Source organism: Temnothorax longispinosus, chromosome 12 (genome assembly GCF_030848805.1).
Source record: "Temnothorax longispinosus isolate EJ_2023e chromosome 12, Tlon_JGU_v1, whole genome shotgun sequence".
Lineage (NCBI taxonomy): Eukaryota > Metazoa > Arthropoda > Insecta > Hymenoptera > Formicidae > Temnothorax > Temnothorax longispinosus.
This window is the reverse complement of record NC_092369.1, coordinates 5033417-5321774: the sequence shown is the minus strand read 5'-3', so window position 1 is coordinate 5321774 and position 288358 is coordinate 5033417. Positions and strand designations below refer to the sequence as shown.

The following is a 288358-nucleotide window of genomic DNA, read 5'->3' as shown; positions in this document are numbered from 1 at the left end:
TAATAAGAACAGGAAATAACAAAAAAATCGTTACAACCTAAAAAATTCGAATGCTATGATTGGTTGGCAACAGGCAATAGGCACAGAATTTTCAACGTGACGGAAACTCTGTGTCTATTGCCTGTGTCACTGTTTATTCTGCATTTATACATGATTTCTGATTTCTATTCCCTGTTCCTATTGCCTGTTGCCTGGCATTGTGCAAGGGGCTTTAGTCGCATAACGCTGCTCGATTTTCTTGTGTTACCAGTTGTTGAGAAAAAAAATTCAGTCTTATTATTTTTTAAACAAACCACATATATCCTTTATATATATTTGTTGTTATATGTATCTATAAAAATATAAAAACTCCTTTATTCCCTTAGAAATTTTTTAACGACTAACGTAACAATAACATCTAATGTAAGCTTCAATTTGTGCCATTAAATGACAAACAAAAACAAAACAAGAAGAATATTAAACAAAAACCAACCTATTCTAGATAGCGTAAATTTCATACTATCCAACATCTATGTTATAGCAAACCAGGAAGAAACTGAAAGATAAAAGAAAAATCTAAATAATACAGATGTCATAAAATTGGATATTATTGATCAATGTGACAAAATATTTTTCAAATTTCTGAAAAGCGATAAAAATATAACAAAATAAACATAATTAATAATAACTTATTAAACTATATTATATGTATAATATTTGCTACCGTGCACGATAAATTATCTTGAAGAGTCGGCCAATCTTCTACATACAAAGTACCCTATTTTAAAAAAATATGTTTAAAAATATAAAAAAACCGCGTTTTGGAAAAAAATGTTTTGAACAAAAGTTATGTTAAGTATATTTGATTTTGCATGAGACACAAAGTGATAGTCAGTTTGACTTTGCGCAAAAATTCCAAGGTCACGTGGAGATCACAAAAAAAAGAATAATTTTAAAATAAAAACTAATTTTTTTATTGTAGATAATGTAGATTCTTGCAGCTGACGTCAAGACTTTTTCAAATCACTATGGCTCTGCGTTCGTCTTGACGTGCTGGCTCTATCCTCGTTTGATATTCGATGTGCAACGAAGATAGAATGATGCTTACAGCGCTGAAAGCATCAAGATGAACTCAGCCTATGATTGAATTGAATTTTGTTCAAAATTTCCTGAGCTATGAGAAATTAAAGTTTGAGAATCATTGACATTTAGTCCAGGCCTATTTCCACTGGTATTAGCGTTACCTGATATCCCACTGTTTAGCATTTGCCCATCGCGGGGAGGTTGCTCGTGAGTACTCAGGACGACTATACATGATGCAAAAAGAGAAATATTTATTTTCCTATTTTCTGGTACCGATTTATGAAAACATCTCAAATTAACAGCAAATTTTGAACTTAAACGATTTGCACGTATTTTAAACATGATGTATACAAGTTAATCCTCGCCACCTAACTGCTCTAGAATTTCATATAACCCACCTGGGATCGTTTTTAACCCCACTTTATAATTTCTCATTTTACATTTAAGAAAAAAAGTTTTTAACACATAAAAATCAAGAATTTTCAATATATAAACATTTTTATTGAAATCAAAAGTAACAAAAAGTATAAATATTGCTATAAAAATAACTACTCGGAATCATCATCGATAAAACAAAAAATATCATCATTTTTAAGTGCATGGGGTCAAAAAATACTCCAGGTGGGTGGCGAGAGTTAATGACGCAAATTTCGAGCACTTATTAATTAAATCAAACACACCTACGTGTAAATACTTATACTACATCAACTTTTTTTAAGGGCTACATAATGTACAAAATCCCACGGAGCAATATCTCAGCGATGTACATCAGATAGTGCCGGGTCTTAAAATTTAATGTCTCATAACTCAGAAAATTCTGAACAAAATTCAATTTTATCATAGTGATTTAAAAAGGTCTCAACGTCTGACTACAAGACTACAAAAGTCTGCAATAAAAAATTTATTTTAGTTAAAAATTTCAATGTGACCTTGAAATTGTCATGCAAGGTTATAGTCCAAGAGCTCGGAACCAAAAAAGTCTCTGAAATGACAAAAGCTAGTTTTTTGATAGTCGATTACAGTACTGATGTACATGAATATGCTCTGGTCGGTCAAGCAATCATTGGGACAAGTGTCATAGGTGAGCTGTCAAACATGTCGCGATTAACGAGTGCATAAAATGAATTGACAAAGACTGAAAGTTTTTCTGCAGGTTACACATTGCATATAAAGAAGAATTATCTTAGTCAGTCAGCTGTGTGTTAGAACGGGCGTGGTCGGTCCGGCCCGGAGCATGTATGAAAAAATAATAATGTGCAACTCATTTACAAAGTCTAAAAAAATTCTTATAGGTACTTTATACGATATCAAACGTAAAAAAAGTAGTCAGTCAACCATTCGATAGGACAACGCCCGTCGGTCAGCGTAAAAAAGTGTAAACATTGTGCGCGCGCGATCGGTACGGCGGGCGGCGGCTCGCTCTTGTCTTCGTTATATATACTGATGTTGTGTTAATCGATGGTTTTTTTTACTGCATCTTATGAAGAATGTTCCCTTAACCTTCAGAAATATTGCAAAACAGCTGTTACAAACTGTTGTGAAATTTAACGCACAACACATTGAAATAATTTTTGATCAATATTTTACGCCGTCGATCAAAGATTGTGAGCATGTATTACGGGGTACATCGGAAAAACGTGACTACAATATCTCCGGACCTGAACAAAAACGTGTAAATGATTTCACGAAAGAGCTGCACAACATAAAATTTAAGGAAGCATTTGTAAAGTTTTTGATTGAGTATTGGGCTAATGATGAATTAGCGCCATACTTGGGTGTTAAAACCGTCCAATTAAATTACGACAAATGTTATTAATTTAAAGTTTCGGATGGAAAAGTTAAAAAAACTATTGAAGAAAGCTTTACTTGCACATCACACAAGGAGGCTGACACAAAAATAATTTTCCATGCCTGTAATATCGTTAATGATTCCAACATTTTGATTAGATGTCTGGATACTGATATTCTACTTATCATGTTAGGAAATATGGTAAATCTATCTAGTAATTCTAATATTTGGATTGAAGTTGGAACTGAAAACCATCAAAGGATGATTGATGTGACAAAATTATATGAAGAATTGGGAAGCTCCATTTGCAATGCTCTGCCAGGACTGCACGCTTTTACTGGTTGCGATTTTAATCCTGCTTTTTTTAAAAAAGGAAAAAAAGGCCTCTGCAGTTACTCCATCAGCACGCTGATTTTCAAAAAGCATTCACCGCGTGGAATTATGCGTGGAAAAATATCAATAATTCATATGAATTTAATTGGTTCAAAGGAGATCAATTGCCTCAATTCATTAATGACGTCGTAATTCAACCACCGTTGGAAGATACAGGTATACAATTTATATATTTATAAAAGTCTATTATCTTTGATAATATATTGAATTTAAATTTATTTTTTAGATTCTCAATCCGAAACATTGGAACATTGTATTTATAATGAAGAAGAATACAGCAATGATATAGATTATTCCTGGGCGGCAGTGTGGTCTAGTGGTGGAGCGCCAAACTCGTAATCTGAGGAACCAGGTTCGAGTCCACTAGAGCCATGTAAACATGGAATGTTTTTCCGAAGCTGCGCCCCTCCGTGCAAGATAGGCTCTTGTGCGGAGCAAACTGGGCTCCGTCTTTCGGAAAGAGACGTTAAGCCGCTGGTCCAAAGGGTTAAAGTGAGAGGAGAAGGGTAGTATTGGATGAGAATTGAGTAAAAGGGTTGGGAACGTCCCTACAAAACGCCTTGCAACCCTGAGGGGAGTCAATAAACGAAATTTACGATATAGATTATTCCGATAATGAATTTGATTCTTTGAAATAAAATTTTGTAAATTATAAAGTAACTTGGATGTATAATAAAAACTTTTTTACTTACTTAAATTGCTTAATATTTATTTTATGATGATTATATTAAAAAATTAATAAGAATAATGTTAAATAATAAACAAGACAAGATCGAGCCGCCGCCCGTACCTATAAGAATTTTTTTAGACTTTGTAAATGAGTTGCACATTATTTTTTCATACATGCCCGGGCCTGACCGACCACCCCCGTCCTAACACACAGCAGACTAAGATAATTCTTCTTCATATGCAATGTGTAACCTGCAGAAAAACTTTCAGTCTTTGTCAATTCATTTTATGCACTCGTTAATCGCGACATGTTTGACAGCTCACCTATGACACCTGTCCAAATAATTGCTTGACCGACCAGAGCATATTCATGTACACCAGTACTGTAATCGACTATCAAAAAACTAGCTTTTGTCATTTCAGACTTTTTTTGGTTCCGAGCTCTCCGTCTATTAAACTGATTTTATCACTTTGTATCCTCTTCAAAACCAAACAACTTTTGTTTAAAACATTTTTTAAAAGCAATGTTTTTTTTATACAGGGTGAGTTAATTTTAATCCACGCAGGCAAATATCTAAAAAAATATAGAAGATACGGAAAAATGTTTCAGACAAAAGTTGTATGTCTAAAAGTTGTATGGTCTAAAGGGGGACACATGATTCTGATATGAGTCATGTCGTAGATGTTATTTTCAAAAAATTTTAAAGGCTAATTTTTTAAATGGAACTTGATTTTTTCTTGAGATTAAAGTTGTAAATCTCGTCGAGACGTTTTCAAAGCACTATAATAAAAATTTCCTGAGATATTTAAAATTGTTAAATTTTTATGTCATATGTTATGTCATTAATATGTCATAACTGAACACAGATTAGAATGGAATCATGATTTCGATTGGAATAGCGTTGAAATCTTAGATAATGAATCCTATTGTTATAAACGTTTGATTTCGGAGATGATATGCATAAAAAGGCAGGCGAATGGTTTGAATTTACAGACCGATGCGGAGGGTTTACCGGACGCGTATTTAAATGTGATCGAGAGACTGTCTAAAATTTAGAACATCTTTATGCGAGAGTTTATCCCCTCCTCTGGTTTATACACCAGTCTCTATTATGTTAACCTTCCCACCTATGCCTCACTCATTCGCGACGTTTCGAACCGTGAAGTTTGTTGTTACAATGCGATATTCCGGTCTGCAATTGCTCTGTAAGTAAATCCATTAGTCATCTGATTTTAACATAGATAATTTACGCCTTTACCACATTGCGACTCCGTTTGATGGTACAGGTAGGGCTTTCGAATCTTTCTTACCCACCTGGTCTTTCAACCTGGCGAGATTATTTCTAAGATGCGAGGGATGTGGAGCGAGTGCTTACCGGCGTATCTGGAATTTCGGCAACGGTACATCCATAGGATTTCAATCCTTGTTTTTTTTTAATTTTGACTGCGTCTTTTATACTTTGTTCGTCTATTGACTACGCCTTATACTCGACTTCTTTTGCTTCCTCATAGAGGAATTTTCGTGAATTTCGTACATGAACCTTTGATTGCGTATAAAGTTGGGTCTATTTAAGTGATTTATATATGAAATAGGGGTAGAAGAAACCAACGAAGAGATTGGTTTTTGAGTTTTTGATGCCAATGTTATCTTTGTTAATCTTCGTATTTGACTTTATGTAACTTTTAACGCTGAAGAGGACACGAATAATGTGTCGAAACGTACGTTAATATATATATACATATATTTATTTTTATAAATTGTTTGCGCTTTGATTACCGCGCTTGGCTCTAATTGCCTCTCCTATTCACATTGTGTTAATATAGAGAGCCTATATCTTTCTTTATTGTTATATTTTTAATACAAAATATGAAATCTCGTGAAATACCTAATTCTATGTATAAAAGTATGAAGATAAAGTCATCGAAAAGTGAATACTTCACGAGATATTTCATATTTTGTATTACAAATATAACAAAATTTTAAATATTTCAGGAAATTCTTAACGAAAAAGAGCTTTATCAAGACTATTCTACAATTGCGTAAATGTGGTCGTAAGTAGTTGTAAGAGTGTTGTGCGGCGTGGTTGTAAAGCGGTACTGCGGTTGTAAAGCGTGTTGTGGAAGATGATTGAACTTCATCTTTCACGACTACGCCAGATGTAAACGTAAGAGCCAACCAATCAGAGTGCAATCGAAATACACACTGCACTCTGATTGGTTGCTTTAATCAAGTTTACAACATATCGTTACTCTATTGTAGATTGATCCGTTGCACAAGATTTACGGCTACTACTACTCCTATTCCTACAACCCTACGTTTACGCAATTGTAGAATAGCCTTAAAGGCTATTCTACAATTGTTTGAAAACGTCTCAACAAAATTTATAACTTCAATCTTAAGGAAAAAATCAAGTTCCATTTAAGAAATTAGTCGCCTTTAAAATTTCTTGAAAATGATGATATAAATCATGTGTCTCCCTTTAGACCATACAACTTTTGTCTGAAACATTTTTCCGGATCTTCCATATTTTTCGAGATTTGCCTGCGTAAATTAAAATAACTCACCCTGTATATTTAAACATATTTTTTAAAATGGAACACCTTGTATATATATGTGTACATACGCATGTACATATTTTATATATATCGCTCATTTGCTACAACAATATAACTCAAAAAACAAAATTTTTCAAAAAATAGGTTTGAATGTTTTAAATCATAAAATTTTCAATATTATACTTTTAAATACGATTTTGGTGCAATAATTGATTGTAGAAAAACAAAAATATATATTAGCTCTTCTTTTTAGTTATGTCATATGTCATTGTTGTAGCAAATAAGCGATATATATACATATATATATACATATATATATATATATAGTATATAGGTATATACACATATAACTGTGTCTCTAATACTTAATATCTAAATATAGTTAAAGGAAATCTATTCTATACATGCTACCGCTACATAACGTCGTGTGTATGCGTGAAATATACCAGACAGTTATAACAATGCAAAGAAAGGCAGTGCTCCTTGACTGGTATACTTCCATGGAACTATCACAAGATACGATATCAACATCTAGCATCCAGACTGGGTGAAAGAGACTGAAAACTATGAATATTTGGGTTAAACCTAAGTTTCATTTTTGGGGAGTTAGGGGCTGGCCGAACTCCGCGAGGCGGACTCAATGTTAATGCTGCATGTATAGAATGAGCCGGTAGACGCCATCTCGGGATTGCATAATTTGAATGCACTCCCACAGGTGTACACGGTCCTGGGGCACAAAGAGGATTCTTTTCCACTTGGAGAGCACTCATGACCAAAGCTGCTCTGTTATGGTATCTGAAAGATATCGGCTGTCGACTTAGCACCAAATCTGATATAGTGCTAATTTAAGAAAATAGACAGGAAGCTCGGATAAATTAAATTAAAGAAACTTGAAAAATCAACTATTCCTTGTACATGTGTAGTAGTTTTATTTTCTGTGTTAATAGTACTAATATTAATATAAATGTTTATAGAAAAATGTTAAAAAGCGTGAGTACTAAGCTTTAGATGGAAATCTTGCTAAAGTAGATCATTTGCATGAGATAAGAAACTTACTTTTTCAGTAAAAGACGAATATGCGTGTCCGAAACTGTCGGGAATACAGCGTTGATCTTCGCCACTTGTGACTCAGAGTCGGAATTTTGAGTAAAAGTTGTTTCTGTGTTTCTTACTGGAGTCGGAGATCCTAAAGTCAAGTCACCAAATCGAGTCGTCACCGCACTGGTCGATTTCAACGACAGTGGCGTTTTCAGTTCCTGCACATACATATAATTTGAATTGTATAACAATTAAAAAATATCTTGTGTGTATGTGTGTGTGTATGCGTGTATGTATATACGTGTACGTCTACAACTATATCGATACCTAACTTATTAACAAAAAGCATGCATGATTCAATGAGGGGATGACTTTCAATATAAATATTTACTTACCTGCGCACTGGGAGGTAAGAATGCTAGTTGTGGATTATGATAAGGGGACGGTGTTGGATAAATTTGTGGAACTCTGTGAGCAACTGTATGATTTAAGTGCCCACCACTTCCGCTTCCTCCAGTCTATTTATTTGTGGTATATCGTGTGCGTTATCCAAATGCAGCGTGTGCATATCATAAGAATATATACATTTTTACAATTTAACATCACACACGCGCGCGCGCGTACACGAACATACACACGAGCGCGCGCACGCGACACACGCTAAATGATGTATCAAGTGCAGGATAGAATATCTTTGTACATGTAAAAAAAATTAATACGTGAATAAAATTTTACATACAACATTTCACGTAAAATATTTTACTTCTTGAATAATGCTACATTTTCGGATTGTTAATTATGACTTTACATTTCATTTTTAGTCCTTTTACGTTTCAATAGAATACTTTAAAGAATTTAGAAACTCTTTTGTCTTACCAAAATTATTTAAATTTAATCTTTGAACGATTTAATTGAAGAACATCCACTTTTTTTTCAATAAATAAAAATACTTTTTACATAATTTCTTTTTATTTATTACTATTAAAAGTAAACGTTACATGTAATTATGATATACATATAGACATATGTACTTTCAGTAATCTATTTAATTAAAAGTAAAAAATTTTCTTGATGTACGTGGTTTGTTAATAGTTATTTGTGTAACAAGTGTGGGAAGTTGAGAATTGGACACGAGTGCGGGTGATCGCACTCGCCTTCAACTTCCCGCACTTGTTACACAAATAACTATTCCAAACTTATATTAGTGCGCCAACACGATATCACACAGATATGCGATAAGCAGTGTGGCCTAGCAGCGACCTTAGTGAGTAACCTTCCGTTTGCCACGTTTAACGTGTCTTTCTATTGCGATTAATTATCATGCTGCATCGCTTTGCTTACAAGTTTATATGTATTCTGCGATTTTCAAGATGACTGAGTTTCACGAGCAGCACGATAATCCTTTTATAAATTGATTAAAAATTTTTCTTTGTAGATTCGAAAATCTGAACGTTCTTTTACGTAGAATAGCCCTGCTGAAAAAGCTTGATTAAAACCATTAGAAAATCCTATTCAGTCTAATAAGATCGAATTGTGTTTTTGAACCTGCATTTTCCATTAAAACATAATTACTCTCAAATCGGTTGTATTTTGTTAAACTGGAACTTATGCCAATAGTATGTATAAATAAGTTTTTATGGTTTTAAATAAGATTTTATAGAAATATTCACATTCCGTCCTATATGTTTTAATATGTCTATTTTGGTTCCGATCGCTCAATCAGGAACAATAAAAACTATTTAAATATTTGATTGCTATTTTACGATTGAGCGTAATCGGAACCAATATAGACATATTAAAACATATAGGACGGAATGTGAATATTTCTATCAAATCTTATTCAAAACCATAAAAACTTATTTATACATACTATTGGCATAAGTTCCAGTTCAACAAAGTACAACCGATTTGAGAGTAATTATGTTTTAATGGAAAATGCAGGTTCAAAAACACAATTCGATCTTATTAGACCGAATAGGATTTTCTAATGGTTTTAATCGAGCTTTTTCAGCAGGGAAGACATATCATTTTTTTTCTTGTTGATACTAAACACAATAGAAGAACGCGGTAAATGCGAGGTTACTTGCTAAGGTTACTGCTAGGCAGAACTGCTTACCGCATATCGGTGTAATATCGTGTTGGCGTTATTATAAAAGTTCGGAAAATTTTTTAACAGACCACGTAATGTGAGAAAATAAACATCCTTTCTTTCATTTTATATATTTATAAATAATGTGTATTTTACTTTGTTTTCAGTGTCACCAAAATTAAACTAAAAATCTAATTAGTATATGTAACTGTTTGTGAGACATATATCTAATTATCTTTAATAACAAATAAAAAGAAAATACATTTATATACATTCCATCTATCTGTAATTTTTTTTTAAGGGGGGGGGGAAATTATTTATACAGAGTGTTTCTTATAGAACATCCATTAATTATATAGCGCTATTTCTTATAAAAAAATTGAGTAAAAAATTCCTGAACCATTTTTTTTTATAATGCTTAATAAAGCAATAACTATAGAGTAAAGAAAATCCAATCAGTGTCCTCCTTTAGACGTCAGTGAGTGGTAGCGTGCTTGGTAGTGTGAATGTGTGTGCTCTGTAATTCTCCTGCATAAAAACCGTCTTCTACGACAACTTCGTTGTCATGGTAAACTGTACTACCAGCGGAAATTATAGCATCATCTTTTCCTCTCTGGATTAATTATTGTAGTACTATGATTCCTTAAAATCAGAAATCCAATGGGCATTTAACCCTTTAGGGGCCTGTGTACATAATTATGTAAAAAAAAAAAAAAAAAATTAACGCGTGGTCGCCACGCGCGTTAGAAGTGAAACTTCTGAAGGCAAGACTTTGCCATAACTTTTCTGAAATTAATACAAAAACAATGCAACGGAATTAGTCACTCCAAGCCGCCCGCAACTCGAAAATATAGTGTTACACGCAGTTCTCACTATATCCGTCTCGCCAGTGCCGTACGCCTGATCAAATTTTCGTGACGCGTTTTCGAGTCGCAAAATCGAATTTACTTACCGATCCAAAAGGAGTTTCACTTTGTACGCCTGTTGGTCGAATTTTCGTGACACTATTTCGTGACGTTTTTTCGTGTCGCACAATCGAACTTACTACCGTACCAAAGAAGTTTCATTTCGTACGCCTATTGTCGAATTTTCGTTACACTTTTCGTGTCGCATAATCGAACTTACTACCGTGCCAGAAAAAGAATCGTCTCGCCAACGCCGTATGCCTATTGGTCAAATTTTCGTTACACTTTTCGTGTCGCACAATCGAACTTACTACCGTACCAAAGAAGTTTCACTTCCGTTACACTTTTTCGTGTCGCGAATCGAACTCACTACCGTGCCTAAAGAAGTTTCACTAAAAAAAAAAAAAAAAGCTTTCATCAGGGACATCTTTTAAGACTATCTTATAAATTATAACATTTTACTCAACAGGATCGATATGTGGCCCCTAAAGGGTTAAAGAAGAAAGAAAGCATCACCTTCGGTCGAAAAATAGACCAATTTCATGATGTAACTTTACCAAAAATTATCAGAATATGACAATTCAAGAAACATTTTACAGCTTCAGGTCTTTACTTTTCAGATTAGTCTTTAGATAATGGTGAGGAGCACTCACGCATACTATCAGGCGCACAGCTCATTGACGTATGTCTGTTTCAAGGACGTTAATTGGATTATCTTTATTCAATAAGTACTGCTTTATTAAGCATTATAGAAAAAATGGTTCAAAAATTTTTGACTCAATTTTTGATAAGAAATAGCGCTATATAATTAGTAGATGTTCTTGAAGAAACATTTAGTGTCTTTCCTTTATATAAATGGAATATACTTTTAATAAATATACCAATTGCCACACACACACACACACACGCACGCGCACGCGCACGCGCGCGCACGCACGCACGCACGCACGCACGCACGCACGCACGCACACATACAGACAGACTAAGTTTGTTTTACTCGCTTTCATAATGTCAGTACTGACACTCAGAGGCAGCATCCCAGGTAGCAGAGTGACGTCAAATGACGTCCTAATAACGTCTTAATGACGTCTTAGACGTCATTAAGACGTCTTTAAACGTTATTTTGCTACCTGGGATGTTTATACGTTCATTTAGGATATAGCGTACAAACGCTATTTACAAGCTAAACGACAGTATGTGTTTAGTGTGACAAAAATATTTTTTAAACAAGTGCATTTCAAAATAGATTAACGATAATTATTAACATTAGCAATAAGAGATTTTTATATTACATTTTTATCTTCATTGAAAGAAAGTGATGATGATATTGAATTATATCATAGAAAATTATATTATAGAAAAAAACTTTCTAAATTAAAAATACAGAATTATATGCTATGTTAAAAATAAACTATAACTATCATTCACGGGCTTCTTACTTAAATGTTCATAGAAAATATTAAAGTAACCATTATAGTCAGAAAAAAATTAAGAAATAAAGTTATACAATAGATAAATTAATGTATTATACATATATTGAAAAACTATTTACTTCAATTAGTGTAAATATCTTGTAAAATCTTGAAAATATCTATAATAAAAACCTCAAATACGATATAACTGCTTGGAAAGAGTTAGTTGATTAAAATTTATAATATTTTACTTTTTAAAAATAAACTACTTCTTTACAACATTTCACAACATGTCATCTGACAACAGTTTGATTTAACAGTTTGTAATTTTTCTTATTCATTGGATCAATTATTTACGTTCATATTTACATTCATTCATATTAAATAAAATATTACTTGTCCTTGGATTTGTTTTTTTCGTTCTTTATTCGTTACTGTCTGAATTAGTAATATTTAAATATTGCGTTCGTCTTACAAGTAATTTCTTTCAAGTGCCACACACCGACTTTTTCATTTTTTGTATTTTAATTCAAGATGTTTAGATGTCGAAAGACGATTTTTTATGTAAAAAATAACTGCTTAGTATTAACCATAACACTTATATTCAATGTCTCATTTTTAATAATGGAATAAAATACTTCGGAAATAACATTTTCTCCAAAAAATGTTTTAAACAAAAGTTGTTTGATTTGGAAAAAAAATGTAAAATAGTGACCTTTATGCATAGTGTATAGGGTATACGCTCGTCGACAGAAAAGTTGTACGTGACGTAAACCATAGATTTTTAGTACTGGCAGTAAATATCGAAACTCAGCCTATGTGTCAATCATTTTATGATACAAAAAATATTTGTTGTGCCTTCCTCTATCACTCCTAAAAATTTTGGCACAAATTTTTGAATCACCCTGTATATGTTACGGGCAAAGTTCGCATAGTGTGCAGTGTCGGCATTGCCCGGGCAATGTCAGCATTTCACAACGCGACTGGGCAAAGTAGTTTATTAGCGGATATTGCCCGGTTTGATGTGGACAAAGTTAACACTGCCCATCCAGCGATGGCAATGTCAACGACTATTATCACATTGCGGACTTTGCTCGGTTCCAAGTGGGCAATATCGAAAATTAACAGTTAGCCTTATGTAGGCAAAGGAGGGGCTCCGTTTCCACCGAGACGAGTTGCCACATGGGTTTACAACTTTCCACGCATGTACTTTGCAAGGCACACTATGGGTCTAGTTTAACGGTAGAGGAGCCCCCCGCAGAGGGACGGAACCTACTGCCTTCACGCATACACTTTCCACATGACTACGTGAGACGAGTTGCCACATGGGTTTACAACTTTTCGCGTCATGACTGCATCAATAAGTGTCCACAACGCGTTGTGGCATTTTCACATTGCCAAAACGCGTTGTGAGCGTTATTGAAAGTGCCACGATACGAATTTCCCGTTGTGGCCTTTTTGAATATGCCACGCGTTGTGGTCGGCTTTTTCGTTTAGTGAGCGTCCGTCTTTGAGGCATGTCCTGACATGTCCATTTAGCGCAGCTTGTTAGTCCACGGAGATTTAGCATTGTCGACATTGCTCACATGGAATTGAGCAAAGTCCGCAATGTGATAATAGTTGCTGGCATTGCCATCGCTGGATGGGCAGAGTGTCAATTTTGCCTACATCAAACCGGGCAATGTCCGCTAATAAACTACTTTGCCCAGTCGCGTTGTGCAATGCTGACATTGCCCGGGCAATGCCGACACCATGCAGACTTTGCCCGTAACATATACATATATACAACAACTACATTGTATAAAATTATAATTTCAGTTAATTTTATTTATCTGTAATTAAAAAGAGTTAGCCTAATAAAAATTTTAGAAAAACGGGAGTTAAAAAATATAACAAAATAAAAAACATCTTATATAACACGAAATATCTTTTAAAATATTTATTTTTCGTACATTTTACCTTAATATTTTTATACGCAGAATAATGAGAGGAATCGATTTACGTAGAAAAAATTATAGAAATTTCTTGGAAACATTTAAGTGACTTTTATATGACCTTGGCAGAAACTCCCAAGGTCAAACAAAGGTTATTTTATTCCATTATTAAAAATAAGACATGTATAAACGGTTAATATTGAGCAGTTATTTTTTGCATGAAAAATTATCTTTCGACATCTTGAATCAAAATCCAAAAAATTGGCATGTGACATTTGAAAGAGGTTACTTGTTAGCTGAAAGCGCGTGTTTTTGTTACACTATTTCTTTAGAAATAAAAACAAAGCAAGAGTAAGCGAGAAAGAATAACGTATTTGCTAAAAAAAATAGTCGTTATTACAAAAGTTTAAGGCTTTACAAAAGTGCTTTGAAATGTAAGATCCATTGGTAATACATACGAACGTTTTTAGTGTAAAAGCGAGCAAGAAAAACTTGGCCACAATATGCCAGGAAACACTTGGACACTTTCAAATAAAATATTCAATGGTTGAAAAATATTTTACATTGCGACTTATAAAATATCAATATAACAGGGTTATATATGTTAGGACAAAGTTAAAATAAATCTAATGATACATATTATATATACAATGTTTTAATAAAACAATCAAACACCACAACATAAACACTATAAAAGTATTAAATGATATAAAATGTTAACATAAACATTCTTTTGGCATAGCAAAGTATCAACTTTGACATTCTTATAATGTGGTAAAATATAAATCTTGACATGAACCTTGATCTTTAATGTTACACTCTTTCCTTTATTAATATTATCCAGATAGAGAAAGAACATCGCCAATTTTATTATGGGTTCTGGGCTATGAACGCATAGTTCTATATCCATTTCTAAAAAAGGTTGGTAGAAATAATAATAATATAACCATATCTAATATTAAATAATTAGCACTAAAAACTTCACACGAATTAACATAAATATATTATAAATAATATCATTAATTTTATATAAAATAATATATTTTGTAATATCGTCCAGGGTACCTTCCCGTGGTGACAATAATATGACAAACAAACTTATTTGTTTGTTCAGCTAAGTCTCTGGTATACAATCAAGATACGTAAATAAAATAATATATTGTGTTTTAGCAGAATGAAATGGCAAAGGATTGAATTCTATAAAAGCGTATTATTGCATTTGCAAAAATAAGGCTTGTACTATATTGGATGTTGTACTTATATCATGACATTGGTGTGGTATTTAAGTCAAGGCAAATACTCAAACGCAAAAATTAAGCTGTTATCAGAACATATTGTAGATATTTTTATATCATTTTCTGACAGTTCTGACGATGAAGGTATTATAATAATGAATAGGTATTAAGATTGGAATTGAACTGGTCATAACTTCTTTTGCTCTCCGTCCCAAAATCTAAAATTATTTTTCTAGTATTTCTAGTAATATACACAACAATATCTACAAAATGATATATGTTTCAATACTGTGCGCGTTCATTTTGGGTAAAGTTCTTTCTATCAATAATATATCCATCAAGGAAAGTAGAAACGAGTCCAAGAAAACTATTAATTATATGGTGTATAATTTGTAATCACAATAATTGTTGATAATTTTAAAAAGTAAATTTATCCTAAATTATGGCGGAATAATATTCTTTTCTCTGAAAATACATTTTTATGGTCAAGATTCCTCGTATGTTAGTAAAGTAAATCATTAATAGCGATTAAATTCTGCTAAAATATATGTTAACACAAATAATAAATTTATAAAATGTGATTTTTTTTTGCGATAAAAGTAAATCTGACATATTTATATCAGATGAATAATAACAATTTGGAGAAAATAAATATAAAAATTTTGCAAATTGAGAAAGTATGGTAATAATGGTATAAATATACCAAAGCTAGTGACACCGGAAATCTTATGATTACTGATAACTAAATTTTAAATAAATATAAATATTTAGATATTTTAAAGGAAAACTTGAAATAACTTGAGAAAAATTTAGACTCACTAGATTTTTGTTTTCGACAAGTACACTTGTATAACGTATGTACCTCATGTAGAAATATGCCACTACAAAATTTTCAAATCTCAAACTGTCCATCAGACATCGATGGAAAATTAAAAAAATCGTCACTTTCAAGAAAAAAGTGCTTTGTAAATATTTATATTGAGTGTTATTTAAAAATCTGATATATATCTCATTCTGATATTATAAACATTAAACGCAAAGTGACAAAAAAATGAAATAAATTTATTATTTAATAAATTGCAGTAAAAATATTTTAAAAGTGATTATTTCAAAATCTGTTAATTTTAAAGAGTATAAATTTCATAGTGTAACATAGTCATCTTTTTAAGCATTTAACATTTGACTCAGAAATACGTCAACTTTTATGACTTCCTGCTTATATATATATATATATATATATATATATATATATATAAATTCAACTAATTGTTATAACTGACCTGCATAGGAATATCTTGAGAAGTAGTGGTAGTGGCTGAGCTCAGTGCCATCGAGTTTTGAGACTGTATATACTGAGAATACTGCCAATATCTCACTCTTGGATCTTCCCATGTTGTAGTTCGATTGAAATGATTTATGAAATATCTGAAAGACATTTCATTAACAGTCATATTTAATTTCTCATGCTAAAGAAATATGTGATTTTCTATAAGCATTTTTAACTTGAGGCATCTATCGGAGCCAAACTTCTTTGAGCACAAAGCATTTCGATTAATGCACGTAGAATATTATCTACATCCTTATCTTCTTCTTCAACAGATATATTCATAATTTGGCCATTTATTTATTTCGATAACTGTAATTATTACTATGTGCGTTAAACTTTGCACAACATGGATTTACTGATATGGGACAATTTTGATTTCGAGAACTTTATCAGTACGCTATCCTTAATAATAAAAGGAATATGACGATAAAAAGTTCTAGAGTGCAATTTACATACGGACGACCGCTGCGAATGTCATATCTGCATTCCCAGCCCGGTGGTAATTGACTCCTGTCATTCTGCTCCGCCATCTTTCCGCGTTGTGTTGTTTTGATAATCACAACGAAAATATCACGTAGATTACTCTTCTTCTTCAAGTCCGCTATCAATACGCTACTATTTATCCAATCTCTATAGCGTTGTAGCGTTTGAGAGGCTTCTTCTTCTTTTTTGTTTAATGGCACCCGCCTCTTGTCAGTGGACGATACGGCCAATTTCTTGTTGAAAATGAGTGTCAATGAAGCTTGTGTCACTATCGCAATATTCAAGATCTATTTCCATTCGAGTGGTGAGACAGCATAAACTGTGTATGTACGTGATGTAGAAAGGAAAGCTTAAGGGGCGGTGGAGGGGAGTGCAGCGCGCGGTTCTTTGAATTTCAATAGCCTTATGCCCGTGTCACACTACGTATCGCGGACGCGGATCGGATTGGGATTACGGATCGCGGATCGGATATCAACCAATCACAGATGAGCTGCTCGTCCATGATTGGCTAGATTACGATCCGCGATCCGCAATCTCAATCCGATCCGCGTCCGCGATACGTAGTGTGAAGAGCACTTTACAAAAGGCCATGATTGCCATGATATAAAGCGTCGTCTACACAATGGCAACAGCAGTATGCAGAAGACGTAAACGGTAAGCTATTGACCAACCACAGTCGATTATTCTTAAATTGTAAATAAATGAATCAAAACATAAAAATTATTTAATCAATTAATGTTTCAGCGGCAGTTGTCGACGACGTGCGTCAATTATGGATAATTTAACACAGACATATTACGACTGGTACTGCAATTATATAAATTCTGTAAATAATCATAGAAGAAAATTACAGAAAGCAATAACGCTTGTAATTCCTGTAATAATTGAACATTTACAAGAAAAAAAACGAAAACCATATAAAAAGAAACGATATTGGGAGTTTTCAATAGTAAAGAGTCGTCGTGTATGTACATACATACATACATACATGGTAATTATGCTTCGTTGTTTTCTTTGCTGCTCACGAATAGACAATTGTTTACCAATTACTTCAGAATGTCAGTAACACATTTTGAAGTATTTTGGTTTAGTTTAGTTGGGCCTAGCATTGAAAGAACACGTGAAACCGTACGTAGCACGTCGACTTATATCTGTTGGCGAGCGATTGGCTTTGACACTAAGGTCAATAATTGTAAGATTTTAATTATAATTTAATTTACATGTCAGTTTGCGATGTATTTCTTTTCTTTTCAGATATTTTGTTTCTGGAGAAAGTATGGATTCATTGTCTTACCAATTTCAAATGGGAAAATCTACTGTTTCCAATATAATTTTCGAAACATGTACAGCATTATGGAATAAATTACGAGCATCTGTTTTAGAATTGCCAACAACTGAAGATTGGAAAAAAATTGGAAGAGGATTTGAATCTCAGTGGAATTTTCCTAATTGTATTGGTGCAATCGATGGAAAACACATTCCCATACAGGTAAAAGTTTCGTGACTTAAAAAAATATATATATCTTGTTCTATTTTCTTTTGTAGGCTCCCGCGGATGCTGGTTCTGAATATTATAATCACAAAGGATTTCATAGTATAATAGTGTTATTGATGGCTACATGTAATTATCGTTACGCATTTACGATGTTGGATATTGGAGCTACTGGGCGCCAGAGCGACGGTGGTATTTTCTCACGATCGAAAATGAGAAAATATTTTGAAGAAGACAGAATGGGGGAGTGCCAAATCCGATATCTGTATTGGACAGCGATACTGTTCTTCACTTTGTTGCAGTTGGAGATCAAGCATTTCCCTTGACAACATATTTAATGACACCTTATCCTGACAATAACAAATTGTCACTTGATCAAAGAATTTTCAACTACCGTTTATCGAGAGCTCGAAGAATTATTGAAAATACATTTGGAATTCTTACTGCAAAATAGAGAATACTTCGAAGAACAATAGACGCAAATGTAGAAACAATTGAAGCTATTGTAAAAGCAACGATATGTCTCCATAATTATTTAAGGTGGTCCTTTCGCGGACCCAGCTAGTCAAGTAACAGTCCGTCATGAGGTAATTGAAAATAAACATATTGACAAACATTACACAACATCCCAATAATTATAATAATATAACATAATTTTACACGCACGATTTAATCGTATTTAATTATTTACTAATTAAAAAAATATTACAATAGTAGTGCGGTTGAACTCGATTTAGGTTAGGTTGTAACCGAACGGTACTACGGGGGACACGAATCAACGCTGTGTGTCATTGGAATCAACGGTCGCCACTCGGTTTGACCTTGAACCACCGAGAAGGTAAGTATCTTCGATATCTCGAATTATTAATCAGACTACGTAATCTTTCTTTTCAGGTTCCCGCTGGATCATCGCCGTCGCCGATCAGGATCGCCGCTGCCACCGTCTACCAGGATCAACGAGGGACTTCGAGTGATCGACGCCAATGGATCAGGTAAGTAGAAGGTAAGTCCGATTGAATAATTTTTGAAATCTTTTACGAAAAGGATGTATAATTTATTCAATATTATTGATTTCTAGTGATAGTTGTTCACAAAAGTTCAAGTCACACAAGATGTCGGACGCTCGTATACGTGGGCACACACGCCCGTTTTCGCTACGACGCACGAAGTATTTCGGCACGAATTAGCCGTTCGCCAATGTAAAAGCGATAATTAACGCGTTCCGCGGGCGTTCCCGGTTGTTATGGATGTTTCCGATAGATTATCTGCGCACTGGTATAACGTTCGCGGGACTTAGCGCGACAACGAAACAGCGAGGCTTATTACGTGTTGTATCGTCAACGATCCCCGAGAGACTGCCTCGAGTGGCCCGTCCCGTCTCGCTTGGGTTTTCCACCATCGATATCGGCCCCCACTCCGACGTCTATACAACTTTCTCTTTTCGAGAAGATTCCTAACTGCGCATATTATCGCGGTACTTTTCCATTCGGGCGTTCTCGATTGTTCCCCTGGAAATTTCCATGGGCGTTGCGCTCGTGCGGTCGCTCCGTCCCGATGCCGAGGTAGCGGTTTTCCACCGCTGGCGGAATTGCTAGGCCGTTGACGCCGACCTGTGCGCCTATGCTAATTTCGCGCGTACATTATGATTCCGGGCGACTTCCTCGAGGAAGACGTCCGGGTGCAGAGCACCGTGACCGCCGACGACGTCGACCTTCCTTGACTACTACGTAGGACCTGGTACTTCGATTTCCGAGGTCCTTCCCCGTGGAGGACGTCTACGTCACGATATAGCGGACGGTTCCTTAACTTGTCTCCCGGTCGTCGGATTTCGACGGCGACCGGATACGAATCTATTTTGGGAGGTCCCCGTTCGTCAGGGGTACCTTGTCCCTGAGGATGACGCACCTGGTGCGAGCTCGCGAACGGTTCGCCATTTTGCTTCCCGGTCGACGGATTTCGCCGGGAACCGGTTGTGGACCCTCTTCGGAGTACCCCTCGTTGTCAGAGATACTTTGTCCCCGTGGATGACGCACCTGGTGCGAAGCCGCGGACGGTTCGCCATTTTGCGCCTACGCTTGCGGCTCGCGACGTCAACTCCGGATGGGTCATTTCTGGCCCTCGCGCTTCCGTCAGGGCCGTCTTATTCCCGCGCAAGTCTCGCGGTTACGACGTTTGCGGACGGTCCGCCATTTTCTGTCCGCGTTGCCGGACTTGGCTTTCGGCCGGCTATGTGTGTTTCTCGGGTCACCCATTTCGATCAGGGGCCGGTCGTTCTCGCGTCTATCGCGCCGTTGCGTGGATCGCGGACGGTCCGCCATCTTCCTGCTACGCGGCATTATCGCAACGCCGCTATGTCCTGACTACCTTTTGGGACCCGCTGGGGCGTCAGGGGTGGTCATCTACCTGTTCGCGTGCGTGGTCCGCGACTTTGCGGACCGTGTATCCGCCCGCCCTGCGGACGCTCTTGGCTCGTCCGCTATGTTGTGGAGAGGCCTCCTGGATGCTTCCCTGAGCGCCTCTCCTTTCCTGGAGAGTGTGGTTGGCTCAAGCTGTGTCGCGTGATTGCGCGATTACCCGTCCCCGCGCCAACGGGCGAAAATAAACCAATCAAACAAAATTAAAGCTTACTGTGCTTGAGCCGGAAACTTAAACTTAACTCGGGCGCGGTTTGCTAAACTTATTACTAGGCTGGCGCCGGATGGGATCGTTCAAAACAGAAAATAAAATTACGCATCGTTTGCTCTAAACTGAAAGAAATAAAGACTGCGGGCGGTAGCCCGTGTGTGTCCCGCATCCTCGGAACGCTGAAGCGCTGACTTATAACTAATTATTCGGGGCGCTGCTCCCCCTCGTCGTCTTCGGTCCCGTCGCTTTCCTCCGGGCTCCCGAAGCTCTCTGACGAGCCGCAGGTCTCCTCCATGGGCTCGTCCTGCGTCGCCGCCTCGGCGTTTGACGCCTCAGGGGCGCTCGCCTCCACGTCGGACATGTCGGGGAGCTCGGCCTCGAGCATCTCGACAATGCCCCGCAATATCTCGAGGTCGGTCGGCAACCCCACCTCGTCGACCTGGCTCGTCTCCTTGGCACCTGGGTCCGGCATCGCCGGGCCTGTTGCCCCGCTAGACGGTCCCGGCTTTATGGTCGCTTCCGCGACCGGTTCCGGCACGCTCTCCGGCTCCGATGGCCGGGTGAGCAGCCGCACTGCGTCCTCCGACAACCGACGCAGCACGACCTTGGGCGCTTGAACGCACGCTACGCTCGCCGCGATTGCGCGTGGTCGCAAGGTCAGGCATGACAGTACGAGTAAAGCAATATGCGATTGGATCCACTACTTATTTAACCTCATATATCAGAGTAAAACATTCGGCAAGCCCTTATTTTCAAGGTATGTACATACGAAATCCGGAAACTTTAGGGAATATTTTAAGACATGAATAATGTATTCATCTGATCGCTAAGTACATGTATTATTCGTTGAAAACCTTGGACGTGGCGATTTGCATCATTCTATCTTTCTCGTTCATTAGATGTAAACAAGGATAGAATGACAATGGCACGCTCCGCGAACGCACATTTAAGAATGACTTATTTCTTGTAAAGTGTCGGTAACCTCACTTGATTTTTCGTACACATGCCCCTTATTACTGTATATTTAACATATATCAAATTTAGGTACCTATATATCTAATACTTATTGTTCTCACGAAAGGACCACCTTAATAAAAAAGGAAGAGTCGACATATTTTTGCAAGTCAATGGTAGATAGAGAAACAAGAAATGGAGATGTAATTCCAGGTATTTGGCGAAATGATACATCTGAAAATAATTTATTTCAAAATTTAAATCAACCAAATCAAGCTGTATTAAGTCGAGAAGCTTTACAAGTACAAAGAACGTTCACAGAGTTTTTCGCCAATGAAGGAGCAGTACCTTGGCAATTTCACCAAAATTGATAATAATGCAATTGACTAGAAAAAAAAACACTTAAAAAACCTAAATTAAAGAAAATAGATTTTTTCACACACATTTTTTTATTTTCAAAGAAACAATTTTTATTTGTTATAAATTTGTAATAACATGTTGAAAATAAAATAGAATAAATAAACATGTATTGTACGAGAACTAAGATCCAGACACTTTTATTTTGAGGGAGATGAAAGAACAGTACACGTAGAAATTGCAGAAATTTTGTTCTATAATTCTGAATAAATGTAAGTTTCAAGTTAGGTAACACATTGCGCAATTGCAGCAGAAATAGATATTTAGACAGTATGAAATACATTAAATGTTCTCAATATAAACCACATGAAACATAATAAGTCGGTTTATTTCGACCCAACTGGCCAATTGACACAGGAATTGCACGACGTTTCGACCGAATTCCGGTCCTTATCGAGTGCCTTTGTTCGAGTTACATCGATCCGCATAACAAAATTAATTGCATCGTTGATGTGGTGTCCTGACTACATCAAGATAAACGCAAAGCTAAACACAAGAGAAAGAATTTATACATTTAACAATAGAAAAACTCTACAAAATTATTACAATATCACGATAGTCAAAAACAATAAAGTCAATTAACATTATAAAAATTAATTAAAGCTTACAATTCTTATGCGTTCCAAGACAAACGGTGATACATGAGATTAAAAAACGTCACCAGCCATATCGAGGCAACAACGTCCGAACAGTAAGACAGTCAAAGTCGAACTAAAGTTGTCAACGTAATCCGCGAATAACAAACAGCGCTCTGGTGGAAAAACGAGCAGAACCGAAAACCTCTATGAAGTTGGCCGGACAACTTCAACGTATCGAACTTTCATTAATTAGAATCGATTGGTGGTCGTTTGGTGGTCTTTGGTAGTCTAGTCCGATCGTTTGGTGGTTAGTCGTTTTCCTGTAAAATAAAAATGAAATTTCCGGTGTAAAGTTAGCCGGACAATTTTTATTTTTCAACCAATTTAACTTTTTTATAGCTCATTCGACGCGAAATCGTTTGGTGGTCACGAAATATCACTGGTTAAAACGTTTGGTGGTCAACCGTTTTCCCAGGAAAATAGAAAAAACTGTATGCGCTTAATGCAGGAAATATCACCCTGTGTCATTAGTCGGAACAATTGTATTTATCATCCAAATTGACTTTGATAGGGCTCAATCGACGCGGAATCGTTTGGTGGTAACGAATATAATCAGTAAAACGTTTGGTGGTCAATCGTTTTCCTAAGAAATAGATAAAACCGTACTCTCACGCCATTGGTCGTATGACTTCGTGACGTTAGCTCGGTAATTTGATGGATAAACATTATTTATCAATCAAATTGACTTCCATACGGCTCAATCGACGCGGAATCGTTTGGTGGTCACGAATATAATCAGTAAAACGTTTGGTGGTCAACCGTTTTCCCAGAAAAAAGGAAAAAAACCGTATGCTCACGCCATTGGTCGTATGACTTTGTGCTATAGTCAGAAAAATTGTATTTGGCACCCAAATTGACTTTGATAGGGCTCAATCGACGCGGAATCGTTTGGTGGTCACGAATATTGTCATTAAAACGTTTGGTGGTCAACCGTTTTTCTAAGAAATAGAAAAAACCGTACTCTCACGCCATGGTCGCATGACTCCGTGACGTTAGCTCGGTAATTTGATGAATAAACATATTTATCAATCAAATTGACTTGCCATACGGCTCAATCGACGCGGAATCGTTTGGTGGTCACGAATATAATCAGTAAAACGTTTGGTGGTCAACCGACCAATGGCGTGAGCATACGGTTTTTCCTTTTTTCTGGGAAAACGGTTGACCACCAAACGTTTTACTGATTATATTCGCGACCACCAAACGATTCCGCGTCGATTGAGCCGTATGAAAGTCAATTTGATTGATAAATAATGTTTATCCCTCAAATTACCGAGCTAACGTCACGAAGTCATACGACCAATGGCGTGAGAGTACGGTTTTATCTATTTCTTAGGAAAACGATTGACCACCAAACGTTTTAATGACGATATCGTGACCACCAAACGATTCCGCGTCGATTGAGCCCGTATGAAAGTCAATTTGATTGATAAATAATGTTTAATTCCATCAAATTACCGAGCTAACGTCACGGAGTCATACGACCAATGGCGTGAGAGTACGGTTTTTTCTATTTGTTAGGAAAACCATTGACCACCAAACGTTTTAATGACGATATTCGTGACCACCAAACGATTCCGCGTCGATTGAGCCCTATCAAAGTCAATTTGGGTGATAAATACAATTGTTCCGACTACGGCATTATGCGCATACGGTTTTTTCTATTTTCTGGGAAAACGGTTGACCACCAAACGTTTTACCGGTGATATTCGTGACCACCAAACGATTCCGCGTCGAATGAGCTATAAAAAAGTTAAATTGGTTGAAAAATAAAAATTGTCCGGCTAACTTCACACCGGAAATTTCATTTTTATTTTACAGGAAACGACTAACCACCAAACGATCGGACTAGACTACCAAAGACCACCAAACGACCACCAATCGATTCCAATTAATGAAAGTTCGATACGTTGAAGTTGTCCGGCCAACTTCATAGAGGTGAACCGAAATATGAAGAGCAAACTAAGTAATACCAATGACACGGTTATAAATAGATGGCAGGCTCTCAATATCATTTTGTAAATTGATTGTGCAATCATGTTTTTTAAGGACGTTCACCGGCAAAATCGTTTTCTTAGAAATTTTCTTAAACTTTCAGTATATGTTTAATTAAACGCGTTTTATACGTAGGCGTTTTATTCAATGCCCCTTGCGGTACTAAAATTTGAGATATTCAGCTTCAAAGTTCCGATTTTTAACACGGGATCCCTATGTTAAGCTCTCTCGACACGGACATTTTAATGAATAATAAGTACAGTTTTCTTAGAATTTTTTTGAAAAAATAGTATAAGATGCCTCATATTATTAGTAACGTGTGACAATAAAGTTCGATATAGCAAGCGGTATTTATTTTTGAGAAATAGTCGTCTAAAGAACACTATCGGACATAATTTTCGTCTGCTCGGAGGCAGGGAGAGGGAGAGATCACTGCGAGACTTGGCAACGTTGCTACCGCTGCGACATATAGGTTAAGTAGAGAACGTCAAGATCTTATGGGCAACGTTATTTAAATCAAGTTATTTAATCTTTTTTCTTTATGATTCATTATTATTTACTTTTAGAATGCTCAATAAACAAGTAGGACGTACTCATTTATGATTGGTATTGGAGAAATGGAAACGGAACAAAAATTTGCCAGATCGAGTAAAGCTGCGCGGCTAGACGAGTTTCAGACTTTTGCGCACGGAAATAGTTGTCAACCATATCATTACTCCGTGCGTCTGAGTTGAGCACAACTGCCACCGGAGAACGTCCTTAATGAAAAACATTTCGGATATTTCTCTTTTTTTTTTAATGCTTTTCTCTATATAAAATTTCAGGATGCTGCCACTTGAAATCATGATTGTGTGCAAGCCGGTGCTTACTCACAACAGAATGATTATCTACATTTTTCCTGATATCACATCGATGTTCTTTGATGCGTGTTTCTAAGTGCCTTTTTGTCTGGCCAATATATACAGCATCACAATTTGCACAATCAATCGGTAATTATGCAGTATAGGGAACCACCCTCCGATGACCTTGACCTTGACATATGTTGTCAAGGTCACCCTTCTGAATGACCTTCAGAAGGTTTTAGCCCTCGGTCATTGTTCGTTAAAAAGTTATAAACAAAAAAAGTTTGAAAAATACAGCAGCTATTTTGAGTATTGGAAGGCATAAATGACTAAAATATATGGCGAAATAGTTCACGCATACACTTTTCACGCGAACCGAGGTTTACGCACACCTCCCCCTGCTTTCGGGGGAGGTGCGGTAGTCCCGAAATAGTTCACGCATACACTTTCTACGCGAACCGAGATTCACGCACACCCCCGCCCTCGTGCTTTCGGGGGAGGTGCGGTAGTCCCGAAATAGTTCACGCATACACTTTCCACGCAAACCGAGGTTCACGCACACCCCCCCATGCTTTCGGGGGAGGTGCGGTAGTCCCGAAATAGTTCACGCCATAGACCTAGGATAAGATAGACGGAGCGTAAACTGCTACTATGGACAAGGGGGGTAAGGATAGCGCGGGAGGGGAAATAGACCCAAGTCTCGGCAAAGTTCGGTTAGACTCGGGGACGTTCGGACCACGTTACGCGCGCGTGAATTGAAGTTGTCGCATATGACGATCGCAAACGTCAAATTCTGCAAATAAAAAATAAATATGCAAATTCTGCATAAGTATTTACCGTAATTACAAAAATGCGATGCGCGTCACATCTTCGACGCCTCAGGCGCGCTTTCCTCCGTGGAAATAAAGTCGCGATTTCGAGCCCGCATTCAAATTAAGTACTCGCAGGATATTCCCGTGGGCGTTCGCGAGGCATCTCAGGATTTTCTAGTCGCTCGAGGAGCTCCCGGGGGTACCCGAGATTCTTCCGGAGGGCACGCTCGCGCGATGTCTCGACACCAACGGTGCCAGCAACAGCAACAGCAGCAGCAGCAAACTTTCTTTCCTTCGGTACCTTTCCAGATGGTCCAGAGCACCTCCCTCGTCGTTCAGCGCAACGTTAAGCCACTCGAATCCCTCGAACCTATTGCTCGAGGGGAAAAAAGGCACGCGGAAGATGGGCAAGGTGATTCCCTATATGGCGGTCAATCCCGCCGTAGGAGCAACGCTTGCGGAAGAATGTAAACAATCTCGGAGATCCCCGTCCGGCGATATTCCCTCGCGGATTCTCACCGCGCGCCGCGCATCCTCCGCAACTCGACGACGCCGCGACCGACGAGCGACGAAATCTGTACACTAAATACCAATTAAGCACTTCATTTCCATGATACTGTATTCTAGGGCTGCGTTCGGGGAGCGCGCTATTAACGCTATTGCATCGTTCTATCTTTATCGCTCATCAGATGTACAACAAGGATAGAATAACCAAATAGCGCTGATAGCGCGCTCCCCGAACAAAGCCTAGGTTATAGTATCCAATAGTATCCACCGTCCGGAGAAATGTGTCAATTTGACACTGTCAAATGTGTAATCGAACAAACAGCGCATGCCAGCGCATCCCCTCCACATGCTGCCAACGCACACCAAAGCGCGAAGGCACATCCGTGTGCTGTCGAGTCGGTCGAGCGTTCGAATGTTTCCGAGTCTAACCGAACTTTGCCGAAATTTGGGTCTATTTCCCCTCCCGCGCTATCACCTACCCCGCAGGCTTACGCTCCGTCTATCTTATCCTAGGTCTATGGTTCACGCATACACTTTTCACGCGAACCGAGGTTCACCCACACCCCCCCTGCTTTCGGGGGAAGTGCGGTAGTCCCGAAATAGTTCACGCATACACTTTCCACGCGAACCGAGATTCACGCACACCCCCCCCCCCGTGCTTTCGGGGGAGGTGCGGTAGTCCCGAAATAGTTCACGCATACACTTTCCACGCGAACCGAGGTTCACGCACACCCCCCCCCGTGCTTTCGGGGGAGGTGCGGTAGTCCCGAAATAGTTCACGCATACACTTTTCACGCGAACCGAGGTTCACCCACACCCCCCTGCTTTCGGGGGAAGTGCGGTAGTCCCGAAATAGTTCACGCATACACTTTTCACGCGAACCGAGATTCACGCACACCCCCCTCCCGTGCTTTCGGGGGAGGTGCGGTAGCCCCGAAATAGTTCACGCATACATTTTTCACGCAAACCGAGGTTTACGCACACCCCCCCCCCTGCTTTCGGGGGAGGTGCGGTAGTCCCGAAATAGTTCACGCATACACTTGGCCCGGCCCGGCCCGAAAGCAGGGGGGGGTGTGGGTGAACCTCGGTTCGCGTGGAAAGTGTATGCGTGAACTATTTCGGGACTACCGCACCTCCCCCGAAAGCACGAGGGGGGGTGTGCGTGAACCTCGGTTCGCGTGGAAAGTGTATGCGTGAACTTTTCATGCGTCGAAAGTTAATATGCGAGATGCCACATGGGTTAATAGTCCGGGAGCCCACCGCAAAAATTTGGGTCAATCGCTTTTATGACAAATTTTTACTCGAAACAGTGGGTAATGTACCACACAATACTAATTGCTTGTCAGCCAAAGTCGTACCCCCTGCTTTATATCTTATAACAAATTGTTAACAAATAAAATTGTGCGAGGTACTTCACTCATTGCTTTTATGAAAATTTTCTGTTTCAATAGATAGGGGGCAATAAAATGGACCTTCCAATACTCGGCTGCCACCCCTCATCCCCTTCTTTAAGGGTGGCTGCCGATGTCCAATATGACAATATTGATTACTAACCTACACCTATCACTTTTATGGACGAATGACATATCGTTGGAAAGCTCGTCAAATTTCCTTCAAAATAATACCCGGCTGCCGCACCTTCGCCCCTGTGGAGGTGAGGCTGCCGAGGTTTTAACTCGCTGCGCGAGTCTATTCGAAAACGCAGTTTGAAATGCGCGCTCTAGACAAGGACAGAGCGATGTGTTCCCATTTGTTCTTCAAATGTTATTATTCTCCTGAATGTCACATTGTTACAATGGCAGAGTAGGTAAGAATTTGTGTTGTTTATATATTTTTCGACATTCATTGAGTGTAGTAGTCAAAATGTATGATCTTAAATGTATTATCGCGAGTCGAGTTTCAAGTCTGTTTTTAATCTTTTATGGAGTGTAAGGAAAGCGTAATTAGAATTTTCGAAAAGTTGTACTATCGAGTCGCATCTGGTGTAATCATTTACGTAAATATGAATAACACAGTTATTGATCTGTAATTATCATAAGTAAAAGATCCTAAAAAATTTAGTTGTAGGCAAAGGATAGATGTCATGTTTAACTGATTAGACATATTTATACCCACTTTGCCGTATGATTCTTAAGTGAGGGGTTACTTCAGCAAAGCTTTCGTGGAGGTGAAGAAATAAAGGTTTTTCGTAGTTTACTAATGTATTTATTTATATGTTACGAAATCATTGAGAAGAAGTATTAATTAACAATATGCTGTGTTGCAATAGCCATGTGAAACTTGAATGAAACAAAATGTAATTATGAGATTGAAATTAAAAGAGATTCTAAAGAATGTATTTATATTATTATTAGAAAGAAAACTATGTATTCTAATGATAGGATCTACTTCAGATAAATTTTTTTATATTGATATAAAAAAGTGAAAAATTACGATATGAACTTGACACTTTTAAGATCAATTATTTAAAAATCTATTATATTCTTCAGTCTTTTCTACCCCTATTTCATATATAATTGGTTAAGATTTGGTTGATCAGTTCTGGAGTTATAGAAATTTCGGTAAATTTGGCACATACATACATACACACATACATACACACATACCGACATTTTTTAAAATAGGGATTTTTCGACGTTTTAGAACATTCTGAACTCATTGGCAAAAGCAACTAAAAAAAAAATTTTTTTACGAAAACAAAGCTTCCTCTATGAGGAAGCAAAAACAGCAATAACAGATATTTGCAAGAAGATGGAAAATTATTCATCATAAAATTCGTCAGAGGACTCATCTCCCGAAAAATCTACATTAAAATCAAGGTCGTTGGTTGTTTCCTTTTCTACAATTTCGTTAGTATCGTTCATTCCGCCTTGTTGGAAGTCTCTTAAACAAAAAATGTTGCGAACCATCTACATCAATTCAATGTGGCGCAATGCCACTGAATCTCGTTGCGTCAAATTACGTGCTGAAGATTGTGGATGGTTTGTAGAGCATTCTGGCAACAACACTAGTTTGAAACCGACGTGGTTCATTGGGGACGCTTTACCTTCGACAATAACTGAAATTTTGCAGGAAGATACCAGAAATGATTCAAGTTCAGGGGAAATGATGAACGATACATAACAAAATTGTAGAAAAGAAAACAACCGACGACCTTGATTTTGATGTAGATTTTTCGGGAGATGAGTCCTCTGACGAATTTTACGATGAATAATTTTCCATCTTCTTGCAAATGTCTGTTATTGCTGTTTTTTTCATTCAAGTTTCACATGGCTATTGCAACACAGCATATTGTTAATTAATACTTCTTCTAAATGATTTTGTAACATATAAATAAATACATTAGTAAACTACAAAAAACCTTTATTTCTTCACCTCCACGAAAGCTTTGCTGAAGTAACCCCTCACTTAAGAATCATACGGCAAAGTGAGTATAAATATGTCTAATCAGTTAAACATGACATCTATCCTTTGCCTACAACTAAATTTTTTAGGATCTTTTACTTATGATAATTACAGATCAATAACTGTGTTATTCATATTTACGTAAATGATTACACCAGATGCGACTCGATAGTACAACTTTTCGAAAATTCTAATTACGCTTTCCTTACACTCCATAAAAGATTAAAAACAGACTTGAAACTCGACTCGCGATAATACATTTAAGATCATACATTTTGACTACTACACTCAATGAATGTCGAAAAATATATAAACAACACAAATTCTTACCTACTCTGCCATTGTAACAATGTGACATTCAGGAGAATAATAACATTTGAAGAACAAATGGGAACACATCGCTCTGTCCTTGTCTAGAGCGCGCATTTCAAACTGCGTTTTCGAATAGACTCGCGCAGCGAGTTAAAACCTCGGCAGCCTCACCTCCACAGGGGCGAAGGTGCGGCAGCCGGGTATTATTTTGAAGGAAATTTGACGAGCTTTCCAACGATATGTCATTCGTCCATAAAAGTGATAGGTGTAGGTTAGTTAATCAATATTGTCATATTGGACATTGGCAGCCACCCTTAAAGCAGGGGATGAGGGGTGGCAGCCGGGTATTGGAAGGTCCATTTTATTGCCCCCTATCTATTGAAACAGAAAATTTTCATAAAAGCAATGAGTGAAGTACCTCGCACAATTTCATTTGTTAACAATTTGTTATAAGATATAAAGCAGGGGGTACGACTTTGGCTGACAAGCAATTAGTATTGTGCGGTACATTACCCACTGTTTCGAGTAAAAATTTGTCATAAAAGCGATTGACCCAAATTTTTGCGGTGGGCTCCCGGACTATAAATGACGCGCTTTAAAAGAGTATTCAACTGTTTAAAGCGCGTCATCTAACCCATGTAAGTATTCTCTGCTTTAACAAAAAGACTTCAATTTATCAACAATTTACTGGTTTAAATGTTGTGTTTTGGTAAAGCATATAAAGTTATAGAAATTGTGATTTTCTTTAAAGCAGGGCACACACACATGTGTGTATGTCCTGCTTTATAGAAGTTGTGATTTTCTTTAAAGCAGGGCACACACACGTATATATTAGTTATTTATGCCTTCCAATACTCAAAATAGCTGCTATATTTTCCAAACTTTTTTTGTTAATAACTTTTTAACGAACAATGACCGAGGGCTAAAACCTTCTGAAGGTCACTCAGAAGGGTGACCTTGACAACATATGTCAAGGTCAAGGTCATCGGAGGGTGGTCCCCTATACTGCATAATTACCCTAATCTCTTCGGGATGGTGTGAAGAACCCTAAAATTCATGTCTCGCATTGTACGGCTAACATTTTCGCTAAGGCCTTTTACGTAAGGTACAGTAATGCACCTTCGAGGATCTTGGGCCACTTCGCAACTGACAGGATCGTTGTTGTTACGATTTCGCAATTCACCAAGTCGGACATTAACATATTTATCAACAACTTTCTTCGGGTAACAATTATTTACAAGGATCTTTTTGATTTCACTAATGTTGGAATTGTGAAACCGCGAGTCGGACAAACGAATCGCCCGATCAGATGTTACTAAGGCAGACAAGGGCTAAGTTACCGTGATAATGGAAAAAAGTACGTATGTTAATAGGATGACTGATTTACTAATGATAGTTCCACGTACAAAAAATTGAAAAGTAATCCTATAAGAAAAATAACATCTAAAATCAACGAAATGGCAAAGTCTTGGTTTAGCATGGGCATCATCAACGAACAAGTTTATAAACAATTGAATTGCACTAATGGGAATCCCCCGCGTAGTTACGGGCTCCCGAAGATTCATAAAGTTGGCTCACCATTACGTATAATTGTTTCCACTTTAGGCAGTCCACTTTATAATATCGCCAATCTTTTGCATAAAATTTTAGAAAAATCTGTTCCTAAACCCGAATCATATATTAAGAATGGTTGGTCCTTTGTGGAACTGATTAGAGGAGTAAGAGTGGGAGGCGGTGACGTTTTAATTTCGTTAGATGTCACCTCTCTTTTTACTAACGTACCTAAAGATCTTGTTTTGAAAGCGATTGAAAAGAGATGGAATTACATCATTACTAAGACTGATCTTAGCCTCCCACAATTCTCGAGAGCTGTGGATTTAATCCTCATGTAAACATCAATAGAAAGTAGGAATAATAGTTCGCACTAACATGAAATAGAAAACAGCAGATTCAATCATCATTAATTCGAAGCGAGATAAACAACACATAAGTGAATAATACATCGCAATATCAAATAATATCAAACGAGATAAATAAAGCATGCACATATATGAATAATATATCGCATAAATAATAGGAGATTTCGAATAATCTCTTTCGTTTTTTCTCGTATAATGGCTCGAATACGGATTAGATTGAGCGCAGGATATTATGCAAACTAATAATATTTAATAAGGAAACGGAAACGCACGCAAAAAGTAAAACGCTATTAATGTCCGAAATGAACGCAAAACGCAAGTAAGAATAAAATTGAACGCATGAAATATCGTAAGAGTTGTACGCCACACAAGTAATTTAGAAAAGGAATTGTAAATGTAAATAATATGCTCTTGGCAAAACGAAATTAATACAAATTATCCATAATTCTGTAAAAGATATTCTCGAGTCAGTTAAACATCATTATAAGCAAGTACTTTCATGAAACAATGATAAATAGTAAGAATTTACTTGATAATCCGTCGACGATAATCTTATTCCATTAATAGGTTCATCGAGTGTTATCTTAAATAGAGAATAATTAATCCTTTAGAATCATCTTTTATTTCAACGAAAGGATAAGAATATCCTTTGAAATCATGCGCATGATAACGAATCTTAACTCGTGCACCGAAGTGCCTCGGCGAGACGTCTCTGATTTTATTTATAATCTAGAATTGATTACAGACTTCTCGTAATTCCCGATAAAAATGCCATTAAAGACTAAGATTTCTTACCTCAGAGTGTCCAAAGGACCAACGTTTCGATAGAAACGTTTCGATAGGAACGCAAAAAGAATCCAAATAGGATAACAATGGCCGTTCTCCTTTACACGAACCGCGTGTATCTTGTACAACCGGTGGCCATGTTAGGTGGCGCGGTGGCCATATTCTTTATCTTTTCGCGATTTTCTGCCGATGTTAAGGCCCGTATTCATATGGCAGTTTTATAGATGTTAGCCTTAAATTGATAGAAATAAAGCTTAAGTCGTGGGCAAATAAACCAATCTTCGATTACTTTAATATGTGAGATAATTTTTCGTTTTTAAGACTAATAATAAACCAACAAACGCTAAAATTAGACCAACAATCATCAGCAAACGATTACGCATCGATTAGGCTTTTTTGAAATTAAAAATAAAATTTTTCCGGCTAACTTAATGCTAATTTTTCTTTTTAAATTTAAAAAAAAATTAAGAACCAACAAACGTTGTAATTAGGCCAACAATCACCAACAAACGACCAACAAACGATAAAAAAATATGAAAATTAATAAAGTCGAAGTTGACCGGCTAAGTTACCAGAGCTCTCGGGATTACGGGTTAGACGACATTTTCCATAAAAGTAGAGGGGATAATGTTGGTACTAAAGAATTAATTTTAAATTAATTTTTGTAGATTATTAGCACTGCGTAAGTCGTAATTTTTCAAAAAAAAAGGTAAAAAAATGCGCCAAGTACACGCATAGTAGTATATATGTATTATGTTGTTACCTCGAAAAAAACAAAGTGGTAGTATTATACCTCGAAATAACACCCTGTACATATTGTTTATACAATGCGTAATACTACAAAAAGGCGTGATATCTGTACAAAATTACCTTTTTTAAAAAAAAGATAAAGAAAGGCGCCAAGTACACGCATAGTAGTGTATATGTTGTTACCTCGAAAAAAAAAACAGTGGTAGTATTATACCTTAAAAAAATCTAAGTAACATGTGGTAGACGAAATCTTTGTATCTTGAAAAATCTCGAAAAAACCACCTCAAAAAAAAAAAACAAAGTAGTAGTATTATACCTCGAAAAAACCTAAGTAACAAGTGGTGGACGTAATCTTTGTATCTCCAAAAATCTCGAAAAAACCTAAGCAGTATTATTTTTATTTCCAAAAAATTATTACTCAAGTGATACACATCACAAAATTACGTTATCTTATCAAAAAATGAGTCGCGCTTCAAGTGATCTATTATTACAATTACAAAAAAGAAATGATATCTCTTTTTAAATTACAGCGCCAATTACAGAGAACATATATTTTTCGAGATACAAAGATTACGTCTACCACTTGTTACTTAGGTTTTTTCGAGGTATAATATTACTACTGCTTTTCTTCGATTAGAATAAAAAATTGAATCATGAAGAATTACACAGAGGTAACAGTACAAAATACAAATATTTTATTAAAATATTTAAACCCAACAAGGGAATACAAGGTATTTAAATACAAAGTTTATATATGTATTTTAAAAGATTTAATCGCATCGCAAAGAATTACAGAGGTAACAGTACAAAAAATAAAAATATTCTATTAAAATACATAAATTTTTCTTGTCAAAGAACTTGGCGCTGCTAGACCTCAAAATTAGGTCAGCCTGGTGTGTATGTGCGAGCGAGTGGGTGTGGGCGATGTGTGTGTGTGTGTGTGTGTGTGTGTGTGTGTGTGTGTGACGGTGAATAATGCTTATTACTAAGTATAGGATAAGTTAGGATAAGTTTATATTTTTAAAGCGATTAGAATTAAGTATAGAATAAGTAATATCTACATTTGTAAAAGGTCTCTCTCTCTCTCTCTCTCTCTAGCAGCGCCAAGTTTTTTGACAAAAAAAATTTATGTATTTTAATAAAATATTTTTATTTTTTGTACTGTTACCTCTGTAATTCTTTGCGATGCGATTAAATCTTTTAAAATACATATATAAACTTTGTATTTAAATACCTTGTATTCCCTTGTTGGGTTTAAATATTTTAATAAAATATTTGTATTTTGTACTGTTACCTCTGTGTAATTCTTCATGATTCAATTTTTTATTCTAATCGAAGAAAAGCAGTAGGTAGTAATATTATACCTCGAAAAAACCTAAGTAACAAGTGGTAGACGTAATCTTTGTATCTCGAAAAATATATGTTCTCTGTAATTGGCGCTGTAATTTAAAAAGAGATATTATTTCTTTTTTGTAATTGTAATAATAGATCACTTGAAGCGCGACTCATTTTTTGATAAGGTAACGTAATTTTGTGATGTGTATCACTTGAGTAATAATTTTTTGGAAATAAAAATAATACTGCTTAGGTTTTTTCGAGATTTTTGGAGATACAAAGATTACGTCCACCACTTGTTACTTAGGTTTTTTCGAGGTATAATACTACTACTTTGTTTTTTTTTCGAGGTGAAGTTTTTTCGAGATTTTTCAAGATACAAAGATTTCGTCTACCACATGTTACTTAGATTTTTTTAAGGTATAATACTACCACTGTTTTTTTTTTTTCGAGGTAACAACATATACACTACCAGAGAGAAACCTGAGAGAGGCCATCCCGGCATTTTTCGTCAATTTTTCTGTGTCGCATTTTCCGACGCGCCGCCTGAGAAAGTGCAACTCAACTACGTCGTTTCGCTCGGTAACCGCACATGGTTTGCGTCCGTGCTAATGGTTCGTGTCCGAACTAGCCAGTTAAGAGGGGATATGCTGCGGCCGCGGCGCACAGTGGAGCCGTTTGCGCGAATCGCGGAAAAAATTATGTTACTTGTGAAATATGCAATGAATGATCATAGAACCTTTCAATGTTGACTTATAAAAATTGCAAAAGTGTATATTTATTAAAAATTAATGATAGGAACAAGTATTTGATTGAAATTAAATAAAAATTCAATTTACATTTAATTTACGTATAAGAGCAAAGTAATTCTTGCGTCTCATCGCTTAAGTCTAAATTTTTTTGATGTGGTTTACTTCTTAAACTATAGTTATTAACGGATCGGATGACACGAGCATCATATGCATAACATCTTCATTTGTAAACAGACGGCTACATTTTCTACTATGATTAAGTCGATATATCGTTTATAGTCTTTATTTCTTGCCTCTTGAGCTTCTTCCGATAATGTCCCAACAGGTAACGCTGCATTTTCCGAGGCATTTTCTATAATTTCCTTACCGTGAAGAAGAATTTTATGAACGGTAATTGGCATAAAGTACCAAGAATATTTTTCAATAAATATATATTCCGCTGCCTTGTACGCATAAGAACCGAATTTTTCTGAATTTATTTCTTCACCACAATTAATCGTTTGTAATATTGTGGAAAATCTTCTGATCAATTCCTCGTCAACTCCAGTTATTTCTGCTGTGATTTTTGGATCAGCAAAAAATCGTCGAGAAGTATTTCCGTCATTAGATGATCCGGAACCTTGTTTAACGATGTCTACCCTCAGTCCAAGTTTATTATAACAAGCGTTTTGTATTCTTTTTTTTTGTTTCTTCTTTTTGAACGCGTGTTTCTGGCGTTGTTGACCACTTATTCTTGAAAGACAAATTGTAGGCAATATGTAATATACATTCCATGAATTTGATTCGTGCGTGCAAGGGTGACATTCCTAATTTGAGTGCTTCTTTTCTTTGTTAGACCTTTTATTAATTTCTGTTAAGTTGTTCATTTGAGATGGTTTGGAACCGCAAATGAAGCACGAAGATGATGAAGGCGTGTGGGTTATGAAGACGTAAGGGCATCATCTGTGACTAATTCTTGATAGGAGATGGAAAAGCTTTTCATGTCTTGAAAGGAGAAAGGAACGCAACGGATAATTGTTGTTTCGAGTGCATGTTGTTGCTGCAAAAGTCTTTTATAACAATTGGCACTAACTAGTCACAGATGGTGCCCTTACGTCTTACTTCATTTTACGATAAAAATATTATTATTTGGTATAATGATCGACCTTCTTCAACGAGATATTGCAGAGCAATACAATTTGAATACACAAAAGAAACTGCTGAAAAAATAAAAAGTGAAAAGCAACGTATGGATGACGAAATTGCTCAATTACGAGAAACAGAAATAGAAAAGTTTGGACCACATTCAAAATAAATCATCAAATGATATTTACGATGATAGACGGTAAGGTAGCTTAAGCTGTAACCCACACGCCTTCATCATCTTCGTGCTTCATTTGCGGTTCCAAACCATCTCAAATGAACAACTTAACAGAAATTAATAAAAGGTCTAACAAAGAAAAGAAGCACTCAAATTAGGAATGTCACCCTTGCACGCACGAATCAAATTCATGGAATGTATATTACATATTGCCTACAATTTGTCTTTCAAGAATAAGTGGTCAACAACGCCAGAAACACGCGTTCAAAAAGAAGAAACAAAAAAAAAAGAATACAAAACGCTTTTTATAATAAACTTGGACTGAGGGTAGACATCGTTAAACAAGGTTCCGGATCATCTAATGACGGAAATACTTCTCGACGATTTTTTTGCTGATCCAAAAATCACAGCAGAAATAACTGGAGTTGACGAGGAATTGATCAGAAGATTTTCCACAATATTACAAACGATTAATTGTGGTGAAGAAATAAATTCAGAAAAATTCGGTTCTTATGCGTACAAGGCAGCGGAAATATATATTTATTGAAAAATATTCTTGGTACTTTATGCCAATTACCGTTCATAAAATTCTTCTTCACGGTAAGGAAATTATAGAAAATGCCTCGGAAAATGCAGCGTTACCTGTTGGGACATTATCGGAAGAAGCTCAAGAGGCAAGAAATAAAGACTATAAACGATATATCGACTTAATCATAGTAGAAAATGTAGCCGTCTGTTTACAAATGAAGATGTTATGCATATGATGCTCGTGTCATCCGATCCGTTAATAACTATAGTTTAAGAAGTAAACCACATCAAAAAAATTTAGACTTAAGCGATGAAACGCAAGAATTACTTTGCTCTTATACGTAAATTAAATGTAAATTGAATTTTTATTTAATTTCAATCAAATACTTGTTCCTATCATTAATTTTTAATAAATATACACTTTTGCAATTTTTATAAGTCAACATTGAAAGGTTCTATGATCATTCATTGCATATTTCACAAGTAACATAATTTTTTCCGCGATTCGCGCAAACGGTTCCACTGTGCGCCGCGGCCGCAGCATATCCCCTCTTAACTGGCTAGTTCGGACACGAACCATTAGCACGGACGCAAACCATGTGCGGTTACCGAGCGAAACGACGTAGTTGAGTTGCACTTTCTCAGGCGGCGCGTCGGAAAATGTGACACAGAAAAATTGACGAAAAATGCCGGGATGGCCTCTCTCAGGTTTCTCTCTTGACACTACTATGCGTGTACTTGGCGCCTTTTCTTTACCTTTTTTTTTAAAAAAGGTAATTTTGTACAGATATCACGCCTTTTTGTAGTATTACGCATTGTATAAAACAATATGTACAGGGTGTTATTTCGAGGTATAATACTACCACTTTGTTTTTTTCGAGGTAACAACATAATACATATATACTACTATGCGTGTACTTGGCGCATTTTTTTACCTTTTTTTTGAAAAAGGTAATTTTGTACGGATATCACGCCTTTTTGTAGTGTCATATAAGACGTCGGCGTTAGAAAAAGATAGAAGAAGAAGTATCTTAATAAAAAATTTTCACATTTAGACTTTGCGTCGCAATATCTCCGCTCGTAGGGCACGGAGCGGGATATTATAAGAGAAACCCCTCCCCCCCTAATTGGACCCCAAGCTATCGATCAAGCCTACTTAGAACTTGATCCGTTCACTCGTTATTGAGATCTCAACATCTCGGGTACTCGCAACCCGTCGCGTCGCGTAAAAGAGTCACGGTCGGTCTCGCTCCGCGTGTACTTGGCGCGAGACACTACTGTGTCTCTTGATTCTGCCGCTAGGGAATTTTTAAGTCGATTCTTATGAATCAAGCTTGAATTCGATGTCTAGGTGTCCCAGGTTGCCGATGACGAGGTTCACATAGTGCGCTTCATAGTTTTCGGTATCCAGGTGTATTAATACCTTGAATTCGATGTCCACGTGTTCCAGGTTGCTGATGTCGGGTTCCAGATAGTGCGCTCTATAGTTTTCGGTGTCCAGGTATAATAATACGTTGAATTCGATGTCTAGGTGTCCCACGTTTCCGATGACAAGGTCCACATAGTGCGCTCCGTAGTTTTCGGTGTCTACGTGTATTAATACCTCGAATTCGATATCTACGTGTCCTACATTCAGATTTAAAGTTATTAATACACCTAGACACCAAAAACTACAAAGCGCACTATGTGGACCTCGTCATCGGCAACCTGGGACACGTAGACATCGAATTCGAGGTATTATTACATCTAGACACCGAAAACTACGGAGCGCGCTATCTGGACCTCGTCATCAGCAATCTGAGACACCTAGACATCAATTTCAAGATATTAATACACGTAGACACCGACAACTACGGAGCGCACTATGTGGACCTCGTCATCGGCAACCTGGGACACCTAGACATCGAATTCAAGGTATTAATACACGTAGACACCGAAAACTACGGAGCGCACTATGTGGACCTTGTCATCGGCAACCTGGGACACCTAGACATCAAATTCAACGTACGATTACATCTGGACACCGAAAACTATGAAGCGCACTATCTGGATCCCGTCATCGGCAACCTGGGACACGTGGACATCGAATTCAACGTACGATTACACATGGACACCGAAAACTATGAAGCGCACTATCTGGATCCCGTCATCGGCAACCTGGGACACGTGGACATCGAATTCAAGGTATTAATACACGTAGACACCGAAAACTACGGAGCGCACTATGTGGACCTCGTCATCGGCAACCTGGGACACGTAGACATCGAATTCAACGTATTATTACACCTGGACACCGAAAACTATGAAGCGCACTATCTGGACCTCGTCATCGGCAACCTGGGATACCTAGACATCGAATTCAAGCTTGATTCATAAGAATCGACTTAAAAATTCCCTAGCGGCACTTTCTGCCAAGCGTAGAGAACCTTCTGTTCCGTTAACTTAATATATATTATATCAAGCTTGATTCATAAGAATCGACTTAAAAATTCCCTAGCGGCACTTTCTGCCAAGCGTAGAGAACCTTCTTTTCCGTTGACTCAATATATATTAAGTATATATTACCTAATTTACCTAAATAGAAATCTTCCTCCTGACCGATAAGTCTATCGACCTAATTTCGAAATACGCGCGCGATATCGAAACTGGCGATACCTGCGCCGCCAGCGTCGAAAAAGTGAAAGGGACGTTTCTCTGATAATCATAATAATATTGAGACGTCGGCGTTAGGAGTAGGAGGAGGAGGAGGAGTATCTTAAAAATAAATTTTCCCATTTGGACTTTGCGTCGCAATATCTCCGCTCGTAGGGCACGTAGCGGAATATTATGAGAGAACCCCCCCCCCCCCTAATTGGACCCCAAGCTATCGATCAAGCCTACTTAGAACTTGATCCGTTCACTCGTTATCGAGATCTCAACATCTCGGGTACTCGCAACCCGTCGCGTCGCGTAAAAGAGTCACGGTCGGTCTCGCTCCGCGTGTACTTGGCGCGAGACACTACCGTGTCTCTTGATCTGTTAGTTAGAGGAAGCCTTTTTCAAAATATACGCGCACGAATACAAAATAATCAAACCTTTTTGACACATGCGTGATAATGAAAGGACAGTATTTGTTATTTGTTTTAAGACTTCTATGTAATCTTCGGTATTTCTATTTTCCATTACACAATCGGAAATGTCTGAAATTGTAGAACAATTAAATTTACTCATACATTTACATATAATATAGAGTATCTTTTGCAATTTAATGAACTAATTGATGACTGAACTAAGAAATTGTTTTACTTACTCTATTATTATATCTAATTAGGATTGTCCATAATTGACAATTATTGTTTTTTAGTTAAGGTACCGTTGCAAATGTTCCATCCACAAAGATTGTAAGTGGTTTATGAATTTTATTCATGATTGACTCAAAAATTTATCAATAAAACTAACTGCTTCTGTGTCATTATTTTTAATAACAAATTCAACATTAAAACTTTCTTCATCTAACGCAAGTAATTGCCCTTACGAAAAAAACACTTTAAATAACACCCCAAAAAATACCAAAAAAACACCAAAAAATATTGGCGAAATTTTCGGTGTCATTTTTGGTGTTTTTCTTGGCGTTAACGCTCAAATGGTGTAAACGCCATTTGGGGATCCGAAATTACGCCATTATTTTTTGGTGTTTTTTTAGGTATTTTTCTTGGCGTTAACGCTCAAATGGTGTAAACGCCATTTGAGTATCCAAAATTACGCTATTATTTTTTGGTGTTTCTTTGGGTGTTTTTTTAGGTGTTATTTAGGGTGTTTTTTTCGTAAGGGTATATATTTCATAAAAAACGATATATATATATATATATATATATATATATATATATGTATATATAAATTATAAAATGCAAGGTTAAAATTTTGACTTTTTATTATGAAGTCACATTATACATATAACTTCGAATTATACATAGATATAGATAAACCATACATACTCGTCACTGAGTAAAAATGGCGATCATGCGACTCTGACGCCGCGTCCATTTACCGACTTTGACGATAAATATACCAGATACATACATATGTGTGACACCGGAACCTCTATGAAGTTGGCCGGACAACTTTCACGTATCGAACTTTCATTAATTGGAATCGATTGGTGGTCGTTTGGTGGTCTTTGGTAGTCTAGTCCGATCGTTTGGTGGGTTAGTCGTTTTCCTGTAAAATAAAAATAAAATTTCCGGTGTGAAGTTAGCCGGACAATTTTTATTTTTCAACCAATTTAACTTTTTTATAGCTCATTCTACGCGCGATCGTTTGGTGGTCACGAATATCACCGTTAAAACGTTTGGTGGTGCAACCGTTTTCCCAGAAAATAGAAAAAACCGTATGCGCATAATGCCGTATTCGGAACAATTGTATTTATCACCCAAATTGACTTTGATAGGGCTCAATCGACGCAGAATCGTTTGGTGGTCACGAATATCGTCATTAAAACGTTTGGTGGTCAATGGTTTTCCTAAGAAATAGAAAAAACCGTACTCTCACGCCATTGGTCGCATGACTCCGTGACGTTAGCTCGGTAATTTGATGGATAAACATTATTTATCAATCAAATTGACTTTCATACGGCTCAATCGACGCGGAATCGTTTGGTGGTCACGAATATAATCAGTAAAACGTTTGGTGGTCAACCGTTTTCCCAGAAAAAAGGAAAAACCGTATGCTCACGCCATTGGTCGTATGACTCTGTGCTATTAGTCAGAAAAATTGTATTTGTCACCCAAATTGACTTTGATAGGGCTCAATCGACGCGGAATCGTTTGGTGGTCACGAATATTGTCATTAAAACGTTTGGTGGTCAACCGTTTTCCTAAGAAATAGAAAAAACCGTACTCTCACGCCATTGGTCGCATGACTCCGTGACGTTAGCTCGGTAATTTGATGGATAAACATTATTTATCAATCAAATTGACTTTCATACGGCTCAATCGACGCGGAATCGTTTGGTGGTCACGAATATAATCAGTAAAACGTTTGGTAGTCAACCGTTTTCCCAGAAAAAAAGGAAAAAAACCGTATGCTCACGCCATTGGTCGTATGACTCTGTGCTATTAGTCAGAAAAATTGTATTTGGCACCCAAATTGACTTTGATAGGGCTCAATCGACGCGGAATCGTTTGGTGGTCACGAATATTGTCATTAAAACGTTTGGTGGTCAACCGTTTTCCTAAGAAATAGAAAAAACCGTACTTTCACGCCATTGGTCGCATGACTCCGTGACGTTAGCTCGGTAATTTGATGAATAAACATTATTTATCAATCAAATTGACTTCCATACGGCTCAATCGACGCGGAATCGTTTGGTGGTCACGAATATAATCAGTAAAACGTTTGGTGGTCAACCGTTTTTCCAGAAAAAAGGAAAAACCGTATGCTCACGCCATTGGTCGTATGACTCTGTGCTATTAGTCAGAAAAATTGTATTTGGCACCCAAATTGACTTTGATAGGGCTCAATCGACGCGGAATCGTTTGGTGGTCACGAATATCGTCATTAAAACGTTTGGTGGTCAATGGTTTTCCTAAGAAATAGAAAAAACCGTACTCTCACGCCATTGGTCGCATGACTCCGTGACGTTAGCTCGGTAATTTGATGAATAAACATTATTTATCAATCAAATTGACTTCCATACGGCTCAATCGACGCGGAATCGTTTGGTGGTCACGAATATAATCAGTAAAACGTTTGGTGGTCAACCGTTTTCCCAGAAAAAAGGAAAAACCGTATGCTCACGCCATTGGTCGTATGACCCTGTGCTATTAGTCAGAAAAATTGTATTTGTCACCCAAATGACTTGATAGGGCTCAATCGACGCGGAATCGTTTGGTGGTCACGAATATTGTCATTAAAAACGTTGGTGGTCAATCGTTTTCCTAAGAAATAAAAAAAAAACCGTACTCTCACGCCATTGGTCGCATGACTCCGTGACGTTAGCTCGGTAATTTGATGAATAAACATTATTTATCAATCAAATTAACTTTCATACGGCTCAATCGACGCGGAATCGTTTGGTGGTCACGAATATCGTCATTAAAACGTTTGGTGGTCAATCGTTTTCCTAAGAAATAGATAAAACCGTACTCTCACGCCATTGGTCATATGACTTCGTGACGTTAGCTCGGTAATTGATGGATAAACATTATTTATCAATCAAATTGACTTTCATACGGCTTAATCGACGCGGAATCGTTTGGTGGTCGCGAATATAATCAGTAAAACGTTTGGTGGTCAACCGTTTTCCCAGAAAAAAAGGAAAAACCGTATGCTCACGCATTGGTCGTATGACTCACGATTCCGCGTCGATTGAGCCGTATGAAAATCAATTTGATTGATAAATAATGTTTATCCATCAAATTACCGAGCTAACGTCACGAAGTCATACGACCAATGGCGTGAGAGTACGGTTTTATCTATTTCTTAGGAAAACGATTAACCACCAAATGTTTTAATGACAATATTCGTAATCACCAAACGATTCCGCGTCGATTGAGCCCTATCAAAGTCAATTTGGGTGACAAATACAATTTTTCTGACTAATAGCACAGAGTCATACGACCAATGGCGTGAGCATACGGTTTTTTCTTTTTCCGGGAAAACGGTTGACCACCAAACGTTTTACTGATTATATTCGTGACCACCAAACGATTCCGCGTCGATTGAGCCGTATGAAAGTCAATTTGATTGATAAATAATGTTTATCCATCAAATTATCGAGCTAACGTCACGGAGTCATGCGACCAATGGCGTGAGAGTACGGTTTTCTCTATTTCTTAGGAAAACCATTGACCACCAAACGTTTTAATGACGATATTCGTGACCACCAAACGATTCTGCGTCGATTGAGCCCTATCAAAGTCAATTTGGGTGATAAATACAATTGTTCCGAATACGGCATTATGTGCATACGGTTTTTTCTATTTTCTGGGAAAACGGTTGACCACCAAACGTTTTACCGGTGATATTCGTGACCACCAAACGATTCCGCGTCGAATGAGCTATAAAAAAGTTAAATTGGTTAAAAAATAAAAATTGTCCGGCTAACTTCACACCGGAAATTTATTTTTATTTTACAGGAAAACGACTAACCACCAAACGATCGGACTAGAGAGCTACCAAAGACCACCAAACGACCACCAATCGATTCCAATTAATGAAAGTTCGATACGTTGAAGTTGTCCGGCCAACTTCATAGAGGTGACACCGGATATGTCTTCGCTTTGTGGTGTGTGTTGGCAGCATGTGGAGGAGATCGGGAGATGCGCGGGGCCTGTATTCCGTTCCTACCTACCGATAACTGTCGGTTCGATTAAGCGTCGTTGCGCAGGTTTCTCGTATCGTATAGAACCTGCGCCAACATGTCCGACCACGCCGACGCCGTACGGCACTGAAAACGAACAGAATATGGCCCCTGCGCATGCGCTAGCAGCGCATCCCCTCCACATGCTGCCAACGCACACCAAAGCAAAGGCACATCCGTGTGCTGTCGAGCGTCTAAATCATTAGTTCAAACAAATAATTAATGTAAAATAAATATTCAATAAATGTAAAAAAAAATTTTTTACAATGAATTGTACAATGTATAAAATTAATAAAAAATAAATATTAAAAAAAACATTAAAAAAATATCATCTACTGCTACATGCTACTTGGGTATATATATACAGGGTGTTTCTTAAAGACCGCGCACTAACTACATAGCGTTATTCCTGATCAAAAATTGAGTTGAAAAGTCCCGAACCATTTTCTTCTATAATGCTTTACCAAGCTGTAATTATTGAGTAAAGTCAATCCAATCAGCGCCGACCTTTAAGCCCCTTGCACAATGCCAGGCAACAGGCAATAGGAACAGGAAATAACCAAAAAATCGTTAATTACAACCTAAAAAATTCAAATGCTATGATTGGTTGGCAATAGGCAATAGGCACAGAATTTCCAACGTGACGGAAACTCTGTGTCTATTGCCTGTGTCACTGTTTATTCTGCATTTATACATGATTTCTGATTTCTATTCCCTGTTCCTATTGCCTGTTGCCTGGCATTGTGCAAGGGGCTTTAGTCGGGCGCACGTCAGTGAGCCACGCGCCTGGTAGTGTGCGTGCGCGCTCCGCCGCTACGTTCAACGCTACGCGGCGGCGCCGCGGCGGCGCGCGGCCCGGCCGCGGCGGTGCTGCGTCTTCGCGCGCGCGTCGCGTGGAATATTCTTACGCATCGTAATAATAGAAATAATTTTTTCTTGCACTAAGAATTACATGTTACTTCTGTCAGAAGTATCTTCTTACAGAAAATTTCGGTGAACTCTCGCCAAGACATAAACCATCTTCAACACATGAAGATTTAAACAAATACAAAAAAATAAACTGTGTATTTTACAATAATTATTTTCTAAACAATCCGTTTCTTCAGATATCTCTGCGTTAATTGAAATTAAATTTTGAAACATAGCACTTATTCAATTTTTCTACGAGATTCACCTCTAGTTACTCAGAAGTAATAAATTTTTTAGAGAAATAACAATTAGATATTTAAATAATCTTATGCTTAAAAGAAAATACGTAAAACGTATTAAAAAATAAAGAAAGATTTCTTTCTTTATGAGAAAACGATTTATCTTAAGGGGGCATATACACCTAGAATGGTGTATGGAATTTTTGCAGTTTTCGTTTGCGTTTTCGCAATTTTCTTGAAGCTTAGGATCTGAAGAATATGTGGTGACAATTTCAAGTAAATATTTCAAGAAATAACGAAGTTATGGCAGAAAGAGTGCATGCCTTTGTTGGACGCGCGCCGCGCACGTTTCTCAAACTGGTACCCAAAACATCTCGAAAACCACTGAACCGATTACCTTGAATTTTTGTGTGCTTATTGTACACATAATTATCTAGTCTTTGTCGTAGGATTTTTTTTTTCATTGTTTACTTTTTGTTTTATGGGCAAATTAAGAAAGAATTTTTCCTTCAAAAATTGCAACGTTAAATTCATATGTCCGCCATTTTGTCAAAAATTGATATTTTCAAAATCGGCTACGACAAAGACTAGATTATAGTATCTATTTTAAGAATTATTTTGGTTTTTTTGTTTTAGATGATTTTTCAAGAAATGGCAATGGGTACCATTTGCGGTAATTTTTTTGCGACGCTCCGAAAAAGATGTTACAACTTTTTTAATTTTAAAAATTTTTTAATAAAAACATTCAAACATACTCTCGAAAGTACGTACTCTTTACTAGAAAAAAAATCCGATTCTAAAATTCAAACAATTCCTCTAAAAAAAATCCCCAAAATGACCTTTTTTTCCCGCTCCTAGGTGTATATGCCCCCTTAAGTCAAGAATAACGCTTTTCAGATATACAATTTAAAACTTAAGGTAAATGAGAGCAAAACACCGATTTTATAGCGAATAATAAGTCGCTCATTTGCTGCAACAATGACAAAACTCAAAAATCGCTCTTTTTGAGTTATTCGTAAAGGGAAAAAGGTTGTTACATGTACTATTCACAGTTAAATCGGTTTCACGAACTCACCCGAGAGAACAGTTGTGTCTCTATTTCTATTGTGCCATATCATTTAGTGAATTATGTAGGTTGCAATACCGTCTTATCTCATTGTCAGTCAATCTCAGTTGTCATTTTGTCGTATAGTGAGAACATCGTAAAAGTTGCAAAAAGAGTAACTTGCCAATACGGCATTTTAAAATTCTCATAGAAAGTTATAACAGCTCAAAACTTTAAAACGTGTCTCCTGAAAAATCACAATTTTTTAGTTATTATGTCACTGTTGCAGCAAATGGGCGAATAAATAATAACACATTTAATAATTTAAAACAAAATACAATTCAAATGTATCGTATTTCGGTTTTGGTTTAGACTTTCTTCAGTATAATATTTCGCAATTATCTTAAGTCTAATCGTCAACAAGGCATAAATAAAAATAAAATGTAGTCATATTCGTAAAACATAGGTCGGTGGTGTAGTTGTTAGAAAAGGTTGAACATAAGATAAATCACGTGACTAACTACTGCCTTTTAAATAAAATGAGATTACAAAATTAGTTGCAATTCGTATAAGTTTTTTCATGAAGACGTAAAATTCACTTACCAGACAGTCGATCTCGTGATAATCTACCATATCTGGTTTTAGTAACGAAACAATGCTTATAAGTTAAGATCAGCGCATGGCCTGTGAAGCCCTAGACTCAAGCGCAAGGTGAAATGAGTACAGACAAATATAAAACATTATAATATAATACATATTATGTACAATAAAATAACACTATTAAATAAATAAAAATAAATTAACAAATAAAACAGACTACAGATGTCAATTGTGTGGAAGTCTCTCGACACAATAAAAGAATAATCATTAGAAAGATTTTTTATTTATTAGCTTATTTCATCTTGTGCTTGAGTCTAGCCCTTCAGTCCGTGCGTTATTGATGTTAACTCATAAGCATTGTTTCGTTACTGAAACCAGACACAGTAGATTATCATGAGATTGACCGTCTGGTAAGTGAATTTTACATCTTTATGAAAAAAAAATTATACGAATTGCAGCTAACTTTGTAATCTCATTTTATTTAAAAGGCAGTAGTTAGTCACGTGATTTATCTTATGTTCAACCTTTTCTAACAACTAAACCACCGACCTATGTTTTACGAATATGACTACATTTTATTTTTATTTAAGCCCGTGGCACATAGAAAAACTTAAACAGTAAAACTCAAGCAGTAAGCAAATCAGCCAATCACAGTCAAGAACTTAAGGCACGGCCCTAAGCGGTAGCGAATCCATACCGTTGATTTCTTACTGCTTAAGTTTTACTGCTTAAGTTTTTCTATGTGCCAAGGCCCTTATGCGTTGTTGAAGATTAGACTTAATTAGATAATTGCGAAATATTATACTGAAGAAAGTCTAAACCAAGACCGAAATACGATACATTTGAATTGTATTTTGTTTTAAATTATTAAATGTGTTATTATTTATTCGCCCATTTGCTGCAACAGTGACATAACTAAAAAATTGTGATTTTTCAGGAGACACGTTTTAAAGTTTTGAGCTGTTATAACTTTCTATGAGAATTTTAAAATGCCGTATTGGCAAGTTACTCTTTTTGCAACTTTTACGATGTTCTCACTACACGACAAAATGACAACTGAGATTGACTGATATAAGACAGTATTACAACCTACATAATTCACTAAATGATATGGCACAATAGCGACACAACTGTTCTCTCGGGTGAGTTCGTGAAACCGATTTAACTGTGAATAGTACATGTAACAACCTTTTTCCTTGTACGAATAACTCAAAAAGAGCGATTTTTGAGTTTTGTCATTGTTGCAGCAAATGAGCGACTTATTATTCGCTATAAAATCGGTGTTTTGCTCTCATTTACCTTAAGTTTAAAATTGTACATCTGAAAAGCGTTATTCTTGATTTAAGATAAATCGTTTTCTCATAAAGGAAGAAATCTTTCTTTATTTTTTAATACGCTTTACGTATTTTCTTTTAAGCATAAGATTATTTAAATATCTAATTGTTATTTCTCTTAAAAAATTTATTACTTCTGACTAACTAGGTGAATCTCGTAGAAAAATTGAATAAGTGCTTTGTTTCAAAATTTAATTTCAATTAACGCAGAGATATCTGATGAAACGGATTGTTTAGAAAATAATTATTGTAAAATACACAGTTTATTTTTTTGTATTTGTTTAAATCTTCATGTGTTGAAGATGGTTTATGTCTTGGAGAGAGTTCACCGAAATTTTCTGTAAGAAGGTACTTCTGACAGAAGTAACATGTAGAGGGAGTCCGGGAGACTTGACCATAGAGGAGAGTTGAACCACTTTAAATATCTCGTTCAAATTTTGAACAAAGTGCTCAATCCGAGCACGTGACAATATGACGCTTGGTAGTGCGTTTCGACTGTGAGTGAGACAAACGTGTTTTAACGTGCTCGGATTGAGCTCTTTGTTCAAAATTTGAACGAGATATTTGAAGTGGTTCAACTCTCCTCTATGGTCAAGTCTCCCGGACTCCCCCTAATTCTTAGTGCAAGAAAAAATTATTTCTATTATTACGATGCGTAAGAATATTTCACGCGACGCGCGCGCGAAGACGCAGCACCACCGCGGCCGGGCCGCGCGCCACCGCCGGCGCCGCCGCGTAGCGTTGAACGTAGCGGCGGAGCGCTCACGCACACTACCAGGCGCGTGGCTCACTGATGTGCGCCCGGCTAAAGGTCGGCGCTGATTGGATTGACTTTACTCAATAATTACAGCTTGGTAAAGCATTATAGAAGAAAATGGTTCGGGACTTTTTGACTCAATTTTTGATCAGGAATAACACTATGTAGTTAGTGCGCGGTCTTTAAGGAACACCCTGTATATATATATATATATATATAATTCAAAGTTAGATGTATGTATAATGTGGCCTCATAATAAGTTAAAGTTTTAACCTTGCATTTTATAATTTTTATCTTTTGTTTTATAATTGAGTGTCAACACTGAAACCCGATTGTCGACACCAAAAGTTAGGTGTCAACACCAAAAGTTGAGTGTCGACACCAAAATTTGAGTGTTGACACCAAAAGTTGAGTGTCGACACCGAAACTTTGGGTGTCGACACCAAAAGTTGAGTGTCGACATTGAAACTTTGGGTGTCGACATTCAAATGTCGGTGTTAACACTGAAAATTTAGGCGTTAACACCGAAAATGGAGTGTAAACACCCAAAGTTGGGTGTAAACACCAAAATCTTGGGTGTTTTTTTCGTAAGTTCCATTTTTGTGTTTTTAAACAATTTTGTAAGTTGTACAGATTAAATTTTTTGGTATGTGTCCAATATTTTTTTTCTTATGTCGCTCGATGGATTTCTCAATATTTTCAATATTTGTTAAGTCCAACATATGGTCATGTTCATGTGTAAATGCACAAATAACGAATTATAAATAGTAATTAGTTATCTTTATAATAGCATTTTTTATCTTCTACTTCATCGCCTTTTACTTACTTAGAAATAATTTTTTTTTTAATTATTCTTGTTGTATATCAAAAGCTTCTGATGCTTTAATTTCTTTTTTAAATTCAACGAGCTTATATATAGGTTTTTCGTGCCCTTCGTGACTTCCATTTGCTATATATTTATTATTTTTTATTTGTAAACATGCTCTGCATTACACGTCTTTCTTTTTACGAAAACACGCCATAAAACTAAAGTCGAGAAAGTCTTTTTTCTTGGTCACCATGTATATCCCTTACGAAAAAAACACCCCAAATAACACCCAAAAAAACACCAAAAAATAATAGTGTAATTTCGGATCCCCAAATGGCGTTTACACCATTTGAGCGTTAACGCCAAGAAAAACACAAAAAATAACACCGAAATTTTTGGTGTTTTTCTTGGCGTTAACGCTAAAATGGTGTAAACGCCATTTGGGGATCCGAAATTACGCTATTATTTTTTGGTGTTTTTTTGGATGTTTTTCTTGGCGTTGACGCTCAAATGGTGTAAACGCCATTTGGGTATCCAAAATTACGCTATTATTTTTTGGTGTTTTTTTTAGGTGTTTTTTAAGGTGTTATTTAGGGTGTTTTTTTTTGTAAGGGTATATATTTCATAAAAAACGATATATATTATATGTATATATATATTATAAAATGCAAGGTTAAAACTTTGACTTATTATGAGGTCACATTATACATATAACTTTGAATTATACATATATATAGATAAACCATACATACTCGTCACTGAGTAAAAATGGCGATCATGCGACTCTGACGCCGCGTCCATTTACCGACTTTGACTATAAACATACCAGATACATACATATTTGTGGTGTGTGTTGGCAGCATGTGGAGGAGATCGGGAGATGCGCTGGAGCCGTATTCTGTTCCGCTAAAATCCGCTTACCGACAATTGTCGGTGTCGTTGCGCAGGTTTTACACGATATGAAAAACCTGCGCAACGACACTTATCGAACCGACAGTTGTCGGTAGGCAGGAACGGAATACAGGCCCAGCCAAATTTTGGTGTCGACACCCAAAGTTTTGGTGTCGACACTCAACTTTTGGTGTCGACACCTAAATTTTGGTGTCGACACTCAAAGTTTCGGTGTCGACATTCAAATGTCGGTAACACTGAAAATTTAGGCGTTGACGCCGAAAATTGAGTGTAAACACCCAAAGTTGGGTGTAAACACCAAAATCTTGGGTGTTTTTTTCGTAAGGGATGTGTATCTCTGTTACGCTTTTGTTTTTCTCGACTACCATTCTTTCCCAATTGTTAATAATAACCTATAACCACTGCACTTTTCGACATGGCAGAAAAAAGAGAATATAATTCCATAAGAATTCAACAGCCAAAATTAGAGTATGAAGGATACTATTTCCATCATAACAGCCCCTACGAAGATACAATGTAAGTGCCTCAAAGATTCATTTTTGAGAATTCATCTAAACTATTGATGTGACCATTTAACTATAAAGAATTTTCTTACAGGTATTACGAATGTAGTTTTCGTAAAAAGAAAGACGTGCAATGCAGAGCACGTTTACAAATAAAAAATAATAAATATATAGCAAGTGGAAGTCACGAAGGGCACGAAAAACCTACATATAAGCTCGTTGAAATTAACAAAGAAATTAAAGCATCAGAAGCTTTCGACACAACAAGAATAATTAAAAAGAAAATTATTTCTAAGTAAGTAAAAGGCGATCTCAACATCTCGGGTACTCGCAACCCGTCGCGTCGCGTAAAAGAGTCACGGTCGGTCTCGCTCCGCGTGTAATTGGCACGAGACACTACCGTGTCTCTTGATGAAGTAGAAGATAATAAATGCTATTCTAAAGATATATATAACTAATTACTATTTATAATTTGTTATTTGTGCATTTACACATAGACATGACCATATGTTGAACTTAACAAAGATTAAAAATATTGAGAAATCCATCGAGCGACATAAGAAAAAAAAAATTGAACACATACCAAAAAATCTGCACAGCTTACAAGATTGTTTAAAAACACAAAAATGGAAGCAATTACTTGCGTTAGATGAAGAAAGTTCTTTCAATGTTGAATTTGTCATGAAATAATAACACAAAAGCAGTAATTTTTATTGATAAATTTTTGACGGAGTCAATCATGAATAAAATTCATGAACCACTTACAATCTTTATGGATGGAACATTTGCAACAGTACCCCAACTGAAAAACAATAATTGTCAATTATGGACAATCCTAATTAGATATAACAATAGAGTAAGTAAAACAATTCATTAATTCAGTCTTCAATTAGTTTATTGAATTGCAAAAGGCACTCTATATTACATGTAAGTGTATGAGTAAATTTAATTGTTCTATAATTTCAGACATTTCCAATTGTGTATGCAATAATGAAAAATATAGAAATACCGAAGATTACATAGAAGTCTTAAAACAAATAACACATACTGTTAATATAAAACCTGTAACAATAATATCCGATTTTGAGAGAGCAGAACGCAAAGCGTTACAGGTAGTTTTTCCCTGCGCTAAAATCATTGGCTGCTTCTTTCATTATAGCCAGGTACGTATTAAAAAATAATATACATAATAATAAACATGTAATGCACATCAATTTCATCAATCCTTATTGGTGGGTTTCTCATTACAGGGATTAGTACGTAAAGCTGACAAATGCGGCATTATGAAAGGAAAGGAAAAAGAATTAGGCTGGGGTCTAATAAAACTATTAAAATGTCTAGCGTTCTTACCAGAGACATATATAGAAGAAGGCTTTCAATTGATATACGGCATCATTTTTCATGATTGCAAGAATTTGAAACCATTTATCCAGTATTATAAGGAGACATGGATAAATAGTTTCAAGCCCAATTCCTTCTGTGTCTATGAAAAAAAATATAGAACAAATAATGTGTCAGAAAGACATAATCGCGAACTGAAGGAAAATCTAAAGAAACTGGATTGTTTTCAGCATCAACACTATTCGTATTCACACTGTGGTTTCGTATGTCTGTTTATTTTTGTTCATATTATTTTACAATGTCCGTTTTTGGCAAGGTGCACAGTAATGCGCTCGCGTTTCGCGTATTATTATTCGTATATAATATTCGTGTATCATATCTAATTATTCGTATATAATATATTCGGTCACGACAACGTCTTGAGGATGTGCCTCAGGTCGAGCCGATGTTTGCATGTAATAACGCGTAAGACACACGCACACGTCGCGACAACGCCTTGATGTCGACTCAGGATCACGATGACGTCTCGAGCTTATGCTCGGATCGCGATGACGCCTTTGAGACGACTCGGGTCGCGACCACGTTTTGTATAATGTGTAATAAATTGTGCGATCGTGCTTCCGCTATAACCGTGCTCTTTGATTGACTACTGCCAACTGACTCGAGTCGCGCTGGTCGCGCGCCACGATTCCCGCTATTTGTTAATAACTGTAAGATTCGCTCTATTGGTGGATCCTAAATCCGCCCTCTGATTCGCTTACATCCACCAATCGGCTTATATGTCAGTCACGACGACCTATTTTGTTGGAAACGAGACGGAGATAGCGGAAGCCACAGATCCCATATCACAGGCACCGAAGACGCTTGAAGTTACGCCGCCTTGTTGTTAATTATGTATATGTATGTGTGTGTCTGCGTCGCTGCCCTTATATATTTATTTATCTTATTTATCTTATGGGCTACGTCGTGCACGACTTTCGTTTACCGGCGACACAACAGAAACATTCGACGATTGTGGAATTTTTAGGTACAACTTAGAAATATTATGTCATCTTGTATTGTTTATATCACCATAACGTACTTTCAAAAATGCATACTACAAATGCGTGCACATAACTCACATAACTCACATAACTCACATAACAATGCTGCGTAACTCTTTTTAAAATTCAGTATTACTTACAGCTTACCTTACTGAACATCAGAAAACTATAAGAAGTATGTTCAACCATGCTAAATTCTGGGCGAGATCAGAATGTAATGTTCTAAAAGACCAAAAAGCAAAAGAAAATGAATTAAAAAAAATTTGGAAAGAGATAGAGTTAAATAAAGAAGATCTAGACTTATTGCTCATTTTGTACAAATTATCAAAAGTAATAGGAAAAAAGAAAATACAATTATAAATATTTTATTTCCTTTTCTGTTCTTAATTTTCCTTTTCAGTAAATAATTTATATTGTTAAAATTGAAAAAATCGGTCCAACAACTTCTCCAATTACGTTACATATATAGATAAATTATTTTCCGTTTTATGCTAATATTAGGTACTTATCTGATAATCTATTCGGTAAATGTCAAGATTAAGGGCGATCAAGGTCATTGAAATCGGTGAGGTCGCCCTTTTTCTAGACATTTACCACCACACACACACACACACACACACACACACAGGGGGTGCGAGGGGGGGGTCTTCGGCCCCTCTCCCCCGCACCCACCCCGCCGGTAGGCAGCGTGGACCTCGCTTTACAACTTAAAGTACATGCTAAGTTGTAAAGCAAAATTATAAAGTACATGCATGGGGGGGGGGGGTGCAGAGGAGCAAAGCCCTCCCGTCCACGTATGTACTTTGATATATTATATAAGATATCTTCATCATATGAAAGCTAACAATAAGTGATATGCATTATATAAGTATAGCGGTATACAATAATGGAAAATAGAAATACCGAAGATTACATAGAAGTCTTAAAACAAATAACAAATACTGTCCTTTCATTATCACGCATGTGTCAAAAAGGTTTGATCATTTTGTATTCGTGCGCATATATTTTGAAAAAGGCTTCTTCTATCTAACAACAGATTACTACTTACGCAGTGCTAATAATCTACAAAAATTAAATTGTATTGCCTAGGGAATTTCTTTAGTACCAACATTATCCCCTCTACTTTTATGGAAAATGTCGCCTATCCGGATTACGAGCTTCGAATATATCGGGCGATTCCCTTCCTTCTAGAATCTTCGTTCTTTGCGTGACTACGCTCGGATACGTGCTCACTAATCGAGCGACGGGACAATAGTGACGACACACTAGTCGCCGGTCGAGAATATACTACGAAAGACCTCTATGAAGTTGGCCGGACAACTTCAACGTATCGAACTTTCATTAATTGGAATCGATTGGTGGTCGTTTGGTGGTCTTTGGTAGTCTAGTCCGATCGTTTGGTGGTTAGTCGTTTTCCTGTAAAATAAAAATGAAATTACCGGTGTGAAGTTAGCCGGACAATTTTTATTTTTCAACCAATTTACCTTTTTTATAGCTCATTCGACGCGGAATCGTTTGGTGGTCACGAATATCATCGGTAAAACGTTTGGTGGTCAACCGTTTTCCCAGAAAATAAAAGAAATCGTATGCGCATAATGCTGGACATATCACCACTGTGCCATTAGCCGGAAAAATTGTATTTATCACCCAAATTGACTTTGATAGGGCTCAATCAACGCGGAATCGTTTGGTGGTCACGAATATCGTCATTAAAACGTTTGGTGGTCAATGGTTTTCCTAAGAAATAGAAAAAACCGTACTCTCACGCCATTGGTCGTATGACTCCGTGACGTTAGCTCGGTAATTTGATGAATAAACATTATTTATCAATCAAATTGACTTTCATACGGCTCAATCGACGCGGAATCGTTTGGTGGTCACGAATATCGTCATTAAAACGTTTGGTGGTCAATCGTTTTCCTAAGAAATAGATAAAACCGTACTCTCACGCCATTGGTCGTATGACTTCGTGACGTTAGCTCGGTAATTTGATGGATAAACATTATTTATCAATCAAATTGACTTTCATACGGCTCAATCGACGCGGAATCGTTTGGTGGTCACGAATATAATCAGTAAAACGTTTGGTGGTCAACCGTTTTCCCAGAAAAAAGGAAAAACCGTATGCTCACGTCATTGGTCGTATGACTCTGTGCTATTAGTCAGAAAAATTGTATTTGTCACCCAAATTGACTTTGATAGGGCTTAATCGACGCGGAATCGTTTGGTGGTCACGAATGAGCCGTATGAAAGTTAATTTGATTGATAAATAATGTTTGTTCATCAAATTACCGAGCTAACGTCACGGAGTCATACGACCAATGGCGTGAGAGTACGGTTTTATCTATTTCTTAGGAAAACGATTGACCACCAAACGTTTTAATGACGATATTCGTGACCACCAAACGATTCCGCGTCGATTGAGCCGTATGAAAGTCAATTTGATTGATAAATAATGTTTATTCATCAAATTACCGAGCTAACGTCACGGAGTCATACGACCAATGGCGTGAGAGTACGGTTTTTTCTATTTCTTAGGAAAACCATTGACCACCAAACGTTTTAATGACGATATTCGTGACCACCAAACGATTCCGCGTCGATTGAGCCCTATCAAAGTCAATTTGGGTGACAAATACAATTTTTCCGGCTAATGGCACAGTGGTGATATGTCTAGCATTATGCGCATACGATTTTTTTTATTTTCTGGGAAAACGGTTGACCACCAAACGTTTTACCGATGATATTCGTGACCACCAAACGATTCCGCGTCGAATGAGCTATAAAAAAGTTAAATTGGTTGAAAAATAAAAATTGTCCGGCTAACTTCACACCGGAAATTTCATTTTTATTTTACAAGAAAACGACTAACCACCAAACGATCGGAGACTACCAAAGACCACCAAACGACCACCAATCGATTCCAATTAATGAAAGTTCGATACGTTGAAGTTGTCCGGCCAACTTCATAGAGGTGGCTAACCAACGGCAGCGGTGTGCTCCGCCGGCTTCGTCTTGCCACCTGCCGTGGTCGCGGCGTCGCCCGTCGCTCCGCACGCCTCAGTTCCTCGGGAGACAGTCGCGTCATCACGACCCGGGGCTGACTCAGGAGCTGCGCGCGCACGGTTTTCGCGCACGGCTTCAAGGTTATGTTGTAACGCCAGACAAGCGTCGTAATTGTAAAGAGTTCAAGCTGAATCAACTCATACGATGAGCTTACGATAGCGATTACGACGAGCGTTACGACCGTTACGACGAGCTTACGGTGAACATTATGCCCGATCTACAATAGCTGTAGTAAGCCTCAAGCCGTAAGAAATTGACCAATTACAGGCGGATGTGAGGAATATAATCGACTGTGATTGGTCAATTTCTTACATCTTGAGGCTTACTACAGCAGCTATTGTAGATCGGGCATTACGATAGATGTAGCCGAGCCCTTACGACGAGCTTACAGTGAACATTACGATAGATGTAGCCTAGGCTTAAAGCCCCTTGCACAATGCCAGACAACAGGCAATAGGAACAGGAAATAACCAAAAAATCATTAATTACAACCTAAAAAGTTTGAATGCTATGATTGGTTGGCAACAGGCAATAGGCACAAAATTTCCAACGTGACGGAAACTCTGTGTCTATTGCCTGTGTCACTGTTTATTCTGCATTTATACATGATTTCTGATTTCTATTCCCTGTTCCTATTGCCTGTTGCCTGGCATTGTGCAAGGGGCTTAAAAGCCGTTTGTATTACCGACCAAATTCTATATCTGTCCTTGTAGAGACAATGATGATAGACAAGGATAGACATGGTTATAGGTTATAATTTCTTCGAACGTCTCATTTTTATTTCAGGCTTTCAATCTCAATTTCAAAGGTACGTTATTGTTTGTGCACGTCTTCTGAAGGGTGGGAACATTTCATTTCGTACATATTACTTATACAACTGTTTATATTAGAAAATGAGGTAACAGCATTTTTAATTTTTTTCAATTATTATTAATTATTTTACATTCTCACCCTTCATTAGTACCTATACTTTACTCCTGTAAAAGGATTTTGCGATCTATACAGTCGTTTCAAAATTAGACCTTTGACTGTAATTGTTGGTAATTGAGTCACTTTAGCATCCCCTTAAGCGGGGAGCACACACTTCTGCACAACGCATAATGCGTAAGCATAGCTAAGACTCCATAGACGCGGAAACGCCATGCGGCAGAGTGCGTTGACCAATCACAAATTTTGATTTTGCCGCAGGCGACTTGCGGCAGCCTTCTGATTGGTCAATGCACTCTACCGCACGGCGTTTCCGCGTCTATGGAGTCTTAGCATAAAGGTGCCAATTCATGGGACGCTGAAAAACAGCGTTGAGCGACGTCACGTGACATCACTATGATGCCAGCGTCAAGAAAGAGAAGTTGGATTTTTCCAACTTCAAGCGTCAAAGCCAAAGCAGCGCGAAGACGCCGAAATTTTGACGCTGTTTTCCTTTTCATGAATTTCAATTGACGCCGGCGTCAATTGTGGTCATGCGACCTTCTTGCCGCTGAAAATGAGCGTCGAGCGTCAGCATGAAAAGGCACCTTTAAGGTGCTTTTTCATGGGCGTCAGTTGACGCTCGAAATCAAGTTCGGGTAAGTTAGATTAGTATAATGACGCCGATATTCTGACGCGCAATGAAAAAGGTTTTCATGCGTCAATTTTTGGAACTCGCGTCGAGATGCCAGTTGACGCTAGAGGTTGGGAAATCTGAACTTCTCAGCGTCGACGCAGAAACAACATGACGTCACAAAATCGTCTTGACGCGCGACAACTGACGCCCATGAAATCGCACCTTAAGAGAACCTGATTGGTCTATTTCCTTATGCATATGTGTATGGACCAATCAATTTTCTTATGCTTACGCATTATGCGTTGTGCAGAAGTGTGTGCTCCCCGCTAGCGCGCTTGTGGCGGGATGGCTGACCGCCACAATTACTATATTGATTTCATAATACTAAATATTCTAACTTTCTAGGTACAAGGATGACAGGATAATAATAAGTATTTTTGTAACTATAGTTTCGGGACTGAAATCGTTTAATCATGTCTTTGTACATAAAACAATTAAAATTTAACATAAATTTATTGGAAATTACCGCAATATATTAGCATTTGATGTATAGGCTAGCGCTACAGTACACATGCTTGATACTTTCTAAATTTCTTTCCGATACAGATTTATATGAGTATGATTGATGTTGCAAAAATTGTGCTTTTGTTTCTGTGAGCCCGTTGCACAGAAATTTATATAGAAAAATAAGCATTAAGAATGAATGTCTCGAACAACAGAACAAATAGTATAAATTCTGTGAAATTGTATTGATGAGTTATGTCGAGAGTTTTATTAATTAAAGCACTTCATGCTTATACTTTTATGCAAATTTCTGTGCCTTAAAGATGAATAATTGAAGATTTCCTTCCTTATTATTTCTCAACGTTACTTGCTTTTTATTACTTTATAGACATATTTGTACAGTCCCATTACTTAAAAGGGCTCTGTTTAGATAATTAATATCCTATTTTATTAAAATGATTAAGTATAATTATCTTTTTATCCTTTCTCTCTCTCTCTCTCTCTCTCTCTCTCTCTCTCTCTCTCTCTGTGTGTGTGTGTGTGTGTGTGTGTGTACGCGCGCGCACGAGTGTATATGTACGTGCGCGCACGAGTGTATATGTACGTATCTTTATAATATACCACAATTGTATTATTTATATAATACAGTTTCTATATTATGTTTACATTACAACTTATAAATCTATAGAATATAGTTATATATTTACAAGGATATCAAACAATATAAAGTATAATATTTAAAACATTTAATAATTCATATAAAAAAAAGAAAAAACGAAATTTGAACAAAACCCCTGTTATAGAGGGATGCATTACCTAACAGGCAATTTGTATATTTGCATAAAAGATTGCAAAATTGCTGGTGAATTTAATATGGATGTATTTCTTTGCTTTTATACATAAAAATGCTTTATATCATATTAATTTAATTAATTTATTTCAAGGCCTACGTTACAAGTGTATTTCAATCAGAGGACATAAATATGTAATTATTCGATCTTTGTAATTCAAGAACAATATGTATATATATATTTTTGTAATTTGTTTGATCGCGATGACAGATTTGATCAAATTCAAGAATTTTGGAGAGACACAACATATTCTTTTTTTCATCTATTTAAAAATTTTGAAATCATTTCTCCATGATCTATTAATATGATTGGGCTACTTGTATTAAATTATATTAGCCATATCCATATTAGCCGTATCCATATAGGCAATACATTCTTCGAAAGTAATAACAGAAGAGATATAATTAATAAAAAACAAATGGAAACAATTTTATGTAATGTAATATTAATATGTGTTTAAAAAAATATCAGATTTGCATTTGCTGTCAATGTCATTCTGATGTCACGTTCTTTTGTGTACTATATGAAATTTTATATATGAAAACTGTACTGTATTATTTATTGGTTGTTGTAATATCAATATAAAAATAAATTATGTAATTAAATCGCGTTTTACTTATATGGGCCTAATCTAAATGCATAGTAATTAACTTCTATAACTGCGATGGACTAATAGTATTATAGTATATTTATTTGTGAAAACAGTATTATACGATTATGGATGCTTCACGTATGTTTATCAGTCGATTGTATTCCATGTTGTATGAACAGAAACGGAATAATAAATTTTCTTGCGAAAGGAGAACACAAGAGATCAGAATACATTACAAAATAAATTAAATTTCTTCTACTCACAGAAATAAAATGATACTTACGATGCAACATCCAAGAGATGAGAATGACTAAAAACTTTTATTCGGGAAATTACATGTAATGAATTATAATCATATTGCAAAAATAATTTATATATATATATATATGTGTGTGTGTGTGTGTGTGTGTGTGTGTGTGTGTGTGTGTGTGTGTGTGTGTGTGTGTGTGTGTGTGTGTGTGTGTGTGTGTGTGTGTGTGTGTGTGTGTGTGTGTGTGTAATATACATGATATGTATCATATATATTTATATGTATTATATTATATATATATATATATATAATTTAAAAAAAATAAAAATATGGAATTATATATAATTGAATCAAAATTATATCTAATTCCATATTTTTATTTTTTCATTCTTGCAATATAAGTATAATACATATGTAGTTCAAATACGATATCTATAATTACAAGCAATTAAAAATATATGCCTAATCAAGAAATATAATAGATATAATTTTTATTCTTAAATCTTACATCTTAAAATAAAACATGATAATTAACGACCATGGCATGTAATAATTTGCTATATAAGTCCTCTTTTTATCTAGTCATTGTTTTCACAGTATGAACGAAACACACATTGAACGTAGTACACTTATTTATACATTTTACACTGCTTTCATCTGCTTGTACTGTGTTATTTATTACTAGATATATCAAAATAACAAGTATAAAGTTGAGGAAACATAGTTGAGATAATTCAATTAAGAAAACTAGTCTTTGTTCGGGGTGAACTTTAAAAACTGCAAATACTATCTATATTTAAAAAGAAAGAAAAAAAAAGAAACAAATATGCCTGTACAATTGGCACACTTTGCCTAACAGTAAGGAATATCAGAGAATATAAAAAAGTTGGCTGTTATTTAACTTCTCATATAAGTGTAAATAAATACACTTATTTAAATTACTCAAGTCGTAATACACTCCTTACAAACAAAGACCTTTGGCCAGAGTAATAAGTTTTTGGATAAGGCTTTTCAATATATATTCTAAGTTCTTTTTCTAAAAAGAAACAATTTTATCTTTATTTCATCATTATCTTTCTTTCTCCTTTCTCTTGTCTTCTTGTTCTCTCGTTGACACGCATATACATACAGAACATATCTGTATGCTATTACCATTAATATAACTATCCGTCAAACTTTTCTAATGCTGTGTATCTCTGTTGCTGCATGAATAGTCTTGAAAAAGTTGTCATCCACCAGCTTATGTATATATACATCCATTTAAATATTTTACTTTACAGATTAACAACGGGCCATTAAGCTGTGAGGCCATTGAGTAGTTGCTGTAGTTCATTTCTTATAGAACACTTATTTAACTGTAGAATAGTTTTGTTGAGGATTTTGATTTGAAGACACCCACGTGTTGAATACATCTCTGAAATACATAATAAAGCAGGTATAAATACAAGATAAATAGAAGTCATAAAACATATAAGAATAATCTCTGTGAATTAGAAATATATCACAATTGTGATATAAATGAGTATACAATCAAACGTACAGCAAAGACATGTAATAAGATGCAACAAACTTTAATTGTCCACTTCATATACTTCTTTATATAAAATGTATGAATTAATTTAAGATAGAGAAAAATTAAATATAATGTTCTTGGCCAACCTGCAATGGCTGACCACACACTCGTTGCTGCAATATTCATCTTCCCATTCGTTATTGGATATAGCAGGATTGGGACATCCCTGATGTATACAAGGTGGTGGCCCTTGTCCTGTCATAGTCACTTGTGAAGGATTTACTGGCGACGAAGAACTAGATAAAGTTTCAGACTTTATCGATAAATCTTCAGATTTTAAAAATTCTGCTCTAGGTGGACTTGTATGTATTATTTGTTGCTGTTGTTGTTGCTGCACTTGTACCTGCTGTACTTGCTGTTGTTGAGGTACCTATAAACAATGTTATAAAATATTGTACACTGTAGAGTATAAAAACGTACTACACACAAAAACATATTTGTCACAGCTTACGTTAAGATTACATTATTGTAATATTTAGAGAGTACTGACGCCAAAGCTTGTGCGTTACTTACGTCCACGACTACGACTGTCATATATGCTTTGGCCCTTACTCTAACATTAACTATAAGTAAAAGTATTGTGATCGACCCAACTGGCAAATTTTATTGTTCACAAAACGCTACGTTTCGACCGCAGATTCTTTGATTGTGGTCTTGAATCTGCGGTTGATTGTCGAAACGTAGCGTTTTATGAACAATAAAATTTGCCAGTTGGGTCGATCACAATACTTTTGCTTATTGTTAATTATTCACTGGCGACTCAAGTTCTTCGTTTTTGATAATAACAATAAATTATGTACCAAAACTTTTTACCCAACAGCCAGAGTATGTTGAAAACAAACTCTGCAAAGTATCTGTTATAAATTTTGTCAGCAGAAAGACTAGATTTGATACAAAATTTAGTATATACAATATTGTTAGTAGAATGTTGACAGATATATAACAAAGTTTATCAATAAAAGATGACAGATCGATGACAGAAATCAAATGGACTTTGATATTTTTGCTACGCGGTTTGACGCAAATTGGTAGCGGAAATAGAATAGAATCTGTGTTCGACATTCTGCTCGATTTCTGCCGCTAATCTGTTATCAAGTTATCGACAAAACACAAGCTTAATGTGAATACAATACAAATTTTTTAGCAATTCCTGATCAAATTTGTCAATCTATCTGCATATTACAGAGAGTTATTACATATTCATTTATTAATAAATATGTAAGAAGGAGATGCGCAAATTTGATTGTTAGTAATACGCATCATGGTTAATATATAAAATGTTTTTCCATGTATACTTATGTATTATAACAATGAAGTTCTTCAGTGAAAGCTAGCATAGAGTGCAGCACCATATCAAAATTGGTAGTATTCCGCGCGAGTTTCAAACACCAATTGTTAACATATGGGAAAAATCAGTATTGTAATAAAAATATTATGATTGTATGTCAATCGATAATGTTTGTTCGCATTCATTAACTGAAATAACTCTGTTACAATTTAGTTCGCCGGGTAAAGAGCACATTAGACATAATAATAACCTATATTGACGATCTATTTTACCGATCTTGTAAATCCTTCTTTTTCCCCGTTACTTTTGCTCCCCGAGAACGGAGCTCTTTCTTTAATTTTTCCACAGACCACTTTGCATATTTTTCGCCACTCATTATTATCACAATTCTTTTTGATTTTTTCGCTGCTTTGAAATTTGCGCCGTTGGCTACCAGGCACAGTAGCTCTCCTTTGCGGGAGCAAAAGTTAGTGAGGAACCTCATTAGAAATTGACAGAAAATATTCTGATAACTTAAAAAGGCGTAATAATCAATAAAAATAATTTTATTACATTTTTCTTCTTTCTTCTATCCTCTATTTTTATGTATGCACGCTAATTTATTATTTATATTATTAAATATACTAAATATATTATATAATATAAATTTAAAAAATGCATTATTGATATTAATATATTTTTATTTTAAATCATTAAATTAAAAAAATTAATAAAATACAATCAAAATATTTTTTTAAATTTATATAATAAATAAATAAAACAAAGTCACAATTAAACATATAATTCTATAAAATTAGCCTTAATTATAAATATATTTTTTATTTTCTAAAATTCAAATATAGATATTTATTAAATAAATTTTTTGGTGCATACATAGGATATGCCTTTTATATATTTGGTATATCTTTGAAATTTTTTCATGATACGTATCCTTTGTTTTTTAAGTTCTCAATTAATTCTTCTGTCAGTCAAAGAAATCAATATCTTTCAAAATATAGTAATTTATATTATAGTTTTTACGTAACTTCCTGCAGTGTAAATTAAAGAAAAAGCGTGATATTATATTAACAATACAGAAAAGATTATGCATATTAGAATTACTTTGATCAAATGTATAAAGAATATGTGATTAAGGACGTTCACCGGCAAAATCGTTTTCTTAGAAATTTTCTTAAACTTTCAGTATATGTTTAATTAAACGCGTTTTATACGTAGGCGTTTTATTCAATGCCCCTTGCGGTACTAAAATTTGAGATATTCAGCTTCAAAGTTCCGATTTTTAACACGGGATCCCTATTTTGAGCTCTCTCGACACGGACATTTTAATAAATAATAAGTACAGTTTTCTTAGAATTTTTTTGAAAAAATAGTATAAGATGCCTCATATTATTAGTAACGTATGACAATAAAGTTCGATATAGCAAGCGGTATTTATTTTTGAGAAATAGTCGTCTAAAGAACACTATCGGACATAATTTTCGTCTGCTCGGAGGCAGGGAGAGGGAGAGATCACTGCGAGACTTGGCAACGTTGCTACCGCTGCGACATATAGGTTAAGTAGAGAACGTCAAGATCTTATGGGCAACGTTATTTAAATCAAGTTATTTAATCCTTTTTCTTTATGATTCATTATTATTTACTTTTAGAATGCTCAATAGACAAGAGAAATGGAAACGGAACAAAAATTTGCCAGATCGAGTAAAACTGCGCGGCTAGACGAGTTTCAGACTTTTGCGCACGGAAGTAGTTGTCAACCATATCATTACTCCGTGCGTCTGAGTTGAGCACAACTGCCACCGGAGAACGTCCTTAAGTTCACACAGAAATAAGCATATTTATATCGTCTGCTGTACGATGTTATGTAAAGGCTTAAAAAGATAGAAAAAACGGAAAATAAAAAATTACTAACAGAATAAAAAATAAAGATAAATAAAATTTCTTTATCTACAATTAAAGATAATTAAAAATAAAAGATTAATTAAAAAATGAAAAAGTAGGTACGGCAAAACAACCGAAGTATTTCGAACTTGAATATATTGAATAATACGAATAATAAACCAGAATGGAGATAATATATTAACCTGCATATATTGCTGTTGTGAAATCTGCTGTTGCATATGCTGCTGTTGCTGTTGTGTTATGTGCGGTGGTGCCATTACATTGCCCATTAAACCCTATAAAAAATAAGCATATATGTATCAATCGTTGAAATTGTTCATATTTTTCATGACTTTCATTAATCGAATATGAATTGCTAGAATTATAAAAACAAAATCTCTCAATGTCTTCATATATTAGTTCTTATTATACATAGGCAGAAAAACAAAGACAAAAACATGAAAAAATTTAAAGAATTTTATACAAACAACGTTTTTACAAGTTTTACTTATTGTATGTTATATGATAAACGTAACAACAGTCTTATTTTATTTATAGAAAGACGAGTGATTAACGAGTGATTCAGTGATTAATGAGTAATACGTTAATCACTGAATTTATGTATTAATTCTTGTCTAGGTACCAACAATTATGTCATAAGGACACAAGTATAGAATTAAATTACAATTTCGAAAAAAATTATCTTTATCATGTTTGACTTTTTTTCAAAAATTTTATTGTATATTTGCTAAATCATACTTGTTGTTGAGGATTTCCTTGCATAGCTAAATGATGGGGTGACTTTTTATTAACAGCCATTTGTTGCTGCTGCTGTTGCTGTTGTTGCTGATGTTGCTGTTGAGGCGACGAAGGTTGATGCTGAGGGCTATAGACTTGATATGTAACATTTCCTGGCGCAGTATTGTTGGCATAGCCTGCGTATCCGCTGTATTGCATTTGTTGTTGTGGCTGTTGTGTTTGTTGTTTTTGTTCATTTTCACTCGCACCTTTGCTTACTAAAGATGCTCTATATGCCGCGAGAGCCTTCAAATATTCCTTCTTAGCTGCCTCGGTTTTCTTTTTGTAATACTATGTGAAAATTTATACTTTAACTCAACAACGATGGTATTAAAATTAAAAGAAATAATTAGCTAAAGACGCTTGATATTAAAATTTAGAGTAAAAAGGAAAAGTGGGCTATGAGAGTCAAATACAGTTATTTGTGTGTAAGTTGACGCTATGTAATATTCAATTAACCCTCCGTAGTCACACCGAGTCAATTTGACCCGAGCCTCAACTTTGCTCGTAAATATCTTGCGCGTAACTTAAAAATTGGCGGGCATGACGCCCTCTAGCTGTAGTTAAAAAAAAAAAAAAAATCGCGAATTTTTTTTATATGTTAAAAATTCCTGAAAAATCCCTTCTTTTTTTATAGCAATCAATTTAGCAATATCGCAAGTGCATTCGAGAATTTTTTCAACACGATCGGTGGATAAATGGTCAAATGGCGAACGGTCAAAGTTCGTCTCGGGTCAAAATGACCCAGAGTGACTTCCTTGTTTAAAAAAATAGGTGTGACTACGGAGGGTTAATAATTTAATATAAACTATAAATCGTACGTTTCGGTTTTACTTTGAGTCATCTTCAGCGACGCAGTGATAGATAAATTCACTCGTTATCGAGATCTCAACATCTCGAGTACTCGCAACCCGTCGCGTCGCGTTTAAAAGAGTCACGGTCGGTCTCGCTCCGCGTATACTTGGCACGAGACACTACCGTGTCTCTTGATAATCTCAAGTTTTCCGAAAAGTATAGGGGAGACCGGGGCGAATTCGGCCCTGGGGCGGAGTCGTTTTTGAAATTATCTCGAAATTTGTATGTTCTGTGAACTCGCCATTAATACTGTAAGCGTGTAAGCGCGACTTATGGTGCCCACGTGACCAACCGAGTTTAGTGAGGTTACGCGTCATGTTGTGATTCTTATCGAAGCAAACGTGTTTTCGCAGGTCGAAAGTTTGTAATATCTTAAGTATTATTGTCTCTCCGAATCTCAAAGTAAGTGATTCTAAAGAGTAATGCATGCTGAACACGAATCCAGTGCAGTTTTTTTATTTTCATTGATTTCTATTATTTTATAAGCGACCAAACCTAAAACTTGTGTTCGGGGCGAAGTCGTTTCCAAGCCAAAACGAAGTCAAGAAAGCTAAATAATATATGCTGTGTATGCTCGGAGATAATAGAAAACAGAGCCAATGAAAAACAGTGCATTTCGTGCAGGCGTAAGGCACACAACGAGTGCGGGCGCTCGTCAGACTCTGTTTTTACATGCTTTAACTGTTAGCGAAAAAGAAAATTGATTTTCTTGAAATTATTTTCCGCTTTCCATTTTCTACTAAAAAACAATGAATAAAGTGTATTCTATTATTTGTTATGATCAAAATTATGTATCTTTATTTAAAATCCAGTCCGAGAATGAAGACACGACTGCGCCTCGGGAATTTTGACTTTTCAATTTTTGCACCTTTATCGTTTTTACTCTATACCGGTTGAACAAAGCGACGTAGACCAAAAATGCCTATATAAATTTTGTAGCCAAGGGTTCACTCTTTACAATGGTATACTATATTTCACTAAAATGATTTATTTTGTTGTTAAAAATCAGCACCGAAGAAAAGGGCCGACTTCGCCCCGGTCTCCCCTAGTTTGGGGAGTATTTAAAAGTTAAAGGTACAAAAAAAAATGTAAACTTAAAGAGGAAAAGCTAGAAAAATTTAATAAAAATTGAGACTAACCGGCAAAAAAATATGAAATTTATTCACCAAATCAAGTTCAGAGAACATGAGATTGACAAACTGTTTCCGTTGTCTTTTTCACAGCTTCAGTTACTCACTTTATATTTTTCGGAGAGCTTGAGATTATTTAATTTATCTATCACCGCGTCGCTAAAGATGGCTCAAAGTATATCCAAAACGATTTATAGTTTGTATTAAATTATTAATTGAATATTACATAGCATCAACTTACATACAAATAACCGCGTTTGGCCTTTATTAGACAACTTTCTTTTTCTCTTTTTAATATTAGTATTATATAATAATTATATAAAATTATATAATAAAATCTATAATTATATTAAGCAGCATTTGTGTCACAATTATACTTGAAACGATACTCGTTATAGATAATCATCGAACAAATAATAGAAATACATAAGATTATTAAGATTTTAAATACTTACATTTTTATGTTCAATGTCTAATGCATCCCACATTGACGCAACGATTTTAGATACTTCGCCGAAGCTGGCATTTGGATGTTTTCCCTTAATTACTGCCTGAGTGTCTCTGAAGAAAAGGGCGTATGCTGACACAGGTCTGAAAATCAGTAACCAGCATTACATCATAAATTTTAGATAAACGATAACGTTTAAAGAGATTAAAATTTTTAGTAATATATTATTAGTGTTTACATTAGTATTGCAATTATTATAATTCAAGAAAATATCCTAAATATAAAAAAAAATGACAACTAGTTTGTATCGTAATCACCTAAATTCGACAGCACCTCAAAAAAAAATATGACAGATTTTTAAGTTATCGTTTCTGTAATGCACTTAATTACTTTCCCTTTTTTAAAAATAAACCTTAGTAACTTCATTATTTTGATGGAAATATCGATATGTTTCATTTCTCTAATTAAATAGATATTAGCATAGTGCTTTCCCTCTCTCCATTCCGTTTTTATCTGTTTTCCTTTTTCTATTCTGTTGTATTTTGCTACGACGAGTCACTTCTATAGAGGTAGATAATAGATCATAATCTATTATTACAGTAGGGCGATAGGTAGGCGACAAAGAGGCAAGTTAGGAAAATAGTCACAAATACACTCAGTCCCAAAAAAGTGGTACACTAAAAATGTTTGTGAGAAAAATTTACCATAAATAATTATAACTTGGTAAATAGTGAAGATAAAAATATTTTTTAAAATGTAAAATAAAGCGCCAAATGTCCGCTTTAAGAATATTTAAATGGCAATAATGCTCGGCCATTTTAATCAAAATAGCGGATGAAAAAGTGAGAGAATGCAAAATTGATAATCAAAGGTCCTAGTTTGCGACGGTGCGTGCACGACGTGAATCGGGTATCGCAGCCCAGTGGGACAAGATGCATATGAAAATATAGAGTGTTATCTTCAAAATGCTTCTTTACCGAGCTTGATGCGATAATTATTCGCTGAGTTATGGAAATAAAAAAAAAAAACAGTTTTTTAATTAAATTTGGAATAACTCAGCAATGGGACAATTATCGCATCGAGCTTAGTAAAGAAACATTTTCAAGATAACACTCTATACTTTCATGTGCATTTTGTCCCATTGGGCTGCGATACCTGATTCACGCCGTGCATCGTCGCAAACTCGGATCTTTATTTATCAACTTTGCATGCTCTCCCTGCTTTGTCATTCGCCATTTTGAAAATATTGTCGCGCACAATTTCAATTTAAATTTCGACAAATAGGGTTTCAAAGGTTTCACATTATTTTTGAAAATTTATGCTAGGATATTTTAGGTGCCGAGATATTCAATTTTGAATTTGCAACAAGGTCGATTCAGCAAGGCCTAAAAAACTAGGAGGACCTGCAATTCGTTTGGTTCTTTCATAATTTCAATAGCTGCATTCATTATTCTCTATACAATAATTTGCATAACCTGCACCATATTCTCTATTCGATGATTTACATCATTTTTAAGGCCAGGAAAGTAAAGACAAAATTCGATTCAAGCTCTTCATTTTTCGCAATCAATATTACGAAATAAAGATGATTGCGTTTTAAGATGTCACTGTCATTAGCTCAAATTATGATTGTCAATGGAAGTTTTTAATTGATCCTCTATGAGATTACAATTCTCATTCACCTCCACACTTAACCCTATTAAACTTTTTGGACCAACGGCTTAACGTCTCTTCTGAAAGACGGAGCTCAGTTTTCTCCGCATGAAAGTCAATTTCTCGCGCGAGGGGCGCAGTTTTTGGAATATTAAAATTCCATGTTTATGTGCTCAAGTGGACTCGAATGTGGTTCCTCAGATTACGAATCTGGCGCTCTATCACTAGACCACACTGCCGCCCCAAATTATGGTTGTAATTCTTCCCAAAATAAACCGCATGAAGTTTTACTAGTCAGAATTACATCTCATTGTGTGCGCGCGCACGTGTATGTGTGTGTGTGTGTGTATATGTGTGTGTACCACAAGAATAAGGATCCTGTGGTTCGTCAGCTCCATAGTGTTTCAAGAATCCAAACTCTCCTTGTAGTGTGTGTGTATACCATAAGGACCCCGTGGTTCATCAGCTCCACAGAATTTCAAAACTCTAAACTCTTCTTGTGGTGTGTGTATGTGTATGTGTTTGTATATCACAAGGATAAGGACTCCGTAATTCGTCGGCTCTCGACAGTATTTCAAGACTTCAAACGTCCAAACCCTCCTTGTTGTGTGTGTGCGCGCGTACGCGCACATACACGCGCGCGCGCGCACACACACACACACACACACACACACACACACACACACACACACACACACACAACACACCACAAGGAGTGTTTGAAGTCTTGAAATACTGTGGAGCTGACAAACCACGGGGTCCTTATCCTTGTAGTACACTCACATACGCACGCACGCACACACACACACAAGGTGTAAAACTGACCGTATGACCTCCACGTAGTACACCGTGTGGTACCTTGGGTAATGCTAGCTAACATCGGCATCTTAACTTTCAAACTTCATATTTCGGGAATTTTTCATCAAAAAAGGGCAAATAGGTAGTGTTTTAAAATTGTCTCGACAAGGGCTACAAGAATATGGAGCATTCCATGTCAAATCGACCAAGGTTTGACTCTCGACCTCTCGGATTTGGTCGGCGATTTTTTATGTTATTGTTCCACCTTGTAAGATGCACTCTGAATTTTTTTTAGATTTTTTTTTAAACAATTGATTTAGTTATAATTTTTTAAACCAACATATCGATGGCCATAATTTAAAAACATGAAAAAATTCTCAAAAATCCTGTGTCAGATATTAAAATTTTTAAGCCTAGGCCCGAAGTAGGCCGGCGTTTGCTTCTAATTTTTTCGAGTTATTTCGAAAAAAATATTTAAAAAAATTAGAAGCAGACGTCAGTCCACTGTAGGCTGTTGCTTGAATATTTTTGTATATAACACAGGATTTTTGAGAATTTGTTCAGATTTTTCCGACGCGATTTTTTTTATTTTGGAAAATTGCTTCAAACAAATTGGAAAAAATTCTCAAAAATCTTGTAACGCCAGACAAGCGTCGTAATCGTAAGAGTTCAAGCTGAATCAATTCATACGATGAGCTTACGATAGCTATTACGACGAGCGTTACGATCGCTTACGGTGAACATTACGATAGATATTGTTGTAGCTTTACAGGAACTCTAGCTCAGCGATATCAGAATCAAGTACATTCGTGAGGCGTGTGATGGAGGCTGAATTCGGTGCTGATTGTGCAGAGACAGAAAAAATTTGGAGCAATCCGAAGCGAGGTACTGTTTTGGCTGAGAGACGTTGCGCGAATTTTTGCGATAGCAAATCCAAAAAGCGTGCATTTAAGGTGATCCTAAAGCCGTGATCCTAGCCGGTTTTTTTCTTAGCACTAATCTTTTAATTGGCTTTATAGAAATGCAAAATTCTTGTCTAGAATTAAAGTACGCATCAAAATCTAGGTCATGGTGGTCGAATTTATATGTGGTGGTCGTCACGTATAACAAAAAATATTAATTTTTTTTCGTTTTCGATATAAATTCGACCACCATGACCTAGATTTTGATGCGTACTTTAATTCTAGACAAGAATTTTGCATTTCTATAAAGCCAATTAAAAGATTAGTGCTAAGAAAAAAACCGGCTAGAATCACGGCTTTAGGATCACCTTAACCAGAGAGAAACCTGAGAGAGGCCATCCCGGCGTTTTCCGTCAATTTTTGTGTGCCCGATTTTCCGACGCGCCGCCTGAGAAAGTGCGCCTCAACTACGTCGTTTCGCTCGGTAACCGCACATGGTTTGCGTCCGTGCTAATGGTTCGTGTCCGAACTAGCAAGTTAGTGGGGATATGCTGCGGCCGCGACGTCTATTAAGCTGACACAGCCAATTCAGCACAATCGAATAAAATTTATACAGAAATTTAGTGCTCTTTTGTTGCTAATTTGTTGCTCAATTCCCAATTTTGTTGCTCCAGCCGTTTCGGAGAAAATAGTGGCTGTGCTAACTTATGTTTAAAGTTAGCACAGCCATTCAAAAAATTGTGTTAAATAAAAAAATAGGACATATTCTTTTAGTGCTTTTTTGTTGCTAATTTGTTGCTCTATTCCCGATTTTGTAATTTCATTTTTAAATCCTGGAAACTACCCCCAAAGCTATTTCTCCTTAAAAACATACTCTAAAATTGCAAATTAGTCAGATATTAATTAATTATGTTCAAGATTAGTTAATTACGTTTTACTGATTTTATTGCCAATCATTTGCATTAATTCCGATTTTGTTGCTCCAACCTTAATGCTTAAAAACCACCCTTAGCTTATCCTACACCAGCACAACGCCTTAAAATTGTAAATTAAACAGATTTCCGAATTGATTATGCATCCCTGATTTTGTTGCTCGCTATTTTTAACAAATCCGATTTTGTTGCTCCACCCTTAATGCTTAAAAACCATCCTTAGCTTATCCTACACCAGCACAACGCCTTAAAATTGTAAATTAAACAGATTTCCGAATTGATGATGCATCCCTGATTTTGTTGCTCGCTATTTTTAACAAATCCGATTTTGTTGCTCCACCCTTAATGCTTAAAAACCACCCTTAGCTTATCCTACACCAGCACAACGCCTTAAAGTCATAAATTGAGCAGATTTCCGAATTGATTATGTATCCCTGATTTTGTTGCTTGCTATTTTTAACAAATTCGATTTTGTTGCTCCACCCTTAATGCTTAAAAACCACCTTTAGCTTATCCTACACCAGCACAACGCCTTAAAGTCATAAATTGAGCAGATTTCCGAATTGATTATGTATCCCTGATTTTGTTGCTTGCTATTTTTAACAAATTCGATTTTGTTGCTCCACCCTTAATGCTTAAAAACCACCCTTAGCTTATCCTACACCAGCACAATACCTTAAAATTGTAAATCTGTTCAATTTATGACTTTAAGGCGTTGTGCTGGTGTAGGATAAGCTAAGGGTGGTTTTTAAGCATTAAGGGTGGAGCAACAAAATCGGATTTGTTAAAAATAGCGAGCAACAAAATCAGGGATGCATAATCAATTCGGAAATCTGTTTAATTTACAATTTTAAGGCGTTGTGCTGGTGTAGGATAAGCTAAGGGTGGTTTTTAAGCATTAAGGGTGGAGCAACAAAATCGGATTTGTTAAAAATAGCGAGCAACAAAATCAGGGATGCATAATCAATTCGGAAATCTGTTTAATTTACAATTTTAAGGCGTTGTGCTGGTGTAGGATAAGCTAAGGGTGGTTTTTAAGCATTAAGGTTGGAGCAACAAAATCGGAATTAATGCAAATGATTGGCAATAAAATCAGTAAAACGTAATTAACTAATCTTGAACATAATTAATTAATATCTGACTAATTTGCAATTTTAGAGTATGTTTTTAAGGAGAAATAGCTTTGGGGGTAGTTTCCAGGATTTAAAAATGAAATTACAAAATCGGGAATAGAGCAACAAATTAGCAACAAAAAAGCACTAAAAGAATATGTCCTATTTTTTTATTTAACACAATTTTTTGAATGGCTGTGCTAACTTTAAACATAAGTTAGCACAGCCACTATTTTCTCCGAAACGGCTGGAGCAACAAAATTGGGAATTGAGCAACAAATTAGCAACAAAAGAGCACTAAATTTCTGTATAAATTTTAATCGATTGTGCTGAATTGGCTGTGTCAGCTTAATAGACGTCGCGGCCGCAGCATATCCCCACTAACTTGCTAGTTCGGACACGAACCATTAGCACGGACGCAAACCATGTGCGGTTACCGAGCGAAACGACGTAGTTGAGGCGCACTTTCTCAGGCGGCGCGTCGGAAAATCGGGCACACAAAAATTGACGGAAAACGCCGGGATGGCCTCTCTCAGGTTTCTCTCTGCCTTAACGATTATAATTAGGAATGTTCAGTGAAAACTCGGGGCAGATGGCGCCATGGCGTCCTGTCCTGTCATGGCGGCGTCACCAACACTAACTCAATATACTGTATGTGTTGGTGTATGCGTGAGCCTATCTGTGATACTTCGCGGCTAGTGCGATTCATCAAAAAGAGGTGCATTATTATGTAGAAAGAAAAAAGAGTTAGTGGACAGGTTAGTAATTGTATATGGGCAGATTACAAAATGTGGTCAAAATGTGTGCTTTATCACTTTAACAGTAAATTGTATTTAGATTAATTTTTAGATTAATATATTTTTATAACTTTTTAGATTAATATATTATGATAAAAATAATAATTTTGGTTATGAGCCAATCCTGGAAACATTTTTACATTCAAGCACACTACACTTCATTTTCCACTCAAAATATGCAAAGACAGAGGAAATATCGTGTAAACATTACAGGCTTTATTTACAGTTATGTATATCTCACGAATGTGCTCACAGATACACCAACACATACATGTATATTGAGTTAGTGTTGGTGACGCCGCCACCATGACAGGACAGGACGCCATGGCGCCATCTACCCCGAGTTTTCACCGAACATTTCTAATTACACTTTGTGATTGTAATTGGAAACCGGGCAATAAAACATTGTTAGACCACACGGTGGTTCACGTTTGACCATAGCAATCTGGATAGGAAAAGATATTTAAAAAATATTCAGACTCTCTTTTAATAAACTATCCAAAAAACTTTTAATAGAAGAAAAAGGGTATGTAAAATTATTTTCCCTTGGTGCCTACATCTGTTTTGCTTATTCCAACATTCTATATTTTTACATAGTTCTACATTTACAGCAATAATGATGACAGATAATTTAGAGCGATAATAATTCATACCATTATTACAAATGTGAACATAGAATATTGACACAATATAGCTTTAGTTTTGTATGCTTTTGTTGCATACAACATACAAGTAATACTAACTCAACTAAAAAATATTTTTTTCTTCATTGTAATATAAAAAAATAAAAATTTTTAAGTGATATATTATAGACAAGAAAGAAAGTGGAAGAAACGTTGAAACGGTATCATTTTGCGAATGTCAACTTCTTCAAAAAGATTTTACCTCGGATTTTACGATGGATATTTCAGACTTTTTTCATTACTTTATACAGACCAAAATATAGTTACTTACTTCTGTGGCTCGTTAGGATCTCTCTTCTTCTTTTTCTTCTGTGGTTTCGTTTTTCTTTGATTCTTCGCTCCAACGTCAGCTTCTGGCGACGGTGGCTCACGTTTGACCATAGCAATCTGGATAGGAAAAGATATTTAAAAAATATTCGCACTTTCTTTTAATAAACTATTCGAAAATAAACTGTCTATTTTCATAAATTATCCAAAAATATTTTAAAACAATATTATTAATTTGTGCAAACCCTTCCCTTCCTGGGAAGCTGATATTAATGTGGAAGATAATGATTATACAAAAAACGCTTAATGAACTAAAGAAAATATTTTTATAAATTAAAGAAGTATTGCTTACACAGAAAGTATTGTACATATATATATATATATATATATATATATATATATAAAATATTTATATATAACATGTTATTTAAACAGTATGTAAATAATGTAAAGTAAAGTAAAGTAAAGTAAAGTATGTAATAATGTAAAGTATGTACCTATAATTGATGAGTATATATGTGTATAAATAGATAAAAATATATGTATGTACAATATGGAAGAAATAAATCTGACATTTTCGTCGAGTTGGATTTTACGCTTAATTTTAATTTGTGAATTACAGTTTTGAATTACATTTGCTTTATGCTATAAAACACGTATTGTGTATTATTAGCTTATAAACATCTTAAGAGATCTATTTATAAGACAAATTACTCAAACAAAAACATTGCGTAAATACCATGCGTGATTCGACTTACCATCCCAGAATGCGGAGTGCTATCATCGCTATCTTCGCTGGTCGTAGTATTGTTATTCGTCTCTGGAATATTGTTAGCTTGCATAGTAGTCGGACTGCCTCCGGTAGGACTTCTGTATTGTATTTGCTGTTGTTGTTGCTGCTGCTGCAGTTGTTGTTGTTGTTGTTGTTGTTGTTGTTGTTGCTGGGAATGTATATACTGCATATGTTGCATTTGTGCCTGTTGCTGCTGCTGTTGTTGTTGCAACATCAACAATTGCTGACCGCTGTGTTGTTGCTGGCGCGGAGAACTCATCGTCGCGTACGAACCTTGAGAGTTGCCATATGCCGAACTGTAAGCAAACAAAAAAAGAAGTTTTGTTTGTAAAAAAATAATTTTTTTTCGAACTGAGTAGATAATCGCGGCATTAAGGGATAGAATCTGTTGCTCAATCTTTTGAGATTTCCATCGTGTAGTAATAATAAATTATAAGTGCTATTGTGTTGACTATATTGATTTTCGGATATTAAGACGAAAAGGAAATTGTGAACGTTCCTTCATATGGAGCGTTAAAAAGGGCCTAGCGGAGTAAGCATGTGAAATCGACCCTTGATCATACAGAGCTGACATTAATGTCACAAGTTAGTACCAATATGATAAAATTTTCCACCAAATATTATTTAAAAAAATTCATTTTTTTAGAAGTTATGCAGGGAGAAAGTAAAATAAAGAAATGTATTTTTCTCGAAAACCACTTGACCGATCTTGATGAAAAAAATATATGTTTTGTAGACTAATAAAACTAATTAACAAAAAAAATGTCCAAAATGTTTGCCAAAAAAAAGACCAAAAAAAAATATTTGAATTTTTTAATATTTTTTTTAGGGTGATATTTTCGAGGTACCCCTTTGAAATTTTTACGAAAATTTTTCTTAAAGTGTCCACTATAACATATATTTTTTTCAATTTTTTTTAAATGGTGGAACATAGTTAAAAATACGAAAATCGTAAGCGTCGCGTCACTCCGGCGCACAGTGCAGTGCCATTCCGCGTTGCGAGTGTTCGATGTAACTTTACTAGCACATATGTACGTCTGCAATTAGCCTATAATATGTATACTTTTTAATTTTTATAGTTTCCAGAGTTTACCACGTGGAGGTTGCAGTACGGTTTTAAACTCCTTATTGAGGTGCTTTTTTAACGTGAGTCCCCTCGCCTCTCACTATATTTCCGTAAAATCGGGGTGCTTTTTTAACGTGAGTCCCCTCGCCTTTCACTACGTTTCCGTAAAATAAGGGTGCTTTTTTAACGTGAGTCCCTTTGCCTCTCACTACGTTTCCGTAAAATCGGGGTGCTTTTTTAACGTGAGCTCCCTCGCCTTTCATTACGTTTCCGTAAAATCAGGGTGCTTTTTTAACGTGAGTCGCTTTGCCTCTCACTACGTTTCCGTAAAATCGGGGTGCTTTTTTAACGTGAGTCCCCTCGCCTCTCACTACGTTTCCGTAGAATCAGGGTACTTTTTGAATGTAAGACCCCTCGCTTCTCATTACACCCTACACCTACGATTTATTTAATCTTCTTCACTATCACTGTCTATTACTGGAATGTTATTTGTTTTCTTAAACAGATCGCTAATGGGCTACGAACAATTGGATGCTGCTGTCATATTGCTGCAATTATATATTATCTATCTCATGCAAGATATTTAGCGAAAATTTTGAAACCAGCAGAAATACTGAGCGATCTGTTTAAGAAAACAAATAACATTCCAGTAATAGACAGTGATAGTGAAGAAGATTAAATAAATCGTAGGTGTAGGATGTAATGAGAAGCGAGGGGTCTTACATTCAAAAAGCACCCTGATTTTACGGAAACGTAGTGAGAGGCGAGGGGACTCACGTTAAAAAAGCACCCCGATTTTACGGAAACGTAGTGAGAGGCAAAGGGACTCACGTTAAAAAAGTACCCTGATTTTACGGAAACGTAGTGAAAGGCGAGGGGACTCACGTTAAAAAAGCACCCCGATTTTACGGAAATATAGTGAGAGGCGAGGGGACTCACGTTAAAAAAGCACCCCAATAAGGAGTTTAAAACCGTACTGCAACCTCCACGTGGTAAACTCTGGAAACTATAAAAATTAAAAAGTATACATATTATAGGCTAATTGCAGACGTACATATGTGCTAGTAAAGTTACATCGAACACCCGCAACGCGGAATGGCACTGCACTGTGCGCCGGAGTGACGCGACGCTTACGATTTTCGTATTTTTAACTATGTTCCACCATTTAAAAAAAATTGAAAAAAATATATGTTATAGTGGACACTTTAAGAGAAATTTTCGTAAAAATTTCAAAGAAGTACCTCGAAAATATCACCCTAAAAAAAATATTAAAAAATTCAAATATTTTTTTTTGGTCTTTTTTTTGGCAAACATTTTGGACATTTTTTTTGTTAATTAGTTTTATTAGTCTACAAAACATATATTTTTTTTCATCAAGATCGGTCAAGTGGTTTTCGAGAAAAATACATTTCTTTATTTTACTTTCTCCCTGCATAACTTCTAAAAAAATGAATTTTTTAAAATAATATTTGGTGGAAAGTTTTATCATATTGGTACTAACTTGTGACATTAATGTCAGCTCTGTATGATCAAGGGCCGATTTCACATGCTTACTCCGCTAGGCCCTTTGCGTGAGTTAAGCACGCGTGAAGTTGCGCAATGATAAACTACAATGGAAATCGTTCTTCGGCAAAAATACGCATTGAGAATGAGGTTCGAACTCACGAAAGAAAGTGAATACATGTGCAATAGCGTGATATATATACATATGCGCGCGCGCGCGCACACACACGAACACGCACACGCACACACGCGCGCGCGCGCGCGCGCGCACGCACACACACACACACACACACGCACACGCACACGCACACACACACACACTTTCGGACATTTTCTACTAATGTGATTTCTCGACATTTTGGAACATTCTAAACCTATTTCCATCAAAATCTCGAAAAATTTTTTTTCCACCATCACAAAACTTTCTCTATGAGGAAACACAAATGATAAAATGTCAATAAAAACGATATTAATAAAAATGATATAATGTCAATAAAAATAAAATCTATACAAACGATAAAAATATCAAGGAATATTAATTTAGAACAGGCTCCATGAAACACGAGCAAGAACAATATTTTAAATTTAATAAGTGTGATATAAAGACCCTCGAAATAAAAATATAAGTAGAAAGGGCTGCAAGGATCACGGTGCGTTCAGATATAAATGTGATTTATTCCTCGAATTACAAAATTCCAAACGTTTCGGCTCCTGTCCGAGCCATCCTCAGTGGTATAAATCACATTTATATCTGAACGCACCGTGATCCGCGTTGTGACCCTTACAGCCCTTTCTACTTATATTTTAAGTTTATTTTTATAACCTTCCATACCGATATATTTCGATATATTTAATATCAAATCTTTTACTTATAGCCTTGATTTTAAATAGACAAAGATAAAGAAGATAAATCATTGCAAGAGATGTAAAAGTTGTGACGCCAAATAGCATCAAAACTTTCGAAGCGCTCTCCTATAAAATTATTTTATATTTGAGCTAGAATCCTGTGGGCCAATCACCTGTACATCAGAGCTCAAAAGTGCAGATTATAAAAGCAAAAGCATAAAATGCTCTATGTACCACCTCAACACCTTTGGGTAAAAAAGAGGGCGGAGTAAGTAGTTGATTTCATTTCACATAGTATAGACATTTTTAATTCAAACTTTTGACCGGCAGTGTGAAATCATAAGGCCGTTTTGCCTTGTGATGTTACAACTCTATTCTCTCTGTAAGATTTGCGACATCGGAAAGAAGAAAACTTATTAAAAAAGATATTTTCAGTGTTCTCTTTATTAATTTGGCATTGTTTTCGTATGAGTTTAGCCGTATATAGAATTTACTAATTAAACATTAATCGGCAATTGCTTATCGTCGCATAAACAGTATTTTTACTGTGTCTCAACAGCCATTTGTGCGATACTTGTTGCTAATACTATCTATCGATTGATCTGTCTATAAGGTTGCGTTAGCTACACGGTACAGCATTCTGCATAAGAGCGCAGTTATTGGTGATCTATGCGTCACGTTATGCACAAGATAATTGCGCGTAGATAACTATTGGCGATATATCCGCTTTGATTCACGGTGTACTGGACTGCGCTGATAGCGCGCGTTTAGATCGGATATTTTTACCCGATGTATTTTCCTCTCTAATTAGATTGATTACAGTATATAATTTGAATAGCAAAATATGCTCGCTCGGTACTTCGCGATACCTCTGGGCAAAGGGTAAAGGGCCGAGGAGACTCCCTCCCAGTCTCCTCCCCATCATCTCCCATAGCGAAGATGTTCATCCGCTAAAAAAAATTTCGACGTTCTAAATTGCGGTTTGTAAGACTACGTAATGGCAGGTTCTCACAAACGTTATTCGGTAGGCATTAATACACGTAAATCATAGCATATCAGTTACTTCTTACATAGATGTGCGGGCACGCATGCACGCATACACGCCAGGCATGCAGGCACGCAGCACGTACACACGTATACATATACATATCCATTCATCGTATTCGTATGCAGCAGACGATTTTTCTTCATTTCGCCCAGAACAAAGAAAGAAGCACTTCGTCCCGCGAGAAGACATACTTAATCCTATAACGGCAGTGAGAAGTAATATGAAACACTCTTGTGTAAAAAAATATTGTTGGAGAAACAAAGGCAGGAATCGCGCACCGACTCCTCCGATCTCTCGCTGATTAAGTTCCAGTCTATTGCGGAATGATACGGTTTGCTTAAGGGGGTATTCTACTCTAGAACACGCTTTTTTCGGGATTTTTTTACAAGAAACCAGTGAAAATGGTTAATATCAGCTTTTTATGTATATATTTTATTATCTTTAGAGAACATAAAAAATATTTTTTGAAGCTGAATTAATGAATATAAATATTAATTAAACCCTATCGAATACATGGCAAAATAAAAACGGTGCCCATGATTGCGCCCATTCTGGTTGTCTGAAACAAAAAATTCAAAAAGATTATTAATTAGTATGAGTTTGGCTATAGCAGGAACTAGAATGGAATTTTTAAATTGAAAATTTAAAAAATGGTGGCAATTGAAAATTTAAATTTTCTTAATCTTTAGAAGGTTGCCAAAATCGTAAAAAAATTTTTTTTGACTTAATTCTAGTTCCGGCTATAGCCAAACTCATACTAATTAAGAATCTTTTTGAATTTTTTGTTTCAGACAACCAGAATGGGCGCAATCATGGGCACCGTTTTTTTTGCCATGTATTTGATAGGGTTTAATTAATATTTATATTCATTAATTCAGCTTCAAAAAATATTTTTTATGTTCTCTAAAGATAATAAAATATATACATAAAAAGCTGATATTAACAATTTTCACTGGTTTCTTGTAAAAAAATTCCGAAAAAAGCGCGTTCTAGAGTAGAGTACCCCCTTAATTCTTAACGCAACGGATTTCCATTGGAATCGCACCTAACGTATATCACGATGTCAATCTTGTCGAGCCTCTTCCTCATTCGTAGTCACGACAAGACAAAACGGTGAATTTATACTTTATTGTTCGATCATCTTGAGCATTACAAGATTAAGCGGGAATAATTTTCGCGAGAACAATGTACAAACGAATGAGATCTTGATCTCTGATCGTGCTACATACTATGCTAATGATCAAAATTGGCTTTACTCAAATTGCTGCAGGACAGTGCGCAGTAACGAGGTAAGTCGAATTTCCATAATTTGGAGTTATGCAACGGTACGCCGCGACGTAACGGTTTGCGCGATGTTTGCTATATATACCACGTATAAGAGAGTATATCGCTAATTCAATAATTTTCCATTCGTAGAATTTCGTCGAGTTTTCCAAGTTAATGTGTAAATTGTTATTAACGTTGCAAAACAGTCTCGGTACTGGGAGAAGAAACGTAATTTCAGACTCGTGCTTATTCCCGCATATCAATCTTAATCGATATGACCTTCTTTTTCATAGAAAACAAAACCTTACGTGTCTTAATGGAGTAATGATGCTCAATCAAAGCGGAATGATTTCTAGTCGCGCAGTAAACGAGTCGAGTGCTTTCATAGTGTCATTGGCATCGGTGAACGATCATATAAGATAGCTAAGAATGTTCGATGTTCATTAATCTTGCTTTATTACGCTTTAGTATCTTCCGATCATCGCCATCTGTTTGAATTCCGTTCGAGCTCCATTCGAAAAATAAGGGAAGGCCGACGACATGATATTTTGAAACTCTTTCTCTCTCTTCCCCTCTCTCCCTCCCTTCCCCCGTCTTCTCCCTTTCTCTCTCGAATTTCTTTCAATTACTATCGCCCTGATATCCCTTATCTCGCTTAATTTAAAAAATTGCGAGCTAGAATTTTATTGCAATTTTTTTTCTCCCTTTTATTTTCTCTATTAATGGATTCATCATGGATTCAGCATATTACGTTCGTACAGATACGCGGCTAAAAAGTGCATGAATTTTGTGCGCAAAATCAAGGTCTAATTTATATCGTTATCATTAACGGTAACTTAAAGAATTGAGTCGTACTCACCTGACATTGATCGGTTGCATCGAATGCTCTTGCTGTAGATAGAGCTGTTGCTGAAATCCACCAGCGTCCAGACTCAGACCATCCGGCGATTGTTGCATACCGCTACCTTGCATTATCTATAAAAATTTAATATACACATATATGTATACATATATATATATATATATATATATACACACATTAATCCATATGTAACAAAATTGCATAATTTATAGAAAAAATTTTTAATTGTAACTGGTGTTATGTTTAAAGCCCGAAACGCGGTCAATCCTAGGATTGACTAATCAATTCTGCCGAACGGCCAAGCGTCTTGGTCAAAGTTTTGTAGTAATTTGTTAATATGTGTGTATAAACAGTACACAAATAGGCGGGGGAGGGGCCCCAGGCGGAGCCCCTTCCCCCGCATAATAAAGCTAATCAAACTCCCAGCCTGATACCTAACTGCTTTAATCAAGACGCTTGGTTATTCCTCAGGATTGATCAGTCATTCCGCAGAATTGACCAGTCAATGCTAGAAATGGCCGCGTTTCGGGCTTTGACCATAACAACCGGATCAATTTCTTAATCCTTTAATCTTAAATATGCAGATTATGAAAATAGTAAGAAGTCACGTAGCTTCGCAATTATTCAGAGTATTCATGTTTTTCCATAATTAATATAAATACTATGGATATAAAAAAAATCTTTGAAAATAATGTCTTGCTGTGAAAGAATATTACGCGCGGAATTAGTTATTTTCCTCGAGGCTTTTCTCGTTGATGAAGATCATGGAATTTCTACTGCGCGTTTCAACATCTCTTTATCTCTCTTTATCTCGAGGTCAAAATAAGAAGGAGAAAACGATGAGCGTGCGTCTAAAAATAATATCTTGAACGTTACATGAATAATGCCTGAATGCGGAAGTTGTTAAATGGCTGATACATCATTCTGACGTTGTTTTTTCTTTTTCATGTTTTTTCAATGGTCGCATGTATATATATGCGTATATGTATATTGTTACGCATTGTTATGCGATTTATAATTTTTTTAATGTTTTGCGGAGGTCAAAATTCAATGAATTGATCAAACAAATGAAAAAAAATATGTAGAAATTAACGATGGGATTAAATATCTTACAAGCAGATTCAAATCAGTTGGCGTAATTTCGAACTCTCTATGACTACTTCAAAAAATAAAAGCAATACTTTCAAGTAAATTTGAACCTGGACGAAATGGTTGAATCTGCTATGAGTATCTTGAAAAACAAGAATAGGGTAACTCCAGTATTTACGCCGCGTGGGGTTTTACGCCGCACATGTGAGAAAAAATAGAAAGAATGAAGGTACTTGCTCGCAATTATTCTGTTATGTGCCTTTATGCCATATTAGTATTGTGTTGTAATTTCAGTTCTTTACTGTTAATATTAACGAAACTGTCGTAAGTTGAATCGATTTCTCACCGTATAGTAAGAAGCGCGATCTTGTGTTACGACCTACGTAAAATGATTACTGTAAAGAATGTAAAAGGTTTAATGGTTATTTCATGATACATAAGTGTAGAGGGATAGTAAATGATGGAATACAGCAAAATACAAATGCATAGTTCTTGTATTTTTTGTTTAACTTAATATCTTGTATATCCCTCCTATTTAGGATATACGGCAAGTTAGCATGCGGGATTTATGCCATAGTACAGACACTTTGTAAAACTCGAAATCTCCTTATATGTGTTCTTTTTTCTTCTTTTTTTGGATCGTATAACAATAATCTTTAATGCATCTATCGCTCTTCTTTTTTTTTTAATTTTTTAGTTTTATAATTTGTTTATCATTCTTACATCTTAATAAACTTCTTACACACATTTTATAACTTATTATTATGACATTTTATTGCCTTATTTATGAACATTATTTGTAATTTTTTATAAGCAGGCGTATATTTCATCCATGAATGTTATATAACCCACCGCTCTGGGATATATATATGGCAAAAATGCAAGGGTTTCTAAAAGTTTTTTTATTAAATACAAAGAATGAATATTTTATATTTCTATTTTTTTATAGTAGTAGACAGTATAAAGTTTTTATTGGTATAATTCATTTGCCTTAAACATAGTAAATAGTATTCGATAAATTAAGTTTCCCTTAGCTGCAGCGTATATACCGGAGTTACCCTATTACTTCCAAGTGGATCAAATCTTGTTCGAATCTTGTAGGTATGTGTATTTCACTAAAAATTTCCTTCGAATCAAAACGTTTGTAAAGCAACAATTATTAATATAGAAGAAAGTCCCCTATTATGAGATAGGCTCCTAATATGCGACAGCGAGGTTTCTGCTAAACTAATAGGCCCTATCTGTTGGTTCCACCATGAACTTATTGCCCTTGGGGTAAAACCTATTTAGTGGAAAATTCATTGTTTGATTGTGCGTGTAGTCGTTGCAGAGAAAGAAATTCTGAAATTGGATGTTGTCAAGTGCCATGGATATGAGTCTTTAAACCTTGTTTATTATATAATTAATAAATATTTGGCAATAAGTTCTGCATGCAGTGATAGAGTAAGGTCGTATTAATAGGAAAATACGGGATATGTTGAGTTGCTCAATTGTAGAGATTAGATTTGGTGATCGTGAAACTGCAACGCGTGGTGCTCGTAACATGAGATACTCAGGGTACTCCTGGGTTGCTGGAGTATGAAAGTTATTGTATAGTAATAAAAGAAGAGAAAATACTATATTAACGTTAAGGGAAGGTTTATACAAATTTATAAGACTGTGCTGACCTTGATTTGAGAGGGAAGGATGGAGAGGGAAGATTAGGTACAATATTGAGTATAAGTGGGTTTACGATTGTCGCAAATATGCTTCTGCATCACATGTGTATTTGAGAAACATTAAATAAAGGTTTTTAATAGTAATACTGATGTATTTTGCACTTTATTAGCGATTTCCCGGGGTCTCTCATATTAGGAGCACACTTTTTCGATTTTGCCGAAAGCTCATTTTTCACATTTTTCTAATTTCCAGCAAAATTAATATTTAAATTAAATTTTACATTTCAGCATCTTAAAGCTTATTAAATTCCCTTCAAAATGACCTACTATATTTTTCAATTCTACCCATAGACTTCCGGCAATCACACAAAATAGATATGGTATCTCATAATCGGGTACTTTCCTCAATTATTTTTTAATAATTATATATATTGTATTATTAATTGTTGAAATTAAACATAATAAAAATATTATTAAAAATATAGACTAAGAACATTATTTAAAAACTAGCTGGTTACCCGGGCTTCGCCCCGGAGGACATATGTAATAAGTAACATATGTAAGACACGCAAATAATCTCTCTCTCTCTCTTCCCTTCTCTCTCCCTCTCTCCCACTCTCTCCCTCTCTCTCTCCCTCTCCCTCTCTTCCTCTCTCTCTCTCTCTCTCTCTCTCTCTCTCTCTCTCTCTCCCTCCCTCTTCCTCTCTCCCTCTCTCTCTCCCTCTTCCTCTCCCTCTCCCTCTCTCTCTCCCCCTCTCTTCCTCTCTCTCTGGAAAATTTCGTAACCGATTTCCAAAAAGATACCGGTTCTCAAAAAGATCGGTAACGAAAAACTATACAGTTTATAGCACTCCCCGGGAAATTCTACCCCTGTTTTATATACAATTCTTTAAAATTTGATCAATTATTTCCCGAAAAATTTGTCAAACTTCTGATACCAGTTTCCAAAAAAATCGGTAACAAAAAATTATATACTTTATAGCACTCCCCGGGAAATTCAATCCCTATTTTATGTACAATTTTTTGACATTCAGTCATTTGGAACCGGTTTCCAAAAAGATCGGTAACAAAAAATAGTACACTTTATAGCACTCCTCAAGAAATTTTACCCTTACTTCATGTATAATTCTTTGAAATTTAATCAATTATTTCCTGAAAAATTGGAAAAATTAAAAAAACCGGTTTCCAAAAAGATCGGTAACAAAAACTGTACACATCATGGCGCTCCTCATAAATATTCTACCCTTACTTCATATACAATTCTTTGCGATTCGGTCAATTAATTTCCAAAAAATTGGAAAAATTTCTAATACCGGCTTCCAAAAAAATCGGTAACAAAAAATTATACACTTTATAGCATTCCCCGGAAAATTCTACCCCTGTTTCATATGTAATTCTTTGAGATTCGGTCAGTTATTTTCCGAAAAATTTGAAAAAATTAGAAAAACCGGTTTCCAGAAAATCGGTAACAAAAAACTATACACATCATGGCACTTCCCGGGAAATTCTACCCCTGTTTCATATATTTTTGGTAAAAATTCGGTCCAATTAATTTCCGAAAAATTGGAAAAATTTCTAATACCGGCTTCCAAAAAGATCGGTAACAAAAAATTATACACTTTATAGCACTCTCCGGAAAATTCCACCCCTGTTTCATACGTAATTCTTCGAAATTCGGTCGATTATTTCCCAAAAAATTAAAAAAATTAAAAAAATTGGTTTCCAGAAAATCGGTAGCAAAAAACTATACACTTTATGGCACTCCCCGGGAAATTCTACACCTATTTCATGTACCCTTGATAAAAATTCGGTCCACTAACGAATGAGTAGTTCGCGGACAGACGGACGGACAGACAAACAGTCGGGTTTTATATAATAGTATAGTATGATTTATATTTTTACAGTAGTAAAAGATTCGATTCTTTACGATAGAAACTACTTATAAATACATTGTGTGTAAATTAATCCAGCATGTACTCATTCTAAAATTCGAAACTAACTAATCAGGATCGATTACTTCGCAAGTATAATGTATTTCATGTACCCTTGATAAAAATTCGGTCCACTAACGAATGAGTAGTTCGCGGTCAGACAGTCAGACAGACAGACAGACTTAAAAATTAGAAAAATTAGAAAAACCGGTTTCCAGAAAATCGATAATGAAAAATTATATACTTTATGGCACTCTCCGGAAAATTCTACCCCTATTTTCACGTACTCGTGGTAAAAATTCGATCCACTAACGAATGAGTGTTCGCGATCAGACAGAAAATTTAAAAAATAAAAAAAAATCGATTCCAGAAAATCGGTAACGAAAAACTGTATACTTTATGGCACTCCCCGGGAAATTCTACCCCTATTTCATGGTACTCGGGGTAAAATTCGGTCCACTACCTAATGAGTAGTTCGCGATCAGACAGAAAAATTAAAAAAATTAAAAAAATTGTTTTCCAGAACAATCGGTAACGAAAAACTATATAATTTATGGCACTCCCCGGGAAAATTCTACCCCTATTTCATGTACTCGTGGTAAAAATTCGGTCCACTAAACGAAATGAGGAGTTCGCGGACGACGGACGCCGGACGGACGGACGGAGGGAACGGAAAGACAACACAATAATTAATAGGAATGAGTATGAATATTATAAGAAATTATAAGATCACACGCACGCACGACACGCACGCACGTCACGCACGTCACTGCACGCACGCACGCACGCACGCACGCACGCACGCAAGCACGTACGATCTGCACAATATACTAAATACGCACGCACGCACGCAGCACGCACGAACGCCACGCACGCACGCACGCACGCACGCAAGCACGCACGCACGCCACGCACGCACGACGCACGCACGCACGCACGCACGCACGCACGCCGCAAGCACGCAGCACGCACGCACGCACGCACGAACGCAAGCCGCACGCAACGCACGCACGCACGCAGCGCACGCACGCAGACGCACGCAGCGCACGCACGACGCAAGCACCGCACGCACGCACGCACGCACGACCAGCGCACGCTACGCACGACAACGCACGCACGCATCGCCACGCGGACAAAAACACACCCCACACACACAACAAAACACTACACACAACACAGCACACACGCACTGATGGAAAATTTGTGTTAATTTAACCTAATATGTATGTGTTAAATGGTAACACCGAACTATGTTAAAATATTTCAACAGAAAGAAAATGTAATTCTGATCGTAATTTGAGGTTAATATGTGTACAATTAACATAACTTTTATGTTAAAGTTCAGATTGTAAGATAAAATCAACACTCTTTTTCTGTAAATTTTTATTCCCGCTTCTGTTATAGATAAGAGTAAAATCAACATTCTTTTTCTGTAAATTTTAACACATTTAATAAATACATTCAAATTGTGTTACTTTAATATATTTTTTAAATTATTTTAATAATTTTACATTTTAAATTTGTGTGTTAATTTAACCTAATATGTATGTGTAAAATGGTAACATCGAACTATGTTAAAATATTTCAACAGAAAGAAAATGTAATTCTGATCGTAATTTGAGGTTAATTATGTGTACAATTAACATAACTTTTATGTTAAAGTTCAGATTGTAAGATAAAATCAACACTCTTTTTCTGTAAATTTTTATTCCCGCTTCTGTTATAGATAAGAGTAAAATCAACATTCTTTTTCTGTAAATTTTAACACATTTAATAAATACATTCAAATTGTGTTACTTTAATATATTTTTTAAATTATTTTAATAATTTTACATTTTAAATTTGTTAAGTCCAATTAACATAGCAGGCATATGTTAAATCTATACATGTATGTGTTGATTATTTTACACAAAAATTTTAACAAGGACTTTTTTTAACAAAACGTCAAATATTTTTCAACAGTGTATATATAATCTTAGAACAACTTGAATGTTGTTCTATTCGGTCAACGTATGACAGAATATGTTCATTTTAACATTGTCGAGTGGAAGCATACCTGTGATTGGTACGCTTGCATGGAGTCATGTTGTTGATGATGTTGCTGCTGTTGCTGATGCGAATGAGGATGAATGGTTGGTATGTCAAAGTCCTCGTCACCGAAACTCGGTGTGTGAAATGTCTGAAACAAACATGAATCACGTACATGAACTGGATTCAATTTTGTTATACAAGATTCATAGAAAGCAAAACTTTATATCAATTCTTATTGAAATGTTATGTTTGCAGATTTACTTTTCTTCATTAGCGTATTACTGTTAGTGAACGAAAAGGTTTTACTTTTAGTTGTTGCATATCTCTGTATGTGAAACGATTGAAGGAACGATGGAGATGAAAAGTTTCGGGGAAAGGACTTTTTCGAAGAAAAGGAGAGGTCGATGTGGGAGTGGAATCAAAGAATCAACCTTCCAACGTCTCTTGGTGGATGATAAATAGCGTTATATTGTTCGGAATCCTTTTAGCAATTTATTCCTGTTCACAAAGGGGAAGGAAAATAAATTTGCCGTGGCGCACGTGGTGGTAGGAAGAATAAAAGTTTTGAAATTGGATTTAATAGCGTCAGGAATTTTCCTTTGAAGAAACACGCTTGGCTATCGATCGTCATTGTAGCTATAGTATATTCCATCTGTCTTTATTTTACTATGTTATTAAAGTATCATGGCCGAAAGAATTAGACAGTGTCAAATAGAAATTTAAATAACCGCTTGTCGCAATTCGATTTGGCAGAACGGGACAGGTACTGTTGCATATAAACCAAACTTATACGTCATTAATCATTTTATTACGCCTAATTCGGCGCATCGTTTATCGTAAAATTTATTTTATGTTTACACGCTCGTCGCATGAGCATGGTCACTCGCGGTCCACTATAGCAAATTACTGCAAACATGCCGAAAACCAATTACTTCCGTTCAACAGAATAATCGTTAATTAAATATTTAATGGCATCTCAACGTATGCAATACCGTTACTTTATTCAACGAGTCATTTTTCATCACTTGTTTCTCCTTTATCTCCATTTCTTAGACGATATTAAATCCGTATTCGCGATTCACATTGGATTGCAGGTAAATGGAGAGTTAGAAGAAGAAAAGAGATAAGGAAAATAGTACGATCGGCCCAAGACTGTGGGTGAAACGTGAGAGTGAAGAGAAAGGCGAACGAACGACGAAGAAATATCGTTCTTGCTGCCGTCATCGTCGTCCTCGTCGTTTTTCTTTTCCTCGCTGTGAACTAAACTCGTTCCGCCATCTCGTTAAAACTTGCGCGCGACTCTCGCAACTTGGTTCTTCTTCTTGAAGAAATATTATTTAGATGGTTTCCTGGGTTATGCAACCAACCCACCCGTTCTCTTATCATTTTTTACTCGTCCTATTTCGAGTCTGTGCTCACGTATACAAATTACATATTATTTCAATGTGAATTGTACAAATTTTATCATATAATATATGCAATTTTCAAGAAAATATAATATTAAAAACGAGGATTTAGCAAGGAACACTCTTACGAAATCAAAAGACATGAGTTTAGAAATCGAGAAACACAGATACTCCCAATTAATATGCGGTAAATATTAATAACATAAATAAATTGCTATATCATACCCTATTAGGGTAAACTCGGGTAAGATGGCCTACACTAAAAAAAAAATACTTAGATCCAAGAAAATATTTTTTCACATAATACCAATGGCTTATTTACTTAATATAATCACATATTTATTTAGAATTAGATATTTTTACTTATAATTCAAGTACGTTTTACTTAATTTAATAATTTCTTGGATCTAAGTATTTTTTTTCAGTGTATACAGGAAAGATGGCCAACTTATGATCTTTCAGTCTAGCTCGCCATGAAACATCAAATGAACATGGGTTGACCATCTTTCTTGTATAGCCATCTTACCCGAGTTTACCCTATACCCTATATATAATATTGTCTTAAATTCTCAATAAAGTCTGAATCGATCGAATTTCTATTAAATTTACTCGGTAGCTAGGGTTCCTATTATGTAACGAGAATGTCTTCATCACTTTTTACGCTGTATAAATGAAGATATTATGATAAACATATATACAAAGTCCGAATTGACAAACAATACTAGGACCTATATAAAATAATAATAAGCTTCAAATTAAAACATTTTTTTATTTAAAATTGTTTGTGCTTTAATATCTGACAATCTATTCTTGACAGTAAAATTTTAACTATCTAATAATTTCAATATCAAAATTAAACTGAAGAGTAGTTTAGTCCGCCAGTGATTATAAATCAAAATACTTTATTTAATTCGACTAATAAAATATGTAAAAAATTAATACTTTCTTGTTTTTTAACAAATTTATATGCTGTTTGACAAACGATATTTTTTCTTTGTTTTCTTTTTGAAATAGTTATTTTTAATATTAAAGAATTAACAAATTATTCATGTGATTGGCAATCTTCGTTGGAAACACATGGTGTAAGCGTTTCAGATTAGAAAGTATTATACATAGACAGACAAAGAAACCAGCTATGAAGAAAACGAATATCTTGATATCGACCTGAGAGAGTATATGTATATGTAATGAATGCAATGGAAAAAGTACAACTAAGCTAGCGCGATTTAAAATTAGCTACTAGAAAAATAAACAATGAAAATAAAATCTAAATATATCATAAAATATCTAACAATATGCGAAATTGATTTTATTTATACGAATAAAAACTTCCATAATAGGGGAGATCAAAACTAAATGCCCCATATTTTAGGATTTTGAAGTTACAAATTCTCAGATAACTAATTGTTATAACTGACTGTACAAACATGACAGACACTTCTTCTACACAGAAAAAAAGAAGTATCAAATCAACATTAATATACTTGTATATACGCAAGAATATATAATCTTTTTATAAGAATTTTAACTTTTATTTCAACTTTTTTTTCTTAATTAAACCATATAAAACTTAGTTTAACTATATAAATGACTTTTATATTACACGTGCGTGGAAAGTGGCCCATTCCGCGCGCGCCATCTGTGCGACAAATAGCCAATTCCATACACGAGAAATTTCTCACTGAGTGCGGGAATATAGTGAGAAATTTCATTCCTGCACGATTCATTGCCAACACTCTCCTTATTTTCCCCAATCATTCTGTATGTCTTTTCCACTAGAGTCCTCTTATTTCTCACATGTTCTTAACGACATCTCGCGGCGCGCGGAAACACTCGCGAATTACCACAACGATACTCACAATCAGACATAACCTTCCCAAATAACTGAAACGTACATAGCAAAGTCATTGTAAACATACAAGTAAAGTAACAAAAAATAAAAAAGAATTCGCAACAAGTTACTAAAAACAAATAAAAAATGAGTGACAAAAACATCATACCAGAAACGCCAGAAACCGAGACCGACAGCCAACTAACACCTCAAGAGATAGCACAAATAGCAAAAAACACGATAGAAAATCTCTTACCTTCAAAATCCAAAGAAAAATATACAAATACATATAACAAGTTTATACAGTAGACAATTACTAAAAAAACGAAATCATTCTCGGAAAACACAATATTAGCATATCTCACAAAATTATCAAAAACACATAAGCCATCCACCTTATGGGCAACTTACTCAATGCTCAAAACGACTCTAAATATTAACAACAATATTAATATTAATAAATTCGATAGACTCATTCCATTCCTGAAGAGACAATCACAAGGATTTACACCAAAAAAATCAAAAGTATTAACATCAGAACAAATTAAAAAATTTCTCAACTAAGCTGATGACCAAAAATATTTACTTATAAAGGTAATGTATTATCAAATACAAACATAAACTTTTACATTAATAAAAAATTTTATAGGATGTGTACATATATACTAAATTATTTACAGGTAGCTATGATATTTGGAATTTGTGGTGCATGCAGAAGAGAGGAACTCGTCAATATAAAAGTTAATGACATCGAAGACAAAGAAACTATCTTGCTCGTTAAAATTCCAATTACAAAAACTTACAAACCAAGATCTTTCATAATCACCGATGAATTCTACACTATATCTAAAAAATATATGAGACCAAAAAACGTCCAAAACTCAAGATTTTTTCTAAATTATCAAGATGGAAAGGGCACCATTCAACCAGTTGGAATCAACAAATTCGGAAAAATTCCATCAATTATCGCATCATATCTATTACAATTAGCAAATCCTCATTCTTATACTGGCCACATCTTTCGTCGCACTTCTGCCACGCTGCTAGCAGACTCTGGAGCGGACATAACAACATTAAAACGACACGGTGGCTGGAAATCCAATACAGTTGCTGAAGGATACATTGAGGACTCCATCAATAACAAAAAAAAAATATACAACCAAATTACACAATCAATTAATCCCAGCTCTTCAACTTCACATCCATCAACATTCAACAATCCCATGCAAAATAAAGAAAACTCAAAACCTATAAATATTAACACTACAAATACAAAAACCGCAACTATACATACAAATGAACAATACATAGACAGTCTCAATAAAATATTAACTACATCCAACACAAAAAATAATCCAATCATACTGATAAACTGTTCAATACAAACACTATATATATATATATATATATATAACCACTGAAAAAAATAATTAATTTATTTTACTTTCTTGTAATATATAAATATAAAATGTTAAAATGTAAAAAAATATATAAATCTAATTTCTTTTTATGCCTTACAAAAAACGTACAAAGCTTTCTTTCTTTTGTAGGATATATTAATCATGACCGATACTAAATATATTTTTCATTTGCTCCTGTAATAAACGTTGCTTTTATCATAGGCGGGGGAGAGGCGGAGCCCCTCCCCCCTGCACCCCCCTTCTCGCCTGCGCCTCGACTTTCGACTCGGGGGGCTTAGCCCCCCCGAACCCCCCCGTATGTGCCCATTTCTCTCAACTCGGGGGGGCTTCGCCCCCCTTCGCCCCATGTAAGTCCTTCTTTAAACTTTAAACGCACTTGTAATATAAAATAGTGTGTGTAACACGTGCGGGTTGAAAATTGGACACTCGTGCGGGTGATCGCACTCGCCTTCGGCTCGAGCGTCCACTCCGCACTCGTGTCCAATTTTCAACTTTCCGCACTTGTTACACAAATAACTATATTCAAGCAAGTTTTCTTTGTTTAACGCAATATAATCTCATTTTAAGATTATATATTTTTGCATATATACAAGTATATCAGTGTTGAGGAGTACGCCTCTCAATTCCGACATGTGAATACGCGTTGGTCGTCGCTCCGCGATAATGTCTTGCTCCGAAATTCTTCTGTGGGCATTAACAACAGCATTTCATCACGGTGGTCACACTCTCCTTATAAAACACATTCTCTGCTATCACCGACTTATACATCGATTAATTTTATGATCATTTCGGCAAAAATTTTCGTAAACGCAGATGTGTAATCGTGACAAAGATTAGTTTTATACCAGATTGCTTGAGAAGGACCCAATCCTAATGGTCGAAACGTCGTAACGTTTCAATATACGTATTGCCAATTGTAGTCAAAAATAAAATAAACTTTTCTGGTTTAATCATTATTGGCGGAACAAATAATTTTATTTCTATTATATCAGTGTTGATTTGACACTTCTTTTTTTCGTGTATGTGTTAATGCCAATCACGATTTTATTAGTGGAAACCAGGGCTCGTTGGCACAGTTTTTACAATTTCGGCATTTGAGTTTTTAAATAACTATAATTATCATGATTAAACAGTACTAATATGATAGAGAACCTTTCTCTACGTTTTCATGCAAGGAACGCTCCTGTATACTGTATAGTTTCTTTGTAATAAGTGAAATACGAACGTGCTGCATTGCCAACTTGCCCCGATAGTAGGGTAAGTTGGCTATGCAAAAAAAGTCCATGTTAAATTAATGAAAACGTAATACGAATACAAAACGGGTAGAAGATATGTACTTCTTGATAAAAATTGTATCTTTTAAAATTATTTTGTAATGATAGCAAAATGCTGTTGCAGGAAAACAATTGTAAATTATTTAAGATGTAGCTTTCTTCAATATAAAAATATTAATATAAATATATATATCTAGCTTCTATCACAGCATTGTAGGCAGCAAATCACATACACAGGTCTCACGCGCTAGGCAATAACAGGTCAAGCTAAGCGTGTCTTAATATAAGCCAACATATCCTATCCCTAGATACGTTTGATTTCAGTCATTTTATTACAATAAATTACTGTTGTTCCACAAAATAACATGTCGTATAGTAACAGAAACTTTTCTTTTAACTAATAATACGTCACTTTGATTTACTTCTCAAGCTGAAGAACATTAGTACGATACAGAAGTCGTTTTTGTTCGATTCAACTGGCCAAATAATAATTAATATATTTAAACTCACACTGTTTTGAATTTATTTACTTGCCCTATCTCTCGAATCAGAGTTTTCTCTTTCTTTTATTGTAAATAATACTTGTTTGATTTAAATAAAACTTTGGGAAAAGTACCTATGTCATAAAAGAGATATTTTGTGATAACTTTTCCATTGTTTCTTTCGCCATAAATACATAAACCGGACGCATTAACAACTCTTGCTCCTTGTGCCAACGAGCCCCGGTCTCCCTTAACCATATATTTTGTTTTGTAATAATCAAAATATGAACACACACATATGTACATGCAGCGACGTGGCCTTAGTATCGGAGTTCAGTTGCCTAATAGCGCAATGTGAGAAGGCCAGATATAAAATAAACATAATCTGCACCTTGAATAAAATTTTTGTTGGATGGAGCGCTTCGAAACCATTAGATGGCGTTATCTGCACTACGACTTGAGACCGACCGTGGCGTTACCAACATATCGCTATCGTCGACGTCGTCGTGTCTTGTAATCCGATACAACCAGCAACGTTTCTTTTATACGAGATTCTCTCAATATATATACTTGAGTTATATAGAGCAATTTTCATACGCAATAAACTATTTGTATTACTCAGAAGCTGTGTGAGTAAAAGATCCCTGCGCTTCAATTTTATCAAGCAAAGCTATTTTGTAATAAATAAGCTTTCCTGTAGTTATTTTACTTTAGAAGAAAATGCAAAGACATATTTTCAATAGTTAGAATGTTCAATGTAATAATTTTTGTTTTTTCGTTACGTTAACATAAATTGGATTTCATGATTAGGACAAAGTTAGGATGTCATTATTCATGTACTAAATTATATCTACTAGGCGCTGTGCTTAGGCGCCACGTCGCTAATTATAAGCCAACCTTATCCTGGTCGTTCTATTTCAATCATGAATAAATATTGGATTTATTATCCGAAACAGTATAGATATACTTATAAGAAACTTTATTCCATATATATAACAGGTTGCTTAACTTTAATCACTCACAATGGAGTATTAATATAAAAATAATTAATATATATATTTCGAGAGGCTTGAAAATTTACTTTGCTATTACTAAATCAGTTTCTTCTATTTCTTAATTGTAATATTATTCTGATTTTAATGAAATTGGGGAAAGAGTATCTGTATTCTAAAAAAATTATTTAGCGATTTTGTATTCATTGTTCGGATTGTTCCTCTCAAGATAAATAAGAAAAGTACATAAATAACATACCCCTGTTTAGCCCCGGTCTTTTTTACACATTTCTGACGTTAATGTACAGGGTGTCCCACATAAAGTATTACATAGCTTTTATTAAGCCTGATAACATTTATTTGAAATATTTTTGCCCATTATGCATAGTTAACAAGTTACAACAAAAAACTTCTCACCTATTAAATTTTTATTAAATGCTCAAAGAGGTATTTATTTACTTTCTGCAGATATTTAATAATTCTTTTATAGATATTTTTCCGGAAATCTGATAGCAATTAGTTAGGTCAATTATATAATTTCATTTTTCAAAAAAACTAAAATATAAAATAATGTTTTTAATGTCTCAATAAATAATTATTATGGCGGGAACAAACGCAGAAAGATAAAATAATTAAAGCGTAAAAACATTGACTTTAATCAACTTTTTACAATTAAAGAGCATTTTAAATATAAGGATGCCGTAACATTGAATCGCAATAACACCGTTTCGCGTACATTTATAGGTAATATGACACGATGAAACACACCATAGGAACATCCCAAGGAGCGCCAATGCGCGTATAACGTGCTTTTAATGCGCGTACAATTGCATTGGCCTCAAAACCACATTAATTGTGTTCAAAATGCGCGCATTCAAATGCGTAATTAATGTAAATTGAGCATTCAATTTATAAATGACAGGTTTTATAAAATATTTAAATGAGTAGCTTCTGACTCATTATGGGGCATTTTATTTAAGTTTTATATTTTAAATAAATTGAATTTTAAATAAATGGAATTTTAAATAAATGACATTTATCATGTCAAAAATAAAGATATTTTCTAAATAAGAATGTTCTTTTCTTCTGTGATAGCTGTACTGGAATGTGCTAGTACAGAGTTCACTAGCTGTTCGATTGGGCTCCTTGATCAATGAGCGTAGGTGCACTTTCTGGTATGCGCTTCCATAATATGCATTAAATGCGCATATAATGCGGGACAAATATCCGCATTTAATGCAAAGTTTAATGTACATTCAAAGCGCATTATACGCGCATTGGCGCTCCTTGGGATGAGGAACATTTTCTTCGACCAACGTTCTTTCAATATAGATACAATAACAATAAAATATAATTTATATGCAAATATGACATGCAAGTGTTTTTCTAATTATGTGCTTGAATATTCGTAGATAAAAATAAATTAAATTTGTGACGTAAACAATGTCTTTAGCAAACAATTTTTGTTATTAACTGTTCCTACGAATTAAGATATTTGTTTTCGATAAATTTGCTACAGCTGAAAAATCAAAATACACAATATTCCCGGGTTAAACAAATTATAACCGATGGTTATTTATCGCAGATTGGCAATTAGTGAGCGCTTAAATTGAATCGAGCGACTGGCGGCCGATTGAACGCGTCCTATATTTAATTGGGACATGACTGTATTCATTGGCTATTTGTGCTATTCTATAGATTTCATTTTTCAAATATTCTTTCTATACAACACGATTATTGATATACAGAACTAGTTTGTTTTAATACATTGTAAAATAATATGTTCTAAAAGTAGACTATTTTAAATACTAGGTGTGATCAAAAAGTTCGTGGAAAAAATTTTTTTCTGCCGACGTGGCAACACTGCACTGTAGGCTTCTATGGTGGTTTGGCGTCTAAGGGGAAGTCTTACGAGTCATCAGTGCAAATTTGGTCACAATCGAGTGCATACGTATTTTTCTGTGCCAGTATTTGTAAAACCCAATTTTTTTGCGCGGTCGAAATGAAGCAAGGAACATATCGCAATCAAAATGACGTCATTTTAACGTCACGTTGACCAAATTTACATCATTTTTTGGTCAATATGATGTCAAAATGACGTCATTTTTTAATTGCAATGTGGTTTTTTGGGGAGATGTTTTATCCGAGCAAAGAACCAACATCAAATTTCTTGTGAAATTCGCCTGATTTAGCCCTATGCGACTTTTTTTGTTCCATAAAGTTAAAACGATTATGCGGGATGAACATTTTGAGGATGTAAAGAGCATTAAAACATCTCGCTCCATTTCGACCGCGCAAAAAAACTGCGTTCACAAATACTGGCACAGAAAAATACGTAGCACTCGATTGTGACCAAATTTGCACTGATGACTCGTAAGGCTTCCCCTTAGACGCCGAACCACCATAGAAGCCTACAGTGTTGCCACGTCGGTAGAAAAAAATTTTTTCCACCGACGTATTTTTTCTACACCTCGTATATCGTCGCATCAGCACACTATTGGCAAATTTTTGTATTTTTGTGAAAAATCTGCGCTGGTTAAAGTTTTTGTGTAAAGTAATCAACACATACTTATATGTGTAGATTTAACATATGTCTGCTATGTTAATTGAACTTAACAAATATAAAATGTAAAATTATTAAAATAATTTTAAAAATATGTTAAAGTAATACAATTTGAACGTATAATTTATTAAATGTGTTAAAATTTACAGAAAAAGAATGTTGATTTTACTCTATGTATATGGACTAGTCAAAATAGGTCCGATTAAAGCAAATGACAGAAATAATTCTAAAAGTTTTGAAACTTGATAGAGATAAGGGAGACCGGGGATCGTTAGCACAGTTTTCACAATTTCGGTAATGGAGTTTTTAAGCAACTAATTTTCATGATTAAACAGTACTAATATGATAGAGAGAACCTTTCTCTACATTTTCGTGCCAGGAACGCTCCTGTATACTGTGTAGTTTCTTTGTAATAAGTAAAATACGAACGTGCTGCATCGTAGCCAACTTGCCCCAATAGTGGGGTAAGTTGGCTATGTGACAAAAGTTCATGTTAAAATAAAAACGTAATAGAAACATAAAACGGGTAACAGATATGTACTTGATAAAGGTTGTATCTTTTAAAGTTATTTTGTAATAATCGAATAGCAAAATGCTGTTGCAGAAAAACAATTATAAACTATTTTAGAAGTAGCTTTCTTCAATATAAAAATATTAATATAAATATATATCTAGCTTCTATCAGCATTGTAGGTAGCAAATCACATACTCACACAGGTCTCACGCGTACGGCAACAACAAGTCAAGCTAAGGGATCTTTAAGATGAGCCAACATATTATCCCCCATCCCTACACACATACGTTTGTTTTCAGTCATTTTATAACAATAAATTACTGTTGTTTCTCAAAATAACATGTCGTATAGTAGCAGAAACTTTTCTTTTCGCTATACAATAATACGAAACTTTGATTTACTTCTCAAGCTGAAGAACATTAATACAATATTTTGAAACGCTCAAAAATTTACTTGCTACCTCTTGAATCAGTTTCCTCTTTTTTTATTGTAATACTTGTTGATTTAAATAAAACTTTGAGAAAAGTATCTATGTCATAAAGAGATATTTTGTGATTACTTTTCCATTGTTTCTTTCACTATGAATACATAAACGGAACGCATTGCCCTTGCCTCTTGTGCCAACAAGCCCCGGTCTCCCATATTCGTTTAGGCTTACTAGTAAACATTTAAAAAGTCCTAAAAAATTGAAAGTAAGCGTTCGTTGCCATCTTGAAAAATAGGTGCACTTTTTCGATTTTTTGCATATATCTCAGTAAAATATTTACTTTCTTGAAAAAATACCTATTATCGAAATTAAAGCTTATTAAATTGTCTATAAAAGAGGTATTATCCAATGTTTTACTAACTATAATAGTTTTCAAGAACATGGGCTGCAAATGTCGCGTGAGTAGTTAGTGAGCTTCAAACACTTTCTATATTATACATGAAAACCTTTATTTTTATTGTGCCATCTTTTTCTACTAATTAATTTGAACAGTTTTTGTGGGAAATATTTTCTTATTTGCCTAATATTTTTTTAGATATTCAAGGAAAACTTGGTAACTTTTGCAATACGATATTTCGATAACTGTTTGTTGAAGGGAAATATGTACAGGACTTTTTGACTTAATTTGGTCTCAAAAATATACTGTTTCATTAAAAAAATTAAAAGTGACCTTTACATGATCTTAACGCCTATACCTAAGGTTAAACGAATATTACTATATTATGTTTCCCTTGCAACCTTTCAATTTTTGGTAAATGTTTAGTATAACGCTCTCCTCTCCGATTTTCTTAAAACTTTGTAAAATTGTTTATTTCTGTGTGTAAAAAACATTCTAAGAAGGAAAATCGTCGCTCAGGTCTCGTTTTTTTTAAATTTAATTTTAAAGTTTTGATGTCGGTAAGGTAGGAAAATGATAATTTACGTTTTTAAAGTACTGCGCAACTTTATTTGAAGGTCACGTGACAACTGTCTGCTAATTAAATACAAAATATCTGCTTAAAACATGTGTGTGCCCTGCTTTAACGAAAATCCGAGCGAAAATCATAACTTTTATAAAGCAGTGGATACACACGTGTGTGCCCTGTTTTAACAAAAATCACAACTTCTATAAAGCAAGGCATACATACGTGTGTGTGTGTGTGTGTGCCCTGCTTTAACGAAAATCACAACTTCTATAAAGTAGGGCATACACACGTGTGTGTGCGTGCCCTGCTTTAACGAAAATCACAACTTCTATAAAGCAGGGCATACACACGTGTGTTTGTGCCCTGCTTTAACGAAAATCACAACTTCTATAAAGCAGGACATACACACGTGTGTGTGTGCCCTGCTTTAACGAAAATCACAACTTCTATAAAGCAGGGGATACACACGTGTGTTTGTGCCCTGTTTTAACGAAAATCACAACTTCTATAAAGCAGGGCATACTCACGTGTGTTTGTGCCCTGTTTTAACGAAAATCACAACTTCTATAAACCAGGGCATACACGTGTGTTTGTGCCCTGCTTTAACGAAAATCACAACTTCTATAAAGCAGGACATACACACGTGTCTGTGTGTGCCCTGCTTTAACAAAAATCACAACTTCTATAAAGCAGGGCATACACACGTGTGTGTGTGTGCAGTGCTTTAACGAAAATCACAATTTATCAATTTATCAATTTTGGCCACGTACAGTATTTCACAACCATAAAATTTTAACCTAAATGGCACCGTTAATGAGTATGCGGACAACTTAATTTGTGAATATAGTAACAAATAAAGTTGCGCAGTATTTAAAAAACGTAAATTATCATTTTCCTACCTTACCGACATCAAAACTTTGAAATTAAATTTAAAAAAAAAAAAACGAGACCTGAGCGACGATTTTCCTTCTCAAAATGTTTTTTACACACAGAAATAAACAATTTTACAAAGTTGTAAGAAAATCGGAGGTGAGAGCGTTATACTAAACATTTACCATTTTACGAAAAATATGCAAAAAAGTAATAATAATAATAATAATTTTACAAGATTTATGCAAAAAACTGAAAAAGTGTACCTATTTTTTAAAATAGCGGCGACAGCTCACTTTCAATTTTTAAAGACTTTTTAGACGTTCATTAGTATAAGCCTAAACGAACATCTCTACCAAATTTCAGACCTTTTGGAATTATTTCTGTCATTTTTCCTACTTTGACTGGACTAATAACAGAAGTGGGAATAAAAATTTATAGAAAGAGGGTTGATTTTACTCTATAACAGAAGTGGGAATAATTCAACATAAGATTTAACATAAAAGTTATATTAATTGTACACACAATTACCTTCAAATTATGATCAAAATTACATTTCTTTTCTGTTGAAATATTAAGATAGGATAAACTCGGGTAAGATGGCCAACATATTTTCTTTCAATCTAGCTCGTCTATAAAACATGAAATGAACATGGGTTGGCCATCTTTCCTCTATGGCTATCTTATCCAAGTTTACCCTATAGTATAGGTGCTACCATTTAACACATCCATATTATGTTAAATTAACACAAAAATTTGAATAGACAGTTTGGGACATGTGATTTATGTTATATTTAACATAAATTTTCCAACCGTGTATATTCGATCATTATTAAATCGATTATGTTGCTATTCAATCAGGATAATTCAAAATAAAAATAAAAAATAAGAACATGTAAACCAATATTAAAAATAAGAAATTTTTCCGAGCTTTTTTAAATTAGGTCGCACCATAAATATAATAGTTAAAATTGAAGCGCGATTGAAAAATATTAATAGAAATACGGGACAAATCCATGCGTAATTTCAATGAAATAGATTATTAAATTCGATATATTTGACATATATATTGGCTGCAAATTTATGTCCCTATCTTTTTTCTATTCCTTAAGCCCTTTGCACAATAGGCGATAGCGATAGCGACAAGGTTGCCGACAAAGCTATACCTTTGTCGCTGTCGCTATCACTATCGCTATCGCCTATTGTGCAAGGGGCTTTATCTTTTTTCCTATCTTTCGTGTTTCAAGATTCTCTGACACTTATGTAAGACACAATTATAAAAATTTGTATCCTACTTCTTTTTAAAATGGTTCCATTTATTTACACTTAAATAGACCAAGTATAAGCATGAAAAACATTACTTAACTTCAGTTCAAGAAACATAGATTATACATAATAATAAAAAAATGCATATTTAAGATACTGAAGATAATATAAACTCAATTATTTTCTAAAGAGTTCTTTTGTATTTGTTTTCTCCACACAATTTATTGACTAAAAAATAATTTATTATTGAACGAATCTTGCTAGTCTAAGTTATTCAAAACTTAATTTAAGTTCTTTTGCTTGATTTGTCACTTGTAAGCTACTTCTGAAGTATTTCTGGCTACAGCCGAACAGTAGTTTGCTAACATGGCAGGACTCTTATACTTTCTCTGTTATCTCTTTTCCATTGGCGAAATATCTTGGTGAAAACGCTCACCATGTTCATCATTTACATCTTATTTCTTATATTGCACCCGTATTATTGTTATCATAAAAACTAGAACTAAAATTTAATTTTTATTAACCGACTTCAAAAAGGAGGTTCTGTATTCGGCGAGTATGTATAGTATGTATGTATGTATGTATGTATGTATGTATGTCCGCGATTTTCTCTGAAACTACTGGACGGATTTGAATGCGGTTTTCACTGTCCCATAGAGCAATTAATCCCCTAGAAAGGTTTTAGTTCATAAAATATCGTGTTAGAACATTTATACGTACGGAACAATAAAGAAATATGCGATGATAATTATAAGCAACTAATAAATTATTATTTTTTATTCATATTAATTTAATGAAGCACTAAAAAAGTATAAAATAAAAAATTTTTTAAAAAATAGAACCGACTTCAAAAAAAGCTCTAAAAAGTATTTAAAAATTTTTAAAAAATTGAAAAAAGCTTTAAAAAAAGTATAAAATATAATACTTTTAAGAATCCCTTTCAATTTTTTTAAATCGGCGCAAAATTAATAATACTTTTAAGAATTTCTTTCAATTTTTGAAGTCGGCGCCAAATTAATTTAGTAATTATTAATTTGGCGCCGACTTCGAACAATTGAAAGGGATTCTTAAAAATATTATTAATTTTGTGCCGACTTCAAAAAATTGAAAGGGATTCTTAAAAGTATTATACTTCATGCTTTTTAAAGTTTTTTCAATTTTTTTCAATTTTTTAAATACTTTTTAAAGCTTTTTTTGAAGTCGGTTCTATTTTTAAAAAAATTTTTTATTGTTGACATATATGTTATTAGTATCATAATATATATTAATAAGAACTGACGGTTTTGATGCAAGATACATTTTCATTGTTAACTAGTGTAATCTGTGAACGGCTGAACCACTTTGCTATAAGTAAAATCGCCATATGAATATGGCAGCTGCCGATAAATCGATGACGATTCACTCACCTGGTCCGACATATTGTAGCTGTCGTGATGGTATGATGTTTGGTGATGCTGCGGAACGTTCAAAGACAAGTCGAGGTTATCGTTTCTCTGTAACAAACAGAAAAAAAATTTCTTGAGCAACTAAAAAAAGGTAGATAGAGTTGACAGCTACTAACATATATATTATCTATACTATTATTATAAAGCAACAGGGTTTGCATTTTTTTTGTTCGCTATGATCTCGGAAACCAATGGACCGAATTTTTACCAAACGTATATGAAATAGGGGTAGAATTTCCCGGGGAGTGCTATAGGGTGTATAGTTTTTTGTTACCGATTTTCTGAAAACCGATTTTTTTAATTTTTTTAATTTTTTGGGAAATAATCGACCGAATCTCGAAGAATTACGTATGAAACAGGGGTGGAATTTTCCGGAGAGTGCTATAAAGTGTATAATTTTTTGTTACCGATCTTTTTGGAAACCGGTATTAGAAATTTTTACAATTTTTCGGAAATTAATTGGACCGAATTTTTACCAAAAATATATGAAACAGGGGTAGAATTTCTCGGGAAGTGCCATGATGTGTATAGTTTTTCGTTACCGATTTTCTGGAAACCGGTTTTTCTAATTTTTTCAAATTTTTCGGAAAATAACTGACCGAATCTCAAAGAATTACATATGAAACAGAGGTAGAATTTTCTGGGGAGTGCTATAAAGTGTATAATTTTTACCGATTTTTTTGGAAGCCGGTATTCGAAATTTTTTGAAAATTAATTGACCGAATCGCAAAGAATTGTATATGAAGTAAGGGTAGAATATTTATGAGGAGCGCCATGATGTGTACAGTTTTTGTTACCGATCTTTTTGGAAACCGGTTTTTTTAATTTTTCCAATTTTTCAGGAAATAATTGATGAAATTTTAAAGATATTATACATGAAGTAAGGGTAAAATATCCCGAGGAGTGCTATAAAGTGTACTATTTTTTGTTACCGATCTTTTTGGAAACCGGTTCCAAATGACTGAATGTCAAAGAATTGTACATAAAATAGGGGTTGAATTTCTCGGGGAGTGCTATAAAGTATATAATTTTTTGTTACCGATCTTTTTGGGAACCGGTATCTTTTTGGAAATCGGTTACGAAATTTTCCAGAGAGAGAGGAAGAGAGGGGGGGAGAGAGAGAAAGAGAGAAAGAGGGAGAGGGAGAGAGAGAGAGAGGAAAAGAGAGAGAGAGAGAGAGGGAGAGATTGATTGATTGATTGTTTTTTATTATGCCATGGTCGAACGACTTTTAGGCAAGAAATGAACAACGCAGAAGAAATAAAACACAAAAAGGCAAAACAAAAGTTATAGACTAAAGCAAAAGTACGTGCATGCTCACTCTCTAAAGGACCAGAGATTGAAGCGCGCTGAAGCATGCTGCTCGCCCCACGCAGGGTGCAGAAGAAGTGAACCAATACTATAGTTTCACAAACTGAAGACGCAAATCGCAGTGATAATGATACGAACTTAAGACTAGATAAAATTTTGAACAATATATATACAGTGAATATACAGTGAACAATAACACTTAAACTAAAACTAGATCAGATTCAGGAACTGCATATATATACAGACTATGTTACGCTTAGACTAGATTATGCTTGTACAATAGATAGCCCCGAGACAGAACCATGATCAGAACCCAGCTCAAGCGAAAATAAGTGATCATGGAGCTTGGCTTTAAATTCATTGAGAGACGATGAAGACACCACGCCGATAGGAAGAGAATTCCACAAATAAATTCCCGCGAGGTGGAAAGACCTATGGTAAGTCTCAGTTCTGTGGTTAGGTATATGAAACGTATGCGGCAATGCCAACCGTGACGAACGCTTAATCGAGGGATCAGCTTTTGCAAAAATATCCAAGATATAGCTTGGAGACAAATCCCTCGATATTCTATACATTTCAGCACCAAGGAAGTACAAGCGTCTGTTTCTTACAGACAGCCACCCCCAATTGATGTCGATAGGGCGTGATATGTTCATCGCGTCTCAAATTAAAAATGAACCGTATTGCACAATTTATAAGTCTTTGCAGTTTAGTATTAAGCTCATCGGTGACATCGTTGTAGACAAGAGAGCAATAGTCCAATAGAGGCCATACCAATGCAGACACGAGTTTTACGCGCAGTTGAAATGACAAAGAGTTCTTATGAAATTTCAGCTTGTGCAATGTGAAGTGTACCCTCTTAGAAATATGGGAGACATGGCTTTTCCAAGAAAGATCTGAGCTTATGATGACTCCCAAGTTTCTTGCCTCGTCAACGTACGGAATGGAGGTGCCATTGACTGAAATAAGGGGCAGGTCTTTGAGATTCAATTGCTCCACGTAGCCCCTGCTGCCTAGTATTAAGACCTTGGATTTCTTGAGATTGAGAGACAATCCGTTCACAGTGGCATACTCAGAGATAACACCTACGTCATGTGCCACGAGCTGCAAGGCAGTACTCAGCTGGCTAAAGAGGCACTTGCGATAAATTTGGGTGTTATCAGCAAAAATCAAATGCTCAGTAAACCTTAGAAAGGCACCTATATCATTGATAAACAGAGAAAAGAGGAGCGGTCCAAGTACGGATCCTTGCGGAACACCTGCAGTGACGGATAGCCAGTCGGAGAAAACACCCTCAAGGTCAACAACCGCTTGAGAGCGACCTGAGAGGTACGAGAAAATTAGCTTGAGAGCTAAGTCAGAGAACCCCAATTTCCTGAGTTTGGTTAGAAGCAGAAAGTGGGATACAGTGTCAAAAGCTTTGCTGAAGTCGAAAAGGACCAGAATCAAAACCTCACCCGCATCAACGCCACTTCTAATGTCATGAGATAGTCTTAGAAGGGCAGACTGGGTAGAGTAACCCTTGCGATAACCAGATTGACGATCATCTAGAATATTATGTGAATTGATATGGTCCAAGATTTGTCGGTGCATGATCCTTTCAAACAACTTAGAAAGTTCACACAAGTTGGCTATAGGTCGCGTATCCGAAGGAGAGGTAGGCGACTTGACTTTAGACAGCGGGCGCACTATGGCTCGCTTCCAAGGAGACGGAAAATAACCTAGATCGAGACAGCAATTGAAAAATGAGGTCAAGAGATTACCAATGTGGGGCAAAGCCAAAGCAATAGCGAACAGTGGTAGTTGATCATGGCCAGAGGCAAAAGAGGCAGACGATGTTGAAACCATTAGAGAGCATAGATTGTCGTGCGATATATGAGAGAAACAGAAATGTGGTTCTTCAGGTACAGTGGAAAGAATGATATCGGAAAACTGAGATTGTGATACATAGAGGTGAATAAAAGAGGTTCGCGTGTGCCGCCGCGAATGTCCAGAATAATATACTCCGGTTCATTGGAAAAAACAGAAGGCGATGACGCCAGGACACGCGCCTTTAGCGTCTCATGTATGTAGCAAGCCACACCACCCCCCTCCCTACCCCCTCTGTCAACACGCAACAAATAGTATCCGGCAATTCGTACTGTATCATCAGAAATATGCGAGTGAAGCCAAGTCTCGGATACGGAAACAATATGGAAAAAATTAGACGCTAAGAGAGCTTGAACTGATTCAAGATGGGCAGGAAGTGAGTTGGCGTTAAAATGAGCTACGCGGAGCAGAGAAGAATCACAAGTTGAATCATGCCGAGCGATCAGAGGTAATGGACCATCAGGTCGGACCCGTCAAACGATCTTGGCAAGATCAGTATCTGAATCGACATAAATAACAGGCTCGCCGTCAGCATGTCTCACACATATCCTGCCATTCCTTATCCAGACATACTTATATGACTTCTCTTTGGCGATACTCTTAGCACGCTGAAGCATGTCATAAGCACTCTTTGTCAAGAATTCATTGACATGAATAATGCGATCCGAGTTACCACCGCACACCTCACTCGCCCTAAGTATGCCCCTTGCTCGCTTCTTGATAATAACCGCGTCGCGAACGGCATTCGAGGCCAGGGTGACAATCACCGAGCCTGAAGATGTCGAGGATGCGGAAGACTCAGACCGCGACCTCTTGACAATTCTAGCACCAAGAACGTGACATGCCAGGTCAGGAACACCCAACGCCGTCAACACGTTTCCCGCGAGCCGGGATGGAGAAATTGGTAGTGCTGACGGGAGACCCGATACCATCAATTCATTCCCATTATGGGATTCGTGAAAAGATTGAGCAGACTTAAGGTCATGAATTACACGAGTGAGCTCGGCGCTGTCTTGCTCGAGTTTAGCAATGCGCTGACTATTCTGAGCCACGGAGTCAGTGAGACGATTCAAGTGATTTAGTTTATCGCTTAGTTCTTTATTTGTGCGTTGCTGACTGTCGATGAAAGCAGACAGCTTGGCATCTGACATTTTCATCTGCTCAATCAATCCACGCAAAAGATCGTTGGTAGAGTCGTGAACAATGTCATGCACAGTGTCGTGCCCGGCTAGCTGCGCTCCTTGAGACTGCGACTGAGGCAGCGACCGAGTGCCAGTGCTAGCGGGCGTAGCCATAGTATCAAAACTGGATGATTTTACGATATTTTCTACCTCAGGTGTAAGAGGTAAACTCAGAGAAATAGACAACGCTTTGCAGCAAGTGTCAGCGTATCTGGTTACAGAATATGGTTTGACACAACCCGGATGAAACACCCGCCTGCACTCACACTCAACGAAGGTAGTCGCGATTGACTTCTTACACCTAGTGCACTCACGCTGCATTTCCGTCAGACAAGCAAGCGCAGAGTTCAACGTAAAAGTTGCAGTGTATAAATCGCGAGCAGAGCACCACGCAAAGGCAGTCACCGAAATAGCACGCGCAACAGATCGACACGCTCGGGCGTATAACAGCCAATCGGAAGACACTAGTAAGCACGCGCCCGAGACAGCTTATAGCCAAAGACGATTGGTAGTGATGGACACGTGCGCAGCAGTGAGTCACAATTCACAATCCCGCAAGCACCTCGCCCCGTAAAGCCGCCAATCAGCAATCACTCGAATAACATGCCAGGAAACAGCAACAAGATGGAGAAGGTTGGCAATGATGGGCGCATGCGCAGCTGTACTCGATATCACGCCTCAATCGATCGACAATTGTCAATATCGACGCTCGGCTCGATGGCTCGCAAGAACAGCAGGTGCAGGAGAGAACAGATCAGGCGGCAGGCGCATGCGCAGAAGAGGACGACGTCCTCCATGAAATGATTCTCAAAAACTGTATTGAAATAATGAGAAACATTCGTCACGCAAATGCCAAGAATCCGGCGACAGCCCGACGCGAAACGATAACGGCTCGTAACGAGCAGCAAAAAGACTTGCTTACACCTGCAACAAAAGAGCCCGAAAGCAGCTTACGGCAGAGATATGTTCGATTGTGACAGGAGCAACACAACGGACGTGCACACCGTACTCACCAGAGAGAGAGAGAGAGAGAGAGAGAGAGAGAGAGAGAGAGAGAGAGAGAGAGAGAGAGAGAGAGAGAGAGAGAGAGAGAGAGAGAGAGAGAGAGAGAGAGAGATTGATTGATTGGTTTATTTTAAGCCATAGTCTGGACTTTAGGCTAATAGTGAATTACAACAGAAAAAGTGTATCATAATATAAAGAATAAAAAAAATAAAATAGTGAGAACGAAATAAAAATAAAAATAAAAATAAAGTAATGCGAACGAAAATAAAATAAAAATAAAAATACTTAAAAACTAAAGAATACATTAACGCATAACATAACGAACTAAAATAACAAAAGAATATCATAAAACTATAATAACAAAACAGAAATATAAAAACTAATATAACGTAAAATCAGTCGACACTCCTAATCTGATCATGCATGGCAGGAGGGGCAATGAGACTCAAACAGTATTACACTCAAGAGAGAAAAGATGGTTGTAAAGCTTGCTCTTAAAGACGGCGACAGACGTTGCTGTTACTACTTCATCGGGAAGCGAGTTCCAGAAGTAGACGCCAGCAAGATGAAAGGACTTATGGTACGCTTCCGTTCTGTAGATGGGGACATGGAAAGAATGTGGTTGCGCCAGACGTGAAGAACGCCTAACTAAGGGGTCAGGATCGGTGAAAATCTCAGAGATATAAGCAGGGGACAAGTCATGATGCACCCTGAACATTTCCACGCCAAGAAAGTAGAGGCGTCGAGATTTAACAGAGAGCAACCCCAGCTGATGACGATAGGGCGTGATGTGCTCGTCGCGCTTTAGGTTAAAGATAAAACGGATCGCACAGTTTAAAAGCCGCTGAAGTTTAGTATTAAGCTCTTCAGACAGATCATTGTAGACCAGAGAGCAGTAATCCAGAGAGAGAGAGAGAGAGAGCGAGAGCGAGAGCGAGAGCGAGAGCGAGAGCGAGAGCGAGAGCGAGAGCGAGAGCGAGAGCGAGAGCGAGAGCGAGAGCGAGAGCGAGAGCGAGAGCGAGAGCGAGAGCGAGAGCGAGAGCGAGAGCGAGAGCGAGAGAGAGAGAGAGAGAGAGAGAGAGAGAGAGAGAGAGAGAGAGAGAGAGAGAGAGAGAGAGAGAGAGAGAGAGAGAGAGAGAGACTATTTACGTGTCTTACATATGTTACTTATTACATATGTTACTTATTACATATGTCTTCCGGGGCGAAGCCCGGGTAACCAGCTAGTAAATATTATATTTAACATTAGGCGGAAATGATAGATATAATATATTAGCTGGTTACCCGGGTTTCGCCCCGGAGGACATGTGTAATAAGACACGCAAATAGTCTCTCTCTCTTCCCCCTCCCTTCCCCTCCCTCCCTCTCCCCCCTCTCTCTCTCTCTCTCTCTCTCTCTAAAATGCTATAAATTGAAAAATATTACTTTGTTATCTACTTCTGATACCGGTTTCCAAAAAGATCGGTAACAAAAAATTATATACTTTATTATAGCACTCCCCAACAAATTCAACACCTACTTTATGTACAATTCTTTGAGATTTAGTCATTCGGAACCTGTTTCCAAAAAGATCGGTAACAAAAAATAGTAACACTTTATAGCACTCCCCGGGAAATTATACTCCTACTTCATATATAATTCTTTGAGATTCAATCAATTATTTCCCAAAAAATTAGAGAAATTAAAAAAACCGGTTTCCAAAAAATCGGTAACAAAAAACTATACACTCTACACTCCCCGGAAAATTCTACCCCTATTTCATATACTTTTAATAAAAATTCGGTCAAATGGTTTTTAATTCGAAAAATTTCTTATACCGGTTTCCAAAAAAATCGGTACCGGCTTCCAAAGAAATCGGTAACAAAAAATTTTACACTTTATGGCACTCCCCGGAAAATTCAACCCCTGTTTTATATACAATTCTTTGAAATTCCGTCAATTATTTCCCGAAAAATTGAAGAAATTAAAAAAACCGGTTTCCAGAAAATCGGTAACGAAAAACTATACACCCTATAGCACTCCCCTGGAAATTCTACCCCTATTTCATGTACCCTTGGTAAAAATTCGGTCCACTAACGAATGAGTAGTTCGCGGACAGACGGACGGACGGACAGACAAACAGTCGGGTTTTATATAATAGTATGATATGATATAATATATATATACGATAAAATATATATAAGTTTAACATCGTATACATTACATCAGAAATTAAAGAATATTGTGAGTATATATAATTGAAATATCCTACACTTAAAATCAACTCCTTATTCTAAATTATTCTTTTCAATCCTCATTCTTATTGTAATAGCACATGTACGTATAGAATAAGAATGTCGTTGCATTAGTTGTATTATTAAGTCGAGAGATTAGAATATACACTGTCGATTAAAAGTAAATTAAAAATATCTATTATATAAAATCGTACTTATGCATTATTATTTAACATACTTTTATCATTTTATTCATTTTTTATAATAAACTAAAAAATAATATAAAATGTTTGAGAGTTTTACAAAAAATATTTTTACAAGATGAGGATATTAGATATTAAAGAGTATTAGACATTTTTTCGTTATAAAGTAAAGCCACCCCTATACATTTAATAACTTTTTTATTAATTTATTAATTTATTAATTTATTAAATCTAGATTAATATCTAGATTGTAGCTAATCTAGTTACAAGATTATTAATTTTTTTCTGACGGAAAATTCTTCCACTCATCTTCTATGTACATACAATAATTCACAGTTCAGTTTTGGAAAAAAGGCTTTCTGACCGTAGTCCACTTTCTTGAAATTAAACAATGTTGTGTTAATCACAACCGTGTTAAATATAATCCTTATTTATTTTTAAACTAGATTTTTCGCCCGCGCTTCGCGCGGGCTCAAAATCTATTCCCCTCTCCCCAAACTCACTCATTAATTAGGAGCACCTTTGATATTCTTTCTCCTCAAACTCTAACCTGCATCTTCGAATTCTTTTTTAAAAAATAAAAAATAATAGATAATAGTACAGATGCAGATTAGCATATTGTCAAATATTTCAAAAATGTAATCCCGTATATTAAAGTCTTTAAATTTTATTTTTGCTCGCGCCTCGCGCGTTTCAACCTCCGTTGACCCACCATTATTAACTCTCTTTCATTTTCTTCCATTTTATTTTCTTTTTTCGAAATCATCAAAAAATTAAAAAAATTTTGGCACTGGTTTCAAGAAAATCAATTCTTAATGAAAAATTATCCATTAATAAAAAATTAAACTTATCCTCCAAAAATTAAAAATTTTGACTTCTATTTTATATATAAAGATTTGGTCAATTAATTCCCGAAAACTTGGAAAAATTTTGTAACCGGTTCCCAAAAAAATCGGTAACAAAACATTATACACTTTATAGCAAACCCCAGGAAATTCTACTTTTATTTCATATACAATTCTTTGAAATTCGATCAATTAACTCTCGAGAAATTTGAAAAATTTTGTAACCGGTTTCCACAAAAATCGGTAACGAAAAATCTATAAAAATTATCCATAAAAAAATTCAGCTTGATATCTCAAAATTTACTGAAATTGGAGCAGAAATCGGAAACCCCATTATTATTAGCAATTTTTCTATAAACTCATCGTAGCCATCCTCAAAAAATTAGAAAATTTTAAAACCGGTTTCCAAAAAATTGGTTATAAAAAATTATACACATCTTCGCCATCCCCGAAAAAATTTGGGCATTGTTTTTAAGAAAGTAACGAAAAATTATCTCTAAAAAAATTCAGCTAATATCTCAAAATTTGAGGAAATTAGAACAATTACGTACATTTTTTTAAACAAAAATTGAAAACCCCTTTAGAAAAATTAGAAAAACTTCGTAACCGGTTTCAAGAAAATCAATTCATAAATAAAAAATTATTCATTAATAAAAAATTAAACTTATCCTCCAACAATATTTAAAAAATTTTGACACGACTCCTATTTCATATATAATTCTTTAAGATTTGGTCAATTAATTCCCAAAAAATTGCAAAAAATTTGTAACCGGTTCCCAAAAAAATCGGTAACGAAAAACTGTACACTTTATAGCAATCCCGGAGAAATTCTACCTTTGTTTCATATGTAATTCTCTAAGATTCAATTATTTTCGGAGAAATTGGAAAAATTTTGTAACCGGTTTCCAAAAAGATTGGTAACAAAAAATAATACACTTTATAGCACTCCCCAGAAAATTCTACCTCTACTTCATATACAATTGTTTGAGATTCGGTCAATTAATTTCTAAAAAATTTTCTGATACTGATTTTCCCAAAGATCGGTAACGAAAAATTATACACTTTATGGCAATTCCCGGGAAATTTTACCCCCACTTCATATAATTCTTTAAGATTCGGTCAATTAATTTCCGAAAAATTTGAAAAATTTTGTAACCGGCTTCCAAAAAGATCGGTAACGAAAAATTATACACTTTATAGCATTCCCCGGAAAATTCTACCCTTGTTTTATATATAATTCTTTTAAATTCGGTCAATTATTTCCCGAAAAATTAGAAAAATCGGTTTCCAGAAAATTGGTAGCAAAAAATTGGCCGCGACATTTTCATCCCCGGGAAATTCTACCCCTGTTTCATATACTTTTGGTAAAAATTCGGTCCACTAACGAATGAGTAGTTCGCGTACATACAGACAGACAGACAGACAGACAGACAGACAGACAGACGTGACTTATATATATAGATTAAGATAAGACATGAATCAAACTTTGTTTCAAAGTAATGTTTTGTTGAAATATTTTTTTTATATGTAGTCTCAGACTTTTGGCCGGCAGTGTATGGTGTATCCTTTGTCTTTTATTTTTCACATTTATAGTTACGTAGTCACGTGACAAATATAAAGTAGCGTGGTTTTTAGCACACAAAAAATATTATAATAGTATTTACCTAATACCGACTCGATCGTTATTGTATTACATATCGAAATAACGACAGACTATGGCATCGACGCAATGATCAGAATGCGCAATGGAATTTCAGAAAAGCATACATCCGTAATCAAGATAGTTGCAAGTGAGTTATGCCGATGGGCAATGTTTGACATTTCATAGTAACGGCCAGACGTTAGCAGGATGTTACCGCGTTCCACCGAATACAGTGGCCACGGAACGGGAACAATGCAATGGACGTAGCTACCTTCGTTCCTCGAGGAATTCAACGCTGTATCACATGTATGTGCGGTCTCTTAAAAAATACGTTCAACTTATAAAGTGCAAATATGTTGGAACGAAATGATAACACAGGCACACAAAGAATAAAAAGTGTCTTGGCCGAGACACTACACTAGTGTATTCCCATGTATTTTGACCCGCTGAATCCGAATCCGAAGTCAGAATTGTCAGATTGGCTCTCAGTTCCGAGCAAACCTCAAAACTCAACGAAACGAACACTTTTTTTGAGGTTTGCTCGGAACTGAGAGCCAATCTGACAATTCTGACTTCGGATTCGGATTCAGCGGGTCAAAATACATGGAAATACACTAGTATAATGTCTCGGCCAAGACACTTTTTATTTTTTGTGTGCCTGTGTAATCAATGTAATTTCATTGCAGTTATACAGTTTACTCGAATTCAATTAATCGTTTCTTCCACGCCATGAATCTGCGCTATAATATAATACAAATCGAAATAGATAAGGTGTCCAAATGTCGTCGCTGTGCCTAATTTCGTTCCCCAGCCGATCTGTGCTGTTAATTACTGCTGCCCGCTTTTGATCTTAGAAATTTAGAGTAGGTATAGGGATAGTATTCATGAGCTGGCAGCATACACACGTACAACTCGTCCATTATTGAGTGACTAAAAACATTTTGTTTGTTCACGTGTAGCGCACTGTATTATTTGATGACATTCGAAGTTGTATTTCAGGCATATCTATAAGGTATGTGACTATCATTTATTCTTGTTATAGATATAGTGTATTGTCTCTATTTTCATATTCCGAAGTGACAATCTCATTCTGCCACTGTAGGTTAGAACTGGCAAGCATAAAATTGAAAATGGCTCTGTGCCTAAAGGCTCCCGCACAATGAAAAATATAAAGAACAAAGAACAGATATTATAATAGCGATTAGAAATAATAAATCAGAAATAAAGCTGGTGTAGCATTAATACACGGCTTCCGATAGGTTAAAAATCTATTGCCTGTGTTATTCCCTGTTTCTGTTTCTGTTGCCTGTATTTTTCTTCATGCATCCAACTTTATTCTTGATTTTTTAGTCCTAATCGCTAATATCTGTTCCTTATATTTTTTATTGTTCGGAGGCCTTAAGTTCGTCTCCTTAAATATATCTAAATTTCGTCCCCCGGAAAAAATTAGGAACACATTTTCTTTGAGAGAGAGGAAGGGAGGGAGAGAGGGAGAGAGGGAGGGAGGGAGGGAGGGAGGAAGAAAGGGAGAGAGAGAGGGAGGGAGGGAGGGAGGGAGAGAGAGGGAGAGAGAGAGAGAGAGAGAGAGAGAGAGAGAGAGAGAGAGAGAGAGAGAGAGAGAGAGAGAAAGAGAGAGAGAGAGAGAGAGAAATGATCATTATTTAGCTTTTATATAGCAGCTATTTGTTACGTCAATATTACAATCTAATAAAAACAGCATATCCCTTACGAAAAAAACACCCTAAATAACACCTACAAAAACACCCAAAAAAACACCAAAAAATAATAGCGTAATTTCGGATACCCAAATAGCGTTTACACCATTTGAGCGTTAACGCCAAGAAAAACACCCCAAAAAACACCAAAAAATAATGGCGTAATTTCGGATCCCCAAATTGCGTTTACACCGCCGAGCGAAATTTTCGGTGTCATTTTTGGTGTTTTTCTTGGCGTTAACGCTCAAATGGTGTAAACGCCATTTGGGGATCCAAAATTACGCCATTATTTTTTGGTGTTTTTTTGGGTGTTTTTTTTGTAAGGGATACGTTCAGCGCAAGCCATTCCTAATTTATGGATAACTTAAAGTGTTCATCATTAGTTTAAAAAAAAGAAGATAAAATAAAACGTGCATGTACTCTCTAAATTTCTTGGAGTGGAATCTCACTCCAAAAGAGTGAGATCCCACTCTTACGAATAATGAAAACGAATAATGAAAATACTGCCAGTCTAAATAGAGCGAATTTTCACTTTGCGAAAGAGTGCTTATTCACTTTTTACTTGGAGTGATTGTTCAACTCTGGAAAGAGTGACATGTTTCACTGAATAATTATTCATCCGACATAAAAAAAATTATTTATTTCGAAATTTTATTACTATTTTTTAACTAAATTTGTTTCTTAAGATGCAGTCTATGATTATAAATATTTTCTCGTATTTGAAAAACACACTTACCTTGGTGGGATTCGAACTCGGGACCTCTGCATCGTGAGCCAACTGCCTTACGTGGTAGACTACTTCTTAATTTGATGTAAGCGTTATATATAGTCTACATATATCACAACCAGCGCAAATATATAAATTTTCAAAAATTATCTTAAGAAACAAATTCAGTTTAAAAAGAGTAATAAAATTTTGAATTGGATGTATGATATAATATTTCTTAATGTCGGGTGAATGTCAGAAACCAGTGCCGGATCATTATGAAATTTTGTGTTCGTAAATATATTTGTAAATAATCGGGGCCTTATGTTATGTAAGGCCATCCCTAACAAATTTCTACACGGGAACAATTGAACACGCGGGAAGCGGGAAGGCGATTTCACTTCAAGTTGGAGTTGGAGTGACAACTTCACTCTAACGACTTTACTTTAAAAATCAGAGTGAAACTCAACTCTTTTTACCTTAGAGTGAATAAATTCACTCTATTGGAGCGAATATTCACTCTTTTTGAGTGAACTGGTCAGTAACTCCATGTTTAGAGTGAAAATTTCACTCCAAAAAATTTAGAGAGTAAAATGTACATGTATTTATTGGAACACATGTTATATACAAAAAAGTGTTCCTTTAATATATGGATATTTTAATAAAACAAGGAAATTTCTGAAGATATTGAAATATAATAAATATTTTGCACTTTTACCACGGACGCGCGCATTTATATGTAGAGGAGATCGGAGCGAAGTCGGCCTCGGGGCAGAGTCGTTTTTGCAATTATCTCGAAATCTGTATATTGTGTGAACTCGCCATTAATACTGTAAACGCGGCTTATAGTGCCCACGTGACCAACAGAGTTTAGTGAAGTTACGTGCCATGTTGTGATTCTTATCGAAGCAAACGTGTTTTCGCAGGTCGAAAGTAAAATTTCTTCCGCGTCGAAAGTTTGTAATATCTTAAGTATTATTGTCTCTCCGAATCTCAAAGTAAGTGATTCTAAAGAGTAATGCATGCTGAACACGAATCCAGTGCAGTTTTTTTATTTTCATTGATTTCTATTATTTTATAAGCGACCAAACCTAAAACTTGTGTTCGAGGCGAAGTCGTGACCAAGCCACGACCAAGTCACTCTATTTTCCGTTGCAAATGCGTCATTGTATTTCTCAACTGCAGGAAAATAGTACGCACGTACCATCGAATACTTAAAAGTATTCGAGCGTTTCCTAAAGCCGCTCCGAGGCAGACAAATCGTGAAGGACGGAAACGAAGAACGACCGTCGTCCTTACTGACTCGCCTCAAATGAAGGAATTAGCGACTGAGCAGGCGGAGTCGAAGCGGAAGAAAGATGAGAAATCTGCTACAAGGAAGAGAACGACAAAATCGACCATTACCACTACGCCGAGAAAGAGAGGCCGGCCCCCCAAAAAATACCATACAATCAGAACCGCAGCCTTCGACGAGCAGTGGGCGAAAAACAAAGTCAAGAAAGCTAAATAATATGTGCTGCGTATGCTCGGAAATAATAGAAAACAGAGCCGATGAAAAACAGTGCATTTCGTGCAGGCGTAAAGCACACAACGAGTGCGTGCGCTCGTCAGACTGTTTTTTTTTTAATTATTTTCCGCTTTCCATTTTTCTACTAAAAAACAATGAATAAAGTGTATTCTATTATTTTTTATGATCAAAATTATGTATCTTTATTTAAAATTCAGTCCGAGAATGAAGACACGACTCCGCCCCGGGGGTGTAACGACTCCGCCCCGGGAATTTTGACTTTTCAATTTTTGCACCTTTGTCGTTTTTACTTTATACCGGTTGAACAAAGCGACGTAGACAAAAAATGCCTGTATAAATTTTGTAGCCAAGGGTTTACTCTTTACAATGGTATACTATATTTCACTAAAATAATTTATTTTGTTGTTAAAAATCGGCACCGGAAAAATAGGGCCGACTTCGTCCCGGTCTCCCCTACATATATCTGTTTCTCCCCTATACTTATAGATAATATCAAGAAACACGACAGTGTCTATACCTCAAGTTGAGCGAAGACACGGTGGTCATATCTAAAACACAGCTAAGCCGAGTAAAATTTTTAATAGGCTCAATCGATTGTTTAAGGTAATATTATACATGTATTAAAAGTGTCTTTATCTAGTCGTCATCGTTCCTGTATCCCCTTATAAATCGACATTTCAATACTCGCATACATCCTCACACCCCCAAGCACTCTGCATACCTTTACTGTTCTTCAGCCACGTCCAGGGAGTAAGATATAAGAAGACCGATCTCCATACTTAGCTACCCGCAAAAACCTGGCCTGATTTTGGGCGAAAGTTGAGTGCAATGTTAAATGTTACCACTCGCAGCGCTTGTGTTCCATCATCGGTGGGTCACGTGACGATCCGTTTCAATGTTCAAGTGTCAACTTGGCGACAACAGTACGTGCCGACACGTCACGGTAAAAAATTTTTTATACAAAACAATATCTAAATATATATAATTATATAATATTATATAAATATTATATAAAATACTGTTTATATCTACAAAAAAAATAATAAAATCACCCATTCCTACTTTTTTCACCCACACTCCCATCTCAAAACACTTCAATAAATCCCGAAATGTTCCAATATAGCCCAACACACCTATTCAAACACATTATCACTCTTTTCTACTCTCTCAACTTACACCTCTCACTCCAAACTTCTCAATACATCTCAACATGTCCCAACATAGCTCAACTATATTAAATAACTTATAAATCTGTATATTATTAGTTGTTTATAGTTGTATGTCTTATGTTATATCACACAACACATTACTTATAATTAAGATGCTCGATACTACAAAATGCATGATATACTATAAAAATATCCTTTTTTAAAAAGATGGTATCAAATATTACCTACGTCAATAGGAAATAAAGAATTGGACATAATATAAAATTTAATTCTTTCCCGTTATTGATGATATTCAATCAAGTTCAATATAATTATGTATTTTATACTTGATTATGTAAACATGTATTTAAATAGGTATCTATGTATAATTGTTAAATTCGAGAGCAAGCGTGGCGTAGCAGCGTACTGGTCTGCTAAACCAAAGATCTCAGGTTCGAATCCAGTCCTGGTAGAACCAAAATAAATTGTATCGCTCGTCTCTCTTCCTCGACGGTATGGCAGCCCGTCAGGAGTATCCCTTGCCTCGAAACTCCCTCTACCTTGCCTTCGGATTCGGCGTTAAACTGTAGGTCCCATGTGCGCATCACAAGCACATGACTTTGGGGAGGCCTAAGTCCGACTCGGACTGTTGCGCCATTGAATTGAATTGAATTCTTAAATTTATATAACGTATTTTCACAAAGAATTTTAAAAATGTAGCAAATATGTCTGTAATCACAAAAATAATACAGTTAATGGTAAATGTGTGTGTGTGTGTGTGTGTGTGTGTGTGTGTGTGTGTGTGTGTGTTTAGATTAAGGGCGATCTCACCGATTTCAATGCCCTTTACATATATTGTCAAGAACATGGCTCTGGCTAACTTGCAAAAAGTTTTAGCTTCTTTTCATACGTATATATGATTACATTATACATATACATATATATCTTAAAAAATACACCTTTCACAAAGAGTAGATTTTAAAATTAAATTAAAATACATATGTATTATACATTTAAAATATTTAAATATAAAACACAAATATATTGTACTTTGTTGCATATCAAAATATGATATGCATGTGAAAAAATAAAATTTTATATTCTCCTAGTTGGTACAATTTTTTGATATCATTTCTTTTATAAGAAAAACAAATATAATTAATAATATTGCGTATGTAAAACATTTCTAAATATTTTTCATATTAACCATTACTTCTTATTTTATTAAAACATTTTTATTGAAATATATATTAAAGCAATACTTTCTTTGCATATATTTTTAACAGATATACATACACTTGCAGCTTTGTTTTAAATTTATATAGTTTTTATATCCTTTCCTTTTTTAAATCACATAAGATATTTAATATAAAGACCTCGATAAAGACTATTATATGTACATATAAATAAATAAATAAACAAGTGTATGTATGTTGACTTTTATATGCGGCTAATTATAGACAGTGTCCTCGTATAGAATTTTGAACTCTTATTTAAGGGGGGAGACTCGTCTCTTTGACCCCTTTTTTTGATAATTTTTTATAAAAAACTGAGAGTATTTATTGAATCCTAATAAAATACATGATAATGTTGACGATCAAATGTACAAGAAAAAAATTTTTTATAGTAGAAAAAATACTCGCTGCAGCTGCTCGAAGTTGTCGTCTAGATTTTGCGCGGGAGAATGCCCAGGTCCTTGTAATGAACTGAAATCAACGAACCAAAATTTTTTCGTTAACCCGTTGTGGTCACATGGGGACCAGTGGACCCCAGGCTTTTTTTTTTTTTTTTTTCCAAAAGTATACTATTTTGAAAGTAAAACGCACAAAGTTTTTTTACTCTATCTCAAAAAATTTTGATGAATATTTTTGTAAAAAAAATTAAATTTCTCGAAAAAAATTTTTTTTTCTCGCGTTTTTTCAACATAAAAAATTTTTTTAAATTATTGAATTATCAAGAGGAAGTCATAAATTAATTCCAGTTCAAGGTTTGAGTCGATACATCAAAAAGAACGCAAATGGAAACTGTTGTGGGGTCCATTGGACCCCGTGTGACCACTACGTTATTTTTAGGAGGTGTGACCACAACGGGTTAAATTATGATTCTCCGATGCGCATGAACCTAAATATACATTAAAATTTTTATAATAAATATTATTTTTGGCCATTTGTTTATAAAAAAAATCGTGAAATTTTTTTAAAACGTTCTCTATTTTTGAATTTATTTTTTTTTTGCTAAATTTAGGTTCATGCGCATCGGAAGATCATAATTTAACGAAATAATTTTGGTTCGTTGATTTCAGTTCATTACAAGGCCCTGGGCATTCTCCCGCGCAAAATCTAGACGACAACTTCGAGCAGCTGCAGCGAGTATTTTTTCTACTATAAAAAAATTTTTTCTTGTACATTTGATCGTCAACATTATCATGTATTTTATTAGAATTCAATAAATACTCTCAGTTCTTTATAAAAAATTATCAAAAAAAGGGGTCAAAGGGACGAGTCTCCCCCCTTAAAAAAGGCTTGTTCTTTCATAATATATCTGTTTATTTGTGTGAATAAATAGGAGATATCGAACATAAATTTATTTATAAAAATTCAAATATCCATCTGGACCGAGATCTGGACTAAATAGCAACAACATTTACACGGTAAAAAAATTTTGTATATTTAAGTTGATTTCTATCCGTGTAGATATTTTTGTGTTAAATTTTTAACATACATTGGTGTTAATGTACACTGTTGGAAAATTTTTGTAGTTGTGTTAAAAAAGGTCCTTGTTAAAATTTTTGTGTAAAATAATCAACACATACGTATGTAGATTTAACATATGCTTTCTATGTTAATTAAACTTTACAAATTTAAAATGTAAAATTATTAAAATAATTTAAAAAATATGTTAAAGTAACACAATTTAAACGTATTTATTAAATGTGTTAAAATTTACAGGAAAAGTGTGTTGATTTTACTTTATAACAGAAGTAAGAATAAAAATTTACAGAAGAAGAATGTTGATTTTATCTTACAATCTTAACTTTAACATAAAAATTATGTTAATTGTACACATAATTAACCTCAAATTACGATCAGAATAACATTTCCTTTCTGTTAAAATATTTTAACATAGTATCAATGTTACCATTTAACATATCCATATTATATGTTAAACTGACACAAAAATTTGAGTGGACCGTTTTGGACATGTGATTTATGTTATATTTAACACAAATTTTCCAACAGTGTAACATAGATATGGTCATTGTGTTATTTTGACTTTTCCGCATTATATAAGTTAATATCCAACGTTTCTAAGAGTTAAAATAACACAATTTATATATAAATGTGCAAATTCTTGGTGACATATTTTATATGTTAAAATAATCACCTAAGTATTATAGTGTTATTTTCCTCTCGATAAGAGTTTCCATCTGTTAAATCGATATTTTCTTATGTTATATAGGTATTATAAAGAGATATCGCTGTCTTCTGTTTTTTGCAAGAAAAAGAGAAGGAAGAATAACATTTTATTTTAATGAAATTGAACATTATAAATATGTTAATTTAACATAAACTTTGCTCCCATTTAGCATCCATGTTTTACAATTTTGTGTTAATTTTTCACATATTAAGTACTTGTGTTATTTATTTACGTATTTTCCTTCTGTTAAATTAACATAAAAATTAGAGTAGATAAACTCTTTGGGGCATATAAAATGTATTAAATTTAACACAAAATTTTTTACCGAGTATAGTTGCTCTCAAGATATAGCATAACATAATCTAACAGATAGTTCTTAGAAGAAAAAAATATCATTGTAGCATTATATATAGTTACTGTGTATATTACCTTGCTAAACTATATATAAATATAAACATTTTTTTTGCTCTGGTATAACTATTCTATTATCCTTGTCTCAAGTAAGTAATTTGTTTGTGATTCAATTATATTCATTTTAACTTCCTTCATAAACTTCCTTCATATCATATTTGACTCATTGTTAAAGTCAACTGCAAACATCGCTTTAGCGCGATTCTGAATTAGAAATTTAAAAAAAATATTTTTTACATGATATAACCATGACAATAATGACATTTTTTAAACGTTTGTCGATTTGGACTTTGGATTACAATATGTCTGTTCATAGAACGTATAAAACCAAAGTAAAGACTTTTGCCGTTTAATCGAAAACATCAATTATTGATTAAGCTATTAGAAACTCGATCAGTCTAGATGTTACTGGGATATGATAATTAACAATTGCTATGTTCAATTGGACGGCTCGCGTATGGATATAAGATAAAGATCTGCCTCGTTGCTTGCTTCGCGTATATTTGCTGTGACTTGTGTCTCCTGACATTATTTTATATCTTATAGCTTATTTCTCAATAGAATAAGTAATTCTTGCCAACGGCGGTAATGCAAACGACAGTAAAACAGCTTGTGAAAGGTAATCCTATAATTTATTACGTGTTGATATCTTCCTATTTTAGGATTTTTTACATTTTTGTTTATTGGATTACATATTCACTCGAAAAGAAAATAATCCGTTTCTGAATCGTGCGGGATTTTCATCGATTTAATAAAACAAATAATTTTCAACGATTATAATAAGTTGACGACAGCTTAATACTATCAATAACAAACCCTGATTTTAGTATTATGCTCTTATTAAGCTATTAATGCCAGTTAATAATTATGTTACAGTTACGCGGAATGTCTTGTCATTATGAAATCATATAGGTATATGACTCAGGACTGAGAAAATAACTGTCGCAATCGTTATAGTTACACTACATAACATTACTGTGTTGTCTTCTTCAGCGATAAAGAGATAAACAAGATTATTTTATACAATTTAATTATTTAATTTCATAGATCCTTTGAACTAGAAATCATTAAATCGTGTCAGGTTGATTCTAGTAATTTAAATAGAGAAGAAATATTTTTCTTATAGTTAAACATAGAAAAAAATGACAGCTGTTAGGAAAAAGTCAAAGGACATAATATGGTTCAGTTTTATTTGACGTTACTTTTTTCTCACGTGCAATGTATCAGAATATGCGATTAGATTTTTTGCGGCAAATATCTCGAAAAATATAGAAGATACAGGAAAATGTTTGAGACAAAAGTTGTAGGTTATCAAGGGGGACAAATATTATAGTAGTAAAACCAATTTTCAAAATAAATCGATTTTTTAAGGTCACATTAAGGTCATTTTTTAAAATAGAATTGTATGATTTTGTTCATAATATGATTTTTCTAATTATTCTACATGTAAAAGTAGAGTTATCAAAAAATTAATAGCTTACGAAATTTTTCGAGATATTTGTCTGGGACATTTGAATTGGCACACCCCGTATATGTGTGTATTTCTCTCCACACGTAAAAATAATAAGATAGGATAAACAAAAAGTAATTTTTTGCGCAGAATAACTGCGTAGAAAAATATTATTACATAGAATAATATTATAACAATGCGCTTTTAATATAAATTGACAAAATGATAAACACCATCAAATATAAAGAAAAATAGACTATACTTCCCCATTAAATATGTTGTTGCATGTGCAGAAAAAAACAATGTCGAAGAAAGTTAAACTTTATTATAACCTTCAACATATTTTTCTATTCTACTTATATTTTTTTCCATCGATAATCATAAGAGAAACATGCTTTATTCAAATTGCTAAAAAATCTTTAGGACATACGCAATTTCAATGTTATAAAACTTGAAATTTTACGAAAAATTATATGAAGAATTTCAAATTAATCATTAATTTGTAAAAAGAATTTTATCAGTTATAAATAAAAGTGATATCATTCAAACAAAAAAGCTTTTGTAATTCAAAAATATTTTTATGCGATTCTCGTCATATATTGGTCAATATAATAGCAAGAAAGACATGACAAATACTTTACTAAAAATTATCGTTCTAGGCACACATTATCTGACTCAGCTCTAGTATAAAACGAGGTTAATATCCTCTTTACATGCTTTAATATTTCTTATTGCAGTAATAACTTATAAGCGCTGGTTATTTACCACAAACAACTACTCTTTATCGCAGATAAACTATAAATTTAATTCTTATCTATTCAGTGGAATGCACTGTTACGTAGAAAAAGAAACGCTTTTATAGTTCCCATCTCGATTAACTTTTCTTTATCATATTCCTTATCATCAGGATAGAGGTATACATAGTATTACTTGTTCTCATTTAATAACAAGAGACGGAGTCAGTGAGAAAAAGCTTTCTCTGGAAGAAGAAATAATATCAGAAACAAAGGAAATCATTACTTGCAATGACCGATGAATGTTAATAGAGTGAAAGTCAGTATTAATCGTTCCGTATTAATTAATTACTAATTATCATAGTGACAGATAATTATATCAAAAGTTAACATCATGTTTCGTTCGCACGAATGTGTATACGATTGTGTTGCAATAAACCATTCAATAGACATCGCGTGTTTCTGCGATTATAAAAACTTTCTCTTTTTCTATTCCCTTTTCCGATGTCTTGTTGCGTACAAAACGTGCATGATATAGTCAGTTATCGAGCCAATATTAGGTAGCAAGCAGCTAGACACAAACATGATCAATGTGCAGCGTGCGTGCATCCGTGCATTATACAGGGTGTTTCTTAAGTAAGAATAAAAAATTGAAGGGGATATTTCGTGTTTATTTTATTTTAGGTAGAAAAGGTCCTATAAACATATGCCCTAAACTGCTTCGTTTTCAAAATACAGGGTGTCAAAGATGCACGCCTCTGATGGTGGATCTAAAAATGTTTCATTGATACTAGAAAATGGTTCTTAATACCACATGTACGCATACCAAATTTGAATAAAATATCTTTAAACGTTTTCTAGATTTTCAAAATTTTCATATTTTTTTACAACTTTGATACCCTGTATTTTGAAAAAGAAACAGGGTATATGTTTATAGGATATAGAATCTTTTTTCTTTCTAAAATAAGCCATGGAATATATTCTTGAATTTTTTGTAGTTACTTAGAAAACACCCTGTATAAATCAAATCGTGCAAATAATATTTCCTTATCGTCTACATTATATTGACTCTAATAAATTGACGATGTAAAAAATCTAATAAGTTTGAACGATACCCGTGTGTTGCAGCTTGTATAAACAAAACGTTGAAAAATATATTCTATATATTACGTATTATAAAGACATAGCTAATATAAGAAATTACGAGGGGATTTTCTCATAAGTGCAATACGAGAAAATTACTGAAACGTTTGTCAGCAATCGCCGTAGAGATAACGAGCATAAGAAATAACGCGTAACCGAGAGGCATTTTCGAATCATAGTGTGTTCTTATAGCGAGAAACACAATGCATGGGCATTTTACAGCCCGGCAACAGCGAAGCTCTACCTGCGTGTATAACCGTTTTAGATGTAAGGGGTTCCATTGTGGAGGCACTTCTCTCGGCCTGCCTGCTGTTACTCGTTTGTTGGGAAAAGGTATTCTCCGTATTTCTCTTCTTCTCTCTTCTTTCAACTTTCTCAATGAGCTGCGTTTCAAATTTCTCTCTCTCTCTCTCTCTCTCTCTCTCTCTCTCTCTCTCTCTCTCTCTCTGTTTTTTTATATCCTTTTATCTATTTCTATTTTACAATTAAATTAAAAAAAAAAATGGCATTCTAAGCTACAATGATATAATACATACAGCTTTCTCTTTTTATGAAATAATCCACAACAGAAAAAAATGATCAACAGCACTCATATTAACTGTGGATATAAAGTTTCTAAGGTTCTGGGACTTTTGCCACTTATTTTATAATTTTGATCAATTATGTCTTCCTTCTAGATCTAGAAAAACAAATAAAACTTGATTCTGTGCGTAATTAATGCTGCAAAATATAAGAAAACATAGCTGCAAGTGCATATACATATACATAAAACAGAGAGCAGTTATATTTATTTTACCCTTTTATTATATTTAAAAATATGTATAATAGGGATTTCTATATAGGGTTCCACATCTACTAATGCGTAATATCCATAGTTAAGAGTTAAATTCATTTATATATATAAAAACATGTCAAATATGAATGCTTTTTTCTTTTATGGATATTTATCGCTATTGTGATAGGTATCACTTTTCCACCTCCTTTCGAATATAATGAATTTCCGCATCAGAAAATTAAACATTTATCTATAATAAAAGTAACCCGTGATATTTATATCTATGTAATTAAAAAATTAAACATTCAACTTGTAATTGTTGCTAGATAATAAAGTGTACAGCGACGATAATAACAAAATGGAGGTAGTAATTGGTCGGTCAAATGTTGGATGCAGAGCTCGATCTACATCCGCACCTGTCCATTGCTTACCTCGAAATCGTTATACTGCATGCCGCAGGAGGGGAAAAGTGGTTGAGAAGCACTCGTGTTCCAGATGGTGAGATTCAAGACCAGTTTCTAACATGGTAAGCCGTAAGCGATTCGTTTCGAAGTAAATTTTCGTTAACGGAACAGCACTTCATCCTCATATTTTTGAGACCCGTCTCTCATATTTTTTTTTAGAACTCGGTACAACAATTACAAGTCGAATGCCTATCTTCTTAATTATATACCTAATATGTAAAGATAAAGAAAAATATTCCTGGATACAGCGATATATTATTATTGTTCTTTCTTTTTACGAATTCTCTTATTCTTATACGAGAAATATCTCGTAATATTTCTATGCTAAAAAAACAAACAATAAAAAAGAAAGATACAATTTATTCTCTTGAGATTTCAGACTTTTATTCTTTTTAAGCGTAAGCCCAAGTCGCGTGAATTTGATGCCAGCATCAATCGGCAAGGAAATCTACATTTTCTACATACTCGAATACTTGAATTAATCCACTTGACGCATATTGTCGTTACTTTACATTAATTGCACACTATTGTCGTGGGAAATTATAACATACATGATAATTTGTCGTTTAAGAACTTATATAAATAATATTCCAGTAGCTTGCTAGCGATATTATTCGAATAATAATTATAACGTGCTCGATATGTATTGAATAACAGCTTGCGTTACACGACTTCTGAACTCGGAAACGTTTAATAAAGATAACTTTCGGATTATAAACTTACAATTTAAATGCAATAGCAAACAACTGTTCGTAGCAAACGTATAGGTAAAACGTATATATAAGTAAAATAAAAAAAAGAGTCGGCAAAAAAAATTACCAGAATTATGCCCGCGGCTCGTAGATAGCATCTCAATTATGTGCAATTAGAAGCAAAACATATTATAATGAAAATGCATACATTCGTTACATTATTAATCGCGCTGTGTGCGACGTTGGCTAGTTTATCTCATACGACTGTGCATTTTCTAATTAACAAGCATAGCAGGATAAACCTTCGATGACAGACGCGATTGCATTGACAGTTGATGTTACGCAGTCATTATCACTCGTAACGTAATTTCGGAGCAGCAATTTTTTGCTCCTAAAGACGCAATGCATCGTGTATTATCAATTTTGCATTTATATGTATATGATATATACTATCAAAAAGATTGAAATATTATTCTGTGATAGAAAATATAAACAACATTAAATAAACAGTAAATCTAGAAAACAAGTGTTATTACGTAAAAGAATTATAAGCTCTCCAATATCTCTTACAATACCTATATATCACTATTAAAGTGATTACAGTTACTTTTCGTTTTTAACTCCGTCGTTTAACACCGTTTAATCTCCATTGTTGTTCGATAATATTGATATAATGAAATAATTAGATAATTTTTCGAAATATAATATACTTATTGTTAGTATTTATTCATCATCATTATATTGGACGTTCCATTAGAATATATAATATATATATATATATATAATAGAGTATCTGTCGAGTAATGACTATGTGACGCATAATGTTGAGGACAACAGAACTATCTATCCTTTGAAACATCTATCGTGGAATGGATACGCTCTTTCGATGGCATTGAGTCTTTTATGCAACGATAAATACCACGTAATGGAATAACAAACGAGACGCTAAATGACCATGTAAAAAATACGCTATTTAAAAACTGCTATTTTTCATCAAGAGCATTAAAGAGGCATCGGCGATGAATATTTATCAGCCCGAATTTCAGGCGTATACATACAACGTGACAGAAGGTACTAAAAAATTCAAGAATTTAAATAGTCGACAATCGTTTCGGATTCAAATTTGGTTAAGAAAAGAATTTATCGGTGCAACAGCAAAGTTTTTTAATGGTAATATACAGTTAATGGGAAATTCAATCTTGTTTTTAATTAATAATTTCTTAATAATTATTTCAATCACAAACATTAATCTCGTTAATACGCAGGGCGTGTTCCTATAGTGATATATATGTATGTACATATATCTGTCAATGGAATTAGTCGAACGACATAAATGTCATTATGTTACGAATCAATACGATATTTGAGAGTGAGCACATGTATTCCTGGAATATAACCTAATCAATGTTATAGCATATTGTAAAGCTGTGATCAATGTTACTTAATCAGCTAATAAATTTGTTACGAAACAGATTTGGATAACGAATGTGAAAATACATTTGAAAAGATCGAAGAAGAAGATAAAGAAAGAGAAGGTATATACCTACCTACCTACAATATGCAAGGCGAAAGCAGAATCAAAGATCTTGACAGATGCGCTTCGGTGGATCTTTCACTTGTAATTGACCTTAAATCCGTTGGAATTTTGTTTCTCTTTCTTCTTAGTTTTCTCATTTGAGAAAATGATCAAAATCTCATTTGAGATTTGACAGCTTTTTCAAAAGTAAAAACTTTAGGAAAGAAAGAAAGATTTTACAAAAGTTAACTAGCATTATACTAATATGATTAATGATGTTTCAATTACTTCAAAAGCGAGATTTTAAATATAATCGAACAATCGTTAAATTACACCTTTTATTGAATGTACGTTCTTGTCTTATTGAAACGAGGAAACGCATGTATGAATTAATTCTGTCGTCTTTCGAAAATAGCACATTAATGTGAATTATGTAAAACTCACTTCCGCAAATTGTGTTTTGTCTCTGCTCTTTCAAAAGGGAAACAATAATAGAGACGCAACGTTAATGTATTATAGTACAAATATTTATACAAGTATTATTTATCATCTCATTAAAAAATGTTATTTTACACAATATTTCTATAATCGTAAGATATATATATATATATATATATATATATCTTAAAAAAAGATCTCAGAAATAACCAGAAATAACGTTAATGTTCTGTTGAGCACGCAAAACGGATATTCTCATTTTTCAACCGCAAGAGGATAAGACCACAAATTGTCTGAGAATTCAAAATTACTCCTGTTTTGATCTCGTTATAGAATAACGAGGCACTATCATTATCTTTTCGAAGTCTATAAGATTTTCGTCATTTCTAGATGGAACTCAAAATAGTGAACATTATTTAAAACTTTTTCGTTTAAAACTATTATAACATATACGGATTATACAAGAACGAATGGTTTATGCGGTTTGTAAAAATAAAAGTAAATAACGGTTTAGGTAATTTTTATGAAAGTTAATTTTTTCGGCGTATCATATATGTACATGTATATAGATAGATATATATCTCGATATATATGTAATTACTTGGAGCTTGATCGATTTACGCATTACCTGCAATATGAAAATTTATTTTATCGTCCTTTGTATTATACACGCGCGAGTACGTTTTCGTGATGATGAGATAAAATAGCGCATTCGCGCGTTTCGATGCAATTCATTAGAATAATGCGAAACACGCGAGTTTAATTTGCGTCAGCGTTGCACTGTAATTTATACAGCTACAAGGATACTCCGAGCGTGTATTATACATAACGGTAAGACAGCAGAGCCAAGTTATACTAATTAAGCCATTTTCAATTGATGATTTGTTTACCAGCACATAAAGAAGCAAAATAATTTTTTTATCAGATTTTAATTTTACCGTTAGACAGTACATCCTGCACTTGTTTCGTTCGAGATATACCATTTCGGGTATGCTTAGTTCTAATTAACGAAGATAGATAGGTAAATCATTCACGCTCCAGATTCTCGATGATTATTATGCTTTGCTATTAAGAATTAGTGCTCCGCGCAATCTCACGATCAATGATGTAATCGCTATTGGTTACAATCGCTGGAACGACTCGTGGAGCGATTAATTCACTTGTATTCGCCTTGAGCATAAAGCGATTAAATACGCGGCTCTGTTTACACAACAGAAAGATTCGATAAACACATCCAAGTTGAATTTATTTGATAAAGATTTACGATGAGTATATGGGCTCAGACACAATGACAAAAATAAGGAATAAGATAAAGGAATAAAGAATAAGGGAATGTCGCATCTCACTTCAGTACACGTACATTAAAGTGAGATGTAACATGTCTTATTCCTTATTCCTTTATCTTATTCCTTATTTTTCTCATTGTGTCTGAGCCCTAAGGCGATCAATCCAGTGACTCATTGTTGATTATTCTATCAACAATGTTGTTGTGCACAATGTAATATGATCTAGATCTAGAATGCAAATGCGCGGAATTTTTATTTTCCGTGTATCATTAATAAGTAATCATGATTGTGCTTATTTGAAAGAAACGATGGAGAGGGGGGAGGAAGAGAATCGCTCATAAATTTTATAATTTAGCCAATTGAAAATCTCGTCGATATTTATTACCGCGCTGCGGTAAGCGAGAAGAAAACCTTGATCGATAATTGACAGCAAAAATAATGAAAGGAGTAATAATAAAATGGAGAAAAGATATAGAGAGAAAATGTTAATATTACGAAACCTCCCGTGGGTACTCGGGAAATTCCACGCCCTCGCACTTCGCACCGATACTCGAGATGGCGCCACGTACAGTAACGAGCCACTCGCTACGAAAAACGTTCGTGTAATTTGACATGCGGTAATTTCTTACGCCCTGACGTTGTTTGTGCCATACTGAGATTGTATAACGCTAATCATATCAACTATATAGAATAAACGTTACCATTTGGTCACTTACCGGCGCGAAATCCAGCATATAGTATGTGAAGCGCGCGGCTCTGTACGTGCGCGCTGGCTAATGAAACGATCGAGTCATGAGGAACACGATTAAAGAGAGACACTTGAAAATTCGTGTATCCGCAATAGGTTAGAATCCCGCTGTTGAGAACACTCGCTTCTCACGAATACACGATCACGATCACTACACTCTGCGGATAAGTACGTATCACTCACCAAGGAACAGACAGCGAAATAGAAAGCGTGAGGTTAGGCAGTGGGAGCACGCGGTTGCGTATGCGACACCTCCGTACACTGTGATACGACGATACGTTTCGTTCGTTATAGCGCGTTTTCGAAAACGATGAATGACAGCGTAACAAGCGACGCACACTCCTCGCGGTGGTCGGCGCGGCAATGTGATTCCGGGTATATTGGTTCGCTCATCGCTGCAATGGGCGACGGTGGTGGGGTACCGCGATAGGGGAGGACGGTACTACTATGCGCGTGTTGGTTGGAGAGTGCGTGGCGCGGCGCGTGATGCGGCGCGGCGCAGCGCGGTGCGGTGCGGTGCGGTGCGGTGCGGTGCGGTGCGGTGCGGAGCGGTGCGGCGCGGTGCGGCGCGGCACGGTGCGGAGTAGAGTGGAGAGGAAAGGGAAAAGAATTCTATAAGCGAGGCTGCGAGAGTGTATGGTAGCTAAGAGGTATCTAGCAGAGGTGGCTGATTCGGGGGAAGGGAGTAACATGGGGTAGTTGCAGAGGGGCGCGAGCGCCTCGGAAGGGTGAGGCAGATGGCTGTTTGTAATCTCTTTGAATAGCGCGTTTTCCATCTACAGACTAAATGCTCCATTTATTAACGTTGTGATTTCACGACGTAACGCGGGCCGCGGTAATTGAATGTACGCGGAACGCGGAAAGAGTCGCGACGATGACGTATCTAACGCGAGGAATGAGTTCCATTCCGTTGTTTAGCGATAAAAACCATATCGTAATGAGGGGGCTATATCATAAAGCAGTCTGTTCCAAATTGGAAAAAAAAGTTTTTCGATTCTATGTTTATTATAAGTTTACGCTCCGATAATCAGTGAGTGAAGAGTCGATATAGTCGGAATGTGCCAAGTGCACCAGCGAGATAAATAAAAGAGTGAAAAGGCCTATCCTCTCTATTGGCTTGCAATGTTATGAATTATTGTTAATATTTATCTCGCGCATGGTGTCAGGCTATCCTGCGGCATGCCGTGCCGCGACGTAGTGACGTTCGTGAAAAGTCTTCGGTTTAACTACCTGCTAGTAACGTGATCGTTTACGTCGATTAAGGCAACATGTGTTCGAGGAGTGTGTAAACACAGTCATTGAGTTTCAAAGTACAAGAGCAAACGTGCTTCGATATTACCAACATTGTAAGGCACAGTCCGTTTATCCTGCAGCTTACAAATGCAGAGACTTTATATTTACCGCGAATTTATAAATTTATTTATAAAAAGCTTTTTATTTTAGTCACATAAAACTCAATGGGAATATATATAGTACACATACCGCGAGAGCGTCGATTTATCGCTGACTTGAAGCGTCAGCAGTTTATATGAGTCTTGCAACTGATAGAAATTCGATTATCATATCTTTGGTACTTAAAAGACCAATTGATTTAAACGCGTTATAGTTGATAGATATTCGAGTTTTGCCCGAAGATTAATGAGAAGAAAAATTCGGATTCATAAATCGTAGATTATCGTAAAGACAAGATAGATAAGCTGGATAAATAAAAATTATTCTATATATGCATTAGGCATAGGAAGGGGGAGCTGAGGGCCAGCACCTTCCCAAATCAGTGCGTAGCCTCCCACCCAAAAAGCGAGAAATAATAAATAACAGTTTAGCATACTAAGAAATAAATAAAAATTTTAAAACACCAAATTCTCTCTGCAAGAGCAAAGAAAAAAGAATTAAATTTTGTGGAATAGTTCAATGCAACGAATTTCTCATCATATTTGATTTCCATAGGTGGATGTAGATTTACTTCTGAACTGTAACTCCAGAAACATCTGCAATGTAGAACAAAGGCGATAATACTCGAAAGTAGTATGACAGATGATTCACAGCTATTTAGCCAATTACAATCGAGAGGTTTCTGTTTGTTTAAAGAGATCTTAGTTAAAAAAGTACTGAGCCGTTTTGCGATAAAGGATTGCTGCTTAACACTTTCATGATCTGTTGTTTATTACATACCCAGTTTGTTTCTTTTAAAATAAGTGCAAATGTTTTGTCATTAATATATTTGTTCTAATATGGTTCAATTATTTTTAATCCAAAAGATTTAATCGGGGGGGGGGGGAGTATGTGAAAGAACTTGGCCAATCTGGGGAGAGGCCATGCCCCTCCCCATCCCCCAGAAAGTCTAGTTATGCCCATGCGTATATACAAATAGATATGCTTTATAAAAAGACGTTTTAATACTAAATAAAAATAAAAAATTAAGATAAAAGAAAAGAAATACAAAAATTAGAAAAGCAGACTAAAACATTATAAATAAGATGATGCACGTGCGTTTTGTATAAAAATCAATCAACTTTAGTAGACGGTCATTTACTACTGGCAATACAACGGAAATGTAATCTCTCGTATATAAATAATTACAAAAGAAAGATATTGACAATGAACTAAAATAAAAAAGGCAGTTAAGGTGGTATTAATATATGTATATAAATACAAAGTCAGAAAATCTCCAGTGATGGAAAGAATGAAAGGCGAAAGAAAATATCTTCTCGTCGCAATCATGACAGAGAGATGTTTTATGAGATCTTCAAACGATAACATTAAATAAGGCCTGTTTATTTATTGCTCCGGATTCGAGTTTGTTTTAGAAATACCCGACACATCGTGTGAATAATACCTGCATCTGTTGGCCTAGATAACGAGCTCTGACAGTGTTGGTGGAAGGGGAGGGAGAAGAAAGAGGGAATGGAGGCGAATGGATCTGGAGGGAACGGAAAGGGAGAAAGAAATAGGGAGAGGGAAGAGAGAAGAAGACTGAGGAAAGGAGGGGGAGGGGAGAGAGAGAGAGAGAGAGAGATTTGTCATGTTTCATTATAAATACCATCGCAACCAAGAAGCCAGTTGAGCAAGTTTTATCTTCCACAATATGCTTTTAGGCGAACCAGCCTTTCCTGTCATCAATCACTTACTTTTTTCAGAGAATCGACTTTGGACGTTATTACCTTTTGACTTTTTTTTTTACAGAGAGTAACACTTATTATTATATCGTTTAACATGTTGAAATGTATCGAACACGTGTGGATACAAGAATACGCGTGAAGAAAGATTTCATTGAGAGAAAAGTATTTGGTATTTGCGACTATAATATAATTGCATAGAAAAATAATTATGGTTGAGGTTTTTATTTCTATAGTTATTATTGCTATAATATTAATAAAAATAATCTTACATGTATAGATTTTTCGATTATGATCATTTTCATCATATTTATAGTACGACTTACTATACATAAATCACAGGTTATAGTGTATAAAACCATGTTATGATTGAATGAATGCATGTTGAAGCTCCGTTATACAACAGTAATGTAGTATGAGTCAGTTATAATTTGTATGTTAAAATAACTATAAAAATGTAGTTGGAACCGAAAATAACTAAAAATTATAGTAAAATTGTAACTGCAACTATTTTTTTCTCCCAGTTTTGTTTAAATTAATTGTTCAGTACACGCTATTCTTAAAAGTGCATTTATTTGCATTGGTATCTATGTATCCAAGATGCATTTATTTTTATTCGTTTATTATATCGTTTTTTGTTATATAAGAAAGTTATAGGTAAGATCATACTCTTATCAGAATACAAACTTTGCATCGTAACTATCACAAATATAAAGCACGAGAAATTCATCTTGTGGTTAACAAACTATAATTAGTTACTTTTTTTAAATCAGTTTCGTTATAGGTACGTATGATGTGTTATATTTTGTAAGCTGTACTGATATATATAAATATTTTAACGATAATTTAAGTTTCTTTTTAAGTACGAATGTATGTTTGTGGATGCATGTATTTATTGTTATCATGACAGTCAGAATGACGACCATTAATGAACGATTATATTTATAAACTTTTTGATAATGTCCTAAAGCCAATTCAAGGATAGCTTATCGTTTAGACTGTATATGGAGTACACTCGAAATACTTGTTTGAACGCAAGCTATATTGTTATAGATATTATAACTGCAATTAATACATTAAATACTGTAAGAAAATTGAACTAATAATGAGGATGCAGACTGAAATAAAAGAGGATTGTTAATCGAATTTATAAAGTGTTTGTGTTTTTATGTCTGTAAATTGTTATTTGGCATTTCCATTGTATTGATTTAATTTTATAAAAAATAACTAATGCGAGATCGCGAAGCGTAAAGAACAAGTAGAGAAGGCTGCTTACATAATGCAAATAATCCGCGATAGCTTGTGTATTCTAACAGACAAGAAAGTTGATTTTCAAAGATAAAGTAAGATCCGCTTTACGTTTTCGACCGTTCTGGTAGATTAATTAACGATACATTGTTACTAAGTTCCACAATAATTGATTTGCATTATAAAATAAATTTTATTTCCAACATAATCGATGGTAACGATATATAAACCGTATTTTTTGTATTTTTGTATTAAGGAATTTTTTTATAAAATTTATTCTATTTTTATCATTTATTCGTAATTGGAAATAATTTATATCGATTATAATTTCTAAAAGTAATCGAGAAAATAAAATTGTACAAAGATCTTATATCACAAAATAAATAACGATGGTTGATTAAGCTGAATAAATCAAAAGAAATGGCAGCTTAAACGATCGAGGTTACGAAAAAGCAAACTATTTATCTCATGTTGGTTGAATACGATGTAATAGTGTTGTAGAATTAACGGTTTGACGATGCAATTACTTCTTGATTAAATCGCACCTTTCTCTCGATTACTTCGCAGTTTCTTGAGCAGAAAACATGTTCTAACTTTCGCATTATTTCGTCGATAATGAATAAAATTATAATGATATTGGTAGATATAATTTTTTTTTAACAGATCTGAGATATCGATCGTACGGCATTTTTGAGAGGAATTTGATAAAAAATCTTATAAAATTATACCAATAAACGAGTAAATTAATAAAAATATTGAAATTTTTTTGCTTTTTTAATCAGTCATGCGGTTGGCATCAAAATTCAAATTTTTGATAAATGTTTTATGTTTTTGTGACAATGTATTATAAATATATTCCGGTTTTATATGATGACTGCATGTGCACATAGAGAGAAAATCCAAGAAATCAAACGACAGATGGTCGTTAGAGAAAGTAGATGAATGGAAAGTGAACTCTCTTTTATGGTTATAACAATGCCATTACATATATTAATGCATATATATAATATTTTTTTGAAACATGTATTTGACTATTAAAATATTCAGATCACCATATAATTCTTATATTATTTATTATACGTGCAAGATTTTCTATATATAATGACAAGATATTCAATGGTTTTAAAATATCGATGAATAAAAAGGCTGCAAAAATAATACATGACCGTTCAGTTTTATTTTACAAGAGTAAGTAATGGTTAAAAAATATATAATGAGATATAATAATACCATTGAAGTCCGAAATAAATTTTTAAATAAACACTAATTCCCTGTCTTATTTGTTCAAACATGTAGATGTACGTACATGTATGTACGTATAATATGTTCTCGCTTGTCAGAAAGAGCGAAAGAAAGGTCGTGCAAATAAAGCGAAAGTGAAACGGAATGAAAGATAGAAAACAACAAAGAGAAAAGGAGAAGAAAAGAGGAGAGGAAGGAAATATGCAGATAAGAAAAAAGAAAGAACAGAGGATGTAAGGAAAAAGAGAAAAAGGCAAAAAGAGACTTACAGAAAAGAAAGCTAAAGAAAAGAAATCGAAAAGATGAAAAATAATAAAAAAGGCATAAAAAATAAAAAAGGAGAAGAAAAGAGGAGAGAAAGGAAATATAGAGATAAGAAAAAGGAAAGTACAAAAGATGTAAGGAAAAAGAGGCTTATAAAGAAGAAAAAAGAGAAGAAAGATAAAGTGAAGGAATGAAGAAAAGAAAATGAAAAAGACGGAAAAGAATAAAAAAGGCGTAAAACAATAAGGAATAGAGAGAAAGAAATAGAAATGGAAAGACAGGAGAGAAAAGAAAGAAAAAATCAAAGAGAAGAAAAGAAAGACCGACAAAAGTGGAGAGAAACAGAACGAGGAAGAACGATAAGAAGAGAATGAGGAGAAAGGGAAGTGAGAGAGAGAGGGGGGAGGAAGGATGAGGAAAGAAAGAAGAGAAGGAAAAATTAATATATTAAGAGAATAAAACAAAATACGTTATGTCATGTCATATAACGCATCGGCAATAGTTTCATGCATTTGCTACAACATGTCACTTTTATTAGTAAGACTTTAAATAAGAAATATGTGAGTAATAAATTTTACGGTTTTTCGTGGAAATATCTCAAGATAAGTTATTGCCATATAGGTACAGGTATATTTACATTATAGCATATTAATACACTTATTAACATTACAGGTTTATTTCTGCCATCACCGATTACATTTCTTTGGACATTAAATTTAAGTCTGGGAACTCTATTTTTGCGCTTTTCCAACGACGAAAATTGTTACATTTTATTGACTTTTGACTGATAATGAGTTTTATTTGTAACTTACACTATACCGTTTTATTTCTTGATTATTAGACTTAATTAAGTTCGACCATCAACCATAACTATTGATCCAACTGATTTAACGTAATGCGTTTGATTGTAGCTCTGTTTTATGTATTTAACCACATTATTATGAGATTACTAGCCAATATCGATCGGTTTATTTATTTTTTGACATCTACTCATTTTTTTTATTCATTTAATGACATGTACTTTGATCAGATTTGTTCTTTTTGTGTTTCAAAGAAGACTAATGTAAGTAAGTAAAAACGTTAATTTGTACCTATATTACTTGTAATAAATTGATTTTTTGTTTAAATTAATATCTTTTATTTAGCTCGAAAATTGACCATTTGATTATCTTATGTGTGTGTCAGTATCTTATTGTTTTTATTGAGCGGAAAATTTTCCTTTTATTATTAACATTTAATACGTATATGTATATGGTATCTCAGGTTTTTCCGTACAAATTTTAGCAATATGTTCTATGAGCAGAAATAAGACAAAAATGTTACATAAACATAGGTCCCAAAATGCTATATTAGAAAGTCATAGTAAAAGTTAAAATTTTGTGTTGAAGAAATAATAACGGTCTTGCCATGGATAAATGACACGCCGCATACATAGAGTGATTTAATATCGTCGTTCGATAATATTAAATCTTATCTGCTTCTTCTAGTCGTATACTTACTATTTGAAATGATTGAAGGTGATCATAAAAACTTGTATGAATATTAGTAACAAATAGTACCTTGTAGAACATTATCTCAAAATGCTGAGTTTTCACAAACGAAGAGTACATGGATATTTATTTTGTGCACGATTTGTGTGTAGAAAATAATGCAAAAACTTATGTTAGAGAATATCAACGAAATTTCTCTAATAGAAGAGTGCCGCATCACACAGTTTTTACCAATATTCATTTGTTATTACGCTTGATGAATTTAAGGTAGTTGTCTTGCGAATCGCAATTAACAAGAAAAATTTGAAAATTCCCTACGTTAATAAATGGAGTTTCTATCCGTTTGTACAATTTAAAAGTAATTAACTGTCCCGAACGCGAGATAATCGCTATCAAAAATTACACTTTTTCTGTGCATTGCGTGCACAAAGTAGGTATTATACGAAAATCTCGACATATAATCTCGACTCGACAATTCAAGTGTCAAATTTTAGGCTCTTAATCATGCGCTTGTAATATGTTTTTGTAAAATATTTTAATATGTTACAAACATCACATATATACGTGTTACAAATGTATAGTAAACACGACACGAATGTAATTCGGATAACAAAGTTTCAAACTCTTATTTTATTTATACACAACAGTTATCAAAAGATGATGTATATACATTAACATAAATTGACACGAATTATTTGATGAAAAATATTATTACATACATCATTAATGTGTTTACTAACTAATAAACTATAAAAATAAGAGCAGCAAAGAAAATCGTCTTAATGTGACGAGGGCGGTGGGAATAAGTCTTCTTCTTTTTATATAATGAATAAAATGACTTATTATTATATAAGGTATATGAAATTTCTATTAAATCTGAATTTCTATAGTAAGTATAGAGGACCGTCGTATCTTATCGAAACATGATAGGGTGCAGATGGTTTCTTTGCTCAGACTAATAAATAAATTGTTTTCATTTAATACAATGTAATACAAGAAAGAAGTCCGGATTACTATATTTCTTGTAAAATTGAAATAAATCACTAATTTAAAAACTTACGCACCAACAATCATGTTGTACTCACATCCGTTCGTTAAAAAGGACTATCGCGTGTTCAGATAAAACTTTACCCTCAAAACAAACTCGAATGGGTCTTTCCTGTCCTACCGATTTTGATTAGATACTAAAGATTTCACAAAAACCTGCACAAGTTTGTAGGTGGCTCCTTTGTGAGAAAAAAGTTAGTTATGGTGTTTGAAACGCGATGAGATATTGAGGAAAGAAGGGTGGATGTTGCCATCTATGACATTTCATAGAAAGTACTAGCGATTTTGTAAACTCACTTCCGTTGGCGAATCTAGTTCCCTAGAAAATTTGTATAGCGTAAAGCGCTAGAGGCGCGACGTATCGATATTCAATTCATGTGATTGCCGCGTGAAGAAAAAAGCGCGCGTGCATGTACAAGCTTGCGGCTCGGGCAACCGGCGTTATTCGTTTCTTGTTTGTCAATCAGTGAAGACATGTTTCTGGCCTTTTGCCGTGTAATCTGAATTCGTTATTATATTGAATGCGAGTCATTCTAAACGCCGAGTTATGATACTTTATGTAATCAAATGTGAAGTACGAGAGGATCTGAGGGACTGTAATTGGCACACGGCAGGATCAGGGCTCGATATCATTCTCAGACGTATGAGAGATCAACGCCATTACTCCGTTTCTTGATGATGACGGCATAAGATCGACGCCATTACTCCGTTTCTTGATGATGACGACACATTCTGGAGAGACCAAGGGAGCGACTATTATGGACATAGTCCGTTCGGATCTTTTCTAGAAGTGTATTCAAATACGGTAGACACCAGGATACAGGTAACTCTTAGATTTCTGAATAAGAATCATTGATCCTCATAAACAGTATCGGTTACGATCATTGATTCCAGAAATCTCGAGAGATCTACCGTTCAGTAAAGGACATAAGAAAGGCTTCAGCACTCAGCGGAGCATTTTATTGACGGGAACGATAATCGTTTATCTCACTTGAGTACTCAAGTTAATTGTTTTCGGGTTGCAACCAATTTAAACTATTCATTCGTGCTATTACATTTTTGGTCAAGTAATGTAAATTATGCAAGCTTACGATACGTTTAATTCTATTTTTTGTGATAGTTAATTTCTCATATTTCTTGATACATATTTGCGAAGAGATTCATTTGTTTAATCAATACGAATTATAATGCGTCAAATGTTTAAGATAAGATGTATATTGCTTCAATTATTCTGAACAAGATTCGTCAAAGAATTCAACGCTCATTTACTCAGAAATTATAATCAAAGGTGTAACACACAATACATCGATTTATGTGAAATACTTTAAAACCTTCGATACGTTTTCACGAATTGATGTTGAATTAATGCGTTTAATAAAGATTATTATTCAACGCATTATTCACTTATAAATTATATGTGCATGATTATTTTGGTTAATTATTAATTATGATGTCATTTTTTGTCATGTCTAATAGTCTTTTCAGTGATTAAATAATTTAAAGATACATTTAAAGCTATCATATCATATTAATTCTTTCTTTATAATTACCTTGTAATATATTATTATTTTACGTTTCAAGTTTCAAACTGAGATCATACGTTCAACTAATGTTTATATTCCTTTCATTGAACGGACTATTACAATGTGAATTGTATATTATTTCTTGATTCATGTGATTATTGAATTTTGCCATAATGGTTTATGAATATAGTTGAGCCAGACTAGAGTCAAGCTCAACAGGGTCTTCTTTCCCCGCTAATTTTTCCAAGCCCGTTCCCTTGGCAGTGGTTTCGCTAGATAGCAGTGGTTTCGTTACCCCTTAAAGCGATTGAAATCAGCGGCGCGGCGGGCGCGCGGGGCGCGAAAGACCTATATAAGTTCGGTTTTCATTGTTCGAAACTTTGAAATCGTGTTTTTTTGATATGCAGGTATTTATTCTTTTGATAAAAATAAACATATTTGACGCAATTTTCTAATTTTAACACTTTTTTTAAAACATATTTTCAACATTTTTAAATTATGAAATGTTAAACAGAGCACTTATTCGCCTATTCTTTTTACGGAAATTAACACCATTTATGTTGCAATGGATAATTATTTTATATTTTTGATTAGACATAAAACAATTTTGAAGATTTTTTCAATTTTTTAATTTTTACAGTTGCGCGTGCACTTAGCGACTTTCTTTATTTTGTAGTTTCATGCACTTCATGTAGTCGAAATGTGCTTATGTAATAAGAGGTAATACTGCGCAAGATAATTGAACGATTTATTGTAACTTTCTAAGGAGTCGTTTGTTCTAGGTATTACAAAAGTTTTACGATAGAATTCAAGCGTTCAGAGCACACGCGAGATCGCGGGCACTAATTAATAAACAAGAAATTCCCACAAGAATTGCTAATCTCAGTATGTATGAATATTTTCCTTTAACATATGCACATTTTTGTCCTACTGACACGTTTGATGATTATACCATATTTAAAAAGAGCATTAGTCTTTTCACTGAGGGTATAATTAACCGTCCACGATATTGCACAAAAAAATAATCTCCCGTTGTTCTTGTACACAATTGAGTAAATAGCAAAAGCCGAATAATGCCTCTACATGTATATTGTAAACAAAAAATATTAAAAAGATATATATATATATATATATATATCTTATATTATATTATATATATATATCTATATTATATATATATATATCTTTTTAATATTTTTTGTTTACAATATACATATATATATATATATATAATCATCTTGGTACTATATTTTTTCTACGTATTATACGAATGCGCGTATACACGCGGTATCGCAACGAATCCATTGAAATATCGATTCAGCTATATTTCTTCTAAGCTATTCGATAAGATGTATTATTGCTTTAACGTGAATCGGTTCACGACCTCAGATAATAGCTTATTTGTAAAGACCAACATGCTATAGCACACTGATAACATTTGCGTGATAATATGATTATTTGAGTGTACTTTATAAAATATATAACAGTGATTAGATAACAAGATTAGATAACAGATGCGTTTTGTGATAGCTTTGTATAAGCATTAATTATCTTATTCAATTCACATTTCTTGTAAAATATCTCAACTTTATCAATGTTACATTTGTAACTTGTCAAAATTATTGTATCTTCTATCTATCTATATATATAAAATAGAATGTCTGTATGTATGTATGTATGTATGTATGTATGTATGTATGTATGTATGTATGTATGTATGTATGTATGTATGTATGTATGTTCTTTATACACTCTCAAACTATTCGACCGAATTTTTACCAAAAGTATATAAAATAGGGGTAGAATTTTCCGGGGAGTGTTATAGAGTGCATAGTTTTTCGTTACCGATCTTTTTGGGAACCGGTATCCGAAATTTTTCCAATTTTTCGGGAAATAATTGACCGAATTTTAAAGAATTGTATATGAATCAGGGGTAGAATTTGTCGAGGAGTACCATAAAGTGTATAATTTTTTGTTATCGATCTTTTGGGAAACCGGTATCAGAAATTTTTCCAATTTTTTGGAAAATAATTGACCGATGAAAGTATAAAATAGGGGTAGAATTTTTTGGGGAGTGTTATAGAGTGTATAGTTTTTCGTTACCGATTTTTTTGGGAACCGGTATCCGAAATTTTTTCAATTTTTCGGTAAATAATTGACCGAATGTTTTGTAGGGAATGTTTTGATTCTGACGTAATTCCTGACATAAACATAAAAAGTGTATCGGGTGGCTGATTTAAAAGCGGTAACTTAACTTTTCCGTTTGAACAACACATTCCAGATGCTTGAGTTTTAAACTTTTATTATGGGATTGATAGTTATGGGGGCCGGGGGGGTTTTTAGTCGGTGAATAAGTCCGGCATAACCCTGGGGACCGGCCTTAGGGTATGCGTAAACATTTTCCTTTTCCAACAAAAAAAAAACAGGATTTTAAAATTTGCAAAAGTTCTGTAGAAGAATTAACTAACCGATAGAACAAAATGGAAATAATAAATATTTACAATTAGTAGAAATCATTTTAGTAAAAACATTAATTATTTAATTGATTTTTGCTTGATAAGCTATTGTCTGATAAAGGAATTTTTTTCGATTAAGGATATTGAAATACAAATGAAGTCGTTTGAAGAAAAATGCCCGGGCGAAGCCCGGGTAACCAGCTAGTACATATATAAATTAAATCTTTTGGTTTTATGAAACAAGATAATAAAAAAAAAGAAAAAAAAGAATGATTGACTCAATTTTCCAGAAAAAGCGCTTTGTTTAACTTTATATCTATGGATAGTTTATAGATCTTCTTAATTCGGGATGATACGAAGTCGAAAGGAAATGGCTTAATTGGAGTGCCACAAACCGCACTATTAATCCAAGCTTGTTTAGAGCTGGCTTAAGTTATCCGAACTATAGTTAAGTCTAAAGTCAAGTTGGTAAGTTCGTGTGTAACTTGCAAATCGAAGTAAATCGTCCTAAAGGACAGGTCGAAATAATTTACTTCAAAGATATTTACTTCTCATGACTATTCTTGAAGACATATCCAGCTACTATTTTATTTTATCGCAAAATGACGTATATATTTGTATTTCCCAAAATTTTATTTTATAAAACAGGATATCCACGAGAATTGTATTAAAATTCCTTGTTCTTCCATCAATAATGACACATCCGTGATGAACTAAAAAACGATATAGAAGGAAATGCATTGTATATCATAGAGATATAAGAATAGAGTGCGCGAGCGAGCTGAAAAAGCGATTCTTGTCTTATTTGTGCAACAGAAAGGTAAGAAGAGAGGGGAAAATCGGTGCATTGTTCCTACGTTCACATTACTCGTTCATTTACATCATCTCACTCTGGCAATGTTCCTTCTTTCTTCCTTTCCTTTATTTTATGTTTCCTCTCTTCTTTCTTTATTTAACCTCTTTTGTCTTCTCTATCTTTCTTATCTATTAACTTATCTATTATGCTAAGAACATTTGAAACAAGATTAGGAAAAAGAGTGAGAGAGGGAAAGTGAGGGAGAGAGAGGGAAAGAGAGAGACAGAGAGGAAGAGAGAGGAAGAGAGGAGTGAGAGGGAGAGAGAGGGGGAAAGAGGGAGAGAAAAGGGGAGTGAGGAAGAGAGAATATGCTGGATATTAAATTTCGCCGATTGTCTAACGCCTGTGTCCGCTTTATCATCTCGTATATTTCCACTTTATTGTGCTTTCTATTATTCTCTATTTTAAATAATATATAAAATGATAGAGAACATTGTTTACAGACAGTATTTACAAAAGTTTTATGGTTTCGAATGAGATATATTGTGATAACAATATTTTCTTTATCAGTAGAGGTGTTTTTAATGTTTTAGAAAGTGGGATAATGTTTTAAATTTTTTAATGTTTCAAGTCCACTTTAGACGATCTATAATTCGTATCAGATTTTTGGATATACTTTTAAATATTTGTAATTTCAAGTATATGTTGTGTGTATATTTTTTATGTATGTATGTATGTATGTATGTATATATATCAGTATGTATATGTATGTAAGAAAAAACTATATCATAGTGGCACTCCCCGGAAAATTCTACCCCTATTTCATATACTTTTGGTAAAAATTCGGTTCAGGGATTTGGGCTGGGCGTTATTGAGTCAGTCAGTCAGTCAGGACATCTTCCTTTATATATATAGATAGATATACTGTTACACATATACGCACGTATGCATAGTGTACGCATACCTCCTCTTTGCCTCCACTTTTTCACTATTTTGCTTTTAAATTTAACTGTTTCTGCCTCATTAAATTTTTATAATTTTCTATGCACTTGAAGGACCGAATAAATTAGGTATATATATTTTTCTTTTTCTGTCCTTTCTGGTAAATATTTACCCTTACGAACCTCCCCTCAATGATCTTTTCCTTCACATATATTGTAGAGAGCACTCTCCTGAGTAACCTTCAGAAGGTTTTAGCCGTTGCTCGTTGTTTATTAACAAGTTGTGAATTATACTAATTTCCTAATAATTATGATTCAAACTTTAATTTTTACTACACAATAATTATACAAATATTATCTGATAATTTTATATGCCATTATTTACAAATACCTGGAATGGGAGATATAAATACTTATGAGACATTCGTTATAAATAATAAAATAAAATAATGCATCTTGAAAATTATGCATATAATGAGTTATATAGATCAGATAAAAAATGTACATTATCGGATATCTTTATATTTGTTATAAAATTTCGCGTTTAGATACTAGATGTTTTTATGGCGTTTCTCATTCTGGCAAGTACGTATACTACGTATGTACATACACAAGTGGTCATTAATGCCTTAAACATATCTATGCATTTAGGAACTCATTAAAACACATATGGGAAATATAAACAGACTTCTATATGTGGATAAATCCATGTGTTAAGGTATTAGTAATCCTAATACATATGTGTTATATGAGTATAAAGATACAGATTTGATGAAGATTTAAACTGGTGACATCAAAACAAATATAAATATAAAGATACGATAAAGATAAAATGATAAAAGCTGTAGACCGCTGATATTGCGCAAAGTGATTTAAAATTGAAACATTAGTTGAGATATAAAAAACACACGAGGATTGTAAGAATTTCCATAATAAAAATTATGCGCAAATTTGTTGTAAAATATTATAATTGTACTTGAAAATTTATCCGAGATAAAACAAGAGCTATAATTAGTCTGTTACCCGGCTTAACGACTTTGAATTTTTACTGTTTGATGATAATGAGATTCTATGCTATTTCAGTAAAATATACATTTGGAACTGTAAAATAGTATTGTATTTCTAAATATAACGCATCAGGAGATACAAGCATACACATGTGCATTGGTATATATTTTTCTATTTTGTTTTAATAATTATTTTATATAAATATATTTTTTTATCGAATTGGTCGTCACATCCTTGATGATCATTTTATTCATTTTTTTGTGCAATGCAACTTATACCATTCTTTCACAACGATTTAAATACGGTATACCTAATACTCGCAACTCGTGCGTTCGCGTAAAAGAGTCACGGTGCGTCTCGCTCCGCGCGTACTTGACGCGAGACACTACCGTGTCTCTTGATATATCCATAACACTACTACGTTTTTTATATTGTTCACTACACATCGCGATTTTTATATTGTTATATCAGTTAATATTTATAAACTACAATAACTAAAGCACGATGATTAAAATTAGAACTAACCCAGTTAAAATAACAAATTTTAAATTTTTTGCGACGCATGTTACATCGGACAGACTAAAAGAAATTTGGAGACTAGAATCAAAGAACATTGTGCTGATATTAAAAAGCATCCCAGCAAGCATTCTGTCGTTAGCAAGCACAAGACCTCTTGCAATCATGATTTTAATTGGTCTAGTCCCAAAGTTCTACACATTGAGAAACATTTTAAAAGGAGAGAGATCGCCGAAATGGTGTTTATAAACTATTAATTTACAGAAGGACACTGACAACCTTCCGGTTGTCTGCCTTTGTTTTTCACTCAGTCGTCCGTTGTCATCTGAGGTGATCGCACATCGCACCACCGAACACTACATTAATATGACTCTTCAATCGTTTAATATACCATTCGACACACAAAACACGTAAGCGGTGCTCTCTTTGCTCCTTTATTATAATTCTTTTTATCATACCCTTTCCGTATTATACTTTAGTTCGTAAACTCATTATTATATTCTTTTTGTCGTTTAGTTCGTAGACTCATTGCTGCCACACTGTGTACAATGAAGTGTTTTGCAAGCGTTTAAATGTAATATACGCACTTGATAAGGACTGGAATCTCGGTTGAAACGCGTTGTGCTTTTTAAATAAAGACTGCCAGTTTGGTTGAAGTAAAGGATTTTGTTCGATTTATTACTCACTGGCGAAGAAAAAGTATCTTATTTGTTTTAAATTTTTTGTTTTAAATTACAGAAATTATTAAGGTACTTTTGTTGGAATTTCTGTCGAGATAAAAAATGATTATATATATCAATTTATTTTCCACAAAACACTTAAAAATTTCGAAGTTCTGTATATAAGATACTTAAATATACCAAAATCCATCAAAATGACAAGCTTAATAAATTTCATAGGTCATCGCAATTTATTTATAAAAAATATATAACTAAAAAATTCTCTTTTATTAGGATTTCTAGTAAATATTTTGGTAATTATGCATTTTAGGGGAGGCACCTCCGATGACCTTGACCTTGACATATGTTGTCAAGGTGAGTGACCTTCAGAAGGTTTTAGCCGTCGCTCGCTATTCGTTAAAAAGTTATTAACAAAAAAAGTTTGGAAAATATAACATATATAGGTGCATATATAGGTTAGTTGACGCGCTTTAAACATTTAAATACTTTTAAAGCGCGTCAACTAACCTATATATGCACCTATATATGCTATATTTTCCAAACTTTTTTTGTTAATAACTTTTTAACGAATAGCGAGCGACGGCTAAAACCTTCTGAAGGTCACTCGGGGTCATGACCTTGACAACCTATATCAAGGTCATTGAAATCGGTGAGGTCGCCAAACTTTTTTGTTAATAACTTTTTAACAAAAAACGAGCGACGGCTAAAAACTTCTGAAGGTCACTTAGGAGGGTGACCTTGACAACATATGTCAAGGTCAAGGTCATCGGAGGTGCCTCCCCTAAAATGCATAATTACCAATATTTCTTTGAAAAATTCCGCTCTGCATGCTAAAAGTTATTTTTGTCTTATTTATACTTTTTATTATTTGTGCTACCGTTTCATTCATATACTAATAATCGCACTCTATCAGTTTTTTAAATAAATGAAGGTTTAACGTTTAGAGAAACATTTAATATAATGAAGCAAAATGGTAACAATACGTAAAAAGTGTGCAAATTCTTAATTTGCACATTGCTTCATCAACATTTTATTTCGCTCACAAAGCTCTTCTTATGAGGAAGTTTGTACTTTATTTGATAATTATTAGTATTTATTAGTTTGGCTTCCTCATAGAGGAAGCTTTATAAGCGAAACAAAATGTTGATGAAGCAAATTTCCAATTTGCACATTTAAAAATGGTGAGAAATTAATGTAAAAATTCCTCATTTGCACACTTCTTTTATTTTCAAATAACTTTCACATAAATTTTACCGGCTCCAACCTCTTCTGGGTGCAATCCCATTGGACTTTAGGGCCCGGGATAGGTCCCTAATTAGCTTTTTTTATTTAAAATTAAAAAAAAAAGAATCTTCACCGAGTATCGCCAAATTTGATACTAATCTTCCTTTATTGATACTTTATTGATTAAAATAAAATTAGCTCGTTTCCAAATTTATAATTATTGTAGTTTTGAAATAAATTAAAAAAACATTTTTTTTAAACTTTAAAAAGGGAAGCCAAAAAAAGCGTACTCTACTATTTTATATTAGCAAAATAAACATAAAGGTAGTTTTTATGAGCGAAATAAAATGGTGAGAAGGCAATATGCAAAATCCTAATTTGCACACTTAAAAATGGTGAGAAAGCAATGTGCAAATTCCTAATTTGCACACTTAAAAATGGTCCATATATGGACTTCGCATGTGAACTTTTGATCGCGTATAAAGCTAGGTTTAATCAACCAAATTTTAAAGAATTATATATGAAATAGGGATAGAAAAGACTGAAGAATTTTATAAAATTATAAATAGTCCAATACTCACGGAAGTTAGAGTAACCACGGACATTTTTCAAAAAATTCAAAATTTTATAAAGAAAGAACCCCTTTTTACTGATTATCGCTAAATTCAATACCAACCTTCCTTTAATGATACTTTATCGAGTAAAACAAAAGTCCGATAAGTTCAGTCCGATATCTCAAAATTTGCGGAAGTTGCAGCAACCACGTCATCAAATCCGTAGACGCACACACACGCGCTCAAGCACACGCACACGCACACGCCAACGCACACGCACACGCACACGCACACGCACACGCACACGCACACGCACACGCACACGCACACGCACACGCACACGCACACGCACACGCACACGCACACGCACGCGCACACGCGCATGCGCACGCACACGCACGCGCGCATGCGCACGCACACGCACGCGCACACGCACACGCACGCGCACACGCGCACGCGCACGCACACGCACATGCACACGCGCACGCAAACACATACGAAACTGGCGGAACTCGATCATCATCGACCGCCAATCACATATACGCGGCAAAAATGCACACGATATATTCGACTCCAAATACGCACTTCATGCGTTTTTATGATTTTTTTTATTAGACTTTAGAGATAATATCTGCGCAACGCAAATATAACGATAACGAAACTGTCGTTAACAGTTACAGAATAGGCTTACTGGTCTGACCGACATTAGATTATTCGCAATCTCGGGAGCAATTTTATACACCACACCACTTTGTGTATCATCAAATAATTTATTCTTATGAGGTTTGATTGCCATCTTAATGACATTTTAATTCCTGGCTCTATGATTAAAACGGTTACTAACATTTTTAACTTTTTTTTACCACAGACTGCAATTTGCATATGAAATAGGTTGTGCACCAATAGGAAGTGCACCACAGTTAATAAAATTAATAAAAAGCAAACTCTAATCGATGTATGACGGCGTCGTTAATACCTTCCCGCCCGCAAATAGTCATATCCGAGTCAAATATATATAATAGCTAGACACATTGCGTCTTATAGTTATTTGTGCATCATGACTTATATTTCCTTATATTTCCGGATAATCCTTCGTAGTTTGACCTTCTTTCCTCATGACCTTTATAGCAAACACTTACCATTAAAGTTGTCAAGCTGATGCCTGCGAAACGTTGCCGGTTCCTTCAAGAACCAACAGACATGATGCACAAATAACTAGACGCGATGTGTCTAGCTATTATATTTGACTCGGGCGCGACTATTTTCAGATGAGAAGGCATTAATGACTAATGACGCTGTACACTCTACCGGCAGGAATGCCTGGACATAATACGTATATATATATATATATATATATATATATATATATATATATATACACACATATATATGTCATGGGTAATAGGTATACATATCAAAATGTCCAGGCATTCCTGCCGGTCAGTGTACATATATTTATTCTATTATATAAATAATTTTTGGAAAAAAAAGAAAAGAAAAAAAACTAAATCTCCTTTCAGTATTATCACTTTTAGACATAATTTCAAAAGGCGAATCGTATCATCTGCTATTTGCTTTTTAAGTTAACTTTGAGACGCTACTATATTACGTAACAATTGCGAATACATACTGGGATACAAACTTGTGTGTAAATATACGACTTTGCGTAAATATGTAACTTCAAAAATTCCATAATTTCAGTAAATTTAATCCGTAAAGAACCTTGCCCAAAATAGGCCATTAGCGCACAACATTGTACCATATGCTATTTCGTAGGTATTGTTGATGTGTACATCACTAGAAAAATATAAGTTTAGGTTCTGGGACGGTGAGCGAAAAAGTTATTATGACCGGTTCAGTTACCAAATAATCGTAATAGCTATTCATTATTATCTTCAGAACTGTCAGAACTGTCAGAAAATGATATAAAAACATCTTCAATATGCTCTGATAGCAGCTTAATTCTTGTGTTTGAGTGTTTCTTTTTTCTTGTCTTTCGGCCAAAAAATGCAAACTGACCGTAAGCATAACTTATGTCCATTTCTGCCAATGTAGATTAACTTTAATCGCGGTTTGACTTACTTTTCATCTTTTTCTAGTTCTTAAAATTAGAGAAAGATAAAAGGTAAGTTAAATCAAGATCAAAGTTAATCTGCATTGGTAGAAACGGATATTAATCGAACTAATAAGTTTGTTCGTTACCGCCGTCACCAGTTCTCGGCGCAAGAAAGTCTGGATATTATAAGTCTCGATATTATAAAATATATTATTTTATGTAAAATTAGTGATATTATCTATATTTAAGTTAAATAATGCAAAGTTTTTATAGTGCCAATTAGCTAATATTACATATGGTAATATACGAAAATTACTTCTCACCAAAGTATATTTCCCCGTTTTTGAGACTTGAGACTATGTTATTAGAGGAAAGTACCCGATTATGAGATACCATATCTATTTTGTGTGATTGCCGGAAGTCTATGGACAGAATTAAAAAATATAGTAGGTCATTTTGAAGGGAATTTAATAAGCTTTAAGATGCTGAAATGTAAAAATTAATTTAAATAGTAATTTTGCTAAAAATTAGAAAAATGTGAAAAATGAGCTTTCGGCAAAATCGCAAAAGTGTGCTCCTAATATGAGAGACCCCGGGAAATCGCTAATAAAGTGCAAAATACATCAGTATTACTATTAAAAACCTTTATTTAATGTTTCTCAAATACACATGTGATGCAGAAGCATATTTGCAACAATCGTAAACCCACTTATACTCAATATTGTACCTAATCTTCCCCCTCCACCCTTCCCTCTCAAATCAAGGTCAGCACAGTCTTATAAATTTGTATAAACCTTCCCTTAACGTTAATATAGTATTTTCTCTTCTTTTATTACTATACAATAACTTTCATACTCCAGCAACCCAGGAGTACCCTGAGTATCTCATGTTACGAGCACCACGCCTTGCGGTTTCACGATCACCAAATCTAATCTCTACAATTGAGCAACTCAACATATCCCGTATTTTCCTATTAATACGACCTTACTCTATCGCTGCATGCAGAACTTACTGCCAAATATTTATTAATTATATAATAAACAAGGTTTAAAGACTCTTATCCATGACACTTGACAACATCCAATTTCACAATTTCTTTCTCTGCAACGACTACACGCACGATTAAACAATGAATTTTTCACTAAATAGGTTTTACCCCAAAGGCAATAAGTTCATGGTGGAACCAACAAATAGGGCCTATTAGTTTAGCAGAAACCTCGCTGTCGCATATTAGGAGCCTATCTCATAATAGGGGACTTTCTATGTGTCTGTGAAGTTGGCATATCATTTTCCAGCAGATCAAAAATAAAAGGCAGTTCTTGTCGCATGCAGTCGAGTTCTATAGTTCCTGATACTTTTTAGTAATAGTTCTGGTGATTTTACCCAAAAAACAGTCGATCGAAAAAATGATCTGCTAACTTCCCGTAGCAGATCATTTTCTAGCAAATCGAAAATAAAAAAGAGTTCTTGTCGCATGCAGTCGAGTTCTATAGTTCCTGATACTTTTTAATAATAGTTCTGTTGATTTTGCCAAAAAAAGTCCATTAAAAAAATTATCTGCTAATTTTCCAAAATCTCGGAGTTCCGGTTTATTTAAAATATTTTTCGAATAGTTCTGAGCATACTGAAGCATTTTCTAAAAAGTTCTCGACATTAGCAATGTTGTACGATTGTTTAGAAAACTAATACCGCTCGAAAACCGAGTATTTAGAGAGAATAAGGTGATATGCTGTACGAAATGTCGCAGTTCCGGTTTATCTAAAATATTTCTCGAATAGTTCTGAACATACTAAAGCATTTTCCAAAAAGTTCCCGACCCTGGCAATGTCGTATAATTGTTTAAAAAATTAATACCGCTCGAAAACCGAGTATTTAGAGAGAATAGGGTGATATGCTGTACGAAATGTCGCAGTTCCGGTTTATCTAAAATATTTCTCGAATAGTTCTGAACATACTAAAGCATTTTCCAAAGAGTTCCCGACCCTGGCAATGTCGTATGATTGTTTAAAAAATTAATACCACTCGAAAACCGAGTATTTAGAGAGAATAGGGTGATATGCTGTACGAAATGTCGCAGTTCCGGTTTATCTAAAATATTTCTCGAATAGTTCTGAACATACTAAAGCATTTTCCAAAGAGTTCCCGACCCTGGCAATGTCGTATGATTATTCAAAAAATTAATACCGCTCGAAAACCGAGTATTTAGAGAGAATAGGGTGATATGCTGTACGAAATGTCGCAGTACCGGTTTATCTAAAATATTTCTCGAATAGTTCTGAACATACTAAAGCATTTTCCAAAGAGTTCCCGACCCTGGCAATGTCGTATGATTGTTTAAAAAATTAATACCGCTCGAAAACCGAGTATTTAGAGAGAATGGGATGATATGCTGTACGAAATGTCGCAGTTCCGGTTTATCTAAAATATTTCTTGAATAGTTTTAAACATACTAAAGCATTTTCTAAAGAGTTCCCGACCCTGGCAATGTCGTATAATTGTTTAAAAAATTAATACCGTTCGAAAACCGAGTATTTAGAGAGAATAGGGTGATATGCTGTACGAAATGTCACAGTTCCGGTTTATCTAAAATATTTCTCGAATAGTTCTGAACATACTAAAGCATTTTCCAAAGAGTTCCCGACCCTGGCAATGTCGTATGATTGTTTAAAAAATTAATACCGCTCGAAAACCGAGTATTTAAAGAGAATAGGGTGATATGCTGTACGAAATATCGCAGTTCCGGTTTATCTAAAATATTTCTCGAATAGTTCTGAACATACTAAAATATTTTCCAAAGAGTTCCCGACCCTGGCAATGTCGTATGATTGTTTAAAAAATTAATACCGCTTGAAAAACCGAGTATTTAGAGAGAATAGGGTGATATGCTGTACGAAATGTCGCAGTTCCGGTTTATCTAAAATATTTCCCGCATAGTTCTGAACATACTAAAGCATTTTCTAAAGAGTTCCCGACATTAGCAATGTTGTACGATTGTTTAAAAAATTAATACCGCTCGAAAACCGAGTATTTAGAGAGAATGGGATGATATGCTGTACGAAATGTCGCAGTTCCGGTTTATCTTAAATATTTCTCGAATAGTTCTAAACATACTAAAGCATTTTCTAAAGAGTTCCCGACCCTGGCAATGTCGTATGATTGTTTAAAAAATTAATACCGCTCGAAAACCGAGTATTTAGAGAGAATAGGGTGATATGCTGTACGAAATGTCGCAGTTCCGGTTTATCTAAAATATTTCTCGAATAGTTCTGAACATACTAAAGCATTTTCCAAAGAGTTCCCGACCCTGGCAATGTCGTATGATTGTTTAAAAAATTAATACCGCTCGAAAACCGAGTATTTAGAGAGAATAGGGTGATATGCTGTACGAAATGTCGCAGTTCCGGTTTATCTAAAATATTTTTCGAATAGTTCTGAACATACTAAAGCATTTTCCAAAGAGTTCCCGACCCTGGCAATGTCGTATGATTGTTTAAAAAATTAATACCGCTCGAAAACCGAGTATTTAGAGAGAATAGGGTGATATGCTGTACGAAATGTCGCAGTTCCGGTTTATCTAAAATATTTTTCGAATAGTTCTGAACATACTAAAGCATTTTCTAAAAAGTTCCAAACCCTGGCAATGCTTGTTTTCAAGCGGTATTAATTTTTTAAACAATCATACGACATTGCCAGGGTCGGGAACTTTTTAGAAAATGCTTTAGAACTATTCAAGAAATATTTTAGATAAACCGGAACTGCGACATTTCGTACAGCATATCACCCTATTCTCTCTAAATACTCGGTTTTCGAGCGGTATTAATTTTTTAAACAATCATACGACATTGCCAGGGTCGGAAACTCTTTGGAAAATGCTTTAGTATGTTCAGACCTATTCGAGAAATATTTTAGATAAACCGGAACTGCGACATTTCGTACAGCATATCACCCTATTCTCTCTAAATACTCGGTTTTCGAGCGGTATTAATTTTTTAAACAATCATACGACATTGCCAGGGTCGGGAACTTTTTGGAAAATGCTTTAGTATGTTCAGAACTGTTCGAGAAATATTTTAGATAAACCGGAACTGCGACATTTCGTACAGCATATCATCCCATTCTCTCTAAATACTCGGTTTTCGAGCGGTATTAATTTTTTAAACAATCATACGACATTGCCAGGGTTGGGAACTCTTTGGAAAATGCTTTAGTATGTTCAGAACTATTCGAGATATTATTTAGATAAACCGGAACTGCGACATTTCGTACAGCATATCACCCTATTCTCTCTAAATACTCGGTTTTCGAGCGGTATTAATTTTTTAAACAATCATACGACATTGCCAGGGTCGGGAACTCTTTGGAAAATGCTTTAGTATGTTCAGAACTATTCGAGAAATATTTTAGATAAACCGGAACTGCGACATTTCGTACAGTATATCACCCTATTCTCTCTAAATACTCGGTTTTCAAGCGGTATTAATTTTTTAAACAATCATACGACATTGCCAGGGTCGGGAACTCTTTGGAAAATGCTTTAGTATGTTCAGTACTATTCGAGAAATATTTTAGATAAACCGGAACTGCGACATTTCGTACAGCATATCACACTATTCTCTCTAAGTACTCGGTTTTTGGGCGGTATTAATTTTTTAAACAATCGTACAACATTGCTAATGTCGAGAACTTTTTAGAAAATGCTTCAGTATGCTCAGAACTATTCGAAAAATATTTTAAATAAACCGGAACTCCGAGATTTTGGAAAATTAGCAGATAATTTTTTCAATGGACTTTTTTTGACAAAATCAACAGAACTATTTTTAAAAAGTATCAGGAACTGTAGAACTCGACTGCATGCGACAAGAACTCTTTTTTATTTTTAATTTGCTAGAAAATGATCTGCTACGGGAAGTTAGCAGATCATTTTTTCGATCGACTGTTTTTTGGGTAAAATCACCAGAACTATTACTAAAAAGTATCAGGAACTATAGAACTCGACTGCATGCGACAAGAACTGCCTTTTATTTTTGATCTGCTGGAAAATGATATGCTAACTTCACAGACACACTTTCTATTTCTACCAATCTCCTCTATAAATGCATATAGAAGTCAGGTGTGTGGTCCAAACCCACTTAATAAAATGGGCGAGGTTCTTTAATCGGCAATCAATTCAACTGACAGAATTAAAAGTAAAATTTCTAACTATAATTTATTCCTCTTTAATTTGATTGTTCTATATTTCAAAAAATTAATAATTTTATTTATGTTAAAATATTAATTAAATAACAGGCATTATTTGATAAGTTAATTTCTAATTAAATTAATTGAAGTTATCCTATTCATTTATCTTGATGATCACCTACATCACATATTTCTAATATATCTCATATAAAAGCGTTACAGATGTATCTTGATACAGAATCGCTTTATATATGCATATAAATGAAGATTAAAATCTTATATTACCGGCCAAAAGTTTGAGAGACCACATAGTTTAAAAATATTCCACTATTTAAAAGTTCAATTCATGGACTTTACTTTACTTATTTTTTCTCAATTTGAAAATAAATAGACATTTAACGCAATAGTGGTTAACATAGCATTAATTTTAAAAAAGTAGACTACAGTTATAAAGCCTTTTTTCCGAAATTAAGCTGTAGATTATTTTAGACGGGTGGAAGAATCTTTCATCAGAAAAAAAATCTTGCAGCCAGATTACCTAGATTAATTAAAAAAGTGATAAAATGTAGGGGTGGCTACTTTATTGAAAAAAAAAGTTTAATACTCTTTAGTGTCTACTATTCCTTTTATCTTGTAAAAAATATTTTTTGTAGAACTTTCAAACATTTCATATTATTTTATTATGAAACAAGTAAAATAATAAAAAATATGTTTTGTTATAACATATAGAAAGTGTAATTTTATTTCATATAGTTGACATTTTCTATAAATGGTCTTTTTGGTTAGTAGTGTAAATCTCGAAATGAGGAACGAAAAAGTGTTATTTTCCACAGAATATATTTCGAGATTGATTATATTACATTGATTACACCAATTTTATTTGAACTGTTCAACATTTATACAAAAGCTTGTATTAATATAAGAGAAAAGTGCTGTCATATTTTTTTATTATGACTTTAGTTTCTGAGATATTCTAATAAAAACTTGATATTTTATGTAAGAATTTTGAGTAAGCTATTTGATATGGTTTCGACATCTACGTACCGATGTAGTCATACGGCTCATCGTTCTTTATATTTATTTATAGTTTCTTCTCTTTAAATTTAAAACAAGATTCAGTTTTTTCTCTAGTATGACCTACATAAAATGAGTTTTTAAAATTACTTTAAAGTTTATTTTCAAAAATCAAAAATTTTATTAACAATTTTATTTGTTACAATAAATAATTCTAGTTTTTAAGAATATGAGAATAAGTTTTATATTTTTTTAATGAAGCAAATTACAATTTTGTTTAAAAGTTAAGATTCGAATAGGTATTCGTTAAAGTCAAGAATCAAGAATTAAGAACTGTAATAAACATTTTTGAAAGCCAGATATTTCACAACGGAAATGATTTTCTTCGAAATTGCCTTCGAAAGTGCCGTGAAAAGTTAATACTTTATACATTTTATATATATTATTTTTTTGCCAAATTAAAATTTATTTTTGAAAACTATCAGGAATTGTAAAACTACTGAGGATATAAATAAAATTGTTGATAGAATGTTTGGTTTTTAAACTAGGAGATAATAATTTTATAAGCGCGTATTTTTATTTGTGACGAAATATAAATTAATATAAAATTTTCAATTATTTTTAAAACAAAAATAAGAATGCTGAATAAGGCTAATACGGAAAAGAGAGAATTAAAAATAAAGACGATGCTTTCTAAATGATAACGGTATGACAACGAATAAAATGGGTAGAATCAACGTGCGAAGTCGAATATTGTTACGATGTCTTACATTTACTCGAGAATCCATTAAGATGTTTTTCAAGACCTTGAACAAATGTTGATTCTACAAATTTCTTTGCTCGAACGTTTATACAGTTAATAATCATCCGATGTTTATTGGATGACGGCAATGGTTTTCTACTAGTTTGTATAGAATAAGTTATTTACTTTTCTGATATAGTATAAATATGTTAGTATAATAATACGTACATATAGTATAAATACGATAGTATAATATAGGTTTTTTCTTAATCGTAAAATTTTTTTGTGTCGAATGTATTTGTTTCAACATACATCGAGCTTGTAATTGTTTGTACAATTCCATTTCTCGTTCTATTTCTCGTGTAAAAAAGCAAAAATAAATTGCTAAAAAATTATATTTCTAGCGCTCGTCATAGCAGTGAGAAAAAGTTTTTATATTTATTAAAACATACGTTTATTAAAATATATAAATAAAAATGAATAATTTCACATTAAGCAGAATATACTTTTCTTGGGGGAAAAAAATAATGTATATTATATCATAGCATTTTTATAAAAATACCGCATTTGATGAATGCAGTTCTTGCAGCTGTAGATATATATTATGCACTAATAATTTAAAAACTCCTCGCCATAAAACGCATTTTTACAACGGTATATCCATAACTCTTTCTTATTAATTAAATTATTAATTAATATATCTATAACTAATTTTGGAGTACATAGACTATTTAAGCAATTGTTCCAAACTAAACAACATAGTACTTATAATTAAACAATTGTGCCAAGAAATCATTAAAAACGTTGGTTGACAGGAGTAAATTCTTAAACGATTGCTCACGCGATATATATTATGATAATCTTTAGCCATTTTTAAAATCTAAAATTGTAATATTTTTTTAACAATGTAAAATAAAATAACACTTTTACACAGATGTTAAACAATATTACAGAAAAATTATTATTTGCAAATTTTAAAATCGATGCTGCTGAACGAAAATTGTTTGCATTAAATTAAAATTGATATATAGATATTTATACAAGACAGTCTCATGTACCATTGTGTGAACTCGTTACATTTTCCCCCCTTTTCGCTCTTATCTCTTTTCATTTTAAAGCAGACCCAAAAATTTGTGTTTTATATATCATAAAAATTATATCATGCGATTTTAATATTACAATTTTTAAAACCGTTTTGTTTGAGTCATATTATTACGACGGATCTAGATATTAATGTCTAGGTGTAAATGTGTAATCTGTGAATATATCAAATTACAAGGATAAAACCTGATGTTTTAATATACTATAATTTCTTTCTTTTTATTCTTATTATTATTATTCTTATTATTATTAGCATATATGAATGAATGCGATTGATGTTGATGTACGACGAGGAAAGAACACACAATGTTATTAAAAAACTTAAACATATACAGTATTCGAGCAATATTAAGACGATTTTTCGAAATATTTTGCAATATAAAGATGTAAGATAATCAGCATACGAAAATTAAATACTTAGATTTTCTGAACGCATTTTAAGAGAAATGCGATGCAATATTCATGCTATTTATATTCAGAAATTGATGATTCAATTTTTTCCAGATTTCGTTCAAATGTATTCCAGACTTTCAATATTCTTAACACTAAAAAAAAGTTGAATGAATAATCAAGAGACACGGTAGTGTCTCGCGCCAAGTACACGCGGAGCGAGACCGACCGTGACTCTTTTACGCGACGCGACGGGTTGCGAGTACCCGAGATGTTGAGATCTCGATAACGAGTGAACGGATCAAGTTCTAAGTAGGCTTGATCGATAGCTTGGGGTCCAATTAGGGGGGGGGGGGTTTCTCTCATAATATTCCGCTACGTGCCCTACGAGCGGAGATATTGCGACGCAAAGTCCAAATGTGAAAATTTATTTTTAAGATACTTCTACTTCTAACGCCGACGTTCTTGTATGATGACGTCATAATCAGAAACGTTACTTTCACTTTTTCGACGCTGGCGGCGCAGGTATCGCCAGTTTCGATATCGCGCGCGTATTTCGAAATTAGGTCGATAGACTTATCGGTCAGGAGGAAGATTTCTATTTAGGTAAATTAGGTAATATATAATATATATTGAGTCAACGGAAAAGAAGGTTCTCTACGCTTGGCAGAAAGTGCCGCTAGGGAATTTTTAAGTCGATTCTTATGAATCAAGCTTGAATTCGATGTCTAGGTATCCCAGGTTGCCGATGACGAGGTCCAGATAGTGCGCTTCATAGTTTTCGGTGTCTACGTGTATTAATACCTTGAATTCGATGTCCACGTGTCCCAGGTTGCCGATGACGGGATCCAGATAGTGCGCTTCATAGTTTTCGGTGTCCATGTGTAATCTTACGTTGAATTCGATGTTTAGGTGTCCCAGGTTGCCGATGACGAGGTCCACATAGTGCGCTCCGTAGTTTTCGGTGTCTACGTGTATTAATATCTTGAATTCGATGTCCACGTGTCCCAGGTTGCCGATGACGGAATCCAGATAGTGCGCTTCATAGTTTTCGGTGTCCAGGTGTAATCGTACGTTGAATTCGATGTCTAGGTGTCCCAGGTTGCCGATGACAAGGTCCACATAGTGCGCTCCGTAGTTTTCGGTGTCTACGTGTATTAATACCTTGAATTCGATGTCCACGTGTCCCAGGTTGCCGATGACGGAATCCAGATAGTGCGCTTCATAGTTTTCGGTGTCCAGGTGTAATCGTACGTTGAATTTGATGTCTAGGTGTCCCAGGTTGCCGATGACGAGGTCCACATAGTGCGCTCCGTAGTTTTTGGTGTTTACGTGTATTAATACCTTGAATTTGATGTCCACGTGTCCCAGGTTGCTGATGACGGGATCTAGATAGTGCGCTTTATATTTTTCGGTGTCCAGGTGTAATCGTACGTTGAATTCGATGTCTAGGTGTCCCAGGTTGGCGATGACGAGGTCCACATAGTGCGCTTCGTAGTTTTCGGTGTCCAGGTGTAATAATACGTTGAATGCAATGTCTAGGTGTCCCAGGTTGCCGATGACAATGTCTAGATAGTGAGCTCCGTAGTTTTCGGTGTCTACGTGTATTAATACCTTGAATTCGATGTCTAGGTGTCCCAGGTTGCCGATGACGAGGTCCACATAGTGCGCTCCGTAGTTGTCGGTGTCTACGTGTATTAATATCTTGAAATTGATATCTAGGTGTCTCAGGTTGCTGATGACGAGGTCCAGATAGCGCGCTCCGTAGTTTTCGGTGTCTAGATGTAATAATACCTCGAATTCGATGTCTACGTGTCCCAGGTTGCCGATTACGAGGTCCACATAGTGCGCTTTGTAGTTTTTGGTGTCTAGGTGTATTAATAACTTTAAATCTGAATGTAGGACACGTAGATATCGAATTCGAGGTATTAATACACGTAGACACCGAAAACTACGGAGCGCACTATGTGGACCTCGTCATCGGAAACGTGGGACACCTAGACATCGAATTCAACGTATTATTATACCTGGACACCGAAAACTATAGAGCGCACTATCTGGAACCCGACATCAGCAACCTGGAACACGTGGACATCGAATTCAAGGTATTAATACACCTGGATACCGAAAACTATGAAACGCACTATGTGAACTTCGTCATCGGCAACCTGGGACACCTAGACATCGAATTCAAGCTTGATTCATAAGAATCGACTTAAAAATTCCCTAGCGGCAGAATCAAGAGACACGGTAGTGTCTCGCGCCAAGTACACGCGGAGCGAGACCGACCGTGACTCTTTTACGCGACGCGACGGGTTGCGAGTACCCGAGATGTTGAGATCTCAATAACGAGTGAACGCATCAAGTTTTAAGTAGGCTTGATCGATAGCTTGGGGTCCAATTAGGGGGGGGGGGGTTTCTCTTATAATATCCCGCTCCGTGCCCTACGAGCGGAGATATTGCGACGCAAAGTCCAAATGTGAAAATTTTTTATTAAGATACTTCTTCTTCTATCTACTTCTAACGCCGACGTCTTATATGACACTACAAAAAGGCGTGATATCCGTACAAAATTACCTTTTTCCAAAAAAAGGTAAAAAAATGCGCCAAGTACACGCATAGTAGTATATATGTATTATATCACACGTGCGTGGAAAGTGGCCCATTACGCGCGCGCCATCTGTGTGACAAATAGCCAATTCCATACACGAGTCAAAACAGTGCGGTAATGTAACATTACCGCACTGTTTTGACTCGTGTATGGAATCGGCCATCCGTCGCACAGATGACGCGCGCGCAAAAATGGGCCACTTTCCACGCACTTTGTGATATAAAATAGGGTGTGTAACACGTGCGGGATGAGAATTGGACACTCGTGCGGGTGATCTTCCCGCACTTGTTACACAAATAACTATTATGTTGTTACCTCGAAAAAAACAAAGTGGTAGTATTATACCTCGAAATAACACCCTGTACATATTGTTTATACAATGTGTAATACTACAAAAAGGCGTGATATCTGTACAAAATTACCTTTTTTAAAAAAAAGGTAAAGAAAGGCGCCAAGTACACGCATAGTAGTGTATATGTTGTTACCTCGAAAAAAAAAACAGTGGTAGTATTATACCTTAAAAAAATCTAAGTATCAAGTGGTAGACGAAATCTTTGTATCTTGAAAAATCTCGAAAAAACCTAAACAGTAGTATCTTCACCTCGAAAAAAAAAACAAAGTAGTAGTATTATACCTCGAAAAAACCTAAGTAACAAGTGGTGGACGTAATCTTTGTATCTCCAAAAATCTCGAAAAATCCTAAGCAGTATTATTTTTATTTCCAAAAAATTATTACTTAAGTGATACACATCACAAAATTACGTTACCTTATCAAAAAATGAGTCGCGCTTCAAGTGATCTATTATTACAATTACAAAAAAGAAATAATATCTCTTTTTAAATTATAGCGCCAATTACAGAGAACATATATTTTTCGAGATACAAAGATTACGTCTAACACTTGTTACTTGGGTTTTTTCGAGGTATAATATTACTACTGCTTTTCTTCGATTAGAATAAAAAATTGAATCATGAAGAATTACACAGAGGTAACAGTACAAAATACAAATATTTTATTAAAATATTTAAACCCAACAAGGGAATACAAGGTATTTAAATACAAAGTTTATATATGTATTTTAAAAGATTTAATCGCATCGCAAAGAATTACAGAGGTAACAGTACAAAAAATAAAAATATTTTATTAAAATACATAAATTTTTCTTGTCAAAAAACTTGGCGCTGCTAGAGAGAGAGAGAGAGAAAGAGAGACCTTTTACAAATGTAGATATTACTTATTCTATACTTATTCTATACTTAATTCTAATCCCTTTAAAAATCTAAACTTATCCTAACTTATCCTATACTTAGTAATAAGCCGCATTATTCACCGTCACACACACACACACACACACACACACACACTTCGCCCACACCCACTCGCTCGCACATACACACCAGGCTGACCTAATTTTGAGGTCTAGCAGCGCCAAGTTTTTTGACAAGAAAAATTTATGTATTTTAATAAAATATTTTTATTTTTTGTACTGTTACCTCTGTAATTCTTTGCGATGCGATTAAATCTTTTAAAATACATATATAAACTTTGTATTTAAATACCTTGTATTCCCTTGTTGGGTTTAAATATTTTAATAAAATATTTGTATTTTGTACTGTTACCTCTGTGTAATTCTTCATGATTCAATTTTTTATTCTAATCGAAGAAAAGCAGTAAGTAGTAATATTATACCTCGAAAAAACCTAAGTAACAAGTGGTAGACGTAATCTTTGTATCTCGAAAAATATATGTTCTCTGTAATTGGCGCTGTAATTTAAAAAGAGATATTATTTCTTTTTTGTAATTGTAATAATAGATCACTTGAAGCGCGACTCATTTTTTGATAAGGTAACGTAATTTTGTGATGTGTATCACTTGAGTAATAATTTTTTGGAAATAAAAATAATACTGCTTAGGTTTTTTCGAGATTTTTGGAGATACAAAGATTACGTCCACCACTTGTTACTTAGGTTTTTTCGAGGTATAATACTACTACTTTGTTTTTTTTTTTCGATTTTACTATACCCACGTCAATTTGACGGATATTTGGAAATAAACATTATTATTTGTTATTTATTTAATATTTCAATAATAATAATTAATTAACAAACACAGTTTATAGATACAATAGTATATTGTACAACTAGTGGGAAAAGTGGTCGATTCTGAATGAGTGTGAAGTTGGTCGCACTCGCTTCGCTCGTGCGACCATCACACTCATTTCGGCTCGACCACTCTTCCCACGAGTTGTTCATACTATTTTTCCTAATAAGTGCGTGAAACAGGCCGCTTTTCGCGCTTGTTTTACAATTTCATTTCTCCACTAGTTGAGAAATGGCTCCATTTTTTAACTAGTGGAGAAATGGATCGTTTTGGTCACTCAAAACAAGCGCGAAAAGCGACCCATTTCACGCTCGCGTTAGGAAAAAATTTTTATGCAACACGTGCATGGAAAGTGCCCTATTACGCACGCTACGCGTGTGTGATAGACCATTTTCCAGGCACTTGCAACATAAAATAGGGAGTGTATAAGCCGTGTGTAAAGATGAAAATTCCCGGGTGCGGAGTTTACGCACGAGCCGAAGGCGAGTCATCTTACCTCACTTGTTACACAAATAACTATTTCCTAACGCGAGCGTGAAATGGGCCGCTTTTCGCGCTTGTTTTGAGTGAGCAAAACGATCCATTTCGCAATGATGACGTAAGCGTTGAAACATGGAGCCATTTCTCAACTAGTGGAAAAATGAAATTGTAAAACAAGCGCGAAAAGTGGCCTGTTTCACGCTCTTGTTAGGAAAAATAGTATGAACAACTCGTGGGAAGAGTGGTCGAGCCCAAATGAGTGTGATGGTCGCACTCGCTTCGCTCGTCGACCAACTTCACACTCATTCAGAATCGACCACTTTTTCCACTAGTTGTACAATATACTATTTATGCTTTATATAAAATTTTGTAAAAGTTTGAATTGTAAACCAAGTCCTTTCTTGGCGTATAGCTGAAATAAAGACATATATATAAAATTTGGTAAATATCTCAGTTATTTAATACATTATTTTAATATATGTATCGTATAAAATTATTATTCTTCTTTATTCAAGCAAAAGGCAAGGTATTGTTGAATTTAAACAAAGAGATGCTATAATTTTGATATATTTATAGTTTTTTTTTATAATATAAATCTTATTTATTGTTAATAATAATCAATTAATTAAAGTAAAAAGTATACGTATACAATAAATAAAAAATATCAATAGCGCTACAGTCCAAGTCGGACCCGAGTCTCCTCAGAATTTTTGAGATTCCGAGGCCGGTATTCATAGTCGGTTCTTATATTTAAAACCATCTTAAGTACAATCTTAAGACGTCATGAACCAATCACAGAGCCGTATTAGCATCTTAAAATATTACTTAAGACGGTCTTGATCTGATTATGAATCCCGGCCCGCGAGACAAGATTTCGTTTTCTGGAAATAGGTTGTCAGTCTACTGTCTAACCTCCAATCTTGAGGTTCTCTCTTTAAATACAGAAAGGTTCTCGTGGCAAGATAATCTTGATAGGTTGTTTACCATCACCTTCTGAGAGGTGGCGATCGAATGAAAACCGACGACGATTTTTGGTCGGATTTGAACTCTGGTCATCAGCTCACTAGAGTAGCGTACATCACTCTGTGCCACGATTGTCGTGGGGTGGGATAGGGTGGATCTCGCTTGGCATGGAAAGTACAATGCTGCCCAGAGGACCATCCACGCGAAATGAAGTCCACCCTACCTCACCCCTGCTTATAAGGTGAAACGAGGTCTATTATTGTACAGTTCGGGTTTTCAGTTTTCCACGCGAACCGAGTTCATCCCCACCCACCCTCGTCTACATGTGTACTGTGTACTGTCTATACACACATCAGCAAATTACTTCCCTTAGCACTGACACAAACTGCTATATTTTTTAAACTTTTTTATTAATAACTTCTTAATAAACAACGAGCGACGGGAAAGGTCAATGACCTTGAACTCCTTGAAGGTTAAAGTCAACATCAGTAAAAAGTCATTTGGGGCTGATTGTATAAAGGGGAACATTTACCCTGTATTTTTATTGTGAAGTGGTGATGAAGTAAAGAATATAATTGAAGAGCCCTTTAATTCTGATTTATTTGTCAGTTTATATTAATTTATGCAAATGTGTAGAATAACCTTTTTTTCTGACAAGTAGCATGAGTAGTAAAATATTTTCTGTTAACAAATAAAGAATAAGAATTATAAACTTTTCGACTGTATTCAACATTTATTTGGTTAGTTTCTGTCAAACAAAGTTTCTAATTTTTATTTTTCGTTAGCTTGCTCATTATCGGTTTACTCAAATTATATTTATTTATGAATTAAAGAAAGGAAAATAATTACTACGAACCTTTTCATTGTATCATTTAAGATAAATATTTAATTTGTCTATTCACATATGCATTAGGTACCTCAATGTAAAACGTTTTTGATGCAACAAAGTTTTGATATGACAGAATTGATAAAAAAAATAGGAGTTGAGAACTTTGCTATGTATGCAATGTTGATTTTAATAATCAAATAAATAAAAAAGTTTCTATTTTTAAATAAGATAAGTAAGGATTATGTGTTTTTTTACTTCTTTTGGAATACAAATTTAATATTTTCTAATATTAAAATCACTATTCGACATGTATTAAACATATATCATGTGTATTTTGAACACAGCAAAACTCTTTTTTAGTTTCCATCGGTTTATTTATCAATGTGTATTTTATCATACAGTTACAGTTATTAAATATAATCCTATTACATTTTAATATACAGTTGTGCAAAAAATATCTTTATCATATAATTTGATATAAGACGATATGAATGAAATATTGTATCCAAAATATATATTTAAGGGGATCTTAAACTAAAGGTCGAACTCCGACGGAAAAGCGCCCTCATCTAAATGGAATTAAAAATGTCGATAATTTCGACCGTTTTCTATTTTCTATTTACCGGCCTATATATGTCCTTATATAGACAAGGATATAGACAAGGATAGACAAAGTTACAGTACTTTTTTGTTAGAGGTCTAAGCCTAATTCTGAGAACGGTATGATATCTTACATAGCAAAATATATCACCAAGATATTTAGAAGATATCTGAATGACGGAATATCTGATTGCGTAAGACATTATAAGAATATCTCAGAGACATCTCCAAGATTATAAAAAGCCATGATAATTTTATCTTAGATATCTGTTTCTGCATATATATCGGATATCTATGCCTCATTTAAAAGCAGTGTCATATGCAACCCAAATAGCAAAAAGAAAAGAAGAATTCTTTTTGAATTCTCGATTTATGAAATTAATTGTTTTTCCGTATTCATTCTCTGTTCTAATATGATTCTTGAAAGTTCAAAAGAAATTCATTTTTATGTCACCAATTTTAAGTCCTTCTTCAGATATAAAAGAAGTTTTTTTCATAAAAATTCGCAATAAATTCAAAATTATGTTTCGATATTATTCCAATATTTTGTATTTTGCCATCTCTGCACTGTATGATATCACGAATATTACGAAAAATATTAGAGCCAAGTATCTCACAAACTCGCCTTTTATCCTAGTGCGTAAGGATTTTTGCTTACGAGAAGGTATATACTGGCGCATGTAGCCGCATCGCGGCAGCGCATGTTACTAGCGCTCGCCCGAACGAAAATTTTCTAAATCCTCTCGCGGCATGTTGCTTTCGCGCCGCGGTCGTTACCTCCGGCGCTGCCCGAATAAAAATTTTCTAAGTTCCCTCGCGGCGTGTGCAATGGCTTTCGTCGGAACGAATCAGTACGGCGTCCAAGTCCTCTCGGATTGTTTTATTGGCTACGAATAAACTTGAGTTAATCTTTATAAAATATAAGAACTAACTATGAATCGGCCATATATTCGAATGCAAATGTTGCAGAGATGTCTTTTTCAAAGATATAATGTAATATTGAGTAATGATGTCTTGCATTGCAGATATTCTGTGAATATCTGAAAATAAGATATCTCAGATTTGACTTGAAATTGTAGGTATAAAAATATCTGGCTATATCTTAGATATATTTTGCTGTGTGGGATTTCTTGTTGCAATCCACCTTTGATTGTCTCATTTTGTAACAACAAATTGTAGAATTTTTATATGAAGCAAATGTGTGTTGTTACGAGTTGACGTCTTATTATCTGCATTTCTAAAATTATTTTTGTTTTCGGTATAAAATTGTGGAAAGCATTAGTTTTTCTTTCTCGTCGTATCTTCATGTCTGAAGAGTCGTGACATTATGGTCATGTACAGTGGCGAACCACCGTCTTCCAACAATGGCGGTCTTCCGCTTCTCGGAGATTCTTTTGTAGTGGTTGGTCTGTGATATCCTTTATTTGATCCAGCCAGCGCGATGGAGAACGGCCTCTTGGTCTCTTCCCCTCAACCTTCCCTTGTACAATCAGTTTTTCAAGATTGTCCTGGTTTCTACGTGTGATGTGACCAAAGTATTGGAGAACTCGTCTGCGGCAAGTAGTGGACAGTCGGTCGGTGATGTTCAGCTCATTAAGAATTGACACGTTCGTTCTTCTTGCCGTCCAAGGGATGCCCAGCATCCGTCTCCAGCACCACATTTCAAACGCATCTATGCGGTGCCTGTCCGCCGCCTTGATGGTCCATGTCTCCGCTCCGTATGAGAATATAGAGAACACCAGGGATCTCACCAGGGCTATCTTTGTGTTTATTGTTATTTGTTTGTCTACTCATATTCTCCTGAGGTTCGTCATGGCTGTTCGCGACATTGCTATACGCCTTCTTATCTCTGCTTTGCTTTCTCCTATGTTGGAGATTAAGGATCCCAAGTAGATGAACTCATTGACCGTTTCCATGTTTGGGCGTACATTGTTCCGTTGTATCGTGTTGCCCCTGTCAATCACCATGAGTTTGGTCTTTTTCAGGTTGATATGTAGATCTACTTTATTGCTTTCCTTGGTAACTAATTCCAGCATTTTTGTCAGTTTCTTTTCGTTTTTCGCTATTAAGGTGGTGTCATCAGCGTATCGGAGATTATTCAAGTTTTTGCCGTTGATTATTATTCCCCCGTTGTTTCCTTCCAGGGCGCGTCTCATTATATATTCGCCGTAGACGTTGAATAACCTACATTATGCAGCCCTGCCGTACCCTTTTATGTGTTTTAAAGGGTTTCGATTTTTTGTTCTCCAGCTTAATGACAGCCGCACTTTCCTTGTACAAATTGCTTATCAGGGTCACTAAATGATCCGGGACTCCCATCTCTCTTAGCACTTTCCATAGGTCTTTCCATCTTACACAGTCGAACGCTTTCTTGTAGTCTATGAAGCACAGGAGCATAGGCGTATTAAATTCGCGTGCTTTTTCTATCAGTTGGCGGATGTTAAATATTTGATCTCTGGTTCCTCTGCCTTTAACGAATCCGGCTTGTTCAGGAGGGATTTGGTGAGACAGATACTGCTGCAATCTACGGTCGATTATTCTAAGTAGTACCTTGCTGGCATGGGATATCAGAGATATTGTGCGATAGTTTTGGCACTTTCGTGTGGACCCCTTTTTATGGATGGGTATTACGGCAGATTTGGCCCAATCCTTAGGCCACTGGCCCGATTGCCAGACTTTATTGCAAATGTCATGAATTATCCTGATGCCCTCGTCTCCTAGCAGCTTTATCTTTTCGGCGGAAATTTCGTCCAAGCCGGGTGCTTTATTTGGTTTAAGATGAGTTATGGCCTCTTCCACTTCATTTTTCAGTATTGGTGGTTCCCGCTCGTTTGTCATCTTTATCGCTTGTTCCCCGTTTTCTGCTACCGTATCTTCTTTGTACAGTTCTTCGCAGTACTGCCTCCAGCGTTCTACTATGTCTTTGCTTTCTCATAGAATCTTGTCGCTTTTGTCCTCGATGGCCGCTGTCCTCGGAGTGAATTTCCGTGTTAGTTCACGAACTTTCCTGTATAGATCGCGGGTGTCGTTGGAGTTTTGGTGCTCTTCGATTTCTCTGCAAATTTTCTTTATATATTCGTTTTTGTCTTGTCTGCATTCTCTTTGTATTCTTCTGCATAAAGCTTTATACGTATCCCTTGCTGCCTGTGTTTTTGAAAGCATTAGTGCATATACTTTAACTTTGGAGAAGGATTTTTAAATCCATAAAGCCAATAAAAAGACATACGTATTTTTAAATATCGGTATTACAGGCGGTTTTAGGATCCCTTTAACTATGTAATAGTAAAATATATACATATAAATATATAATATGTAAAAAAGAGGTAATATCTGTATAAAATTTACCTTTTTCAACGTATAACAGTTTTTTATACTGGCGCGTGCACTTGGCGTCATTTTTTAAAAGAAAGTTTAATGATATATACGTTACAATAAATATATTACAAGAATCTTTATAATGTTGTATTTTCTCGTTTCTGATGTCACCAAATCAAGATGGCACGAGTAAAAAGGAGCCTTAATATTATAATTATACATGATAAATTCGTCTTATCGCGCACACGAAAAAAAATGATGTTGTATCAACAGCATCAGTGTTATTGAGATAAAATTTATTGATGCAACATCAATATTAATAAACAAAAAACATCAGATAATTGTTTTAATAATTTAAATATTTGGTCCAATAATATCCAATTGAATTAACTATTTATGCTTGTGGCAGCCTGTGACGTCGACGTTTAATTGAAGCAACTTCATTTTTTTTCCGTGCATGTGCGTACAAATATATTTTTGTATGTACAGATAGGAAAAATAAAAAAAGAAGGAAGGAAGGAGGAAAACTGCAGGGAAAGAAAGCGTTTTTCATGACCGCGAGATCTTTCAGTCATAGGAAATTTCCTGGTAGCCGAGCTTTCCAACCTCACGTTGCCGGTTACGCCAGCAACAAGTGGAGATCTGAAATATCTCCACTTCCGTAAATCCCTTCTATTCTCAAAATTGTCATACACTGGCCATCCGTTTCGCTCTATTCTTAAAAGTAACGTTTTTTTTTCTTTCTTAATTTTTTTATTAGTATTTTATTGTTTAACAGATTTATTCAAAAATTAACATAAGTCAAGAGGTTTGTAAAGAATCAAACTCATAAATTAAAACATAGTTAACGGACTATGGAGCCTAATATAATGGTAACGCACATAAATTTTAATCTTAACTTAACATAATTAAAAACAGTATATAATATATCGAAACATAAAGTAGTTTTAAACAATGTTAATTTAAACGAACGTTTCGACTCTGCATCGAGTCATCTTCAGCGTTTATTAGGCAGATCTCTGCAAACCTCGGGGCCAAAGAGCTCCCTTCCCTAGGAGTTGTCAAGAGCGAGCTGACAATGAGAAGCAAACTCTGTGGACATAATCACAGTAAAAAAAAAACCGCATTAATTTAGAGAACGGTAAAATCCGGGGGAGTGAGCTTACCTCAAGATTTGCAGAAGTCAAAAATACAGAAAATCGTAGTCATGATGGTATCGTAGTTACATTAAGGTGCACATCTCAGACAGATCGAGAAACAATAGTACGGACGCACCGCATGTTACAAAGTAACCGTGTAGCAAAGCGTATGTGTGACAGACGAAACAGAAATGAGACCGTAGCGGACAAGTGTGTTGGTCGGAACTGTTGTTACAAATTGGTGTGGAGAGAGGGCAACCAGAAGTTAAATATTGTTTATGATGGGTAGATACGCGTGATGTAAAAACTCAGTGTCTGATTGGCGATTCAGACCGTGGCGCTGTTGTTGAATATGTAGGACCTCCGAAATGAGACGCTTATAGTAAAATCTCTCGCAATCCAAAATCTCAACGTTGTTCCAATTAAAATCGTGGTCTTCGAGAATTCTGTGATCGGTAATCACGGAAAGCGCAGAACTGTTTCTGTTGATGTGACTGCGATGCTCCGAAATTCTGGTCGACTAATTGTTAACATCCTTCTGAACAACGATTACCCTCTTGATCTTATTTTTGACACTATCCGTGAACGTCTTAAAAGTCTCTTTTTTAAGAAAACAAAAAATCAAAATCTTAACGATACGGGCGACGATAGGAAATGGTTTACGGTTCCTTTTTTTCCGTCCACCTCGGTTAAATTTAAAGATGTCTTTAGAGGTTCAGACACTCATTTAGCTTTTTACAGTGTCAATAAACTTAATAAACTGATCAAAGTTCAGAAGGATGCGTTACCAAATTCCGCCAAGAGCAATGTAGTTTATAAGATTTCGTGTCGTGACTGCGATGCTTCGTACGTAGGACAAACAGGCAGACAACTAAAGACCAGAATTTCGGAGCATCGCAGTCACATCAACAGAAACAGTTCTGCGCTTTCCGTGATTACCGATCACAGAATTCTCGAAGACCACGATTTTAATTGGAACAACGTTGAGATTTTGGATTGCGAGAGATTTTACTATAAGCGTCTCATTTCGGAGGTCCTACATATTCAACAACAGCGCCACGGTCTGAATCGCCAATCAGACACTGAGTTTTTACATCACGCGTATCTACCCATCATAAACAATATTTAACTTCTGGTTGCCCTCTCTCCACACCAATTTGTAACAACAGTTCCGACCAACACACTTGTCCGCTACGGTCTCATTTCTGTTTCGTCTGTCACACATACGCTTTGCTACACGGTTACTTTGTAACATGCGGTGCGTCCGTACTATTGTTTCTCGATCTGTCTGAGATGTGCACCTTAATGTAACTACGATACCATCATGACTACGATTTTCTGTATTTTTGACTTCTGCAAATCTTGAGGTAAGCTCACTCCCCCGGATTTTACCGTTCTCTAAATTAATGCGGTTTTTTTTTTACTGTGATTATGTCCACAGAGTTTGCTTCTCATTGTCAGCTCGCTCTTGACAACTCCTAGGGAAGGGAGCTCTTTGGCCCCGAGGTTTGCAGAGATCTGCCTAATAAACGCTGAAGATGACTCGATGCAGAGTCGAAACGTTCGTTTAAATTAACATTGTTTTAAATTATTTGTTTTTGTCGCGCACCAAGTCCCGCGCTGACTCGCATTAGCCGTTTCCTATTTGTTTTTGACCTTTTCACGAGTCTAACATTCTTATTATAAAGTAGTTTCGCCAGATTTGTAATCCGGAGCAGGTTACAATAGCCGGGTTCGAATCCCGCTAGGCCACTGAGAATTTTCTCAAGAAAAACGCTGCCCCCTCCCCCCATCTAGCGGAGAGAAGGTATTCCTAGATGGAAACTGGGCTCCGTCTTTCAGAAGAGACGTTAAACCGTTGGTCCAAAGGGTTAAAGTGAGAGGAGAAGGGTAGCATTGTGGAGGTTTGGGTAACGTTCCTAAGAAAAAACGCCTTGCAAACCCTGCGGGGATAAGAAATAAAGATAGTTTTTTTTTATATCGCAACATAAAGTAGTCATTAAATGGTATAAAAGTAGCCGTTAAAGTATAAGTAGTATATGTAATCGTTAAATTATGTAAAACGTATAAAAGCTAAACGTTATAATCTTCAAAAAAATCATCTTCAATGATACTTAAACATTACGGAATTGATACAAAAAAATGTAGCGGTTTTCCACACGGAGAATTGCATTCAGATTGCAATTTCTTAAGTGCTGTGTGCGTAATGCTGTGTGTAATGTTGATTTCATGAGCATGCTTGATGTAACAGTCATTTGTCTAGACTTCTAGAAAATAGAGAGTAAATCGAAAGGTCTACTAAACCAACGAAATACCCACAATCTTAAGTGCCGAATATGTAGGTACATCATATGTATTATATGCATGTCAACGACGACAGATACGTTGGGAAGATTTACATCGAAGCAACGTTTAATAGTCCGGGAGCCAGCTGCCATTTTAAGTGAATTATTTTAAGAAATCTGAGATTTTCGGCTAGTGTTCAATTCGGTCTGCTAATAAACAAAGTGAACGTCAGCTTCCATGGTATAATAGCGGTGGGTGTTGCCGCGGCAGCCACCCACACACATATAATTATAATAAAAATAAACCGACATAAAGAAAGCTGAGACTTTGTTTGTACGTTTATTATGATCTAAATAAACGGAAAATAATAGTCAGCTGACTTCATGGTGGGGGGTTGTACGTCAGCTTCTCGCCCAAACATGCGAAAAATATGCGCTGAGTAAACTTATACTAAAAAAGCTGAAATTTGGGGAAGTTATAGTCAACTTTAACAGTTTCACGAAAATAATTGTCCGCTGAGTTTTTCGCGGTGAAAAAGTGCTCAGCTGACGACTGAAAGATACGGCGCATCGCTATGCGCGCGGGCGCGTGGCATCCTTCACTGCATCAGCTGAGCACTTTTCCACTGCGAAAACCTCAGCGGACAATTATTTTCGTGTAACTGTTACAGATAACTATAAGTTTACAAAGTTTTAGCTTTCTTTGTTTCAGATAACTTGATTTTTATTAATAAAACGGTGCGTATATGCGCGCGGGCGCGTTGCGCCTATCTCACGGCATCAGCTGCTTCTCTCTCACGCTAAATTATGCTATTGATTATATTCAAATATGTAATTATATTTAACGCATTTATTGACAAAAATAATTTTTTATTTACGTTTTTTTTTTTTTTAAATACGTATGAGGTATGAGACATTTACTCTTCAGTCTTCCTCATCATCGCCCTTAAACTCTTGCTCGCTTTCGTGGTCGCTGTAATCCAAATCGATCATCGGCGTCCGATCCTCATCATCTGTAAGCAAATATAATAAATAATATATTATTACATAAAAAATAATCGCATAAAAAAGTTTTAGTTTTATAATTTTAATACATATATAATATAATAATATAATAACGCAAGAGCAAAATTTTGAAATTAATTAGAATATTATTTATAAAAAGTGTTTACGTTATAATAAAAAATTGTTTTAATTGTTTCTAAACTGTATTTTTAAATTACAAACAAAACTAATCTAAAAATTACACTTGAATAAAGAAATAGTGAAGTATAATTCTGACCTGCAGTACTTTCTTTTTCTTCCTCGATGGTAATATCGCCAAGAGAAGGGGGTAGCTGATCGCCGTCGAACCATTTGAACAAAAATTTGTTGTCCTCTTCTCTCCAGCCGTAATCAGTCGGGTGCAATTCAGTTGGAACAGCAAGATGTGCATGGGCCCAAATATTAGCGATGTACGTCGTCCGAAGCAAATGTTGGTGCAGTTCGATTTTGCAAGGCGGTAGAGCTGACCCGTCTATATTTTTTGCTGGTAGACGAAATATGTCATCGTTGTCCAGGTAGTCGCCGCCGGACCCAGGGACGTTGTGGTGGGAGCAAAAGGGAGCCTTTCAAACTATAAACCGTTTACGGATATACCTGTAGCGACGGTCCTCTTAGTCAGCTGGGCTACAATTGTATTCGATAAAACTCCGGTGTTTATGAGCGTGTAGCCGAGACGAGGAAATACATCTCTGTATCCATAAATATTTACTTCTGGCATTTGCATGTGTAAATGTTTATTATTTATAATATTATATATACGTATTTACTGTTTATATTGTCATGTATACATATTTAAGGGTATAATTGGGCGTCAGAGATAAGCAGCCGAGTGCGATAGGCGCAACGCGCCCGCGCTCATATACGCACTGTTTTATTAATAAAAATCAAGTTATCTGAAACCAAGAAATTTGTAAACTTATAGTTATCTGTAACAGTTACACGAAAATAATTGTCCGCTGAGGTTTTCGCAGTGGAAAAGTGCTCAGTTGATGCAGTAAATAGGATGCCACGCGCCCGCGGACATAGCAATGCGCCGTATCTTTCAGTCGTCAGCTGAGCACTTTTCCACCGCGAAAAGCTCAGCGGACAATTATTTTTGTGAAACTGTTAAAGTCGACTATCACTTCCCCAAATTTCAGCTTTCTTAGTATAAGTTTACTCAGCGCATATTTTTCGCATGTTTGGGCGGGAAGCTGACGTACAACCCCCCACCATGAAGTCAGCTGACTACTATTTTCCGTCTATTTAGATCATAATAAACGTACAAACAAAGTCTTAGCTTTCTTTATGTCTGTTTTTTTTTATTATAATTATACGTGTGTGGGTGGCTGCCGCGGCAACACCCACCGCAAATACGCAAGCTGACGGTCACTTCGTTTAGTAGCAATACTAAATGAACCATACAGCAAAATCTTAGGTTTCTTAATTTTGGTCATAAAAAATGGCAGCTGGCTCCCGGACTATAACAGATAGCATACGTGTGATACCTTTAAGTTATATATGATATAGTTATCGTTCGCTAAATGTGGGAAATTGTATATAAAAATGGCTTAATTGTATATTAATAGTATATTAAAATGGCGCTGTAAAGGCATAACAAACGCAAACTGAGAGACACAACCGTTGTCCTTTTATCAATATAAGTTGTCGAGTGAGGAGGGCAAAATGATATAGCACACTTCAACAGTGTTTACGAAATTTTTAGTATTTGCTGATATTTCAATCGATGTAGACATACTATTAGCTTGTTAGGAGTATTTTCAAACATGGGATGTGAAAAAAGGTTAAGTAAGGGCGGAATTCAAACAATCCTCGCATTAAGAAAGCAAAATTTAACTCGAGCTCGAAAATTGAAGTAGCTGTGAAAGAAGTAAAAAAATTATGGTAAATTTTTAGAATAGTGGACTAACTTCTAATGACCTTGACCTTGACATATGCTGTCAATGTCTTGTCTCTGAGTAAAAGGTTTTAGCCGTCGGTCGTTTATTAAAAAGTTATTAACAAAAAAACTTACATAAAATGTACATAATTTCTGAACAACGTGTATATAAGAATAGTAATAAGCTTATTGTAGGATTTGTCAATATTTATTACTTACTAGAAGCTTTCACCTCGTTGTTTATTAAAAAGTTATTAACAAAAAAAGTTTTACAAATAGAACGTAATCATATGGGTTTCCAATTTATCACGAAGCAAGGTCCATCTCACCCCATCCCACCCCATCTCACCTCCTGCTTATGAAACAAAATCTATCGTTGTATGATTCCATATGTTGAAAACCCATGTGGAACCGTATGATAATAGACCTCGTTTTGTAAGCATAGTGTGTGGTAGGGTTAATGAGTGGAAAGCGCTTTTTGCGTGGAAATTGCAAACCCATGTGGAATTATACAATTATATAAGCCTCGTTTCAAATCCAAATCAGGGTTCCGATGCGGGTGGACCTCGCTTTTTGCATGGAAATGACAAATTTATGTGAAAATTACATTTTATTTATAAAATTTTTTTGTTAATAATTTTTTAACAAACAAGACTGACAGCTAAAACCTTTTGTATGTTACGCAGTATGTTACCATTGGAGATAGGTCAGCTAATTTAAAGATTTATCAAAGTTATTTACAATTTATTGAAAGATGTTAATAATTACGGTATAAAAAAGAAGCAAAACCTTCTGTATTAGTCTATGCGAGAGAAACAAGCTATATTACGGGTTGCATCAAACTCTTGTCTCATAGTAAAACAGATTTTTCTTTACGAAGCTGGGATTGAAACTAACGTTAGGAACGTTCATTCATCGCGTACTCCAGGTATATGATAATATTAGACGGAAAAAACTTAAAAAGGAATTTAATAGCACCACATAAATAAGATCTCTTGCGATTTGCAAGAGAACATGTACAATGGAAGAAGACATGGAGAAAAATAATATTTACAGATGAGAAAAAATTTAATTTGAACGGTCTTGACAGTTTCAATTGTTACTATCATGGCACATGGAAAGAGAAATTAACAAAAATGCGGCGTCTTAGTGGAGACTGTGTTATGGTGGGCAGGTATCGGCTATAACGGAAAGGCGGACTGTTAATTTATTTACGATCGAATGAACAGCACCAGCTACCTTAATTTGATAAAAGATCAAATTAGTAAGCATGATGCAGAACGTATTGCTGGAACAAACTTCGTATTTCAGCAAAACAAATGCTGTCGTCCACACTGCCAAAACCGTTAAAGCATATTTCTCGCATGAGAATATTCTCTTTTTGAAGTAATTAGCACTCAGTCTTGATTTAAACATTATGAAAATTGTTGAGGAGAGCTTGCATGGGCTGTTTATAAGGATGAGAAATAATATGGAAACATTAATAAGCTGAAACAGTATATCACAAAAGAATTGAGAGACCTGTCGCAAAATAGCATCTAAAATATTTACAATTTATTATTAAAACGGATGATTTAAGTACTCGAAAATAAAGGGGTTCTGTGCATAGCTAACAAATTTAATTTGATGGTACTTTGTTCCCTGATTCGTATCTAATAAACGTTAGAATTTCTTAGATGTGCTATCATTTCGCCCTCCCTATTCAATAATTTCTTTTAATAGACACAAAGAACGACGATTGTGTTAAAAGTAATAGTAGTAGTGAATTAGTGGGTGGTCCTAATAAAATCCCCGACGACATCTAGATCATATTGATCCTTTGTATCTCTCCATTCTTTTATTAGCCAAGTGTTTGGAGCCAGTCTAGAGTCTACTACCAGGCTTATTAAATCTGTCACACTTGCTCTTTCAAGATCCTGGGGAATTGAGAACAATTGTCCCCAGGTTTTATATCTTTTGCATATAAGTGCCGGACAATGACATTATATGCACGCTATTTTCTTTTTTGTCCCTAAATAGACAGCATTCTTTTCGCTCTGCGAGTTCGAGGTTGAATAGGTGAGCTCTGAGTACAGGGGAGTGGTCTGTGAGCAGTCTCATAGCTACCTTTAGTCTTTGTTTGTTCATCGTAAGTAGTTTTACTTGATCCGACGTTATCCATCAGAATCCTAATCTGGCGGCAGGTTTTAATTGTTCTCCACCTGACCAAGTACTCCCTTCTCAGACAGCATCTGATAGTTTCTTTACCTATTGCAAAAGTTATTCCCGCCACTTGACTAGTTAGTGCTTCATTTGCTCCCATCTTAGTCAGTGCATTTGCGGTTTCATTCCCGGGTATTCCTCGATGCCCAGGCATCCATACTAAGGTGATCTTATTTGATCTACTTAGTTCCTCCAACGCCAGCATGCAATCCCAAACCAGAGATGATCCGGTAGTCGTCTTTGCTAACGCTAGTATAGCTGCTCTACTGTCTGAGCAGATATGTATTCTTCTTCCTTTTGCGTTTTTATTTAGGGGCACCTTAGGATAGCCAGTATTTTAGCCGTAAAGAGTGGCTTCCCAAAGAAATACTCTCGCTATGGTCATCCTTTGATCCTCCCGATAAAGCGGTGTTGTTAATGCCTGACCCATCAGTGAACCATAGATCCATTTTGGGATCATTGGTTCTTTTTGAATTTAGCCATTATTTTCTGGGTGGTATCCATTTTTTGAAATGTTTAACCAACTGGTATTCTCTTAAGATTTTATCTTATTTCAGAGTGAAAGGGTGTTTCTGCAGGAGGCTGAGGTTTGTGTGTCCTACTCCTGTATTTCTCTATTCTCCCTAATACTTCAGTCTATATGCTGTGTTCCTGGCTGCGTTGACTACAGCAAGATCCAAGGAAGATACACAGAGTGCAATTTTTAGTGTCTCTGGTGTAGTTCTCAAAACTCTACTGTAGTCTTTAGGTGACTATTCTGTAAGCTTTGCAGAAGGTTCTTTGCCTCCACTTTCTTTGTCTTGGGCCACCAGATCACGTATACAGCAGTCTCGGTACCAACACCGTCCCGTACAGCCATAAGACTGTCCTGGCACTGATACCGCAAGATCTGCTCATAACTCTTCTATACATCTACATGTATGAGTAGAATTTCTTCCTGCTTTCTGCAAGGTGTAGTTTTCAACTAAATTTAGGGTATATGGACAGGCTCAGATACTTCACTGAATCTGTAAAGGGGATTATTTTTCCCCAGAGCTTAAAAGGCTCGATAGGTTCTGGTTTGTATTTCTTGGTGAAGATCATTATATTGGTCTTTAACAGGTTAACCGTTAGACCTTTGGCCTCATCAATTCTGGACGATTTTTAAGGCATCGTTCATTCGATCTCTTAGAATGTTTAAGGAGGATCCCATGACTGCTATAGTCATACACCATCTGCATAGCCACAGGTCAGGAAACCCCGTCTTTGCAGCTCCAAAAATTACATAATATATAACAAAATTATTTTCTAAAAATGCATTTTTGAGAAATTATTTATATACAGAATGTCTGATAATAAGTGTAATTCTCGCAGAAGGTAAGTAAAGCGGATTAAACTGAATAGAAAAGTTCTATACCGTTTTGCGATTATGACAAAAAATAATAAGTTATTAATTAGATCATTATTAATATCATTATTAAAATAAAGATCTGCGAATCAGCGTGCGTTCACGCGATCAACTCAAGTTGATTCGTAGCCAATAAAACAATCCGAGAGGACTTGGATGCCGTACTGATTCGTCCCGACGAAATAAGCCACACGCCGCGAGGGAACTTAGAAAATTTTCACTCGGACAGCGCCGGAGGTAACGACCGCGGCGCGAAAACAACATGCTGCGAGGGGACTTAAAAAATTTTCGTTCGGGCGAGCGCTAGTAACATGCGCTGCCGCGATGCGGCTACATGCGCCAGTACCTTCTCGTAAGCAAAAATCCTTACGCACTAACTAAGATAAAAGGCGAGTCTGTGAGATACTTGGCTCTAATATTTTTCGTGATATCCACAATTCTAAAGAGGTATTTCATCCTCTTAACGTGTATAAGAGTACTTATAAAAAATACATTCTCATTTTGGTCTAAATCGGGGGTGAAGCATTTACAACTCTTTTCTTGTAAGAGTTCTGTCATCTTAACCCTCGACCTGCATACGTTTTATTGGGACCTTCACAATGCATACGTGGGTCTGTCGCGTTCAACGTTATTTTCGCTTCCTCATAGAAAAAGCTTTGTTTTCGTGAAAAAAAATTTTTTCTAGTTGCCGCTGCCAATGTGTTCAGAATGTTATAAAACGTCGAAAAATTGCAATTTTAAAAAATATCCGCGCGCGCGCGCGCGTGTGTGTGTGTGTGTGGGTGGGTGTGTGTACCGCGGATTTGATGTCCGTGATTGCTCTAACTTTCGCAAATTTTGAGATATCGGACTGAATTTTTTTTTTAATCGATTGAGTATCATGTAAGGAAGACTGGTATTGAATTTAGCAATAATCGGGTAAAAGGGTTTTTTTAAAATAAAATTTGTAATTTTTGGAGAAATGTCTGTGGTTGTTCTAACTTCCGCATGAGATATCGATCTATTTCTATTTCTATTATATTTCTCAGTTTTTTCTACCCCTATTCATATAAATTCTTTAAGATTTGATTGATTAGATCCAACTTTATAAGCTCTTATGCTTTTACGTATCGCTCAAAATTTCGAACGGCTGTATCTCAAAAACTATTCGACCAAATCTTAAAGAATTATATATGAAATAGGGGTAGAAAATAAGTATCTAATAAAATTATAAAAAAAAAAAAAAAAACAAGCACAGTAACAACTGTGCCGCAATTAAAACGTAGAACTACGTCTATTAGAATAGAACATATATGGAAGAGGCATTGAAACTAGACGTAGGGCTACGTCAACTGTCAGTTGTCGTAGTTCGACGTTGTTGGCACAAACTACGTTGTTGCTTGCGGCACAGTTTGTGCCAACAACGTCGAACTACGACAACTGACAGTTGACGTAGCCCTACGTCTAGTTTCAATGCCTCTTCCATATATGTTCTATTCTAATAGACGTAGTTCTACGTGTTAATTGCGACACAGTTGTTACTGTGCTTGTTTTTTTTGTTTTTTTTTTGTTTATTTTTTTTTTCGTTGGAGGGGAAAATCTTCGTTTCGCCCCTCTAAAAATGTTTTCCTGATACTTCGTCGATTTATTAAATTGCAAAAACATTTAGCTTACATCGAAATCTTTCAAAAACTATATAATAAAGTATATTTTCCTTTAATACTTTTCGAGAACAAACCCATATCGAAAAATTAACCACGAAAACATTTAGCTTACATCGAGAGCTATCAAAAACTATATAATAAAGTATATTTTTCTTTAATACTTTTCGAGAAAAAGAAAACGTTGCATGAAAACGTTGCAAGAAAACGTTGCAGTCATACCCCCATACCCCCCGAGAAAGACGTAGTTCTACGTCAAAAATTGTCAATATAATAAAAAAGTGTGCAAATTAGAAACTTGCACATTGCTTTCTATGTACGGATTCCCCGAAATTTCGAACAGCTATAACTCAAGGACTAATCAAGCAGACTAATCAAGCAAATATTAAATAATTATATATGAAATAGGGATAGAAAGGACCTAAGAATGTAATAGAATTAGAAAACTTGAAGCTGGACGAGTTCTGAGCGCACACATAATATAGGTATACTGAGCATATTTCTTGTGTGCGCTATCCGTATCACACTCTGTGGCAACGGACAGCGTTTCAATTCAGAGATCACTGCACATATTTTTCTTAAGCATTAAAGTATCAGAGCAAATTCTAAGATATCTGGTTAAATTTTTTTAATAAATAGAGTCTTTCTGCTATATCATATCTAATAAAAACCATTAAGGGATTACCGATTTCTGCTTAAAAAGTGTATAAGATGTACATGTAATTTTATATAGAGTATTATTAAAGGAAGGTTGTTTTGAATTTTGCGAGGATTGGTGAAAGGGTTATCGATTTCTGCTTAAAAAATGTGTAAGTTATTTGATGGATAGAATATCATTTAAGGAAGGTATTGAATTTGGCGAGGATCGGTGAAGGAGTTACCGATTTCTGCTCAAAAAGTTACATATATAAGTTATACATGTAATTTTATATAGATTATCATTAAGGCTCCGCGGCCATATTGAATTTCTTGCTATCGAGACGAGAAATTACTCTATTTTGGCTACGGTCAACGTGACGCTACAAATGCTTTGGGGCGTTCTTCTTCTCTTTTTTTCTTCATTGAAAGAAAAGAGAAGAGGAATGCTTTGAAGCATTTGTAGCGTCACGTTGACCGTAGCCATTGTGTTGCGTAACATTCTCAAATTAAAAGACATTTCAATAAAAAATCACTGTAGATTATTTCAGAACACTTCTAAAATTGACCGGGGACTATTCTTTTCCCTCGACAATAAACAAATAACCATAAAACGAAGCCTAAACATACGGGAGAACAAGCCGTTTGACGACTATCGAAAGGAGTGGAAAATTTTCCTCCGCATATGTATTCCTTGCAAGCAAATCTTACTCCTCGGTCAATTTTACGAGTTTCACGAATACATTAAATGTTATAGCACAAGCACACAGCGAATAATAATAAAATACCACACAAAACAAAATAGGTTGTCAACATGTCACAGAGAACAGAATTCTCCATTGGAGAGTTTTTATTTCTACCGCGATGGTACGTCGCCACCGTCAACGCGGAGTTCTCGGCTCAGGTACCAGAAGCCTTAAAAGAAGGTTGGATTTTGAATTTTAACGATAATCGGTAAAAGGATTCTTTCTTCATAAAATTTTGAATTTTTTGAGAAATGTCCGTGGTTGCTCTAACTTCCGCCAATTTTGAGATATCAGGCTATTTATAATTTTATTATATTCTTCAGTCCTTTCTATCCCTATTTCACATATAATTCTTTAAAATTTGGTTGATTAGACCCAGCTTTATACGCGATTAAAGGTCCATATGCGAAGTCCATATATGGATCATGTAGCCTGAACTCTCAAAGTCTACATCGATTTGACATTGCGTCGATTGTAAAACCCCACTTGTGTTACTAAGCTAACCCTCTATCAATTCATAAAAAGATTAAATTTAAAATTAAAAAACGTGTGCAAATTAGAAACTTGCACATTGCTTCCTTATTATTGCAGATCGCTACCATTGCTTCTATTTTATTTCGCTCATAAAGCTTCCTCTATGAGGAAGCCAAACTAATAAATACTAATAATTATGCATCAAATTCCTACCTTAAAGTATTTTTAAAAATCTGAAAAAATTCCCAAAACATCTGTCTACATTGGAGTTACGATTTTATAGTTATTTTGATAAATATCGTTTATTTAATATTTTATTTTTAATAATCTTTGGATAAGAATAAAGGAGATGGTTTTCTTTAATTTGTAATTTTTTTTTCTATGCAATATAAAAAAAATATTTTTAAGGTTTTTTACTTCAGAGGTAAGTGTTCAAGAAAAAAATAGTGTAGATTGATATCTTCAAAAAAGTTGAATTATTTAGGAGAATCAAAATGGTACTTTTTAAGTAAATCGTTGATAAATAAAAAATTAAAGATAAAATTATGTATAATATGGCATATATGACATTTTTTAATAATTTATTGTAAAATTTATGTAATAGATATAACATGTAGAATAAATGTAATATAATATGTTGAAAAAAATTCGTCCGCCGAGCTTCGGCCGCCGTCCAAAATTTCATTTTTGGGGAATAACTAAACTGGAGAAGCAATTATTTGTCAAAATCTTTTAAAGGGACGTTGTTTTAAAAGTTAAAGAATAAATGTTACACATAAAAAATCCAACTAACATTATAAGAAACAGCATGATTTGCAACGAAAATTATAGTAGGTACACTGACCGGCAGGAATGCCTGGACATTTTGATATGTATATGACATATGTGTATATATATGCATATTGTATATGTACATGTACATGTACATGTACATGTACATGTACATGTACATGTATATGTATATGTATATGTATATGTATATGTATATGTATATGTATATGTATATGTATATGTATATGTATATGTATATGTATATGTATATGTATATGTATATGTATATGTATATGTATATGTATATGTATATGTATATGTATATGTATATGTATATGTATATGTATATGTATTATATCCAGGCATTCCAGGTAGAGTGTACAACAGAAAAGAAAGAATAAAAGAAAGATACATACAAATATTTATTTATGAATAAATATAGACGTAAACCTTCAAAGGCAAAGAGATGGCATTTGATAAATAATGTCGAGTAGGCTACACCAGAAATAAAAAAGTTCGTCATCGGAATCTCTTACAATTAGTTTTCACCAATATGCAAACATTGATGCAAAGATGTGCTTTTTGGTGGATTTCGTTGCACAGTGGTTAAACAAGACTGCAAGGAGCAGACGCGCCGCAACGCACACACACATGCGCGCGCACACACCACCTACTCCCTCGTCCCTTCTTTCTCTCTTATCCTCTTTTCTTTCTCTTTTTTTTCTCACATTTTTTAGAAAATTAGTCGCTTTTAATAATTATAATATCATGCTACATTAACAATAATTGTATTAAAGTACATTACTTATATATTTATAAGACGATATAATTAATTCTATAAATAAATGCATGTAGCTTAGCAGGACAAAACGCAATAGTGGAAAGATCGAATTACAAAGCTATCAAACGATCATGGAATCTCATTAATGATTATACGAACGGTATAATATGTATAACACGATTGAAATCATATTCATTAACTACATTCTAACTGCAATAAAAAAGACAACTCATGGATGTGAAATGGAACGAGTATAAATATTTCTCTAAAAGGTATTTAATAAAAATATTTTATTATAATGAAAATTGCTACATAAAATTGTATAAATCGCGTATGATGTTAGATTTACAGAGAAACACATTGCATGTAACAGTAAACCGATGTAAACCCATTTATCAAATCCTATGACGCGTTATAAAAAGAAGATAAAGTTGTTGAAAAAAAATATCATAGTATATCGCTACATAGTTATATATGTAAGCCTTACGACATAAAGTTATATGCAAGCCTTACGACACCCATACTGTCACATTAGGTACGTGTAAAATATGTTGGTCAAGACGCATATATACCTATAAATTTCGCTTAAAGAGACATTATACTGAATATGTACATGTATTATAGATTGCGTAACATCGTTAACTAAACTGATTGCCGATCAAACCAAATAATGGATCTAAAGTAAAGAATGTTTATTTATTACGTACTTTCGTTTTCCCAGTCCTGAATTGCGCTAATCCGTATATATTTTTTAATTAAGTTATTTTAATAAAACTCTTTTCTGCTGTGTCTCATATCATCTAAAATCCATTTTTACAGCTTCTAAATAATTGGAAATATTTTTAACATTAAGACATAACGTTTATGTTTTATTGATAATTTTTCACATTTATAGAATTCAGACTATTAGCATTAGAATTAAGAGTATACATACATAAAGTGTTGAAAACAGGTATCAAATTTTAGGAATATGTAGTATTCGTGAAAACAAACCAAAAAGTCTTAAAAAGTCCAAAAACCATTTATTTCTGAGTTAGCATTTTTTACAGCATGAGATGTTTGATGTGCCCTCCATTCATTTTAACACACAATTCGGCATGCTTTCTCACTGAAGATCGAACACGGTAAAAAATTCCAGGTTTATTTCGTATTTGTTGACAAGAGTCAACATTTTTCAATTTTCTGTATCAGTTTATCCAATGTGTCAACTGATGTGGCGTAAACTAGAGTTCCTATAATAAGAGTTAAGCCAATGTGGTGACGATTTTTGATTGGTCCCGCGTGTCCCGCGCCATATGTTTCAGCCAAGTTAGTGGGAGTAAGAAAAGCTATAAGTGGGAGTGAGACAAAGCTATCATGGTCGCCATATGCTTCAGCCAAGAAGTTAGTGGGAGTGAGACAAAGCTATAAGTGGCTATAACGGTGTCCTAACTCTACTCTTATTATAAGAATTCTAACGTAAACCATGATCTTCAAATGTCTCCTTAAATAAAAGTTTAATGCCCTTTTTCATCAATGTCGTTTAACTTGAACCTTATAGTTCAATTCACTCTTTGTCTCTTTCTAACAGTCTCCCTTAGAAATAAACAAAGAGTGAATTGAACTAAGGTTCAAGTTAAACGACGTTGGTGAAAACGGGCATAACAGATTTAAATCTGGTGAGCGAGATGACTATGCAATTATTTTTATTAATGAGAAACTTACCAAACGGTAAAAGATTTTTCGATTCAGTTTAATCCGCTTTACTTGCCCACGAGAAGTGGTCCGCTTATTATCATATATCGTGTATATATGAATATTATTATACGGGGTGGGTTATTTTAATGTTCCCATCTAAATATCTTTTTTCCTACGCCTTTTATAAAAAATGTTTTGCATGAAAGTTGTTTGATTTTAAAAGCGACGTAAATTTATTCACAGATTATGATGTCACTTTTGAGAAATTCACTAATCATCACTTTTCTTAAATGGAAATCGATTTTCTTTTTTTAATAAAAGTTGTAGGTCTTGTCGAGACAAATCTAACTATATGTATTAGTTTAGGGTCTACTTGATTTTTCCATTAGTTATACAATTTTTTAGTTTTAGAATATTGTTCCGCAAACATGTTGAGAGGTAGGGGAGACCGGGGCTAGTTGGTACATGGGGCAAGTCGGGCTAGTTGTTAGAAATGTCATCACCTTATATTTTTTATTGGTGCAACAAAATTAATTATACTATTTAGTTAAAAAAATAATTTTTGTGTTGTATAAGTATGCGGCTATTGAAAAATTCTTTTGTGGCTTGTATTCCATTTATTAGTTACGTGTAAAAAAATCTTAAAAAAGTGTACCAACTAGCCCTGATCTCCCCTACCTGTAAAACAATGTGATGTCTTCCTAGATGCACTTTCATGTAATAGGTTGTTTTCTATCCTCACGCACATTTTTCCTCGTAAAATTTACATATCTGATCAGTTGACAACAAATATAATATTAAATATCATTTTCTTCTTTCTGTGAAGTTGATGTTTTGGATTGTGATTCTAATTGTTTTTTTTTTATTTATTATCCGGATGCTTTTTCAAAGTGAGTTCCTTTAGGGCTTTTTAACTTCGGGATGCTTTTTAAAAGAGAGTCCCGTTGCTTCTCATTACGGATGTTTATCATTAGCGCAAATGCTCGAACAAGTTTCTATTGACAGTGGCACACTTCATCAAACGTAATCGAAAGCTCTTTTTTGGACTATCTACCTCTCAACATATTTGCGAAATACTAATATTCCAAAATTAAAATTGTGTAACTCATGGAAAAATGAAGAATACCCTAAACTGTATATAATTATAAAATAACATGACTGTATTACAATCAACATGTTATTAAATTATAGCATATAATTGTATTACGTTGTATAATTACAAAAATATATTTATGTTATAAATAAAAGTTTCTCCAACGTAACGTAATTTATGTACTGTAGATAAACATTTTTTTACTTGAAAAAAATTGAGAAATTTTTAATGTTTAATATCTTTTTATCATTTTTATCATAATTCTATGTTAAGCGTCACAGATCTAATTACATTTTATTTTCACTCAGTACAATGTCAATCATAAACTCATTTTAATTTCCTAACATATTTATTCCGCCTTCTAGCTATTTAAAAGACAAAAGTATGAAAATAATAGAAAAAAAGTATTAATATACTTGCGATATAAACATTATATCATCACCCGAGGAATACATTTATTAGTTTATATTTAGTTTGTGCAAAGCCATGAAGCAGAGAAAAGCAACAATGAGTATGCAATAAAAACAAAGATAGCGGATATAAAACAGCGTAATGGAAGCGAGGGGGAGGGGATTCGAGTTAAACCCGCCGTTCTAGTAGCTTATGCACGAAACTCTCATTCATATCCGGTATTATTATCCTGACGTATGATATCAATATATATATTTTTAAATCTTTTTTTAAGGGTTTACGCGTTGAAAATTCGAAATATTATTTCGTACATAATGCCGTTAATAGGTATTAAATGATTTTTTTTGTTCACTTGAAATTTATTTATGTTTATATTTTTTTTTCTAATGACACTTAATTTAAATGAAATAGACGAAACAATAAAAATGTAACAAAACAGAAGAATAACAGTATGATACACATAGCTCGTGGATGGAATTATGAATTCTCTTTACATTTCAAATTCTTGCGTGTATATTCATAATTTTGGTAAGAAGCACAAACATAAAAAAAGTGATTTTATTTGCCATTGACTGTTGTATATTTCCGCACGACAGCCCGTTCGGTTTAAATCGATTTAATTAACAAAAACCTATGAAACTAATTTATTTGCTTTAATTAGAGCATTTAAGGGGATCCTAAAGCCGTCTGTAATACCGGCTTTTTTTCTTAGCACTAATCTTTTAATTGACTTTATAGAAATGCAAAATTCTGGTCTAGAATTAAAGTACGCATCAAAATCTAGGTCATGGTGGTCAAATTTATATCGAAAACGAAAAAAAATTAATATTTTTGTTAATTTTTGGTATACGTGACGACAATATTTGCTTTGTACAAAAATTCCACGATAAATATCCACAAAATTAGACCGGCATGACCTAGGGACAACATTTAAGAACAATATCGTGCAATTAGATCTAAGATTGAAAACCTAGAAAAAAAGATTACTTTATATAACTTTTATATGTGCAAAAGCACATTCAGGTTGACAGGATAAGCAATATTGCGTGTGGCAAGAGATGGCGCAGTAATCGAACAAAGACAGATGCCTCTCGTTAGACAAGGACAGATATAGATATATGACAAGAAAACAGAATTAGAAATGTTGACATTACCGACGTCGAGGAAGTTCAGCCTTCACTTTAGGATCCCCTTAACACGTAACATAAAAAAAGTTATTATCGAGTTACGTCCTAATTTTTTTAGATGGTCTATAAATGTCGTCAGATCTTTCTTCCTTCGTTTTTAAAAGGTTATTACCTGAGTTTCTGTTCGTTATAGTTATTGCACTTGATTAGGTTTGTTATTTAATTTTTTAATATTTAATTAATTTTTGATACTTGTAGAATTACAATCGTGGCAAATAATATACATTGTATGAAATATTGTTAGTGTAACATAGAAACACTGTGTACCTAACAATTAATCTGTTTAGAAATGCTCTCTATTAGGTACGAATCTGCAACTGCATATTACATGCAATTACAGATATCCTATGAATATATATGCAAGAGATAATAACATTTTATTTTAGATATACAGATGTCTTAACGAGTTGTGCGGATCCAAGTCTGACATTTGACCTCGAAATCGCGATCTACCGTTACACGTATACATCATCAAATACTGAGAAACGTTTCGAGTAAGATGAGTGTTGACTAATAGCACATGCTAGTTTAATTATAATTGCACGTTGTAAACTTGAATCTAAGAATGGTACAATACTTTATATTATAACCACCACAATAATTAATACAATTAATTATTAATTCCGACGGTGAAAAATAATCAATGCCAAGCATTACGGTAATCTCAGATTTCATCAGGCGGTAATATTTTTATCCGACGTTGCGGACTACTCCGATGTTGACTGCTTTATACTTTATAAATATTTCATTCGGTCTTAAAATAGACAAACAGTTTGTCTTCGTACGTAGAGGTAGGACAAATTTGATCGCAAGTCCGACTTAATTTTTCGTCTCCACCCGAATTGTCCTTTTCCATAGAGAAATGTTCTTCTTTTTAGATTTCACTCATTTAAATAAACGACAGAAAGTTTTTGAAATACGATAATAATACGTTTGTATATTATCACAATAAAGAGTTAAGCTTGTGGCGACGTCGGCATCTCGAATATTCGTAGTCGACCGTGACTCGTGGTAGCGACGACGCTGTAACAATGATAACCGGTTTCTCGTACTATTCGCTCTTCCCCCTTCGATTTGCTGCCAACTCTGCAAGTCATCGATAGCGAAGGTAGTATATTAAGCGCAAATAACCTCTGATCAGAACAAAATAGAAAAAAAATTGAATCTAGATGTTTTTGATTTGGCATATACCAATAATTATTACGATTGTCGCAGAACGCATCACGAGTGAGATAAAACGGACGGAGTAGGAACAGGACTAAGAGTAGGATTGAAAAAGATCCTGCGCGGTATACGAAGCATGAGCTCTATGCTATTAATGTTTATTCAGTACGAGCGAATGAATAATGGGCTGCTAGTGAAATACGTCGGGACATAAATATTGTATCTGGAGCGCTATATATTACCTGTATCGAATATATTATCCAGCGCGTTCTCTGTTCTCTGCTCCGCTAGTTCCTATCTGATTGAGATTGTTGCCATGGGAATGGTCAGACTTGCTCATTTGTTTGCGTCGTGGCGGCCATTTTCTGGTCACCACTACCGACACGGTGTATGTTCGTTATGCAGTGAGCCTTATTCCTTGTCCTTGTTCGTCCCTTCGCTCGAACGCATAGACTTCTCTTTCATGCATAAAGTACGAATCCGTCTTTTTGTTTCTTCGCGAGCGATGCGCGGTGCGGTACGGTGCGGAGCGGTGCGGTATTACTTCCTTCTCCCGTTCCGCTTTCGGAATTATATACGCTTCGCCGACGTAACGCGATATAGCCCCTTATCGATTTACCTTCGAGTTACATGCGACAAAAGAGAAAGAATCGAAGATAAGAGGACTATCTCGTAAAAGATGTTCTGGTAATATATCATATTTCGATATTCGTCACAAAAGAGGAATACGTGACTAACAGCCTTGCGACATCGATTGACCTATCGCAACTTGCTGGCGCAATCCACGGGAACATTAAACTAAATTACGAGATTGTACGCTCGTCGAGTCGAAGATTTCCCTTTGTATAGTGCATTGTGGAAATTGAGATAAATCGATCTATGCTCGAAACGGGAGAGATCACTCAAAAATTCGATGATCATTAAATGGGTGATATCAATAAAAATAATGAAGTCATATAATGTAGACATTAACGAGTTATTGTAATTTTACTATCAAATAATTTAATTTTATCGCAATTATCATTTCTTTAAAGACGCAACTCAACTTTCCTTTGTGATGACCGCGTTGCTTGAGTCTGATTAACGCAACATATATTTTTCGATTTGCGTCCAACAATTGATATACCTTGAAATATCCTTATTTTCTTGCAATTACACTATCGCTGCATTCTTTCTATTTATTTATTTCTGTCCGTCCTACATATCGATTTCTCCTATCTTCGCATATTCTCTAGCACGACGAAACGTAATCATTTGCAATCCCGCGTAGAACCGCTTTGAAACTTCCTCGAAGGAATTTATTAAACTTTGACTAAGTCGCTTTACAAAGTTTCACTGTTGGGAGAAGTTGCCGGGGCCGAGGCCGGGGCTGGAACAGGGGTAGAGGGGTAGAATGAAAGTGGAAGGGCAGCCGATCGAGCAACGACGAGAAGAAGCGGTGAATGCGGGGTTGTCGAGGTAGAGAAGAAACCAACGATGGGAATGGAAGGCAAGGAAGGATAGTGATAAAATGATGAGAGAGAAAGAGAGAGGGGAGAAGGGAGGGGGAAAAGGGGAGAGAGAGAGCGAGAAAAGATGAAGGTGTTGCTGGTTGAAGCAGGAATAGAGGAAGAACAAAAGGAGGAGAAGGAGGAGAACTGGAGGTGAAGGTGGAGGTGGTGAAGGGAGTGGAGAGGGGAGGGGGAGAAGGAGGAGGAGGATGAGAGAAGTTACTTTCTCGGAGAAATAAAAGTTAATAGAGTTCTCTACCTCCTCGTATTCCACCTCTTCCACTGCTTCACCATCGTACAACTTTCACGAAAGTTATTATATCTTAATTTACTATTGGGCATTATCTGGAATTTCTCCGATGTTTCCGTTTTAATGCGTTGTAGGATAAGCAGAAAGTATATCGTTCTTTCGTATAGTTTCTCTGAGAGAAACAAAAATGCTTTTATTATGCTGCTTTATTGTGCGCGACTAAGAGCATTATCGATTCTTATTTGAAAAATAAGGAATATGAGCATAAAGAGAAGGTGGAAGAAAACCGATGTATCTGTTATACACTCGAATTAAGAATGTTTTGTACACAGTCCAAGAAACATTGATATTTAACTGTGAGAGGTAAACTGATGAGAACTTACTTGGAAATCGATATCGCATTCGGCAAATGAATTTTATGTTCCAAAATCTCGAGCGTACTGATTCTTCGTTTACATATTAAGGAGATTACTTTATAATATTTATACACTCAACACATATAAATCCAAGTCAAAACAATTGGTATTTTTTTAGAAAAACTCACACAGCTCGGATGACCTTGACCTTGACATATGTTACAGAGGGTTAACTCGATATCATTATAATTACTAACGTGCAGTCTATTTCTGTTTAATTTTCTGATAAACAATCGAATTTGTATTTTAATAAGAGTTATATTTTATATTAGTAAAAGTTATACAAGAGTAATGTATTTTAAAATAATAGCTGCATCTTTATAATATTTATATATAGCTTGAGAGTGTTGAATAGAATAAAAACTTCGATAAATCGACTGTGCGCGCAAAAATTTTATAGAAGAAAATTATAAGAGTATATGAGATTAAAATGACTAAAAACATAATAGATACTTGAACCTTCAATATATACATATTAAGGTTCAGTTCGATAGGGCTCACATATGTACTTCTGCCGTACGTGCGCAATTGCACACACGTTCACGCGGTTCACGGAAGTCCGTAAGCAGGATGCGTAAGTATCTGGGTTACGAGGTATAAAGTTATCGAGTTCCAAGCTGGCTAGGCAAGTCATAATACACACCACGCCACCATTCTCGACCGCCTCAGCTTGTTCCAATTAATTGTAATTAAATCGGGTTGCTTGCGCATTCGGCTGATAAAAAGTCGTAAAATTTGCAAAACTTGTATTGAGATTATATAATTACAGAATCTCGATACATACTATTATGATTGTAATGCTCACCATGTATAAACTTGCATGTAATGCAATGGCGCGATGACTCTTTTCTTTTTAACATACATACTGGAACACTGTATCTTGTATCATTATAGGCTTGTATAACATTATTTAACAAAAAAAGCACAAGAACAAAGGTAATTGTTTCTTATAGTTTTTTTGGGCGCTGAATATGATCCTGTTTACCAAAGTACTTTACACTGTTAAATATTAAAGAATGACATTTAAACCAATACCCTAAGTTAGATAACATTTTGTTATTTTTAACTACTATGTGTGTTGAAATTTATTATTTTAACATAGTATTATTTTAATACTGTGTAATATTTTAAAACAGTATTATTTTAACTGTATTGGCTTACAATTAGTTCAATTAACATTGTTTTAGTTAAATTAACGATTAGTTAACGACATATTGAGTAGGAGCGGTAATGACCTATAGAAATGGTTAAAAATGACTCAAATTGAATATATAATTTGAAATTACGAATTTAACAATATATTACGTCACAATTTTGAGAAATTTGTGGTTAAGTTGGAAAGAAGCTATTTTAGTATATTTTGGCGTATTATAACTATGGTATGACGTATTAAAGAAGTTGTATTGCATTAAAAGTTAAGTATGTTATTAGGTCTTTTAATTCTTGAAAAGAATTTATTGTGTCGATTATTTATAGTTAAAAAGATATTTATGATTAATATAAGATCTATTGCGTCAAAGTTGCGACTTACGTTATAGGATATTAAGGACCTATTCTTTTAATTGTGTTAATAATTATCAGATTAGTATTCAGCAATCTGAAAAAGCTTCAAATTTGAATAATATAATAAAAAAATATTTGGTAGATATTTAATGGCCTATGTAAATTGAAATTTTAACGCCAATAGATACTATATTAATCATAAATATCTTTTTAACATAATCGACACAAGTTCCTTTTAAAAACTGAAAATTTTAACAATTTAATTAGCAAGATGTCATTATAACGTCGTAAAATAATTAAGCACATTTTTCGTCATTTGACGTCAGTGGACTAAATAATAATGTAAAATGACGTAATATTTGTGACGATATATTGTCGTCAGTAATATCGTCATTTTATCGTTATTTTTGGGTCATATTTAATGATCAATATTACAATCTTTCTTAATTAAGTAATAATTGTAAATAAATAAGTGTTTTAACATATTAGCCTTTTATGCCGTGTTTTCTCTATTAATTCAAACGAGTAACAAAATGTTAGATGCTATTCCGCAATCTTCGCATGCGTGAAAATTTCGCATGCGTATTTTAATAGATTCTTATGTAATAAAAAAGATAATGCTGTGGTAAAAGAGAAATGGATGAAAACTACAGTTTATACTCGTTTATAAAAAATAATATTTTTTAATTATAATACATGTTATATCTTATACTTTTTTTTTATTACATGTGTAATAAAAAATTTATATTATTAATTTTGTTATGTGTATATTTCATGTTATAAAGAAATCGGACTTCAACAAACTTGTTGACAAATTCAAAACATGCCCAACAAATTTATGGTATTTTAATATCGATTGATTTCGAATAGAGCTTTCGTAAAAATAATTTTCGAACAAACTAAATTACACGTTTCATCGAATAAGTTCATTGCAACTCGTTTACTTATTCGATCGATCATCATACAATTTGTAGTAACCGTCGAAGCGAATAAATCAGGCACAGTCGTTTGTGTCCAAATAAAATTTAATTTATTGCCGTCATTCTTAATAAAAGTGTGTTATTATAAAGTAACTCGGGAGACTTAAAATTATTTCGAATATCTGTTTTCAGAATCGGCAAACGTAGCGCAATTTAATTACGAATTACATCGATCAACTACCTCGGGAAATTTTAACATTTCCAGAAGTTGAGCAAAAATATTTAACGTTATATAACATGTTAACGTAAAAGAACCGACATTAGATCCAGGGCCATATCCTGTTCGACTCCTCGCAATCTGTGCTATACTTTGCTGTTTGCACAACGCGCGGATTTTCATTGTGATCGTAAAGTGAAAGTAGTCAAACGGGATTATTTTAAACAGCAAGCGGAATATAAAATATATCAAGGATTTGAACAGCGATGAAGACTTTTGCCTTTTCTCGATATTTACATTTCGTATCATTTGTTTTATATTGCTCTCGCACAACCCTATTTAAAACACTATATATTTATTTAAAATCATAAGAAGATAAGATAAATTGGGAGCGTTTGCTTATATCGCAATAGCTGTAGCATCAAATAACGTTAAGATACATGTATATGACTCGCCGAGATATTCAATATTACGAATAATATCATGCGTTTATGATAATCAATTTTTTCCTCTGTTCGTTCTCATTAGTTAGCGTATATTGTCTTTTTCGGCTACCTTTACATGCATTTAATTTACGGCCATAAGTTATAATATTTGCGTCGCTATTGTATGGTAATACGTACAGTAAAAAATATGTTAATGGTTGCCATAAAGAAGATATACAGCGTATATATGTATTCCATTCCGCGCCATATACTTAGTGGCTACATAAACTGCAAAACTGCGCAACATATATCATCTGTACTTCCCTTCTTTCCGCTATTCTGCGTCCGAAAAAACACATAATGGTCTCGCGACAAGTTTTAATGAGATTTTACGGAGTATTTTCATATATCGCATTTGATTCGTTTCTGTTCGATACGAAACTTCTTTTAAGAATAGAATAAAAAATTATTAATGTAATTATGCTTCAGTTTCCAATTGCAACAAAAGTGACTGGATAAATGTTATGTAATGATAAAAGAGAATTCTAAACTTAAAATCTCTTTTATAGCATTATATAATTTCTAGCTGAATAATATTATTTTTAATTCAAGATATTTTTCTCGATTTCTTTTTTGCCAACAAATGATAATTTGGCAGACACATGCGATGTAGACATATTCTTAATTAATACGAACTAGGACAAACTTGAGTAACAACCAATACATTATTCATTAGAACTTTAAATGATTGATTTTCTTGCTATGACAAACACTATGGGTATATAAAACAAAAACTTTTTACACAAACTAAGTATGTGTATATATATATACACATATATATAATGTGTATATATATATAATATATGTATATATATTATATACACATACTTAGTTTGTGTAAAAAGTTTTTGTTTTATATACCCATAGTGTTTGTCATAGCAAGAAAATCAATATATATATATATATATATATATATATATATATATATATATATTACACATATTTAAGCACATTCGAGTACATATACCGGGTGTTTCAAAAAAAGTTACATATTTTGAGAGCAGATAGTATTCATCAAAACAAGAAAAATATGTCCAGTAAACATGGTCTCTAATCAAATATCTGTTAAGATATGGGCTGTTAAGATATGCCAGTCTTTATCGTATGCTATAGGAGATGTTCTTTGTGGTTCTCATTCATTGTTATACATCCTTCAGTCGTACGTCTAACAAAATCACGCATTCTTGCGAATACTGCACCTGGCTGCTCTCGGATTTGCTGACACGCATTAAATACGCGTTCCTGCAATGTTTGTACGTCATCGATGGGTGTTCAATACACCAAGATTTTTAAGTGTCTCTAAAGCAAAGAATCTAAGGGATTAAGGTCGATCAGAGGATCGCGGGCAGGCCAAACTATTGGACTACGCCGACCAATTCATTGTCCATTAAATGTCTGGATTAGGTATTGTTGGACAATGCGTGCAAAATTGGGTGAAAAAAAAAAACATTGCAAGAATGTGTATTTAATGCGGGTCAGCAAATCCGAAAGCAATCAGGGGTATTCGCAAGAGTGCGTGATTCTCTGAGACGTAGGGCTGAAGGATGTGTGATGATAAATGGAAACTACATAAAACTCCTATGGTACCTATACGATAAAAATTGGCCTATATCTTAATATAGGTATTTGATTTAGAACCCATGTTTACTGGACATTTTCTTTTTGTTTTGATGAATATTATCTGCTCTCAAAATATGTAACACTTTTTTTAACACTGTATAACTGGATAATATACAGGATTTTTTCTAAATAAATACAAAAAATTAATAAGGATATTCTATGGCTTATTTTAGGAAGAAAAGGTCATATAAACATGTGCCCTAAACTGTTTTGTTTCCAAAATACAGGTGTCAAAAACGCACGTCTCTGGTACGGATCTAAAAATGTTTCATCGATACTAGAAAATGGTTCTTTACCACATGTACGCATGCATATCAAATTTGAATAAAATATCTTTAAACGTTTTCCAGATTTTCGAAATTTTTATATTTTTTTCACAACTTTAACACCTTGTATTTTGAACAAACAGTTTAGGACATATGTTTATAGAACTTTTTCTTTCTAAAATATAAGCCGCGAAATATCTCCTTCAATTTTTTTGTACTTACTTATGAAACATCCTGTATAAATGTCGTCGAAATTAATTTAAAAATTTGATTTTTTTTAAATTATCTAGGGAAACATTTTGCGTAAGAAAAGATAATTACGATTCGTAAACAAAGAGATTAATAAAAAATGAAAAAGAGAGAAACACTTGTAAAAAATACACGTAAATAAGGGTACTGACTTTTTAGTTGTCAACCAATTCATTACCTATCAATATCAGTTCAATTTGTTTGTAAAATAAAAGTGATTGGCTATGAAACAAATTGAATCTTAACTTTCAAATAGAAATAATTTCTTAAAAGAACCTCGCCCATTTTATTAAGATATTTTTTACCATCAACGCATACACTTGACCTCTTTACGCATTTGTAGAGGTTGACAGAAATAATAATAATATATTCTTAAGTCTCAAAAACGTGGAGAAAGATATTTTCTAGGGTGTAAATTTCGCATACTATATATAATATCAGTTAACAGTAAAAACTTTACATTATTTAACTTAAATATTATATCATTAATTTTATATGAAATAATATATTTTATATATTATCGTTCAGACTTCTTTGCGCCTAGGGCACTTTCCCGCGGTGATGTCGGTAACGAACAAACTTATTGGTTTGTTCGGCTAACAATAAGTCAGATCTGCGGCTGGTTTGCACTTTTTGGCCGAAAGAAAAAAAAAACACTCAAACGCCAGAATCAAGCCACCATCAAAGCATATTGAAGATATTTTTATATCATTTTCTGACAGTTCTGACAGTGATAATGAATAAGTATATATTAAGACTGGTAATTGAACCGGTCATCACCTTCTTCCACCCACCGTCCCAGAACTTATACTTGTTTTTCTAATAATGTATACAACAATATCTATAAAATAGCATAATTTAATGTCAATAGGCGCCAATGGTCTACCTATTTTAAGCGAGGTTCTTTGTGTTGAAAATAAAAAGATTTCGAAAATAGATTGTACGAATTATGTTTTCATGTCAAACTTTATACAAAATGTGTAATTATCTCCGAATACTTAGAACTAATAATGCTTAGTAACTATAATAATAATATTATTAATACTAATATTTTTATTAAATAACAATAAACAATAAAAAAATAATCATACTATTATATAAGTCACGTCTGTCTGTCTGTACGCGAACTACTCATTCGTTAGTGGACCAAATTTTTACCAAAAGTATATGAAATAGGGGTAGAATTTTCCGGGGATGAAAATGTCGTGGTTAATTTTTCGTTACCAATCTTTTTGGAAACCGGTTCCGAAATTTTTTCAAATTTTACGAGAATTAATTGACCAAATCTCAAAGAATTGTATATGAAGTAAGGGTAGAATATATATGTTCCAGACAGTGCCATAAAGTGTACAATTTTTTGTTACCGATCTTTTTGGAAACCGGTTACAAAATTTTTCCAATTTTTCGGGAATTAATTGACCGAATCGCAAAGAATTGTATATGATGAAGTAGGGGTAGAATATTTCCCGGGAATTGCCATAAAGTGTATAATTTTTCATTACCGATCTTTTTGGAAACCGGTTCCAAAATTTTTCCAATTTTTCTGGAAATAATTGACCGAATCTCAAAGAATTGTATATGATGCTGATTTTTTTGAAACCGCGAGTTTAATTTTTCATTAATGTACTGATTTTCTTGAAACGTTTCCGATATTTGTTTAAAAAAATATACGTGATTTTTTAAAAAATGTACATTAGAAGACGGTCAGGATGATCTGTTGCTAAGAGCAGCACTAAATTATGAAATGGAGAAAGCTGCAAAGGCAAAAAAAATAAATCTTTTTTTTTTATAATTTTCGGAAATTAAATCGTTCATAGGTCGATTAGTTTTAAATGAAATATGTTGTATGTAGGATTTGTTACCGATTTTCTGGAAACCGGTTTTTCTAATTTTTCGGGAAATAATTGACCGAATTTCAAAGAGTTATATATGAAACAGGGGTAGAATTTTCCGGGAAGTGCTACAAAGTGTATAATTTTTTGTTACCGATTTTTTTGGAAACCGGTATCAGAAATTTTTCAAATTTTTCGGGAATTAACCAATCACTTCAATTCGTGACTGTCGCGAGCGATTAAGACCGGTTTTTGGAAACCGGTTACGAAATTTTTCCAATTTCTCGGAAAATAACAAGTAGTTCGCCGTCAGACAGACAGACATACAGACGTCAGGTACTTATATATATAGACAGGGGTAGAAAGAACTAAAGAATGTAATAGAATTAGAAAAATTGCTAATAGTAAAGTGGTTTACGATTTCTGTTAAAAAAAAAAGTACTGGACGTCTGTCTGTCTGACCGCGAACTACTCATTCGTTAGTGGACCGAATTTTTATCAAGGGTACATGAAATAGGGGTAGAATTTCCCTGGGAGTGCTATAAAGTGTATAGTTTTTTGTTGCCGATTTTCTGGAAACCGGTTTTTTTAATTTTTCCAATTTTTCGGGGAATAATTGACCGAATCTCAAAAAATTGTGTATGAAGTAGGGGTAGAATTTCCAGGGGAATGCCATAAAGTGTATAGTTTTTTGTTACCGATTTTCTGGAAACCGGTATCAGAAGTTTTTACAATTTTTCGGGAAATAATTGACTAAACTTAAAGATTTATGGATCAAACAGGGATAACATTTTCCGGAAAGTACTATAAAGTGTATAATTTTTTGTTACCGATCTTTTTGGAAGCCGGTACCAAAATTTTTTCAATTTTTCGGGAATTAATTGACCAAATCTTAAAGAATTGTGTATGAAATAGGGGTAGAATTTCTCGGGGAATGCTATAAAGTGTATAATTTTTTGTTACCGATTTTTTTGGAAACCGGTTCAGAAATTTTTCCAAATTTTTCGGTCCAAAAATTTTATTAATTTTTTGAGGATGGGTTTAATTGCCACTGGAAACCAGTTCGTCTTCTGTCTGTCTGACCGCGAACTACACATTTGTTAGTGGACCGAATTTTTACTAAAAGTGTATGAAATAGGAGTAGAATTTTCCGGGGAGTGCCATGATGTGTATAGTTTTTTGTTACCGATTTTCTGGAAACCGGTTCCTCATAGAGGAAGCTTTGTTTTCATAAATTTCGTACATGAACCTTTTATTGCGTATACAGTTGGGTCTAATCAACCAATTTTAAATGAATTATTTATGAAATAGGGGTAGAAAAAACCAAAGAAAAGATTGGTTTTGAGTTTTTGATGCTAATATGTTCAGATGTATAATTTTTCGTTACCGATCTTTTTGGAAACCCGTATCCAAAATTTTTTCAATTTTTTGGGAAATAATTGACCAAATCTTAAAGAATTATGTATGAAATAGGGGTAGAAAGAACTAAAGAATGTAATAAAATTAGAAAAATTGCTAATAGTAAAGGGGTTTCCGATTTCTGTTAAAAAAAATGTATGTGATTGCTCCAATTTTCGCAAACTTTGAGATATCAAGCTGAATTTTTTTTATGGATAATTTTTATGGATAATTTTTTGATACCGATTTTTTGGAAACCGGTATCAGAAATTTTTCCAATTTTTCGAGAAATAATTGACCGAATCTTGAAGAATTATATATGAAACGGGTAGAACTTTCCGGAAAGTGCTATAAAGTGTATAATTTTTTGTTGCCGATCTTTTTGGAAGCCGGTTACGAAATTTATCCAATTTTTCGGGAATTAATTGACTGAATCTTAAAGAATTGTATATGAAGTAAGGGTAGAAAAAACTAAAGAATGTAATAGAATTAGAAAAATTGCTAATAATAAAAAGGTTTAAAATTTATGTTTAAAAAAATGTACGTGATTACTCTAATTTTCGCAAATTTTGAGATATCAAGCTAAATTTTTTAAATAATTTTTATTTTTATTTTTACTTTTTTGTTACCAATTTTTTGGAAACCGGTTTCATAAAAATCGGTTATGAAAACTACTATAATATAAAACCCGACTGTTTGTCTGTCTGCCCGCGAACTCATATGTTAATGGACCGAATCTTAAAGAATTATATATAAAGTAGGGGTAGAATTTTTCGGGGATTGTCATAAAGTGTATAATTTTTTGTTACCGATTTTTTGGAAACCGCCGGTTTCAAAATTTTTCAAATTTTTTGGGAAATAATTGTTTAAATCTTAAACAATTATATATGAAATAGGGGTAGAAAGAACTAAAGATTTAATAAAATTAGAAAAATTGTTAATATTAAAAGGGTTGCCGATTTCTGTTTAAAAAAAGTGTACGTGATTGTTCCAATTTCCGCAAACTTTGAGGTATCAAACTGAATTTTTTTATGGATAATTTTTCGTTACCGATTTTTTGGAAACCAGTTTGGAAATTATTCAAATTTCGAGAAATAATAAGTATTTATTAACCCATTTTCTTGAAACCAGTACCAAATTTTGTTTTAATTTTTCGAGGATAAGTTTAATTTTTCATCTATATCTATACTATTATATAAAATCCTTACGGGTGGTGTATGTTTGAACGTTAATAACTTTAAAACTATTGGACCGAATTTTTACCACAAGTACATGAAATAGGGCTAGAATTTTCCGGGAAGTGCTATAGAGTGTGTAGTTTTTCGTTACCGATTTTCTGGAAACCGATTTTTTTAATTTCTCTAATTTTTACGGATAAAAGAATGAAAAAAATCGGTTTTCAGAAAATAGATAACGAAAAACTATACACTTTATATCACTCCCCGGAAAATTCTATCCCTGTTTCATATATAATTCTTTGAGATTCGGTCAATTATTTCGCGTAAGAATTAAAGAAATTAGAAAAACCGGTTTCCAAAAGATCGGTAACGAAAAACTATACACTCTATAGCACTCCCCGGAAAATTCTACCCCTATTTTATATGGTTCTAATACAAATTCGGTCCAATAGTTTTTAAGTTAAAAACGTTCAAACATACACCACTTGTAAGAATTAAAAAAATTAAAAAAATGGGTTTCCAGAAAATAGATAACAAAAAACTATACACTCTATAGCACTCGCCGGAAAATTCTATCCCTATTTTATATGGTTCTAATATAAATTTGGTCCAATAGTTTTTTTAAGTTAATAACGTTTTTTTTTATTTTTCTAATTCTTACGGGTGGTGTATGTTTGAACGTTTTTAACTTAAAAATTATTGGACCGAATTTGTATTAAAACCATATAAAATAGGGGTAGAATTTTCCGGGGAGTGCTATAGAGTATATAGTTTTTTGTTATCTATTTTCTGAAAACCGATTTTTTTAAGCCTTTTACCTGTAAAAATTAGAAAAATTAAAAAAATCGGTTTCCAGAAAATCGGTAACGAAAAAATACACACTCTATAGCACTCCCCGGAAAATTCTAGCCCTATTTCATGTACTTGTGGTAAAAATTCGGTCCAATAGTTTTCAAGTTATTAACGTTCAAACATACACCACCCGTAAGGATTTTATATAATAGTATAGAGTATAGATATAGATAATAGTATAGATAGATATAGATATAGATATAGATTTGATCAGTCTATTTTATCATTTTTATGTTTATTTTATTCAAAATAAATCTATATAACTTCAATACACCGCTTAGCACGATCTACGACGATAATTTTCTGACGCACTTTTTCGAGAGTACCTCCAGGATATGTATTATGGTATGTTAGATGTCTTTAATGTCATTACAACAGTTTGCTTTCAGACAATTTCAGTTTGAAGATTATAGATAATAGTCACATGGAGTCAAGTAAATACGCGGGATGATCGAGTATAATTTGTTTCCAAACTGAGAAACTGCGAGAATCCGATGAACAGGCACATTGTTGCGCAAGAAAAAACAACTATATCGACAATGTTGTATTCGACTTTAATTCTCACAACATATTTCACAAATATTTCAAAAGCTATAGAAGTCTTTGTTAGTAGTTTTTTTTCCGTAAAACGAATATTCGGAGGATAATCGATTTACAAAAAAAATCAGCATTATCTTAATTCAAAACCGCTGGAAACGCAATTTTTTTACGTTCAGTGATCTTTCACTTAATATCGTAATATGCTTGTTTTAAAATATATTGAAAGTATCATACCAGAGTTACAAACAGAATTTTGCATCTTACATTTGCTCTTTGCTGCATCGTGTTTTCGTGATAACAATCTAGAATAAATACAACTATTATCTTTGTGTCATATAGATATATTGTATATAAGTTTAGTAGTTAATAGATGATATATATACATTTTTTCAAGTATGTTTTCAAAAGTACCATTTACTTACTAGGTAATAGATGAGCTTAAAATTAAAAACACTTACAATTAGCTTCATTATTACTTATATACTACACAATGAATTGCCTCTCATACAGCTATTAATTGATTAATTTGCAGAAATTTAATATAAGAGCATGTCGTCATGTTTTGTCATATTCTAACGGATAAGAAATAACGAAGTTCTGTCTGACAGGCATTTACTTATTTATGCTTCTAATTAATTCGTAGGATCTCTATCTAGCGATAAGCATCGAATTGCGTAATCATTAGTAGTTACATTATGCCTATGAAAGTGCACAAGCATATTACATATCGTACTGTGCGTACGAATATCGCGTCGCCAGATTTTTCACGATCGCCAGTATCGTTGTGATCGTTCTACTATTTGCGGGATTATTGGAGCGTGATTCGCAGCTAGGAGTGAGAAAGCGTAAGTAGACCATGTCAATACACATACGCGAGTGCGCACGTAAATTCGCATTAAGCCACGAGCTGGCCTCATCAGCTTCATAGATTAGTAAGATAATAGATACAAATTCTGCAACTCCAAGAGATTCAATTTCGTGCATACGATGCTATGAGAAGATATTTCGTGTAAACTGTTAACTCTGATCGTTTCAGATTTCGTTTAACAAGAGCCCGGCTTTAACTTTAGCTTTATGCCAACATATGTTATGGTCAGTCAACTGCTCAAGATGTGGCAAAGAGAAGTGATATGGCGCGACGATACGGTCATCTCTTCAAAGATGCAATCTTCTCCAATCTTCTCGGATATTGACTGCGCTATATCATACTCCGTGCTCTTCCTCGCTCTTTCCTGACCACCAATAGAAGCAGCACGGTAACATCGATGGAAACTCCGGTATTCAATCCCTACTGCCGTACCACTACCCCTTCCGTCATACCCGCTGCTTCTCATTTCTCCGCCTTTTCTTCTCTGTCTGCCTCGTTCTTTCTCCCATAACTTCAACAATTCCAATAGTCGTTAATCTGTCGGAAACTTTCGGAAAACTTGCCGTTATTGCAGGTAGATGGGCGGGACCGTACGAGTTGGATGAGAGAAGAGAAGAGAGTGAGAGACGAGGAAAACGTCGGAGATGGAGGAGAAAGAGGAAGAGACGCAGTGGGGATTTCGAGTCTGACTGTATAAGGAGGAGGGTGGTTCGTGAGAGTGGCTCAGGGTGCTACCCCCAGATGGGTGTTACAGGGGTGCAGGGTGGTAAGTTAAATAAACTTGTTTAGTTTCGCGGAAAGTTCTGCACGGCCATTGTATTCGACTGCCGTGCTACCGAGTTTGCTGCGAAAGTTTCGAATAGGAACGAACTCACTTCCCCATTACGCTTTATTCGCTTGTTTTGCTGGCCCGCCCCGCCCCGCCCCGCCGTGCCGCGTCGCGCCGCTCTACGCCACGCCACGCCGCGCCGTGCCATACCGCGCCACGCCACACCACACTACGCTATATCACGCCACGCCGCGTCTCTGTGCCAAGTCAAATCGTGCGGAAGCCGAGTCACGCCGCCAAATCATTCTTATAATGATACCGCAGATGTTTACAAATCAATCTTAATTATATGAATCAGATCGGTACGGATTTAAAGAATTTTTTAAGAGACTTTTTGTGTTATGAAATAATCCTTAGTAATCTGAATGCATATCACATGGTAACTTACAATGCAAATTACATTGTTAGATTTTCGTATATGTTCGATCTTATTACTACTATTACTATTTGACCTACTCGTTTCATGCTTTCATGTTCGCTTGATAAGCTGTCTGATAGATATCAATATCTATAGATAAGATAATGATTTTGATTGCATAACATTGATAAAAAGTTTAAATAAAAGCTCGTAAAAAAGTAAATCAATATTACTTAATGTTTAAATTTAATCAGATATCTCTACGGTACACCGCAGTTTTAATTTGCAACATATAATGTAGATTTGTGATTATATTGTACGTCGAGATTCTTACACTCACCGTTCGAAATCTACGCGACAAACATTTCGTCGGTTTTAGATCTCATACATGCAGTCTCATATCGCGAAAATTATGTGATTATTGTATACGTCGATATTTATAATCGATATATTATATCAATATTAATTATACATAACAATTTTCTATTTATTTATTGGTGGCTATTTGACAATTATATTTCTGTACCTTAGGGGTAAGGAATCGTATCTTCAGTTTCTGTCAAAATTAGAGTTAATTTACTTTTTTCAATATACCAGGAGTTGAAATTGTATAATATGATAGACGGTCTTATATCCATTATTACTATAGTTGATCCTAAGGTACAATGTTAGAAAAAGTCGAATTAGAAATTTTTATAGAAATAACAAACTTTAAATTATGTTTCTCTAAATTTTTAATAATGGAGATACGATTCTTGATTTCTAAGGTACAGATTTAGAGAGCTGCATTAGCAATTGTATCATTAATCATTAGAATACTATATGAATATTTCACTTTGCAGACCGTCCGAGTTAAAACTAAGATTCTGAAGGGTAAAAATTACATATTATTGGAACTAATTAGGGAGTATCTGAGCAAAAAAAGAGGAAATATGAAAGAAGAGAAAGAAGACGATATAATACGATTATTCGTGCTGCAGGTGGTAGTGCTGCGATGGCGAAGTGACCTTGGCAGTCAGGAATCCGGTCTGACAACATGGATCGACACAACCCACTGGCGTAAGAATCCCTTCGTCCATCCATCTATGCATCCACTTATTTGTCCGCGACGTCGCTGTCGTGGATTGGCCTTACGATCGATATGCGCTGGATAAATATTCTACGATTAAATTATATTTGTTCCAAACTGAATGAACAGAGCTCCATTTAAGTTCTTTGAAATCATAGATGAAAAGACTTCAGTATTGCTTTTTGACGTGATATAACGTATATACCACATGACTTGTCGCGATGTAAATATTTACTCGTGAAACTCATTAATTTAAAACATCGATCTTGTTCATTCTTTCATTCTTTATCAAACATTGATAATATCAAATAATCATTTTATTAACATTTACATTGTTAAAAACTATCATTGCATAATAAAGAAAGGAATTGTGGCAATTTTTTTTCTTTTTTAAATCAAAATCCCATTACAATATAGCAGCTATACAACAAAATCACGCGTGTCTTGCATTTGCACGCACTCGCATCAATAAATTCTTATTTTTTCCTCACTCTCTTTCGTTGTTTTATCTATCACTTAGTCGTTAAGTGCATCGGTTCGTCGAAATTTTGAATGTAAGTTTATGTGGCTATGGTCATATTTACACGAGCAGATCCGAACGAAAAGGAACGAACGAAGCACGCGCCCGTGCTGTACGAGTTGAACGGCCTTAAGGACTCAGGTGCGTGCACCAGGTGTTCGTCGTTTCGCGAGTAAACGTGCGAACGAGCGACAAGAATGAAACTATCAAAGGAAGAAGAGAGAGAGAAAAGGAAGAGTGACATATCATAACCGAATGAGAAAGATGATCGAACGAGGACATAAGAGGATGAGTGGATCAACAAGAACATATCTATTATTTCGGAATACCGCTGTTAAACCGCCAAATAAACCATCATGTAATTGAAGAAATTTTGCAATTGAATCAATTGTACAAATCAATTGCGGTATAGGAAAAGAAATTCGAATATTGGAAAAAAGATGACATAAAAGTCTTATTTCTTTTGAGAGATGAGACTACAAATTTATATTACGCTGAGCGTAATATAAATCCAATCGCGTTTAATTATGATGCAAGTTCGCATATAAAAAGCATCACGGAGTAAAATCAGAGAGGAAATCCGTATATCGTATTAGCTATTTTTCATTAAATGGAAACTCGTCACAGTTTAATCGAATTCGATATCATCAATAATAGAATGCCGTAAATATATTGACAAAATCTAGTCTTACTTCAATATAAATCAAGTAATAGCGTGGGTCGATAGAATTTGATAATACCGACTGATCCATCATAACATGAATTTAAATATTAACAATCGCCAGAGACATAAAGAAATATGTATTATTATATATAGTATGTAAATAAATGAGAATAAATGTTTTTATTTTTCATTAATTTGAAGTCACAAAAATGACACAAAATTATTTTCAAAGCAAAATTCGAAATATTTATAATATTACTATAATACTACTACACACATTTGTGCATTCGGCCTATTTTAACACGGCGCAATGGATGTCGACGCACATCATCTCGTGTAACTAGAAACTAGTACGTACGTACTAACGTACGTTTTTTCACTAATATCAAATTATGTGTGGTGTATGTATTTGTCACTTCGCTTTCAAAGTGCCTCTTCAATAGTAGGTGTAATTCAATATTGTTCAGTTTAGTTTCGCAATAGTTCAGTTTCACTAGTAATTCAATTTCGTCATGGCGTGTAGATACACGCAACATATATATTGTGTGTGTGTGTGTGTGTGTGTGTGTGTGTTTGTGTGTGTGTGTGTGTGTGTGTGTGAGAGAGAGCATAATCTTGTCAAAATAAAATGTAGTTATGTCGATGGAAAAGATTCGGAAAATTTAGTCGTCCTAACAAACTGCAAAAATTACGTAAATTCTGAGCATTTCATTGATAAAAATTCATACAAATTTTATTTTGAAGATAACCAACGCGTTACACTTCCTCAGCATTAAATATAATGATCAGAGAAAATTGCTCGTAAGACCAAAAGATTGGCTTCTGACGTCTCACAAGCTAATGAGAAGGATTGAGCTATATTATAAATATATATAAGGAGCTAATTATTAATAACGCGATTTACCTTATCTGGAATTTTAAATTAATATTTTTTAAATAACAATTTTATAATATTCCAATATATAATTCCAATATGATAATTTTTTACAATAGTTTATGGAGGTTGTTATGGGAGTCTCTTTAAAAATTTTCATTTTTTTCTTAAATAATAAAAATAAGAAAATTAAAAGAAAGTAATTTCCAAATTCATTGTTTTGCAAATACTTGTTTTGCAAAAAATAAATTTTTCAAAATCTTGTCCAAATAAAAAATAATAAATGTAAAGATAAGAAAATGGCAGTTTTGTTTATTTTCTTCGTTTCCGATAATTTACTGGCAATGAGATTTATTCCTTAATAAAATATTCCTTAGCACTCATTGAAGAATCGTGAATACAATGATAATCAATTATCTTAAAATAACAAACAGCAAAAATCGGCATTAAGGATTTAAGTATAATAGAAATCAAAAAATAAAATTTTACAATATCATATACAATTTTTATTTAAGAGAACATAATGTTTATTTTTTGTTGAAACAATAAAACAATAATAGCAATCCTAAATAATGGCTGTAGCTTGTATGCATTTACATAGTGGCTAAGGCACAGTTTCACAAGTGTCGATTAACTTTTAACCTTATATTAACTCACTCTTTGTCTCCTTCTAACGTCCCCCTTAGAAAGAGTAAGTTAATCTAAGATTAAAAGTTAACCGACACTTGTGAAACTGTGCCTTAGCCACTATGTAAATGCATACAAGCTACAGCCATTATTTAGGATTGCTATTATTGTTTTATTGTTTCAACAAAAAATAAACATTATGTTCTCTTAAATAAAAATTGTATATGATATTGTAAAATTTTATTTTTTGATTTCTATTATATTTAAATCCTTAATGCCGATTTTTGCTGTTTGTTATTTTAAGATAATTGATTATCATTGTATTCACGATTCTTCAATGAGTGCTAAGGAATATTTTATTAAGGAATAAAAATCGGATCAGGAAAGAAAAAATCTTCTCGACAATCGGATAAGCAAAAACATGGAAAAAGATAGTACATGAGAAAACTACAAAAGCCAGGTAAAGAATCATTATGTTACATCACATTGTGTCGACGGTATTACAAATAAAATAAGCTTGAGGTTAATGGAATTCTATCTATGATTGAACTTTACTACACAAATTTGCTCCAAGAAGAGAAAGTCTACTATTTTATTATATTTATTCATAAAAGAATACAGCAATGCAAATATAAAGTAAATACGAAATATAATTTTAAACCATGTGTTAAATTTAAATATTTTTTTTTGTCAATTAGAGATAAAGTTTGATTAATAACATATTTCGTGTATTGTGAAAATTATATGTCAAAATAGAAGAATGGACGAGAAACGGAATCACACATAAAGAAAGCAATAATTGCAATGAAATTAACATAGAGCATAAGAAAGAGATTATTTAAAGATAACTTTAGGAAGAGAATGAGCATGTTTGATGTGTTAGGAAGTATGCCGGACGGGGCAGAAATATAGGGATGGTACAACAAAGAAAAGCTAGACAGAATAATGAGGAAATATATGAAATAGATACTAGAGTTAGATAAGGGACATCAAATTATATCGTAGTGGAAGAAAGTAAATTAGTAAAATTAAGGATACAGGCCATAAGAAGAGCAATAAAATTTGAGGAAGAAGAAAGTAAATCGGATAAAATGATGATAAAAGAATGCATAAAAGATCTAAGAAAGGAGAGAACAAGGAAAGAAGAAGGAACAAGGGAAGGAAGAAAAAAAGTCGGAAAGAATAAATTTAACAAAAGAAGAGTTAGAAGAAAGTAGAGAAGGAGTAGAAGAGATAATACAAAAGACAGTAAGAGAAATATAGGAAAAAGAGAAAGAAGAAAGAAAATAGAGGAGTCATGATATAACAATTACTACAAGAAGTTAATAAGAGAAAAGAGGTTTTATAATATCTGGAAGACAAGAAGAAGACTAAAGATATGAGATGATTGCAAGATTTAGATGCAGAAATGCGGAAGCAAGAGGTAGTCAATTCTGGAGAGAAGAATTGAAGAGATGTAGAATATGTGGGGAGAGTGAAGAGACAAGGCGACATGTTTTGGAAGAATGCGAGATAACAAAACAAGACGACATATTAAAGGAAATTTTTAGAGACAAAGAGCAGAAATTAGAAATTATGAAGAAATTAGTAACAAAAATAACAAGAAAAAGAGAGAAAGGGAAAAAGAAAACAAAAAATAAAGGATAAAGAATGAAAGAAGAGAAGGGCAAGTAACGAGAAAAGGGAAGGAGAAAAAGCAGAAGAGAAGACATTTACAAGATATAAGATAACTTGAAAAGTCTCTCTAGGAAATTATAAAGAAAGTATAGATATAAAGATACAGTTTAGATAAAAATTATGAAGCTTGAGTTTTTGAGTTCCAAGTTTCGAATTTATAAGTTTTAAGTTTTGAATTTTTAAGTTTTGTTTTTTGAGTTTTATGTATGAATTAAGTTTTGTCTTTTGTTTTTGAGCTTTTAGTTGAAAAGTCTGTATATATTTAGATATAGGATATAGCAAATACTTAAGGAGGTTCTACAGGTACTCTCTAGTGAGTTGAGAGATGAAGAGAAAATCTTCAAATTCATCGATTCTAAGTATTCATAAAATATTTTCGTGAATTTTGATGACGTTAGAACTTATATCATACCCATATTAGTCGAAGCGAGGAATAATTAAAAATATCGTGTTAGTGCTCTTTTGACTCTGGCGGCTATATATGGAAGAAAATGTGGCAACGTCGCGAACTTGACAGTTCTGCTCATATGACCGTGGTTATTTCACAATTTCACATAATTCTAGAGCGAGTACTTCTCCGTAAGCGCTCGAAAACGTTAGGTGCTTAAGTTTGAGGTGCTATCATACTATGGTGCTATACTGACTGTACACTTTTCGCGCGGGTGCAGTTGCTGCGACATTGCCAAATCTCCCTTGTTATTCAAAGTACGCTACGTGAACTGATATGGCCTGTTTCAATAGCCAATATCACAAAATTTTACGCGATAACCCTTGTTTTTCTCGATATTTCTGAAAAGTTTAGATTAAGATCTATAAGAGCTCCGTTTTTTGAATCTCTGGTAGGTCGCCTTTATATAATTAATATCGTTTCCTGTCTCCAACTCGCGTCAAGTACGCGCGGAGCGATACCCACCGTGATTACTCTTTACGCGACGATTAATATTAATTACGATTAATATTTTTTCTGTCAAGGTAATTGTTTTATTTATTTACATGTTGTAATTATCCTATTATTATACGACGCGAAGCGAGACCGCACCGTGACTCTTTTACGCGACTAAGTGCATGTGACAGGAATTATAGTAGTTTACGTTTACGTGAGTATTACTTCTGTAGTAACTTATACGAACGATATCATCGTAGTTACTATAAAATCTCCCGTTTATGCGGAGGAATTATCGTATCGTTCGTAAGTTACTACAGAATTAAGTAACGCTCGCGTAAACGTAGTATATGTTAGATTACCGGTTTCTTATTTTACATAAAACGCGAGGTTCACTTATGTATGCAAGTTTAAAGCCTATTGAGTTAATATGAAATAATTTTCCTAAATGTAAAAATAACACGATGTTATATATGCGGTTTGGCGTGAATATATATATCGCGACAAAATAAATAAATTTTTCTTGTAAAAAAACTTGACGCTGCTTTTTTACTTCTGTCGCATTCTTCCCTAAATTATGTTTATTGTTTTTTATTCAATCAAAAATCTTAGTAGATACTAATGTTTAAATTTTAATGTTGAAATTTTAAAGTCTAGCAGCGCCAAGTTTTTTTACAAGAAAAATTTATTTATTTTGTTTTAAATAAATATTTTTATTTTGTACTGTTACTTCTTTAATTCTTTGCAATTAAAATGATTCTTTGTAATATTAAAAATTTGTTAAAGAGAATTAAGAAGCTATTATCACTTGGGTTTAGAATAGGAAGACCCTTGAATAGGAATACGAAGATACCACTTGGGTTTTATTTCTTTAAAGTAGTTGCATAACAATTATCTTTCAAAGCAATATACATATTCTCTTTACAATTGGCGCAATTTAATTTAAAGATTTTACATCTTTTTTTGAAATACATGTCACTTGAGTTAAGTTATGTAATATAATTTTGTAAAGAAGAAAATAAAGATTTTACATTTTTTTTTTTAAATACATGTCACTTGAGTTAAGTTAGGTAATATAATTTTGTGAAAAAGATATAAAGCTACCACTTAGGTTAGATATGTACGTACATGTCACTTGAGTTAAGTTGGGTAATATAATTTTGTGAAGAAGAAATTAAAGATTTCACATCTTTTTTTTTTAAATACATGTCACTTGAGTTAAGTTTGATAATAAAATTTTGTGAAAAAGATATAAAGCTACCACTTAGGTTAGATTTTTGAATTTACAAAATATACATGTCACTTGAGTTAAGTTAGGTAATATAATTTTGTGAAAAAGATATAATAGTGTTTTACATTACTTTCTTTTGCACATTTATATTACATTATAACTATATATATATATATATATATTAGGGTGTGTTATTTTGGAGCAACTTTTTTTTTTCATTTCACGAATAGCATATATACTTGCAAGAAGGTAAAATAAGATACCTGTTAAAATTTTAGCCCTTAATATTAATATTAACAGGTCGCTCATCGCGATTTTTTATTTTTCATTTAGTAAGATAGAAAAAATTTTATAACTATCTAACAAACAGTAATACAGCATTGCGCCACATAGATTTTCTGTAGTAAATTTACCGCTCTACAAAAAAGATCTCTTATCATTTTTTCATAAATTCAACCGTTCAAAAGATATTCAAAGTTTTTGATAAATTTTATAAAACTTGTTTTTGCTTCTTATGAATGTTGTATCATATCGACTATCAAAAATTATGAAATAATCAATACATATTTTTGTAGAAAATTTAACGATCTACAAAAAAGGTTTCTTATATTTTTTTCATAAATATAACCATTTAGACGATATTAAGGTTTATACTTTGAACTTTAAACCTTAATATCGTCTAAATGGTTATATTTATGAAAAAAACATAAGAGACCTTTTTTGTAGATCGTTAAATTTTCTACAAAAATTTGTATTGATTATTTCATAATTTTTGATAGTCGATATGATACAACATTCATAAGAAGCAAAAACAAGTTTTATAAAATTTATCAAACTTTAACTTTGAATATCTTTTGAACGGTTGAATTTATGAAAAAATGATAAGAGATCTTTTTTGTAGAGCGGTAAATTTATTACAGAAAATCTATGTGGCGCAATGCTGTATTACTGTTTGTTAGATAGTTATAAAATTTTTTCTCTTTTACTAAATGAAAAATAAAAAATCGCGATGAGCGACCTGTTAATATTAATATTAAAAGCTAAAATTTTAACAGGTATCTTATTTTACCTTTCTGCAAGTATATATGCTATTCGTGAAATGAAAAAAAAAAGTTGCTCCAAAATGACACCCTAATATATATATATATATATATATATATATATATATATATATATTCATATATATTTATAATGTAATATAAATGTGCAAAAGAGAGTAATGTAAAACACTATATTGTACGGAAGTCCATCTAAAACCGTAAGGATCAAATAAATAAATAAATAAATATATGTATATGTATGTTTATCAAAATGCTGATTAACAATCTCAAGCAAGAGCTAATTAATCAATAAACAAAAGTATATATTTTTTCAAAAAAGCCTGGATCTCGTGATAGAGATTTGAACAAGTTTTTCGGCTCTTAAATGTTTGCTCATTGTACTTTTAAGAGACATTTACGTGTCGAGAAACTGTGATGTAAACTATGTTACAACACAGTATACATATGTGTTCTCTAGAAAAGAACGACAAAGTAAATATGGTACGCGTAAAAAGCATGCAAAATAAAACTTATTCGGTTTTAAATAAATAGAAAAGTGACGATGAAAATGCTAATCACCAATCATTATTGCATTCAATCTCTTTTATTACATAAACTATATATAATTATTTAATTATTGATGTAAAGTGCTTTAAGTGCTTTGAGGGATCTTACAGTTAAAATTAACTTACTTACTAATTCGTCAATTAGCTAAAACGACATTTCATAATCACATAACAAGTTTTGGGCATAATTAATAATTTAGTATCTATTCTTTAATTATTGCTATAATAATGAATGAATAAAAAACTTACATTCTGCTTTGGCACTGTTGCGATTAGTTTCCCTTTCTACAGTGAGACTACAATTAATTTTTGTCTGCCTAATTTCACCGCGCACCGTATATAATGAAAAGATTAAATAAAAATTTGCCTATTCAGACTTGCTTTATAATATCTTTGTGCATAAATTAAGAATAAAAACGGTTTTTTATATAATCCTAATTGCAATTATCAAGGTTTTTTTTAGAAATTTAATCGGTCAATGCGTGTTATTGAGATACGATAATTTAAGCTACTTCCAACTAAATCAATTGCGAATAGGTATACAATCTAAATATCTGCTTACTCAAAAGATACTGTCCTGTTTCGAGTTAAATATATACGCAATAATGTAATGACAAAGCGGACCATGTACCTATCTATAGATACATGAGCTCTGTAGTCGAGAGATTATTGGATATCAGTAAAGGCTAGACCGATCAAATTCTTAACAAGCTTTGGTATTTGGTCGATAGCTTGCGTTTAAATCTTTAAATTATATATAACAAAAGAAATATTTGTTTTTCCTTCACGTATCCTGTGAATGGAAATATTATGGTGCAAAGTCAAAATTGACAAATTTACGTTTGAGAAATATCTATCATTGTTATCAAAAGAAATATACGATTCCAATTTCTGATATAAGGCGGTGCTAATAGGAGCTGATCGATCGATTTTGATCATCGTGATATAATTGCTACATCGTGATATAATTGTGACGACAGATCATAGTATATTTATTTAGGACATAAACATGTATATTTATTGCTGTGTTCGATTATTTATACAAGAGAGAGAATTATAATTATTAAAAAAAATTTGTTTTGCAATATAATATTATGTTGTAAATATGCATGTTTATTTATAAATTCATGATTCATTATTTGTATAATATTGAATCATGAATTGTGCACCGCACTATAAGGTAATTGTTCAGATATTTTTGACGACAGTCAAAAAATCAATATAGACAATAATGCCGAGTCTTTTCAATTATCTCATGTGGAGCTCTATTGATAGAGTCACATAAATTTACTGGATATCGATAATCTTTAATAATATAATATGTATATATTGTATATGCTATATGGAAAAAGAAACTAATCCTATATTTACTACTTTTGTATTATCCCAACTGATAGTCCGACAACCAGAAATAACCACAAATGAGTCCTTTCCATCTCTCCAATTAAATATACAATAAATAGTTCCTCATTTGAAATTTTCCTCAATCCATTGTCTTTCTCCAATAATAATTATAGTTCTTTTCTCACATTTATAAAAAATAATTAGTTCAAAAATTTAACTACCTACCCGATCCTCAAAGATATACAATGTTTCCTCCAGTTAGGTGAGAATTTTTCCTTGCCCCTAATAAATAAAAGAAAAACAGTTATAGGATTTATAAAAAACATAGAACAGAATACAATATGAAAAAATTCTACATAGGCACCCAATTGAATATTATAGTGTTAAATTTATAGTGTCATATTATATTCAATTTGAGTCATTTTTAACCATTCCTATAGGACGCAACTGCTCCTACTCAATATGTCGTTAATTTGACTAAAACAATGTTAATTTAACTAAAGGAGTTAAAATAATACTGTTTTGTGTTAAAATAATAAATTTCGGCACATGGTAGTTAAAAATAACAAATTGTTATCTAACAATTAATTATCTCAAGGTATTGGTTTAAATTTCATCGTTTAATATTTAACAGTGTAGAAACCGTTCCATTCCTATCCTCAATATAATCTCTTTTCCTTCTCTTCTATCTTATCGACTATTTACTAAAGCAGATAGGAACAATACAAGCCCTAGATCGAAATCATTATAAACAATGATTACACCAGGCACATAAAAAAAAAGTGTCTTGGCCGAGACACTACACTAGTGTATTCCCATGTATTTTGACCCGCTGAATCCGAATCCGAAGTCAGAATTGTCAGTTTGGCTCTCAGTTCCGAGCAAACCTAAAAAAAAGTGTTCGTTTCGTGGAGTTTTGAGGTTTGCTCGGAACTGAGAGCCAAACTGACAATTCTGACTTCGGATTCGGATTCAGCGGGTCAAAATACATAGGAATACACTAGTGTAGTATCTCGGCCAAGACACTTTTTTTTTGTGTGCCTGTGTTATAAATAATGATTCATTAACGTGAGAAATATATTATAAAATTTTATTAAACAGGGTGTCCCAGGTCAGGTCAACAAAACTTCAGGTAAGGGTCTTGAGAAAATTGAATTTGAAACAAACAAATTCCTATAAATATAGATCCGGAAACGCTTCGTTGAAAAGTTATAAATAAACTTCGAAAAATCACGTTTTTTGATAATTTTTAAAAATAATCTTTCTCAAAATCCTTTATTTATTTGAAAAAAGTGACGAAATAAATCTAATGGGTAATTAAATAACAAACTAAATTACACTAATTTCATTTAATTCTGACAAGGCATTTAAAAGAAAAACTCAAAACAACGAAGAAAAGTAGAAACGTGAAAAAACTACCTTTCGATTATCTTTGTGTAAACACTACATTTGTAACAATCATATAGCGTTCGCTTTAGTGTAACCATTAGTAGCTAGTTATTTTTAAAGATCATTAAAAAAACGTAATTCTTCGAAGTTTATTAGCTACCTATAACTTTGTAACGAAGCATTTCCGGACCTATGTTTATAACTTTCTTGTCCCAAATTTAATTTCTTATAAGACCCTGAAGTTTTATATACTTGACTTGGGACACCTTGTATAAATCTATTTTTTCGTTTTTAAATTTTTGTGTAGTAAAACATTCTTATAATATTTTTATGTTATCTAGAGTTACACTATTCTTTTTATTGTGTATTTAAAATTATGTATTTAAAGAAAATTGTTTTGTACGATTTTTTCATATTCAACATCATCAGTGATGTATTTGTATTAGTCACCGTTATTTTACCTTTTTCTGAAAAGATAACTTCTGAATAGTTATAACTTATTACGAAATATGATTGTGTCTCTTGATAAAAGATAAAGTAAATGATTAAACTGTTAAAAATTACTTTTTCAAAAAAAATGAAAAAAGATGCCAAGAGTACATGTTGTAAGAAAATTGTTTTGCGTAACAATGTTATTTTAATAAAAATAAGAATCATAGAAAATAATGTATTATATCTTTTGATATCAATTGATATCATTTTGATACAAACTAAACATTATTAAGTAAAATAATTTTGTCAATAACATTATTTTCTATGATTCTCGCTTATTTCAATTACTAACATTGTTATTTCGATTACTAACATTGTTTCACCAAACAATTTTCTTACAAGTGCGTAGATTTGGCGTTTTTGGAGAAGGTAATTTTTAATAATAGATGTCACAGTTTTTTTAGCACACGTTAAATATCTTTTATACATAAATTATCCTCAAAGTAGCACTTATTAATTCTGAAAAAATCATCAGTATAGTCTACCAGAAATTCTTGTTACCAAAAGAACAATTATATTTCATAAATTAAAAAATATAATTAATAATTAAATATTTGTTGCTAATTATTATCTAATTATTAATTATTATTAATTATTTTATCTGGTTCTTTATTTCGCAATATTTTATATGTATGTCATTTATTAACAATTTTCTGTAAAAAGTTTTTTACAAAAAGTGCTCTTATTAACTTTTATAGAAACATCTTTAGTGCTTCTGGGTCACTGCTTTTGAATACTTATATAAGACTTAATGATGCATTATGAATTCAATTTTTATTTAAAAAATAATAAGAAGTGTATACAGAATTATTTATACAATAGATACAATATATTATAATATATATAAGTGTATACAGAATATATTAGATCTCTTCTTTACAATCGACAAGATCATTGTTTGCAGGAATATATTGCTATATAACTTTTCTTTCAGTATAGTGTTGACCTTTACACTTTTTAAAGATCTGTCATTGATGATTTAGTAATTTCTTTGAAAATTACAAAAACTACTCGCAGGATTTGTTTACAGTATAGATTATTTTTATTGAATCAGCAAAAAATCAGCTTTACGCAAGATTTTTACGGAATAGATTTTTTTTAAACAATACAATATAAATACAATTAAATACAAGAATTTTTGACAGAAACATCTCGCGCTGACAATTTAATAATAATAAATATGTATAATAATATATGTAAAATATATTACATATACATATGTAATATATGTAAAATAATATACATTATTTATTATATCTTTAATAAAGACGATATTAAAAATATACTACACGTATCATATAACGCTGTATATACAACGTTTCTTCCAATATTAATCTTTAGTATTCAAAAGACATTTGTCAAGAACTTGTCAAAGTCAGACTCATCAGAAGATTTTACGTATAACGCTGATGTTGATGTTACGTCGCCACACGTGTTAAAAACTTGAAAAATTGTAACCGTATAGAATTTCTCAGAAAAGGACAAACTTATGTTTAGATATGTATTAGAGAAGGATAGAAAGGCGACAACAATGACATTATAATAACTTTATTTACATTATGACAGCTTTATTTATAAAGCTCGTAGAGTCGTAGAGCAAAAACAAAAAAACAATGATATAGCTTTCGTGATAAATCAAACTCAAGCTATCGATTAAGCCTAATAAGAATTCGCTCGATCCAGTCGTTTTCGGAGACCCCGATAATCACAATTAGCTCGCGTATAAATACATGGATGGTCTTGCGCTACGAGTGTAATTAGCGCGAGATATTACGCTATTGTTCGATATCCATAGATTAAACGAGAATATTCAACCACGAGTTGCGTTTTTTGACTAGAAAATTCTATAAGTAATTTACTCAACATAAATAATATAATGATATACTAAGATAGAAAAAGAACAATACACGACCTATGAATATAAAGTATTTCAAGGAATAATTCAAAGGGTACCCTACGGTAAGATAGGCAAAATGCCACTGTCAATGAAACGGAAAAATGACTTTGGATCTGCATAACTACACTAAAAAAAGAATTTTCTACGATTTTTCCGACTATCCATCCCCCCTCCTTTTCCTAGTGGCACCAAAAAACCGCTTTTTTCAAAAATTATTTTTTCTCCGGTTCCTTCATGTTAAAAATTTTGAAAAAATTTGAGAATATAGCTTATAAAAAGTACTTAGCACACAATTTTTTTTAGCTTTAGGCGCGTTGAATATCTAACCTAAAAAAATTAAATAAATATTTGCATCAATTTTTTTCTAATTTCTTTGATAGTTGCAGGTCTAATTACTCTAGAAAATTGTATATTTTAGTGTTCTACATGTATTAGAATTTTTTCAGATTTTTCGGAATGGTGGGCCGTACTCAAAAATGCGAAAACCCTATTTTTAGCCACTTTTGGGACTTTTATGGTCCTCAAATGATTGATAGTGCCTTAACTGACTCTAAAATAAACATAATATATTACTTTTGGATATATGTTGTCAATATTTGATACATTCCGATACGTCTCATATGTTTTTGAGCATGAAATCAGCCATAACTCAACGAGAAAACCCTAATTTTTGTATAAGTGCTTATTTTTCGTCGATTTCTGGATTTTTGGTTATTTTATCTAAGTTTTTTGCATATGATTGGTAAATGTGAATATAAATATAATAAAAAATTGTACCTCTTATACATATATTTCAAAGAAATCGTTTATTTATTCAAATATATACATTTTCATAAAAAAAAAATTAATTTTTATGATTCCATGATCGTCTTTTTAATCTTTCTCGTCACTATCTTCCTCAATTACTGGTGTTACTTCTTCGAAGTCAAACAATGTTGTAAGTATCTCAGCTGGTCGAATAATCCTTGACAAGTATCTTGCATGAGACAGGTAAAAAACTATGGCGGCTATATACAAGCAACACCCTATTGTTCTGTTACCATTAGCGCAGTTACAGCAATAACGTCTGACACCGTTGAGTTTCACACTATCAGGTTGATATTGTAAATAAGATTTGTCTTATTTGTCTTATTTGTCTTATTTACAATATCAACCTGATAGTGTGGCACTCAACGGTGTCAGACGTTTATTGCTGTAACTGCGCTAATGGTAACAGAATTATAGGGTGTTGCTCGCATATAGCCGCCAGTTTTTTACCTGTCTCATGCAAGATACTTGTCAAGGATTATTCGACCAGCTGAGATACTTACAACATTTACTACGTTTACGCGAGCGTTACTTCTGTAGTAACTTACGATATATCACTCGTTTACGCGGAGTAAATTATCGTAAGTTACTACAAAATCCCGTTTACGCGAAGGAATTATCGGATTAAAAAGACGATCATGGAATCATAAAAATTAATTTTTTTTTCATGAAAATGTATATATTTGAATAAATGAACGATTTCTTTGAAATATATGTATAAGAAGTACAATTTTTTATTATATTTATATTCACATTTACCAATCATATGCAACTTAGATAAAACAACCAAAAATCCAGAAATCGACGAAAAATAGGCACTTTTATACAAAAATTAGGGTTTTCTCGTTGAGTTATGACTGATTTCATGCTCAAAAACATATGAGACGTATCGGAATGTATCAAATATTGACAACATATATCCAAAAGTAATATATTATATTTATTTTAGAGTCAGTTAAGGCACTATCAATCATTTGAGGACCATAAAAGGCCCAAAAGTGGCTAAAAATAGGGTTTTTCGCATTTTTGAGTACGGCCCACCATTCCAAAAATCTGAAAAAATTCTAATACATGTAGAACACTAAAATATACAATTTTCTAGAGTAATTAGACCTGCAACTATCAAAGAAATTAGAAAAAAATTGATTCAAATATTTATTTAATTTTTTTAGGTTAGATATTCAACGCGTCTAAAGCTAAAAATAAATTGTGTGCTAAGTACTTTTTATAAGCTATATTCTCAAATTTTTTCAAAATTTTTAACGTGAAGGAACCGGAGAAAAAAATAATTTTTGAAAAAAGCGGTTTTTTGGTGCCACTAGGAAAAGGAGGGGGGATGGATAGTCGGAAAAATCGTAGAAAATTCTTTTTTTAGTGTACTTATGCAGATCCAAAGTCATTTTTCCGTTTCATTGGCAGTGGCATTTTGCCTATCTTACTGTGGGGTACCCTTTCATTATGGTCATGATATGTAGGTACATTACTATTTCCTATATATTTACGCCGGCTATGTTTTTAAACCTCTACAAACATATCTCAAATATTCCATGTTCCGATTAACAATTCAATACCTATTATCTTTGTATATTTACTAATTGTAAGTCGTTTCATAACTTATTGTTAGACTTAATGCTTATAATTAAATCAATAAATTCGTCGCAAATTCATGTATCTTTATCGAATATTATTGCAAAAAATGAAAAGACATATCTAATCGCATTTTGCATATTAAAAAACAAACAAATATACGTTGTCTTTGTAGCATTTGATTTATATAATATATTATGCATAAAAAATATTAAAGTAAGATTATAAAAAATAAATATTTTATTGTAGAAAAGAAGAAAAAAGGAGAAAGGTAAGCAAAGAGAGAAAGGAAAGAAAAAAAGAAGGAACATAGGAGTTATAACAGATAGAAGTAGAAAGACTCAAAGGGAAAGAAATGCTTTATTTGAATGAGACAATTGAATATCTCAGAAACTAAGGTCAGCTACATGTAAGAGAAAAAAATTATGTACTTCTATTTAAATTTAAAAAAATAATGTTAACCTTAAAAATCTTCAAGAAAAATAATCTTGGAAAAAAAATTTCCCTACATTATATTCGTTCTTCAAAGCCATTCAAATTACGACTGAAATATTTTTTTTATATTATTAATATTGTAAAAGTAAGTAGCTAATTAAGTGTTCTATTTCTAGTAAGACACCCAGTATACTGTACATTAATTATACAGAATGAGCAAAGGTATCGGACCCGAAAACAAGATATTTGAGAAAAAAAGGTTACATACAAAAGTTGTACGGTTTCAACAAACGGCGATACCCAATTAACCTTGAGCGTAGTTATAAAGAAGATCTCAAGGTCAACTTTAAAATTTTTTATGAAAACTCCCAATTTTTATTTAATATATGTTGTTACGCTCGTTGCGCGTCCGGCGCACTTTCTCGCACAGTCACTCACGCGCGACGCGTATTCCGGCATTCACACAGGAAGAGATAACTCGGTTTATGAAAAAGGAACTTGTTTATTTGTTAGCTCAATACAATAAGAGACTCGAGCAGACACGTCCGAACGAGACAGAATCCCGGAGCAGGGACCGTATTCTCGAGCCTGCCCTAATGATTTTCGTATGCGACTTTCTATTTGAAAAGCATTGAATTTCGCATGCGAGTTTCATGAAAACGATTCAAGAATAGGGCCCCAGAATCTGGAATATCGTTGTCTATAAACAACCGTCGCTAAGGACGATTCGCGACTTCTCTACTACCGGACTTCTCTACGACTTGCATGAGCGCACGGCACGGGCGCACAGCATGGGTGTAACAATATATTTGTAGTTGACCTCGAGATTTTTTTAAAATACTATAACAAAATTCTTTTTGGTTAAATACTTTCCGAAATATGGGTTGACAAAGTTCAAGTATATTGCTGGCACTAACATTGCCCCAGGTGTATGTACTATGTACCACGCGGAGATTGCAGGTCGGATTCACATCTCTTTTGTGTGTGTGTTGCTGTGTGTGCACTGTGTTCGTGCGTGTGCGCGTTTGCGCGCGATGATAATAATTATAGCAGATGTTCGAATTGCCTTCCTTTCACCGCTTGACAGTGTGCGAGCTTTGAAAAAAATCTCTGACATTTCTTAACATGTTGATGGCTATTAAACTCATTTCGTCAGTTATTCTTTGTTTCAATTCTTCGACGTTTACGGGTGTTGTTTTACGAACTCGATCTTTTAAGAAGCCTCATAAAAAAAAGTCAAGTGGTGTCGGGAGATCCTGGAAGCCATTCAATTGTTTCTCGTTTCCCAATCCACCTGTTCGGGAAGGTTTTATCCATAACAACAACCTTAATTCGTACTCTTAATTCCTTAATAGCAGGAATAATTTGTTCAAACCAGCATATAGCTTCGTACTTCTCGGAATTGAGATTTTTATGGTGGAAAAATATTAAATAATCTTCGATTATCCTTGTCTAGACATTGACTTTTTCAGGATACTGAGATTTGTTATCTTTCATTCAATGTGGATTTTCGGAGCTCTAATATCACAAATTGTGACGATTGACATTTCCATGAAGTTCAAAAGCAGCTTCATCGGAAAAGACAATGTTATTTGCGAAGTTAGATACATTCCGCGAGCCTAAATTAGTTCACAAAATTCCATTTTCTGGCCAAAATCTTTCTTGCAACGCTGAATTGTTCTTATAACTGTGGATTTTAAAATTGGATTTTGCGCATTAAAAATTGCATTAAAGAGATCACATATCTTAATATGACCTCTTAATATGACCTCTGTTTATTCCCATCAACACATCCTGCCACCAACAGATAAATGTTCTGTTCTCTTTTCAACAACTTAGCCATTATTTAAATCTTATACAAACGTACGAGAAGTAAGTCAAATTTGTAACTGTTAGGTATTTAGTAAGCGAAAATTATTTCTGACTTGTGACAAGCCTCTACGCGAAGACGTAAGATGCTCGAACTCAGGAACGGTATTGGCTCGGAGCTACGAAACAAGAGAAGTGGAGATAGCAGTACGGGCATGACCGCCGAAGCCAGTGCTCTAAAGTGTAAACCCTTCGCAGCCCTAACTTAACTCTCCGCACTCAGGAATAGTCCTGAACGCGGGTAATTATTGTTTCTTCAATTGTATTGGAAATAACATACATACACACAAAAAAGGTAAATCTCCGAAAGTAATAAATTCTTAATCCAAAAGGAGTTTTATTGCTTTATTAAGAGAAACAAGATTGACATGTTATACAATCAGTTTAAAAAAAAATACCATTTACGGACCGAGCTGGATCTTGATAGCCTAATAATAGTTCTGTGTATTTTCAAGCACACGAATTTCCAATCTACTACGCGCTGATTGTTTGTCGGAAATGTACTTGGAAATACACAGAAATAATATTAGTCTACCAAGACTATCCAGCTTGGACTTAAATGCCAGAGTTTTATTGTAGTATTTTGAAAAATTTTCGAAATCTCAAAAAAATCGGCTAAAAAATGGAAGTTTTCATTAAAAATTTTAAAGTTGACCTTGAGATCTTCTTCGTAACTGCGGTCAAATGGGTATCGTTGTTTAATGAATTTATTGAACTCTATAACTTTTGTATATAACATTTTTTTAATGCCTTGTTTTCAAGATATTTTACAGGTTCGATACTCTTTCTTCATCCTATATAAAAAGTTATTTAAATCTGCAATGTAATACAACATATAATTTTTTAATAAAAATTAATGCATCAAATAAAATAATAATCACCTTTAATATTTTCAATCGGCAATTTTTCTTCCAAGAACAGGAGAAAAATTTGTCGAACAAATATTGCATAACATTCCTTACACACAAGGAATCATTATACTACGTGGTCCACTTAACTCGAGCATCTGCAGTATCTCACTTATTTTTTGTGAAACGAGAACTTATTTTTGATGATACAAAAGAATCTAAGAAAAAAGTTGCACCGTTCGAGAGGGCAATTATGATGACAGAAAAATTTTTTTTAAGATCATTTTTTTAGATATTTTGGAGACCTATGACAATTCAAAGAACTATGACAACATGATCTTCAAATGATCTAGAACATGAAAAATTATGTATGTTTGAAGAAAACAGAAAAGTCAAAATTTTATGCGTTTTTACACAAAAATTTAATTTGGGTTTAAGTGTTCAACATCCCATAACTTTAAAAATTATGTTTTTAAAAAATAGTGTTGAAAATTGAAATAAAAATATTTAATGCAAAAAACTTGGCGCTGCTAGAACTCGGAATATAATAAGATAATGAAAACAAATAACATTTTTAATTTAGATCTAAACATGACACATGACACGTATCGTATACGCTTATCATATTTATTTATTTATTTCGACTATACTTACAGTTCGTCTAGCAGTGCCAAGTTTTTTGTATTAAATATTTTTTTATTTTAATTAAATATTAGGTATATCCACTTAAATTTAAATTTAAATTTAAATATCTTCTATTATCTTGGTGGATTTAAAAATGCAATATTTTGTTTTAAGACTACGTTATTACTCATCCCTTGTGATCATAATAATCCTAAGTTTTCCATCCATAAAATTACGGGAAATAATTTCATTCTTTTTTCAAAATTCTTCTTTTCTCTCGCTTACGTTCTCTCGCTCTCACTCCCTCGCACACGTTCCCTCACTTTCACTCCTTCGCGCTTCGTTCACGCTTTCTCGCTCTCGCTCTTCCTTACTTTGGCTCGAATAGTTTTTCTTTTTCTATGAAACGCTACATAGTCTGATTGTGAGTCATCTAGTGATAGAAAGAAATATAAAATAATCTTCCTCCTGGCCTGATTTACCTGCTGGGTTGATAATAACACGCAAGCGATTCGTCGGAAATATTGCCTCTCATTGTCAGTCTTATATACGTGCATACAGATACGGTTTTATAGGGACGTTGACGATATTGTCAACAATTTCTTTCAATGCAGCAATGAAACTTTACTTACTAGTGCTGCATAGTGCCGAAAAAGTGAAAGTCTTATGTCCCGATTTTGGACATGGTGCTGTCTGGGAAGCGTCTCTCAACTCGATGGTTTGGTGTATAGATACATGGTTTGTGTCTTGCTGCGCGTAGACACTATACCGTGTCTCTTGATTTGTAATTTCTAGACGCATGCTTCTCCCATGCTTCGTCGCGTGTGTACCAATTGCAATTGCCACATGACGTTGAACTGTCTCTTCTCGTCGAATCGTGCAGATGCAAACTGATTCGCAGACTTTTATTAACCATGCAACCTTTAACATGGGTAAAATTTACCCAGACCAACTTTTAAAACGTTATCGTTCTTAAAATATGAAAGATTAGCAACACTACACTAGGCTTATTATAGTTTATTAGTTTCTGTATTGAAAGACATGACTCAGCTGCTTTGTCACCTAAGCGTTCTCGACAAGGAAAACTGCAAAATTTTATTTGGGTAAATTTTACCCATGTTTAAAGTTTTCGTTCAAAAGTTTACTTTTAATTTTACCTCATATATAATAAATGATCTCTTTTCCATTTTTCTTAAATTTAAAACTTGGTTGTAGATTAAAGGTTTGTCCAAAAACGTAACTGTTCTGCTGATATATAATATGATTGTTATATAATATAATCTAATACAATATAATCTAATATAATATTAATATAATATAATATTAATATAATATAATATTAATATAATATAACATTAATATAATATAATATTAATATAATCTATTATTAATCTATATCTATATCTATACTAGTCTATACTATTATATAAAATCCTTACGGGTGGTGTATGTTTGAACGTTAATAACTTGAAAACTATTGGACCGAATTTTTACCACAAGTACATGAAATAGGGCTAGAATTTTCCGGGGAGTACTATAGAGTGTGTAGTTTTTCGTTACCGATTTTCTGGAAACCGATTTTTTTAATTTCTCTAATTCTTACGGCTAAAAAAATTTAAAAAATCGGTTTTCAGAAAATAGATAACGAAAAACTATACACTCTATAGCACTCCCGGAAAATTCTACCCCTATTTTATATGGTTTTAATACAAATTCGGTCCAATAGTTTTTAAGTTAAAAACGTTCAAACATACACCACACCCGTAAGAATTAGAAAAAAAAAAAAAAAAAACGTTATTAACTAAAAAACTATTGGACCGAATTTATATTAGAACCATATAAAATAGGTAGAAATTTCCAGCGAGTGCTATAGAGTGTATAGTTTTTCGTTATCTATTTTCTGGAAACCCATTTTTTTAATTTTTTTAATTCTTACAAGTGGTGTATGTTTGAACGTTTTTAACTTAAAAACTATTGGACCGGATTTGTATTAAAACCATATAAAATAGGGGCAGAATTTTTCGGGGAATGCTATAGAGTGTATAGTTTTTTGTTACCGATCTTCTGGAAACCGGTTTTTCTAATTTTTTTAATTCTTACGCGAAATAATTGACCGAATCTCAAAGAATTATATATGAAACAGGGATAGAATTTTCCGGGGAGTGATATAAAGTGTATAATTTTTCGTTTTCGATCTTTTTAGAAACTGGTACCAAAATTTTTCCAATTTTTCGGGAATTAATTGCCCGAATTTCAAAGAATTGAATTTTGTGATATAAAGTGTATAATTTTTCGTTACCGATCTTTTTGGAAATTGTTATCAGAAATTTTTTGAATTTTTCGGGAAATAATTGATCGAATCTTAAAGAATTGTATATAAAACAGAGGTAGAATTTCTCGGGAAGTGTTATAAACTGTATTAGTTTTTCGTTACCGATCTTTCAAAAATTTTATTAATTTTTCGAGGATGGGTTTAATTGCCACGATGTGTATTATTTTTTGATAACAATTTATTTTTTTATGTAGGATAAGTTGTTTATTTCACATATTATATGTGAACAGTCACTTCAATTCGTGGCTTTTGTGACTGTCGCGAGTGATAGAGAAGTTATTGGAGTTTTCTTGCAATAACCTGCAGTTAAAACGAGAGAAACAACTTATTCGATTTTTATATAAATAAGATTATCATTGAGGGAGAGAGAGAGAGGGAAGGAGGAAGAGAGAGAGAGAGAGAGAGAGAGAGAGAGAGAGAGAGAGGGAGGGAGGAAGAGGGAGAGGGAGAGGGAGAGGGAGAGAGGGGAGAGGGAGAGAGGGAGAGGGAGAGATAGATAGATAGATAGATATTTATTTATGCCATAGTCAGGACTTTAGGCAATTAAAAAAATATACAAAAGAACGCCGTGTACATGGCAGTAAACACAAGGCCGCCGTGTACATGGCAATAACAAAAATATCAAAAAAATAACATAATAACGGTGAACAAAAATATCGAAAATGACATGATAGTGGTGACAGTGTGTGCACCAATCTCGCAGACGAAAGAAACAAAATCGCAATAATTATAATGAAATGACAACTAGAGTGACTAACCACGTGAGGCAACTAGATTGGATAAGGATTATGCTCAAATATTGGCAAAATTAACGCAAAATGTAAAATGAAGTAGCTTAAAACTAAATTACTGACTAAGGCGACTAGATTAAATATGACCCGTGTTCAAACGCTTGATTGCCCCAGAATGGAAGCAGGCACAGAACCAGACTCAAGGGAAAAGATGTGGTTGTGGAGCTTTCGTTTGAATTCAATGATAGTCGATGAGGACACAATCTCTGAAGGAAGCGAGTTCCACAAATAGATACCCGCGAGATGGAAAGATCTATGATATGTTTCCGTCCTATGGGTGGGAATTTGAAATGCGTGCTCCACTACCAGGCGTGACGAACGTCTGATCAAGGAATCGGGTTTGATGAAAATGTCGGAAAGGTAACCTGGAGATATGCCGCGGGATATCTTATACATCTCGATTCCCAAGAAATAGAGTCGTCTGTTCTTTACGGACAACCATCCCAGTTGGTGACGAAAAGGCGTGATATGTTCGTCGCGTCTTAAATTGAATATGAAGCGAATCGCACAGTTTATAAGCCTTTGCAATCTAGTGTCAAGCTCGTCGGTGACATCATTGTACACAAGAGAACAGTAATCCAGCAAAGGCCAGACGAGTGAGGTCACAAGTTTCTCACGAAGTTGACGAGATAAGGAGTTTTTGTGAAACTTGAGCTTGTATAGCGTAAAGTGGACTCTTTTGGAGATATGGGAGACATGGCTATCCCAAGATAGATCAGATCTCATAATGACGCCCAGATTTCGCGCTTCGGTAACGTAGGGAATCGAAATACCACCAACGGAAATAAGAGGAAGGTCATTGAGGTTGAGTTGTTTGATATAACCTTTGCTTCCAAATATTAATACCTTGGATTTGTTGAGATTGAGGGTCAGTCCATTTGCAGCCGCAAATTCAGAGACAATATTCACATCATGCGCCACAAATTGCAGCCCGGCATTTAATTGACTTAAGAGGCACCTGCGATAAATTTGCGTATCATCGGCAAATATCAAATGTTCTGTGAACCTTAGAAACGCGCCGATATCATTGATGAAGAGAGAGAAAAGGAGCGGTCCAAGGACAGATCCCTGCGGGACGCCAGCGGTGACAGATAGCCATTCTGAGAAGACGCCCTCCAAATCCACAACTGCTTGAAGACGACCGGTGAGGTACGAAAAAATTAGTTTCAAAGCTTGATCAGAAAAGCCTAGTTTCCTAAGTTTGGTAAGAAGCAAATGATGGGAGACAGTGTCGAAAGCTTTGCTGAAATCAAATAGGACAAGGATCAACACTTCGCCTACATCAACGCCATACTTGATGTCGTGGAATAATCGCAGAAGGGCAGACTGAGTAGAAAAACGCTTGCGGTAGCCGGATTGTCGACTGTCTAGAATATGATGAGATTCAATGAAATCGGTAATCTGGCGATGTAGAATCTTTTCGAACACCTTGGAGAGCTCGCATAGGTTGGCTATGGGCCTCGTGTCGGAAGGAGAGGCAGGAGATTTAATTTTAGACAGTGGGCGTAGAATGGCGCGCTTCCACAACGACGGGAAGTAACTAAGTCTGAGACAACTATTAAAGAATGAAGTGAGTAAATTACTCACGTGTGGCAGTGCCAATGCGATAGCATGCAGTGGAAGGTGATCGCAACCTGAAGCAAGAGAGACAGAAGATGAGGAGACAAGAGAGCATAGATCATCAGCGGTTATTTGTGAAAAACTGAAAGTAGGATTGTCAGGCTCTATGGATGAAATGATGTCAGAAAATTGAGATTGAGTACAGGAAGGAAAGCAGTTTGAGATGGATGCGTAGTGAGCATTGAGAGTATCGCGTGAGAAGTAATTCAGCGGTGAGGATAAAGGTGATTCGATTAGGCCAAGATTAGTGAGTTCGCGCCATAGCTTGGATGGATTGGAAATCGCGGTTAATCTGGTCATGTTGAAGTGCTCTCTAGCCTTTCTCATTTCTGCCGTGAGACTGTTCCTGTACTGCTTATAAATATGAAAATCGAGAACAGAACCTGATCTTCGGGCGATATTATATAGACGGTTGCGATGCCGAATACCACGTACGAGAGCCTCGGTGAGCCAAGGTGCCGAAGGACGATACACACGAAAAGTACGGATGGGCGCATGGATGTCGAGACTAGAAGCGAAATCTTTGGTTATAGTACTCAGGATGCTGTCCAAGTCAGGCTCACTGAGGCTCTCAAGGCCAAAGTCTACCACGAAAGATGAAGACAGCAAGGAAGTGAGAGTTTCCACATATCTGTGTTCGTTAAACTCCTTGTAGCTACGACGGGTCAATGTTCGATCCGCGGGAGACTGGACGGCGAATAGATACGTGAGTTCTATAAGGTCGTGACCATTGATAAAGGGTGCATCCGACTTTCGAAACGAAGAGACCTTGTCCAAGCTATCGACAATAAAGACATCCAACCATGAATCGGAAGAGCGAGTATGATAAGTCGAATGCGACTCCACAATGTTGAGCGACAATTGCGAGACTATGTCTCTGAGGTGATTAGGTTCATATGATGAGGAGAGGAGATCACAGTTTAGGTCGCCCGAGATAATGATATTCTTATAATTATGAATAAGCGAAGTTAGAGCATCAAGAAACCTACTGAAATTTTTACCCTTCGGTCTGCGATACATCGAGGTGAAGAGTAGAGGTTCGCAAGCATCGCCTCGAATGTCAAGAACGAGGAATTCGGGTTCATTAGAAAAGGACGACGGCGACGACGCCAGGACACGAGCACGCAATGAGTCGTGGATAAAGCAAGCAACGCCCCCTCCCTCCCTGCCCTCCCTGTCCACTCGTAACAGACAGTAACCTGGGATACGAACTAATTCGTCAGAAATGTGAGAGTGGAGCCAGGTTTCCGAGATCGAGATAATATGAAAGAAATTAGACATTAAATGAGCACGGATTGACTCGATATGGGCAGGGAGGGAGCAGGCATTGAAGCACGCGATACGGAGACGACCACGCGAAGCAGGAGGACCCACAGCTGCCGCCGAGAGTCACTGGAGCCTCTCGAGATCGGCCTCAGAGGCGATAGAAATCGGCGGCTGGCTGCGGTCCCTGCGGACAAAAACACGCCCGTCGCTACTCCACACATGCGCGAACGACAGCTGCTTCGCCCTGACTCGCGCTTGGCGCAGCAACTTATAAGTATGAATCGGGAGCAATTCATTTACAAAAACGTTGCCAGGAATGTTAGTCGAGAAAACGTCGTTGATAGGCAATCGGCGCTTGCCACGCATGATCCTAATGATGTGGTCACGAATCTCGCGGGACTTGAGCGCGACTATGACCGATCTGCGCCGACCCCCAACGCCAGCACAATCTACGACAGGGGCGGACGCAGATGTAGCGTCATGATCTGAGGACGCAACACGCGCCGCTACATCGCGAGTCTCAAGAACGTCGGAAGTAAGCTGAGGAATTCCCAGCGCACGAAAAACACACGCGACAAGCTCACAAGATGATTCAGTGAGAGACGATGGGATTCCGGAGATAATAAGATCCGACGTTCGAAGGACGCGCGACGCAGCAGCCGAGTCGCCCCCAATCTCCTCGCGGGCACGCGGAACAAGCTGAGCGGCCTTTAAAGCCTGGACATCTCGCGCCAGAGCAGAGCTTTCTTGCTCAAGCTTGTCGATGCGCTGGGTGTTATGAGCGACAGTGTCCGCGATGAGACTAAGTTTGTTCAATTTGTCGTTGATCTCCTTATTTGTGCGTCGCTGCTCGTCAACAAAGGCAGAGAGTTTAGTGTCCGAGTCCTTCAGTTGCTCACACAGTCTCTGGAGCATGACTTCAATTGAGGCGCACTCCCGAGACTGAGCCTGCACCTGAGCGCACGATGATCCACCTAAGAAGTCAAAGGCATGCGCACCCACATCAATAGCCGGTGAAGGAGGGGGGGGGTCGAGTGAAGCCAATAAAGATTTGCAGCAATTATCTGCATATCTGGTGGCTGCATAGGGTTTAATGCAGCCGGGATGGAACACCCTCCTGCACACCCCGCACTCGAGTATCTGGTTGACAATCGACTTCCCACACTTGGCACACGTGCGCGATTCCATGCTCGGTCCAAACTACACGATGCAGTCCAAGTTACACGATGCGAGAAGTCAACTGACAAGGACTCACGATATGCTCGCACCGTATAGGCGCCGGTAGAGGCAAATCGAGTCACGATACTATCGATCGACAACCGTCGATATCGACGCTGAACCGAACGGCACTCCAGGACCGCAAGTGCAGGAAAGTACAGATCAAGCGGCAGGCACATGCGCAGAAGAAGACAACATCCTCCGTGGAATGATTCTCAGAAATGGTATAGCAATAATGAGAAACACTCGTCGCGAAAATACCTGGAATTCGGCGAAGCCCGATGCGTACCAATAACAGCACGTGACGAGCAACAAAAAGACTTGCATAAACCTGCAACAAAAGAGCCCGAAGGCAGCTTGCGGCAGAAATATATCCAGTTGAGATAGGAGCAACACAACGGACGTGCACACACCGTACTCACCAGAGAGAGAGAGGGAGGAAGGAAGGAGGGAGAGGGAGAGGGAGAGGGAGAAAGAGTGGGAGAGGGGGGGAGAGGGAGAGGGAGAGAGAGAGAGAGAGAGAGAGAGAGAGAGAGAGAGAGAGAGGAGGGGAGGGAGGAGGAGGGAGGAGGGAGGGAGGGAGGGAGGGAGGAGAAAGGGAGGGAGAGGGAGGGAGAAAGAGGGAGAGGAAGAGGGCGAGGGAGGGAGAGGGAGAGAGAGAGAGAGAGAGGGAGGGAGGGAGAGAGAGGGAGAGAGAGGGAGAGAGAGAGAGAGAGAGAGAGAGAGAGAGAGAGAGAGAGAGAGAGGCGAAGCCCGGGTAACCTGCTAGTATAATAGAATATTAATATAAGATAGGAATATAATATAACCTTGTCTTTTTATTTTGAACTAAAATGTCTTATCTTCTTATAATAAAACATTTTGAAAAAGTAAAATAGAGTTATTCACTAAATAAATCTATAAAGTCCTATTCATCTTTTGTTCAAAAAGACCTATTTTCATTTCGTAAAAAAATATTTTTTTTCAACAAATCTGCTCCTAGATTTTCTCAAAGAACTAAATCTTTTTCTTTAAAATCTCGTTCTTCTCTCATTCGTTTATCGCTTATTGCTAAAAAGTTATAATTTCTTTAGAGAAAAGTGAATTTTAAAGAAACATGTTTCGTTTTTTATTATAACTCTTTTTCACTTTATTTAATCGAAAAAATATTAACAGAATTATCTTCCTCAATGTTTTCTACACAATTAAAAAAAAAACATTAAATTTTGATCATCGGATGTTATGAGCAAATGACAATGCGAGGTAAAATTTACTCATGTTTGGAGTTTACGTAAATTTTGGACGTTTAAAGAAGTTGAAGCGGTCCTGTTGAGTCAATTGACGGTTTAGAAAAAAGTTTTTTATTAGATCATTAAAAAATCTGTATTAGTTATCATTTTATTTTCCATACGCTGCTATTGTATAAAACGTATAGTAAAAGTATCATATTATGGATCTTTATATTTTAATTAGCTAAAAACGAAACACTTTTTCGCCAATGCCAACTTGAAAACTTGTAGTATTGCTAATTATTTCAATATAAAAATGGCATGAATATATGTTTTGCCATTGATAAAATGAAATAATGATTATTACTGGTAGCTCCCTTGACAATTATATAAGCTGTCGATTTTTTAATAACTTTTCGTTGATTATATTAAATACGATTGAAACTTGGCAACGTTGCACTTTTGTGAGGTTGGTAGCAGTGCTCGCCTCTGTGTTGAGCCACGTAGCGGCAGTTGCTAAACGTAAACATGTCCGTGAATTTTCTGTCATTCTAGGTAAGGTTAGGGTTACATTGCCAACACTGCGTTGCCACATCTATCTATCCTGCTCAGTACGAGAGGAACCGCAGGTTCGGACATTTGGTTCACGCACTCGGTCGAGCGGCCGGTGGTGCGAAGCTACCATCCGTGGGATTATGCCTGAACGCCTCTAAGGCCGTATCCTCTCTAGTCAAAGGTGGTAATGATATCTCTAGGAACTATCAACTGCTGTTTCAGTCTAATTTCGATCGCTTTAACTCGTAATATATTTATTATTAGGTGGTGAATACGTGCTTTTTCCGTTCTAAATGTTTGCATTAATTTACCGTACGCGTAGGCACGTTTTTTGAGCGTTTATCTTTATTAGATATTAAAGAAAATTGGGATCAATCATCGCCGCCAACGCTTTCTCCATATAATCTTATGTAAAACGACGCATTTTTGGAAACTAATATCTCAGCTTCTGGATGGTAAATAAATCTAAAATGAAATTTATTCCACACATGCGGTATAGATCCTATACTATCATATACATATATTTTTTACAAACGGAAATCTTTAATTGACCAAACTGCTTCAACCTCCTTAAAGTTCTCTTAATTATTATTTCATTAATTATTACAAAATGGTACAGGATTATTTGATTCAGTGCTCTATCTGCCCGCAAAAAGTGATCCGCGAATTATGAGGTACTCTGTATATCACAGGTTACTGAATTGAATCCTGATACCAGCTACTACAATTTAATAATAAAAATATACAGTTCTATATAAAAAATATCAAAATACCTTGAAATCTCGAAAAATATCCTTGAAAAAATTGTTTGTTTATCATAATATTTGTGTCTACGAAATAAATAATGTTTTCCTTTATTTGTTCGTATTATTAGAAATAAGTCAAATATTTAAGGTGTTCAAGTTAGATGGGACATTTTTTATATACGAGGGATAGCCAGTAATTAATGATACAATCGAAATAGAAGAGAAAAGGAAATCATTGCCGCAAACCTCCTCTTCTTCCCCCTACTAATATTATCGCATCAAACATACTCCCGTCTATTTAGTTAGATTATTTATTTGCACTTGTTCTCTGGAACGTTTTTATGTGTTTTGTACATTTAAAATGGATACATCAATTTCAAATCCTGCCAAACGAGCCAGAAATCCACTTGGGTCAAGAAGAAGAAAAAGAAAAAGAAGAAAAAGAAGAAGAAGAAATCCTGCCAAGTGAAGCGTGTTCTATTATTCGATTTCTAAGTTCGAAAGAAAAAGCTCCTGCTAAAATTTATCAGCAAATTGTTGGTATGTATGACATTATTATTAATAGATAGAATGTGTAGCAAAGTAGGTAATGTGATTCACAAGAAAGAACAGATGTTTATGATAAACAAAATACTAATCTAGGTTACATTTGATCACCAATGATTTGATTCAAAGAATTGACGGAAGAACGTGCTGACAGGCATATAATGAAATAAATTGCATTTTATGATCCTTAAAAAAATTATTCAAACATTATTACGTGACTGCATAAGCAGGCAGAGTCTATGACACCTGAATACAAAAACTCATACTTTCGCTCAATCAGTGAACTCTATACTCTACTGGAATGAGTAGAATGCTTAGTACTATGTTAAAAAAATCGACCTGTGCACGGTAGAGGTAAAGAATAGATAGATTAAGTATTAACTATTCCTTTAGTATAATTATAGTATACAACCTTTAGTATAACTTTAAGTATAACTATTCCTTTCACTGTGCCTAGTAATTTTTGATTGGTCAACGACTTTCTATGACTTTTTCTACAATCATCTGACTTTACTAACTTAATAAATCCTAGTATATGTGTAAATATCATTATATTATACTAAGGTAAAGATAAATTTAAACACATAATATAGGTATTTACTAATCCATTAATTACATTTTCTGATATAATATAATAATGTAATGTACAAAGTGTGATAAATAGATAATAACACTTCTTGTAAGGAATAGAGCAGGATTAAATTAAACTGAATAGAAAAAAATCTCTATTATTTCGTAATTTTCACAATAATTAATAAAAAATCAATTAATAATGATCTGCGAATGAGTGTGTATTCGCATGATTTAGTGGTAAATGTAATTAACGTATTGTGAGGAAGAAACAGCCCAGCATTGCAATATGCGCGGTGAGACATTGGGAAGAGTGCGCGTTTAGCAACCACAAATAACATGTAATCTTGATATATTAAAATGAGAGATTTATATTTAATATCTCCTACTTTACGAAGAAACAACGAGACAGATAAGCGTATAAAAGAAATGGTTAAGAAGACCATAAGTGCTATAAACCGAGTTTGAAGAATAGGACAAAGAGAGAATTTGTAGGAGATTTTAAGAGGCGAGTATGGATGATACGATCACGTAGTAAAAAGTATTTTATGTATAGGGTGGAAAGAAATGTAAGGTGGTAAAGGATATCGGAATAACTATTAAATCATTAGAATTGGATTAGAAGAAGTTTTAGAATATAAGTATAAAAGATTAGAGAGAATTTGACTAATAAAATACTTGACAAATATTTTAAAAAATAGGAAAAAAATAGGAACAATTTTGGATTAATAGAAAAAGAATTCAATTTCCGCGTGTGCGCGTAGAAATAGAATGTCTAGGTAGAGGTGAAGAGATTAAGAGAGGAAGGGATTGATCATGGGTAAGAGTTAATTGAAAGAGATATGAATATTTAAAAGCAAGTGTATAGTTCAATGGGATAAAGAAATCTAGATATGGAAAAAAATTCGGAGAGCTATACACAATAAGAATTCCTGAATAGAAAATAAAGACAGAATGATTATCAGAAAACTCTATCACAAGATTTAGATATGGGAATGAAAAAATTAGTAGTAAGTTTTAATGAGGAAAAGAGAAGAATATCTGTGTGTGTAGACTATGTTAAAACGAGGTTAACAATTTAGAACATCTAGCAACAAGCGGAATTTCTTATTTCTTTTTGTATCAAGGAAATAAGAAGCAATACAGGTTTGGCGCAATTACTGGCGGAGAAAAAAGAGAAAATCAACTGGGTGAAGCAGATTAATACAAGAAAAGAGAATAAAACTAAAGAAAACTAAAGAAAACTAAAGAGTTTTAGAATATGGAAAAGAAAGAGCTATTCTAGAATAGCAAATCAATAATGTAAAAAAAAATGCCAATTATATATTCTTTTCGTAATAAAAATCTTTTGCTGCTTAAAAATATTTCTTTGCCTAACAACACATTTCAAAAAGAATGAAAACTTAATAATTTAATGGCATGAAGAAGAAGTAAAATCACATAAGACATCAAGTATACAATGATAACTATTTGTATATCAAGATGAATTCGACATAATGCTTTGTCGCATAGTTGTTTGCAAATTTAAAATAATGCACAAAAAAACAAACTATATTTTTGAAATCTGTATAAATTTCCTTAAATAATAGAAATTAATTGCATACATATTGGGTTTGTCCACTAAAGTAAATTGAAGACAATATACTTAATTCTCGCTTCGTGAGAGATAATTTGAAGTGCAAAAGATTAAATTAAAAAAATAACTATTTTTTTGCAGCAAGCAAGTTAATCTCGTTGGAAATAAAATTTATAAAGTTTTTATTTTTAAAATAAATAAAATTAGACTTTGCCCGATACTGATATATATTCCACACACCTGTTTTCTGACTACACGTCGCACATATACACATACACATACACATTCTCATAAACACATATACACGACATACATATGTTTATGTGCACGCACATGTGCGAATACAAACACGAAAAACGCCTGCATACACACATATATATACATCCATATACATATGTATACATATATATGTATGCATATATGTACAAACACACTCTTTTACATATCTAACATACATCTTTACATAATGTTTGAATATTTAAATTTATCACTTTAATCGCGTTTTTTAATGTAATTTAGGTAACACACAATCAAATAAGTCACAAATTATATTCTTGTAAAATATTTTTTTATTACTTTTATTTTATAAATATTCTTAAAATGGTCATGCCTATTGCAAAGCATCGAAAAAACTTTTTGCCTAAAAGGAACAAAGATCTCTTAGAAAAAAATATTTTTAATAATTGTTAATTTATTTATCTAGTGATTTTAGATAAACCGCTAATATGTAATCTTTATGTGCCAAGCACATTAGCAAATTTGCAAACAATAAATCGCTAATTTTGCTTGTATTTATTATACAAATAGCTATACGTACAAATGTATATAGTGCATGGTACATTTTTCTTTTTCGTTCGCACACTACCGCGTTCTCATTTCTCCTTGCAGCGCACGTGACGCTCATATAAACCTCTAGCCTGTGGCATCACTTATACGCTGTTCACTCTCTCTTTCGCTTGCTCACTATCGCGTTCTTATATTTCATTCGCACTTCGTCAGCATCGGCTGCAGCGGTGTTGGTGGCCGTTAAAGTCGTATTTGATATCCTATGCTATCTCAAGAAAATAATGACGATATATTTAAATGATATAGATCGAATAGAAAAATAAATACAAATATTAATAATTTCTGTGGCAAATACATCAATTGTTGTCACCATATAAATGCACCCAAAAATATTCCTATAATTGTTAGCCTGTTATTCCTACAATTGTGTGCATTTTGATCAAATGATTTCAGTTAAGAAAATATAAGTAATTATTGCTAAATTATGCCCGTCACTCCGATGAAAGATGCGTTCTGTAGCGTACGTCTCTTGCACAAGGTGTTGCACAAGATCTTTGTATATACTTATCACGAAACGTGTCTCTTGATACATATATGTACAAAATTATTCATTTTTGATCGATTTTTTAAATACTGTTCTTAAAAGATAATGTATGTTTGATCATTTCTGATAGCATCTCTAATCTTTCATTTGGTTAACGATTGATGTTTAAACGCGATTTCGATAATGTGTTTTCCGGCATCCAACTGGTCGGGAGAAGAAAGGACGATATTAAATAAGGATGGAACGAAACAGATATTCAAGGCAAAGAGGATTTTAAATGAACTGGAAAGAGGTTAGCGGTTGGACAGCAGCTGGGAAGCAGACTTAACAACCGGCTGTTGGCTGGGCTCGCCACTTTGATCGTTTCTTAGTTAGAGAACCTCACAGATGAGAAGAGGGTATGCTGTTAATGTGCCGTAATAATCGAGAGACAATGTGACATATTTTTAACGCACATATATACTACTCAAAAATTGACAATACAATAAAATGCAAGATCATGTTCAAACAAACTATGTGTTATATGCATTATATCGAGCATAAAATACGATTTATCTATATATAATCTGTAATCTATTATCTATACTATTATTATAAAGAGACAGAGTTTGTAACCTTTTTTTTTGTCCGCTATGATCTCGGAAACCAATGGTCCGAATTTTTACCAAACGTATATGAAATAGGGATAGAATTTCCCGGGGAGTGCTATAGGGTGTATAGTTTTTCGTTACCAATTTTCTGGAAAACGGTTTTTTTAATTTTTCGGGAAATATTGACCGAATCTCAAAGAATTGTATATGAAACAGGGGTAGAATTTTTCGGTGAGTGCTGCAAAGTGTATAATTCTTCGTTATCGATCTTTTTGGAAGCCGGTATCAGAAATTTTTCAAATACCATTTGATCGAATTTTTACCAAAAGTATATAAAATAGGGGTAGAATTTTCCGGGGAGTGTTATAGAGTGCATAGTTTTTCGTTACCGATCTTTTTTGGAACCGGTATCCGAAATTTTTTCAATTTTTCGGGAAATAATTGATGCTCGGGAAATGCTAATGCCGGCGGTATTGATACAAATTGAGGTACGGCATATTATATGCAAAAATGCTTTATTTTCAAAATATAAGTTTGTAATATTGAAAATTAAAAAATAGCAAAAGCTTACGTGTTTCGAAATCATCGCCAGCAACGATTTGAAATGGGCGCCGTGGCGCCGGCTCGGACGTCGCGAGCGCGATCGAGGAGAGCGCGACGGTCAGCGAGCGCGGCAACGGTCAAGCACCGGCCCTAGCAACCGTTGTTATTCGTCATTTTCTTCTTGAGTTGTCTGATCAATTTCGTTCTCGCGAGTTTCTTTGGAATCAACATCGAAAAAAAGAGTGAGGTAATACTGATTGAGTGCGCGTGACGTTAATTGTGCTGTTCGCATCCCGGAGCGAGGAGACGCTTTTGGAATCATCGAGCGGAGGACGGAGTTTCGACGGAGCCGTGGCGGGGATCGACGAAGCCGGACGGGACGCTCTGATGCCCCGACTTTTCCATTCTGCCTAATCACTCCCAACTGATGTGACATCGAGACGCCCGAGAGTTCTAGCGTCGTTGCTTCCGACCTCGAGAGGAGCCTCAGGTTTGATTTGCTCGAACCGATTGCTGTGGAGATTCGAGTGACGCTTATGCGGCGGTCCCGCAATTATTTATCGCGCGGCTACGTGGTCGACGTGGTGCTAAATATCCGCGCGTACGATCTCAGTTTCTTCTCATTGCGCGTATCCGTAGCCGGTTGTGTCATTGTTCATTTTTCGAATTATTATTCGCGGTATTACGAGCAGTGCCTGTGCGGTTATTTTCGATATTTCTTCGTTTACGCGTCTGGGTGATATGTTCGACATTATTTTATCTCTCGTTACGATATCCGCGTTGTAATGTTCAAATTCGTGTACGAGTGACCCGGTATGTTCCCTTTGTGTACGTGCGTTGTTTCTTTTCGACATTGTTTTCTATGCGGGCGACTTCGGTATTTTCCATTGCGTGAAGTTCACTAAAATACTATGCGAATGAACGTGAGTTTATTATCTCTTGCGAATGTTACATGGTAATTTGAGCGTTGTTCGCGATTGCTGAATCTGTTTTACTGCATTATCATTTGATCACTTCTAACGATAATTTTATTCCTTCTACTCTCGCACCGAGATTCCTTGCGTATGCTGACGAGAAGGTTGTGAGAAGATCGGAGATTCGCTACGAACGAGATATCCGCAGATTAACACGTTTGACGGATCAACACGAAGTTGATGCGATGCGTTGTTGCGAGATTACGAAGGAGCTTTGCGATGATGCGATGACGGGCAACACGATGTTGCGAGATTACCGCGAGGGCTTTGCGATCAACACGAAATTGATGCAATGCGTGGCAACACGATGTTGCGAGATTACCGCGAGAGCTTTGCGATCAACACGAAGTTGATGCAATGCGTGGCAACACGATGTTGCGAGATTACCGCGAGGGCTTTGCGATCAACACGAAGTTGATGCAATGCGTGGCAACACGATGTTGCGAGATTACCGCGTGGCTTTGTGATCAACACGATGTTGATGCAATGCGTGGCAACACGATGTTGCGAGATTACCGCTAATTCCTTGAGATACACCGCTTCTGAGATTACCGCTATTCTCTTGATAACCGCTCAGCTCAACGAGATCAACTGCACGCTAGACATCCTTGATCTGCGCGCCATTCATCCTTGCGTTCTACGTTCCTGTGTTCTGCGCGCTAGACATCCCTGATCTGCGCGCCATTCATCCTTGCGTTCTACGTTCCTGTGTTCTGCGCGCTAGACATCCCTGATCTGCGCGCCATTCATCCTTGCGTTCTACGTTCCTGTGTTCTGCGCGCTAGACATCCATGATCTGCGCGCCATTCATCCTTGCGTTCTACGTTCTTGTGTTCTCCGCGCTAGACATCCCTGATTGAGTTCTACGTTCCTGTCATCCTTGCGATCTACGCACTTGTCATCCTTGTCAACTGTTGCCATTACTAATTTCTAATCTAACTCGGCGCAACACGAATCAGACTATTATCACACAACACTACGCGTAAGAGCCATGCATGAACCATGCATATGAGGTCGCGAGCGAAGCCGCGGGGCATGCTATTTTCACACAAAGGCATTAAATTCTCATTATGATAATATTTTGTTGGTATAATATAGTTTTTAATGTATTCAGTAACTATTTTTAACTATAATGTACAAAAAAATTACAATTCAATCATCTATTATATTCTGCGTGCAATTTTATATATATTGCAAACGGACGAGTACGAGAAGCGTAAAGCTTCCAGTTATTCCATGATACTTGAATCAGTTAGTATAGTCAGACGAGATTACAATAGGATTTGCTGTAATATAGGCAAGACCGAAAAGGCAGTTTTCGCGGTCAACCGCACGCCATCGGTGGCCACTGACAAAATCATGAACCACTTGTTGATCACCTCTGATAACCGTCCAAAAACCGTGACCGCTGTTATCCCGGAAAAGCATTAGTTGGATGGTTAGTTCGCACTACGTTGTAGTTTCAATACAATGCAAATGGAAGATACATTTTCGCTTACAGTCGAAAAATCATATTATTGATAGTTTGATACAGGTTGGTTGAGAATTTATATCATGTTTACTTGTTACATCTCTCTCTCTCTCTCTCTTGTACATGTTATGTTGTTAAAACAGTGTATATAGACGTAATGTACATCAGTTGTTATATCACCTCCTGAAATATCAGTAAATAATGAAACATTTTTTCATTTTAATAACACTGCCTTCTTTTCTTGTGGTAACTAATATATCATTTGAGATTTGTAAACAAAAAAAACTTTATAAACACAAGATAACAGTAAAATTTATAGCTCTTTAATTTAAAATCAATGTGAGTAAGTATAAATAAAAAAGGTCAATGCAAATTAAAATAATTTTCTTTTTTTACGTTAATAAACATAGTTTATAAACATAAAAATGGTTAAAGAGAAAAAAAATCAGGAAAAGTAACTAATAACACGTACAAAATGAAAATATAAAAGGTAATAAAAAAAATTTTAACAAAGAGTTATTATTAATATAACATCATTTTATAAAAATTTTGTATATTAACTTTACGCAATAAATAAGTGAAAATACGACCGTACATGATACAATCAAATTACACTGAGAGAAAAAAAATAGTTGCAGTTACTACAATTTCACTATAATTTTTAGTTATTTTTGATGCCAACTACATTTTTATAGTTATTTTAACAACGCAAATTATAGCTGACTCATACTACATTATTGTTGTCATAGTTTTAACATGCATTCATTCAACCATAATATGGTTTTATACACTATTACCAGTGATTTATGTATAGTAAGTCGTACTATAAATATGTTGAAAATGACTATAATCGAAAAATCTATAGGTACATATAAGATTATTTTTACTAATTTATAGCAATAATATTGTAACTAAAACAATATCTCACCCATAATTATTTTACTATGCAATTATAGTCGCAAATACCAATTGCAATTATATACCAAATACTTTTCTCTCAGTGTAACAAGGGAAACACCGTAATCGGTCAAGACTGGATCTTGATTGCCTATATTATTTTTTTTAGTGAATTTTACGTACAAGTGTTCTTCGAATTATTTGCTCTCAAGATATCCCGGTTCCGAATTTTTTGCTCGCGCGAAAGAAGTTTAAAAAACATATATTTTATCAAGGTATAGTTAAATAGTATAATTAAAAATAGTAGAATAGAGTGGGGTAAAAGTGCGTGGTGGGTAAAAGTACGCAGTGCAGGTATATTTGTTTTCGTGTAAGTTAGGTCGGTAACACTAAGTTAATTTATAAGATGTCATGACTGAGTGGCGCTATATGTAATGACAGCCGATTTAATTGAACAGCATTGAAACTATGAGGTAAGTTTGCATTTTTTATTTTTCTGATGTAATATTTTGATTTTTTCCAAACTGTATTTTATAAGTAGAAATAAACTTAAGTAAATTATCAACAAGACATTTTGATTAACTCGTTTCTGGCATGTGTTATGCTATTTTTCAAAAAAAGGTAAAAAAAAAGGCGCCAAGTACACGCGCAATGTATGTTGTAAATCTAAAAATCTTAAATGGTAGTAGCTTTATTTCTTCCTAACAAAATAATTCACAAAATTGCGTTACCTAATTCAACCTAAGTGATACGTATTTCAAAAAAAGATGTGAAATCTTTAAATTGCGCTAATTGCAAAGAGAATATATATACTTTGAAAAATAATTGTTGTGCAACTACTTTTAAAAAATAAAACAAAATTGTGTTACCTAACTCAGCCCAAGTGGTATGTATCTTTGTATTCCTGAGAGTCTTTCTATCAACCCAAGTGGTAGTAGTTTTAATTCTCCTTGATAAAATTATAATATTACAAAGAATTATTTTAATCATAAAGAATTAAAGAGATAACATTATAAAATAAAAATATTTAATTAAAATAAAATAAATAAATTTTTCTTGTAAAAAACTTGGCGCTGCTTTTTTAAGATCAACCCAGACAAACTTGCATAGGTGCATAAGCATATGCATAAAGAGATGGATTGGTCTATTTCCTTTTGCACATATAAGCAGCGCCAAGTTTTTTACAAGAAAAATTTATTTATTTTATTTTAATTAAATATTTTTATTTTATAATGTTACCTCTTTAATTCTTTGTGATTAAAATAATTCTTTGTAATATTATAATTTTATCAAGGAGAATTAAAACTACTACCACTTGGGTTGATAGAAAGACTCTCAGGAATACAAAGATACATACCACTTGGGCTGAGTTAGGTAACACAATTTTGTTTTATTTTTTAAAAGTAGTTGCACAACAATTATTTTTCAAAGTATATATATTCTCTTTGCAATTAGCGCAATTTAAAGATTTCACATCTTTTTTTGAAATACGTATCACTTAGGTTGAATTAGGTAACGCAATTTTGTGAATTATTTTGTTAGGAAGAAATAAAGCTACTACCATTTAAGATTTTTAGATTTACAACATACATTGCGCGTGTACTTGGCGCCTTTTTTTTTACCTTTTTTTGAAAAAGGTAATTTTGTACTGATATCATGCATTTTGTAGTGATAAGCAAGTATCGGCAAAAAATTTCCATTTTTTATTTTTTAATTATTCACAAATTTATAATAACAACGAATTAAATTTTTATTAAATTTATATATATATATATATATATATATATATATATATATATAAAACCTCTTATTTTTTACAAATATACATATATGTGTATTTATATTTGTATTATATAGAGAATCGCTATAACATTAAATGTAATAATAGTTATAATATAGAACTATTGTCTTCTATTTTTGAAATTTATTAAATATGTATTTATCGATTAAATACGTATTTATTACATTTAATGTTATTCTTGTGAATTCTCTATGTTAGGTAGATATAAATACACATATATATCGTATATATACATATATATAATATTAACATGTTTTTTAAATCATGTTTATCTGCAATAATTAAATTATTTATATTAAATCAATTATTATTTTTAAAATAAAAAATTTACCTGACAATGTGATTATTCCTTATCCACTAATTATTAATTTTCAAATAAGTAATAATTCATGTATTGAAAACACATGAAGAATATAAAACGATGCAAAACTGGAAACTACTGGAACAGATTCGGGTCTGGACTAGTTATTTATTGGATCGGATTTCTTGACTGCTTGAATAACAGATCGACTGAGAAAAAGTTTATTATAATAGACCATTTTCCCGAAAATATTACATACATGGATCCAACTTGTATCAAATCTATGAATAATACGTGATTATAATCGATATAATTGTATATATTTATTTTTGTACAGTTATCTTCAAGAAATGACAAGAGATGATACATCTAATATTTGTAAATAGATTTCTGTTAGAGGATCTGATCATGGATTAATATTTTAATACTGTTTCTGATTGTTATCGGAATGAATTAAAGTATGGTTTTGTATTTTCATATTGTAATTATTATATTCAAGTCATTAAACTATTCATGTATTTTTATTTTCCCTCTAAATGTTTGCGAAAACTTAACTATTTAGTAGAGCTACATAATCGAGTAAATGAATTAAATATTATCACATAACTGAATGAATTAAAATCACAGTCCTTGAAAATACAATGTATCTACTATATATATATATATATATATATATATATATATATATATATATATATGTAGCTACATATATTCATTATAAAATAGATTATAATATATATATATAATCAGCTGTTTTATAATGAATCAATTGTACGATGAAACAAAGTTATTTATCTGATTATAATATTTACAGTCCTTGAATCTGAATCCTTTAAACAAAATTGGACAATTCGTTGAATCTAAGATCAGATTTTAGCTTTCTTCCTATTTTGATCCGACACTGTATACTTGTCGTAACTTTTCGTTGGATCAAAAGGTTCCCATCTACTTGCTGGAAAAATGTGTTTGTTCCTCTCGTACCATGATCTAATGAGAAAAATAATAAATACGTAAGTAAAACTTTTCCGACATGTGATTCCTCGGTTTCGACAGAAGCATCGTGCATAATACGAATATCAGCGTGAACGTCAAATGTGAACAGAGGCCCGCTCTTTCCTCGTGCCTAATCGCAATATTACATACATTAAAATAACGTGCCAACATTGTGATATTGCTTCATAAGTTTTATCATTTAGTATATTTACCTTAGTTACAATAAAATCAGTTACAGTTGCAGTAAAACGTATAATGGTGCGGTAATATAAGATTCTCCTTGACATACATTAACTGATCTGCCATTACTGTTTTAAGCTCGCTGAATTCGGGCCTCAGAACTTCTAAACATCTCTGAAGAACCTAATAGATAGAATTACCTGTATGTGAAAATTTAATTTATGCAGCAGAACATTATATATCATGCCAATGTTACTCCAAAAGTGACACTGGAGTATTTTAATAACTTAAACGTTCTCTAAACCACTGAGACATTCACCTTTCTTCATTATAACACTCCGACGATGGTCAGATCCATCCCAATAACTGAATGTGATCTCAATTTCTTCTTCCTTCAACGCGTTCTGCTTTCTAGCCCATTCTTGTCTTAATTCTTCCCTAAGTTTATTTTCCTCCTCGTCTCTTTCCCTACTGGCAAAAAACATGTATCTACATCTGGATTTTTCTAAATCTTCTTAATCGCAGGGCCATCAGATTGCACATTTTCTGACTGCGGGGATTTTTCGGCATTGTCTTCGTCAGAAGACATCTCAGCTTCATCTTCGTCTTCGTCCAGATTAAAAGACAAAGCTTGAATCTGTCTCTTCTGTTTGTTCTTTTCTGTCTGCTTCGCCGCTAGTGCTCTTTCCGTTTCCTGCTCTTTTTCACGTTCCTTCTATCAAAGCATAAAGTACACGTACAAAAATATAAATTATGAGATAATCAGGATCATAAGAAGATTGTAAGAAATTACTTGTGGGTATCAAGGTAAATGTTCGCTCAATTTAACGGCGGATTTTCTCTTGCATTCCGCGTGACCGACGGTACATGCACATTTCGTGACATCTAGCCTTAGCATCTTTGTGATATCGTCATCATGCATTAGGATTTTCTTCGTATCCTATCTTCTGAAGAAGCCCATCGAAAATTCTTGATATGTATGACTAGATGACATTCAGAGCATTAGGCAGAAATCACACACACACACACACACACACACACACACACACACACACACATATATATATATATATATATATATATATATATATATATATATATACATATATTCACGGCAAACCGCATATATAACATCGTGTTATTTTTATAACCTATTTACGCAAACGTTACTTCTGTAGTAACTTACGATACGATAATTTCTCCGCGTAAACGGGAGATTTTATAGTAACTATTATGATCGGAAATCAAGAGCCACCGTTGAAAGTAGTGAAGGTTACGTTTCTCTGATTGAGAGACGACGACGTATCTTAATATGAATTACTGTAAGTTACTACAGATGTACTCACTCGCATAAACATATAGTTCGACAACTTTTACAAGGCAGCATATACGTACGTGTGCAATTTTGGATATACCTTTCTTTCTTTTAAAGATTTCCTCAACATCAGCTCTCTGTGGTTAATACTTTATATATTTCACTTACTACGTTTACGCGAGCGTAGTAAACTTACGATAATTCCTTCGCGTAAACAGAATTTTCCTTCGCGTAAACGGGATTTTGTAGTAACTTACAATAATTTACTCCGCGTAAACGAGTGAATTATCGTAAGTTACTACAGAAGTAACGCTCGCGTAAACATACAGTTTGACAACTTTTACAAGGCAGCATATACGTACGTGTTTGTACGATTTTGTAGATACACCTTCCTTCTCAAAGATCTCTCGGCATCAGCTCTCTACGGTCAATACTTATATATATTTCACTATCTGTCACGACGCGGCAACGGTCACGACTATCACACACTTACACTTATCCTTTTCTAGGTTGTAAAAAACTGTCACGCACTGCGACAGTGCACGAGTGCAATCTCGTGTCAAAAATGGGAAAGTGACACACCAGCCGCCATTTTTGTCCGACGTGGACGTTTCTTAAAAAAAAATTTTCCACATTTGGACTTTGCATCGCAATATCTTCGCTCGTAGGGCACGTAACGGAAAAAAAAGACTCTTATTTATAAATCAAACCCCAAGCTATCGATCGAACCTACTTAGAAATTGATCCGTTCACTCGTTATTGAGATCTCAAAATCTCGGATACTCGCAACTCATGCGTTCGCGTAAAAGAGTCACGGTGCGTCTCGCTTCGCGCGTACTTGGCGCGAGACACTACCGTGTCTCTTGATATAGTAGATATTTCAAATTGTTGTTCGTAGACAAACGCTTACCGGTAATTTAAAAAGTGTTTCGTGGGGCAAAAGTGCGCATATCATGTGGGGCAAAAGTTCGCACTTGATATCGGAAATTAACTTTAAAGCCCAGTTTCACAAACGTCGGTTAACTTTTAACCTTAGGCTAACTCACTTTTCGTCTTTTTCTAAGAGGCATGAGACACTTTTTAATTACCGGTAAGCGTTACTATCTAACAATTTGAAATGTATAATATAGCATGACACACGCCAGAAACGAGTTAATCAAAATGTCTTGTCAATTTACTTAAGTTTATTTCTACTTATGAAATACAGTTTGGAAGAAATCAAAATGTTACATCAAAAAGTTAAAAAATGAAACTTACCTCATATAACGTTTTCGATTTGTTGACTCGACTCACTCGACCTGACTCGAGTCAAAATAAAAGTTCGGAAAAATGATAATAAAATATGATGATATGCCGTCATAATGCTAAGAATATGTGATGGAAGTTAAGAAACGCTTTCTGCCATGATAGTTTGTCATCGAGTTTTAAACTAAACTTTCGATCTGACCTGAGTCGGGTCGAGTCAACAAATCGAAAATACTAATAATTTCAACGCTGTTCAGTCGAATCGACTGTCATACGGCGCCACTCTTACGGCGAATTAACTTAGAGTTGCCAATCTAACTTACACGAAAACAAATATACCTGCATTGCGCACTTTTGTACTCAGTTCAAGAACAGTTTATTACATGGAATGTATTCAAAATATAGACATAAACCCTAGTGAACTTTGAAAGAGAATGTTTAAAGATTTTACAGTTCAAATTTCAAGGTTCTAGCTATATCTCAACGGTAGATATATGGGATCAAAATCTAAGTGCGTATTTTTGCCCCACTCTACTCTATATACAGGAATATACAAAGCAAAAAATTAAAAATACTTAAATAATTTGCTATTTTTTTGCTAATTTTTACTTTCAAAAATATTTTTTTGCTAACAGAAAATAAATAAATAAATAAATAAATTATGTACATAAATATAACGTATTTAGTTGAAATATTAACATACAATTATTCCTGCAACTAATAGAGATATAAAAAAAAATAAAAAACAAGATATTTTAAACATCAGACTTATATAATAAATAAAATATAAATTTTTTAAACTTGTATCGCGAGCAAAAAATTCAAGACCTGGATATCTTAAAAGCAAATAATTTAAGGATTATAGAATCATCCTGATTCTATATTAGTTCTTTAAATTAAAATGCGCTTTACTCTTGAGCGCCACATTTTGTTCTTGGTATCTTCTTAAAAGCTGGAGCAAAAAAATTACTTTTGAAAGCAAAAAATTAGCAAATTATAATCTTTATATATATAAAATAGAATGTCTGTATGTATGTTTGTTCTTTATACACTCTTAAACTATTCGACCGAATTTTTACCAAAAGTATATAAAATAGGGATAGAATTTTCCGGAGAGTGTTATACAATGTATAGTTTTTCGTTACCGATCTTTTTGGGAAACAATATCCGAAATTTTTTCAATTTTTCAGGAAATAATTGACTGAATTTCAAAGAATCTATATATGAAACAGGGGTGGAATTTTCCGGGGAGTGATATAAAGTGTATAATTTTTTGTTACCGATTTTTTTGGAAGCCGGTACCGAAATTTTTCCAATTTTTCGGGAATTAATTTACCGAATCTCAAAGAATTGTATATGAAACAGGGGTAGAATTTTCCGGGGAGTGTTATAAAGTGTACAATTTTTTGTTACCGATTTCTGTTAAAAAAAATGTTTCATTATTGGAAGTACCCGACGTCTGTATGTATGAAAGTATAAAATAGGGGTAGAATTTTTCGGGGAGTGTTATAGAGTGTATAGTTTTTCGTTACCGATCTTTTTGGGAACCGGTATCCGAAATTTTTTCAATTTTTCGGGAAATAATTGACCGAATTTTAAAGAATTGTATATAAAACGTTGTCTTCCGCAAATACCACATACTTACAATATTTTTTGTAATGCCTGTTGCGAAAGTTCGATTTGAGATTGAAATTAAATTCAAATAAGAAATAGTATTCAGTGAATACCGTTACGAATTACGACGTTTTGTCTCGCGTGAATTTCGTTACGTTTAAGTTTGTTACAAAGGTGAAACTTCAAGTCAAACGAACATAACGCAAGCAGTATTGAAATTGCAAATATAATCAGTTTTAAAATGTGAGTCAGTGATATTAATTGCAAATTTTAAAGTTGTACATATGAAATAGGGGTAGAATTTTCCGGGGAGTGCCATCATGTGTACAGTTTTTTGTTACTGATTTTTTGGAAACCGATTTTTCTACTTTTTTTTAATTTTTCGGGAAATAATTGACCGAATCTTAAATAATTATATATGAAACAGGGGTAGAATTTTCCGGGGAATGCTTTTACATTAATCTCCTATTTATCGATTTAGTTAAAACCGGTTTAAAAATTTTATTAATTTTTCGAAGATGGGTTTAATTGCCACGATGTGTACCTATTATTTTTCACTAATAATTAATTTTTTTTTAAACCGGTTTAAAAATTTAATTAATTTTTCGAGGATATAAAGGATTCTTTGAAAATAAATATAAAAGATTTTTTGCAATTGCCTGATAAGCCATTGCCTGATAAAGGAATTTTTTTTTATTAAGGATATTAAAACACAAATGAAGTTGTTTGAAGAAAAACGACTCCCGGACGAAGCCCGGGTAACCAGCTAGTTCTATATATAATTTATTGTATTCTGATAATTTGGCTTTGATAGCTTAATATCCCCTACAGCACGAAATATTGCAGCAACTTGCAGCAACATTGCAGCAATATTGCAATATTGCTGCAATATTTCGTGCTGTAGGGGATACCTAGGTCTCGATAAGCCAGTTTTTAACGAAATATAAATACCTACTGTTTTTAGCGTTGTTTTTAGCGGCTAGAATACCAAATTGTGAATAAAACAATTAATGAGCACTACAATACGTCTTTGTTTTTCACTTTCCAGCTTTTTTTCTTTATGGCTGTGCTAACTTTAGTTTCAAGCTAGCACAGCCATTGTGCCATTAGCAAATTGGCTGGAGCAAAAAATCGAGAATAGAGCAATTTATTAGCAAAAAAAAATAGCAATTAATTTTTATATAAGTCGCATTCGATTGTGCTGAAACGGCTGTGCAAGCTTAATAGACGTGTTTATGAGACTATTTATAAAAATTTATAAAAAGAATTACACAGATTATAAAATAGATATTAAAACAGTACTCATTTTATTTTAAGTTTTTATTTCTCAAAAATAAAAGTTGGAAGGGAGGGATGAAAGGAAGGGGAGAAAGGGAGAGAGAGGGGTGGGAGAGAGGGAGGAGAGGGGAGGGGAGGGGGAGGGGGGAGAGAGAGATAGACAGACAGACAGAGACAGAGAGAGAGGTTGGAAAGTCACGCGGTCGATGATGATGAGGACTTTTCTTAAAAATTTACAATTTGAAGTTTGTATTGTGACATCTCCATTTTCGCGGAAAGAAAAGACTAAACTTTTTTATTATATAAATTAAATTTCAGCTATCAATTGAGTACAGTTAGAACTCAATCGTTCAGCCGTTAATGAGATACAGAAATATGATTCAGGTTCATCTCGGGACTTCGCGTATAATCTATATTCTATATCTATATCCACGGTACGTCTCACCATCGTTCTACGCGACTTCACTGCGTGTAAACTTGGCGCAAGAATTTAAAACTACCGCGTATCTCTTGATAAGCGAGCACAAGAACGTCGTATAAAAATATCGCGTGTTATACATAAATAATGTAATTATCACATACACAAGCGCGCTTTTGCCAGTATTTCATATAGGTAATTCTTTTCGTATTGCACATTTCGCAAAATGCAATGGAAATGAAATGTCTACGAAAATACATCAAGAACAATTGTTTAAAATCAAACTCTGCTTTAATTGCAGTCTACTATTCCCTATGCTATACCTTTTATTCTTTTTATGTTTTCACGTAATGCTTTATTTTATTTGCAGCACGGAAATTATATAGAGGCATGAGATTACAAGCTTATCAGGCAGTAATAGAACCGTCTTGCGCTTGAAAAATTAATTATCAAGTTATCGCAACTCTGATAATAGAAAAATAATTCAATCGTGTTCTATCAAGCAAGATGCCCAATAACTGTACTTATCGAACAATTGTAGTTTTGGGATTTGCGTACATATAGGGTGTCTATTCTAATCTTTTGGAGACGAGCGTGGCCTAGTAGACAGCGCACTGGTCTACTGAGCCAAAGGTCCCGGGTTCGATTCCCGGTAGAGCTAGAAAATTTTATTCGCTCGTTCTCCTCTCGGCAGGCAATGGCAAACCACCGAGAGTATGTCTTGCCATGAAAACTTCTCTAAAAAATTGCCGTTCGAAATCGGCGTTAAACTGTAGGTTCCATATACAATGTGTATAATCTACGTGCGCAACACATGTATATGAAGAGAAGTCACCACGCTCGGACACGAGTAATAGGACTGAGGAAATTCTAATCTTTAGAAAAAAATTCAAGCTTTCGAAAACAAGAATTTTCTGAAATTTTTCAAATTATCTATTTTGTTGAAATTTATTAGACAAAATTAAGCTTTTAAATGAAAATTTTGAATAAATTGGATTATTATCTAGTCTTTTTAGTTCTATTTCCTTATATTCGCACGATCATTAGGAACAAAAGTAAGACCTATTTATTTCAAATATTTGATCTAAAAAGTAAGTTTAAAAAAAAGTGGAGAAATTTTCATCATCTTTTATTACATAAGTATTTTACGTTACATAAAAGTTTCATCTTTTTACAACAAGAAAATAGAACTTGTCACAAAAATAAAGGAAGTGTTCATTCTTATATATTAAAGCAAATATTGAATGTTACATTTGCACATTTTTAATATACCTACATATTAGAGTACGAAATAACTTATGCACGAAGGCGCACACATATCCCATACAGCACAAAATGTTTTCAAAAAATATTTCTAAATATTTCTATAAAAATATTGCGAGAAACATTTTAAAATGGTTTTAGGAATATTTTAAAATGGTTTAAAAACCTTTTGTGGTAACATTTTTAAAAATATTTTAAGAATCTTTTAAAAATATTTTAAAAAATGTTCTTTTCTATCACCCAGGCAAAATTTTCTTAAATATTTGAAATTTATTTTTGAAATATTAATTCAAATCTACATATTTATTGTATCATAATCTTGTTTCAAAATATTTAAAAAAATATTTTTATTTCTTATTAGTTTTATAATCTTTTTTCAAATATTTTTGAAATATTATGAAATATTCTTAATTAAGAAAAATGCATGGTAGTACATCTTTCCGTGCTAGTTCGCAACGACGCCGTCAGGCGGCGCATAATGGTAAGACTAACTTGCAAGTAAATTTCAGTTAGGATCTAATATAAGCAGGCCTCCGGCAAACCAAAATCATATCATTTGCGACACATATCTTCTCTAGCAATACAAGGCTTACCCAACACTACACACACACTGCGATGCTATAAATATACAAAATATTTTTTTGTAAATCTTTCAAACGTGAAACAATTATTATTGATTGGGTCAAACATATTTTATTTTTCGAAGCAATATTTCTAAAAAATTTTACAAATATTATTGAATATATTTATTTGCAATCTTTAAAAAATATTTTTAAAAATATTGTTCTGACATGATTCTGGCGGACATAGGAACATTCTAAAAATATTTTTGTAAATTATTTTAATCTTCCTAAAAAATATTTTAAAAATATTTTAAAAATATTTTGTGATGTATAGGATATAGCCGTATACCAAATTAAGACAGTATTTATTTCAAATCTAAATCTCTTTTTTTATTTTCTCAAGTTACAATACCTTTAAAATCAATCAACTAATTTTTCTTCTAAATAAATAAATTATAAATTTGTTCTTATTAATATATTGAACACACACATATATATACACACACAAATTATTAGATTATACATTAATAAGAAAATCCGATCAACAATAAAAAATCTTTAAAATACGAGACATCCGCGAAATAGATTAAAAGTGTGAAAATTGTGTGTGTGTGTGTGTGTGTGTGTGTGTGTGTGTGTGTGCGCGCGCGCGCGTGTGTGTGCGTGTGCGTGTTCGTGCGTGTGTGTGTGTGTGTCCAATCTCCAGATAAACTTTTTTCAATGTACCTAATACTACAAACTATTTTAAATCTCAAATCAAGACAAAACTTATTTAAAATCTAAATACAATTATTTAAAAATTAAAAAATCTCACATGGAATTTACAGCATTTTGATATTAAAAAATATAGTACTTTTTAGTACAAAGTGAAAACAACCTGAGTTCCGATAAAATTTCTTAAAAATTCTCTAATTTTTATTAGTAATAAAATTTTTAATAATTCAAGTTTTTTTTAAACGTTTCCAAAAGATACTTCAATACAATAGGCGATGTCAAGAAAAGAAATAATTCGTAAGGCACAAACAGAAGAGATTGTGGAGCGTGACATGATGTAGCGTAGACGACAAATCGTTAAAATTTTTCAAATCGCTGCATCGCCATCGTATCTATAAAAGCAACTTTTTAAATTTGTATTTTAATAGGATATCATAAAATAAAATAATTACTTTTCAAAGTACTTTATTTTACAAAATTGTAGAATAAACTCATAGTAGGTAGGGGAAACCGGGGCGAAGTCGTTACCGGGGCGGAGTCGTCATTGCAATTATCTCGAAATCTGTATGTTGTGTGAACTCGCCATTAATACTGTAAACGCGGCTTATGGTGCCCACGTGACCAACGGAGTTTAGTGAAGTTATGTGCCATGTTGTGATTCTTAATCGAGGCAAACGTGTTATTTCCGGAGGTCGAAAGTAAAATTTTTTGTATTATCTTAAATATTATTGTGTCTCCGGATCTCAAAGTAAGTGATTCTAAAGAGTAATGCACGCTGAATACGTATCCAATAGTTTTTTTATTTTTATTGAGTTCTAATATTTTATAAGCGACCAAACTTGAAACTTGTGTCTGGGGCGAAGTCGTCACCAAGCCATATCATGGAGGCATCCGGCGAAAATCAAAGCCAAGAACTTGGATAATATGTGCTGCGTGTGCTCAGAGATGGCAGAATAGAGCTGACGAGAAACAGTGCATTTCGTGCGAGTGTAGGGCACATAAGTGTGTGCGCTTTTCTTGTAATTATTTTCCGCCATCGTGTTTTTAATTAATGTTTCCATTTTTCTATTAAAAAATAATTAATAAAATGTATCCTATCGTTTTTCATGATCGGAATTATGAATTTTCATTTAAAATTCAGTCCGAGAATGAAGTGACGACTCCGCCCCGGCAATTTTGACATTTCAATTTTTGCACCTTTGTCGTTTTCACTCTATACCAGTTGAACAAAACGACGTAGACCAAAAATGTCCGTATAAATTTTGTAGCCAAGGGTTCACTCTTTACAACAATATACCACATTTTACTAAAATTATTAGTTTTGTTGTTAAAAATCGGCACCGAAAAAATACGACCCGGCATGCCTCGTATTATTAAATTAAATTATTATGATTTTCGATTATTGATACTTATATTGTATTTTTGAACACGCTTGTTTGCTGCGATCGATTCGTTACCGTTCAAAGATTAATAAGATTGGTTTGATCGCCTTTCAATATTCTTTCACAAGTGATATATGTACATATATAAATCACGCTAGATGATCATAATGTCATCTTTCGCAATATGCTCCAAAAATCAAATCCGACTAATTAAAAATATTATAAGAAAAGCCACGACGAGCAAATCTAAATTAGATTCTTCCATTAAATTTTACTAAATTGGTTAATCAAATATGGCATCACGAATGTGACAAGCCTGTGGTTCAATAAATTTATTTTCTTTGAAAAGACGAAAGAATTTATTGATATAAAAATTACTGAGAGAATCTGTTCTTTTACATTGAATTTGTTGTAAAATTCAGGTAAAATTTTGTAATGGTGCAACTTTGATAAATACTTGTATCATAATATAAATCGATTACAAGTTGTATGTTTTCTTATAATCATTTTTAGAATTATCAAATAAAAAATCAATATAACTGAGTAGCTTTTTTGTTTTTTCGAAAAAGATAGTGCTCTGAAATTATTTGATGATTTAATCGAATGATATCAGTTGTGTTAATGTAACTAAGTTGAGAAAATAACATGTACTGTCATTTCCTTAATATGCCGCATTTAAAATTGAGAGCATACAATTGACGTAATGTATACAGCAGGAATTTCGCGAAAGGAATTTAATTATTAATAAACAGCAAAACTAAATGACTTGGTAAGAGATAATAGAGTATATAATTATTAGAGTAGATAATAATAAAGTAGATAATTACTTATTACCTCGCGCGTAATCACGCGCTTGAAAATAACGTAGTTGATGCGATGTATTGGCTACGCATTTTAATGTTTTATTATTCGCATTAGCAGGGAATTAGTTTTTGAAACATGTGTCTCGAATGATGCGTATGGCATTTGAAGGAGAGGGCTTCACAAGCGAGCTTTTTCAAAAAAACTTTATAATTTAAATATTTTTTCTTTTGCTAATCATCGAATATATTAGTTATTTTTCTTTCACAGATACATATCTTGACTATGTTAGATACACAAAGCCATAATGGGAATTATGGAGCTTTCTGGGTATACAAATCAATTTCGATTGAATAACATTCTGTATGTAGCACAAACCGGAAGGAATATATTGCAAGCGCGTTTCCTGCTTCCTTGGTCGCGATTCCAGATCCGAGCTCTCCTTGCATTTCCTCCTCCACCTGCCAAAACCAGTCGGTGAAACTTTAATGCGACAAAGTTTTCGAACTTGCCATACCTCGGTTCAAACGAATCCTCTTTGATAATTTACTCGGCGCCGCCTCGCACGCACGAATGTCCCACCTTTGATTCACATGAATAAAACTACTTAGGCACGCAATTTCACAATTTAAATTGTTTGCAAAAATGTATGGTAATAAGACTACTTATTTCAAGAGAACACTTTCTCATAACAAAAGTTAAAAAAACGGACATGTTGTACATGTTAATAATCTTCATAATTCTTTTATGTAAAAAAATTCTTCGTTTGTAATATAATTGCATTATATACAGTGAGTCATTTTAATATTTGCCCACTTTAAACACTTTTTCATTTTTGATTGTAGAAAAAAATGCTTCAGACAAAAGTTGTTTAGTTTGAAGGGGGACATACGATTCTTACGTGAATCATGTCATAAATGTCGTCGTTTTTAAGAAATTTTAAAGGCGCCTAATTTCTTAAATGAAACTTGATTTTTTTCTTAGATAAAAGTTGTAGATCTCATTGAGACGTTTTCAAAACACTATAATAAAGTTCTCTTTCGTTAAGGATTTTCTGAGATATTTTAAATTTTGTCATAATATTTTTAATATAAAATATGAAATATCTCGTGTTCTCGTAAAATATTCACTTTTCGATGAATTTACCTTGGTACTTTTATATGTAGAATAATGAAAGAAATAGATTGTTTTAAAAAAAGACCAGAACAAATTATTTTAAAAAGTTCGATTGCATTTTGTAAATGCATTCAATTGTGCAAAATTGCAAATATAAAAATTAATTTTATTGTATATTTATTTCCTTTCATTATTCTATATACAAAAGTGTCAAGGTAAAATAATCGCAAAGTGAATACTTTGCGATTATTTCATATTGCGAGATATTTCATATTTTATAGTAAAAATATGACAAAACTTAAAATATCAAAAAATTTTTAACAAAAAAGAGCTTTACTTATTATAGTATTTTGAAAACGTTTCGACGAGATCTACAATTTTTATTTCAAGGGAAAAATAGAGTTTTAATTAAGAAATTAGTCGCCTTTAAAATTTCTTGAAAATGACATGATTTACGTAAGAATCACGCGTCTCCCTTTAAACTAAATAACTTTGTTAAACAACTTTTGTTTGAAGCATTTTTTTCTACAATCAAAAATAAAAAAGTTTTGGGAGTGCGTAAATTAAAATAACACCCTGTATAATTATGGTATTATGCATGACTTTAAAAATCAAATTAAAGTGCAACATATTGAAATATGCAATTGTAGTAATTAGTAATCGTGTATTTCATAAATCATATTAATTGTAATATGCGTAAATATTTATTATAGTATAATAAATGAAAAAAATTGAGAAATAAAAGTTCTTGGGAGGTTTGATTATTAATTTGTTATTACTTACTTTTTTATTTATTCCTAATATCATTTTCAACTACATAAAAAAATAGTCTATAGGTATAAGAGGCTCCCTTCAAAATATTTTTGTATAAGTCATTTCGTATGCACTTTTCAATAATGTAAATAACCACGTTTTTAAAACATTATATGTTTCGATTTGAAACACGCGTGTTGTCTGGGTTACTAACAAAGTTATTTACACTATTATTTACATTGTTAATGAAAATAAAAAGGTTAATAAGACTAAATATAAATAGCGTTATAATTTAATAACAAAAATTAATAACATTGTCTAATAACTTATTAGTTATATTATTAATATCGTACTTTATACTTTGCATAAAATTATGCTATATAAATTAGTAAATTACTATAACGGTGGATTATTATACTAACTTCATGCGAAACTATTTTTTTCAACTTATAATCATAAAATGCTATGCAATTAAAAGGCGGTATTATGATAAAGATGATGCATATGCTTGCAAAATCCTGTTTTGTCTGAAACAATGGCTTCGCGAAATGTATTTTAAAAAAGGTACAATCGCGACAATGCATTTTTATATTGTAAATGCAGTACAAATAAATATTGCAATTTGCATTCTCAGTAACGAGTATTTGTGCTACATGTTTATTATTATTACTAATACTATATTCACGCGATAGCATTATGAGATTTCACAATCAGTATAATGACGAAAGGTGAATCCCATTAGATTCACATATACTTTTCATCACTTATCAACTAGATTTGTTTAGAAATTTGCAGCAATCATGTATAATTATGCAAGGATATTATTTCGATGAGGCAAAGAAAACGAAATTTCATACTCGTTAATCGTCATGTCCATAAGTAAAGCAGAAAAATTTAATTATTTGTGTTCGCTGAAATAAATTTACTTTGTACTACCGCGATTGCGGATTTTAATTTCTTCTCTTCAATACATAGATACAAATGCACAAATACACCCACTCTTGACTTGTCCGCGCGCACGTTTACTCGTATGTGCTCGCCTCAGTCTCGTGTTGTGTCTATGTACGCGTACATGCTTTTTTATGCCCTTTCAATCTACGTTTATTCATTCTTTTATGGATACCAACCGGGCTCGCCTTTCATTTTGTTTCAACGGAGGAGGAGAGAACCGAATGAAAAGTTGAAACGGGCGGAGGAAAAGAGTAGAAATAAACGAATGGAAGGATAGGAGAGGAACGAGAGTGTGGGGGGGTACGTACGGAAAAAGAGGGGAAGCGGAGGATCGAGGGGGAAATGAAAAAGGAGACAAGGAGAAAGGGGCGAGAGCGGGTGGCGGGTTGTTACTCCCGCAATGGTGCTGAGGCAAGGGAGGAAAGGCTCGCTCGAAGATGGAGGAAGAGTATATAAACCTGTAGAAATGCATTAGGTACCTACCTACGGGCGATATTACCCAGGGAAAAATTCTGCTTCTCAAAGGGTCGCCCCGAGTGCTTTTCAAAGTAGATTTTCGGAACGAGCTTGTCCGATCTTTCTTAAAAGGATCGCATCGAAAGGGGGAAATTGCACTAACTCGATGGACACGATGGCCTACCGATTTAATCACTAACGCCATAAGATTTCAGCCATAAGATTTCAGATATATATATAGTGATTATATAACAAAATAAGGGATTAAAAAGCTAAAAAGAATTAAATATACTAAATAAAATGGCGTAAATTCTATAATAAAAAATAGCTCATAATTATTAATTTAAAGTTTTTTGACTAATAACAGATGTTTTTTTTATTTATTCTTTTTATTTTTTTTAGTACTATATAACAATATTAACTTATATGTGCGCGCGTGTGCATGCGTGGGCAAGCATTAAAAATAAGAGTTCAGATATTAGAGAGTAAACAGAAAATCACTTCTATCTCTAATAAGATTAATTTTTCGACTTATATAGATTAGATATCCTTTATTATTTTGCTTTATTGTGAGTTTACTGTGGTGAGTACTATATCTGTCTCTAAATCTCAATTTCTTAATATCCTGCAATGTATAATGTGTAGGTGTATATATAAATATATATATTAATATATATATATATATGTGTGTGTGTTTTATGTATATAAAATACAAGTTAGGAAATATTAGAGGATGGAAAATATTTTTTAATTTCAATTTTTAAAATAAATTAAGAATCTAAGACTGATGACTCTTATTCAATATTTTTTGAAATTGATCTGATATCATGATTAGTGATATAAAAAGTTAAAAACAATTTTATTGAATTTTTTAAATTAGGCAACTGAGCACAAATGAAACATCTATTGCATTACTTAATATTCGCCGTTTTATTACTTTGTTTTATTACTTCATAGCGGGAGATCTGACGAATAGATACGCACAATCGGAAACATTGATCGCGCGATGCCAGACACAACGGTATTCTATGGAAGAGATTTAATTTAGACGAACGTTTCAAATCAGATTGAACCGGGAAATAAGGACGTTGTATGGTAATAGTAGTAGTACCAACGGCGACGGTGTAGTGAGGAGCAATAGAATCGAGAGAGACGAGATGTGGGGTAGGAAAGGAAGGGAGAAAATCCTTCATAGTGTTTGGATAAACGAGGACAGAAATCGGATTGGACATACCGCCATTGAATAATACTGGAGTATTGAGGAATCAATAAATATTAATAATCATCGCTTGTAACTATCATGAGTCTCAATTAGAATTTATATGTACACTAACATTTATAAGTATTTGTTCAGGCAAGTTTTCTGTATTTCTCAGACACGTTAAAAATAATCCTTAAAAAAATTTTATTTTAAAATACCTAAATAACAAACTACTATCAGTACTTCAAAATTAAATCTAAAATACTAAAATAAAAATATCTTGAATAAAAAACATTGTAAAAATAGACAAATATATACTTGCGAATAATATGTGCATCGTGCATTTTTCTCAATTTTTTTAATCGATTCATATTTGGAGAAAAAATGTCATTTAACATTGCAAAGAGTCCGCAACTTGATTTTTACAGCGCTCTGACCTTGCGTATAAATTGTCGGAATTGTTGTCAAAAATTATTCTTTTAATACATCGCATTTACATGTATACATAAAAATCTTATGATTTAATAATTTAAATTTATTTTGATGTATTTAATTAATTTCAATATAATTTCCACTTTCTTATTAGTTGCTTTAAGTACAGTCATTTAACTGTTTATATTTTTAAGTAACAAATGTATAATTATAATAATGCACTTGTATAAACTATTTTTTACCACAATCTGAATTATGCCAGAGATATTATATTAGATCATATGACATCGCAGGTGATATCATTAGCAGACACAAGCAAAAATGCCAACACAGAACTGACGAACAGTCAGTACGTAAACAATTAAGCCGTTGCAATTGTTTAATGATATCAGAAATTATGAAAAAAATGAGAACGTTTCCCTTTGAAATATCTCTTATTGTAAAATAGAAATCGTTTAACAATAGTACATATATAACAGTGACAGAATCTAGCTCTCTGAATTGAAGTACAGCTTAATGACAATAATTTGTAACTGTTTCATAAATTGATAGAATTTCTCGAGTTTTCTTTTATTTTTCAAGTTATATCTTTCATCGTTGATTTTGTTAAAAAGTTGATTTATTTAGAAAAGTCTGAATACGTTTTTTGTATTCCTATCTTTTGTGGGAAAATGGCCTTGTTTAAGAGAATATAAATAATCGTTTATATAAATAAGATTTAGAAAAGTCTATGTCACTTACGTAAAAAATACGTAGTGACATTTTTCAAGCGAGGTATATATATGTATTGTATATATATATTTGACGCGAGACCATACTGCGTTTCTTGATCAGTCTTATACTTAGGACAGTATTCAACTCACCTTGTAGGAATACTGATCAAACATTCTGCAGGCTTCGAGATCACTGAGAACGGAATAACCGGCATCCATACTGACCCGACACTTCTTCTCGCCGCCTAGAACGAGCCCTTGTAAATGAAAAGCGATCTATCACGCACAAACACAGTTTAATAACTAGTACCGAACAAACTGATCGCAATTGCACCAACTATACCGTCGCTCATCGTACGATTCGTCTTACGCACAAATGTGACGCGTGATTATTATTAACGTGATATTGTCTCGTCGTATTACACTTGATCGGTATTTGGCACGCTTCAGAGTTCGGACGTTTCAATCGCAACGCGTGCAACGCACAATGTGTAACGCGATGACTCACGATTCCCGTGGATCTTCTGCCAACTTTGATTTTAGGCGGGAACTCACGATTCAATTTCAAATTATTTTCGATTATCAAGATATTAAAATGTCTCGCTGCGTAATCAGCGAGTATCCGCTATTTTTTTGCTGGAATCGAACGGCGAACGTTAATAATTTTACTTAAAACAAATAACAGTGGCATAAATCGAATTGCGATCGGAAGCACCGGAAACGGTTCAACTCTTGACCACTGCCGATTACGCGCGGCTGAAAATGGACCGTCAGCGTAGCACGTGGACAACGCGACTATGATCGTCACTGGTTGAGGTCGGCAGGTGCCATGCAAGACGTCGAGATAGTGCGGTTTGTAACGAGAGAGGGCGACCGCCGGCGACCGCGCGCGCGAGCGTGCAACGGCGGCTGTACGGCTGTACGGCGGTTACGCTCGTGGCGGGGGCTAGAGAAACTCTTCCGCTGCGTGAGCGCTGGCGCGAACGTGAATCTTAAGATTAGGCTGTACACCTGGAGTACACGGGTACGAATACAATCTGTGTTATGGACAAAGCTGTTATGTTAGGTTAGGGTTAGTTCGCGTATGGTATCGCAATATCGCGCGTTACAAATGCTATACCGCGACAGTGTCATGGGTGCAACACGAGATAGTTTTCCCACTATGAGACTCGATGTTGCTCTCTGTTTTGTTCGACTCTCTGTCTCTGTCTCCCTCTCCTCCCTCCTCTTTCCCTCTCTCCCCCTACCCATCCACCCTTCCTCTTATTCCCCCCTCTCTCCCTTACCCTCTCCTACTTCTCACTGCCTCATTCTCTCTTCCTCTTTTCTTCCTCTCTCTCACTTTTTCTCCCCTCCCTCTTCTCCATCCCTCCTCTCTTTTCTAACCGTTCGATGTACATGACGTTCGTCGATCGTTTTCTCGCGACCGTCCGCTCACGGCGCTCACGCGGGATTCGCAGAACGGATCGACTTCCCTCCACGATGCGCGACTCCGACAGAAACGCGTATGGCCCGCGTCACTTCGCGAAAACCCTAGAGTCATGGATGCCACCTTTGTATTCTTTGCAGGTTTACTGTTTTTCCGAGCGTATCGAACAAATGCGTCGCAACATGCGGCATATTATCTAAAACAAATCTACAGTTTCATCACCTATTAATTGGTTTCCTCGATATAATTAGTTATTCGGTTATATGATCTATGTAATTTATTGAGATAAATTTACAATTAAAATGACGTATAGCTATATATTTTGCAGCTATATAGCTATTTGCATGCTATTTTATAACATATGGCGTAAAAAGAAGACATATAAATTTCTCGACTTTTTTTGTTAAAATAAAACCTATTAAAAATATATATTTTAGTGATTTTTAAATGAGATAATTTTATTTCATCTTTAACGATTAAGTAGATGACAGAGATAAGCGGCATGAATTTTTACGCTTACCGTTTTCGACCCCTGCCGCGTACGAATCGACCATTTAGCAACAGGAGATAATAAAACTGAGACGGACGTGGAAGCAGGAGAATTCACGTTCCATTAGTACGTAAAGTCAGTATGGAGCATTATAGATTTTACATCTTCTCGAATATGAGCTTTCCGACTATAATCTTAATAGTATATTAAGTTAAAGAACTATAATTATAATGTTGCAAAACTAAATGTTGCTATGAGTTATAGTAAAATCTTTGCTTATATATATAATTTTATATTATTTATATCAGATAAAATGTATTAAGTTTACCTGTTGATATAATTTATTATATTTTATATAATTTATTATATATTTTATTGGTTAATTAATTATCACAGGTATACAATACGATACTGCAAATAACATTTCGCGTATAACGTGCTTAATTCCTTATTCTTTTAAACGTATATCAAAATTATTAAAATCAACATATATATGTATAAATTATAAAATAAAAAAGTGTGCAAATTAGAAACTTGCACATTGCGTCCTCATTCTTTCGCTCATAAAGTTTCCTCTATGAGGAATTAGCAAATTTATTAGTATATAATAGATTGGTTTCCTCATAAAAGAAGCTTTTTGAGCGAAAAAAAATGAAGTGTGCAAGTTTTTAATTTGCACACTTTTTTATTTTTATTTAACCTTCACAGAAAATAGACAATAAATAAAGAAACTTAATTTGAATGAAAATTTGACATTTCCTCAAAATATTATTGTTTAATATATTTAGATTAATATATATGTTAGTTGGTAAACCCCACCTAGGATATTACAAAATATTTATCAAAAATTCGAAAATTTACATTTAAAAAAACTTAAATTCAAAATTTTATAAAAAATAAACCCTTTTACCAATTCTCATTAAAATCAAAATTAACCATTCTTCAACAATACTCTATTTATTTAAAAAAATTCATCTTGATATCTCAAAATTTGCGGAAGTTAGAATTTCCACAGACACATTTCTTGGAAAAATTAAAACTGCCTTAAAATCTAAAACACTGTATGAATTTTTATAAAAATGACAGTAAATAAAAGTGTTGTACTACTTTACTTGTGTGCCAAATAGCAGCGCTGTAGATCAAGCAGTTCTTGAGTTATAGACGTTTAAAACGGAGAATCCGTACATACATACATACATACACACATACGGGACATTAAAAAATGTGATTTTTTGACGTTTTAGAACATTTTAAACATATTGCATAAAAAATTGAAAAAAATTTATCACAAAAACAAAGCTTCCTCTGTAAGAAAGCAAAAAGCAATAAATTGTAACCGTACTAAGAACCGCGGTTTTTTCTGTAATAATCAACAAAACAAGCTAATAAGAAGACATATACACAAGTTTTTAAGGAGGAGGGGGTTAAGGTTTTTGTAGGGAAAAACTACAATATATTTGCTCTACATCGTAAAATGTATAACATACGCTCCAAACGAATAATAAGAATACTTCGTTTGTTGTTCACTCATTTGACTGTTGACTATGGAAGTGAGTGATAACTGCGTGAACTGTCGCGTTACTCTTAACATTGGAAAAGAAACGCATGGGCGGGGAAGGGACAGAGCTCTTCCCTCTGCACCTCCTCCATCCCGAAAGAGAACTAATCCAATCCAAACTCAATTTTAATTTTAATTCAGAGAAATAGGTATGGGTTAAGTTACCCGGGGAAAAAGTATTAGATCTGACTAGATCAAATTATATATGTCAGCAGATCAAATTTTATCTGGTCAGATATGCTCAGATGTGACTTCTCATGTCTGCGCAGATCTGGTCATATATGCTCATATATAACTATATATAAATATATATGAGGAATAACTATATATAACTATATATGAGGAATAATCTGGTCTTCGACGGCTCACAATCAGATCGGACCATATCTGCTCAAATCAGATCATATCTGCTCAGATCGAACCATATATGTGATTGAATTTCATCGAAACAGTTCAGATCTGACTGTATCTGTTTAGATATAACCATATCTATACTTGAATGCGATCCAAAATACATTACATTTAATTATATCTGTCCAGATATAAGTCGAACTGAGGTTGTGTATGATTGAAAACTGTTTAGGTATGACGATATCTGGCCATGTTTAATTATAATAAATTAAATGTTCGATGATTGATATTCGTCTAATGTGATATTTAAATATATAAATATGAATTTATTTATACGTAGCAAAGATATTCAATTAAATATCTTTGAGATAATTATATATAAAAACAATTTGTGATAAAGATATAATTTACAGAAAACAAGTATTTTTTATAAACAAAAAAATGTTAGTTATTTGTTATAAAAGCACTTTCATCAATTCGCCTTATATCTAAAATACAAAAGACAATCACAAAAATATAAGTTATTTTGTACATTGTAAACTTACAGATGATGAATAAACAAAAGTGAAAAAATTCTCAATTTGATTATTATTTAATGGTTAGATTACATTACAAATTTTGTTGAAGTTATTTGGAGACTTGCATAAATAATTACCAACTCGAATATAAGAATTATTAGATTTTACATTTTTTACTTTAATCTTTAATTGATAAGAATTATTTACTAGTTAAACAGAGTGTAACAAAAAAATTTAGATGTTTATTGTAAAAAAAAGCAGAAAAAAATTATTTTAAAATATTTGGTTGCATTTTGTAGACGCATTCAATTTTGCAAAATTTCAAATGTAAAGATTAATAAAAATTAATATTATTATTCGATTCCTTTCATTATTCTACGTATAAAAGTATGAAGTTAAAGTTATTGAAAAATGAATACTTTATGAAATATCTCATATTTTATTTTACTAGACATCACAGACGCGCGCTTCGCGCGGGCTATTTAGCTTTAACATTAAACACAACTGTCAAGATATGCTATGACAGCCACTCACGAAGTTAGCGCAGCAACAGAACCAATCAGCATCGCGGAAAAGAGTCAACAATAACTTCGAAACTTTCAAGAAGACTTCGAGAGATGCGAGTATCGATTTAACATGCCTTTTTTTAGATAAAAACTTTTTTTATTATAGATAAAGAAGAAAAATGTCATGACAAAATTTAAAATATTTCAGGAAATTCTTAACAAAAAATGAGCTTTATCTTAGTGTTTTGAAAACGTCTCGACAAGGGTTACAAGAATATGACATAAAAAATAGGGGTCCCCGTTTAAAGAACTCAATGTGACCTTGATGTGACTTTCCCAAGATCGTTCAAGGTCAAATCAATATCACCACATAATGGATAACTTGGTGTCCTACAACTTTTGTATAAAACATTTCTTCTGAAAACGTCATCTCTTTCCGAAATAATTCAGTGTCCCGACCTTTTTGTTGTACCCTGTGCAAATGTCGGATCATCCGACAGATGGCATTCGATGAGATCCGTTTCTCGTATTTAAAATATGACAAACGACAGTATAGAAGAACGGTATACAAATCAAGTGTACGATACAACTCATATTATCAGTTGTATCGCACGCTTATAATAAAGTGGCACACAATTTCGGGATATAGTTCCGAATGACCCCTGCTCCCGATCGACTTAAAACTTTACAGATAAGTTGTTTTCGATGTGAAAAATGAATTCCGCGTGGTCCCAACTTCAGGAAATAAAAAAAAATTTTTTTAATAATAGCATTTATTGTCTAAAATCGATTTTATATAATATATATGTTACTGTAAAAGTGACAAATTCGATAATTATACATAATTACCGGTTATTATGCATAATTTTCAACATACGGTGATAAATGTGACAAATTATAGCAAAGGGCCTAGCGGAGTAAGTATGTGAAATCGGCCCTTGATCATACAGAGCTGACATTAATGTCACAAGTTAGTACCAATATGATAAAACTTTCCACCAAATATTATTTTAAAAAATTCATTTTTTTAGAAGTTATGCAGGGAGAAAGTAAAATAAAGAAATGTATTTTTCTCGAAAACCACTTGACCGATCTTGATGAAAAAAATATATGTTATGTAGACTAATAAAACTAATTAACAAAAAAAATGTTTAAAAAAAAAAAATTTTGAATTTTTTAATATTTTTTTAGGGTGATATTTTCGAGGTACCCCTTTGAAATTTTTACGAAAATTTCTCTTAAAGTGTCCACTATAACATATATTTTTTTCAATTTTTTTTAAATGGTGGAACATAGTTAAAAATACGAAAATCGTAAGCGTCGCGTCACTCCGGCGCACAGTGCAGTGCCATTCCGCGTTGCGGGTGTTCGATGTAACTTTACTAGCACATATGTACGTCTGCAATTAGCCTATAATATGTATACTTTTTAATTTTTATAGTTTCCAGAGTTTACCACGTGGAGGTTGCAGTACGGTTTTAAACTCCTTATTGGGGTGCTTTTTTAACGTGAGTCCCCTCGCCTCTCACTATATTTCCGTAAAATCGGGGTGCTTTTTTAACGTGAGTCCCCTCGCCTTTCACTACGTTTCCGTAAAATCAGGGTGCTTTTTTAACGTGAGTCCCTTTCGCCTCTCACTAAGTTTCCGTAAAATCGGGGTGCTTTTTTAACGTGAGTCCCCTCGCCTTTCACTACGTTTCCGTAAAATCAGGGTGCTTTTTTAACGTGAGTCCCTTTGCCTCTCACTACGTTTCCGTAAAATCGGGGTGCTTTTTGAATGTAAGACCCCTCGCTTCTCATTACACCCTACACCTACGATTTATTTAATCTTCTTCACTATCACTGTCTATTACTGGAATGTTATTTGTTTTCTTAAACAGATCGCTCAGTATTTCTGCTGGTTTCAAAATTTTCGCTAAATATCTTGCATGAGATAGATAATATATAATTGCAGCAATATGACAGCAGCATCCAATTGTTCGTAGCCCATTAGCGATCTGTTTAAGAAAACAAATAACATTCCAGTAATAGATAGTGATAGTGAAAAAGATTAAATAAATCGCAGGTGTAGGGTGTAATGAGAGGCGAGGGGTCTTACATTCAAAAAGCACCCCGATTTTACGGAAACGTAGTGAGAGGCAAAGGGACTCACGTTAAAAAAGCACCCTAATTTTACGGAAACGTAGTGAAAGGCGAGGGGACTCACGTTAAAAAAGCACCCCGATTTTACGGAAACGTAGTGAGAGGCGAAGGGACTCACGTTAAAAAAGCACCCTGATTTTACGGAAACGTAGTGAAAGGCGAGGGGACTCACGTTAAAAAAGCACCCCGATTTTACGGAAATATAGTAAGAGGCGAGGGGACTCACGTTAAAAAAGCACCCCAATAAGGAGTTTAAAACCGTACTGCAACCTCCACATGGTAAACTCTGGAAACTATAAAAATTAAAAAGTATACATATTATAGGCTAATTGCAGACGTACATATGTGCTAGTAAAGTTACATCGAACATCCGCAACGCGGAATGGCACTGCACTGTGCGCCGAAGTGACGCGACGCTTACGATTTTCGTATTTTTAACTATGTTCCACCATTTAAAAAAAATTGAAAAAAATATATGTTATAGTGGACACTTTAAGAGAAATTTCCGTAAAAATTTCAAAGAAGTACCTCGAAAATATCACCCTAAAAAAAATATTGGTCTTTTTTTGGCAAACATTTTGGACATTTTTTTTGTTAATTAGTTTTATTAGTCTACATAACATATATTTTTTTCATCAAGATCGGTCAAGTGGTTTTCGAGAAAAATACATTTCTTTATTTTACTTTCTCCCTGCATAACTTCTAAAAAAATGAATTTTTTAAAATAATATTTGGTGGAAAGTTTTATCATATTGGTACTAACTTGTGACATTAATGTCAGCTCTGTATGATCAAGGGCCAATTTCACATGCTTACTCCGCTAGGCCCTTTATCAATTTTACCGGTAATAATCAAGACTTTTTGGTAAAAGTAATAGTATGTTTGGTAAAAGTAAAAGCCCTGCGGGGGGCTCCACTACCATTAAAGACACATATAGTGTGCCTTGTAAAGTACATGCTTGAACTTTCCACACGTGGAAAGTTGTAAACCCATTTAGCATGAAAATGCGCCTTGTTTCGTGTGAAAAGTGTATGCGTGGAGGCAGTAAGTTCCGCCCCCCTGCGGGGGGCTCCACTACCATTAAACTAGACACATAGTGTGCCTTGTAAAGTACATGCTTGAACTTTCCACGCGTAGAAAGTTGTAAACCCATGTGGCACCTTGTTTCGCGTGAAAAGTGTATGCGTGGAGGCAGTAGGTTCCGCCCCCCTGCGGGGGGCTCCACTACCATTAAACTAGATGACACATAGTGTGCCTTGTAAAGTACATGCGTGAACTTTCCACGCGTGAAATATTGTAAACCTATATGGCCGGTATGGCCCTTTGTTTCGCGTGGAAAGTGTATGCGTGGAGGGAGTAGGTTCCGCCCCCCCTGGGCTCCACCTCCAAAAAAACTAACCTAACCCAACCTAATTTTTGTGTGGATGAAAAAATATATGCGTGAATACAATAGATTATACTTTTTCATCCACAACAAAATTAATGAAATATTTATTACTTTTGCCAAAAAGTCTTGGTTATTACCGGTAAAATTGATAAATTTGCTATAATTTATCACATTTATCACTGTATGTTGAAAATTATGCATAATAACTGGTAATTATGTATAATTATCGAATTTATTACTTTTACAGTAACATCTATATCATATAGAATCGATTTTAGTCGATAAATGCTATTATTTAAAACAATTTTTTTTTTATTTTTTGAAGTTGGGACCACGCGGAATTCATTTTTCACATCGAAAACAACTTATCTGTAAAGTTTTAAGTCGATCGGGAGCAGGGGTCATTCGGAACTACACCCCAATTTCGAATTAAATCGATATATTTATAGTTTTATAACATTTTACATTCTTTCATAATTTTTAATTATATCTGAGCAGATCTGGATACATTCGGTAAATAATTATATTTTGGCAGATCAAATTATATCTAGTCAGATCTGGTTATATCTGTTAAGATCTGGCCAGATAGAGACAATTTGCAGATCAAATTATATCTGGCCAGATCTGATGAACCATGGTCATATCTCGGCAGATCTAATTCTTTTTTCCCGGGTAGTTTTTGTCAGGAAGGGCTTCGTTCCACCTCCGCCAAAGCATTTACTTAAATATACAAAAATCTTTCTCATCATCCGACCAATAAAAAAGAACTATATGAAAATTAATATGTTAAAGAAAAATTTTACAATGTATTCATCAGTTGATATACGATTAGCTAATGCTACCGGATACAAAGAAGTCATTTTATTCTACTGTAAGTCATAATCCTAAAATATATTTATATGCAAATATTATGTATGTGTGTATACACACAAATATTTTCTAGTATTTTTACAATAACCTTAAGCTCCCCTTAAAAACTTGTGTATATCTTTTTATAGTTTGTTTTGTTGATCATTACAAAAAAACCTGCGGTTCTTGACGAAGTAGTATTTCTAAACGTTTATCAAAGAGCAATATACATACATATCATCTTACTTTTATATTTATTTTATTTGATTACACAAATAAGATTTGATCATACTATTAGATACTTGAAATTTGTTTAAGAATTCTTCGCAATTTTAAAGTAAATATCGCGATTAAGTTGATTAACGGTTAACTGATAAGCAGCCACGAGGTGTTATATCATAAAGTAAACTCAATCGTTGGCATCATATATACGTAGGGTCAGTGACGGCTAGTAGTCACGTGGTTTGCACGTGGGTTTCATTCATAAAACGTGTTCGTAGGTTGTAGCCGCAGTAATGCCGACAGTAGCAGCAGCGTGTTGGCTGGCTGTTACTGATGTGGTAGTAACAACGCTGGTAGTAGTGATGCGCGGCAACAGCAGGAGATAGTAGTAGTATTAGTAGTAGTAACTACGGTAGGGTAGCAAGCAGGCAGGCAGACAGACAGGCTAGCAGGCAGGAAGGTGGTTAGCCCGAACTGGCTGGCTGGCAAGTGGAGGCAACGGCGGATGCCGTAGAATGCAGTTTAGTGGCGCGCGCGATGTGTTGGTTTACGCGCGTTAGATTTTCGCCTCGAGCGAGCTGTCCAACCAACCAGCCAAGTGAAGCGGAGGGAAAACAAGGAAGAGAACTCACGCGACCGTGAGTGTCGGGATCAGATGTGATATCTCTTTCTTCTTCTTTCCTCGACCCTTCTTTTTTCGACTTCTAGTTTGAGCTTCCTTAAAGTTTCCTCTATGTCATGTATCCACACCGCCAACTAAAGATTATAACTTTAAAACCGTCTTCATTCCTGGTCTCATTTTCTCAATTTGCCTTGCCTCTGATCTTTCACTTTCATCCTTCCTTTTTTTACTAACTGTGATGCTCGTTCACTCATGTCCGCATGAATCCAACGAGCTCCAATGAGCGCAAGCGCTCTCTAGCTACTGATTTTATTGAAGTGGTGCTTTAATTTCTTCCGACCTTATACTTGCGCGTCTTAAAATATAATTCATATAACATCTATTCTATGTATTAACTTATTAATATTATCAACAATTAATGTAAAATCAGTTTATGACACACTGATGAAACATTAAATGGATGCCACGCGATTCTTAAAATCAGATCGTCTTATAGACTACAGAATCGACTTATGAGTAATGCAGTACATTACCATTGTAAGCATTTCTATAAAACTTCTCTGTTCTTTATATTAATTTTTAGATGATTATAATTAGTAACTTGTAATATTACGTTATAATTATTGTAGTACAATTGTAGTATTGTACATTAATACAGCGTACAGTTAATACAACTATATAAAGCAATAATATCATCAATCTTTCTTCTCATCAACTCATTATCAGCATTATATTCGCGTTAAAAAAATATTCGAGTGTCGATCTTTTGCTTATCATAATCAGAATTTCCTCAATATCGCATGTCCAATCTTAGTCTTTAGAATCAAGTTGGATTTCTGATAATTCACGACTGTTATAATAAAACGATATTTTACCTTAAGGTCTCTTAAGGTTTGATCAATGTATATGTGTATACATTGGATGGACTTACAAGGCACGTAATATGTATACGTTCTTAAAAACAGCATACGTATATTTTAGACTTCCGAGTCTCGTTGAACGCGCGCATATCCCGCGGGAATCAATATCCGCGCGTCTCCCAACCTCTCCCCTACACCCCTATCTTCCCCAGCCCCTCATCGACCATCTCTCGTACTCCTGCTCCCTCTTTCCACCGGTACATGGATTTACCCCCTCACTTATACTTTCTCACGGTGCTGCACCTTCTTCGGTACCGTGCACTGTGTACCACCCCTTGCGCAGAGTGGAGTGGAGTAAAGCGGAGAGGAGCGGAATGGTGCGGTGCGGCCGTCCGCCTCTGATGAATGTGATTTTGAGAAGGGGAGAGCGGAATACGGTCGCCTGCCTTCCTCCTTTGGTACCTCTACACCCCTTTCTACCATCCACTCACTCTCCCCGCGCCAGACTCGATCCCTCCCGCTCTCCTCACTTCACTACCATCGTCTCTCCTCTATCAACTTCCACCACGTCAACCTACCAACCTCTCCTTCGTTTCTCTACCCCGGCAGCTACGTCTCTCCCAAGTCGACACACAACTACAAAACATTCAATTTGAACGTAAAGTTAAAACGAAATGGATTTTCTAGCGTGAGTACAGTCGCTACTAAAAGCTTAGTCTCTCCGATAATTGCGTATAGATTTGCAATATCAGAAAAAATGCAGGCAACAAAAAAGTATTCATATTTTTACGTACCACGCTTTCGTATATTGTGCAACCGAAATGTCTTTGTATTTATTCTTGTTCAAGAATGTCCTTAATAATAGATATCCGAATAAGAATGCAGATTGCATGTAACATAAATTGTATTGCTTTGCTTTGCTGTTCAGAAATGATTTCGATGGTTTCAACAATTGCTTCTTTCTTTTACTTCTTTGTTCTTTCTTTGCTCTTTGCTTAATAAGTTAATAACAATTATTGATTGCTTAATATCTAATTTTATCGTATTTTGTTTTATCATTCTGAGGCACGAACGATTGGTTATCATAAAGATTGGAATTTGAAAAGATTCTTTGTCAAAATCTCAATTATCAATTTTAAAATTCTCACAATTCTTAATATTCCTTTCGATAATGAAAAATCGTTTAAGTTGTTTATGAATTACTAATTATTTAATATTCATCAAGTGTCTTCTGTTGTCAATGATTTTAATTACAGAACAGTCATGAAAATAATTAGATTATATATTTCAGAAATGTCATCAGAAAATGGTTGGTATTACATAATCATGATATGAAGAAAGGCTCTTCTAATAACAAATGTAACTCTGAATCAAATCATAAATGAAAGCGGATTTGTGAAAGAATCTACACCTTAGTGAATCGTAAGTGTGATATGAATTATGCATTTGACTAACGGGGGGGGGTCCTCTTTCTTGTTTTTGGTTTATTCGAGGAACCAAAGAAATAAAGAAAACCTGATAGAAAAATATACGAAGTATATGAAGACAAAGAATATAAGTTTTCTCTTGTAGTTATCTCTTTTTTTATTAAAATTATCAGAGAATTCAGTTCTTAACGAGGAACATAAACAATACATATAAAGAATATGTGCAAAATACATTTGTCTAATTTTTTATATTTATAAATCTCAAATCAGTATTTTAAGATTATCTATGTTTCGCCAAATCTCTGTCAAACTTTTGTATCACGTGCATGTCATTGACGTTAAAAAAACGAAGACAGAAATATAATGGTATACGGAGGATAGGTTTGAGATGGTTTAGTTCTATCGAGGGACTTTCCGACAGCATGAATCAATCCCTGTCCATTTTGCCAGGAATCGACTATGGTCACCCTCAACTTTACCCTCGTTTTCACCCTCGCTATTCACCCTCAACTACATTCTCGCTTCTCTTCTTCCGCTCTTTCTCATACGGCCGAGTTCCTTGACAGAAAACTGGCTTCGCTCTACTGTCCTTATATAGTTGGTAGTCTGGTTGAGTAGGTCAGGTAAAGACTCAGGATCAAGTTCACGGCCATGCTAACGAAAGCATGTTATGATTGACATGTATTTTTTAGTTTGTTATACTTCGTCATTCATATTATTATATAATCTTTATATTTATCAAAAATATTTAACAATATCTGATAGATGAAGCAGTAAATACTCTAAAAAGTACTTACTGGTAGGCATTAATATATGAATATATGTACCTATGTATATTAATATATGAAAGGGATAGCAATGATTTTCAGAAATAGCATGATTCTTAGAAACAACGTATCATCAAACGAGATGTTTCTCATCCAATTAACCGTTTTTAATTTTACAAAAGAAATTTTGCATCATTGCAGATTAATGCTTGCACTAGTGCTCGACAAAGTATCGTTCAATTGAATGGTTTAATCGCAAAATATTTATAAAACGTAATAGCAAAGTTAAAAAAGGAGGAAGAACGCTTATTTTCTATTCCTTGTAGTTGAAAAATTTTGAACATGTTTATTCAAAAATAACTGTTGTGTAAAAGATCATATGAGAAACATAATGTTTTTCTTTAACATTAATGTCTTTAATATTCTTTGTATACGTTAAATTAAGAGCCGAAAACCAAGAACATAATTGAAAGCTATTATCAATGATCTAATCACAGCTCTTTTGCAATATACCTAATATTTAACATTGAATATCTTATTAACCATAGCCGACACAAAAAAATTCCTTTTGAGGATTGAAAGTCCTAACAACATACTTAATTTTAACTGCAATAAAATTTCTACAGTCCGTCATATATCATAGTTATAATATGACAAAGTACGTGAAAATAGCTCCTTTTTGCAACTTTAATTGTAAATTTCTCAAAATTATGACGTGATGGAATAATTTGGAAACCGGATCCGTATTTAGGATTCAAGAAATTATAAGAAATAATTAGTTCTGTGTTAAAAAAAAAATTATTTTTTGTTGAACTGTGTAATCGATGTAGGAGAATCAAAAAAGATGGGATGAGACCAACACGATTTCTTCTTACTTTATAAGCTTCTATTTCGTAGTATCCTTGTCCCGCGATCAAGTTTAATCATTTAACTGTTCCTTGTGTCGCGATACCGCGAGACTTGTTGAAATTGGAAGAAAAGAAAAAGATATGAAAATATTTGCATTATAAATATTTACTGTAAAATGTTAAAGGATGTTTAAATCAATATCTTAAGTTAAACAAAATGTTAATTTTGTTATTTTTAGTTACCACGTGTATCGAAATTGATTATTTTAACACAAAACAGTATTATTTTAGCTCCATTGGTTTAGTTAAATTAACGACATATTGAGTAGGAGCAGTGGCGACTTGTAGAAATAGTTAAAAATAATTCAAATTGAGGTATAATTTGACACTACGAATTTAATAGAGTATTCTCCGTAAATATTATGAATTTAAATATAAGTATCGGTTAAAATCGCTGCTCGTGCGTGAAAAGCGACATTCTAAGTAGCGAGTCAGTTTTGATCAGAAATCGTACATTTTATATTTATTCTGACGTATACTAAATGGCACATAATAATAATAGTAGTTTGATTTATTTACAAGAGTGACTACCATCTGTTAACTGTTGCACAAATGTAAAGGTCAATTGACTGTATGCGTTAGAATTTCTTTTATTCACTTTTATCCACTTTATCTAACCCGGTTTTATACTTTTACAAAGAGGTCTTGTTTTTCTTTCGCTAATAGCGGATTTTGGCATTTACGAAGGTGGTAAAAGTTGAAGATTTTCAATAAAAATTGTTTGTTATTACCTGTTTTTTTTTTCAAACATGTTTGTGTCGTTATATAAGAGAAAATTTTTATCATATACGAATATAAATGAATCTAAATTTTGAACCATGGCATCATTCAAGTTATTTCGAATTGAGATTTATTTACAGTGCGTTGTGATTAGATGTCCAGATCTATTTGGTCTCTTTCACTGCTTTGCTTACAATTAGTCAAGCATAACAGCTTAACAATCGCATTATTTTCATTCAGATCCATTTGCGTAACTAAATGCCGAATATTATTTCTATATATATTATACAAAGCAATATTATGTTCTTTGAATAATTGATTTTCAATGATTTAATTAGTAGCAAAATTATAGCTATTTCTCTCTCCCTCTCTCTCTCTCTCTCTCTCTCTCAAAAATAAACAATGTCTTGCCCAATGTCGTATCAAAAATCATTTTTTATATGATTTTTATTCCAAATCCTGGTCAATTCTTCGATGAATTAATGTGCATTTGTTATCATCGTCGTTATCTACATAAGGATCTTTTTCCATGATATATAAACCAAAATTACATTTGCAAATACTGATATGACAAGATCAGATAGAGATCAAGAGACAGCTGTAACTTGATTTACAAGTCCGTTTCTGTAATTTAGATTCCTCATCAAAGTATAGTAGCCGATGATATCTGGTTTGTACACAATATATGATACTAAGTAAACGTTTTAAATCGGATAACAGATCGAGTTTGAAATTATTCCGGAAGAAATATCCGTTTGCCTTAATTTCGATAAGTAATAAATGAGCTAAGAACAAGAAGAGGCATCAAGGTAATATGTCGTTCATAAAATCGTGAAAGATTAAATAAAAACAAAATGAAAATGTATTGCTTGAAAGGAGAAAAATGTCAAGAAAGATATGTGTACACATCTTTCGGATATAACGTAAATATCTAGAGAATCAAAATACCATGAAAGATACAAGAATTAATAAATAAATATCACTAAGGGCTGGTTGTTCCAGCCTGTTGGTAAACTACCTAATAGTTAAATCATATGTATGTCTTTGTTTATCCTTTACATTGGACAAAGATAGACATGTGATTTAACTATCAGGTAGCTTACCAATAGGTTGGAACAACCGGCCCTAAATACATGAAATAACAAAAATTAAATTTTAGCACATAAAATAAACATTAGAAGAAATTACGCAATTTTACAATCCTTTTGTAAAATAGATAACATCATGCGCTGAAATAACGAGAAAAAAAAACAAAAAGTACGATTGACATAGCATGGTTATATAAACTGGAATATGTGAAAAATATAAAGTGAAAAGGAGTACAGACAATATATAAGATAAGAAAAAAAGATCAGGTGAAGGTCTTGCTTACCACCTGACGGTCTCATGCCGCAACCTGATCAGCTTTCCAAAGATTCGGTTGCCCGTATTTTCATATTGTTAGCTGGCCAAAATATCTCTCTGTTATTGCTTTTGAAAATCGAAAACTTTTATTTTTTTAAAACAAAATGTTTTTAATTTTTAACGAAAAATTAAGACATTATTAAAAACAAAAGATGAATATTTGTTTCTATATTAATTGATTAAATTGCACTTTCTTATAGAAACTTTTTGTACATTTTACACAAATACTTAGTATCCGCGATCTCGTTTGCATTTATTATTTCTTTTCGTCATTATCGATCCGTGAATAGAGACAAAGATAGTTAAGAGGAGTAGAATAAATTGTATACTATCATATAAAAAGAAACTCAGATGGAGATGAGAAAGAAGCCAGAGAAGCGGAATAAGCGTGTCGAACGAGATGGAGAGCGTTGAGCATGATACGTAGTTTGCAAACTTTCCGGATTCAAAAGCTTTTCAATACACGAAAGTTTGTACAAATAGAAGCTTCGGGAAATGTATAATATCATGAATAAGTAAAGAAAATTTCATAAATCAATACCCCTCGGCAACTTTTCTTCAATATTACCTCTATTTGAATCACAATTACTATTCTTTTTTTTTGTATCTTTATACTATGTTAATATTTAATATACTCACATAAATTTAATATATGCCGATTTCGATAAAATACCAAATCTGAGAATTTCCAATACAATGATGTTAATACATTCGCAATATTCTCGATGTACAACGATAATGATCATCTTCGTTAAATTACAGTTGTATTGTGGTCTTCTTATATCGCGAAACACTATTGCATCAGCTAGTGTATCTTTACAGTCGGAAGAAGCTCTGACCCACTTCCCTTTATGGCGCTATTTCGTAAAAGTTTTCTATAAATTGCATTTAGCAACGTCGTGCGCGTTGCTAGCGAAGTCGTTCCTATCTCGTAACGGACTGTGTTCTCTTTTCGATGATACATGATACGCCATACGCCATACGTTATATGCGTATGCCGTATGCGACAGTGGGTATACATGATCCGCGATACATAATTCTGCATTGAAGGATAGATGATAGGTAAATATATGATAAAATAATGATAGAAAAAGTATTTTAGATAAAATGAAAGAAAGGTAGCGCGAAGATAGAATAATAGAATTACGAATGAACTTCGTGTAGCAAAACTTTTTGATAACTCCACTAACATATAATACTGTCAACAAAAAGATGCGTCAGAACAAAGATAATTGTCTTCTGGAGTTCTTTTTAAACGCTGAAAACGATCTCGTTTATCAAATTGCTCTATCACGTGACAATTTTGAGAAATTTGCAATTAATAAATTTATTAATCATGAATATCTTTTGGTTATAATTGACACAAGTTCGTTTTAAAGACTGAAAATCTTAACAACATATGCTTAATTTTGATCATAATAAAACTTCTTTAGCAGGTCTGCACATATCGTGGTTATAATATGATAAAATACACTCAAATAACCCTTTTTTGCAAATTGAACCACACATTTTTCTAAATTATGACGTAATAGAGTAAATTTAGTAAACAGGATCGTGTTCGGCGCGTAAAAACTATCAGGAAACGATTACCCTCATTCTTGTGTTCGAAAAAAGTCATTATTTATTACACAGTAAATTCATTGATTATTGGTATTATTTTGAAAAAAAATAATTTATAGATGTTTATTAACAGAAGCTTATTTTATTAATTTATAAGTTTATGACAATTCTTAAATCATACCAAAGCAAATCGATTATTATATCATTCCAGTACTCGTTCCAAATACGCACATTCCAAACTTTTAATTCCTTTGATTTTATAGCACATTTTTTATCAACCAGTGAGCAGAGTAGTACATCTGCTGTGCAATAGGAGGTTGAGGAGATAGAGGATATGGAAAATAAAATGAAAGATATAAGTTCCCTCTCCAGACAATTTAAAATATATACACACACGCGACTATATGCAAAGAGAAGGGAGGGAGAAAAGAGGAGAGCAAGATAAAAGAAGGGGAGCGAGAGTGAGAGAGAAAAAACGAGAGAGAGAGGGGGGAGGAAAGAGGGAGAAAAAGAGATAGACAAAAGTGAAAAGGGAAAGAGAGAATGGAGCTGGGAGAGATAGAGGATTACATGGTTATTAGAAAATGGCAATTATTTTCGAATTATTTTTTACACATAAATTCGCATTTGTAAGAATAAACTTAAATGCAATGTTTCTAAATTATTATATAACTAGCATGCCCCGCCGGGCTTCGCTCCGGAGAACATGTGTATTAGGACACGCAAATAGTCTCTCTCTCTCCCTCTCTCCATATGCATTGCTCTCATATATACGCGTACCTTTTGCCATTTTTTAATTTTCAATATTACAAATTTATATTTCGGAAATAAAGCATTTTTGCATATAATATGCCATACCTCAATTTTGTGTCAATACCGCCAGCATTAACATTACCCAAGATGTACCACGTGGAGGTTGCCTGGTCGGATTTACACTTCTTGTGTATGTGTGTTTGTGTTAGTGTTTGTATGTGTGTGTGTGTGTGTGTGTGCGTGTGTGTGTGTGCGTTTTCGTGGGTGCGTATACATATGCGTTTTCGTGCCCCATGTGTGTACGTATGCGTATGCGCATGCATGCGTGTATGTATGTATATACGCATGCGCGCACGCTTTTGTTTATTTTGTGTACATGTTTCTATTTATGCGCGCGCGCATGCGTTTTTCCATTTTTCCATTTACTCATCCTTTTTGACTTTGACACTAAACTTTTATACGAAACTTTTTTCTTTTACTTAAATTACTTTATTTCCCAAAAATATGTTTGCAACACTTTAACTCACACTCATCCTTCATACAAATTTCTTTTTATTTTTGGTTGTTCCATTTTAAGCTTACAAAACTTCTGGATAAATAATATTTTTAATTTTCCTACTTATTGGTAATAAAATGTATTAATTTTCTGCATTTCCAGACCTAGATAATCCAACATATAATTGTCCATGTGAAAAACATTCTTCACGCAAATCAATTCCAACATATTTAAACGTCTGTCCTTGTGATTTATTAATTGTAATTGCAAAAGACACTTTAATTGGAAACTGTTGTCGTTTAAATTGAAATGGCAAATCCGTTGGAATCATAGGGATTCGAGGTATATAGGCGAGTTCACCTGCTGCTGGACCAGTAAGGATGATAGCTTCGATTATATTGTTGCACATATTTTTGATCTGTAATCTAGTGCCATTACATAATTTCGGTGGATTCAAATTTCGCAACAACATTATTGGTATTCCGACTTTCAGTTTCAGATAATGCTTTGGAAAACCTGATGGATTAAGTGCGTTTAAAAATTCTTGAGGACAGTGTACTACATCGTCATTATTAATGACGGTATCAATGGATCTGTATTCTCGGCTTTCACAATTTATCTTCTCCAAAATTATGTTGTTTATCTCCTCTACTGATGAGTTTCTTGGCGATACAATTGCTCTTTCACATAGCCAATTATAAGATTTTTCTACTAAATTTTCAATATCAGGATAAATTTCATCAATCAATTCGATTATAGTATTTACAACCTTTCCTATTTTCTCGTCAATATTTATGTAACCATTGTCATTAATTATTTTTCCCTCTCCTATATTTATTAATTGCTGTGAAAATTCGAAGTCCCCTCCCCCAAGATGTGCTCTCATATTGGTTCTCAAATTCAATTTTTCTATAAAATTCCACATGTAAGATGATTTTAAACATGTCTTTA

The 288358-nt window shown here is 34.2% G+C and overlaps 2 protein-coding genes, 4 long non-coding RNA genes and 1 pseudogene across 14 annotated transcripts in view; 2 read left to right on the top strand and 5 right to left on the bottom strand.

Moving 5' to 3' along the window:
* LOC139823099 (uncharacterized) overlaps positions 1 to 17172 on the bottom strand; it is a 36185-nt gene extending 19013 nt beyond the window's left edge. The window contains exons 1-5 of the mRNA XM_071795396.1: positions 16866 to 17172; positions 16363 to 16507; positions 7903 to 8025; positions 7526 to 7725; positions 7055 to 7264 (exon numbers count right to left, since the gene is read on the bottom strand). Coding sequence (XP_071651497.1) covers positions 7055 to 7264; positions 7526 to 7725; positions 7903 to 8025; positions 16363 to 16507; positions 16866 to 16939 — 752 coding nt within the window. The 5' untranslated portion in view covers positions 16940 to 17172. The remainder of the gene's footprint in view (positions 1 to 7054; positions 7265 to 7525; positions 7726 to 7902; positions 8026 to 16362; positions 16508 to 16865) is intronic.
* Positions 17173 to 33611: 16439 nt separating this feature from the next.
* Positions 33612 to 41879, bottom strand: LOC139823077 (uncharacterized). The gene is made up of 3 exons (XR_011734685.1): positions 41551 to 41879; positions 41336 to 41440; positions 33612 to 33828 (listed from the first exon to the last, which is right to left on the bottom strand). It is a non-coding gene; the product is annotated as an uncharacterized lncRNA (long non-coding RNA).
* Positions 41880 to 60144: 18265 nt separating this feature from the next.
* LOC139822657 (TOX high mobility group box family member 4-B) lies at positions 60145 to 269490 on the bottom strand. Of its 5 annotated transcripts, none has more exons than XM_071794571.1 (12): positions 268749 to 269482; positions 268589 to 268683; positions 106522 to 106608; positions 91130 to 91252; positions 84393 to 84508; positions 77770 to 78100; positions 77016 to 77131; positions 69875 to 70010; positions 67396 to 67725; positions 66840 to 66932; positions 63557 to 63840; positions 60145 to 63311 (listed from the first exon to the last, which is right to left on the bottom strand). In XM_071794571.1, the coding sequence occupies exons 1-12, from the start codon at positions 268789 to 268791 to the stop codon at positions 63245 to 63247; spliced, it is 1821 nt and encodes a 606-aa protein (XP_071650672.1). In that variant the 5' UTR covers positions 268792 to 269482; the 3' UTR covers positions 60145 to 63244. The 5 variants fall into 5 exon arrangements, with proteins under 5 accessions (XP_071650672.1, XP_071650675.1, XP_071650674.1 ...); XM_071794574.1 differs by adding an exon at positions 220993 to 221049 and having other exon boundaries at positions 268589 to 269474; XM_071794573.1 differs by lacking the exon at positions 91130 to 91252 and having other exon boundaries at positions 268749 to 269490.
* LOC139823010 (uncharacterized) lies at positions 193430 to 200934 on the bottom strand. Its single transcript, XR_011734670.1, has 2 exons — positions 195244 to 200934; positions 193430 to 194923 (listed from the first exon to the last, which is right to left on the bottom strand). It is a non-coding gene; the product is annotated as an uncharacterized lncRNA (long non-coding RNA).
* LOC139822659 (uncharacterized) lies at positions 201259 to 233432 on the top strand. Of its 5 annotated transcripts, none has more exons than XR_011734571.1 (4): positions 201259 to 209494; positions 209660 to 209851; positions 211115 to 211331; positions 227189 to 233432. It is a non-coding gene; the product is annotated as an uncharacterized lncRNA (long non-coding RNA). The 5 variants fall into 5 exon arrangements; XR_011734570.1 differs by lacking the exon at positions 227189 to 233432 and adding an exon at positions 211934 to 213804 and having other exon boundaries at positions 201261 to 209494; XR_011734569.1 differs by lacking the exon at positions 227189 to 233432 and having other exon boundaries at positions 201266 to 209494; positions 211115 to 211145; positions 211253 to 211919.
* LOC139822658 (protein FAM50 homolog) lies at positions 251256 to 255440 on the bottom strand (annotated as a pseudogene).
* Positions 269491 to 280135: 10645 nt separating the features above from the next.
* LOC139822945 (uncharacterized) lies at positions 280136 to 281262 on the top strand. Its single transcript, XR_011734650.1, has 3 exons — positions 280136 to 280146; positions 280664 to 280794; positions 281250 to 281262. It is a non-coding gene; the product is annotated as an uncharacterized lncRNA (long non-coding RNA).
* Positions 281263 to 288358: the final 7096 nt, after the last annotated feature.

Coding starts and splice junctions, on each gene's coding strand:
- LOC139822657 (XM_071794571.1), bottom strand. CDS start 268,791: ATGAGCGACGGTATAGTTGGTGCAATTGCGATCAGTTTGTTCG. Junction 77,132..77,769: donor GCACTCCGCATTCTGGGATG/GTAAGTCGAATC, acceptor TTTCCTATCCAG/ATTGCTATGGTCAAACGTGA. Junction 63,312..63,556: donor TGTGTGGTCAGCCATTGCAG/GTTGGCCAAGAA, acceptor TATGTATTTCAG/AGATGTATTCAACACGTGGG.